Raw genomic sequence first — 286,704 nt, 5'->3', positions numbered from 1 at the left:
CATTTTCATTCTAGTTAGTCGTTTTGCGGATTATGGCCTGCAAGTAGCTACGCTGCTAAAACTACTAGCTGCTGTTAACGTTAGCAGGTACTTAATGCAACGATACATCTCCGTCTTTCTTTCGGATTCACCGCTATTTCAAATTGACATAACTCACAATAGCGGAAATATTATAGAGTTGACCTACAAATTAGCTCAGTTGGTCAACTGAGGCCAATATCTCACGGTAGTTCTCCTCAACAAGGTGAAATCGAGTTTCATTCAGCGCTTCCTCCACAATGTTTTCTAAAGATGGCGCGACAGGAAAAGTCAGTGCATTTTGGGTAAAAAGATGCGCCAGTCGGCGCGCAGAAGACGGCCTTTCATACGTGCGAGCTTTGGTACATCTGGCTGGCTGGTTTTGGCTGTTATTATGATGATCGCTCATAATGCAAACGCAAACATTTTTTATCAAATATATATTTTTAAATGTCTTCCGGTATTGTTTACCTGCTGCTTATGTAGAGTACATAAACTAAGGGACACCGGTGTTTACGTGTTATTTACATTAGGTACTTGCTCATGGATTATGGTAAAGGGTACAGTATATTGAAACAAGTACGGTAGTGGTCACGCTTCAAGAAATCGAGAAATCCGGGGGAAAGAGGGCGCACTTGTTTGAAATGGAAAAGCGCCGTTGTAGCTACTATATTGATAAAGAAGAACATCAAGTCGGATGCACTTTTGAGCGCTACATCCCGAGGGGTTCGTTCTGCTTGTGACAGTCGGTTAAATGGCGTCCCTTGACAAGATGTATGTCAGAAGAAGTGCAGTATTATCGTAGGGAGAGTTATACTTGGAATACGGAGGATGAATGGAGCGGAAAAGAGGCAGAGAGGAAGAGGGTGAACTTGAGTCGGTTAAAACGGCGGGGAAATTGAGATTGTTAAAGAAGAATGGTAGAAAGTGTAACAGAGTGAGTTTAAGACGGGAGGAGAAATGGAAGTGATCGAGGGCGAAGTATCGGAGGTGGTAGGTGTGGTGAAGTTCTCGGGGCCCGAGGCTTGCACTGAGGGTCAGGATAAAGATGAGTCTGTGACAGTAGGAGGGATTTTTTTTTAAGTGGACCCCTTTGATCCATTTGAGGTTTCAGGGTGGGTGAAAACAGAGTTGGATGTTGTGGAATCGCTGAGGGTAACCAGAAGTGGTCTTGTGATAATTGTATGTGTTTCTTCTGGTCAGGGGGAGCGCGGTGTTAAACCTTTTGGTAGGCCGTCATTGTATTTAAGAATGTGTTTTTAACTGGACTTGCCTAGTTAAATAAAGGTTAAATAAATAAACAAAATGGGGGCAAGATATGTGAATTGTTTTGCTCTCAAGAAAAGGGTGCCATTGAAATGAGTTATTACTGGGGTTGTTTGGTGCAAAGCAGACAGACATGGTGGCGTGAGGGGAGAAACAGAAGATTCAGTGTCTGTTCTTTTGAGTTTTTATGTTGAGTCTTTGCCGGACAGTGATGTTAGTATATATAAGTTATCCTGTATGAACTTTTGTGCCGACTACATTACGTTGTTACAGGTGTCAAGCTTATGGGCATGTAGCATTGGGGAAAGTAGTGGTATGTGTTAATTGTAGGGGTATCCATGTGGCTGGGGATTAGAAATGTCCCATGCAAGAGAGGCAGGTTGAGGTTTCCAGGGTTAGAGTAGTGCAGAAGTTGTCATATGGTGAGGCAGCGAAGAAGGGTCAAGGGGGAGGGGATCCTGAGAGGAGTAACAGATCTGTACCAGTACAGAGGGATAGGCCAACAAGTGATATATGTTTCAGTAAGATTGGATTTTTGGCATCTATAGTAATGGTTATCAACTATACTGCAGGGATGAAACGTAAGTCACAGAAAATAGTTGTTGTGGTAGCTGCAGAGAGGTATTTTAGTATGCAAGACTTGACATCAGAAGAGTTACAGGGTGTGTTAAGTGGTGGTGTCCCATCATTTCAGACTGTTTGCCTAAAGTAGGAATAAATATATTTAAATCGTGGAGTAGGGTATTTATTATTTGAGTCTAGTGTTAGATGGTAGGGTATTTTTTTTTTTTTTTATTGGATTTTTAAAAAAAAAATTAAGATGTTTTTTTTTCAAATCAAAGTACAAGGGAGTTATACTCCAGTCTAGTAGGTGGCGGTAATGCAACATTTATTGGATGCCAACCGCCTTTAAACATCATCGAAGAATAATAAAAAGTACGGTAGCCTAACACAGCCAACAGACCCAAGACAAAATTGATGTAGCCATTTAGCTAGCTGGAGAAGTAAAATAGATACATTATACTAGTTTGTTTGGTAGGTAGATTTCACTCTAATTCATAATTTGATATAACAAACAAAAATAAACTTACAACACTGGTAAACAGCAAGATGTGTTGTGAACGGGATTGACTTGGGCACTGTCCTGTCCCCACGTGAGTAGCACACGCTTTTATAATCATTGTAATTGTCACTGCTTAGGCTTGAAAGTCAAGTCCCCGATTTTCCAATTATTAGGTATAGTAACTTACTACTTTACCCGTTACGATAATAATTTGCCAAGTATATTATTTCGTAATATTATAATCATACTGTATAGGCATGCTTGTCAGATATAACTAGGAATATAAAAGGACGCCATCAGTGTCAGTCAGCTGTGTTGTTGCCGACGTTGTTACTGGATGCATGAATGAATTTGTTTCAGCGTGTACCTTAATTTCACATGATGATTCATTTTGTGGACATAGGTATTTATCTTCGCTATAAATTCATATATTCTACAGATGTTTCACTTAAGGAATATGCAGGCAGCTTTCTGTGGACCTGATCTTGGCCCTGGTTAGTTTACCTTCTAAATAGGTGGACTTCCATTGTCACTTGAACTAGGCCGGGTTCTCCATGTCCATGTTTCGGCTCCGAGCTGTGACTGGGAGCCGCTACCTGCGCAGGTTTTTGCATGGGGGAGCAGCGAACCGGGATCATGTTCTGGAGCAGCTTGGCATCTGCTCTGGTGAAGACCAAGTGTTGGAAGTGGTCGGCAAGAACAAGGCCAAGCTTACTGTGAACCACGTTGGCTGTGCCATAGGCATGCTCTGGCATTTCCAGAAGGAGAAGCCACAGATGCTGAGAACGGTTGAGTTCATCAAAAGCCACCCAGAGTTCCTGACTCTCCGGGTGCTGGCTGAGAACAAAATTGAGCTCATGGATGATGTCATGTTGGTGGACATGCTCTACAATGTTCTCAGGTACAGATGTTGACTAAGTGGTGGATAAGCATACATACTTAGTCTTTAAATGTTTGCTTACATTTTCACATCAATGTTGTATTTTCTCATTTGAAGGCTCAATGTGGAACCATCTGATTCTCTTGCTCAGCAATTGGTCTCAGAGGCCTGGCTCAGATTATACAGGTAAATCAATGTGTTATTTAGCTATTGAATACTACATACCTAAAGCAGAACCGTCTTTTAACATGGTGATGTGAGATGTTGTACAGATGTGGGTTGATTCACTGTTTTTCAGATTTCCAATGCCATCACTGTCCAAGTTTGCTGTCTGTCTAAGTGATCAACATCTGCAGCACAGTCCTCCAATGGGTCAAATCACTGACATTTTGAATCGGAAACTCTCCTCAATTGATGATGCCAGGTACAAAGAAACCAACATAATCAGTACTGGTAAGTCCTTGATATTACTTAATTTTTCAAATTTCTGGACATGTCTCTGCAGGATCCTGACAACCCTGATGGTCAGCGTGTCATCTTTGGTGTCCCCTCATCTGCGGGATAAACTCATCAATAAGGCAGATCATCTCCTTGACACCATGGATCCCTCACATTACAACAACCCCAGGAGGATGGTGCAGTTCCTGCGCAACATCAAGTATAGTTACCGTCCCCTGCTGGAGAAGTGCAACCATATTCTCCTGCGCAATGTTCACCACCTAAATGCAGAGAACATAAGCATCATCATGGGGCTCTACCAGTCAATACAGTTCAACAACTGTGACTTCCGTCTGGCTGCAAAACAAAGGCTAATGGAACTCGTGGACTCGAGCGCAGACCCTTTCTCCTTCACCAAGCTGTTTGTTGCTCTTGGGCCTATGGCAGGGGAGGACACCAAAGAGAGGTAGGTTGAACATTTTAGTATGCCACGGCCATAATCTGTTTCAATAACCTGTATAGTTTTACAACTATGAATCAACTTTGAATTGTGACGCAAGTTCACTTCATACTGTTTTTTTTCTAACTCTTTTACATTGCCTTCAGAAAGTATTCAAACCCCTTGACTTTTTCCACAATTTGTTGTTACAAAGTGGAATTAAAATGAATTTAATTGTTGTTCTTTTTGTCAACGATCTACACAGAATACTCTGTCAAATTGGAATAATTTATTTATTTTTTATTAATGGCAAATAAAACACTCAAATTTTGATTAGGATATGTATTCAACCCCCTGAGTCAATACATGTTAGAATCACCTTTGGCAGCGACTACATCTGTGAGTCTTTCTGGGTTAATCTCTAAGCTTTGCAAACCTGGATTGTACAATATTTGCCTGTTTTTCTTTAAAAAATGATTCAAGCTCTGTCAAGTTGGTTGTTGATCATTGCTAGACAACCATTTTCAAGTATCATAATAGATTTCCAAGCCGATTAAAGTCAAGACTAACTAGGCCACTCAGGAACATTCAATGTCGTCTTGGTAAGTAACTGCAGTGTATATTTGGCCTTGAGTTTAATAATAACCTTATTGTCCTGCTGAAAGGTGGATTTGCCTCCCAGTGTCTGTTGGAAAGCAGAGTGAACCAGGTTTTCCTCTAGGAATTTGCCTCTGCTTAGCTCTATTTCTTTTCTTTGTATCCTAAAAAAAAAACTCCCAAGTCCTTGTCGATGACAAGCATACACATAACATGATGCAGACACCACCATGTTTGAAAATAAGAAGAGTGGTACTCAGTGTTGTTAGATTTCCCCCAAATATAATGCTTTGTATACAGGACAAAACATTTCTTTGCCACATGTTTTGCAGTATTGCTTTAGCTGTCATTTAGGTTAGTATTGTGGAGTAACTACAATGTTGTTGATTCATCCTCTGTTTTCTCCTCTGTTTTCTATCACAGCCATTTAACGCCTTAAATAGTTTAAAATCACCATTGGCCTCACTGTGAAATTCCTGAGCGGTTTCCTTCCTCTCCGTCAACTGACACCTGTATCTTTGTAGTGACTGGGTGTATTGCTACACCATCCAAAGTGTAATAACTTCACCATGCTCAAAGGGATAGTCAATTACCTTCTTTGCATGACATTGGAAAACCTCCCGGGTCTTTGACGTTGTGTCTGTGATTGAAATTCACTGCTCGACTTAGGGATTACACCGATAATTGTAAATGTGTGGTACAGAGGTGGGGTTGTCAGTCAAAGATCATGTTAAACACCATGTATGGGACACAGTTAGTCCATGCAACTTATTATCTGACTTGTTAAGCTCTTTTTTTTCTTCTTTTTATTCCTGAAGTTATTTAGTCTTAAAATAATAAAGGGGTTGAATCTAAATTGAAAACATAATTCCACTTTGAGTTTATGGGGTATTGTGCGTAGATCAGAGACACATCTACATTTTATCCATTTTAAAATGCAGGCTGAAACAGAACAACATGTGGAAAAAAGTTGAGGGGGGTGAATACTTTCTGAAAGCACTAACCACTTATCTTTCAGGTTGGAGAGTACAGCACTGCTACTGGCAGAAGATTTTAATGCCCATCAGGCCCTGGCTGTGGCAGAGACACTAGAGGAGATTCAGTGTAGAAACCTGAATCTGATCCAAAAGTAAGTTAATTCTCTGTTGCAGCCATGTTTGAAAGTTGCATATAGACAGTAGAACTAAGGCAAGTTCCTTTTGTCAGTCAACTTCAGTTCAACATACTATGTTGTATATACATACTACTAACTGTTCCATAGTGGTAGAGCGTGCTCACCCCCTGGATGTTGTGTGCTGAAGTTTGTACATGTTGTCATACGTTTTCTGATCACAGACAATTTGGTATTCTTCAATTTGCTAGTGCAATGAGTAAGATGGCTAAGAAAATGACCGAGACAACAGTGGCTAAGCTGGGGTCAATCATGCCCCCAGTCATGCGGTTATAGCATTTCTCTGAAAGATACTCATGATCCATGTGTAGTTTGTCTCGGCTTGGATCCCACTCAGGCGGCCCTCACTCGAACCAGTCCGTGTGCGCATTTTTACGTACTCTGTACAAGCTCTCTGGAAAGACGTGTAGCATTCTTGAGGAAGCTTGGAATTACAGAAGGCTCCTTTCCTGGATGCCAGGAAGCGGAGATGGGTTGGATGGTTGGTACAAATGTCTGCCTGGGCGCGGGGTATGCAGTGGTTGCCCCTCTTCCCAGACTTGTTGATGAAGTGTCCGGTCCCAATGGTGAAGTTGCTGGGGTAGCTCACTTGTTTAGTATACGTAGCGTTATGCCACTTGGTTATTCTAAACGGAACGTGTTGAGGTCAAAGATTCTAGCTAGCCAAGCATAGGCTAAAAAACCTCCTGGCTAACGTTGGCTTGCATGCTTAACTTTCCTTGACTGGAAGTTATTAGCTTTCCCCCGGCATTATGGCAACCCCATTGCTATTTTCAATTCCCGGAGTTCACAGGTGTTAAGTCTTGTCTTCTGTATGCAATGAAAAGTGTTCCTTCTCCATGTTCAGAGACACAGTTATCAAGAGTGGTGGAAATGGAATAACCAATCTCTCCCTGTCCACAAGGTGGTGTCCCGCCCCTTCATATGGCATATCACAGTAGTCTCGTCTTTCCGACCAATGGCGCGCATATGCAGTGTCGCCCTTGATCATGCGAATGGTGACGTCAGGCTACAATATTTTTTATTTTACCTTTATTTAACTAGGCAAGTCAGTTAAGAACAAATTCTTACTTTCAATGACTGCCTAGGAACAGTGGGTTAACTGCCTTGTTCAGGGGCAGAACAACAGATTTTTACCTTCACAGCTCGGGGATTCGATCTTGCTAGTCCAACGCTCTAACCACAAGGCTACCTGTGTGTATGTCTCCCCCACGCTTCTGCAGCATCATCTCGTCGACTGTTCCCGAGGCCTCCATATCCTCCCCTTCCAGACGCAAGCAATCGGAGTGGTTCCTATGTCGAAGATCCGGGACTGCTGGTACAGCCGGTATTCCTGGTTACGAAAAGGGATGGACATTACGTTCCATTCTAGACCTTCGTGCCCTCAGCAAGCACCTCAGTCTACTCAGAATGCTCATGAGCTGCCGGCTATTACAGCCATTGTCTGGTGGCGGAGTCTAAAGGGCAAGCAATGTTACACAAATCCATGCTACTGGCCCATATTCAGTCTCTAGGCTTCATAAGAAACCAGAAAAAAGTCTGTCTGACTCCATCTCAGCGCATTCTGTTTCTGGGTCTCGAGCTAGACTCACGTGTGTATCACACTTTTCTATCCCCACAGAGGGTGTCTGAGTTCGAGCTCTGCATAGACAAATTTTGTCTGGGTCACACAGTGCGTTTTCGGCAGTCCCTATGCCTACAGGGGATAATGGCGTCTGTGATAGAAGTCGTTCCCGTAGGGCTATTGTTGATAAGGCCCTTCCAGCGTTGAGTGCTAGTCACTCACCTGGACATGTCTCGCAGACTAAGCCAGTCGCTTTGGTTGTCCCTGTCAGACCTCCAGGCCATGGCCAAGTGGTGGGTCCCTCTGCTATTGTCAGGGGGCTCCCATGGGCTGAGTTATATCCTGCAAGGTGATTACGACAGATGCATTCCTCTGAGGGTGGGGTGCTTTGTACGAAGGCAGCTCGATTCGGGGGGTATGGACACTGGTGCAGAACATACTGCATGTCAATTACCCGTAGTATCTGGGGCACTGGCACTTGTTCCTGTTTTCATCTGGCTGGTCAGAACCGACTATGTCAGTGGTGGTGTGCATAAACAGATGGAGAGACTCTCTCTCCCTCCTAACCTTGGATTGCTCCCTATTGCTGGGGAGCAGGGCGCACATGCTTTGGGTGACGCATGTCCCCGGTTGCTTCAACTCAGGTGCAGGTCTTTTATCCAGATGGGGCCCTGTCCCTCAGGAGTGGAGGCTCTCCCAGGTATGAGACAATTTTGTCAGGGCCGACTGTATTTTTATGCATCCTGAGGAAACGCACTGTCATCTATTTTTCTCGATAGGGGACCCGGGTGCCCCGTTGGGAACTGGTTCACCAGTGGCCTCGTACCCTCCTTTACTCAGTTCCACCACTGGTTCTGATTAACCCCACGATGGAGTGGGTGAATCGGGAGGGCTTACCATTGATTCTTGTGGCTCCCCGTTTGCTCAGGCAGCCGTGGCTATCATTCGCCTTTTTAGACGAGGACTTGTGGAAACTTAATGTTCCAGATGCACAGGCAGGTTTGGCAAGCGAGGCCCGAGATTTGGTTCCTATGAGCCTGGCCCCTAAGATGGACAATTATTGCTACCATTCAGTCTGCAAAGGTGGTTGAATGGCACGAAAATGGGCCACAGGATCTCGTCACGGGTATCTATGTTCATTCAAATTGCCATCGATAAAATGCAATTGTGTTCATTGTCGCCTGTAGCTTATGCCTGCCCATGCCATAACCCCACTGCCACCATGGGGCACTCGGTTCACAACGAAGACATCAGCAAACCGCTCACCCACACGATGCCATACACTTGGTCTGCGGTTGTGAGGCCGGTTGGACTAAAATTCTAAATTCTCTAAAACGATGTTGGAGGCGACTTATGGTAGAGAAATGAACATGAAATCCTCTGGCGACAGCTCTGGTGGTTATTCCTGCAGTAAGCATGCCAATTGCACACTCCACTTGAGTGGACCTGTGTAATGATCATGCTGTTTAATCAGCCTCTTGCTATGCAAAGGAGAAATGCTCACCTACAGGGCTGTAAACAAATTTGTGCCAAAAATGAGACATTTCTGGGATCTTCTATTTCAGCTAATTAAACATGGGACCAACACTTTACATGTTGCGTTTTATATTTTTGTTCAGTGTAGTATCCGTAGGGGTCGGCTTGTGGCATGATATACAGTGGGGCAAAAAAAGTATTTAGTCAGCCACCAATTGTGCAAGTTCTCCCACTTAAAAAGATGAGAGGCCTGTAATTTTCATCATAGGTACACTTCAACTATGACTGTATTTCCCTATAGTATGTTGTACTGAAGTTGACTGACTTAAAGGGAACATATAACTTTAACTAATGTTCGTTCCCTGAAGGAGGGAAACGTGGTGCATAACCTGTTTGCTCCCGCACCGCCCGTTGCTGGGCTCGGTGACGAGTGGTATTAAATTGAAGGAATGAATCCGAGCCTCACGCTTATCACCTGTGGAAGGCGGGGCTTCCAGCGAGGTGCAGATTACATTGGCCTTGTCAAGTGTGATTTATAGATCCTTCAACTGAAGTTGCGAGAGTGCGACTCTCCATCCTATGTTGTACCTCGTTTCCCCTCCTTCAGGGAACAGTAGTTATAGTCATAATGTAACATTGTCTCTTTACAGGATTGCATTAGTAGTCCACAAGAACCTGCATGTCTACAAGCCCATGGAGATAGCCAGGATCACACAAGCCCTGATCCTGCTGCATTACCAGAGTCCAGAGCTCTTCACTAAATTAAGGAACATTCTGGTTCAGTGAGTAATTATTCGAAATAATTATTTGCCCACCAAGCTCCTTTGTGTGTAGACGGGTCACTCTTATTGCATACTATACAGTATGAGTAAGCTAATACAACTTCTTCTCACAGGTTCTTGCTGAACAGTGTCTACCCATATGAAGTGACCATGCTGACTCGTGTTCTCTCCATGCTGCCTTCACCTCGACTCGACGAAGGCGTCGTTTCACGGGTGGAGGCAGTGCTGCCTCAGTGTAATCTGAATGACCTGAACACCTTTGCAATGGCCGTCGCTAAGTGGGTGCGAAATGACCCGTCCTACCGACACAGCACGCCCAGCAAGTATGTGCGTCTGCTACAGATCCTGAACCGCTGCGGGCATGAGCGCCTGCGCAAGGCTGATCGCCTGGACTTGGTGTTGGAGGAGCTCAAGTACATGTCAGGGGAATGGTTTGAAGAGATGCTGCTGGAGGAGACCATGGTTACACTCCAGAGGTTGGAGGACCAGATATCCTGGACCAATGTGCCTGAGATGGCCCTTTTCCTGACCAGGACTAATCATCTCTGTACTCCATTAATGGACCGCATCGCTAGCGTGGCCATGGAGAATATCAACAAGGTACTTTGAGACATGACACATGACCTTTTATTTCACATTAGGGAATACTGTTGTATTGCCTTGCCTGTATATATGTAGAGACCGAATGGAAGTCCCGTACTATAACTACCCCCTCCCCTCTGTCCTGAAGATCCACTACTCAGCGACTTATGCCACCTTGCTGCCCTTTGCCATACTGAATTATGATCCACCAGGGGTGGACGAGCTGTTTGACATCTGCATTCAGCGCGTCATACCTCATATCAGTAAGTGATTGTGGATTATGCTACATCTTTTGTGTTTTGAACTCCTCAATAGGACCAGCCAAATATATTTTGTTCTTCCTCCAGGTTCCTTTGACCCCCATCTGCTTGTACTTCTCGCATATGCCCTGGCTGTGGCTGACTGCTTCCCGGAGGACCTGGTTCGAGAAATCTTCAATGTGAATTTCCTTGCCAAGCTGGATTCCCAGTTAGAAAGTATGTTATCGGATTATATTAGAAATGTGTAAATGAATGCAAACTTGTATCCTGTTTCCCTTACTATCAACAAAAAAAAAGCTAATCAAGGTTGAATTGTATACAAATGCAAAACAATATACATTCGGTGGCCAGTTTACTAGGTATACCAACCTAGTCATGGGTCGGACCCCCGTCCCCCCTTGCCATTACCATTACACCACTGCCACCAGCCTGTATCGTTAACACCAGGCAGGATGGAGCCATGGACTCGTGCAGCTTACGCCAAATCCTGACACTGCCATCGGTATGACGCAACAGGGACCAGGCAACGTTTTTTTCCCCCCACTCTTCAGTTGTCCATTGTTGGTGATCGCGTGCTTACTAGAGCCAAATATTCTTGTTTTTATCTCATAGTAGGTACCCAGTGTGGCTGCAAAAGCCCATTCGTGACAATGACTGACGAGTTGTGCGTTCCGAGATGCCGTTCTGCACACCGTTGTACTGCGCCGTTATTTGCCTGTTTGTAGCCTGCCTGTTAGCTTGCACTAGTTCGCACATAGTTCACGCATTCCAGTACAATTTTTAATACTTCTGCCAGTTTGGAGGCAAGGTTTTTGTTGCCAACGCATGCCTGTGCAGAATACAATGCGTAACAATGATGTGTGGTGCATCGGCTTTCACTAGCGCACCAAAACCTGACTTTCTTCCCAGCATGACTGGCGCTCCGTCTGAACAAACTGCAGAAACCATATCGTAAGATTGTTGTCTTTGAAGAAGTCATCCACAAGTTTCTGCACATCGGCTACCTTAGTTGTTGTTGTAAGAGGCTTACAAAATAAAAAAAATCTTCCTTTATCACATCGTCTTTCACATAGCGCACGAATACAGCAAGCTGGCTTAGATTGTAAATGTCTGTGGTCTCGTCGAGTTGAAGGCTGAATTTTGCCGGGCTTGAAATCAGATCTGCAACTACTTGAGCCAAGATGTCTTTGCTCATGTCCTCTATTCTGTCGCTGATGGTGTCATTTGAAAGAGGAATTTGGGATAACTTCAGCCTCTTTTCCCAGCATGATATTCGCCATCTTCAACACAGTTGGTTTTATGAGTGTTTCACCAATGGTGTGTGGTTTTTACATTTTTTTTATTTCACCTTTATTTAACCAGGTAGGCAAGTTGAGAACAAGTTCTCATTTACAATTGCGACCTGGCCAAGATAAAGCAAAGCAGTTCGACAGATACAACGACACAGAGTTACACATGGAGTAAAACAAACATACAGTCAATAATATAGTATAAACAAGTCTATATACAATGTGAGCAAATTAGGTGAGAAGGGAGGTAAAGGCAAAAAAGGCCATGGTGGCAAAGTAAATACAATATAGCAAGTAAAACACTGGAATGGTAGTTTTGCAATGGAAGAATGTGCAAAGTAGAAATAAAAATAATGGGGTGCAAAGGAGCAAAATAAATAAATTAAATACAGTTGGGAAAGAGGTAGTTGTTTGGGCTAAATTATAGGTGGGCTATGTACAGGTGCAGTAATCTGTAAGATGCTCTGACAGTTGGTGCTTAAAGCTAGTGAGGGAGATAAGTGTTTCCAGTTTCAGAGATTTTTGTAGTTCATTCCAGTCATTGGCAGCAGAGAACTGGAAGGAGGCGGCCAAAGAAAGAATTGGTTTTGGGGGTGACTAGAGATATACCTGCTGGAGCGTGTGCTACAGGTGGGAGATGCTATGGTGACCAGCGAGCTGAGATAAGGGGGACTTTACCTAGCAGGGTCTTGTAGATGACATGGAGCCAGTGGGTTTGGCGACGAGTATGAAGCGAGGGCCAGCCAACGAGAGCGTACCGGTCGCAATGGTGGGTAGTATATGGGGCTTTGGTGACAAAACGGATTGCACTGTGATAGACTGCATCCAATTTGTTGAGTAGGGTATTGGAGGCTATTTTGTAAATGACATCGCCAAAGTCGAGGATTGGTAGGATGGTCAGTTTTACAAGGGTATGTTTGGCAGCATGAGTGAAGGATGCTTTGTTGCGAAATAGGAAGCCAATTCTAGATTTAACTTTGGATTGGAGATGTTTGATATGGGTCTGGAAGGAGAATTTACAGTCTAACCAGACACCTAAGTATTTGTAGTTGTCCACGTATTGTAAGTCAGAGCCGTCCAGAGTAGTGATGTTGGACAGGCGGGTAGGTGCAGGTAGCGATCGGTTGAAGAGCATGCATTTAGTTTTACTTGTATTTAAGAGCAATTGGAGGCCACGGAAGGAGAGTTGTATGGCATTGAAGCTTGCCTGGAGGGTTGTTAACAGTGTCCAAAGAAGGGCCGGAAGTATACAGAATGGTGTCGTCTGCGTAGAGGTGGATCAGGGACTCACCAGCAGCAAGAGCGACCTCATTGATGTATACAGAGAAGAGAGTCGGTCCAATAATTGAACCCTGTGGCACCCCCATAGAGACTGCCAGAGGTCCGGACAGCAGACCCTCCGATTTGACACACTGAACTCTATCAGAGAAGTAGTTGGTGAACCAGGCGAGGCAATCATTTGAGAAACCAAGGCTGTCGAGTCTGCCGATGAGGATGTGGTGGTTGACAGAGTCGAAAGCCTTGGCCAGATCAATGAATACGGCTGCACAGTAATGTTTCTTATCGATGGCGGTTAAGATATCGTTTAGGACCTTGAGCGTGGCTGAGGTGCACCCATGACCAGCTCTGAAACCAGATTGCATAGCAGAGAAGGTATGGTGAGATTTGAAATGGTCGGTAAATCTGTTTGTTGACTTGGCTTTCGAAGACCTTAGAAAGGCATGGTAGGATAGATCTAGGTCTGTAGCAGTTTGGGTCAAGAGTGTGTCCCCCTTTGAAGAGGGGGATGACCGCAGCTGCTTTGCCCTGCTTTGCAATCAGGTAAGCAACTTCGTACGATGCTGTGAGGATCGGTTTGTTGATGCTTACAAAGCCGAGAACAGGCAGAGTAGCCTTTTCATCGAATCTGGCTCTCTTCACCTTGAATTCAGCGAGCGTTGTGTTCTTGTATTTTCCATCTCCATGCAGCTTAAGTGTTCTCTTAGTTTTTCCGGTGCTAGACCAGAATTGCTCAACTTGGCATTGCAAATCATGCAGTTAGGGCGCTGACTCCCATTTATGTTCCTTTATACATGTGAATCCATATTGTACATATTCGTCCGACCACTTTCTTTTTTTGCTTGACATAGTAAGTATGAAGGGATTAAAATATTAAGAAAGAAATCACAAGACGTACCATCACGACAGTCACAAGTCGACTACTGAGCGCACCAAATTCCCTGCAGCACAGATAGACCAAGCAATGTAGCGGTTCGATCGAACCCAGGTTAAGAACCACTGCCCTAGACACTGTCTGTTAACTCAAAGTTACACCACAACAAGGTTCCAGTTTTTAACAACGTTTACTCAGCCGTATTAGCACAATACAAGGTTGCCATTGCACTCAGGCCAGGTTCATCAACAACGAGACTCCTGCGCAGGCGCACTAATAACAGAGTGATAGGGATACTTAACACTGTCATGTGTGAAAAGCCCAGGAGGTCAGCTGTTTCTGAGATAATGGAACCTGCGCGCCTGACTCCGGTGAGCATACCACGCTCACAGTTTTGCCCATTCTAACATTCAATCTGCCTGCTTTATATAGCAAGCCATGGCCACATGACTCACTGTTTGTAGGAGCGAACCATTTTCGTGAACTGGGTGGTGTACCGAATAAACTGGTGTGTAGTATAAAAGGTTGAATATTATAAGATGAGGCTGGTCGGATAAGCTTAACTCTCTTTTGTGGCAGCCCTGCCTGACGCCCTCAACAAGCGGATCCGCCTGCGTCTCATGGAGCTAAATCGGGCTGTGTGTCTGGAGTGTCCAGAGTCCCAGGTTCCCTGGTTCCACGAGCGTTACTGCCTCCAGTTACAGAAGAAAGGTGAGCCAATACTGATATATTTGTGGTTTGCCCCAGTTCCTACATCACAAATGTTGAGGGGTCTAATTTCATGCTTACTTTTGTCAGGGAATGGTTCCATCAGTCCTGTCCAACAACAAATCCACAAAATGCTTGGGGAAGTTCTTGGAGGGATTAATTGTGCCAGAGTGGCATTGCTCACTACTTATTTCTACACAGTAGGTGGGTAATACACAGGATTGGATTGTGGCATGTTTGACAGCAGTTGGCTCCCCCCTTCCAAAAGAAGATTGCAGCCAGTTTGCAGTATAACTACAGTGTGCTGCAAATACTGCGTCCAGAATAAATAAACATTTGCTGCAGTAATTTTGCAGTGTAACTGTAGTTATAGTGCAGTTCAACTACAGTTACACGGCATTTATTCTGCAGTCATTGCGTCCAAAATACCACAGTCGACTGCAGTTTCTGCACTTTTACTGCAGTTTCAAACTGGCAATCTTTTTTTTTGTAAGGGCTGAGTCCTGACCGTGTGTTATGTTAGTCGATTGGTATTACACTGAAAAGTTAATCAAATGTGTCTGTCACCTGTTCTAATTGTGATCTATATTTAATCTGCTCTCCCTAGACTTTGAATGTGTTCTGGACAGACACCACCAGGCGGTGGCCTACAGTGAGCAGAGCCAGCTGCAGATATCTGAAGATGGGAAAGTCCGCTGGGGTTCTGACTCTGTCGGGAAGGATCGGAGTGAGGTCCCTCCAGGGGCACAACGGTACAAAACTTTATTGGTAGATTTCAGAACTTTTGGTTGAAAACGTTTTGCTCATGTACTGTTATCATGGGTAAACACATTGGAAATGATTTTTTTTTTCCTTTTTCCACATACTCAGTGTTGCTGTGGACTTCTTGGATTCCAAATCATTCTGCAAAAACTCTCGTCACATGAAAGGGGAAGCCATGATGAGAAAGAGACATCTGGAGATTCTGGGATATCATGTTGTCCAGGTATGTGTGTGAAATATCATGTCTGTCCTTTTCAGTGGTATTACTGTGTATATAAAATTGTATGTCACTGATTAATGGTAATGCCATTTAAACAGATCCCTCATTTTGAATGGAACTCTATGGAGCTCTCCACACAGGATGCATGGAAGGAATACCTTCGGAAGAAGATATTTACTGGGCTTCCCTGAAGCACCTAGATGTTGAATGAAGGACACGTGTTATATTGCTTTTGCTACTGAACTGTGAGAGGAAAGTCTGCCTTTTAGAAATGTATATTTGCAGGCAGGTCATTGACTTATTTTTAAGCATCAGATGTTTATCAAGTGCTCCTTATTGCCAAGTCCAAATCCTAAAGTGGACATGGAGCTACCTCACCTCCTGCCAAGAAAAGAAATGTATCAGGCTTTTTATATGAACTGTCATTTGTCAAATAATAATAATTGTTTGTAATAAAAAATAAAAAAAAGCTTTGTTTTGATTCTGCCAATGAATCTGTTCCACATAAATATAATACATTGAGCAGGAAGACATGTATGTAGACAAACTTTTAAGGTACAAACTTTACTTTCTTGCCCTTGTTTGTACCCTGTTTTGTTCTGCTACCATGTGTTGCTGCCATGCTATGTTGTCTTAAATCTCTTATGTTGTGTTGTCTCTCTTGTTGTGATGTGTGTTGTCCTATTTGTTTTTTTTGCTGCACCCCCCGTCCCTGCCGTCTTTATCCTTTTGGTAGCTGGTCATTGTAGATCATAATTTGTTCTAAACTGACTTGCCTTGTTAAATAAAGGTTCAATAAAATAAACTTTATAGAGACTGGCAATAAAATATTATGGTGGGTTACAATCCTGAAGGATCTGGATGAAATAAATACTTTTCTCAGTCCTCCATGTTACATCTAGACAGTACATATTGTGTTCTTGTTCATAATTGCGGCATCGAGGCGCATAGACACACAGGAGGCCCCTGCGGCACAACGCATCTCTTTGAGCATTCCGGTCCATTCACTTTTATCCTCCTCATACCTGCCACAGGAGAAAAGAGGAGTTATATGTTATACCCAGTGAGCAGGCTGTGAATGAGGGTGGTGGGGGGGCGGGGGGTGCGTGTTGAGGGCACTGGTTGAGAGAGTGCTGCAGTAGAGACAGCTGAGTCACGGAGACAGAGCAGCAAACACATACCAGTTGTATGTGGGCTATTTAGATTTGTCCTGTTGGAGACACCCATTTCCATAAAACATTAACGCACACGAGCGCTCTTTAGAAACATTCACTCAGACAGAGGTGGTTTAAAGTAAACTGCATTCTAATGTCGACTTTCCTTATGGATAACTGTATCAAGCTAAGAGTTTTATCATGCTCAGTTCTAGGGTCTGCACGAGTGTAAAATTGAAATGGAAGTTATGGAACTCCCTTGTGTGCTTGGGTTATGGGGGGAAAAGTCCACAATGAAAATGACATTAAATATGGAGAATGATGGGCTGCATTTGTTAACCATCAAGTAGGCTATTCATTTATATGACATTGTAGCCTACCATTTCATACAATAAATATACATTGAAATGACAATCACTGGAGTCATTGCTAATCAATTTGTGCCACTTGTGTAGCCTACCTGGAGCTGGAAAATGGATTGAATAAATAGCATATAACTCAGTTTGTGGTTGTAGCCTTGTGTTATTATGCAAGTAGTAATGGCCATGTTTAGTTAATTAAATTGGAAGTTATCAATTGTGGTCATGTTCACAGTTCTATAGCAAATGTATCATTCTCCACATTTAATGTCAGTTTCATTGTGGACTTTTCCCTGAAATGAGATGTTGGCCTATAAGGGGCTATAGGCTACCTGCATCTAGCTCAGCAAACCATGGCAAAATTGAATTGCAATTATAAAGCCAGATTTTAGTCAGTAGCCTATGCGTATTGAAATAAGTCAATCTCGCAAATATGCCATTTATAAGGGGTTGTAGTCTTAACATCTGGCACATAATGGCACCATTGCCAGAAAGTAGCCTAACATTTGTTTTTTTAAGGTTTGTCCAAGTATTTCTTGCACAGAGATTTCGAGATTCTCTGTTCAACTTTCATCCCTAAAACTCTCCTGTCGGATTTATCTATAGTTATGCATTAGCTCAAACAGGATTTATCGGCAATTATAAACGGGGTGGTTTGAGCCCTTAATGCTGATTGGTTGAAAGCCGTGTACCACATCAATTACAAAAACATACTTTACAGTTGTAATTACGTTGGTAACCAGTTTATACAGTGCCTTGCAAAATTATTCATCCCCCTTGGCGTTTTTCCTATTTTGTTGCATTACAACTTGTAATTTAAATGAATTTTTATTTGGATTTCATGTAATGGACATACAGTCGTGGCCAAACGTTTTGAGAATGACACAAATATCAATTTTCACTAAGTCTGCTGCCTCAGTAACTTTAGATATTTTTGTCAGATGTTACTATGGAATACTGAAGTGTAATTACAAGCATTTCGTAAGTGTCAAAGGCTTTTATTGACAATTACATTAAGCTGATGCAGAGTCAATATTTGCAGTGTTGACCCTTCTTTTTCAAGACCTCTGCAATCCGCAGACTGATGGCAGCCCATTCTTGCATAATCAATGCTTGGAGTTTGTCAGAATTTGTGGGGTTTTGTTTGTCCACCCGCCTCTTAAGGATTGACCACAAGTTCTCAATGGGATTAAAGTCTGGGGTGTTTCCTGGCCATGGTCCAACAAAATCGATGTTTTGTTTCCCGAGTGACTTAGTTATCACTTTTGCCTTGTCACCAAACTGTTCCTGGATGGTTGAGAGAAGTTGCTCTCTGAGGATGTGTTGGTACCATTCCTTATTCATGGCTGTGTTCTTAGGCAAAATTGTGAGTGAGCCCATACATGAATGAAGTGAAATGACAAAAATGACTTGTTTTTTAAAAATTCTAAAAGATAAATCAAACGGAAAAGTAGTGCATGCATATGTTTTCACCACCTTTGATATGAAGCCCCTAAATAAGATCTGGTGCAACCAATTACCTTCATAAGTCACATAATTAGTTAGATTGCACACAGGTGGACACTATTTAAGTGTCACATGATCTGTCACATGATCTCAGTATATATACTCCTGTTCAAAAAGGCCCCAGTCTGCAACACCACTAAGCAAGGGGCACCATGAAGACCAAAGAGCTCTCCAAACAAGTCAGGGACAGAGTTATGGAGAAGTACAGATCAGGGTTGGGTTATAAAAAAATATCTGAAACTTTGAACATCCCACGAAGCACCATTACATCCATTATTAAAAAATGGAAATAATATGGCACCACAACAAACCTGCCAAGAGGGGGCTGCCCACCAAAACTCACGGACCATGCAAGGAGGGCATGAATCAGAGAGGCAACAAAGAGACCAAAAATAACCCTGAAGGAGCTACAAAGCTCCATAGCGGAGATTGGAGTATCTGTCCACAGGACCACTTTAAGCCTTATGCTCCACAGAGCTGGGCTTTGCGGAAGAGTGTCCAGAAAAAAAGCCATTGCTTAAATAAAAAAATAAGCAAACACGTTTGGTGTTCGCCAAAAAGCATGTGGGAGACTCTCCAAACATATGGAAGAAGGTACTCTTGTCAGATGAGACTAAAATTGACCTCTCATCACCCCGAGAACATCATCCCCACAGTGAAGCATGGTGGTGGCAGCATCATGCTGTGGGGATGTTTTTCATCGGCAGGGACTGGGAACCACGCTAAATACAGGGAAATTCTTGAGGGAAACCTGTTTCAGTCTTCCAGAGATTTGAGACCGGGGTGGAGGTTCACCTTCCAGCAGGACAATGACCCTAAGCATACTGCTAAAGCAACACTGGTTTGAAGGGAAACATTTAAATGTCTTGGAATGGCCTAGTCAAAGCCCAGATTTCAATCCAATTGAGAATCGGTGGTATGTCTTAAAGATTGCTGTACACCAGCAGAACCCATCCAACTTGAAGGAGCTGGAGCAGTTTTGCCTTGAAGAATGGGCAGAAATCAGAGCGGCTAGATGTGCCAAGCTTATAGAGACATACCCCAAGAGACTTGCATCTGTAATTGCTGCAAAAGGTGGCTCTACAATGTATTTCTTATTTCTTGTTTGTTTCACAATAAAATATATTTTGCATCTTCAAAGTGGTAAGCATGTTGTGTAAATCAAATGATACAACCCCCCCCAAAATCAATTTTATTTCCAGGTTGTAAAAGGCAACAAAATAGGAAAAATGCCAAGGGGGTGAATACTTTCGCAAGCCACTGTAATAGCAATAAGGCACATCAGGGTTTTGTGGTATATAGCCAATATACCACACCTCCTCAGGCCTTGTTGCTTAATCATAGCAGTCACAGCTAGTTAAATCAACATCCATTGATGGAAAATGATCCGGAGAGTTTAATAAGAATAATTTATCTTTTTTCTTGACATTTATTGTTAAACTCGCAATAATTATAATTTGATGGAAAACCAAATTTAGCTTCTTAGCCTACGTTAACGACATCGATATTCCTTCTTAATTTGCTTAATAATATTATGGGGAAAGGGTTCATTGGTTTATATGTGGCAACTCCTCTCACTGCAAATTTGTTTTGGGGAGCGGGTTTTCAGAGGTCATTGGTCTAGAAATTGTAGGGAGACCTGGCAACCCTGGTTATACCTTTGGTACTGAGCATACAGTAAGTGGCAGTGAAACCATTTGTACATCAGAAATGATCAACTTATCAAGGGTATTTTAATATAGAGCATCTCTAAAGATAGCAGAGTACAGTGCATTCTGAAAGTATTCAGACCCCTTTCCTTTTCCACATTTTGTTACGTTAAAGCCTTATTCTAAAATGTATTAAATATATATTTTTTCTCAATCTACACACAAATACCCCATTATGACAAAGTGAAAACAGGTTTTACGTTTTTTTTGGCAAATGTATTGCAATTAAAAAACAAATACCTTATTTACATAAGTATTCAGACCCTTTGCTATGAGACTTGAAATTGAGCTCAGATGCATCCTGTTTCCATTGATCATCCTTGAGATGTTTCTACAACTTGGAGTCCACCTGTGGTAAATTCAATTGATTGGACATCATTTGGAAAGGCACACACAGTTGAAAGTGCATGTCAGAGGAAAAGTTGTCCGGAGAGCTCTGAGACAGGATTGTGTCGATGCACAGATCTGGGGAAGGTTTCCTAACTTTTTTTGAAGCATTGAAGGTCTCCAAGAACACAATGGCCTCCATCATTCTTAAATGGAAGAAGTTTGGAACCACCAAGAACCTTCCTTGAGCTGGCCGCTCGGCCAAACTGATCCAATCAGGGGAGAAGGGCCTTAGTCAGAGAGATGACCAAGAACCATATGGTCACTCTGACAGAGCTCCAGAGTTCCTCTGTGGAGATGGGAGAACATTCCAGAAGGACAACCATCTCTGCAGCACTCCACCAATCAGGCCTTATGGTAGAGTGGCCAGACAGAAGCCACTCCTCAGTAAAAGGCACATGACAGCCCATCCCGTCTGGAGGAAACCTGGCACCATTCTTACGGTGAATAATGGTGGTGGAAGCATCATGCTGTGGCAATGTTTTTCAGCAACAGGAACTGGGAGACGAGTGGGGATTGAGGGAAAGATGAACGGGCAAAGTACAGAGAGATCCTTGATGAAAACCTGCTCCAGAGCGCTCAGGACCTCAGACTGGGTCGAAGGTTTACCTTCCAACAGGACAATGACCCTAAGTACACGGCCAAGACAACGCAGGAATGACTTCTGGACAAGTCTCAATGTGCTTGTGGCCCAGCCAGAGCCCGGATATTACCCGATACAGGTTCGAGCCCAGTATGGGACAGTGGAGGAAGCTAAATTGTTAGCAGCACACTGACCCCTGCTACACCTATACCGGCATACTGTATTAGTAAAAAGTATCAAATATTTAAGAAGTATTTTTTGCAAGCTTATATCTCTGGAGACCTGAAAATAGCTGTGCAGCAACTCTCCCCATCCAACCTGACAGAGCCTGAGAGGATCTGCAGAGAATGGGAGAAACTTCCCAAATACAGGTGTGGCAAGCTTGTAGCGTCATACCCAAGAAGAGTTGAGGCTGTAATCACTGCCAAAGGTGCTTCAACAAAGTACTGAGTAAAGGGTCTGAATACTTACAGTATGTAATTGTGATATTTCAGTTTTTTATTTTTAACACATGTGCAAAAATGTCTAAAAACCTGTTTTTGCTTTGTCACTATGGGGTATTGCGTGTAGATTGATCAGGGGAGTTTTTGTTTTAATCTATTTTAGAATAAGGCTGTAACGTAACAATTGTGAAACATTCAATGGGTCTGACTACTTTCTGAATGTACTGTATATGGGATTGGATGAAATTTGCGTACTAGTTAATCACTTACTGCCAGACGTCAATGATTTCCGTAGGGGCAACTTTGTCGTCCTCCGTCGCCACAATGGTAAAGCCTCCAATGGCATACAGCAATCCTCCACTATTGACCAGGTTCACGGAGCTCCTCTCCTGGGGGAAATCTGTGAAGGGCACCCACCTGGAAAGAGGATCATTGTTAACTGAATGGCTCTGTTGTTAGATAGTTGCTAATCATAGCCTACAGACTACAATGTCAAGGCACATACTTGTTGTTTCCAAAGTCATATGCTTCAGATGCAGCGGTGAGACCATCTTCATTGACCCCTCCAGTCACCACAATCTTCCCATTGTGAACGACTGCCCCAAACATGGATGGATCTTGCCATTTTCATAGCAGACAGCTCCTTCCATTCTGACTTCTTGTGGTTGTATGCAAACATCTTATTGGTTGCTTTGCTTTCATAGAAAAAAGGATGGGAAATCACATTTAGGAACACAGGGATAAACCATCGTCTCAATGAGGATTATAAAACGACACAAACTCATTTGTTTTACATCAAGCATCTACTATTTTAAACCTTTTGTAACGAAGTTAAGAACGTGCCATAAGCTCACTATACACCAGTCAGCTTGAAATGTCACGAATGGAGCTATACAATTGGTCATTTTTGGGTGGAACAACCCGTTGGAACGTTGTTAAGGAGTGCAGTCACTTGTGTTGCGAAGCATAGGATCACTGATTCTAGCCCAGTATGGGGCAGTCGGACAGGGGAGGAAGCTAAATTGTTAGCAGCACACTGACCCTTCCTATACCAGCATACTGTATTAGTAAAAGTATCAAATATTTAAGAAGTGTTTTTTGCAAGCTTACTTGTCATCTGTCTTCCCTCCGATACAGTACACCAACCCATTCTGGGAGACAACACTATGACCATGGATTTTCAGAGGCAGCTTTTTGGCCTCAGCCCACTTCATTGTCCTGGGCAGCAGATAGTAAGGACAAAACATGTGTTTAAGGCTCCTTACTCATTTAGTGACAGGTATTAAGTGTGGGAATATATGAACTCAGCCAAGTGGATAATACTTACTCAACATCATAGCACATTACAGAGTCAAGAGACACGCTGGACTGTAGATCTTTACCAGCTACAGCAAACAATTTATTGCCAAATTCTCCCACACTGAACAGACATCTGGGAGAGGGCATAGGAGGCAGAGCTATCCAATCAGCAGAAAGGATATCCAGCTGAAAAAATAACCTGGATATTGGAGTCCTGGATATTATAATACCTGGATATTCCAGTCATGAAGCCATCTATGGATGGTTTTCATTTTCTGATGGTCAGAGAACGTTCCTTGCTCATAGCATTACACATGGTGCTAGTTTAAATGTGTATCATTGGTATAAAAACATTTAGCTTCTATATAGCAAATGGCACGTATGTACAGTTTATAGATTGTGTGTAGGCCTGTCTCCCACTTGAATCTTCTCTTTGTGCTTGACTGGGTTCAAATGCCTTCCATTTCATTTTTCTGTATGTATTTATCTGTATATTTTATTGCTCTCGGGTTATAGTTATTGATTTGATAACCTTATTTACTATTATGTATTGATTTATTTTTCACTCCTTATGTGGTGTGTACTGCACAGAACTGAAGAAATATCACTGAATTATCACAGTGAATTATTGTAATATTTGTTTATGAGTCAATTAACCCCATAAGGGATGGGTTGCCAATTGGCGATTTGACACGAAAATAAAATGTAATTCATATTAATTCATTCATTTGGTAGTGAATGTCCTTAGGAAGTGAAAAAACATGGCTTCTTACCTGATAAAAGTAGCACTGTAATGGAGCTTCTTTATCCTCTTCGTCGACAAACAATCCTCCCAGGATAAAGAGATCATTCTTCTCTGACGTCAGGCTGACATGGTTGTGTGGTATCTGCTCAGTCAATGCAGCAAGGAAGCATTCGTTCTCACTGCAGCAATGTCGTTGATCATCAACACAAGATCCTTGGAATGCATACCAACTCTCTTGATATCATTCAGGTAACCAGGTAACCTGTTATCCTCTTCTACTTCACCATTAGATGCATCCTTCCCTGACTCTCCTGTCTTCTTTTCGGGGAGTTTCCCGGAAAAGGAATCTTTGATTACTTTGATTTTTTTGAGGAGCTTAGGGTCAGACTTGATGATGTCATCCTTTTCCACTTTCTCATTGAAGTACTTCTCTGGGAGTAAACGGAAACAGCCAAAGGCCTCATCCAGAGTCTTGACACGGTTCTCCTTGTCTTTTCGAATCCATTTCATCAGGGATTCAAACACCACCTCCTCCTTTTCTACACTGAGAGAGTCCGCTCCGATGACAGCAAAGAGTTCATGAGAGGCCAGCTCTAAGAAGTCATCCTCCTTGGCCAGGGTTTCAAAACGATCTGCAATGTAGTCTCGACTTGCCAATGCCAGTCTAGGACAATTGAGCACCAGTGCCATTCTGAATATGGCCATACAGTTACCCGGGGACAGCTTCTTCTGTAGGAAATTTGCACACACAGTGAACACTGAGGGGATCTGGAAACGGTCTGACACAGCAAAGATATCCTGCACATTGTCGTCTGTGATGTCGATCTCTGCTGAATACATGTAATTCACAATCATCTCCATGATTGTGGGATCCAAATTCTCCAGAACGACCTCCTTATCCATTTCCTTAGCGTCGCCTGAGAAGTAAAGCTCTCGGAAATAAGGACTACAGGCTGCCAAAATGAGTCTATGACAGGGCAAGCTTCTGTCTCCCACTTTCAGAATGCAGTCAATAAGCTTGTTCTCGTTCAGAAGCTCTTTCAGGCCATCCTGGAGCAGGGTGCTCTGAAACAGGCGCAGATCTTCCCTTACAGCTTTCGGATCCATGCTGTAAGAAACGTGACTTGACAAAGGATATGGATGCAACTCAACACTGTCCCAGCTGGACTAAGCATTATTGAGCCCCAGATGGGAAGACCCTTCAATATAACTTTGGCCCTCTAAATATAGCCAACCACCCCTTTCAGGAAGCATTTATGTTGGCCAAATCAGAAAGCAGTCTGTTTCACACAGCTGTCACAGAGTGAAAGGAACAACTGTGCACTTTTGTCACTGTGATAGTTAGCTGTTAGTAATGTCATAGGACTAGACACAACATGTGTAACAGTGACCGGTGTAGTTTTACGTAGTGATGAAATCTTCATATTCACGTCACGTTTTAGGAAAGAACATCCTAGATCAAAAGGGTTCGCCCGTTTATCACTTATGACAAATCCTTGATGTATAATCAGTTATTGTATCATTAAAAGTATGTAAAACTGAAAATAAAGATGAAGTGGACTTTAAAGTCCTCTGACGCTGTAATCACATCTTTGATAGAAATTAATATGATCGCTTTTAGTCCTGAAAATCTTTGGTGATTCATTTGTGTGACTCATTGAGCATGTTTTTTTCCAAGGGACTGACCGTCCTCGTAGGAAGGGTTAATGAGCAGCTGCAGCTACAACAGGGACAGTCTGTCCTCGTGAACCATTTGTAAAATACTAAAGCTCCTCTGGCACACTTGTAAATATCCTGTAGATCATTGTACACAGAACAAAATGACTAATTTCAAAAACACATTTAAGAAGACATTGTCACAACTAAGAAAGGTCAGACCAAATGTATAATATACTGAAATACTTTATTTCTTCAATCTAAAAAATACAATTCAAAATTCAATGATTAACATTTGCAATATCTACTTAAATTATACATATAAACATTAACACCAAAACTACACTGTTATATAGAATTATTTTTATTTAGAAATCTTTCTTAAAATGCACGTTACTCATACACGGACCAGGTCTACATCTTTATTATATACATCAAGACCTTTCAATGGACAAAATACATTGTACATTTACAAATGGTTCTAAAAAACAGTAGTGTCAATTGTGCCATTTGAAAGGGAGGATTTCAGGAACTAGGTTAATCTAACTCGCCTATCAGTGTTCATGCTTCAGCCCATGACTTCCCAGAGTCCTTGAAGTGTGAACCCCTCCTTCAATTTTTCAACTGCAATTCCCAGCTCCTCAGAAAACATAGGTTCCCGGTCTTGTTGCTTATTGCCATCAGCAAAGTAAGCCTTGAAAGCAAACAAATATAAATCAGTTATCACAATGGCATTAAATAGGAGGTTAAGTGTTTAAGCCATCTTACAAAGTACACCTCAGTCTGTATAAACATGATAGCACTAGGCAACACCAAAGTCATGTTTGCAGTATGTTGTGTAACATGATTTTAACAACCTGCTATTTTCAGATTGTGAAAACAAATCAGACTCCCAAAGGGATTTGACAGTTTGGATAAGCACACTCACAGTGAAAGCATCAGTCTGCTCATCGGGCTCAATTTCCACATCATCGGGGGGCTGGTCCACTGTCAGCTCCTCCAATGGCTGAGGCTGGAATCATTGTTGGGAGAGAGAATACTTCTTGTTGAAACATGGCAAAGCCATTACACATCGAACTGCATTAATTGTGATATTTTCATCAATATGTGGGTCACTTTTATAATATAGGAGTACCTTTTCCTCCATCTCATAGTCCACTCCAAAGATGGGGTTGGCAGAGTAGACTTTGTGCAGCGAGTTGATCTCTTTAACTGCATCTTGAAGCTTATCCATTGGGTCGATCTTAAATCCAAGCACATATCCTCCAGTCTACAAACAAAGACGACATATGTACTCAGGAGTATGTCAATGGCATGCAAGAGACAAGTTCTTCGCTCTGTATTCTATGTCATGTTTTAAAGCTGATACTACAGCACAGATATTCTACATATCCTATTAAATGACTAGTTCTATATGTAATTCTATGGTACACAATAAGTCAAATACTAGATCGGATACATCTCAAATGATCACAATTACCTGATGAAAGCTTTCTATCACCAAAGCCAGACCAAACTTTGAGTCTCTTACTCTGATGGAACTCTTTGGGAAAGAAAGTGACAATAATGATCACAATTACCTGCTGAGAGCTTTCTATCACCAAAGCTAGGCCAAACTTTGAGTCTCTTATTCTGATGGAACGCTACGGGGAAGAGAGGTGACAATAAGGAAAATAGATGATCACTTTCAATACCCTAAAAGGCGTTGTCAATTTGTGAGGCTGGACATGACAGCAAATTTGTTTTGTTACTTATTTTTGTTTTACGCCACTTACAATTTGAAGATAGGGAATGCTGACGTTGAAGCTCTCGTTCATATTGGCATGCCACACGATCCGAACATTGGTGATGAAAAAGGTCCCTAGATTACCCTACAAATATACGATTCAGAACAGAACATTTTATTGAAAGAGCATGAAACACGTTTTTATTTGAAATACTTCCTGAAGGATTAGCTAGTTGATGTGTACCTGGTCACTGGATAAATTCCACACCCCGTTGATTTTGTCATACACTTCCTCTCGAGGCAAAAGCCTCAATTGTTTATTTTGAATAAGAGCTCCTCTCAGCTTCAGGTCACGGTACATTTTAGAGGTCTCATAAGCCCTGGAGCAGAGGGATATGGACAATTAGTTGACGAGACATTCCATTCAACTCAGCAGTGACTTGACTGAATCCTATCTCATAACATAATCTGGAAAAGTGTAACAACTTCCACAAGGGTAATTTCATGTTTTCTATGTATAAATACCTGTGAACAGCAATGACAGATGTAAATAGTCTCGGACTCCCTGGAACCACATTGGTGAAAATGAACTCGAATCTTGTATTGTTAGACTTTGTCAAGATATACAGTGCTTCAGTCTGGCCTCTCAATTTCTGAAAAAGAACAGTCTTAGTATAAATGGTGACATCTAGGCAAATCTACCCATAAAGTAAATTGATAGACAGTCCAATACAGTATACGTACAGAGTTAGCTGTCCTTGTTGTGATGTTAATAATGGAATTGTATCCAACAGCTATGAAACAAAGAAGATGAATGTCACTAATTTTTTTTTTTAGAGAAACCATACAAGCTGGGTTGTTCCACAAAAATAGTGCCTTTTATGTTTTGATGTTTTAAGTTGAAATTGTGCACCAATATAGAATTTTAGAAGCGGGTTATATTAAATGAAGTGCCCTTTAATATAGACCATATGGAGATTTCAATAAATCTGAGACTTGCTAAAGTGCCAAAATTAAGCATCTTGACATCCCTCTGCACACGGTGCACCCTCTGCGACTTCTATGAAGATTTTAATCCACTTAACCTCAACATCTCTCAAAGTTTTCACCATCACTGTAATGCCCTAGTTATTTTTGTTGCCTTGACATACTCATTTCTGAAGATTATTATTGATTTAAAGTGATTAATTTACATCGGTCGCTCATTTTAATTAAGGTCAACCCTGCTATGTGACATGAACTCTCGTTTTAATATGGTGAAACTATTCCTTAAAAAATATTTTTTCCTAACGAAACATTGGACATATACAGTTGAAGTTGGAAGATTACATACACCGTAGCCAAATACATTTAAACTCAGTTTTTCCACAATTCCTGAAATGTAATCGTCATAAACATTCCCTGTCTTATGTCAGTTAGGATCACCACTTTATTTTAAGAATGTGAAATGTTAGAATAATAGTAGAGATAATGATTTATTTCAGCTTTTATTTCTTTCATCACATTCCCAGTGGGTCAGAAGTTTACATACACTCAATTAGTATTTGGTAGCATTGCCTTTAAATGGTTAAACTTGGGTCAAACGTTTTGGGTAGCCTTCCACAAGCTTCCCACAATAAATTGGGTGAATTTTGTCCCATTCATCCTGACAGAGCTGGTGTAACCGAGTCAGGTTTGTAGGCCTCCTTGCTCGCACACACCTTTTCAGTTCTGACCACACATTTTCTATAGGATTAAGGTCAGGCCTTTGTGATGGCCACTCTAATACCTTGACATTGCTGTCCTTAAGCCATTTTGACACAACTTTGGAAGTATGCTTGGGGTCATTGACCATTTGGAAGACCTATTTGCGACCAAGCTTTAACTTCCTGACTGATGTCTTGAGATGCTGCTTCAATATATCCAAATATTTTCCTGCCTCATGAGGCCATCTATTTTGTGAAGTGCACCAGTCCCTCCTGCAGCAAAGCACTCCCACAACATGATGCTGCCACCCCTGTGCTTCATGGTTGGGATGGTGTTCTTCGGCTTGCAAGCATCTCCCTTTTTCCTCCAAACATAATGATGGTCATTATGACCAAACAGTTCTATTTTTGTTTCATCAGACCCGAGGACATTTCTCCAAAAACCACAAACCCCAAGTGCAGTTGTAACCCGTAGTCTGGCTTTATTTTAATGGTGGTTTTGGAGCAGTGTCTTCTTCCTTGCTGAGCGGACTTTTAGTTTATGTCAATATAGGACTCGTTTTACTGTGGATATAGATACATTTGTACCTGTTTCCTCCAGCATCTTCACAGGGTCCTTTGCTGTTGTTCTGGGATTGATTTGCACTTTTCGCACCAAAGTACGTTCATCTCTAGGAGACAGAACACATCTCCTTCCTGAGCAATATGACGGCTGCGTGGTCCCATGGTGTTTATACTTGCGTACTATTGTTTGTACAGATTAAGGTGGTACCTTCAGACATTTGGAAATTGCTTCTGAACTGAACTTCTGACCCACTGGAATTGTGATATAGTGAATTATAAGTGAAATAATCTGTGTAAACAATTGTTGGAAAAATGACTTGTGTCATGCACAAAGTAGATGTCCTAACCGACTTGCCAAAACTATGGTTTGTTAACAAAAATTTGTGGAGTAGTTGAAAAGCGAGTTTTAATGACTCCAACCTAAGTGTATGTCAGTCAGGAAAGCCAAAGGTTAGCTTTATCAAACAGAAATTTGCATCCTGTAGCTCTAACTCCAAAAAGTTTTGGGACATCGTAAAGTCCATGGAGAACAAGAGCACCTCCTCCCAGCTGCCCACTGCACTGAGGCTAAGTAACACTGTCAACACCGATAAATCCACGATAATCGAGAATTTCAATAAGCATTTCTCTACGGCTGGCCATGCTTTCCTCTTGGCTACCCCAACCCCGGCCAACAACAGCTCTGCACCCACCACAGCTACTTGCCCGAGCCTCCCCAGCTTCTCCTTCACCAAAATCCAGATAGCAGATGTTCTGAAAAAGCTGCAAAACCTGGACCAGTACAAATCAGTTGAGTTAGACAATCTAGACCCTCTCTTTCTAACATGATCCGCCGCCATTGTTGCAACTCCTATTATCAGTCTGTTCAACCTCTCTTTCGTATCGTCTGAGATCCCCAAAGATTGGAAAGCTGCCACGGTCATCCCCCTCTTCAAAGGGGGTGACACTGTAGACCCAAACTGTTATAGACCTATATCCATCCTGCCCTGCCTTTCTAAAGTCTTCGAAAGCCAAGTTAACAAACAGATCACTGACCATTTCAAATCCCACCGTACCTTCTCCGCTGTGCAATCCGGTTTCCGAGCTGGTCACAGATGCACCTCAGCAACGCTCAAGGTACTAAATGATATCATAACCGCCATCGATAAAAGATTGTACTGTGCAGCCATCTTCATCGACCTGGCCAAGGCTTTCGACTCTGTCAATCACCGTATTCTTATCGGCAGACTCAACAGCCATGGTTTCTCAAATGACTGCTTCGCCTGGTTCACCAACTACTTCTCAGACAGAGTTCAGTGTGTCAAATCGGAGGGCCTGTTGTCCGGACCTCTGGCAGTCTCTATGGGGGTACCACAGGGTTAAATTCTCGGGCCGACTCTTATCTCTGTATATATCAACGATGTCGCTCTTGCTGCGAGTAATTCCCTGATACACCTCTACGCAGACGACACCATTCTGTATACATCTGGCCCTTCTTTGGACACTCTGTTAACAAACCTCCAAGCGTGCTTCAATGCCATACAACACTCCTTCCATGGCCTCCAACTGCTCTCAAACGCTAGCAAAACTAAATGCATACTTTTCAACCGTTCACTGCCCGCACCCGCCCGCCCAACTAGCATCACTACTGTGGACGGTTCAAATACCTAGGCGTCTGGCTAGTCTGTAAACTCTCCTTCCAGACTCACATTAAACATCTCCAATCCAAAATTAAATCTAGAATCAGCTTTCTATTTCGCATCAAAGCCTACTTCACCCACGCTGCCAAACATACCCGAGTAAAATGGACTATCCTACCGATCCTCGACTTCGGCGATGTCATTTACAAAATAGCCTCCAACACTCTACTCAGCAAACTGGATGCAGTCTATCACAATGCCATCTGTTTTGTCACCAAAGCCCCATATACCACCCACGACTGCGACCTGTATGCTCTAGCTGGCTGGCACTTGCTACGTATTAGTCACCAGACTCACTGGCTCCAGGTCTATAAGTCTTTGCTAGGTAAAGCTCCGCCTTATCTCATCTCACTGATCACGATAACAACACCCACCCGTAGCACACGCTCCAGCAGGTATATCTCACTGGTCATCCCCAAAGCAAACACATTTACATTTACATTTAAGTCAAACACCTCCTTTGGTCACCTTTCCTTCCAGTTCTCTGCTGCCAATGACTGGAACGAATTGAAAAATAAATCGCTGAAGCTGGAGACTTATATTTCCCTCACTAACTTTAAACATCAGCTATCTGAGCAGCTAACCAATCGCTGCAGCTGTAGATAGCCCATCTGTAAATACCCCTCTAATCTACCTACCTCATCCCCATATTGTTTTTATTTACTTTTCTGCTCTTTTGCACACCAGTATTTCTACTTGCACATCATCATCTGCACATCTATCACCCCCGTGTTAATTTGCTTAATTGTAATTACTTCGCTACTATGGCCTATTTATTGCCTTACCTCTTCCATTTGCACACACTGTATATAGACTTTAAAACATATATATAACACATATATACATATATAAGAAATAAGAATTTGTTCTTAACTGACTTGCCTAGTAAAATAAAGGTAAAAAAATAAAAATATGTATATATACACACATATATTCTATTGTGATGTATTATATATATATATATATATATATATATATATATATTCTATTGTGTTATTGACTGTACGCTTGTTTATACTATGTGTAACTCTGCGTTGTTGTTTATGTCGCACTGTTTTGCTTTATCTAGGTCGCAGTTGTAAATGAGAACTTGTTCTCAACTAGCCTACCTGGTTAAATAAAGGTGAAATCATTTTTATGTTTTTAAATGTAAACTTCCGACTTCAACTGTAATAGTCAAATCATATTTTTTTAAATTTTATTTAACCTTTATTTAACCAGGTAGGCAAGTTGAGAACAAGAAGGTAAAAGAAGGTTAGCTGGTTCTACTCTTTTTGTCTATTTTCTGGTGGAACATGAGTGGGTCGGGCATAGCACGTCAACCCTGTTACCCATAGATAGACAGGCTAGAAATGTTTTAACAATAAAACATGTTTTGTTAAGGTTGCATGAAATTTCCACCCCTGTTGCACCCAACAAGCTTCCATTCCCCCTGTCAGAAGGGGATTTATGTCTCATTTAAGAAGAAATCCCCTATGGTCAAACCTGTTACTTTATTTGGCACTTCCTAAAGTAATTGTATTTAAAACTTCTTGAGATTACCAAGTTATACTTCTCAAAAGGCACAGAATCTTTGTGGCCCACTGTAGTACTAACATAATCCAAAAGCAGGCTAAATGAATTGAGATGAGAATAATTAATATTTTCCCTTTGCAGGGTGGTTGCTCCTCTAGCCATGTCAAGGAAAGATAAATACATGTACATAGCTAGCTAGGTCTACTCACACAAATTGACTCTTGGCAGAGCCAAAGAATGCCAGATGATCCTCAGATTTGTTACCAGGAGCCTCCCTGCAAGTAAGGAGTAAGCATTGTATAATTAGTGCAAACGCCCATAACCACATGGTTGCTGGTTCAAGTCCCACATTATCTGGCTGTTTACCCCTCCCCCTCAATTGCTACATTGGTGTCAGTAGTGGGATAGACATGCTACATTTACTTTACCTCGATCCCCATTGTTTCCTTTGGTGTCTTCAATGGAATCAAGGCAGTCTATCAAGACCTCGCCAGGTCGCGTTTTCATTTGCCTGTAAATAAAAACAGTTGTAGCTAGTCAGTGTTTTCCTATGTAAGCCAGCTAATGTAAACCAGATTAATTCTAGCCAGTAGCTGCTTTTAGTAACGTGAGTGTATTTACATATACTAGCGTTGCTCCCATTGTATTTGGCTGCACAAAAACAGTCAGCGGGAAGCCAGAAGTTAAATAACATTCAATTTCAACTTATTGTGCCAGTGGGCAGGACGGTTGGTAATTATGACGAGGGTAATTAGAGACAAAATATCTAAAGGAACGTATTTTTAAACAGACTTCCCAAACGTTATAGATCCACTTCCTCTCTGCTTCCCTCGTCAAAATAAAAGTTATTTCTGCCATTTTTATTTAACTCAGTTAAGAACAAATTGTTATTTACAATGGCAGCCTAAGAACAGTGGGTTAACTGCCTTGTTCAGGGGCAGAACAACACATTTGTACCTTGTCGGCTCAGGGATTCGATCTAGCAACCACTAGGCTACCTGCCGCCCCATGTGCACAAAAAAAGGAATCATTTGTGGGGGACTTTTATTTTGACATGAGGTAAGCAGAGAGGGAGTGGGTCTACAACAAATTTGGTGAGTATGTTTAATAATACTAAAGATCCTCTATTATATTAAGATATTAGCATGACTGCTCTAACAATGGAAATGCATGTCCTCAATGATGGAAGCCAGGCAGGAAGAGACGAGATCAGGTGGGACCATTGAAGTCAATGAGAGAGCAGATACACGTGTGAACAACAGGCCATAAATATTGATAAGAGGACTCATCTTTGTATCTCCATTTTCTTCTTCCTCATTGGCTGATTGCTTCCAACTCAGGAATCCCTACCCAGTTCATTATTTAAAAATGGTGGAAGCCCTCAATAGCAATGCTAAAACGGGTTATATCCACGAGGAGTCCTCCATCTTCTAACATATGACAACAGGCACAACTCCAATATAAAATAATTTAGTGGTAATTTGCCGAAATGGCACGTGCACCCACTTATATCAGTCCATTCCTAACAACGTAACCATTATGAAAGAATAAATGATCAAATAAGCCTCATGTAGCAAATTAGCAATTACATTTTTTGTTGACCAAATTCGACAGTCTCTCACTTCGTGGGCTTATTTTTCATGGACAGATTTTGGGCCGAGTAAAATCTCTTGCTTCGCCTCTTCCTATATGATAAGGATTTCCTTGAGATATTTAATAATAATAATAATAATAATAATAATAATATATGCCATTTAGCTGACGCTTTTATCCAAAGCGACTTACAGTCATGTGTGCATACATTCTACGTATGGGTGGTCCCGGGAATCGAACCCACTACCCTGGCGTTACAAGCGCCATGCTCTACCAACTGAGCCACAGAAGGACCACATATTTTGTCTCAAATCCCCCCGTCATCATAACTAACTGTCCTGCCCACCGGCACAGTAAATGTACATTTCATTTAACTTCAGGCTTCCCGTGGACTATTTTTTTGCAGGACAATACAATAGGAATAAACGCTAGTGTATGTAAATACAACAGCGTTGAAAAGCAGAAATCTAGCCAGCTATCAAACGGCTACGGCTAGGTCCCCCTTTGCTTTGCACTCTGCTGCTGCATAACTTCATGCTAACTTAGCATTGCCGGTGAGCAATTAAATAACTTACTGTGCGGTTATATCGAATCTTACATCTCTATCCTCCCAGAGAACATCCAACATAGACGCCATGATATTAGAACAACAACAGGTAGCTAGCTAATTTATTTAAATCATTATTACTAATCTTCTCCAGACAAGATGGCCAGCCAAAGATTACGCGTCTTCCTCGTTCCCAATCCCTGTTGCCCTGGCAACATTACTACGGTAAGCACAAGGGACATAATAGAAAAGCAAACCGCGTTTCTTCTTGGTAGTCAGTTCACCTTGCTTATAATAATGGTGTTCAAGGTCAACGTGTCATCAGCACTACAAACCAGAATGCTAATTTGGCAACATTACCTGTTCATCTGACAGTGAATTAATAAAGAAATAAAGAAACAAACACCACATTCAATGTTAGAATAAAAACAAATACAAAACAGTATCATTAAAACCAGTCAACTAAAAATGTGGTGATTCATTTCAAAGTTAGCTTTTTCATCAACAGTGATGTGCCATTTCCAACCAACTCGTTTTCCAAAATACTTTGTCAGAAGTTGTATACCAGTGGCGATCAGTGCCGTTTATGATGAGGGAGGACACATTTCTAGTACAGCATGTTGGATGACTGTCATTCATATTCCATTCACCCAGTTCAATGTAACATTGATAGGTTTAGGCTACTACATGATACTCAAATCTTATCTAGGGTGTAATAATTAATCCAACAGTTGCAAACAAGAGTGTCTATTGGACAAATTCAGCCATTTTTTTTATCCCCGTTTAATTTGCTTCCGTTTAAGAAACATTTTTCAACAGGATTGGTGGAATGAATACAACCCTGATCACGCATAAACACAGTTCACTTTCATAACAGCCACGCTGTATTCATTCTAGCCTCTATGCACTCTTCTCCTTTCACCCTTTCCCTTCGTTTGTGGACTTCAATGAAAAACACATCAGCTGTATGTGACCAGGCAAAAAAAAAAATTAAAACCAAAGCATGTCATAACTGCTACACACAGCGTACATCGTGGGTAAATGCTGAGCAATGATCAATGAATAGGTGGGTAAATGCTGAGCAATGATCAAGATGACAGGAGGCAAGAAATGCAAATGGAAAAAACTGTGTTCACCTGCGTTTACCCTCCAATACATAACTGATTTATAAGCACATATACATATGATGTACAAAGAACGTTACTAGTGGACCAAGAAAGTGTTCATTCATCCATTGAGTTCACTGAGAGATTGTCCAACAAAGTGTACATCGGAGATATTACTATTTTTTCAGCTCCTGTGATTCTGGACCCCAACACCGCAAACCACTGGCTTCTCTGTCTGATCATCGGACCAATGTCAGTGTAAAATATATATATATATATATTGGCACATGAATGAAGGTCCCTGACAACCCAGAGAGGAATCCAAAATATTACCAGGTACTGGGCTCTGAGAGGATCAGCTCAGGAAAATAAACTGAGAGGTGGATGTGGGAGACCATCCTCTCTGCTCTGTAGGTGTGGTTACTGAGTCCATAGAAAGAAATAATGAGCTGAGTTTATTACCAAACAATGGAGTCTGGACTATACTGCTATGTGAAGTGGTGAGTATTCAGATGGAAGTTGTAACATTCTCACTCTGCAGAGGAGACCCCAGAGAATCAGACTGCAGCTTGACAAGGCGAGGTGTCCTTCTGGGACTCTGAAGACATGACACATGTTAGAGTTGCGTCAATTCAAATCTGGTATCAGGATAAATATGACACGGAGTCACCGATTGTATACTATGTATTTTTATTAGCTAAGCAATAAGTGGTAAATGCAATTTTCGTATATACGGGCTCTCTGTCCCACCTCACAGGGCAAACAGAGAACTGACTTCTTCCTGACAAAGATATTATAATATACCCTGATGACAGAAGTAGTTCCTGCTTCTGAGCCATCCTGTCAGAGTAGAGACTGGGCGTGGTTTAGACTCACCCAGCCTATCGTTGATTGTTGGCGCAGAGGCTGGTCCCAGCCCCCTAAGCGCTTCAGTTGATAGATGTAACTGTTGCTGTGAAGAATATCTATGCGCTCATGCTCGACACCGTTATCTCGCACCTGGCTCCTGTTATCTAACAAAAGACTGTTTGTTCTCGCAACACTACGTTCTGAATGTGTCCCCCCCCAACTCATTGCACAGTTCCTGTCTTCATGTTATTCTGTATTTTTCCATCATGAAAAAGGCCCATGGCCCTGAAACTGTTAACAATGTTTCAAGTCTGCTATGTTGCATAACACATACATACATCCACACAAGCCAACAGCAGATAATATTCAATCACATATATGGCAACAGGCTATAGTGCATAACACAGAATCCTCATACACAAATCAACACTTTTGAGCATGTTTACTGAGAGACTGTACCCATACATCCACTTTGATAACATCACTCCTATGCAGATCTGCCAATCAGAGGTCTCGTGTGTGTGTGTGTGTGTGTGTGTGTGTGTGTGTGTGTGTGTGTGTGTGTGTGTGTGTGTGTGTGTGTGTGTGTGTGTGTGTGTGTGTGTGTGTGTGTGTGTGTGTGTGTGTGTGTGTGTGTGTGATAGAGGTTAAGACTCACCCACGGTAGATTTGTATTTTTGTGTTTGAATAAATAACCATTTTGAATGTGCATATAGTTTCTTTCAGAAAAAGGCACAACATAATAGCAGTGATTAGTCAACAGTGTCAATGATTGTGATTTGACCATGTCATACACACTGTCAATGGTTGTGTTTTTACCTAGTCAAACCCACTCTCAATGGTTGTGATTTTACCCCCTCAAATAAACGGTCAATGGTTGTGATTTTACCCCCTCAAATACACTGTCAATGGTTGTGATTTCACCCTCTAAAATATCCTGTCAATGGTTGTGATTTCACATTCTAAAATATACTGTCAATGGTTTTGATTTCACCCTCTAAAATATACTGTCAATGGTTGTGATTTCACATTCTAAAATATACTGTCAATGGTTGTGATTTCACATTCTAAAATATACTGTCAATGGTTGTGATTTTACCCCCTCAAATACACTGTCAATGGTTGTGATTTCACCCTCTAAAATATCCTGTCAATGGTTGTGATTTCACATTCTAAAATATACTGTCAATGGTTTTGATTTCACCCTCTAAAATATACTGTCAATGGTTGTGATTTCACCCTCTAAAATATACTGTCAATGGTTGTGATTTCACATTCTAAAATATACTGTCAATGGTTGTGATTTCACATTCTAAAATATACTGTCAATGGTTGTGATTTCACATTCTAAAATATACTGTCAATGGTTTTGATTTCACCCTCTAAAATATACTGTCAATGGTTGTGATTTCACATTCTAAAATATACTGTCAATGGTTGTGATTTCACATTCTAAAATATACTGTCAATGGTTTTGATTTCACCCTCTAAAATATACTGTCAATGGCTGTGATTTTACAATCTAAAATATACTGAAATGTACCTCATTTCTGCTCTCTGAAATGCACCACTGAAGGTTTGAATGATTTCCTTCCTTTACAAACTAGAAATACACATTTGTTTTGACAATGGTAAAACTGATGACTGTACAACTTGTGGAGCAATGTCAATCACAAAATATAGAAGGAATATGAAACGCTGATCTCTTCAGTACAGAACTGGTCCTTCAATATACCGTACGAACTGCAGAATCTGGTTTGGAACTACAGCAAGGTCTGCTAGTCCCTCCTCGTTTCGGTCGATTTTTTTTCGTAACTATGACTGACTGAGAGCACCAGAAGTTGTCAGAGAGAGACGGCTAACCTCCTAACCACTATTTCAGTGCATATTCACACCAGTAGAGTGCAGCATTACTCAGCATTACTCTCAAATTGTACATGTGCCCGAATACAACAGGTGTAAACCTTACTGTGAAATTCTTACTTACAAGCCTTTAACCATCAATGTAGTTTTAAGAAAATAGAGATAAGAAGATATTGACTAAATAAACTTATGTAAAAAAAAATATATAAAGTAGCACAATAAAATAACAAGGCCATATGTATATATATATATTTTTTTAACTAGGCAAGTCTGTTAAGATCAAATTCTTATTTACCCGCCCAACGCTCTAAACACTAGGCTACCTGCTGCCCCAATACAGGGTGTACCGAGTCAATGTGCAGGGGTAAAGGTTAGTCGAGATAATATCTACATGTAGGTAGGGGTAAAGATAAGAAACAGCGAGTAGCAGCAGTGTAAAAACAAAGGGGGAGGGTATCAATGTAAATACTCCGGTGGCCATTTGATTAACTGTTCAACAATCTTATGGCTTGGGGGTAGAAGCTGTTAAGGCGCCTTTTGGACTTAGACTTGGCACTCTGGTACTGCTTGCCGTGCGGTAGCAGAGAGAACAGTCCATGACTTGGGTCGCATACACGTTTTACTATCCTTGTGGTGACCTAAAATAATTGATTTCCATTCAAAATCCTATTTAGATTAACCCCCAACCCTTACCCTAACCTTAACCCCTCACCCCAACCCAAATTCTAACCTTAATTGTAACCCTGGCCTTTGTCCTCATGGAAACCTGGGAAATGTCTCCATGTGATTTTTCCCCCCTTGTTTTACTATCCCTGTGGAGACTTGTGGGGATTTCCATTACCCAGAAGGATAGTAATACACACACACACGAAGCATTTACCAGAGTCCATGAGGATGTTGGTAGGTTTGTAAGAAGTTGGATGGGGAGTGCAGCACTGGACTTTGACAGAGGTAGACTTCTGTATCCTCCTCTAACAGTAGACCCTGCTCCTGCGCATTATGGCCTGAACTGCATTCCTGTAACTTAAGGTTACTTGCGTAGCCCCCAGAGGTGGGACCAAATCACTATTATTCAAGTCACAAGCTATTCTCAAGACAGAAGGTCCAAGTCTCAAGTCCAGTCCCAAGTAGAACCGGTCGAGTCTTGAGGCAAGTCCAAGTTGTGCATTCTAAGAGCAAGTCAAGTCCCAAGTAGAACCGGTCGAGTCTTGAGGCAAGTCCAAGTTGTGCATTCTAAGAGCAAGTCAAGTCCCAAGTAGAACCGGTCGAGTCTTGAGGCAAGTCCAAGTTGTGCATTCTAAGAGCAAGTCTAGTCACAAGTTTTTTTAAAAAGTCAAATAACACAAAATCTCACAGACAATGACTTGTTCAACTACAAATCTTTGTCTATTTATTGAGGCTACCAGATAGCCCTTTTCATTATTTTGTCTACAACTCATTTTGATGATGTAATCATTATTTTTTTTAACAAATTCCAAATGCAAGCTTCATAAGTAAATTATACATTTTGAGCAATTTTTACATACCAAATGACCAGTAGACCTATGCTAGTAATTTTTGCTTGATGCTCCATTGCTGGTGAGCTTGTAGAGTAAACCATTCATATTCTTGATCACCAAACCATTTTTGGAGCTGCATATTTATTTAGGGCAATTCTCTCTCCCTACAATTTTATGTTTGCGCTGCACCTGATCCTATAGCTGTACAGAAAACCAGCGATCTGTTTGCTAGCTCAGTGTGCTTCAAACTTTTTGACCAGCAACCCCCAAAAAGGAGTAGTAACTGTCACGCAAGTTACAATGGGCTCATGGTAATGGATTAACATAAACACATTTAGCATCTACTCATACAATCCTCTAATGCCCTCCTTTGGAACATCTACATTTTAAAAAGTATAATAAAATAATTGAATATAAACCATCACAATAAATCCATTATTTATTTCAGGTAGGTCTTAAGAAACACTATGATATGAAGAAAATGTATTTAAGAAGAACAGAATGTTTAGTTTAGTTAAGTTGATTCATTTGACCATTTAGAAAAACATGTAGGCTAAGGTGGGCTAGGGTGTTCCAGGTTAGACTGGGTTTGGTTTACAGGAGTGTTTATTGTTCTGCGCCCAGATATTTAACTGATTACTTTCCTCATGTTAGGTGTTGCTAATGTGTGCTTATACAGGTTCAGGAGTAATGCTGGGAAAGGTACTTTCTTGTCTACTGGATCCTCAGAGTGGAATAAGTTGCCTCTGCCCATTAAAAAACGACGTCCTCTCTGGGCAGCTTTAAAAATAAAGCAAAAAACAGTTTGATGTCTGCTGTGCCCCATATGAATGTACCCTACGATGTAGCTGAAATGAGATAGATGTTCTTCTTCTTTGTTTTTATTAGCTCGCTGTCATGCGGTGTTCAACCGTGTTCAGTCTTGCCCAGCCTAGCCATTTTGTTTAAGAGGACCACCGTGGAAATAAGTCCCAGACTTTATTGTGTTATCCACGATGATTTTAGCATATTCTGAGTTGGCCTTATCTTACTCTGGTTACTCATAGCCTAGGCTGTATCTCATTTAACAATATTTGTTTGTAATTCCCGTGCCATTATGTAAAATTATTTTATAGAACGAAGAATACAGTTGAACATAGCTGAATAAAATAGAAAGGATATTTTTCCCAAGCGATTGCAGAGCGAGTGGAGCACATGGAGCGGCTATTCTGCTTTGAGCGGTTATAAAAAGTGATAAATAAGAAATAGGTCCTATATACTTGATATACAGTTATTTGGCAACTTTAGTTGTTAAACAAACTTTAATTTCTTTAGAAATCAAAACAAATAACCTATGGTGGCTGCATGATGCGACTATATTGATGATTTGAAAAGTAACAAAAAAGGCATTCGCTCTGTTTCTCTCATTCCCAATTGGACAAGCAGTTGATATCAAGGCACAAGGCGAGACCCAACTGCAGACACGGGAGGCAGATGGTTGGAGTCTTACAATGTTTATTAATCCAAAGGGGTAGGCAAGAGAATGGTCATGGACAGGCAAAAAGGTCAAAACCAGATCAGAGTCCAGGAGGTACAGAGTGGCAGACAGGCTCGTGGTAAAGGCAGGCAGAATGGTCAGGCAGGCGGGTACAGAAAGTCCAGAAATAGGCAAGTGCCAAAACCGGAAGGACTAGAAAAGGAGAATGCAAAAAGCACGAGAATGGGAAAAACGCTGGTTGACTTGGAAACATCCAAGACGAACTGGCACAGAGAGACAGAAAACAGAGGGATAAATTCACTGGGGAAAAAGCGACACCTGGAAGGGGTGGAGACAATCACAGGAACAGGTGAAACAGATCAGGGTGTGACACTTGATAATATTCCCAGTCCCACCCGTCCAGACTATTCGCAACTGAATCTTGTCTTTACATATAGCCTACTAGTATATGAGTGGAATTTGTTTAGATTTAGAATGGGCCGCAACAAAAGACATGCAATTTGTCGCCTAAACTCAGCAAAAAAAGAAACGTCCCTTTTTCAGGACCCTGTCTTTCAAAGATAATTTGTCAAAACCCAAATAACTTCACAGATCTTCATTGTAAAGGGTTCAAACACTGTTTCCCATGCTTGTTCAATGAACCATAAATAATTAATGAACATGCACCTGCGGAATGGTCGTTAAGACTTAGGACACTAAAAACGCCGTTCTACTGACTCTGAAAAACACCAAAAGAAAGATGGACAGGGTCCCTGCTCATCTGTGTGAATGTGCCTTAGGCATGCTGCAAGGAGGCATGAAAACTGCAGATGTGGCCAGGGCAATAAATTGCCATGTCCATACTTTGAGATGCCTAAAACAACTCTACAGGGAGACAGGACGAACAGCTGAACACGTGTAACAACACCTGCACAGGATCGGTACATCCAAACATCTTACTTGTGGGACAGGTACAAGATGGCACCAACAACTGCCCTAGTTACACCAGGACCGCACAATCCCTCCATCAGTGCTCAGACTGTCCGCAATAGGCTGAGAGAGGCTGGACAGGGCTTGTAGGCCTGTTGTAAGGCAGGTCCTCACCAGACATCACCGGCAACAACGTCGCCTATGGGCACAAACCCACCGTCGCTGGACCAGACAGGACTGGCAAAAAGTGCTCTTCACTGTCGAATCGCGGTTTTGTCTCACCAGGATGATGGTCAGATTCACGTTTATCATCAAAGGAATGAGCATTACACCGATGCTTGTACTCTGGAGCGGGATCGATTTGGAGGTGGAGGGTCCGTCAACGTCTGGGGCAGTGTGTCACAGCATCGTCGGACTGAGCTTGTTGTCATTGCAAGCAATCTCAACGCTGTGCGTTACAGGGAGGACATCCTCCTCCCTCATGTGGTACCCGTCCTGCGGTGCCCTTCCTGCAGCCCTTGGTGGAGGAGTGGGGTAACATCTCACAGCAAGAACAGGCAAATCTGGTGCAATCCATAAGGAGGAGATGCACTGCAGTACTTAATGCAGCTGGTGGCCACACCAGATACTGACTGTTACTTTTGATTCTGACACCCCTTTTGTTCAGGGACACATTATTCCATTTCTGTTAGTCACATGTCTGTGGAACTTGTTCAGTTTATGTCTCAGTTGTTGAATCTTGTTATGTTCATACAAATATTTACACATGTTAAGTTTGTTGAAAATAGTCGCAGTTGACAGTGAGAGGACGTTTCTTTTTTTATATATACACTCGAATAGCAAAAGAAGGAAGTGCTTTGTGTGATTACGTTTTTAATATGCCAGGTAGACTAGGCTACTCCCGTTGTAAAATGTATTAATGTGCTTAATTTTAGGAGTTGAGAAGTAGCACTAGAAAGATGGGATCCTCCTCTTTTTAATAGTGGCCAGTCAACCCTGTTCCCAGGGTCCTAAACGCTTAGTTTAGAGTTATTTGGCAACATAATCGATGACACAAACCTTAGAATGTCTTAGAAATCAAAACATATGTGGGCTTCATGATGCAACTCTATTGATGATTTGAAAATGCATGCGCTCTGTCTTGCCTCAGTAGACTGCACACGCTGATCATTAGTCTTTCATTCACAAGTGATAATAGTCTCACCCATCAGACTATTCTAATCTTGTTTTTTCATAAACTAAATCATATCTGTGATATTTGCTTTGATTTAGAATGGGCCATTATCAGCCAGGCATGCAACCGTCAGAACAGGGGCAGGGAAAAAAATAAACGTAATCTGAATGCACTCGAATAGCGAATGGAGGACGCTTTTCCCATGTTTTTTTTTTCATGCCAGCCAGGTAGGCCACTCAGTCACCGTAGCAGCCCTGGAGAGGAGAGTGGGCTCCCTCCATCTTCCCTGTGCACAGACTCAAAACAATGGCAGACTCTTTTTGTTGAGCAGGGAATCTGCCTTCCGCCCGAGAGGAGAGAGGGGAAAGAGTCGGACACCGTGTGAGCCATGCCCTGCTCCCCTCATCCGCTGGGGACAGACCCCTAGGTCGGTCGCCCCCTTTTTACCCCAGGGGCATCGCAAGTGGGGGCCTGGAGCCACTGGCACCAGTATACTGCCCTCTTCCTGTCATGCAGCTACACTGGCTCGTTGCAGGGGATATCGGACTGGGACAGAAGTTTAAAGCCTCGCCTTGTTTGGCTCGATAGAGGCATTCAAGAAGTCAGCCTTCTCCTTGTTTGTCAGGCTGGACAGGTTCAGCCACTAGGCCCTCTCTCCTATCACCGCAAGGCTCCTGGCGCATTCACAGTTATGGATAGCGCCCCTAGTCAGGCAGCTGGGTTGGCAGACAGCTGGGTTCCCAGACAGCTGGGTTGGACATGCCTGAATCCATTAAGGTTGACCATCTCATCCAGCAGCTCTCCCTGATATGCCATCAGTAGAGTGGTGTTGTGAGTTTCTTGCGGACACATACACCTTCTGGAGGATGGAAGAAGAGAAACGTTCCATCATGCCAGGGAGAGATGCGCCGGTGAGGGAGGACGCATAGCATTCGGGGTATAGGTAGTTAGCTAGAGAAGGTTCCACCGCTTGGGGGGTTGAGCTTGGCTGCAGCCCATTTGTACACATGGAGTTGCCCACACTCCAAGCTGGGTGCCGGGGGCAAGTGTTCTAGAAGGCCTCGAGGTCTGAGCTTCTTCATCATCCTTGTTGCAGAAGATGTGCAGAATACTGTCGTCCTCCTCCTCTACAATCACCATGTCTTCCTTCCTTGCTGCTAGTTTGTCGAACATCTGGTGGAAATCTGGGGGGAGACCGTCTATAACCTCGGCCCAGCTGGCCTCGGTTTGGGGTTGTTGGGTGGACTCTTTGCTGGGAGGAAGAATAGCCTCGGGGGGGGGGGCAACTTCGCGCAATGCATGCAGGACTCTGGGATAGCGAGAGCTGTCTGGGCATGCTCCAGTCCCAAGCAGGTGAAAGATAGAATGAGTGTCTTCCCTGATAAAGAACCCACATAGGCACGGTGTAGGGGAGCAGGGGGCAAGCTGGGTTCACCCTGTGAAGGGGTACTAGTAGCCATAGCTCCAGCAAGTGGGAAGTACGGGCTATGCATCTGCTGGCTGAATCTTAGCTGTGTAGCTAGCTAATCTTGGCATTCGAAGGCTAGCTGAAGAAAAAGTGCATGGCATAAGTCTTCTGTGAGCTAGCTAGGTCAGCCTTGCCTTGCCACATTGGCTAACCAAATCTCAAAAGTCTCCTTCCTCTCTTCCACCGTGGTGGGGAAAAAGCATCACGAAGCAGGTAGCTAAGTGGGCTAGTTTGATGAAGGCTAGCCATGTGGTGCTAGCTTTGACTGGAGCCTGAGAAGCAAACTTTTCCTTTCAGTAAAAGTACCCAATTCTCTCGACAAGAAGCTGTAATCCCACACTCCACAGCGAGTCCTGGCAAACAATTAAGCAGCAAAGCAGTGATTCTGTCCGTCAGACTTTGTGTGATTGGAGCTTCTATGTGGTCACCGGTTCCCCATAGTGAGATACCGAAAAAAGCCTTTGAAAGAGAACACACGGCACATCTACTCTATAGAACCACACACACAAACAGGCCTCTTTTAAAGATCAAAAAGGTGGAGGGCTTACTTAAACAAAGGAAGGACTAGGTTGGACTGTATGATAGGCTAGATCAGGTTTATTGCTGCCACTATGACGCATCAGTCAGAATACAATGAGGAGACGGAGATAAGAATCCCAAAATTATATTTATTCACAGTTGAAGAACGAACACAAAAAGGCACATGGGGAGGGTTGGAGCTTGGTTAAAAGGGGCAATCTGCTGTTCAAACAATAACCGCTGTTTCGGTAAACTGCTCTCAAATTCATAGACAGAGCTATGGATGCAAGGACTGACCATCCGTGATATTTTCTAAATTATAGTTTGAACCATGTTTTGAGGCTATGCAGTGTTTGTAAAACAAGCTTATATTTTGGGTTCTGATGGGGACAGTTGAACTAAGCTCATGAGGCATTTCGTCTTCAAGAATCAGTGCCTTCAGAAAGTATTCACACCCCTTTAATTTTTTCCACATTTTGTTGTATTACAACTTGGAATTTAAAATGGATAAAATGTAGATGTGTGTCACTGATCTACACACAATGCCCCACAATGTCAAAGTGGAATTCTGTTTTTAGAATTTTGTACAAATTAATAAAAGACTAAAAGCTGAAATGTCTGGTGTCAATAAGTATTCAACCCCTTTGTTATGGCAAGCCTAAATAACTTCATGAGTAAAAATGTCCTTTAACCTTTAAAAAGTCAGATAAGTTGTATGGACTAATTCTGTGTGCAATAATGGTGTTTAACATGATTTTTGAATGACTACCCCATCTCTGTACCCCATACATACAATTATCTGTAAGGTCCTTCAGTTGAGCAGTGAATTTCAAGCACAGCTTCAACGACAAAGACTAGAGACGTTTTCCAATGACTCGCAAAAGAATGGCACCTATTGTTAGATGGGTAAAAAACAGACATTGAATATCCCTTTGATCATGGTGAAGTTATTAATTACACTTTTGATGGTGCATCAATACACCCAGTCACTACAAAGATACAGGCGTCCTTCCTAACTCAGTTGACGGAGAGGAAGGAAACCGCTCAGGGATGTCACCATGATACCAATGGTGATTTTAAAAGGAGATGGTGATGGATCAACAACAATGTAGTTACTCCACAATAATAACCTAAATTACAGAATGAAAAGAAGGAAGCCTGAACAGAATAAAAATATTCAAATATATGCATCCTGTTTGCAATAAGGCATTAAAGTAACACTGCAAAACATGTGGCAAAGAAATGTACGTTTTGACCTCAATACAAAGCATTATGTTTGGGGCAAATCTAATACAGTCCATCACTGAGTACCACTTTTCATATTTTCAAGCATGGTGGTTCTACATCATGTTATGAGGATGCTTGTCATCAGCAAGGACCAGGGAGCTTTTTAGGATAAAAAGAAAAGGAATATAGCTAAGCACAGGCAAGTCCTAGAGGAAAGCGTGGTTCAGTCTGCTTTCCAACAGACACAGGGAGACAAATTCACCTTTCAGCAGGAAAACAACCTAAAACACAAGGCCAAATACACTGAGTGTACAAAACATTAGGAACCCCTTTCTAATATTGAGTTGCACCCTCTTTTGCCTCCAGAACAGCCTCAATTCGTCAGGGCATGGACGCTAAAAGGTGTTCTACAGGGATGCTGGCCCATGGTGACTCCAAAGCTTCCCACTGTTTTGTGAAGTTGTCTGTCTATCTATCTATCTATCTATCTATCTATCTATCTATCTATCTATCTATCTATCTATCTATCTATCTATCTATCTATCTATCTATCTATCTATCTATCCTTTTTCAATCAATAAAAACAAATACAAAACAAAATCATCAAAACCAGTACACATGTAAAAAATGTGATTCATTTCAAAGTTAGCTTTTTCATCAACAGCAACGTGCGATTTCCCAAAACACTTTGGAAGAAAAATACATAGGTGAAGTTGCATATTGTCACTTATAGGCCTGGCATGTGTGACCCTAAAACGGACGAATACATATCATTAAACAAACAAGAAAAATAATTACAGCACCTATTTAATTTAGTTTGCTTTAAAATACAATTACTGAATTCAGACGTATACTAAAAAAAAATAATGTATTCTAGAAGACTATCCCTATATTATAAAACGATATTGTGGGACAGCATAATGGCAGCACAATGTGCTTATGGCTAAGAGGTATGAGAATTGTATTGTGTGATGTTTTTCTCAGGTAAACCTGAAATGACAAACGCTGGGCTTGAAACTATCCCCTTTGTTCAGTACAGCTTACGGTTGAGTAACATTGAGGTATTGAATGGATTAGTTAATCCAACATCAATATAATAAGAGTAAGGTATAGGATCACTTTTCAAATGTAATGAAACAGTTACCATAGCAACGTTATATTTTCTTCACAAATTCAGACTTCTGTAAATAAAGTCCACAGATAACCATACATCTGAAAAGAAAGGCAACTTCATGAAATCTAGAAGTGGCATGTCCTTCCCTTATTCTCTACACCTCAAGAGAGAGAGACACAGAGAGCTGCAAAAATAACGCTATTTCCAATGATAAAATGCCTGTTGTAAATATACCATTTTTAAATATCAGTAGTACACTATTATTAAACATCCTCTGCACTTTGCTTAGTTGGTTCCATGGCAGATTGTTCTGATGAGTTGATTGATCATCTGCCTGTTTTAACCCGCTGTGGAAAATACAGGGAGAGCATATCAAAAATAATACCAGAAAACAGAGCACCGAAGCTTAAGAGCACTACGTGCTGTGGCACATACCTGTTCTAGATAGAACACAGGTCTTCTTACACACATCCTCTGTCTCAAAGCGGTTGGCATTTCCTTCACAGCTTCCATACCAGAACTGGGCACAGGAATTGGCCTGTTTGTCGTAATACCACTGGATGTTGTACTCTTGACAGGTGCCTTGGTCCAAACTCAGGTTACAGCGGGGATTGAGCGAGACGGACTCTGACAAAACAACATCAAAGGAGAGGTATGACATACAGTGCATTCGGAAAGTATTCAGACCCCTTGACTTTTCCCACATTTTTTACATTATATCCTCATTGTAAAATTTATAAAATACACACAATACCCCATAATGACAAAGAAAAAACAGGTTTTTAGAAATGTTAGCAAAGTTATTCAAAATAAAAAGCTAAAATATCACATTTACATATGTATTCAGACCATTTACTCAGTTACTTTGTTGAAGCACCTTTGGCAGCGATTACAGCCTCGAGTCTTCTTGGGTATGACACTACAAGCTTGGCACACCTGTATTTGGGGAGTTTCGCCCATTCTTCTCTGCAGATCCTCTCAAGCTCTGTCAGGTTGGATGGGGAGTGTCGCTGCACAGCTATTTTCAGGTCTTTCCAGAGATGTTCGATCAGGTTCAAGTCTGGGCTCTGGCTAGGCCACTCAAGGAGATTTGTCCTGAAGCTACTCCCACGTTGTCTTGGCTGTGTGCTTAGGGTCATTGTCCTATTGGAAGGTGAACTGCTTTGGAACAGGTTTTCATCAAGGATCTCTCTGGACTTTGCTCTGTTCATCTTCCCTCCATCCTGACTGGTCTCCCAGTCCCTGCCACTGAAAAACATCCCACAGCATGATGCTACCACCACCATGCTTCACCATAGGGATGGGGCAAGGTTTTCTCCAGACGTGACCCTTCTCATGGTTTGAGAGTCTTTAGGTGCCTTTTGGCAAAATCCAAGAGGGCTGTCATGTACCTTTTACTGAGGAGTGGCTTTCTTCTGGCCATGCTACCATAAAGGCCTGATTGGTGGAGTGCCGCAGAGATTGTTGTCCTTCTTGAAGATTCTCCCATCCCTACAGGGGAATTCTGGAGCTCCTTCAGAGTGACCATCGGGTTCTTGGTTACCTCCCTGACCAAGGCCCTTCTCGCCCGAATACTCAATTTGGCTGAGCGGCCAGCTCTAGGAAGAGTCTTGGTGGTTCCAAACTTCTTCTATTTGAGAATGATGGAGGCCACTGTCTTCTTGGGATTCGTTTTTGGGAAACCTTCCCCAGATCTGTGCCTCGAAACAATCCTGTCTCGGAGCTCTATGGACAATTCCTTCGACCTCATGGCCTGGTTTTTGCTCTGACATGCACTGTCAACTGTGGGACTTTATATAGACAGGTGTGTGCCTTTCCAAATCATGTCCAATCAATTGAATTTACCACAGGTGGACTACAATCAAGTTGTAGAAACATCTCAAGGATGATCAGTGGAAATAGGATGTACCTGATCTCAATTTTGAGTCTCATAGCAAAGGGTCTGAATACTTGCAAACATTTCTAAAAACCTGTTTTAGCTTTGTCATTATGGGGTATTGTGTGTAGATTGAGGAGGTAAAATATTGATTTAATCAATTTTATAATAAGGCTGTAATGTAATTCAATGTGGAAAAAGTAAAAGGGTCTGAATACTTTCCCGAATTCAAGGAATTTGAAAAGGTGTAAAGATATTGAACGCCAACTTCCATGACAGAAATGACTGTGTTTCTTTATCTAACACAACATTTTGCAGTGTTAGGTCCTAACCTTGGGGGGAAATAGAATTAGGGATAGGAATTGATACAGGCTGAAATTGGCCCTCGCTGGATGATGAAGCTGAACCTGTTGTTCCTGAGGATGCTGATGCTGATCCTGATGACGAGACAGCTGTGTTGGAGTGGGAGCTTTCCTTTGCAGGGAAGATGGATACTGTTTCGTTAGCTTCAGCCACAGTACTACCTCCTCGCACGTAGGTCCTGACGTCTAAATCTTCACCCTCTTCATCATCCACCTGGATGATGACACACACATAGATTAGTTAGACAGTAACTCAACCCTCTACTGCTAAAATTTAATTAATTGACTAACAGAGCAATGACTATAACAAAGCAATAATTCAATTGCTCCTCTATAACACCTAAGGAGAGATACTTTGTATGATATAAATGTGTCCTGCAAAAGTCTACTTGGACCTGCACTGGGAGTGGTCCAGCATTGAGGGGCAGAACAAAGTTATCTCCACGGCCTCTGATGTGACTCTGGGAACTGGTGCGTCCACTTGGATTTAGGATAGGATCCTCATTATAGTTGTTTCCATGTTCATTATTCCCCTGTCCGTTATTCCCCTGTCCGTTATTCCCCTGTCCGTTATTCCCCTGTCCGTTATTCCCCTGTCCGTTATTCCCTGTCCGTTATTCCCCTGTCCGTTATTCCCCTGTCCGTTATTCCCCTGTCCGTTATTCCCCTGTCCGTTATTCCCCTGTCCGTTATTCCCCTGTCCGCTATTCCCCTGTCCGTTGTTCCCATAGCCGTTGTTCCCATTTCTTCCAAAGCCATTAGTGTTGCGATTCAACACAAGGGCTCCATTCTCATCCTCACAGAACTGGCTAACAAGCTTTGACTCCAGAGCTGAAAGACAAAAGGAGAGAAATGACAATGTCAGATAAAGTATAAAATATGATATCTGTATGACAATAAAGGGTAAAGTTATTATTACTGTACAACAGCATTGTATTAAGTAATGTGTGATACCATACACATATGACCATGTTAATCACCTGGTAGAGTGTTGAAATCGTCGATGAGGTACATATGTTCACTGTCAGGGTCAGAGGCGATCAGATTTAGTTCACGCAGGAACCCGGCCTGGGTTGTATCTGAGGTGTTGACAATCCCCAGGGCATACATCTCAATGTTGGCAGCATGGGCCTCCCTCACAGCAATGTCCAGCTTCACAGGCTCTCGTTTGTCTGTCTGTCCATCTGTGATAACAATGGCCACTTTCCTAACCCCAGTACGGGCACTGTAGAAGGCCTCCTGGGTAGCCTTCCGGATGGCGGTGCTAGTATAGGTTCCCTCACCCACGTAGGACATCTTCCTGATGGCCTGCTTGACATCTTGTTTGGTCATGTAGCGCGCCAGATTGAACTCCAGGTGGACATCCAGACTGTACAGGACTAATCCAATTCTGGTGGCGTTACGTCCAACAGTGGTACGGTCCACCAGCGCTGTGACGAAGTCCTTGATGATTTCAAAGTTTTCCGGACCAACGCTCTCTGAGCTGTCAATGACGAATACAAGCTCCATTGGCCTCTCCTTGCACTTGATTCCACATCCTAAAAGCATGAGAGAGATGCTGAATTAACATTATTTAATCAAAGCTTCATGTTTTAGCTTGGATTTATTATTATCATGGTGTTAGTCTTACCACATAATTCCTTGATCAATTTAATGATGTCTTCTCTCTGGAAGTGATAGAAGTGTGAGATTTATATTCATATTTCATATTTTTGTATATATTACAGAGCCATTCAAGCAGTATGTAAAGTTTGTGAACTTACTGTAAGCCCCACTTCACCCTTTACTCCTGGCCTCCCCTGAGTTATGAGAGAAACATTTGAAATGATTCATACATCACTACTTCTAAATGATATGAAAGAACACCATAAAACAGCAATTTTGGTAAAACAATGATTATTTAGAAAACTCACAGACTCTCCAGGAACCCCAGAATCTCCCATGCCCCCCTTTACACCCTTATTTCCTCTCTCACCCTGCAAGCCACGGTCACCCTGCGGTGATGAGACAGGAGGAAGCAACAGGAGCACTGCTGTTAGAGACAAGGTCACTGCATCCATCAGAGGAAGAGGGCTATGAGTTGAAGCATGCATGTCATCCTCTTACCTTACCTCCTGGGAATCCTTCCCCTATGGGTCCCCTTGGCCCTGTCACACCCTGAGACCCCTGCTCACCCTAAAATACAAAAGATGAATCATTAATCAAAACAAGAGCCATCGGTTGGTCATTTACCCAAAGGCCAGGTAGTTGAAAAAGAGCTAAAACACACTAAAGATCACAGGTCAGGAGTGGACGGTGTTATTAAACATACCTTGGGGCCCTGCAGACCTTCCCCTGGGGGCCCATTTGGACCAGGGGGTCCTTTCCTTCCAATGTTACCCTGGAAACCAATGATGCTAATTTAATGGGAGGGGACAGACAGGCTACAGACTATAACTAAAGTTGATTAAGTTTGGACATTGCCATCACAGCTGGACTACCGGTATGTGTTAAGGTATTACACTCAGAATGTGACCTATGGCTGAATAATGGAAGTTCTGTTAATATTAGCTTCATACCGGTGGTCCTTGCACACCCTTTCCTTTTGGGCCTGGCAAACCTGGCAATCCTCTGAAGCCAATGTCTCCCTGGGACAGACAGATGTAGAGTCACGTACGATACATAATACACATTCACGTTGACATCTAGTAGGTTGTAGCAGATTGACATAGAGGATTTAGGGACAGATACATGACAGATACAGATGACAAGTACCTTAGGTCCTGGGATGCCAATGCCCTCAGGTCCCTGCTCTCCCTGTAGACCTGGAAGGCCTGGAGGACCCTAAAAAATAAACAGGGAACAATCCAAATGGAATGAGTTTGGCTTAACACCAGTAATCTGCAGTTAAGTATGCAGTTGGCCATGCTGGTTGTAGGTACTCACCACTGGACCAGGGAAACCTTCCCCTTTGGATCCAAAAGGTCCTGATGGACCAGGATGACCACGGTCACCCTGGAAGAAAAAAAACATTATTCAAAACGATGAGCATATGCCTCATAGTAATAGTAATTTCATATTTTCTTTGTTGTGAATTGCAACACTTACCTTTGGCCCAGGTAGCCCATAGCCTGTCTCTCCAGTCGGCCCAGAGGGACCAGGTGGGCCTAGATCACCCTGAGACAGAGAATGAGATAAGCTCATCACAATGCTGTTTATCAGCCAGGATGCGAGGATGCATTGCAACAGACTGCATGTAACAGTGTTTCTTACTGCAGGCTAACAGGCCTGTCAAATGTGTACAGTACCTGCCAAGACTTGCATACAGAAACAGGGTGTTAATAGATGTGTATTTCTTACCTTGGGACCTGCAATGGCCCGTCCCGGTAGTCCTGGCATGCCCAGTCGGCCTGGTGTGCCAGGCTCCCCCTGAAAAAAAAAATCAAATAGCATTGAACTCTACAGACACTTTATCCAAACAAGCCCTACACTACCAACAGCCTGCAGAGATTTTCTGCAGTGTTTGCCACTTTTGTAATCTTCTAGTGTATTTTGGTTGAACTCAAACTGTTGGCCTGCTATTACAACAATCCCAACAAATATGCAGTCAACACAGTGTGTGTTGAGTGTTGCTTGTAAATAACCTAAATAGACGTTAATTTAATGAATAATGGTAGGTCAAAGCAAACAATACTATCAGGTTTGCTAAATCTGCCGTGCTGTGATCAGATTGTGTTATTGTGTGTTATTGTGTTATTCTCACCATGGCACTTATCATAAGAGTAGAGGTGTTCTGGTCAAATTCCCAACCTGGCCCCTTTAAATCATGTCCACCAAATCATCCACCTGATTCCCATTTGGCATATATCACTCCTCACCTCTCCACTATGCTAGCTTATGTGTGGTGAGCATTCTGCCCCCCTATATAAATGCAACCAATTAGTATTATCATTATTACCTTTGCCCCTGAGGGTCCGGTCATGCCAGGAGGTCCATGTAATCCACGGATGCCCCTCTGACCCTGGTCTCCCTGGTAGGGGTGGAGCACACATAATTTACATGACCCCCTCTTGGTGCTTGCAGGTGAGTATGACAGAAGGGTGAGGATGTGAAACCTACCTTCTCGCCCTGGGTGCCGATCCCTGCTGCTCCATCAGGACCTCTTATACCAGCTACACCTGCCTCACCCTGGCAGTGGCGAAGGGTAGATGGGACAGACCATTTCACATTGGCACATTCCTTTCCTTTGTGGTATACTGGATCTATAGAACTATAATGGATCTATAGAACTATACCGGAATCTATAGAACTATACTGGATCTATAGAACTATACTGGATATATAGAAGTGATGTAAAGGTGAAATAACACACCTTCTGTCCTGGAGCCCCGTCCTCGCCTGGAAGACCAGGTAAGCCAGCCAGGCCAGATGTACCAAGCTCACCCTGGAAAAGAAACAAATTGCTTTTAAAAATATATCACTATTTCAACAGGCTTATTTGAAAAGGTGTTTTTTTAATTATTTGGAAGAGGGTGGATACGGTATTTGTCTTACCTTTGGCCCTGGCTCACCAACACCTCTCTCCCCTGTAGCTCCGAGCTCTCCAGGGAAACCTTGATCACCCTAGAAGTAAGAGAATGGAAAGTAGGGTGAAGAAATCCACCAGGCAAAAACAACAGGCTAGCTACAAACAACAGCAATTAGAGAATTCCATTATCTTGGCCTTTAATTCATGGCTTTACATTGTCTCTACCAACCTTAGGTCCAGGTAAGCCCTCTCCTTGAGGTCCTCTGCCTCCAGGTGGACCTCTGGGACCCTCCACTCCCTGAGGAATAACAATTACAATTACATGTGTGTGTGTGTTTGATGGGAATGCAAGTGTAGTGTTTCGTTAATCTCCGCCACTCAGTTTACCTTCTCCCCCTGGATGCCCGCTCCTGTAAGTCCAACAAGTCCTGGATGACCTGGAGGCCCGAACTCACCCTGAGGTCAAACATAGAAAGGGTTAAGGGCAGGGCCCGATTAAGAAATCATAGGCCCCGGGGCTTTGTCTTTCATAGGCTCCCCTGCCCCCAGCTCACGGTGATGGCCGATGCCCTCGTCGTGGCAATAGCCTATCTCAAGATGAGATCATTTGAAAAACAGTGCTGCTGTTAGCTAAAATTGGGAGTTGTTGAGAATATATATTTTTTATTGGTTCTAAACACAGATTAGTCTTCTCTTTTCAGCAGTGGGCATTTGCTTTCCAAACAGCATGTTTTTCCCGAAATTGTTTTGTGAATTCTGTAAAAGGCAAACCGACAGCCGCAGCTAACCGTAGAAATATAATCCATAGATGGCAGTTCTCATTCAAGTCAGGACTGGCATCCATTGCTAGTGTACCCATGAGTTTAACTGTCAAATTGCCAGGGTAAGAGGTTCCAAAACCCTTCTATGGATTATATGTCTATGGCCACAATGCAACAAACTGTATATTTGACACGCATGCTGCCCAAACTGGGGCCTTCCAAACTGAAAGCAAACTGGTAACTGCCAAAATAAAGGAAACACTTGGGTAAACGAGGTATAAAATGTATATGTTATGGTGTGGGGGTGCATTTTCCTGGTATGGTTTAGGTCCACTTGTAGAATCTATGTCAAGGTGCATTGAAGCTATTCTGGCAGCTCGTGTTGGCCCAACACCCTACCCTAAACACATTATGTTGGTGTTTCTTTTATTTTGGCGTGTATGTGCTTGTGATAAAACTTAATCCATTATGAACTATTATGATCCTCTATGGCTAAATTATGCTCTCTGGTGTATTTTGAACATTTGGCACGGACTCCTGTGGTTGGATAAAAAAGGCATGACTAGCAGAGCAGGCTCCTGAGGGTTGGCAGTTGCAGTAAAAAAAATCCTAAATATATACTACATACAGTATATAATATATACAGTATATACTTCCTTTAATATTATTGTAAAACTATTATTATTATATATTTTAGTTTTTTGCTTCCTCTTTGCTTTCTCTTCCCCCAGGGGCTTCAGCCCCGTTAAACCCCTGCATTAATCCGGCCCTGGTGAGGGTCTAGGTTGGCATTTAAACCTTTATGAGTTTATTGGCCTTTATGTCTTCAAATCAAGATAATTGGCACTAATAGAATCACCAGGCTGAATATCTGCATGAGTGCCTTTCCTAAATGTGATGTGAGCATATAGAGTATCTTGTTCTTGACTACAGAGGGCTAAAATCCCTAACCACCTAACCACCTAACCATAAATGTGGCTTAATTTGAGTGCTAGACACGGGTTATGCCAGTAGTTGTATGAAACAATGTACTGTAGCATGGTTGAATCCTACATCATGCAAAAAGAATCCTACCTTCAACTTTCCCACAGTAACTACAGCTATAACCCCCCCCGCCCTTTTTTTCTCAATGGAGTGGCCCAAGGAGGCCCAGAGGGAGGATCCAAGGCTTCTTTATGAACTTCATTAGGTCTTTTGTTGGGTAGACATGGCATGTTTGTGTGAATGGCATTGATTAATGATGTATTTACAGCCCACCTTTTCTCCTTTGATTCCTGCACCCGTCTGTCCTCTTGGCCCCCTCGGTCCGGCCAGCCCCCGGTCTCCCTGCCGAACAAAGACTCTCCAGTCACACACATCCAGCTCCTACTGGTTCACACAATCACGGCAGTATCCTCATTGTTCTCATTCTCAGTCGATAGTGTAGTAGGGACCGGGAGGGTTAAGTTAGCACCTGTCTGTCTTGTGAGTAACATGACATGGTCCTGTATGACTGAAGTTATTTTATTCTCAAATATGGCGTTCATGTTGGAATCTGTTTACTTTATCCTTCTGTTGCTTACCCTTGTCAAACTTGGCAGAGGGAGAGGGTGATGAATTTAGGCATGTTTATTGCATCAGCAACAGTTGAAAAATAATTAAATGCAGACACACAGACAGGAACATATGAATTGTTTTGGTTACCTCAGGACATTTTCTGTGTTACGCTCATTTTCCACGATCTGCCTACTACTGCCAAATGTACATGCATCAACCGCAGGTCACACTCAACACTGCTGTTATTTGATTTGCTCTCAGGTTCTGACTTGAATTAGGAAAAACAGACTGAAGGAAGTATTCCACTGCTAAAGAATTTGTTCACGAGGATGTTTTATACATTTACTCATCCGATATAAGCACTGTGTTCATGTTCACGTCTCTACATATTACGATGATAATATAACTCCAATAAAACCCAAGATGAACTCCAAGTGCTGTCAAACAAAAAAGGATAGCTATGTTTACATAATGTGTTCCATTTTGTAGTTGATTGCCACTTAAATCCCATGGAAATCCAGCCCCTCTCCAAGTGCATGTGATGTTTGAACAGTCCACATATAAGATATGATATGTCACTCCACAAGTTGCAACATGGAGAAATGACATTGTTTTTAAAGGGTTTGCATGCGCGCATCAACATGAATGGTAACACTTGACTGACAACTAGCTGTGAGTAGACTACTTTGGAGAAGAGCAGGGCCTGGCTTTGGCAGATGCAGTAAATGTGTTTATTACACAGTTCTTCCCTCTGAAATCCAGTGAATGAGAGTTGTGCTTTCATGCTTATGTAACTCCTTGTCAGTTTCTGAGGCTAATTGTAGCCCAACAGATGGCCATCTTCAACAGCCCAGGCGCTGGTAGAATCAAGAGGCCGAGAAGCCGTCTGATTTATGGAAGGTTTAGGTCTGTTTCTGCTATTGGTGTAACACAAAGAAGGTCTTTTGAGTGGACATTCTGCTTCCAGCATTGTAGCTAATGGTAATCCCAGAAATGATGCTGTGGGCTAACACAATTCTGTGGGCTAACACAATAGAAAGAATGGAGGATAACAATTAAGAGGAGCGCATTCTAGCTGTACCCAGATAATTTATGTGGGCTAACACAATAGAAAGAATGGAGGATAAAAATTAAGAGGAGCGCATTCTAGCTGTACCCAGATAATTTCTCTATTGTATTTTCCCTTTTATTCATGACAAAATCGTAATCATACCTTTGGCCCAGGGAGCCCCTCTCCGTGGGGTCCTTTCTCCCCTTGAAAACCTTGTGGCCCTTGAGGCCCCTGTAAAATAAACCAGCATTATCCTTTTACCAACATTGCGTCAGATGACACTGTCTATGTAGTTGTCATCAGCTCACATTTCCTACTGTGATAAACACTGAGTGTACAAAATATTAAGGACACCTCTTTTCCTGACATAGGCTGGTCATGTGAATCCAGGTGAAAGCTATGATCCCTTATTGATGTCAGCTGTTAAATTCACTTAAATCAGTGTAGATGAAGGGGGGGGAGACAGGTTAAAGAGTAGTTTTTAAGCCTTGAGTCAATTGAGACATGAATTGTGTATGTATGCCATTCAGGGTTGGAAAGGGCAAAACAAAATATTTAAGTGCCTTTGAACGGGGTATGGTAGTAGGTGGGGGGTGCAACTCAATGTTAGGAAGTTGTTCTTAATGTTTTGTACACTGAGTGTATAGTATCACTCACAAAGTTTATCAGGTTGTCAATGAAACCAAACTACATAATGTAGTAAGTTACAGTAAAATGCTCGTCGGGTGTTTCATTCCACTCACTGGCTGGCCATATTCACTCAACCCTGTCGGACCAGGGGGGCCGGGTTTTCCCTGGAATCCCAGATCACCCTGCAAAAAAGACACGGTGAGATGGAACAGGTAACATAAAATAATTCATTAGTTAGACAAAAGCAAAAACAGACTAAATGTACCTTTGGTCCAGGAAGTCCAATACCATTTACTCCCTGAATTCCGGCCGGGCCAGCTTGACCCCGATCACCCTGTGATGACAAACACAAGAGACACAGATTAAAGGTAGCAGCAAACAAAGACAGCAGCATAATACAGATCCAATGTCAAGAACAAGGGAGTGGGTTTCAGCTAAAGGACGGTACAAAGCTCTAATTCAGTCTGGGCAGTTCAGAGAAACATGATACCAATTACAGTTGAAGTCGGAAGTTTACATACACTTAAGTTGGGATCATTAAAACTCATTTTTCAACCACTCCACAAATTTCTTGTTAACAAACTATAGTTTTGGCAAGTCGGTTAGGGCATCTACTTTGTGCATGACACAGGTCATTTTTCCAACTATTGTTTACAGACAGATTATTTCACTTATAATTCACTGTATCACAATTCCAGTGGGTCAGAAGTTTACATACATTAAGTGTCACGCCCTGGCCATAGAGAGGTTTTTATTCTCTATTTTGGTTAGGCCAGGGTGTGACTAGGGTGAGCATTCTATGTTATTTTTTCTATGTTTTTGTATTTCTTTGTTTCTGGCTGGGTATGGTTCTCAATCAGGGACAGCTGTCTATCGTTGTCTCTGATTGGGAACCATACTTAGGTAGCTCTTGCCCACATGGGTTTTGTGGGTAGTTGTTTTCTGTATTGTTAGTTTCCTTACAGAATCGTTTGTTTTCCTCTTTGTAATTTTTTGTTCTAGTGTTCTGGTTTTAATAAAATATCATGAACACGTCTCACGCTGCGCTTTGGTCCAGTCATTCGCAGGAAGAGGATCGTTACATTAAGTTGACTGTGCCTTTAAACATCTTGGAAAATTCCAGAAAATGATGTCATGGTTTTAGGCTAATTGACATCATTCGAGTCAATTGGAAGTGTACATGTGGATGTATTTCAAGGCCTACCTTCAAACTCAGTTCCTCTTTGCTTCATGGGAAAATCAAAAGAAATCAGCCAAGACCTCAGAAAAAACAATTGTAGACCTCCACAAGTCTGGTTCATCGTTGGGAGCAATTTCCAAACGTCTGAAGGTACCACATTAATCTGTACAAACAATAGTACGCAAGTATAAACACCATGGGACTACGCAGCCGTCATACCGCTCAGGAAGGAGACGCGTTCTGTCTCCTAGAGATGAACGTATTTTGGTGCGAAAAGTGCAAATCAATCCCAGAACATCAGCAAAGGATCTCGTGAAGATGCTGGACGAAACAGGTACGAAAGTATCTATATCTACAGTAAAACGAGTGCAAATCAATCCCAGAACAACAACAAAGGACCTTGTGAAGATGCTGGAGGAAACAGGTACAAAAGTATCTATATCCACAGTAAAACGAGTCCTATATCGACATCAACTGAAAGGAAGAAAGAAAGGAAGAAGGAAGAAGCTACTGCTCCAAAACCGTCATAAAAAAGCCAGACTAAAGTTTGCAACTGCACATGGGGACAAAGATCATACTTTTTGGAGAAATGTCCTATGGTGTGATGAAACAAAAATAGAACTGCTTGGCCATAATGACCATTGTTATGTTTGGAGGGAAAAGGGGGAGACTTGCAAGCCGAAGAATACCATCCCAACCGTGAAGCACGGGGGTGGCAGCGTCATGTTGTGGGGGTGCTTTGCTGCAGGAGGGACTGGTGCACTTCACAAAATAGATGGCATCATGAGGAAGGAAAATTATGTGTATATATTGAAGCAACATCTCAAGACATCAATCAGAAAGTTAAAGCTTGGTCGCAAATGGGACATCCAAATGAACAATGACCCCAAGCATACTTCCAAAGTTGTGGCAAAATGGCTTAAGGACAACAAAGTCAAGGTATTGGAGAGGCCATCATAAAGCCCTGACCTCAATTCTATCGAAAGTTTGTGGGCAGAACTGAAAAAGCGTGTGCGAGCAAGGAGGCCTACAAACCTGACTCAGTTACACCAGCTCTGTCAGGAGGAATGTGCCAAAATTCACCCAACTTGTTGTGGGAAGCTTGTGGAAGGCCGGAAATGTTTGACTCAAATTAAACAATTTAAAGGCAATGCTACCAAATGCTAATTGAGTGTATGCAAACTTCTGACCTACTGGAACTGTGTTGAAAGAAATGAAAACTGAAATAAATCATTCTCTCTATTATTATTCTGACATTTCACATTCTTAAAATAAAGTGATGATCCTAACTGACCTAAAACAGGGGAATTGTTACTAGGATTAAAAGTCAGGAATTGTGAAAAACTGAGTTTAAATGTAGTTGGCTAAGGCGTATGTAAACTTCCAACTTCAATTGTATATACAAATATATAAAATATATAAAATATAAAACAAAACACACATCACGACAAGAGAGACACCACAACACTACATAAAGAGAGACCTAAGACAAACACATAGCATGTGTCATGACGTTGGCCTGGGGGTAGGTTTATGACAGTCATAAATACCTCTTTCCCCCTTTTTCCTCTCTGTACCCTACTGATGTTACATTTGCAAACACCTTGGTTAACATAGAGATTCTGGGAACATCAGAAGGTGGGGGGAAATGAACTATATTCTGGTAATCCGACCAATTGAACATATGCAGTGGTACTTAATGAATATGATGTCAGTTCGGTTGTCATCTGAGACATTCTCATCAATGATAAGATGACATAAACTCTACAGTCTACATAAACTCTACAGTCTACACATCAGAGTTATTGGATTCACATGGAATTGTTGTTCAATTTAAATGTTTGAATATGAAATTATTCGTGATGGGATGAAATGTGATTTTAGCTTCTAAAATGTGAGATTTGGGTTTTCATAAGGTTAGGGCTCTGCTCAATCAGTGGCCCGCCCCTGTGAAGGGACATGGGTTATAAAACTTTTCAAACATGCCCTCCTCTCCCTTCCTATATAAAGCCTTGACGACAATATAACCTCCTGTTCCGAGGATGTGAGGACGATGGTCTGATGACAGAATGGTTCAGATAATAACTACAGAACGAAGCCATCAGCGTGAGCTTTGGTTGCGAATGGTATGAACTTTGAACTCTTATTCACTACAGAACAGCAGCTGCAAACGAGGGTTAGGAAGGAACAGACAGAGTATCCCGTCTATCACACAACGACGTTACTACAACGTATCCAATTGACCGCCAGAGACATTCTTCAAAGGACAAAGGACTCGGTTTGGCAACACGGCCTTCCATCTACCATCAACCTACTGAAGCACAGCTTAGAGTAAGTATTTATTGTGTTTTCCTTTTCCAAATGGGCTGTAATTTAGAATGCATCAGATACTGTATTTACGATAGCACAGCTTCTTCCTTTGTTACTCAGTCTTCCTGCTCTTTCACTCAAACCCAGCCCCTTTTCTTTTGTGTAACAAGTTGTCATATCTGTTCCGCCCACTAGGGACGTTTTCCTTTATGATATAATTTGTAATCAAGTTATGATTAATTATGTGTATGTGTAATTCTGTGTGATTAGTTTGGTATTTAGTATAGTGGGGCAAAAAAGCATTTAGTCAGCCACCAATTGTGCAAGTTCTCCCACTTAAAAAGATGAGAGAGACCTGTAATTGTCATCATGGGTACACTTCAACTATGACAGACAAAATGAGAAAAGAAAATCCAGAAAATCACATTGTAGGATTTTTAATGAATTTATTTGCAAATGATGGAAAATAAGTATTTGGTCAATAACGAAAGTTTATCTAAATACTTTGTTATATACCCTTTGTTATAATATAATAATATATGCCATTTAGCAGACGCTTTTATCCAAAGCGACTTACAGTCATGTGTGCATACATTCTACGTATGGGTGGTCCCGGGGATCGAACCCACTACCCTGGCGTTACAAGCGCCATGCTCTACCAACTGAGCTACAGAAGGACCATTGTTGGCAATGACAGAGGTCAAACGTTTTCTGTAAGTCTTCACAAGGTTTTCACACACTGTTGCTGGTATTTTGCCCATTCCTCCATGCAGATCTCCTCTAGAGCAGTGATGTTTTGGGGCTGTTGCCGGGCAACACGGACTTTCAACTCCCTCCAAAGATTTTCTATGGGGTTGAGATCTGGAGACTGGCTAGGCCACTCCACAACCTTGAAATGCTTCTTACGAAGCCACTCCTTCGTTACCCGGGCGGTGTGTTTGGGATCATTGTCATGCTGAAAGACCCAGCCACATTTCATCTTCAATGCCCTTGCTGATGGAAGGAGGTTTTCACTCAAAATCTTCCGATACATGGCCCCATTCATTCTTTCCTTTACACGGATCAGTCGTCCTGGTCCCTTTGCAGAAAAACAGCCCCAAAGCATGATGTTTCCACCCCCATGCTTCACAGTAGGTATGGTGTTCTTTGGATGCAACTCAGCATTCTTTGTCCTCCAAACACGACGAGTTGAGTTTTTACCAAAAAGTTATATTTTGGTTTCATCTGACCATATGACATTCTCCCAGTCTTCTGGATCATCCAAATGCTCTCTAGCAAACTTCAGACGTCAGACATGTACTGGCTTAAGCAGGGGGACACTGGCACTGCAGGATTTGAGTCCCTGGCGGCGTAGTGTGTTACTGATGGTAGGCTTTGTTACTTTGGTCCCAGCTCTCTGCAGGTCATTCACTAGGTCCCCCCGTGTGGTTCTGGGATTTTTGCTCACCGTTCTTGTGATCATTTTGACCCCACGGGGTGTGATCTTGCGTGGAGTCCCAGATCGAGGGAGATTATCAGTGGTCTTGTATGTCTTCCATTTCCTAATAATTGCTCCCACAGTTGATTTCTTCAAACTAAGCTGCTTACCTATTGCAGATTCAGTCTTCCCAGCCTGGTGCAAGTCTACAATTTTGTTTCTGGTGTCCTTTGACAGCTCTTTGGTCGTGGCCATAGTGGAGTTTGGAGTGTGACTGTTTGAGGTTGTGGACAGGTGTCTTTTATACTGATAACAAGTTCAAACAGGTGCCATTAATACAGGTAACAAGTGGAGGACAGAGGAGCCTCTTAAAGAAGAAGTTACAGGTCTGTGAGAGCCAGAAATCTTGCTTGTCTGGAGGTGACCAAATACTTATTTTCCACCATAATTTGCAAATAAATTCATTAAAAATTTTCTGGATTTATTTTCTCATTTTGTCTGTCATAGTTGTAGTGTACCTATGATGAAAATTACAGGCCTCTCATCTTTTTTAAGTGGGAGAACTTGCACAATTGGTGGCTGACTAAATACTTTTTGCCCCACTGTAAATAAATAATTAAACCCAATTTTGTATTGCTGATTCAACGTGTTAGCCAGGGTTCGTGAAGATAACCAAGAATTTACAACTTTCAGATGAGACTGAATTAAGATGATGATTAATATTGACTGCTGTTGATGTAAAATATTGCTAGGTCTTTAAGAGTTTATTCGGAAGAGCTATATAAATATTTTTTCGTGGTGCCCCGACTCTCAAGTTAATTATATTTACATGATTAACTCAATCAGGTAATATTAATATTAGAAATTATTTTATAGAATAGCATGTCACATCACTTAATCCGGCATAGCCAAAGACACGACACATGGCAGAAACACATGACAACACAACACGGTAGCATCACAACATGACAACAACATGGTAGCAACACAACATGGCAGCAGAATAACATGGTAGCAGCACAAAACAGTGTACAAACATTATTGGGCACAGACAACCGCACAAAAGACAGGAAGGTAAAGACAACTATACATCATGCTCAGCAGCCACAACTGTCAGTAAGAGTGTCCATGATTGAGCCTATGAATGAAGAGATTGAGATAGAACTGTCCAGTTTGAGTGTTTGTGGCAGCAGAAAAGCCTATGGGTAGGCTACATGAGGTGTGTGACTAAAAGTTGCAAAAAAATACATTGTTTCTTATGCTGTGCATCATTCACAAGTGATAATATATAATTCACAAGTGATAGGCTAATTTTGTTACGCATCAGACTATTCTTGATTTCAAATCAAATCAAATAACATTTTATTGGTCACACACAAATGGTTAGCAGATGTTATTGTGAGTGCAGCCCGACAGGATGCTCTCAATTGTGCATCTGTAAAGGTTTGTGAGGGTTTTATGTGACAAGCCAAATTTCTTCAGCCCCCTGAGGTTGAAGAGGATCTGTTGCGCCTTTTTCACCACACTGTCTGTGTGGGTGGACCATTTCAGTTTGTCTGTGATGTGTACGCCGAGGAACTTAAAACTTTCCCCCTTCTCCACTGCTGTCCCATCATGTGGATAGGGGGGTGCTCCCTCTGCAGTTTCCTGAAGTCCACGATCATCTCCTTTGTTTTGTTGATCGTTGAGTGAGAGGTTGTTTTGCTGACGCCACACTCCGAGTGCCCTCACCTCCTCCCTGTAGGCTGTCTTGTCGTTGTTGGTAATCAAGCCTACCACTGTAGTGTTGTCCGCAAACTTGATGATTGAGTTGGAGGCGTGTATGGACACGCAGTCATGGGTGAACAGGGAGTACAGGAGGGGGCTATGTACGCACCCTTGTGGGGCCCCAGTGTTGAGGATCAGCGAGGTGGAGATGTTGTTTCCTACCTTCACAATCTGGGGGGCGGCCTGTCAGGAAGTCCAGGACCCAATTGCACAGGAAAGGGTTGAGACCCAGGGCCTCAAGCTTAATGATGAGCTTGGAAGGTACTATGGTGTTGAATGCTGAGCTATAGTCAATGAACAGCATTCTTACATAGGTATTCCTCAGATGGGATAGGGCAGTGTGCAGTGTGATGGCGATTGCATCGTCTATGGACCTATTGGGGCAGTAAGCAAATTGAAGTGGGTTTAGGGTGACAGGTAAGGAGTAGGTTATATGATCCTTGACTAGCCTCTCAAAGCACTTCATGACAGAAGTGAGTGCTATGGGGCGATAGTCATTTAGTTCAGTTACCTTTGCCTTATTGGGTATAGGAACAACGGGAGCCATTTTGAAGCATGTGGGGACAGCAGACTGGGAGAGGGAGAGATTGACTATGTCCATAAACACCCCAGGCAGCTGGGCTGCGCATGCTCTGAGGATGCGGCTAGGGATACTGTCTGGGCCGGCACCCTTACAAAAGTTAACACGTTTAATGTCTTACTCACGTCGGCCATGGAAAAGGAGAGCCCACAGTCCGTGTAAGCGGGCCGTGTCGGTGGCACTGTATTATCCTCAAAGCGGGCAAAGAAGGTGTTTAGTTTGTCTGGAAGCAAGATGTCGGTGTCCGTGACGTTTTCTCTTTGTAGTCCGTGATTGTCTGTAGACCCTGCCACATACGTCTTGTGTCTGAGCTGTTGAATTGCGACTCCACTTTGTCTCTATACTGACATTTCGCTTCTTTGATTGTCTTGCAGAGGGAATAACTACACTGTTTGTATTCAGCCATAATCCCAGTCACCTTTACATGGTTAAATGCGGTGGATCATGCTTTCAGTTTACGCAAATGCCACCATCTATCCACGGTTTCTGGTTAGGGTAGGTTTTAATAGTCACAGTGGGTACAACATCTCCTGTGCACTTTCTTAGAAATTCACTCACCGAATCAGCATATACGTCAATATTATTCTCTGAGGCTACCTGGAACATGTCCCAGTCCGTATGATCAAAACAATCTTGAGTGTGGATTCCAATTGGCCAGATCAACATTGAATAGTTCTTAACACAGGTACATCCTGTTTGAGTTTCTACCTATAGGAAGGGAGGAGCAAAATGGAGTCGTGGTTGAATTTGCCAAAAGGAGGGCGAGGGAGGGCCTTGTATGCATCGTGGAAGTTAGAGTAGCAGTGATCCAGAGTTTTGCCAGTACAAAACACGCAGCCTCAGGATATATGGTTTCCAGTTTGCATAAAGTCCAGTGAAGATCCTTGAGGGCAGTCGTGGTATCGGCTTGAGGGGGGATATACATGGCTGTGACAATGACCAAAGACAATTTTTCTTGGGAGATAATACGGTCTGCATTTAATTGTGAGGAATTCTAGGTCAGGTGAACAAAAGGACTTGAGTTCCCGTATGTTGTTACAATTACACCATGAGTCGATAATCATGAAACATACACCCCGCTCTTCTTCTTCCCGGAGAGATGTTTATTCCTGTCGGCGTGACGTACAAAGAATCCAGGTGGCTGTATCGACTCCAACAGCATATCCCGAGAGAGCCATGTTTCCGTGAAACAGAGTTTGTTACAGTCCCTGATGTCTCTCTGGAAAGCAAGCATTGTCCTAATTTCGTCTACCTTGTTATCTAGAGACTGGATATTAGCGAGTAATATACTTGGAAGAGGTGGGTGGTGTGTGCGCCTTCGAAGTCTGACCAGAAGGCCGCTCCGTGTACCTCTTCTCTGGCGGTGTTGTTTTGGGTGTGTCTCTGGAATCAGCTCAAATGCACAGGATAGTTCGAACAAATTATGCGCTTTGGGAAAGTCGCATTCCTGGTCGTAGTGCTAGTAAGTTTATGCCGATCTGATATCTAACAATTCTTCCTGGCTGTATGTAATAACACTTAAAATTAAGGACGAGAAGCGAGGCTGCCCTCTTTGTCGGCGCCATTTTGATGTTGATCTTGTCTTTACATACTAATAATATATGTGTGACATTTGTTTTGAAGTTGGAGACTTTTATCTCCCTCACCAACTTCAAACATCTGCTATCTGAGCAGCTAACCGATCGCTGCAGCTGTACATAGTCTATCGGTAAATTGCCCACCCATTTGTACCTACCTCATCCCCATACTGTTTTTATTTATTTACTTTTCTGCTCTTTTGCACACCAATATCTCTACCTGTACATGACCATCTGATCATTTATCACTCCAGTGTTAATCTTCAAAATTGTAATTATTCGCCTACCTCCTCATGCCTTTTGCACACAATGTCTATAGACTCCCCCTTTTTTTCTACTGTGTTATTGACTTGTTAATTGTTTACTCCATGTGTAACTCTGTGTTGTCTGTTCACACTGCTATGCTTTATCTTGGCCAGGTCGCAGTTGCAAATGAGAACTTGTTCTCAACTAGCCTACCTGGTTAAATAAAGGTGAAATAAAAAATAAAATAAACATTTAGAATGGACCATTATCATGCACCTGTATCGGGAGGATCTTGTCAATGATATCAAAGCAGCTGGGACCATAGTCACCAAGAAAACAATTGGTAACACACTACGCCGTGAAGGACTGAAATCCTGCAGCGCCTGCAAGGTCCCCCTGCTCAAGAAAGCACATATACAGTGGGGAGAACAAGTATTTGATACACTGCCGATTTTCCTACTTGTAGAGGTCTGTAATTTTTTATCATAGCTACACTTCAACTGTGAGAGACGGAATCTAAAACTAAAATCCAGAAAATCACATTGTATGACTTTTAAGTGATTAATTTGCATTTTATTGAATGACATAAGTATTTACGTCAGAAAAGCAGAACTTAATATTTGGTACAGAAACCTTTGTTTGCAATTAGTAGTTCTTGACCAGGTTTGCACACATTGCAGCAGGGATTTTGGCCCACTCCTCCATACAGACCTTCTCCAGATCCTTCAGGTTTCGTGGCTGTCGCTGGGCAATATGGACTTTCAGTTCCCTCCAAAGATTTTCTATTGGGTTCAGGTCTGGGGACTGGCTAGGCCACTCCAGGATCTTGAGATGCTTCTTATGGAGCCACTCCTTAGTTGCCCTGGCTGTGTGTTTTGGGACGTTGTCATGTTGGAAGACCCAGCCATGACCCATTTTCAATGCTCTTACTGAGGGAAGGAGGTTGTTGGCTAAGATCTCGCGATACATGGTCCCATCCATCCTCCCCTCAATACGGTGCAGTCGTCCTGTCCCCTTTGCAGAAAAGCATCCCCAAAGAATGATGTTTCCACCTCTATGCTTCACGGTTGGGATGATGTTCTTGGGGTTGTTCTCATCCTTCTTGTTCCTCCAAACACGGCGAGTGGAGTTTAGACCAAAAAGCTGTATTTTTGTCTCATCAGACCACATGACCTTCTCCCATTCCTCCCCTGGATCATCCAGATGGTCATTGGCAAACTTCAGACGGGCCTGGACATGCGCTGGTTTGAGCAGGGGGACCTTGCGTGCGCTGCAGGATTTTAATCCATGACGGCGCAGTGTTTTACTAATGTTTTCTCTTGAGACTGTGGTCCCAGCTCACTACAGGTTATTGACCAGGTCCTACCGTGTAGTTCTGGGCTGATCCCTCACCTTCCTCATGATCATTGATGCCCCAAGAGGTGAGAACTTGCATGGAGCCCCAGACCGAGGGTGATTGACCGTCATCTTGAACTTCTTCCATTTTCTAATAATTGCGCCAACAGTTGTTGCCTTCTCACCAAGCTGCTTGCCTATTGTCCTGTAGCCCATCCAAGCCTTGTGCAGGTCTACAATTGTATCCCTGATGTCCTTACACCCTCTCTGGTCTTGGCCATTGTGGAGAGGTTGGAGTCTGTTTGATTGAGTGTGTGGACAGGTGTCTTTTATACAGGTAACGAGTTCAAACACGTGCAGTTAATACATATAATGAGTGGAGAACAGGAGGGATTCTTAAAGAAAAACGAACAGGTCTGTGAGCCGGAATTCTTACTGGTTGGTAGGTGATCAAATACTTACAAGTATGTCATGCAATAAAATGCTAATTAATTACTTAAAAATCATACAATGTGATTTTCTGGATTTTTGTTTTAGATTCCGTCTCTCACGGTTGAAGTGTACCTATGATAAAAATTACAGACCTCTACATGCTTTATAAGTAGAAAACCTGCAAAATCGAGAGTGTATCAAATACTTGTTCTCCCCACTGTACATGCCCATCTGAAGTTTTCCAATGAACATCTGAATGATTCAGAGGACAACTGGGTGTAAGTGTTGTGGTCAGATGAGACCAAAATGGACCTCTTTGGCATCAACTCAACTCGCCGTGTTTGGAGGAGGTGGAATGCTGCCTATGACCCCAAGAACACCATCCCCACCGTCAAACATGGAGGTGGAAACATTATGCTTCGGGGTGTTTTTCTGCTAAGAGGACAGGACAACTTCACCGCATCAAAGGAACGATGGACGGGGCCATGTACCGTCAAATCTTGGGTGAGAACCTCCTCTCAGCCAGGGCATTGAAAATGGGTCGTGGATGGGTATTCCAGCATGACAATGACCCAAAACACACGGCCAAGGCAACAAAGGAGTGGCTCAAGAAGAAGCACATTAAGGTCCTGGAGTGGCCTAGCCAGTCTCCAGACCTTAATCCCATAGAAAATCTGTGGAGGGAGCTGAAGGTTCGAGTTGCCAAACGTCAGCCTCAAAACCTTAATGACTTGGAGAAGATCTGCAAAGAGGAGTGGAACAAAATCCCTCCTAAGATGTGTGCAAACCTAGTGGCCTACTACAAGAAACGTCTGACCTCTGTGATTGCCACCAAGTACTAAGTCATGTTTTGCAGAGGGGTCAAATACTTATTTCCCTCATTAAAATGCAAATCATTTTATAACATTTTTGACATGCGTTTTTCTGGATTTTTTTGTTGGTATTCTGTCTCTCACTGTTCAAATAAACCTACCATTAAAATTATAGACTGATCATTTCTTTGTCAGTGGGCAAAATCAGCAGGGGATCAAATACTTTTTTCCCTCACTGTACCTTTTTTTCCCCGCACCATTGGTTAGAGCCTTTAAGTAAGCATTTCACTGTAAGGTGAAACTTTGATTTGATTTGAGAAGCCTAATTACTGTGACTAAACAGTCATGTGGAATTTGACTGCCTTCATGACTCGTGAACGCCGGTGTGGCGGTAATACGGTCACCGCAACAGCCCTAGCCTTATACTGAGGAATGGCTTCCGTCTGGCCATTCTACCATAAATGCCTGATTGGTGGAGTGCTGCAGATATGGTTGTCCCTCTGGTAGGTTCTCCCATCTCCACAGAGGAATTCTGGAGCTCTGTCAGAGTGACCATCGGGTTCTTGGTCACCTACCTAACCAAGGCCCTTCTCCCCCAATTGCTCAGTTTGGCCAGCTCTAGGAAGAGTCTTGGTGGTTCCAAACTTCTTCCGTTTAAGAATGATGGAGGCCACTGTCTTCTTGGTACCCTTCCCCAGATCTGTGCCTCGAAACAATCCTGTCTCGGAGCTCTACAGACAATTTCCTCGACCTCATGGCTTGGTTTTTCTCTGACATACACTGTCAACTGTTGGACCATATATAGACAGGTGTGTGCCTTTCCAAATCATGTCCAATCAATTGAGTTTACCACAGGTGGACTCCAATCAAGTTGTAGACACATCTCAAGGATGATCAACGGAAACAGGATGCACCTGAGCTCAATTTTGAGTCTCATAGCAAAGGGTCTGAATACTTACTTAAATAAGGTATTTCGGTGGCTGAACTGATTCCGACAACATGTCCCGAGAGAGCCATGTTTCCGTGAAACAGAGAATGTTACAATCGGTCTCTCTGGAAGGCAACCCTTGCTCTAACTTATTTTTACCCATCTACCATTAGGTGCCCTTCTTTGCAAGGCATTGGAAAACCTCCCTGGTCTTTGTGGTTGAATCAGTGTTTGAAATGCACTGCTCGACTGAGAGACCTTACAGATAATTTGTATGTGTGGGGTACAGAGATGAGGTAGTCATTCAGAAATCATGTTCAACACTATTATTGTGCACACAGTGAGTCCTTGCAACTTATTATGTAACTTATTTAGGCATGCCATTACAAAGGTGTTGAATACTTATTGACTCAAGACATATCAGCATTTCATATTTTATTAGCATTTTTAACATTTTGAAAACCTAATTTTACTTTGACTTTATGGGAATTGTATGTAGGCTGAAAACCTCACATTTTATCCATTTTAAATTCAGGCTGTAACACAACAACATTTTGAAAAAGCCAAGGGGTGTGAATACTTTCTGAAGGCAATGTAAGATTCTGTTAAGTGAATATATTTAAGTTTAACCCTAATTTCAATGTTTACAATGCTGGTTGAAATGAGATGAAAACAGTACTGGTTGATTACTTTTTTCAAATCCAATGTATTTTCCACGTTGATTCCATGACACAATACGCTGACAAATTATGTTGAAACAACGTTGATTCAACCAGTGAATACCCAGTGGGGAGCTATTGTCAGAACTGTACTGTATATGGAAAAGTGGGAAAACTATTTTACCCCTCCAAATTAAAACAAGTCAGGGCACATCCTAAAGCCAGACATTGTCTCAGTTGAGGTGTCGACTCAAAGTAGTCAAAAACATCTCAAAACAATTAATAGCTATTTTACTGGAGGCAATGGTTTGCTGGAGAGTTTGCAGTCATCATGAGATTTACTCACGATTTAGGAGTTATTTCATCCTAAACAAGAAACAACAAAGAAGTGGAGCCTGTCAAGCAGAAAGCTGAGATAACCACTTAAAATGTTTTCCCAAAGCAAGGCAGATCTCTCACACATTTCAGTCCACACCTCCATAACAATCACATTTGACCTCCGTTAAATGCTCAACACCTTACATTCATTCCTCTCTTAAAACATATTCCTAACAGGGTAGACTATAAACATGGCTCTTTCCACAATTATCCATCCAGTTTTGAAAGATTGTCTTTGATGGTGGAGCTGATTCAATTAGTAAGAGATAAATCACTAGGCTGCTAAAATCTCAACACGTACAGTTAACATACTCATATTATGGGAGCAACATCTGTCTTTAACATTCTGTTTACCCTTTTTTCTCTTTCCACCGGAAACCTGCATGTTCTCACATGGAGAGAGAACATTTTACTTTTTATAGCTGTAGTGCCTTGACAATCCCGATAGAGGACTGGTAAGGAGGTAGACAGTGCTTTAGGCAGTTGATAGTGTACCGTATATTTAGACACAGGACTCCTGCCATTAACTGTACCTGAGTATGAATGTGAAAACTAGCATTAATCCCAACACTGCTGAATTAGTGAAGGGGAAGGCACTGGCACCGGGCCAGTATTTTCCACAGGTGCCTATTAAGGGAGAGAGACACATGCCCCTCGACTCTCAGGTAGTACAACGCGTGGCAGGAAGCTCTCTTTGAAAGTTCCCTTAAAAGGAAGTGTACAGGCGACAGCAGATGTGTGTGATGAGGTGTCTCCTTACTAACCTTATTACCCTGAGGGCCCTCAGGTCCAACGTCACCCTGTGGACCGGGTAAACCCTGGGGAGGAACAAAGAACACTCCATAAATATGGAGTGCACAATTCACATCGGGACATAAAGTGAAGGCTACCCAGATATGGATGCTAAATTGCTGGGAAGATCTACAGAGATTACAGACATTATCAACTACATTGTGTGTGTGTGTGTGTGTGTGTGTGTGTGTGTGTGTGTGTGTGTGTGTGTGTGTGTGTGTGTGTGTGTGTGTGTGTGTGTGTGTGCGCGGGAGGGAGTGGAGTGGAGTGGAGCATGGAGCGGGTATACATGCGTTCATACAGGTGTTTCACAAAAGTAGAACACATTGATCTGAACATGGGCAATTCCCAGGTACATGTCGCTGTTCTTTACCCACCTGGAGACCTCTGACTCCTCTGGTGCCCATTGGGCCCTCAGGACCCTGGGAGTGGACATTCAATGAGACAGTAAAGAAAGGTCCTGTATAAATCAACCTGTAGTATGACCAACAGAACAAAAGAAAGACTCAGAGAACAGATAAAGTGGATTACTCATACCGACCCTGTCCCCTTTAATTCCTGGAGTGCCACACTCGCCTCTCTCACCCTGTGTAATGAAAGCAATATATCATATGAATGAACTGTAGCTTCAAAATAACATAAATAGTAATGACATCTTGAATGACATACCCTCTCTCCTTTGTAACCAGATTTTCCCTGCAAACAAACACAGTAGAATAGGTTCGATTGTGAGCAACAGCTGTACGTGCATTGATAAATGCTTAATCAACATACAGATGTAGGATCTTAATTTAAGCCAGTTTGCTGCAGCAACAGGAAATGTGGATTATTATTAATGGAATTCTTTTTTTATAGGGTTTGATGTATTTTTTGTAAATCAAGTCTGAAATGTCACAGTGGAAAACTTCAGAAGCATTTTTAAACCTCAAATACACTACACGTTTTACATTTCCTGTGTTGCAGGAAAGTTCCCCTGCAACAGGGTGATTAGATTAAGAACCTAGATCTGTATCTATAAAGATCCGCATATGAACATTTCATATAAGAAGTACTACGTGTTTAAGTGTATCACTCACTTCTCCGCCATCCCGACCTGGAAGTCCACTTAGTCCTCCCTCTCCCTAAAAGGAAAGGAGAACATGGCAATCTACCGTATATTACTGGAGCTATTCCATTTAGATTATTTAACTTATATTTAACTAGGCAAGTCAGTTAAGAACAAATTCTTATTTACAATTACGGCCTACCCCAAACCTGGACGACGCTGGGCCAATTGTGCGCCGCCCTATGGGACTACCAATCACGGCCGGTTGTGATACAGCCTAGAATCGAACCAGGGTCTGTAGTGACACCTCTTGATGCAGTGCCTTAGACCTCTGCGCCACCTGGGAGCCTGAGCCTTAAATTATTACTCCTATAAGGAATATGCAGTATGTCTATACAAGAATAGTATATGGAAATTGGCTGTGTCTTTGATTTTAGAGAGACATCAGGAACACAACAGGTATGTAGATCAATTAAATAATTAAAAAGAATCATAACAAATCAAAGACCTTCAATCCTTTGAGACCAGGGGCTCCATCATCTCCAGGGCGACCCTTCTTCCCCTGTGGAATGAAGTAACAACACAAGATTCATTTAACTCACTTTCGAACAAAACATGTCTTCGCAAATGATCCACAGTGAGTCAAGGTCTGTGACAGAGCCTGTTCGCGAACCCAGAGTCTCTGGTGGTACAGGTGGTGCAATGCAGTGGTGGTGCAATGCAGTGCCCTAGACCACTGCGCCACCAGGGAGGCCCCAAAATGAATGTACTTTTTACTCCATACATTTTCCCTGACACCCAAAAGTAGTCGTTACATTTTGACAGGAAAATTGTCCAATTCACACAGTTATCAAGAGAACATCTGTCACGCCCTGACCTTAGAGATCCTTTATATTCTCTATTTTGGTTAGGTCAGGTTGTGACTGGAGAGGGTAGTCAAGTTCTCATTTCTATGTTGGCCTGGTATTGTTCCCAATCAGAGGCAGCTGTCTATTGTTGTCTCTGATTGGGGATCATATTTAGGCAGCCTTTTCCCACTGGGTTTTTGAGGAGATCTTGTCTATGTCTAGTTGCCTGTGAGCACTACATTAGTGTCACGGTTCAGTTTGCTTCACTTTATTGTTTTCTGTGAGTTTCATCTAATAAACATGTGGAACTCTATGCACGCTGCGCCATGGTCCATTAATTCAACGATCGTGACAACATCCCTGGTCATCCCTACTGCATCTGATCTGGCAGACTCACTAAACACAAATGCTTTGTTTGTCAATTGTGTTGGACTGTGCCCCTGGCTATCCGCCAATAAAAAAATAATTGTGCTGTCTGATTTGCTTAATATAAGGAATTTGAAATTATTTATACTTTTATCAATTCCATTTACTTTTGATACTTAAGTATTTTTAAAACCAAATACTTTTAAACTTTTACTCAAGTAGTATTTTACTTGGTGACTTTTACTTTTACTTTAGTCATTTTCTATTAAGCTATCTTTACTTTTACTCAAGTATAACACTTTAGTACTTTTTTCACCACTGGTTATTGATCATGCAGCTGTCTGTCAGCACAAGACTAATTGTCAGATGCTGAGGACCCGAACATTAACATGGCTGTCATACATCCAGAAGGGGGCCTCTCTAGTCTGTTCTGATGATTAGAAGCATTGGTGGAAAAAGTATCTAATTGTCATAGATAGCTTAATAGAAAGTTACTCAAGTGAAAGCCAGCCAGTAAAATACTACTTGAGTAAAAGTCTAAAAGTATTTGATTTTAAATATACAGTGCCTTGCGAAAGTATTCGGCCCCCTTGAACTTTGCGCCCTTTTGCCACATTTCAGGCTTCAAACATAAATATATAAAACTGTATTTTTTTGTGAAGAATCAACAACAAGTGGGACACAATCATGAAGTGGAACGACATTTATTGGATATTTCAAACTTTTTTAACAAATCAAAAACTGAAAAATTGGGTGTGCAAAATTATTCAGCCCCCTTAAGTTAATACTTTGTAGCGTCACCTTTTGCTGCGATTACAGCTGTAAGTAGCTTGGGGTATGTCTCTATCAGTTTTGCACATCGAGAGACTGAAATTTTTTCCCATTCCTCTTTGCAAAACAGCTCGAGCTCAGTGAGGTTGGATGGAGAGCATTTGTGAACAGCAGTTTTCAGTTCTTTCCACAGATTCTCGATTGGATTCAGGTCTGGACTTTGACTTGGCCATTCTAACACCTGGATATGTTTATTTTTGAACCATTCCATTGTAGATTTTGCTTTATGGTTTGGATCATTGTCTTGTTGGAAGACAAATCTCCGTCCCAGTCTCAGGTCTTTTGCAGTCTCCATCAGGTTTTCTTCCAGAATGGTCCTGTATTTGGCTCCATCCATCTTCCCATCAATTTTAACCATCTTCCCTGTCCCTGCTGAAGAAAAGCAGGCCCAAACCATGATGCTGCCACCACCATGTTTGACAGTGGGGATTGTGTGTTCAGGGTGATGAGCTGTGTTGCTTTTACGCCAAACATAACATTTTGCATTGTTGCCAAAAAGTTCAATTTTGGTTTCATCTGACCAGAGCACCTTCTTCCACATGTTTGGTGTCTCCCAGGTGGCTTGTGGCAAACTTTAAACAACACTTTTTATGGATATCTTTAAGAAATGGCTTTCTTCTTGCCACTCTTCCATAAAGGCCAGATTTGTGCAATATACGACTGATTGTTGTCCTATGGACAGAGTGTCCCACCTCAGCTGTAGATCTCTGCAGTTCATGCAGAGTGATCATGGGCCTCTTGGCTGCATCTCTGATCAGTCTTCTCCTTGTATGAGCTGAAAGTTTAGAGGGACGGCCAGGTCTTGGTACATTTGCAGTGGTCTGATACTCCTTCCATTTCAATATTATCGCTTGTACAGTGCTCCTTGGGATGTTTAAAGCTTGGGAAATCTTTTTGTATCCAAATCTGGCTTTAAACTTCTTCACAACAGTATCTCGGACCTGCCTGGTGTGTTCCTTGTTCTTCATTATGCTCTCTGCGCTTTTAACAGACCTCTGAGACTATCACAGTGCAGGTGCATTTATACGGAGACTTGATTACACACAGGTGGATTGTATTTATCATCATTAGTCATTTAGGTCAACATTGGATCATTCAGAGATCCTCACTGAACTTCTGGAGAGAGTTTGCGGCACTGAAAGTAAAGGGGCTGAATAATTTTGCACGCCCAATTTTTCAGTTTTTGATTTGTTACATTTTTTAGAAATATCCAATAAATGTTGTTCCACTTCATGATTGTGTCCCACTTGTTGTTGATTATTCACCAAAAAATACAGTTTTATATCTTTATGTTTGAAGCCTGAAATGTGGCAAAAGGTCGCAAAGTTCAAGGGGGACGAATATTTCGCAAGGCACTGTACTTCAGTATCAAAAGCAAAAGTATAAATAATTTAAAGTTCCTATTATTTAGCAAAGCAGACAGCACAATTGTATTGTTTTTTAAATGTTCAGACAGCCAGGGGCACAATCCAACACTCAGACATTATTTACAAAAGATGACCATGTGTTCTCTTGATAAGTGTGTGAATTTGACTATTTTCCTGTCCTGCTAAGCATTCAAACTGTAATGAGTACTTTTGGTTGTCAGGGAAAATGTATGGAGTAAAAGTACAATATTTTCTTTAGGAATGTAGTGAAGTAAAAGTTGTCAAAAATATAAATAAAGTAAAGTACAGATTCCCCCCAAAACGACTTAAGTAGTACATTAAAGTATTTTTACTTAAGTAACTACTGTGTAGAATAACCTAATCTTACACTTTAAGCCCCCTTGTAACGGTTGTCATAGGTGGAAGAAGGTGAAGAGGACCAAGGTGCAGCGTGGTACGTGTTCATGGTAGATTTAATAAAGAAACTGAACACTAGAACAAAAAAACACGCCCTGACCAAACTAAAAAAGAGACATAAAAAAGGAACTAAGGTCAGGACGTGACACCCCTCCAACATTCTCCAACTCTCACTAGCTGACAATGGAGGTAGTAAGTGTTATTTCCGATGACAAAGGTCCTGATTTATTGCGAGTAAAGGTCTTCATAGGATGCCCATGGCTTCCATGGGGGACATCTTATGTGGGAAGGGAAATGTGCAACAACTTGACAGGACAGGCAACACAAATTAGCAGTTGAGGCTTAAAGGAAATTCATGAAGAAAAACAACCAAAAATCTGTCTTGTCCTGTAGCATTTGGACTATTTTCAGAATGCTGGTAATGGAGATGCAAGAAAGACAGCTTTCTATGACCACTGGGTGTAACTTAGAAAAAAAGCAAGCAATTATTGTAAGTATCTAAAACCAAGCAATTACCCACAATATCAGAATCTTGTAAGATTCCTCTTTGGGACGTTTAATTGAATTCAGCCCTTCAGGAATATATCACCTTCTTTAATTTCAAAGGAAAAGTATTCTGCGTTTGGAAAGGAAAGAAAAAGTACTTACGGCTAAGCCACTGAGTCCTCTTTCGCCCTTCTCACAGGCACATTGTTGGGCCGGGGGACACTTCAAAAAGGACATGCTTTCAGAATCAACATGTAACTGGACAAGACACTTTTTTTGTATTTGTTTTTATTTAAACTTTTTTTTAAAACTAGGCAAGTCCCTTAAGAATAAATTATTATTTAATTCAGGGTCCCTGAACTTGATTATGTATTTGTTGAATGAGGACAGCGTATCAAGGCAACAAAATGTAATAGTACCTACCCCTTCATCAGCCAGGTAAGTCTGTGTAGAGAGAGAATAAACAGTGACAACCATTACAGGAAATCATATACTGTATCATCCAAAACATACCGAAACCAGGTACATTTACAACTAGATTACAGGACTAGTAAACTCTAGCATAATGTATCATACTTTTGCCTAACCTCTTCACACACCGGTCCCATGTTTCACTATACTGAACAAAAATATGAACACAACTTGTAAATTGTTGGTCCCATGAGCTGAAATGAAAGATCCCAGAAATTGTACATACGCATAAAAAGCTTATTTCTCTAAAATGTTGTGCACAAATTTGTTTACATCCCTGTTAGTCATTTGCCAAGATAATCCCTCCACCAGACAGGTGTGGCATATCAAGAAGCTGATTAAACAGGATATCCATTACACAGGTGCACCTTGTGTGGGGGACAATAAAAAGCCACTCTAGAATTTGTGCCACAGATGCACAAACTGTCAGAAACCATGTAACGGTCGTCATTGGTGGAATAAGGTGAGGACCAATGCGCAGCGTATTTAATGAAAACTGAACACTGAATAACAAAACAACAAACAAACAACCGGAACAGTTCTGTCTGGTGTAGACACACAAAGACTGAAAACAACTACCCACAAATCAAGTGGGAAAAACAGGCTACCTAAGTATGATTCTCAATCAGAGACAACGATTGACAGCTGTCTCTGATTGAGAACCATACCAGGCCAAACACATAGAAAACCAAAACTAGAACAACACATAGAATGCCCACCCCAACTCGCAAGGATCTGTCGCAAGGATCTGTCGCAAGGATCTGTACACAATTCCCGGAAGCTGAAAATGTCCCAGATCTTCCATGGCCTGCATACTCTCCAGACATGTCACCCATTGAACATGTTTGGGGATGCTCTGGATCGACGTGTACGACAGCGCGTTCCTTTTCCCGCCAATATCCAGCAACTTCACACAGTCATTGAAGAGGAGTGGGACAACATTCCACAGGCCACAATCAATAGCCTGGTCAACTCTATGCGAAGGAGATACTGACTGGTATTCTGATCCACGCCCTTAATTAAAAAAAAAAGGATCTGTGACCAACAGATGCATATCTGTATTCAAAGTCATGTGAAATCCATATATTAAGGCATAAAACATGTGTTTCAATTGACTGATTTCCTTATATGAGCTGTAACTCAGTAAAATCTTTGAAAATGTTGCATGTTGCGTTTATATTTTTGTTCGATGTATAAACTAGACTTTGAAAAGCCTGGTGTCTGAGTCCAAGTGACTTTTGGGGTTTCTTGAATTATGGTTCCGTACCAAGCTCTGTTTGGCTATGTTGCCACTTGAAATAAATGAATGTGTAGAAAGTCCCTTGTAATAGCAATGACACAAATGCAAACCAAATGGTATGATAAAAGAGTATCACTGAAAGCACCCTGACTGTTTACCCTCAGAGGAATGTAAGGTGCGACCGCAAGAGGTTGTGTTTACTCTTATTGAAAAAACCCATGAAGCATTCAACAGTCAAAGTAAAGCCCATGATATGCACTCACAATATAGAGATGGTAAGCAGCATGTCTATTGGGAAATGTAAGACAGCTGTCTGCTCATTGAACAAAAATACCAAATCCATGACTCTCATCCATAGCCATTCATTATCTTGCTACAGTCTCTTGAATTTGTATCCCTACGAATTGTGGAATGTCAGTCATTCTGGCTCCAGTCTGGATCCTACTTAACCCTCATACTACCTACCGCCTGCTGTCATTTTGACCGCAGAGGAATCATTTTTTAATGAATTCTTCAAAATGTTCATGACTTTGTCAATCAACTTGTTCATAGGAATCTAAATCGAAATAATTGTTTAGTGTTTCTGCATCCATATAGACTTAATAATTAAAGTCCTTTAGGGTAATTTTCACGACAGCCAAACACACCTAATTCTGCCTATAGTAACTTGATAGATAGGACCTTTATTTAAATCTAGATTTCTCTGGAGACATAATAACAAGTTATCCAAGTTATAGAGGGTGGAGGGGGACCTGTATCAGTGACTTTGACCAGATAGACAGATCATCTGCAGAGATATAACTCCCCATGTACTCGCCTGAGATTGTACTTTTCTATACCACGTATTCTATGACTTTGTACAAAACCAAAATTATCTTAATTTTTTTGGCATATAAACTTCTGCCAATGGTATAAATACTTGATCGAACTGCAATACAGAACTCCGATACACTCTGAATCGACACAAAGAGCTGCATTGGTGTGTATTCTCCAAAAAGTATTTATTCTTTGGAAAATCTAAAAAAGTATTAATTTGAATCTCGGATTCTCTGGAGATATAATATGAATTATCCTCAGATGGTGGAGGGGGACCTGTATCAGGGATTTTGAACAGATAGACTGATCATCTGCAGAAATTAAGCACCTTATGTACTCGGCTATGGTTATAACTGGTTTGACCATGTACAAACAGTCAAAACAGCTCATAAAAGTCGGTCAGCGGTATGCATACTTGGCAGAACTGTAATAAAGAACCAACTACTCTCTGAATGTACACAGTGCTGTATTGGTGTGTATTCTTCTAAAACAAATGTTTTACGGGAAACGTAATATAAATACCAGAATTCCTATAATATCATCCAGTATTCTATATGTGCAACTTGTTATGGTATTTGGGTTGCAATAACATTTGGTTTTAAGTGACTGAGTATTTGGGCATGCTTTTTGATTATGTCAAAATGTGTATTTACTTCATAATTCTAAAAACAAAATGATACTACAATCAGATGATGGTAAATCTGTTTGTTTTTTTACTTATGTGGATTGCACTAAAAATTGCACTAGAAACATTCATATTTTTGTTTGACAGAATATGCTAATTAACTGTAATTTTGCAAAAGTAACAGTCTGTTTTGGTTTAAAAAAACAGATAACATTATTTACATGTCTAATGATATTTTCATGAGAATTAAGTTGATTTTTTGCTATGATTGTTGCTTTTTCCAATAGTTTCTTCTTTGGATCAAAATGATCTAGGTTGTATGTAAAACATGGTAGTTGGTAGTATGAGGGTTAAAAACACCTCCAGAGATGATTTTGGTTGCAACATCTTGTGTAATTCAACTCTGATTACATGTAAATCACAACTGTATCATTGTGTCATCATCACTACCTAACATTGTGTTTCTTGAGAAGCAATGCAAGGCAGATCATACTCACAATTTCTTTGAGGACTTTCTCCACAATGTCAATATCCTGCAGGTTGTGGAGGTATCGGGAGGCAGGAGAACTGGCCAACAAACTCAGCTGGGCCACGTTGGCTGACTCGTTGGCTGCACGGGTGATGCCCACCGTGAAGAACTTCACCCCCTGGTTCTTGGCGTCAGCGGCAGCTGAGAAGATGTCTGGGTTCCTGGGGTGGGAGATGCCGTCAGTGAGCAGCATGGCCACCTTGATGTTGCCTGGGCTGGACTCCTCCAGGTACATTTTGGTCATGTTGGTGATGGCGTAGGTGGTGTAGGTGCCGTGGCCGATGTAGACAATGGGGGTGATGTGGGACTTGAAGTTGTCGGTGCCCTTCCACTGCTTGAAGGTCTGCTCGATGATGACGTGACTGCTGTACTGCAGCAGGGCCGCCTTCCAGCTCAGACTGCGCCCGGTCTGCAGACGGGCGGCCTGGAGCCTGTCCACCACATCCATGGCAAAGCGCTTCTCCTGCTCATGGTTCTCCTTGGCACTCTCAGAGCTGTCCAGCAGAAAGGTAAGCTCCAGACCGCAGTCCTCATCTAAAATGGCTGTGTTCATGTGAAGATGAGTCAGAGACACACAATTGCACCAAGAGGCTATTCTATTAAAAATTGTCATTGTGAGTTATGAATGTGTTATGAAGTTCTTATGTAGGTGCCCTTCAAATAAAGAGTTCCCGTGTTTTCTATTTTCACTCATTTTTAGATGAGTGCAATCATTCAAAGTTATGACAATCACCGTCAAAATGCCAAAAACACTATCTAAAATGAACTCTTTGTCTTGATATTACATCTCTCACATGGACAGAAAGACCAAGCTAAATCATGTTAATATGAAATAGAGTGAAAATGCCGTAGGATATCAACTCCTTGGGAACATAGCAGGTACAGTAGTATATCCCAGGACATCCGCTCATAGGATAGATATCTATCAAATCAAATTTTATTTGTCACATACACATGGTTAGCAGATGTTAATGCCAGTGTAGCGAAATGCTTGTGCTTCTAGTTCCGACAATGCAGTAATAACCAACAAGTAATCTAACTAACAATTCCAAAACTACTGTCTTATACACAGTGTAAGGGGATAAAGAATATGTACATAAGGATATATGAATGAGTGATGGTACAGAGCAGCATAGGCAATATACAGTAGATGGTATCGAGTACAGTATATACATATGAGATGAGTATGTAAACAAAGTGGCATAGTTAAAGTGGCTAGTGATACCTGTATTACATAAGGATGCCGTCGATGATATAGAGTACAGTATATACGTATGCATATGAGATGAATAATGTAGGGTAAGTGACATTATATAAGGTAGCATTGTTTAAAGTGGCTAGTGATATATTTACATCATTTCCCATCAATTCCCATTATTAAAGTGGCTGGAGTTGAGTCAGTGTCAGTGTGTTGGCAGCAGCCACTCAATGTTAGTGGTGGCTGTTTAACAGTCTGATGGCCTTGAGATAGAAGCTGTTTTTCAGTCTCTCGGTCCCAGCTTTGATGCACCTGTACTGACCTCACCTTCTGGATGATAGCGGGGTGAACAGGCAGTGGCTCGGGTGGTTGTTGTCCTTGATGATCTTTATGGCCTTCCTGTAACATCAGGTGGTGTAGGTGTCCTGGAGGGCAGGTAGTTTGCCCCCGGTGATGCGTTGTGCAGACCTCACTAACCTCTGGAGAGCCTTACGGTTGAGGGCGGAGCAGTTGCCGTACCAGGCGGTGATACAGCCCGCCAGGATGCTCTCGATTGTGCATCTGTAGAAGTTTGTGAGTGCTTTTGGTGACAAGCCAAATTTCTTCAGCCTCCTGAGGTTGAAGAGGCGCTGCTGCGCCTTCTTCACGATTCTGTCTGTGTGAGTGGACCAATTCAGTTTGTCTGTGATGTGTATGCCGAGGAACTTAAAACTTGCTACCCTCTCCACTACTGTTCCATCGATGTGAATAGGGAGGTGTTCCCTCTGCTGTTTCCTGAAGTCCACAATCATCTCCTTAGTTTTGTTGACGTTGAGTGTGAGGTTATTTTCCCACCACACTCCGAGGGCCCTCACCTCCTCCCTGTAGGCCGTCTCGTCGTTGTTGGTAATCAAGCCTACCACTGTTGTGTCGTCCGCAAACTTGATGATTGAGTTGGAGGCGTGCGTGGCCACGCAGTCGTGGGTGAACAGGGAGTACAGGAGAGGGCTCAGAACGCACCCTTGTGGGGCCCCAGTGTTGAGGATCAGCGGGGAGGAGATGTTGTTGCCTACCCTCACCACCTGGGGGCGGCCCGTCAGGAAGTCCAGTACCCAGTTGCACAGGGCGGAGTCGAGACCCAGGGTCTTGAGCTTGATGACGAGCTTGGAGGGTACTATGGTGTTGAATGCCGAGCTGTAGTCGATGAACAGCATTCTCACATAGGTATTCTTCTTGTCCAGATGGGTTAGGGCAGTGTGCAGTGTGGTTGAGATTGCATCGTCTGTGGACCTATTTGGGCGGTAAGCAAATTGAAAGTAAGCAATCTCTCAAAGCACTTCATGATGACGGAAGTGAGTGCTACGGGGCGGTAGTCGTTTAGCTCAGTTACCTTAGCTTTCTTGGGAACAGGAACAATGGTGGCCCTCTTGAAGCATGTGGGAACAGCAGACTGGTATAGGGATTGATTGAATATGTCCGTAAACACACCGGCCAGCTGGTCTGCGCATGCTCTGAGGGCGCGGCTGGGGATGCCGTCTGGGCCTGCAGCCTTGCGAGGGTTAACACGTTTAAATGACTTACTACTCACCTCGGCTGCAGTGAAGGAGAGACCGCATGTTTTCGTTGCAGGCCGTGTCAGTGGCACTGTATTGTCCTCGAAGCGGGCAAAAAAGTTATTTAGTCTGCCTGGGAGCAAGACATCCTGGTCCGTGACGGGGCTGGATTTCTTCCTGTAGTCCGTGATTGACTGTAGACCCTGCCACATGCCTCTTGTGTCTGAGCCATTGAATTGAGATTCTACTTTGTCTCTGTACTGACGCTTAGCTTGTTTGATAGCCTTGCGGAGGGAATAGCTGCACTGTTTGTATTCGGTCATGTTACCAGACACCTTGCCCTGATTAAAAGCAGTGGTTCGCGCTTTCAGTTTCACGCGAATGCTGCCATTAATCCACGGTTTCTGGTTAGGGAATGTTTTAATCGTTGCTATGGGAACGTCATCTTCAACGCACGTCCTAATGAACTCGCACACCGAATCAGCGTATTCGTCAATATTGTTAACTGACGCAATACGAAACATATCCCAGTCCACGTGATGGAAGCAGTCTTGGAGTATGGAGTCGGCTTGGTCGGACCAGCGTTGGACAGACCTCAGCGTGGGAGCCTCTTGTTTTAGTTTCTGTCTGTAGGCAGGGATCAACAAAATGGAGTCGTGGTCAGCTTTTCCAAAAGGGGGGCGGGGCAGGGCCTTATATGCGTCGCGGAAGTTAGAGTAACAATGATCCAAGGTTTTTCCACCCCTGGTTGCGCAATCCATATGCTGATAAAATTTAGGGAGTCTTGTTTTCAGATTAGCCTTCTTAAAATCCCCAGCAACAATGAATGCAGCCTCCGGATAAATGGTTTCCAGTTTGCAAAGAGTTAAATAAAGTTTGTTCAGAGATATCGATGTGTCTGCTTTGGGGGGGGGGGATATATACGGCTGTGATTATAATCGAAGAGAATTCTCTTGGTAGGTAATGCGGTCTACATTTGATTGTGAGGAATTCTAAATCAGGTGAACAGAAGGATTTGAGTTCCTGTATGTTTCTTTCATCACACCATGTCTCGTTAGCCATAAGGCATTTCTGTCGGCGCGATGCGTGGAGAAACCCGTTGGCTGCACCGCATCGGATAGCGTCTCTCCAGTGAGCCATGTTTCCGTGAAGCAAAGAACGTTACAGTCTCTGATGTCCCTCTGGAATGCTACCCTTGCTCGGATTTCATCAACCTTGTTGTCAAGAGACTGGACATTGGCAAGAAGAATGCTAGGGAGTGGTGCACGGTGTGCCCGTCTCCGGAGTCTGACCAGAAGACCGCCTCGTTTCCCTCTTTTTCGGAGTCGTTTTTTGGGGTCGCAGCATGGGATCCATTCCGCTGTCCTGTTTGAAAGGCAGAACACAGGACCCGCGTCGCAAAAAACATATTCTTGGTCGTACTGATGGTGAGTTGACGCTGATCTTATATTCAGTAGTTCTTCTCGACTGTATGTAATGAAACCTAAGATGACCTGGGGTACTAATGTAAGAAATAACACGTAAAAAAACAAAAAACTGCATAGTTTCCTAGGAACGCGAAGCGAGGCGGCCATCTCTGTCGGCGCCTCGCTCTCCACCTGTGTTTGCCAAATGTACTGTGTTCACCTTCACCTATGTTAGCCAAACTTTAACATGTGTTTTTATGACGCATGCTCAAGCTCTTGTTTAGCTGGAATTTGGATTTCTATTGGATTGATGAATTATGGTCACAGAAATGCGACATAATAAGATATCTGTGATCTCACTGTTTGAAATGGCAACTGTTTGCAATGAGCAACTACACTATAAAAACGATAGTGTTTTTTCCCCCTCATACCTTGTCCATTATGTTTTTGCACGTTAGTTGCAATGGCTGGAGCTTGCAGTTGGGCCCCCCTGCCCCTGGGTCTCTTGTTCACTGTTCTCTCTTCATAGTAGTCCTGAGCCCAGACACTCAACATCCCTGCTACCAACAGGAACCAGGTCACAGCAGGGAACAACATTGTCCCTCCAGCAGAGAGAGACAACCAAGGATCAATTTTGGAGCATTTTTACATTTAAACAACCATCTACATGATTTATCTACCAAATTACTTCATGTTCAGTGAGGACAACACGATTGCTCAACATGGAGTATTTGAAAATTGATATTTGTGCACAAGATTAGTGCACAACGAGTCATCAGATCCATCTAAAATAAAGTAACACTAGTTTTTAATCTGAAATGTTAAGATTTTGTATCAGACACTTTCCCACTATTTCATTTCTAAGAATGCATATAGGCAGATTGTCTTTTTACTGAGCAAAACTCCACTGTAGACTCACAATCCAAAGCCTTTTTTTGCCTGCTGCAGATCCGGGTGAGGTAGGCTTGTGCAATGTCCAAAATGCTGGTCTTGTGCAGGTAGTTAGAGAAGAACAGCAGTGATGGAACATTCCAGTTTGCTTCCTGAGTGTGTAGCAGCAGTGATAGACATCCTGAGACCCAGTGTGTCTGTGAGCCCCCCCAGCCTCTCCCTCCTCCTTTATAAGAGAGGAGGGCCGAATGGGGTTGGGTTTCAGCACTGTTGACATTATAAAGATGCCTCCAAGCATCTCATATCTTTTGATCTGGTTGCATGAAGTCATGATTTTAACGAGTGGTGTATAATGTATGGGTAATTCATCTGTATAAACCTTTGTTCTATAGTTTGCCACAACAAAACTGAAAAATGTATTTCAATTTTAACCCCTGTAATGTAACTCCATCCCTGTCATCTGTATTTGACTAAATACAAGGCTAAAGGAAAAGGGAGGAAGTGTTGACGTCTTAAGGACCAATAAACTTTCCCTCTTACACACCAACGGATCCTACAGTGGTTGTCATGCGATCAGAATTTAGCTCATCTGGTCTTCCTCATTGTGTGGATAATGCCTTTGTCCTATGGTAATCAATGGGTTAATGAACCTGCCTCAAACAGTCTTAAATTTGTCAGCAAGAGGTTTGCAAGTTGTTTTCATAGATGGCAGATCCGCTGAGTCTGCGAGGAGTGCCAGAAATACCAGTTTGACTTTATTTCTTTCAAAAAACTTTGGGATTGTGTCCGCTTTTGCTGATTTGTTCTGTTTGGTCAAAATCCTCAAGCCTCCAGACTGAGATGTCTTCTTTTTTTCATTTCAGTGCAGCTAAGCTTTGTGTAATGAGCCGTAGGGAACTAGGGATATGTGAACAATAGCACAGTCAGACTGTAGTGAACTGGGGGTGGGGTATAGTAATAAATCCACAAACGTAACTTGCATGTATTGAAGTTGGGAGGCATGGATATATACACATGAGTGAACAAGGTTCCTATCTGCTGTGTACCCTGATTTTTGCAATAATTATTTTTTTTTTTGACCCCTTTTTCATGGTATCCAATTGTTAGTAGTTACTATCTTGTCTCATCGCTACAACTCCCGTACGGGCTCGGGAGAGACGAAGGCTGAAAGTCATGCACCCTCCGATACACAACCCGACCAAGCCACACTGCTTCTTAACACAGAGCGCATCCAACCCGGAAGCCAGCCGTATCAATGTGTTGGAGGAAACACTGTGCACCTGGCAACCTTGTTTGCGTGCACTGCGCCCGGCCCGCCACAGGAGTCACTGGTGCGCGATGAGACAAGGATATCCCTACCGGCCAAGCCCTCCCTAACCCGGACGACGCTAGGCCAATTGTGCGTTGCCCCACGGACCTCCCGGTCGCGGCTGGTTACGACAGAGCCTAGGCGCGAACCCAGAGTCTCTGGTGGCACAGCTGGCGCAGTACAGCGCCCTTAACCACTGCGCCACCCTGGAGCAATGATATCCCTCAATGACAGACACACAATAAATATATACACTGAGTATACCAACAGCGCAGTTCAAGACAAAGTTAAGAAAATATTTACCAAATAAACTAAAGCAATAAATTATAAAAAGTAACACAATAAAATAACAAGGCTGTTCTGAGGGCAAAAGGGGGGAGGGGCGGGATGCAACTCAATATTAGGAATGTGTTCCTAATGTTTGGTATACTCAGTGTATGTTACATCTCTTACAGATGCCATAAATTAATTTGAGCCAGTTTCACACAGGAGGAATATAATTCTGCAGCAACAGAAAATGTAAATTGTTATGTAAATTATAATTCATGGGGGGAAAAATGTCAAACTTTAGATTGTTGAAATGCCAAAATTAGGATTTTTTAAAACCTAGAATACACTATAAGTTTGCATGTCCTGCTGTACAGGAAAATTCCTGCAACAACATCAGGATGATCAAATTAAGATATTGTAAGGTTCTACATTTATTTTCTTAGTCAACCTTGTGTTCTGTTTTGTTCTTGAATGTAGCCCTGTTTCGTTGTGTTCTCGAACATAGCCCTGTCTTTCATTTTTGTTCATTGATTTCACCTGATTAGTTACTCACCTGGTCTCATCAGCTCCAAATTTAGTTCAGATCATTCTGTTTGTGCCTTTGTGAGGTATTGTTCGTTTTGACTCTACTAAGCCTTTTCCTAGCACTCTGTGAGAACCAGTAATAGCCTTCAGTCCTAGTTATGATTCACCTGCCTGTTTGCCTACCTATGTATGACCATTGCCTGCCTGTGACCACGATTCCTGCCTTCTGTGAAGGCGAAATAAACACCTACCGCGGTCTGCGTGTGAATCTACACCTTTTTCTCCCTGAGTATTCATTATTGATACGGAATCTGTATATGCATTTGACTATGAAGGGCAGAGCAGGTCAATTCTGATCACAACTTTAAAGTATCATCAGGGTACACAAGTGGCTGTTGACCTGAAGAAGTAAGTAGTTTTATATTCCGGAAACCTGGTAAGAGATTACCATCTGAGTCATCAATGCACTCTGCTAGGGGCTGAACCTTGACCTTCAAATCATATAAAATGTTATTTGTCACATGTGCCGAATACAACAGGTACAACCTTACAGTGAAATGCTTACTTACAAGCCCTTAACCAACAATGCAGTTTTAGGAAAAATACCTGAACAAATAATTAACGAACCGCAGTAAAATAACAATAGGGAGGCTATATGCAGGGGGTACAGAGTCAGTGTGCGGGGGCACCGGTTAGTCGAGGTAATTGAGGTAATATGTACATGTAGGTAGAGTTATTAAAGTTACTATGCACAGATAATAACAGAGGAGCAGCAGTGTAAAAAAGGAGGGGGGGGGGTGCAATGCAAATAGTCTGGGTAGCCATTTGATTAGATGTTCAGGAGTCTTATGGTTTAGGGGTAGAGGCTGTTTAGAAGCCTCTTGGACCTAGACTTGGCCCTCCGGTACTGCTCGCCTTGCAGTAGCAGAGAGAACAGTCTCTGACTAGGTTGGCTGGAGTCTTTGACCATAATTGTCCTAGTATGTGGCGAGAGTGGTAGCTGGTCCTGTGCAGACTGATTGGAGAATCATACAGCTCTACACCAGCGGTGCTCTGGGAGACCAGTCTATTTATTCTGAACCTGCATGCAGAGAGTAATCAGAGGAGAACTGACACTCAAGAATGTTCCACTGAATAAAGGCTTGGCAAAACTTCACTTCCAAGTCTTCCCTACTTTGCACAGGAGAGAAAGACAGAGCATACATGCATGAATTCATTTCTGTATTGAGGAAGTATGGCTCTGGTGTGTGTGTGTGTGTGTGTGTGTGTGTGTGTGTGTGTGTGTGTGTGTGTGTGTGTGTGTGTGTGTGTGTGTGTGTGTGTGTGTGTGTGTGTGTGAGAGAGAGAGAGGTGGGCATGACACTGAATTGAGGCCAGTGAGGAAGATTTCACATGGTGAAATATGTAAACTATACATTTATATGTAAAAGCAAATAATACACGTTTTGTGTACCTTTGCTGAATCTATCCAATGAAATATGTTTATCGTGACCACAAGGATACCTTAAATTTGCTCTTTGATTTCAGATGTCTAAGGAACAAATCTGTGGCAAATATGGCAAGCTGTTAAAGCAGCTGAGTTGTTACTTACAACATAATGAGTTGTTAATATATAGGTCCCCTGCCTTGACGGTTTAAATGAGGAAGTATTGCTGTTTCACTTCATTTCGAACTCGAGTTCTTACTATGCTTGTAGAAAAGGCCTTCATATTTAGATTTCAGTCAATCACCCATAATTTTCTGTCCAATCAGAGACATTCTCTTTAGCCTGCTCGGAGTCCCGCCTCAAGTTAATGAGTTACAGTGAAGACGGAGAACGGACAATGTGTGATTATCCACAGAAGTAATAAGAAGACAAGTTGCAGCATGTTTAATTGTATTTGTGTGAGAAATAATACGTAATGTTTATCATACTGTATGCTGTCGGGGGGATAAAGTAATCCGGGATATTATAACGTTGTATATTGTAATTGCTTATGAGTCATGATTGCTAGCAACTAGTTAGTTAGCCCGGCTAACTATTTTCTATGCGTCATGCACACGTTGCATTGCAGTTATGTTCAAGCTTGAGATATAAGAATATTTGTAATTTTATTATCGCGGTCATTCTGTGCAGAGTTTGTTAACATTGTACAGCATGTTGGTCAGTTGGTCAGAAGTTTACATACACTCAATGAGTATTTTGTAGCATTGCCTTTAAATTGTTTAACTTGGGTCAAATGTTTCAGGTAGCCTTCCACACGCTTCCCACAATAAGTTGGGTGAATATTGGCCCATTCCTCCTGACAGAGCTGGTCAGGTTCTGCCCACAAATGTTCTATAGGATTGAGGTCAGGGCTTGGTGATGGCCACTGCAATACCTTGACTTTGTTGTCCTTAAGCCAGTTTTCCACAACTTTGGAAGTATGCTTGGGGTCATTGTCCATTTGGAAGACCCATTTGCAACCAAGCTTTAACTTCCTGACTGATGTCTTGAGATTTTGCTCCAATATATCCACATCATTTTCCTGCCTCATGATGCCATCTATTTTGTGAAGTGCACCAGTCCATCCTGCAGCAAAGCACTCCCACAACATGATGCTGCCACCCCCGTGCTTCATGGTTGGGATGGTGTTCTTCGGCTTGCAAGTCTCCCCCTGTTTCCTCCAAACATAACGATGGTCATTATGGCCAAACAGTTCTATTTTTGTTTCATCAGACCAGAGGACATTTCTCCAAAAAGTACAAAATTGTCCCCATGTGCAGTTGCAAACCGTAGTCTGGCTCTTTTATGGTTGTTTTGGAGCAGTGGCTTCTTCCTTGCTGAGCGGCCTTTCAGGTTATGTCGATATAGGACTCGTTTTTACTGTGGATATAGATACTTTTGTACCTGTTTCCTCCAGCATCTTCACAAGGTCCTTTGCTGTTGTTCTGGGATATTGATTTGCACTTTTCGCACCAAAGTACATTCATCTCTAGGAGACAGAACGCATCTCCTTCCTGAGCGGTATGATGGCTGCGTGGTCCCATGGTGTTTATACTTGCAAATTATTATTTGTACAGATGAACATGGTACTTTCAAGCATTGGACCAGACTTGTGGAGGTCTACAAATGTTTTTTTGAGGTCTTGGCTGATTTCTTTTGATTTTCCCATGATGTCAAGCAAAGAGGCACTAAGTTTGAAGGTAGGCCTTGAAATACATCCACAGGTACACCTCCAATTGACTCAAATGATGTCAATTAGCCTATCAGAAACTTCAAAAGCCATGACGTCATTTTCTTGAATTTTCCATGCTTTTTAAAGGCACAGTCAACTTAGTGTATGTAAACTTCTGACCCACTGGAATTGTGTTTCAGTGAATTACAAGTGAAATAATATGTCTGTTAACAATTGTTGGAAAAATTACTTGTGTCATGCACAAAGTAGATGTCCTAACCGACTTGCCAGAGTGGAGTGGTAGAAAAATTTGTTTTAATGACTCCAACCTAAGTGTATGTAACCAAGCCCCACTACTTCTTAACACAGTACACATCCAACCCCTGAAGCCAGCCGCACCAATGTGTTGGAGGAAACACTGTGCACCTGACGACCTGGTTAGTGCGCACTGCGCCCGGGCCGCCACAGGAGTTGCTGGTGCGCAATGAGACAAGGATATCCCTACAGGTCAAACCCTCCCTAACCCAGACAACGCTAGGCCAATTGTGCATCGCCCCACGGACCTTCCGGTCGTGGCCGGCTGCGACAGAGCCTGGGCGCGAACCCAGAGTCTCTGGTGGCACAGATAGCACTGCAATGCAGTGCCCTAGACCACTGCTGGCGCAGTGGAGGCCGGCTTGTGAATGTTGACCTGTGATCACACAGTCGTCTGGAACAGCTGATGCTCTCATGCATTTTTTTGTGTTACTTGCCTTGAAGTAAGCATAGAAGTATTTTAGCTTGTTTGGTACTGTAGGTTCGTGTCACTGGGCAGCTCGCGGCTGTGCTTCCCTTCGTAGTCTGTTTGCCCTCGCTAGAATCATGTGTTTCAGATATAAGGAAGTGGATGGCTGCAAACATTCTACTTTTAAACTCGGACAAAACAGAGATGCTTGTTCTAGGTCCCAAGAAACAAAGAGATCTTCTGTTGAATCTGACAATTAATCTTAATGGTTGTACAGTCGTCTTAAATAAAACTGTGAAGGACATCAGCGTTACTCTGGACCCTGATCTCTCTTTTGAAGAATATATCAAGACTGTTTCAAGGACAGCTTTTTTTCCATCTACGTAACATTGCAAAAATCAGAAACTTTCTGTCCAAAAATGATGCAGAAAAATGAATCCATGCCTCAGGACTACCTGGCATGATGACTCCTTGCTGTCCCCAGTCCACCTGGCCATGCTGCTGCTCCAGTTTCAACTGTTCTGCCTGTGATTATTATTATTTTCACCATGCTGGTCATTTATGAACATTTGAACATCTTGGCCATGTTCTGTTATAATCTTCACCCGGCACAGCCAGAAGAGGACTGGCCACTCCACATAGCCTGGTTCCTCTCTAGGTTTCTTCCTAGGTTTTGGCCTTTCTAGGGAGTTTTTCATAGCCACCGGGCTTCTACACCTGAATTGCTTGCTGTTTGGGGTTTTAGGCTGGGTTTCTGTACAGCACGTTGAGATATCAGCTGATGTACGAAGGGCTATATAAATAAATTTGATTTGATTTGATTAGTACGATTAGATTTTAGTCCTGTATAGAGCTTACAATGAGCTTACAATGAAAAATGAAGGTAAGGTGACGCATGGCCAATATTACTAATGTTTATCATATAAGGAATGTAGCCAGCTACTTTTACTAAATTAATCTTGCATTTTACTGGAAAAAAGTAGGCTGGCTACACCAAGAAAAGTACTGGAGAAAAGTAGCTACACATCACAGAGCGCTGTCTGCTGATAGAATGCCCCTCTGTGAATTCCAATCTGATTGGAGAAATGCAACTGAAGCACAAAATGTGTCTGCTGTCGAGCAGAAATTACAATTAGAAGCATTTTAGATCTACGTTTACAAAATGCAGCAAGATATTTCTTAAGCATTGTATCTATTTTTCCTGTGTGAAAAACAAAGAAAAACAAAGAATTCTGCGACCCCTAAATTTAACTGGCTAGTTATCTAAGTGGCTGAAATAATAAGGTGACAGGGGCATCATTACATTGTGTTAGTGTTATGCCGTGTTTGAGAAGTCAAAGCCCTTTGGGTGAGTTGTCTGTACAGCTGCCACTGCTATCTTTTGATTTCCTTGCGTTCTTTCTCCTCTCCATGCTTGGTTGTCTGCTTCTCCCCAACTTCTCCAAGCAGAGCAGGCAGACCTGTTGCCCTATGCCCTAGTGACTCTAGACTCCACATTATAAATGTCCAAACTGATCAAAAATGACATTCGGTAGCTCCTATATATATATATATATATATATATATATATATATATATATTGCCCGTGGGGGGTTTCATTACCCCTCACATAACAATATTAGCACAAGTAATAGTGACTTTTCATGGAGGCTGCTAGCTACATATGCTAATAAGAGCAAACTAAAATTTAAAAAATTGCCCTTTAAAAGCTCTTAAAGTTATATATATATAACTTTATATATATATATAACTTTAAGAGCTGGGTTGCCTGTCTTGGCAATTTTTAAAATTTTTGTTTGCTCTTATTAGCATATGTAGCTAGCAGCCTCCATGAAATGTCACTATTACTTGTGCTAATATTGTTAGCATTCTGGTAATATTTTTTATTTTACCTTTATTTAACTGGGCAAGTCAGTTAAGAACAAATTCTTATTTTCAATGACGGCCTAGGAACAGTGGGTTAACTGCCTGTTCAGGGGAAGAACGACAGACGTGTACCTTGTCAACTCAGGGGTTTGAACTTGCAACCTTTCGGTTACTAGTCCAACGCTCGAACCACTAGGCTACTCTGCCGCCCCATAGACATCCAATGGGCTTTTTACCACTTTTTGGAACCACTTAGGTACTAAGCCAATAATACTGTAAATCCCAGGATAAGAGTGTATGACGATATAAAAACCTGGATACCGCCCAACCCTAATTTGTAGACTGCAAATTGACCACAAGAATTCCAAAGACATATAACATTTGACTAAAACATAACAATTTCAAACTCTGCATCCATTTGTATACGATCACATGTGCCTCTCTATTATGCGTGGATACAGATTTTCAAAATGAAAATCCCTTGGAGACAATGTCCTGGTGTTTTTACAGTCTTTTTTTCCCAACAACATTTTTTCCCCAATATATATAAAAGAAATCCTCAGAAAAAATGAAACCCCTCACGGGCAAAATTCCGCCCACCAGTTGGGGAACCCTGCTATAAGCACCACTGAATAATGTTAAACTTTGAAACCACCCAAGTCCCGTCTTGGCCAGGCAGGCAGTGATTGGTCCCGCCGAACAATGACACGTAATTGTCCCGCCACGGAGGGTATAATGCGCACTGCCCTGACCAAGAGTGTCACTCTTGCTTTATTCAGCCACCTCTGTTTATCGAAAGCCAACATTCTACTTATCATTAAATTAATCTTTACATATTTTTTGTCTAAATTGCTCAACTTCGGACAGTCTACGCCGTCGACCGAGCGGTGAACATTATATTTTAGATTTATTCGATGTCGGTCCGTTTAGTATCCTAAGTCAGCTAGCTTGCTAGCCACTCCTTGCTAACGGTTCTTCTAGCTAGCTAATAAACATGTCGCTCCTGCAGGAGACTCAGGATTCTGAAGTAATTATATTATAATTGCCTTCCCAATGACACTCAAACAGTTTTCTTAACCTTTGAGTGAGGGTACCAGAGGGATTCCTTCTGGGGTTTTTTGTTTTTAAAGATTTTTTTCTCCTCAGGTCGAGATTGACATCACCTGCCGGGATAAAACAGATGCGTCAAGTGTAAGGCGCACATGTCGGGGAGGGACGGACACAGAGAGTGCGTCCGATGCCTCAGGACCAGAGCACGCGGAGGTGGCTCTTACGGACTTCTTCTGAATGACCTGTCCTTTGCCTTTTCAGTTCCAAGACCCTCGATACAGCTGCATCATTTAACTGAGCCTGCATGAGACAGCTCCTCTTGCACTGATAGCCTTAGTGTGACCGTGGATATCCAAGTTACACAGTCATGCTGTTGTGCCTGAACATTACTGAGTGTTGCTTTTACTGTCTCGGGTGAGTGTTTCTCTGTGCGTTCATTCATGTAATGTTCAGCATGCAAAGGAGAACGTGACAGAAAGTCTGCATCAGTGTTTACCTTTCTAGGACGATAATTCCGTGTGAGATTGAAGTCAGACAGTCAGACAGCTCTGCCACCCACCGATAACATTCAGTCTTTCTGTAGATACTGTACATAAAGAGGCGTGCGAAAGTATTCACCATTTTACCTATTTTGCTGCCTTACAACCTGGAATTAAAATGTTTTTTTTGGGGGGGGGGAGGGTTGTATAATTTGATTTACACAACATGCCTACCACTTTGAAGATGCAAAACATTTTTTTATTGTGAAACAAACAAGAAATAAGAAAAAAAACAGAACTTGAGCGTGCATAACTATTCCCCCCCCCCCAAGAGCCACCTTTTGCAGAAATTACAGATGCAAGTCTCTGGGGGTATGTCTCTATAAGCTTGGCAAATCTAGCCACTGGGATTTTTGACCATTCTTCAAGGCAAAACTGCTCCAGCTCCTTCAAGTTGTTTGGGTTCCACAGCAAGCTTTAAGTCATACCACAGATTCTCAATTGGATTGAGGTCTGAGCTTTGACTAGGCCATTCCAAGACGTTTAAATGTTTCCCCTTAAACCACTCGAGTGTTGCTTTAGCAGTATGCTTAGGGTCATTGTCCTGTCTGTCCCAGTCTCAAATCTCTGGAAGAGTGAAACAGGTTTCCCTCAAGAATTTATCTGTTTTTAGCACGATATTTCCTTCTATTCTGACCAGTTTCCCAGTCCCTGCCGATGAAAAACATGGTGGCAGCATCATACTGTGGGGATGTTTTTCGGGGTGATGAGAGGTGTTGGGTTTGCGCCAGACATAGCATTTTCCTTGATGGCCAAAGATATACATTTTAGTCTCATCTGACAAGAGTGCCTTCCTCCATATGTTTGGGGAGTCTCCCACATATGCCTTTTGGCAAACACCAAATGTGTTTGCTTATTTTTTTCTTTAAGCAATGGCTTTTTTTCTGGCCACTCTTCTGTAAAGCCCAGCTCTGTGGAGCATAAGGCTTAAAGTGGTCCTGTGGACAGATACTCCAATCTCTGCTATGGAGCTTTGCCGCTCCATCAGGGTTATCATTGGTCTCTTTGTTGCCTCTCTGATTAATGCCCTCCTTGCCTGGTCTGCAAGTTTTGGTGGGCAGCCCTCTCTTGGCAGGTTTGTTGTGGTGCCATATTCTTTCCATTTTTATAATGGATTTAATGGTGCTCCGTGGGATGTTCAAAGTTTCCGATATTTTTTTATAACCCAACCCTGATCTGTACTTCTCCACAACTTTGTCCCTGACCTGTTTGGAGAGCTCCTTGGTCTTCATGGTGCCGCTTGCTTGGTGGTGCCCCTTGCTTAATGGTGTTGCAGACTCTGGGGCCTTTCAGAACAGCTGTATATAAACTGAGATTATCTATTTAAATTACAAGTTGTAATGCAACAAAATAGGAAAAACTCCAAGGGGCTGAATACCTTTGCAAGGCACTGTATGTCAAGGGAATTATTATCACTGTACACTGCCACAGAGGGAGCATAAAAGAGGGAATCTCAGAACCGCTCAGTCACTGCCATTTGAGGGCCAAGAATTCCAGTTTCCCTGAGTGAAGGTGATAGTTTCTCTCTGCTTGTGTCAATTAATCATTGGAGCCATATCCAATGACTCTCGGACATGCAACAGGAAAGGAACAGCGTCAGAACCAGGTAACAAAATAACAAACAAACATTAATCCTGAAGCAGGGAATAAAGCTTGGGAACAGACAGATATAGGGAATGAAATGACACAGGTGATTGAGTCCAGGTGAGTCCAATAATTGCTGATATGCGTGACGGGGGGAAGGCAGGTGTGCGTAATGATGGTGGCAGGAGTGCGTAATACTGGGGAGCCTGGCGGGAGGGGGAGCGGGTGCAGGCATGACAGCCCCCCTTGGGGCGCCATCCCCGCATTCCACCTGGGTGAGCCTGACGTGCCAGCTGAGGCCTGGGGGGGTGTAAGTGCCCGACGAACCGGCAGAGGCGTGGGAGCAAGGCCGACCGGCTGAGGCGTGGGAGCCTGCCGACCCGGTTGAGGCGTGACAGCCTGATGATCCTGCTGGAACATGGGAACCTGATGAGCCGGCTGAAGCTTAGACGCCTGGCGAGCCGGCTGAGGTGTAAAACCCTGGCGATCCGGCTGAGGCGCCTGCTGATGGGCGCCTGCCGAGCCAACCGGGAAAGGAAAACCGAACAGCATCAGAGCCAGGTAACAAAATGACAAACGAACATTAACCCTGAAGCAGGGAACAGAGCATGGGAACAGACAGATATAGGGGAGGAAATGACACAGGTGTGTAATACTGGGGAGCCTGGCGTCGTCGGGGGGAGCGGAAGCAGGAGTGACAGCCACTTTGTCAATTGGTATAATACACCTCCCAATTCCTCCTCGTAGGTGTCAACGTGTAAGATAAAAGAGTCCTGGAAATCTGGGTAAGCAAGCACAGATGGATTAGTCAATGAACTCACCAAGTGTTCTAATGGTCTCTGGTGAGCATCCTCACATCTCACTTTCAGGTGAGGTGTAGCTTGTCCCGACTGTATAGTAATCTTGGTCCTTCGCTTCTTGGATCCTGGCTTCTCCGACTTCACTGCTAGTAAGTCATAGAGACGTGTTGCATGTTGTGAAACGTTCTGTATATAACCACTGTAGTACCTTGTTGGTGGCCTGTTTACCAGTTCTTGCACTGCTGCAATTTCTTTAACATCCATTCAGTAACCCTCATCCCAAAACAAAATTCATAAATAACGGACCTCATTCTTGAAAAGGGTCACACTTATCAGACCTGAGTACCTGACGGACATCTTCCACATGTTGTTCAAATGACTGACTAAAAATAAGAACATCATACAAATATGGGATACAGATTATCTTTCTTACGCCCTCTAAACTTTCCTCCATGCTTCATTGGAAGGCAGAGGGACTGTTTGATAGGCCAAAGGGAATTCTGTTCCATTCATATAAGGAGTGCTGAAGCCAATGCATTTTCTGGAGTCCTCATGGCCATGGTGGTATGCCTTTCCTTGATCTAAAACTGAAAACCACGAGTTTCCTCCCAAACCATTGAGTATTTCCTGTATACAGGGTATGGGATGCATGTCCAGAACAGTCTTCTTGTTCAATCCCCTCTAATCAACACAAAGTCTTATACTCCCATCCTTTTCTGTGACCTTTCTCCTCAGCACACAAGGGGCGTGGCACACCATTGTATCTCCTTGCCACTGGTATGTTATCAGTCAATGTTATCTCCATTTGGAGATTTTCAATGTGCCCTATGTCCATGTTGTCTTTATAAAAAATGTCTGCTTCCTCTCTGAACATAGGTTTGACTAATGTGTGTTGTTCTTGGTTCAAGTGCTGTTCATCTACAGGTGGCTCCCACAACTCTGTGTAACCTGTTTCAGGGCCAGGCTCCGGTGGGGCTCTGTCATAAACCTGTGCTAAAATAACCTTTTCTCTACTGGGCACCGGAACAGGGTGACACTCTACCATTCTCTGTAATATCCTTAGCAGTGTTTGTCTTGGTAAGGTAATGTCATGTTTGGTAGTATTCACTACTGCAATGTCAACTTTTCGAGATGGGCGTTTTCATGTTTCACTACCTGACTTTGTAGGCCCAGGCCCCAGAACTAGGACCATGAAATAATGTCCAGTCTGAGCGGTTGGCTTCTGAGCCCGCTAGGTACTTAAGTGCTGATTCGTTTTGGTTCTGCCCACTATAGTGCTGTCCGGTTAGAACGTGATGTTGACGCTCATACTGAACACTTGGTCACCACCACATGCACACAGACACAGCACTTTGGTTAGCTAACAGCATGTGAAAGTCCGTCAGCATCAAAAACCGTATTTTCTCCAGAGGGCAAAGCACATCTAACATCAGGTGTGCATGTGGAGCCCTGGAGTGAGTCCAAGCACCCTGATTGGTTGGAATGAGTGTAAGCTTGAAGGGTGATTGACAGGGCTGCAGGCCAATCAGGTTGAAAGGGCCGGCCTTTATTTTGACAGCTCATCATTGAAGGGGGCCTCTCTTGGGAGACAGGGACGAATCCATTTTGTTTTCCTACCTGGAATTACAATGTCACATCTGCCTGCTGTAAGCAAGCATTCCTCAGTGTACTCTGAGTGCTGAAACAGTTTGAGTAGTCTCTGCCTCATCCTGCCCTAGCTTAAGTCCATTTCTTAGCATCTTTTATGCCCAATCCATAAGATTGCTAAATACCTAACAAAATGGCTACATATACCGAGTTGACCCTTGTATTTTGCTTTGATTCTTGCACTGTCTCTATGCACACTCACAAAGCCCTACATACTCGGGCACACTGACACTCCAACACACACACAAACTATCACTCCATCATTTGCTCACACATGCATAATATTCACATACATTTATACTGACTCTATACACACACACACCCACTCACATACAATCATCATATACGCTGCTCTGCTTTTCATATATCCCGATGCCTAGTCACCTTACCCTTATCTACCTCCATCACTCCAGTATCCCTGCACATTGTAAATATGCTACTGGAACTGACTGACCCTGTACAGTATATAGTATGCTTACTTACTTACTTTCTCATGCTCTTCTTATTTCTTATTTTTATTTCTTGTGTGTTTTTGTTCTACGTTATTCTATTTTTAGTATTACATTGTTATTGATTACCACATTGTTGGGTTTTGAGCTTGCAAGAAAGGCATTTCACTGTACTTGTGCATGTGACATTAAAACGTGCTCTTTACTGTATACATCAGCTGTGAGGGCTCATTTTTACTTTTTGTTTGGACTATTTCTTCAATTACATAAAACTCAATGATTGGTTTATCCAGTCTTTCATGTGTGACTAATATAGAAACCCTCAATTATGTCCCTGTAATGACATCAACTTGGGATCAAGCAAACTAAAACAAATGTCCACCCAACCCAGAAAAGGAATTTCAGTGCCATTGACTGCCCTCAGATCCAGTTTTTCTGTATTGCCCATGATTTCTGCCAGTGGTCTAATTTGTGAGCTGGCAAATGCGGTCTCCTCCATTCCTCACGAATGATGGATGCCTGAGCCCCTGTATCCTACAATGCTTAAGTCTTTACACCCTCCATATAACACCACACTTGACATTTTGTCCCCCAATGAGCTATGCTACATTACCATGTCCTTTTACCCATCAGGAAGCACTTGTGGCGAAATTTGAAGACTGTGACTTACAGAATGTGATGCAGCAAGTCGTGCGTGTGGTGAACATTAATCTTGCGAGGGCACTGAATCACTGGCAATTCCGCAAGTTGCTGGAGGAATACCAGACAGAATACTGCAACTTGATATTTCACAATGAGGTGCGATGGCTGTCTCGTGGCAGAGTTTTGAAAAGATTTCTCTCTCTCCTCTCTCAAATCTGTGAATAAAAAAAACTTTTATGAAAAACTGACATCACCTTCCACCTGAACACTGTGAATCTCCAGCTCCAAGGGAAAGCTAAAACTCTGGGCAAAATGCTACGTGTGGTCACAGCGTTTCAAAATAAAATCAACACACTGTTCATACCCGTTTGTTCATTTCTCAAAACTCAAGAGCAGTCACCACATCCAACCCAGACATACGGCAACATTTTAGCTATAATGTATTTGTGCGTGTGTTGGAAGAGTTGAAGTTGGAGTTTGAGTCAAAATTCAAGGATATCATGTACTTCATTGAGAACCCCTTTCATGTACCAGTATCATCTCTGACCCTTCATCATAGCCCTCTGTCCTGACCGTGCTGGAATAGAGAGTGAGATAGTGGAGCTGCAGGCAAATGACACATTGCAAGGTGAACTAAGATCAGGTGTTACCCATTTCTGGAGCCTTATGTCAGACACAGAGTATCCACTTCTGAAACAGTGTATCTGTCAGCACTTATTTATTTGAAGCAACATTTTCAACAATGAAAATTGTGAAACAAAAACATAGAAACTGACTGATCACTGAACACCTGGATTGCCTTACAAGGATAGCAACAACAGGCTATACATTTAGAATTAACTCAGTCAAGGAGCAGAAGGGACATTTTCACTCATCCAACTACTGAGGTAACCCTTAATATGGGTCTTATACATGTGATGCAGCCTATTTGATGTGTGTATGTAAGTATTTGTGATGTGCTGTACATCAACTCAATTGCATTTGATAATATTGGAATAAAAAGTACAACAAATGAAAGATCTGTGCGGCCCTCTGAATGATTGTCTCAACCCAAAGTGGCCCCCTTACAACAAATAGTGAGTAACACTGCTTTAGGCCCTACATGCCCACACTATAATCCCTTCTACAAGTGCATAGCCGTAGGAGTAGGTTATTCTTTACAACGGCCTGTGTTACCTATTTCTTATGAATTCTATCACATAGCCTGCAGGCTTTGTCTGTCTTATCCCGGTATTGATTATGTTATTTCAGGGGTATTCCAGTGGTGCCCGTCCTGGTGACAAGCAAGGTTGGTTATATACGATATAGCGTAGATCAAACTGTTGATGGTTTTTAAAGTTATATATGACCTTTCCCCCAGTTACCTGTCTGGTTATTTTCATTTCATTAGAAACTCTCGTAGTCATCACACCAGAGGCAGTCTTGCCAATATTAGACCGCTGCGCTATAGAAGCATGGCTGGAAAAAGCTATTTCCTTAACACTGTTGCAGAGGAATGGAACGGTGTAACAAACCATTTAAAATCCATTCCTATGCTAGGGTATTTTAAGATAAACCTTAAGAAATGGTTTATGGGCAAAATATTTTAAAACTGCACAGACTTAATGAAAGTATCATTGTTTTCAATGAGCATTACATGGTAATCTATTTCATTCCTTTTACGGTTTCCTCCTATTGATGAGATGTATTTGAGATGTTTTGTTTTCATGCTATAATTTTGTGTATATTTTGTTTTCATACACTTTCATGAGGACCACAATGGAAATACGTTTTAAAACTTTTTTGTGTCATCCTCAATGATTTGAATGGCATTGTATTGTTTCCATATGTGGTTGTACTATGTTTTAAAATGGTCAAATAAATCAAAACAACAAAGAACTTGAGTTCGATATGATGTAAAGAATGAGCTGTAGGGTACTAGGGGGTAACTGCCCCCCCCCCCTTCACATATAGACCACAAGAAATCACCAAATTATTTCCCCAACACTTTCCCTGACTGCCTCTTCTCTTGCTCAACAAAAAAATGTCCCCTGTGTCATCACAACTTTGAGATATGTCAACAAAAAGATTTTGTGGTAAGTTGACTAAATTTTTTGAAATGTAGAAAAAGTTGTAGATATATTCCAATTACGTTAGATCTATAATCCTCTCGCTAAGAGAGAACAATGTAGATCATGTTTGAGTAAAGTAGTAATATGTTGGATGAGTGTGTTGGGTGCAACATTTCATGAAATAACAAACAAAAAAGTGTAAACCGTAGCCCTTTATTTCCCTTTACAGTTTATCCGGTTATGCATGACCTTCATCCAAATAGCATTTTTTGCCGGCAGGGCAAAACGTATTATACCTATTATACTCTCGAGGGCAGTTTCAAAATTGAAAATGATTCAGTGGTGCTGTCTAGAGACAGTAAGTAAAACCTCATGACAAAACAAGCAAGTATAGTGTAGAGCACGTGTCAAACTCATTCCACGGAGGGCCAAGTATCTGCGGGTTTTCACTCCTACCTTGTACTTGATTGATGAATTAAGGTCACTAATTAGTGATGAACTCTCCTCACCTGGTTGTCTAGGTCTTAATTGAAAGGAAAAACCCAAAACCCGCAGACACCAGGCTCTCCAAGGAATGAGTTTGACACCCCTGGTGTAGATTAACATTGTATCATCTAAACTGCTCTGAAATATATTTTACATAACCAAAAATATTGTATTTTCAGCTGTTTGAAGCTGGTGTTCAAAACCGAAAGTAAAAGACAGAATGAAACTTCAAAACTGGAAGCATAGAAATAGTGCACATATAAACAGCTCTACCACTTCTAAGACATGTTTTCAATGAGAATGACAGGTCAATAACTCACATTTCTGTGAATTTGGTCTGATCGCCCGAAAAGTTACATAATGCAGCTTTAAATTGTGTTTGCATAGCTGTGGGAAGTAGTTTGGGATGCTGTGATTTTTTTTGTGCCTGCACTGATGACATCTATATGGGGGCTCCCGATTGGTACAGTGGTCTAAGGCACTGTATTTCAATACTAGAGGCATCCCTACAGACCCTGGTTCGATTCCAGGCTGTATCACAACCAGCCATGATTGGGAGTCCCATAGGGTGGCGCACAATTGGCTCAGCGTCGTAAAGGTTTGGCCGGGGTAGGCCGTCACTGTAAATAAGAATGTTCTTAACTGACATGCCTAAAAATCTAACACAGTACTAGTAAAGGCCCAGTACACTACCTGTGTGATTTAAAAAAAAAAATGTATGAGTGTTTACCAGCATTTGTAACTTGTATCTGATAAATATATATACAAAACAGTTGATCTGATAATACTTGTGGAATATAAAAATACTTGCTTGATTTACAGTATCAGTCAAAAGTTTGGACACCTACTTATTCAAGGGTTTTCCTTTATTTGGACTATTTTCTACATTGTAGCATAATAGTGAAAACATCAGAACTATGAAATAACACATACGGAATAATGTAGAAACCAAAAAAGTGTTAAATCTAAATATATTTTATATTTGAGATTCTTCAAAGTAGCCACTCTTTGCCATTATGACAGCTTTGCACACTCTTGGCATTCTCTCAACCAGATTCATGAGGTAGTCACATGGAATGCATTTCAATGAACAGGTGTGCCTTGTAAAAAGTTAATTTGTTGAATTTCTTTCCTTCTTAATGAGTTTCAGCCAAGTTGTATTGTGACTATACAGAAGATAGCTCTATTTGGTAAAAGTCCATATTATGGCAAGAACAGCTCAGATCTTCATTGTAAAGGGAGGGGTTAAACACCGTTTCCCATGCTTGTTCAATGAACCATAAACAATTAATGAACATACACCTGTGGAATGGTCATTCAGACACTAACAGCTTACAGATGGTAGGCAATTAAGGTCACAGTTATGAAAACTTAGGACAGTAAAGAGGCCTTTCTACTGACTCTGAAAAACACCAAAAGAAAGATGCCCAGGGTCCCTGCTCATCTGCGTGAATGTGCCTTAGGCATGCTGTGCTGCAAGGAGGCATGAGGACTGCAGATGTGGCCAGGGCAATAAATTGCAATGTCCGTACTGTGAGACACCCAAGACAGCGCTATAGGGAGACAGGATGGACAGCTGATTATCCTCGCAGTGGCAGATCACCTGTAAATATACCTGCACAGGATCGGTACATCCGAACATCACACCTGCAGGACAGGTACAGGATGGCAACAGCAACTGCCCGAGTTACACCAGGAACGCACAATCCCTCCATCAGTGCTCAGACTGTCCGCAATAGGCTGAGAGAGGTTGGGCGGAGGGCTTGTTGGCCTGTTGTAAGGTACATCATGGTCTGGGGCGTGTCACAGCATCATCGGACTGAGCTTGTTGTCATTGCAAGCAATCTCAACGCTGTGCGTTACAGGGAAGACATCCTCCTCCCTCATGTGGTACCCTTCCTGCAGGCTCATCCTGACATAACCCGCCAGCATGACAATACCACCAGCCATACTGCTCGTTCTGTGCATGATTTACTGCAAGACAGGTGGTTACCCCACTCTTCCTTGGTGGAAGAGTGGGGTAACATCTCACAGCAAGAACTGACAAATCTGGTGCAGTCCATGAGGATTTTTTTATGTGATTTTGACCCCCCCCCCTTTGTTCAGGGACACATTATTCCATTTCTGTTAGTCACATGTCTGCGGAACTTGTTCAGTTTATGTCTCAGTTGTTGAATCTTGTTATGTTCATTCAAATATTTACACTTGTTAAGTTTGCTAAAAATAAACACAGTTGACAGTGAGAGGACGTTTATTTTATGGCTGAGTTTATATCCCGCTTAGGATGACCCTGGTATGAGTAAGATGGCTGTCATCTTGCATTTCACTTGTTAAAATGTCAAGAAAGGAGCCACTATCATTGATTGTTGAAGCTTGTAATGGCTTCATCTTCAATGTGTGAAACAGATACAGCAGAACAAGCCAATTTAGATCACAAGTGGTGTAAACAGATTTAACACTTGTTTTAGGTAACACAACATAAGATAATGCGGTGTTCTTTTGTCATTACGTTTCTTATTTGTCTGCACCTATTTTCACCTTTAATGAATCCTGCCCATAAAACAGCATAACCTGCAGGGATGTCTGCAAAGTTCCCTGACCCAAACACTCATAAATGGAGTTCAGGTAGAGTAAGGCTTAGTGGCACTGTTTTGCCAAGGGAACAGAGAAAGTTTACAGACACAGCTGCAGTAACTATTACTTGCAGTACAGGCCTAATTTATCAAAAGTAACGAGCACTGAGGTGTGATTTACAAATTATAAGTGTCAGGAACACAGTGTAATGTATGTCATATACTACCAGGCTTTTTAAAAATGTATTTATTTATTAGGCATGTCAGTTAAGAACAAATTCTTATTTTCAATGACGGCCTAGGAACTGTGGTTTAACTGCCTTGTTCAGGGGGAGAATGACAGATTTTTACCTTGTCAGCTCGGGGATTTGATCTTGCAACCTTTCGGTTACTAGTCCAACGCTCTAACCACTAGGCTACCTGCCGCCCTATAGAAAATATACTTAGAACTGCAAATCAGTTTAGCATATACTGAAAAGTGGGAGACGGCCAGAGGATATTCTTCTGGCGCAACATGACATTTGACATTCAGTTCTTACTGCTTATTGTAGGAGTTGTTTTGTCATCCCAACCTTTTTTAGTTTAATAGCTGTCAATAATTTATCATGCAAAGAATTAGGTACAGGTAACAACATAATCAAGCCTGATATAACAACGTTCCAATGGTCAAAAGCTCTCTCTCTCGTTCTGTGTGTGTTTTTCTAAGAAATGTGATGACAAAATAACTCCTATAATAAGCAGTTACGACAGTTGAAGTCAGAAGTTTATATACACTTTGGTTGGAGTCCTTAAAACTAGTTTTTCAACCACTCCAAACATTTATTGTTAACAAACTATAGTTTTGGCAAGTCGGTTAGGATATCTACTTTGTGCATGACAAGTCATTTTTCCAACAATTGTTTACAGACATATTATTTCACTTGTAATTCACTGAATCACAATTCCTGTGGTTCAGATGTTTACATACTGTACATGAAGTCGACTGTGCCTTTAAACAGCTTGGAAAATTCCAGAAAATGATGTCATGGCTTTAGGCTGACTGACATCATTTGAGTCAATTGGAGGTGTACCTGTGGATGTATTTTAAGGCCTACCTTCAAACTCAGTGCCAATGTGCTTGACATCATGGGAAAATCTAAAGAAATCAGCCAAGACCACAGAATTTTTTTTTTATAGACCTCCACAAGTCTGGTTCATTTTCTAACTCCTGAAGGTACCACGTTCATCTGTACAAACAATAGTAGGCAAGTATAAACACCATGGGACCACGCAGCCGTCATACCGCTCAGGAAGGAGACGCGTTCTGTCTCCTAGAGATGAACGTACTTTGGTGCGAAAAGTGCAAATCAATCCCAGAACAACAGCAAAGGACCTTGTGAAGATGCTGGAGGAAACAGGTACAAAAGTATCTATATCCACAGTACAACGAGTCCTATATCGACATAACCTGAAAGGCCACTCAGTAAGGAAGAAGCCACTGTTCCAAAACCGCCATAAAAAAAGCCAGACTACGGTTTGCAACTGCACATGGGGAAAAAATATCGTACTTTTTGGAGAAATGTCCTCTGGTCTGAGGAAACAAAATTATAACTGTTTGGCCATAATGACCATCGTTATGTTTGGAGGAAAAAGGGGGAGGCTTGCAAGCCAAAGAACACCATCCCAACTGTGAAGCACAGGGGTGGCAGCATCATGTTGTGGGGGTGCTTTGCTCCAGGAGGGACTGGTGCACTTCACAAAATAGATGGTATCATGAGGAAAGAGAATTTTGCTTCAATATGTCCACATAATCTCAAGTCATCAGTCAGGAAGTTAAAGCTTGGTCGCAAATGGGTCTTCCAAATGGATAATGACCCCAAGCATGCTTACAAAGTAGTGGCAAAATGGCTTAAGGACAACAAAGTCAAGGTACTGGAGTGGCCATCACAAAGCCCTGACCTCAATCCTGTAGAAAATTTGTGGGCAGAACTGAAAAAGTGTGTGCAAGCAAGGAGGCCTACAAACCTGACTCCGTTACACCAGCTCTGTCAGGAGGAATGGGCCAACATTCACCCAACTTATTGTAGGAAGCTTGTGGAAGGCTACCCAAAACGTTTGACCCAAGCTGAACAATGTAAAGGCAATGCTACCAAATACTAATTGAGTGTACAGTCGTGGCCAAAAGTTTTGAGAATGACACAAATATACATTTTCACAAAGTCTGCTGCCTCAGTTTGTACGAAGGCAATTTGCATATACTCCATAATGTTATGAAGGGTGATCAGATCATTGCTTGGCACAAAAAGGGCTTCACAGGCAAGGATATTGCTGCCAGTAAGATAGCATCTAAATTGACCATTTATCAGGTCATCAAGAACTTCAAGGAGAGTGGTTCAATTGTTGTGAAGAAGGCTTCAGGGCACCCAAGAAAGTCCAGCAAGTCCCAGGACTGTCTCCTAAAGTTGATTTAACGGTGGGATTAGGGCACCACCAGTACAGAGCTTGCTCAGGAATCACAGCAGGCAGGTGAGAGTGCATCTGCACGCGCAGTGAGGCGACGACTTTTGGAGGATGGCCTGATGTCAAGAAGGGCAGCAAAGAAGGCACTTCTCTCCAGGAAAAACATCAGGGACAGACTGATATTCTGCAAAAGGCACAGGGATTGGACTGCTGAGGACTGGTGTAAAGTCATTTTCTCTGATGAATCCCCTTTCCGAATGTTTGGGGCATCTGGAAAAAAGCTTGTCCGGAGAAGACAAGGTGAGCACTACCATCAGTCCTATGTCATGCCAACAGTAAAGCATCCTGAGACCATTCATGTGTGGGGTTGCTTCTTAGCCAAGGGAGTGGGCTCACTCACAATTTTGCCTAAGAACAACCATGAATAAAAAAATGTTACCAACACATCCTCAGAGAGCAATTTCTCCCAACCATCCAGGAACAGTTTGGTGACGACAATGCCCTTATCAGCATTATGGAGCACCTTGCCATAAGGCAAAAGTGATAACTAAGTGGCTCGGGCAACAAAACATTGATATTTTGGGTCCATGGCCAGGAAATTCCCCAGACGTTAATCCCATTGAGAACGTGTGGTTAACCCTCAAGAGGCGAGTGGACAAACAAAAACCCACAAATTCTCAAACTCCAAGCATTTGATTATTCAAGAATGGGCTGCCATCAGTGTGGCCCAGAAGTTAATTGACAGCATGCCAGGGCGGATTGCAGAGGTCTTGAAAAAGAAGGGTCAACACTGCAAATATTGACTCTTTGCATCAACTTCATGTAATTGTCAATAAAAGCCTTTGACACTTAAGAAATGCTTGTAATTATATTTCAGTATTCCATAATAACGTCTGACAAAAATATCTAAAGACACTGAAGCAGCAAACTTTGTGGAAATTAACATGTGTCATTCTCAAAACTTGTGGCCATGACTGTATATAAACTTCTGACCCACTGTGAATGTGATGAAAGAAATAAAAGCCTAAATAAATAGTTCTCTCTACTATTATTCTGACATTTCACATTCTTAAAATTAAGTGGTGATCCTAACTGACCTAAAACAGGGATTTTTTTTACTCGGATTAAATGTCAGGAATTGTGGGAAACTGAGTTTAAATACATTTGGCTAAGGTGTATGTAAACTTCAGACTTCAACTGCATATAGTTGTCAATAATTTATCATGAGAATAATTAGCCAGGTAACATCAACACGTTCAAGTTCAAGCCTGATAAATAACAACGTTCCAATGGTCAAAAGCACACACACACACACACACACACACACACACACACACACACACACACACACACACACACACACACACACACACACACAAAGCCTGTACTGCCCTCTAGTGATAGAGATGTAAACTAAGCCAAAATTATCACATGGCTCCTCCTTATAAAAGTTACAGTGCACCATCTCTTTTAAACTTTTAGCCATATTCACCATGTTGGGTTCTGACGCTGCTGCACTGGGGCTCTGCAAGCTCTTAAGCCAGGGTTTTAATACCCTAAAAGCATTCAGCAGAGCCCCAGGCGCTCTCTCCCCACTTGCCTGGGGACCAAACGGAAGAATTTCTAAATCCACCGTCTGGGACATTTCAGTGTTTGAAATAGTCCTCTCAGGACCGCTACAAGCCTGGATGTTGGATAAAATTACATTTGAACTTTCTCTACCAGTTGTCTGCATGGGTAGTCATTATGTAGGAATGAATTCAAAACAATATATCTACAAGAAATTATAATTAATACAAATTTTCAAAGCGCAGGTAGAATGTTCAGATTTCTATCACATGAAGCATGTGCACACAATGTAAATACACCGAACAAAAACATAAAAAAACAACATGCAACAATTTCAATGATTTTACTGGGTTACAGTTCATTTAAGGAAATCTGTCAATTGAAGGTAATTCATTAGGCCATAATCTATGGATTTCACATGACTGTGCATGGGCACAGCCATGGGTGGGCCTGGGAAAGAAGCAAATTCATACTCTTGTCTTATTACATCAGTGAATGGGTGGATGGAATGGTAGGTAGTCTTAACCAATCATATGGCGCAGGTTGGCATTTAACTCCTTTTCCTTTTCAAGTAGGTCGGTGCTGTGGTTTTTATAGGCTTCAAAATCCTATGAAATAATTGTATACAATTGAGCATGATAGAACTTCTATAGCAGCTCTTTTGCAATATTGCAATGTCAGTTTATCCCAATGATTTATATATACACTAGATGACTAATTAGACGGTGGTGTGTTGAAGACACCGTGCCTCCATCTTGGCACTCCCCCAACATTGTACAAAAATATTTTGGAAGCTATAGAAATGCATTTATTAATGTCTACATTCGTTTTTGTCACATGTATTCTATTACAGACACCTTAATGGATACTTTTAAATTATATTTTATGAGATAAACATAAAATAGAAACAAATTGAAAAACATTTTATTTAAAGTATACATTTAAGAGATGACTAATTGTACTGTCCCCACTACAACAAAAAATACGTAAATATATGTAATTTTGTCCTTCATACATTTAATTGAAATACTGTAGAATTCCATTGATTCCTTGCTATGGAGGACTGGGGAGTGCAATATGGCCGACCGGTGTCTTCAAAGCCTCTCAATCGCCAATACATAGCATTATCAATCCAGGTTTTATATACATCATTGTTTTTTCCCACATTTCAACTAACCTTCTTCAGCTTGTTGCAAGTGTTCACAGACTGATCAAGAGCATGCTGGAGTTCTTTGACTTTCAAATTAGTGTTCACCACAGCTGCCTCTCTTTCAAACCTAAAGCAGAGACATATTTAATATACTGACTGTACATTATATGTGCCACTATTGGACTGCATTTTAAAGGCCCAGTGCAGCAGTTTAAAAAAAATCTCAATATCAAATAATTTTTGGGTAAAAATTAAGTACCTTACTGTGATTGTTTTCAATCAAAATCATCAAAAATAACCAGAAATAGCTTCTTAGCAAGAGCAATTTCACAAGCAAGAATTTTACTAGGACTGTCTGGGATTTTTTATTTCACCTTTATTTAACCAGGTAGGCTAGTTGAGAACAAGTTCTCATTTGCAACTGCGACCTGGCCAAGATAAAGTATAGCAGTGTGAACAGACAACACATGGCATGAGAGGGGAGAGATTTGGAACACTCTTATTGTTCTATTCTTTTGAAATAATTTGCCACCTGTTGATGTCACCAAGCAGGCCAAAACTCCATCCCACCAAAACAGCTCTTACACTAAACGGACATCATCATAATTTTCACAGTATTATAACTTCATAGTGTGGAAATATATATATATATATATAAAAACACAGGCAATCACATTTTTGACTGCACTGGGCCTTTAAACCATTATATACCTTTCTTCTGCAGCAGCCCTGTTTTTTTCCACCTCTTGCCTTTTTGTCTCCAACTGCTGGATTTCCACCTGTTTATCCTTTCAAAAGGCAGAAATATTATGAATTAGATTAACTGCTTCCATGTGTAGTTAAAACTGCCATTCTGTTTAAAAAAATGTTATGCATTACCTGTATTAGTTTCCCCCTTTTCATCGAGAGATCCAAGAATTTGTCTTTTTCCTTGGCCAAGACCTCCATTTTTTTCTGCATCTCTGTCCCTTTCAATGAATCATTTTCTCTTGCTTTTTTAAGCTGTTGATCAAGTTCTGGTCAAGAGACATCAGAAAAGTGGTCAGAAAAGTGGTCATATTTGTTTTGGGAAACAGAATTATACAGCCAAACTCACCTGTGCACATCTCCACTGCATTGCTCAGCTGTCTTTGAGCATCATGCAATTCACCTTGTAAGGACGCCTCCTTAGTATGATGGAGATCCATGAGCCCTTTAAGTTTGGTCTTGAACCCAGTTGTTTTTCCCCTGTTGGGAAAAAATATATACCTATTGTTATAATACTCCTACATTGAACAATCGGATGAAGTCTGTCTACATTCACTAAATGCAGCCATCAATTTAAATAGAAAAACAAATGGTACATTCTTACTGATATTCATTATCAAGACTTCTATGTTGCTCAGCAAGGTCTCTCAGTTCTTGTGTTAGTTTCAAAACAACTGCTTCTTTGTCTTGTAAGTCTTTAGAGAAAAGTTTATCGTTCTCTTCCTGAAGTCGTTCGTTCTCCTGTTTTAGTTTGGCATTCTGTCTTTTGTACTCGTCCTTGAAATGTATCAGCTCCTGATGGTTGGCTGCCAGATCCATAAACCTTTGCTCTAACTGCATGGATCTCTTCTTTTCTTTGTCAAGTTCGGTCTGTACGTCTGCTCTCAGGTCTTCTAACTCAGAGTTGATCCTCTCCAGAGCCTGACAACGAAGAAGCATGTCGTCTGCTCTTTGTTTCAAAATGCAAATCAAACTCGATTGCTCGTCTATCCTTGACCGCAGCATCCCTGACTCCGTCCTCTCTTCCAGGGAAAGGCCACGCAGTTTCTCCAAAGACTTGTGGACATCGTCCATGTCCTGGAGGAGAAAAATAAGTCATGTGAAATGTACAGTGGGGCAAAAAAGTATTTAGTCAGCCACCAATTGTGCAAGTTCTCCCACTTAAAAATATGAGAGAGGCCTGTAATTTTCATCATAGGTACACTTCAACTATGACAGACAAAATGAGAAAAAAAATCCATAAAATCACATTGTAGGAATTTTAATGAATTTATTTGCAAATTATGGTGGAAAATTAAATGGTCTATATCGTAACAATCTGCGTTTTGGTCATTTAAGGTTAGGCATGAGGTTACCCGTGTGGTTTGGGTTAAGGCTACCTTTAAAATCCCATTTTAAGAAGAATATTGTTTTAATAGGCATGGTAACTAGTGACGACCATGTCTACTCTACTCTCTGTGGCACATCCAGCCGATCATCCAAGAACCCCAACTAACATGTAGAGTTGCACCACATGCATTTTACACGAACCAAAATGTTATGTTGACACCCCCCCCCAAACCAAAGTTTCCTTCCAACCTCGCATCCATGCTGTCACCAACATTGCAACATTTTACTTCCACTGAGACTCAAGTTCCACGAGAAAACAATTTGCTTCCAATCATTTGTAACATTGAAGCAAACATATACCGTCTGCAAGTGCAAGCAACCTGGAGCAAGTGAACAGCAGATAATCAGTCTGTCAGTCAATTAGCTAGCTATACATTATTCATTGCAATGCAATCTTGTTTTAATTCGAAGGAAATTAAACGTATATTCCCATAAGATTGGCCATGCGGACTTCAGATATCCACACACACAGGTGGCTAAATAATGCAAAACAAAGCGTGCTTTACTGCTAATGTTGACGAGTAAGTTAGATGGTTAACGTTAGCTAGCTAGCTAGCTACAGTAGCTTGTATCTGGCAGAGCCGGACGTCGACGTTTCTTGAAATGATAATAACCTGGTAACGTTTCTTACCTGTTTGGTCTCTCTTATCATCTTCCTTAAGTCTTTTGGACTTCTGTGGGGTGATGCCATGTCGACTGCCTTTAGAAAAAGGTATACGAGCTTCGAGATGCGTAAATCAGTATCGTTCACTTAACGCTACTACTTCAACGAGTCTTTTACAACGGGTCTTGTCGGAGAGCCGCAAAGTTTCAGCTGTTGCTACTGGCAACTGTCATTTCAGTTGCCTACCCGAAACCATTTTCTCCCCTCCCATCTTTACATTTCCTCGCACCATTTCTTAGTGAGCGGTGGCACACACCAACATTAATCATGTTTGACCAGAATTGTTACATTTATAATAACGTAGTTGATTTTGTATGCATTTATTTGGCTAATTGGCTTGTGCCAAAAGACATGAGCCATGGAATTATACAGCTCCACACAAATGCACAAGGGAAATGGAAAAGGGAATCAATCCTATGTTGCATTGTTCGGAAGTGTTACAGATGAAACATTAAACGGTGCGCCGCAGGTGGAATCTCCTCCTCTGCACCACATGATGGGGCTGCGGCGCCTCTCATAAGTGGGTTTGCATGCTACACATCGAAACGTGAGGCCCATCCAAAGTGGCTCGCAAATATGGTCCCAGACCCAATCCTTCGTTATTTCCGTAACACCAATATTTAAAAGCAATGTATACAAATAGATAGATATCGAGGAGTACAAAAACAAGAACATGTATTAGGCTATGCATGATACCCAGCACATCATCTAAACCTGATTTTTTTTAACGAAAAGGAGCGAAAGTGCAAGGCTTGAGGCACAGTTTATATTTCAAATCAAACCATTTTGGGACATTCAATTGACTTATTGGGTGAAACCTTGCTTGTAGACCTAAAGTATGTGCTTATTAGGCAGTCATTTACAGGATTAAATAGTGATCCACTTTGCAGGCCTATATTTATTGATTAGTCGATTTCATCTCATTTTACAGCTTTTTTTTGGGCCATTTATCATGATCTGGGCCTTGAAATGATGATCCTGCCCCAGTGCCCCCCATATAATTGAGGAGAGCCTTGACCCCGGTGTATTCCCGTACCAACACACCAAGGTCACCCTGAAGCTGAATAACGTTGAGTCCTTTCAGTCAGAACAAAAAACAACACTCAACAATGCTCTGGCAACAACATAACCTATAATTGATTCGTTTATTTTTACTCTTATGACAAATAATTGTCTTATTCATTTTAGACATCATTCACTGGATGTGAAAGATCATGTGAGCATGGTAGAAGAAGAGCAACAGTTGTGTTTCTTATTTGCCTGCTGCTGAGTTAATCAAATATGCTACTAAATAAATAGCAAATAGATAAACAGTAAATAAATACATGTTTAAGACCTAGGACATAAATCTTTCAATTCAGCATTGTACAAAATAAAGATTCGAGGGAATTATTTGCGAATGGGCTATTTTAGGCTAACCCATGTTGTTTTGATTTACATCGAGATACATTATTATAGATGTTTAGACAACAAAATGCTGCGTTATTATTTCACTAATGTTGCCACCATTAGGGCCTACCTAGCTGTCTGATGGACAAATCACGTGTAGATGAGACACCCCGGGCAATGGAATTATGCAGATTCCAGGGCGCGCGGTTTAAGGGTTTTATCAGCAGGGCCAGGGTTGGGGGAGCGACGGTCTCTGGCATTGTGTACGCCCATTTTCATCAACTAGCCGGACAAAAAAGAGAGAGGCAAGCAACAGCATCTCAGTCCCTAGAGCACCTCCATCTGCCCGGCTTCATGAGGAGCTGGACGGACCAGCCGGGACCCAGCATCAGAATGTGGAGAGCAGTACTTGCAAAACTTGTTGTTATATTGATTTTCTGTACTTTCCGCTGTCATTCACAAGGTAAGAGTATCCTAAACTCCTCACTTCATTGTGAACCTGTTGATAGTTGTTTGTGTAGCCTATATCTGCCCTTGATGAGAAAATGTCAACCACTTGTACATAGACACCAATAACCCCTATCTGGTAGAGTGGCCTGATTTGTAGTTATTGGGGTTGTTTTTTGAAGACATATTTTACTCAGCTAAGATGTTGATAGACAAACAATTATCTAATTTGGCTATCTATAAGTAAAAAACAAGCTATTTAGCCATGTTTGTACAATGCTTGGCCAATTTTTAAGTGCTAGGCACTAGCGGTTAGAGCATTGGGCCAGTAAGTAACTGAAAGGTCTCTGGTTCGAATACCTAAGCCAACAAGGTGACAAATCTGTTGATGTGCTCTTAAGCAAGACATTTAACCCTATTTTGCTCCAGGGCCACAGTACTACTACGGCTGACCTGTAAAACAACACATTTCACTGCACCTGTTCAGTGTATGTGACAAAACATACATTTATATTTTTATAAAGTGATGTGCACTTTCTATATAAAAAAATCAGAATTTATTTAGTCAAATCTTACCAACTCATTGGCCAGTTATTTCCCCAGCACTACACATATTTTTTTTGCAACCAATAAATACAGAATTAATTAAATTAAATGTACAATATTTGAGGTATTTAACAAAACTATTCCACTCTGAACATTATTAAAGCTTGTATTGAGCACAAAGCCTGCCTCAGACCGATTTGAAGATCTCTCATGGAGAACTTTTGCCTGAGCTTTGTCGTTGCTAGGTAACAGAAGTGAGCATGTGACTTGCAGACAATCTGTGTGGACTGCAAGCTACTGGTACAAATCTTATTCAGAGGAACTCAACGGCTTGCCTAGTGCAAACCTCTATAGATGATAACTAATTATATAGCCTTAATTCAAGGACCCATATTCCTTAAGATGTTGTAGAAACTAGTCATACACCTTGTTTGATAGATCTGGAATACTGTTATCTTTGTCTCTTGCATACTAGAGTAGCCTATACCCTACTGCTCAAATTGTAATCTGCTTTCTTTTTGCTCAACACTTAGTATGTAATCTCCTTAGTGTGAATCAAGCAACTAATTACGCTGCAGCTGCTGCTGCTGCTGCTGAAAGTGACTATTTCTACCTAAGCAACAACAGGCAAAAGAGTGTATGTAAACTTCAAGGGGAAAGTTCTTACAACCTCACATGGAACCATCCCAGGCTAAATAGGCTGTATGTTTCTTCTTTATTTTTTTTATAGCTGCATTGCACTATAAAGGCTACTGTACATTCCAAGGCAATACAAAATAAGAAAGTATGACAGAATCAAAAATAAATTAAAAAACACATATCTCAATCAAATGTAATAATTTAAATTATCCAGTGGCATTTTTTTAGTCCATAATATAGAAGTGATCTCTACAAGCTGAGGCTATGAGCATGGTCTTCGCCAGAATGAATTATAATATTGAATCAAATCAGGGCTTTGCCAGCGTTTTCATGTTAGTAATTAGGAGGCTTGTCCCTTAGAAATGAACAATGATGTACCAAAATATTTTGTGTCATCGTAGTTTAAAAAGACATCGAAGTTAACAGGTAATCAAAGTCCATCGACTAGCAACAGGCCTCATGCACATCCTGCATCTTTTGCAGTTTTGCATCATGGCACTTGTTGATCTCCTCAGAAATTTGAGGCAGGAATGGTTGATTTAATCCAGATTTATCCAGCATGCGTTTGAGAGGAAATGACAAAAAGGGCCTTGGAGGACAGGTTACTTTCTCTAATCCATTGAGCCTAATTTCTGCTGGGTCCTCCAGGGATAGTGTTCACACTCATTTTTGCCCTGTCAAAGTTTCTCCAAAGCTGGGGCAGCAGGTAGCCTAGTGGTTAGTGCGTTGGGACAGAAACCCGCAAGTTGTTGGATTGAATCCCCAAGCCGACAAGGTAAAAATCTGTCATTCTGCCCCTGAACAAGGCAGTTAACCCACTGTTCCCCGGTAGGCCGTCATTGTAAATAAGAATTTGTTCTTAACTGACTTGCCTAGTTAAATAAAGGTTAAATGTAATTTAAAAAAAGCTAATGTGGCTCAACTTGATGATCATTTAATGTGTGACAGACAGTCTTTTGTGGCTTATTATCAAGAGGCTTTAAAAGTGTTGTAAAACACCTGTGTTGAAATAATGGTTAGTGTGACACACTTGTAGGGTGATTTAATGTTACAATAATAGGTAACAAAATGAACTGGACTTGGTGGCAAGCATTTCGCTACACCCCCAATAACATCTGCCAAATATGTGTATGTGACTGATACAATTTGATTTGATTGTGGCCGTTCAAAACATGTTTTTGCAGGTTAATTGCTTGAATATTGGGGCTAAATGCCTTTCAAACCTCAATCATTTGCCAAACAACCTTGGTCATTCAGGATCTTGTGAAAAACAGGCGTGATTTATTTCGAAAAAATACATACAATTAACTAGGATGAACAAGATGTTCAACGTGTCACACACGTGATCTAGTACAGGTGGATATGGGGTTGACTAATTAACATTTCCTCCTACTAACTCAAATAGGTGTTTTCAGTTGCTCACATTCATTGAGCCTAACCTATTATTAGTTAATTTTGTTTCATAGCACTACAAAAAAAACACAGAAAACCTTGGCCAGCATGTGCGTGCTAAATCTTAAAGATGCTGCGGCCTTTTCCGGTCTAAATCCATGAGCAACGTTAACGCTATACTGGAAAGGGGAACAGAAGTTAGCACAGTTGACTCAAATGAAGGGCTAATCCTTTCCCATTATACAGCAGTCTCAACCCAGGTCCCAGACTGTTATGTGATGCATAGGGTGCAAGGTTTAGGCTAACAATGCTCATGTTGTGTTGAGTGACAGTTTGTCAGAGGCAGTGTGAACAAAACCATTTGACCTCCTGCAGAAGTGTAGTGTAACATCTCCATCTCTGTTGCTTTTTTTTTCCAAATCTAGCCTTACAAATGTGTTAAAACGTTATACGAGTTTTTTTCAAGTTAGAATTAGAAGTACAGCTTCATTCCTCACTCACTATTTCTTGCCTCCTTTTGTACCCATGCCAATACCAAACTCCATTGGGCTTTTCTCTGTTTTGTGTGTGGCAGCAAGAGCCAAAGTCAGTTGTTCAGCAATTGACTGCATTCTGTTGAATTGATTTCCATATGAAATGGAGCAGGAGCACTTCGCTCTAACAGCATGGACGGATCCAGCGCTCCGCGCTGCCAGCCGTTTTCTAGACACACATTCAGAGAGTGCGAGGGGACGCACAAAAACAAGGCGGTTTTGATGAAAGACGCTACAACTCTCTCAGGGCCCCCACATGATTGGAAAGAGATGTTTTTGGGAAGGGGGGGGGATTCAGTTAAACTTGTGTTTTTTTGTAGGAAGCTATACTGTATTCTGCATTCTGCTATCCCTCTCCATAGTCCATTTGGCGTGGTGACACTTCCAGTTATGAGGTTGAAGCCCTGCTGGCTCTTCCATTGTGCCATTGTGATTTCACAGTGGGGTCTGAGGCATTGGCAGGCTTCATTCTAATGAAAATTCCTCTGCTGCTCCTCTTTGTTTGGCAGTAGTAGGGCGCCCTTATCTTTCTCTGTGGATAGTGTGGGGTTTTCGCCTGCTGTGGGTTTAAGATGGCTAATTACAAAAGATGTGGTCAGAGGGAGGGACAAAAAGAAAACACCAAACTAAACAAAACAGGCTAAACAAAGACACTAACGAAAAAGTACCAATCCTTAGACACCACATTCTTAAGAGCTTATTTGCATCATTTTGGACACTTTTCTCTTAACTTTATTTTAAAAGTAATTGACTGACATAGTCAAATTGCCCCTATTTTGATCATTGTTATTACATTTTGGCTTTAAAAAACAACAACTATTTACCAATTTATTCCTGAAGGAATAGTTAGTCAAATTACTTTTAAAAAACTATGGCTGAATGTAAGAGCAGCTCACATTCATTTAAAAGTCCACTTTAGTCTGCCAGTCACCTTTCCCAGAACTGATACTGTCAGGAAACACTGGCTTCATTTGAATGTCTCAGAAGATTGGTTTTCCTTTGGCAAAGGTTGTTGAAAGCTGTTAACCTAATGCATAGCAGACAGGGATTATGAACAGGGATTATGAACATCGCCATTGTTGCTAGGAGGCCTCAGGAGTGTCCTTCCTCTGAACTTGAAGTCCATTGTTGCTAGGAGGCCTCAGGAGTGTCCTTCCTCTGAACTTGAAGTCCATTGTTGCTAGGAGGCCTCAGGAGTGTCCTTCCTCTGAACTTGAAGTCCATTGTTGCTAGGAGGCCTCAGGAGTGTCATTCCTCTGAACTTGAAGTCCATTGTTGCTAGGAAGCCTCGGGAGTGTCCTTCCTCTGAACTTGAAGTCCATTGTTGCTAGGAGGCCTCAGGAGTGTCCTTCCTCTGAACTTGAAGTCCATTGTTGCTAGGAGGCCTCAGGAGTGTCCTTCCTCTGAACTTGAAGTCCATTGTTGCTAGGAGGCCTCAGGAGTGTCCTTCCTCTGAACTTGAAGTCCATTGTTGCTAGGAAGCCTCAGGAGTGTCCTTCCTCTGAACTTGAAGTCCATTGTTGCTAGGAGGCCTCAGGAGTGTCCTTCCTCTGAACTTGAAGTCCATTGATGCTTAAAGACACTTTTAATATTTTGCTCTTTTGAAAAATATGTTGGTTTGTTATGTTGATAAGCCGATGGACATTGATATGCAATCCTACTTGTGGGTCAAGCAAGGAGTGAACATGGTTTTATTTGTCTGATATCTACCATACCTTGTCAAATATGACATATTCAGAGTTGATCTTATAATGATCATAATGGCATTGAGCATTAGACCACTGAATGTCTGTTCAGGGGTACAGAGATAAACCCAAATGTCTTTCAGTGGTGTCACTGTGCCGCTCCGATACTGTATGCACCGTTTGTCTTACCTGCATGTTACAGATGATGCTGAAACCTCCCGGATCATTTCCTCCCAACAAAGGCACTCTTTGAGCTAATGGGGAAGCAATTTTATCATTAGTAAACTGAGCAGGAAAAAAGCTTGCTTCTCCATTGGCTGCTGAATTAGTTAAATATGAAGCCCCTTTGGCTGGCGTAGTTTAAAAGCAGTTTGGTGGTGTCGGCTAATTAATCTGAGACCAGACCTCATGATATGAGATGCCCCTCACAATGCTTTTAGCACAGTCGTGACCCCACAACTGAAGTGGAAGTGAGTCATCTTTGAAGAGCACATTACATGAAAGAGATGATCAACTTCTGGCTCGCCTTTAATAAAGTGCCTGCTCGCACAACATTTGTCAACTGAATGGGCTGAGGTTTTCCAAGTCAATTTGTTACGTTGTATGTCTGTTTGACGAGGAAGGAACATTTCCCTTGGCTTTTGGCATTTGGTCCAGTACTGGTCATATTGGAAGTGCTCTTTTTTCACCTGTCGGCGGTAAATGCTAGAGGTCGACCGATTATGATTTTTCGACGCCGATGCCGATTATTGGAGAACCCAAAAAAAAGCCGATACCGATTAATCGGCCGATTTTAAAAACGTATTATTACAACAATTCTGAATGAACACTTATTTTAACTTAACATAATACATCAATAAAATCAATTTAGCCTCAAATAAATAATGAAACATGTTCAATTTGGTTTAAATAATGCAAAAACAAAGTGTTGGAGAATGATAGGAATTATAGGACTATTTCTCTCTATACCATTTGTATTTCATATACCTTTGACTATTGGATGTTCTTTTTGGCACTTTATTATTGCCAGTGTAACAGTATAGCTTCCGTCCCTCTTCTCGCCCCTACCTGGGCTCGAACCAGGAACACATCGACAGCAGCCACCCTCGAAGCAGCATTACCCATTGCTCCACAAAAGTCGCGGCTCTGCAAGGGGAACAACCACTCCAAGTCTCAGAGCGAGTGACGTTTGAAATGCTATTAGCGCGCACCCCGCTAACTAGCTAGCCATTTCACATCGGTTACACCAGCCTAATCTCGGGAGTTGATAGGCTTGAAGTCATAAACAGCTGAACTATCATCTCGAAAACAAGATGTTTATTCTTTCAGTGAAATACGGAACCGTTCCGTATTTTATCTAAAGGGTGGTATCCATCAGTCTAAATATTCCTGTTACATTGCACAACCTTCAATGTTATGTCATAATGACATAAAATTCTGGCAATTTAGGCTGCCCAAACTGTTGCATATACACTTGACTGCGTGCAATGAACACAAGAGAAGTGACACAATTTCAGCTAAATATGCAGGTTTAATAATATATACTTCTGTGTATTGATTTTAAGAAAGGCATTGATGTTTATGGTTTGGTACACATTGGAGCAACGATACGCACCGCATCGATTATATGCAACGCAGGACACGTTAGATAAACTAGTAATATCATCAACCATGTGTAATCACAACTAGTGATTATGATTGATTGATTGACTGTTTTTTATAAGATAAGTTTAATGCTAGCTTACAACTTATCTTGGCTTCTATTGCATTCGCGTAACAGGCAGGCTCCTCATGGAGTGCAATATAATCAGGTGGTTAGAGCATTGGACTAGTTAACTGTAAGGTTGCGAGATTGAATCCCCCGAGCTGACAAGGTGAACATCTGTCGTTCTGCCCCTGAACGAGGCAGTTAACCCAACGTTCCTAGGCCGTCATTGAAAATAAGAATGTTTTCTTAACTGACTTGCCTAGTTAAATAAAGGTGTAAAAAATAAATTGGCCAAATTGGTGACCAAAAATACCGATTTCCGATTGTTATGAAAACTTGAAATCGTCCCTAATTATTCGGCCATTCCGATGAATCGGTCGACCTCTAGTAAATGCTTTGCCAGACTTGTTCTTTAATTAAGTAGGCAGACTCTTAATGTCAGTGTTCAACAATTCCATCTTGTCCTTGAATAGCTCCTGGTGTCTCTACGTCCTGCTAAAGGATAAATGTCAGTAGAACCTGTGCAACCGACGCTGTATCAGTTTATGTTTATTTTAAATGAGAAGAAGACGGAAAAGAAAGTAGTCTCCCAAGAGATTTCAATTTATTAGCACAAGATCAAAGGATGACATCATACCAATGCTTAGTTCAGTGCCTTATCTCATGAAAGCTCATGTTTAGCGTTAGGCCTAGATGGGTGTTGGCCGGATTGAAAATCATTTTTCTCGTACAAAATTGTCCAGTAGCTATATTTTCAACAGGTCGGTTTCTTTTTGTTTGCAATGGACCACTGTCTTCTTGTTTTGAATGTCCTTATCATGGAACATGCTCCTATGCCATTGGAATTTGAAGTCGTCTGTTGATAGCTGGAGTGGGAGAGAAGCACCACGTGAAAGTTTGTGCTAGTAGAAACCCAATGCATATGCTGACTGGTGATGGCACAGCTAGCTGATGCAATGGAAATAGCTGATTACTTGCATATTTGCTTCTAGGAGTCACAATACATGCATAACATATGATCGATGGATATCGCCCATTGACACGTTTATGTTATGTGAAAACCGGTCATGAATCAGTATCCAAAAATCTTACCGCCAATGTTTGGAAATGTAATGTTGTTTAAAATATATATGTTTGTGTTTTGTGTGTAATTTGATTGGTCGGATGGCAGTGTTTGATTTATAGATTGGAAATAAAACAGAGGGTTATTTGTATTACTGGTTGTATTTCTCAGTGTTGTTTGTTTCTAGAACAATGTCTTCAGTTTGTTTTGCAACTGAGGTGTTGACGCAATGTCAAACCCTTCACTTCGGCACATATTTGACCAAGCAGGGACTGTGATTCAAGGTAGTCCATAAGACACTGTAGACCACCACCCACAGACATGCACCACCAACCACCACCTTGCATCTCCCCCAGCAAAGAATTTGGGCTTAAGGGTTGCGGTACCACCTGGTACCACTATTTATCCCAATTACATTTCCGACAAGGAACAGCATGCACCATAAATCAGGTTGTCAGAGAGAGACAATGAGAATTGTACATTCCAATTCGGACGGGTCTGACGGAGCGCTCTGCCTCTGAACTATGTTGCTTCAGTTGATATCTCCTGGAAAACGTCAGGGAAGGTAGAGTGGGGGTACCTTATCTCCTCAGATGCCACTCAGTGAGAACATCAAAAGGAAGCTTGGGATGAGTGTGCTGAGGGTTGTGTAACTGTTTTGAGGATGGCTGGCACGCTCATCTCCAGTCCCTGTCGATGCTGTTAACACCATGCTTCATCAATAAGAGACATTCCCAAACGCACCCAACACGGTTTAGATGTTTTGATAAGAGACACAAAGAGTTCCTACTATTTATTGGGCTAACTATTGAAGAGAGATGGAAAATTTGACAGGAAATGATTTCTTATTTCTGACCTAGTTTATGATGATCATGAAGAATTATGCACCTGGGGACGGAAGGTATTACAAAATAGGATTTGAGAATTGGTCTAAAATATGGAATGAAGATAACTTTGAAAGTTAACTTTAGTAATATTGTGTCTCCTGTATGAAGGTTGTGAGACAGGGCAGTTCCGGTGTGGGACAGGCCGATGCATCCCACAGCACTGGCATTGTGATGGAACGTTAGACTGTGTAGACGATTCTGATGAAGCTGACTGCCGTGAGTAACTTATTCCCTTACAGTTGACTGGGCTGAACACTGACCCTCTCACTTTACACTTTAACAGGATTTGTCCCATTTACTCACGTTTCCCTGTTAAAGAGCAGCAAAAGCGTTGCTTCGTATAAGCATCTTGTGTAAGAATCAACTGGCGTTGTCTTACTTAGACCTTCACCTACGTATTGAGTGTTGTTGCTGAGAGTGTGGAGACTAATATTGGATGTGCTGTGTGTGTCCTCAGCCCTTGTAACATGCGATGAGAGTCATTTCCAGTGCTTGAGTGACGGGGAGTGTGTCCCAGATGTCTGGGTTTGTGACGACGAAGAGGACTGTGAGGACGGCTCAGATGAGAGACACCACTGTCGTAAGTTCTCGCACTTTCTACAATAGAGGAAATCAATACACAAGTACTGTGTAGACCATACAGTGTACAACCTATTTTATTTAGAATTTTCACCAGTGTGACAGGTGCCACAAATGTTAACCCAAAAATGTACATTTACATTTTACATTTAAGTCATTTAGCAGACGCTCTTATCCAGAGCGACTTACAAATTGGTCCATTCACCTTATGACATCCAGTGGAACAGCCACTTTACAATAGTGCATCTAAATCAATGACAAAGGCAAATAAGGGGTTAGAGAAATGCTACACTTGTGGTTAAGTTGCTCCTCAATCTCTCTGCAGCTGGTAGGACGTGCTCCAGTGGGCAGTTCAGCTGCACCAATGGGGCCTGCATCCCAGGAGAGTACAGGTGTGACCGGCTGCCCGACTGCTCCGACGGGGCTGACGAGAGAGACTGCCGTAAGTTCCCCAGTGTGGCTTACTTACCTTCTTCCCTCAGGCTCCTGTGGCATTTTAATCAATTTGTAAGATTAAGAGGCTTGCTGACTGACAGAATGGCCACAATATGCTTCTTGTTGTCAGAGGTTGATTGCAGATTCCTTGGGGATTAGTCAAGCTGAAGTTCAGCTGCTATTCCATTATTGTGCCGAAATGTTAGACTCACAGCACTGCACACTTTGGTCATCTCACAATGGCAGAAAAAAAAGCCAAGGCTGTTTGTGGCGCTAATAGAAAACTTACTGTAAGTGTTTTATCCTCCCATTAGCTTTTAGCATTTTTTACAGGCCGAGCCTGTTTGCCATAATTACGTACAAAGCTTTATATTTCAGAGGTGAATTGTCAACGTGACTTCATGGGGGAGCATTTAAGGGTATATTTTCTACTGTTAATGAGATTAAAAGGGGGTTAGAGCTGCCAACGCAGCAGCTAAGTTAATGATCTGCTAGCAGCAGACTGTTACATTTGGCTAATTGCATAGTTGTGTTAGCACTTGAGTACTTGAGAACTGTATATAGGAATGCGTTAAGACTACTGACATTTGAGAAATTTCATGTTTGAGAAATGTTTAGGACGAGTAGAGACATTTGACATTTGAAAGGGAAAGCATTATGCACCTCTTTGAGGAAATGATTTGATGCTTATTCCTGATGTTCTTTGAATATTCCACATATGGGTTTGTTCTATGTCAGTCTGGTATGATTTGTCATGTTTATTTCCCTCTCAGACTACCCTGAGTGTACAGAGATGAGGTGTGCCAACAGTGCCTGTTATAACCGGACCCAGCACTGTGATCAGATCATGGACTGCCGTGACGGGTCAGACGAGGCGAACTGCAGTAAGTGTCCACTTCTGGCCGTGACTGGGGCTGTTACGGGGACCGTATTACCGCCACATTGCCGGTCACGAGTCGTGACGGCAGTCAAATTCCACGTGACCGTTTAGTCACGGTAATTATGATTCTCCAAGCTCTGATGCTGCTGATGGTCATTAGTAGCCTACCAAGCTTGCTAACTGCCTGGTACTCCGCACACTATTGTCCCTCTAATCACATCAATGCAAATGTATTCGACAATCTAATCATACATTTCATTAGAGCCCTTGAGCTCATGTTGCGCAACATTTCTATAGGCTATGTATTTGCGTGAGAAAACAGAGTGATGGTCTCTATTAAAAGAGGAGGATCCCATCAGCTTTCTATAGACTAGGCCTGCTATATTTATTTCTCAGCTTTCCTAATGTTAAGCACATTGCTTCTCTTTAAAACAGGAGTATAGCCTACCTGGCTGGCATGAAAATGAACCACGGGAAAAGGGTTCTTCATCCTCTATTTAAGTTCATAGATGACATGTATTTTGTTCCGCTGCCTCTATTTCGAGACAGGTGCATGATAATGGTGAATTATAACTAAAAACAAATTTCACACATATATTATTTTGTATATGTAAAGACAAGATTAAATCAAAAATAGTGTGATGGGTGACAATATTAGCTTATCACTTGTGAATGATGCCCAGCTTAAGGCAAACTGCGCATCTTTTTTTTGGTGACTTTTCAAATCATAGTCGCACACCTCATGTAGCCTAGCCGATGGGCCTATATGTTTTATAAGGTTTGTATCACAACTAAAGTGGCCAAATAACTTCTTAGCGTGTGAGTTTCAAGTTTGGGGAAGATCATTTTCACCATAAAAATGCACCTTTATAATAAAAGCATCACATGAATAATCACATTTGTGGTCACTTTTGAGAATGGTGTTTTCCTGCTAATGGAACATTTGCTCTTATAGCCTGCTGCTGTGTGCACATTGCTGCGCTTATAATGTGAAGAAACAGCCTAATAGTTTATCAACATTTTAAGCTAAACATTCTCATCGGTTGCATTAAGGCTCATTGCTTAAAACAGTTTTTTGATGCTAGTGGTTTGTATTAATTTGGGATCTATCGCATCGCACAACTGTCCCAGACTATGTTTAGAATATGTATTTCTCACACAGAATAAAATAGGTAAACCTTTGTACTATGAGGGATAGAAGATTGACATAGGCTAGTGCTTTTGCTGTTTGTTAGACTTACTCATCTTGTTGGCTAACGAAAAGTAAATGTGGACAGTTCTTCCAATATCTTCAATATGCGCCTCGGGAATTAGATAAGGACTCGAGCAGTTGCGTCCCCGATGTGTCTGTCTTCACTTGTGGCCTGTGAAAAAGGCCCAATCAAGTGACTGAGAGCAATGTGAATGGGAGGTGCTTAACTGTAAATTAAGCATATAGGTTTCTTTGTTAACCGCTCAACACAGAGTAGCCGCATGCGCACGCTCACTCAAATCATTTGGAGAAAATATCCTTTCTATTTTCATTCAGCTTTGTTCATTTGTGTTCTTCATACGATAAAACAATATAAAATAATGCCACGGAATTCTAAGCAAATCTTGTCTGCTAAATTAACTAGTGTTGCCCACAGCCATATGGCATAGCCAGATCAGGACCTAACATGAGGACAACTCAGACAATGCTATTCTGTTCTTCTGAAATAGACTACATAGACCTGTCTAAAATAAATAATGGATTTATTGTTATGGTGTAGGCTATATTACGTGGATTTATTCGACTTACATTTTTTTTAGATGTTCCAAAGGTCTGCATCAGTGTGTGAAAGCCAGGAGATGCTAAATGTGTTTATGTTAATTAACGGTCACTTACCGTGAGACCAGCAGTTATCTGCTTGACAATCGCCGGCTGACAAAATTGTATGACCGCTGTGACGCATGACCACATATTTAACCAGGCCCTCGTCCGGTCAGTTTAGCAGGGGTAAGATGAAAAACGGACACATACAGACAGTCACTGAAGGGGTTTTGTGTCTGTTTTATTCAGCACAGCACTGCAGCAGTGGCCTGTTCCAATGCGGAAACGGAGAGTGTGTCCCTCAACGCTATGTCTGTGACCATGACGACGACTGTGGAGACAGGAGTGATGAACAGAGCTGCAGTGCGTACCTCTACCCTCCTCGCACCACTACTGCTATCTGTCAACCCATAGTCTGCACCTCTAATCTTTACTCCTCACCCAGATAGTTTCTCCCCCTAATTTGGACTTAATCTGACCTTTTCGATGTGCTTCTCTCTCTCTCTCTCTCTCTCTCTCTCTCTCTCTCTCGTCTCTCGCCCTCCCTCCATGTAGCCTATCCGGCTTGCAGAGGGAGCTACTTCACGTGCCCCAGCGGTCGCTGTGTTCACCAGGTCTGGCTTTGTGACGGGGAAGACGACTGTGAAGACAATGCAGATGAGAAAGGCTGTGGTATGGATGCTACAGAGTGACAGCTCCCCTTCTTCTTGACACATTTCTAATATTGGACCCAAAACCCTGACAAAGAAACAGTAAGCGGGTTCAGTAGAAGCACACTTGAAGGAGTGAGAAACACTGCTTTGTCGAAACCTGATTCACCTCTGGTCTCCGTGGTTGGTATGGGCTAGGCTCTGTGCTCCTTAAAGTGTGGTAGTCAAATCCCTCTTTGATCGCTCACCCCTCCAAAAGAGCTTTAGAATTCTTCAAAAGATATTCAAGTTACGGGAGTTAGTGTCCTTGCCTGTTTTTAAGACTCTGATCGACAACACTGTTTGCGATCGCCGCAGTTGTTTCTAATCTTGAATCGTGTCTGTAACTTGTGATGCTTTTGTGTGTATTTTGTATTTTACTTTCTATTTTTACACGCTGCTATTTCCCTGTTTTGCCTTCTTGTCACTACGCCCTCGCAAAATAGGTTTTTAACCTCAATGTATCTTACCTGGTTAAATAAAGGTTAAATATATATATATATATATTTTTCCCCCTCCTCACACGAAGAGTGTTTTTGGAGAATGGGCTGCAGAATCCTCCAATAAGGCTGCTGTCTTCAATGCACACCTCACACATGGTTGCTGTTTTCTCAAAGCAAGCCAATGAAGATGACTTTGTTCTCTCTGCAGACTCTGTATCACGCGAGTGCTATCCTGGAGAATGGCCCTGTCCATCCTCAGGCCTGTGTATCCCAATGGACCAACTGTGTGATGGGACAGCCCAATGTCCAGATGGAGAGGATGAGGCCAACATCACTGCAGGACGCAATTGCAGTCAGTAACAATTACAACCAGTTTAAAGTGCATGCGCTCACGCACATACGTCATTTTGAGAAGTGACATTGGGAGTCATGTGTGTCTGTCTGTGATGGTCAGGTATCTGGAGGTGTGCTTCTCTGAGCTGTGAGCATCGCTGTCATGCGTCTCCTGAGGGAGGAACCTGCTCATGTCCTTCTGGGTATACTGTCAACAACAATAACAGCCGCTCTTGTATCGGTAAATACTGGTAAATTCACTCCGTTACAGTACATTGAAAGAACTGGAATCGCAGGCTACTAGAGGTAGAATATTGGATGTGTGCTTTGAATTATTCCGTTTTTTTTTCTTATTTCATTGTGAAGACTTTGACGACTGTCAGATGTGGGGCGTCTGCGACCAGCTCTGTGAAGACCGGATGGGAACCCACCGCTGCAGCTGTCGAGAGGGCTATTTCCTGGAGCAGCACCGATACTGCAGAGCTAACACCTCAAGTGAGTGGCCAGTGTTGAGCTTCAATATACTTCAACATATCAAAGTCATTCCTGCTGGCTAGAGGCCCTCAGCCCCTCCACCCAGCCTCCCGTCTGCCAGCCTCTGTCCGCCTGCTCTGCTTTCTGGTGCATTGTTGCACACTGAGTTATTTCTGTGTCTGTGGACCCCTCTGACTTTGAGGCCAGCAGCAAGGAGGGATTTGCTGTGTTAATAATACAGATCAAATTATTTTGACCATTTGGGTTTCTAAAAATGACATAAAATGAAAAATCTTACTAAAGGTATTCAAATTATAAGATTTGAATCAACCCAATAGTATGGCTTCAAAACTGACAGACTAAAATGTATTTTTATTTATTTTCTGTTTTCCACTGCTGTGTAAATGAATGAATGATTATACAGTATATACAGTCAAAAAACAACTGCTTAAACAGCATATGACAGGTGTTTATACGAGATGATGAAATGTTTGAGCATGTTGTCTTACGGATTGCCTTGCCTACTGTCTGTAGCTAGCGTAGCCTCGCTGGTGTTCTCCAATGGCCAAGACCTGCTGATTGGTGACATCCATGGACACAGCTCTCGCACCCTGGTCCATTCCCAGAACAGAGGAGTCCCTGTCGGGGTGGACTTCCACTACCTCCTCAATAGAGTCTTCTGGACGGATACTATTCAGAACAAGGTAATACTGGCATTAAAATACTTCACATGAGTGGTTCCTGTGCATCAGTGCATCGTTAGAATTACATGTACAGTGGACCGTAGTTACAGTCCACAGGATAGAAAGGCTTATTGTTTGAGGAAATGCTTGAGTTGTACAGGAACCTGTACCCCCCCCTCAAAGGAGAGGGAATACTTTGTCAGATCTGTTAAGATACCGCCACTGTTAATACTGTACAAATGGTAGACCTGCCGGCTCCCAAATGGCTGGGTCATAATGAAGGGGAAGTAGGTTGGAAATGGAATCCAAAATGTCTAATCTGGAAAACTGTCTGATATGCTGGTACGATGTTCGCATAGCTCAGTGTAATTTTTGCAACCCGATCGTGTTCAAAGTAATCGTGCAGTATTTGTTTTCACCGAGTCCACCCTGTTATATGCATTCTTTGGCCAGCTCAAAGGGCTTTGTTCAGCATCTTGGCTTCTGTATGGTTTGAACCCCAGCCATGAGGCTGAAAAGCAGGGACATACCAGCAGTGGGGTATCTGTGTAGATCAGTCACCTCCATGGCGGAATGTCAGCGTATTTAAATTGGGGGGGACCACAAACAGGCCATGTGAACTTACTAGGAAGGTTAAACTAGCAGGCTACTTCCACATATTCAGTTTCTCTTTAAACAGGTCAGCTGAAAATCCTGCTTTTTAGACGTCTGGGTCTTGTTTCAAACGAGCCAGAGCTGTAAAGAGCACTATCCCTTCTGAGGTGCCAAGGCTTCAAGCCTGAGAAACTGGTGCCATCTTGGAATCAGTAGGGTAGAGGTTTCACAATACTATCCGACAGCACCGCTCAAATGCTACTAGACAGACAAGATGGAAGTCAGACAAGCAACCAAAGCCCAGCCTTAATGACAGTCATTTCCTTCTCATATTGAGGTATTATGGTGACATATCCCTGTTTTTCGGACTGTCTCTTTTTATTTTATATCTCCGTGAATTTCCGGAGCCTTAACCACCAAAGAGCTAATCTCTTAGCAACAATGCTTTCTTTTGTGGCCAGGTGTTTTCGGTGGATATGGACGGTTCCAATATGCAGGTGATTTTAAATGTATCAGTTGACTACCCAGAGAACCTAGCCGTGGACTGGGTGAACAATAAGCTGTATGTGGTGGAGGCCAGCGTCAACCGGATTGACATGGTGGACTTTGACGGGAATAACCGGGTGACGCTGATCGCAGAGAATCTGGGAAACCCCAGAGGGCTGGCCGTGGACCCAACTGTGGGGTGAGTTGAGGGGACCTCCTCTATCCTCCATCCCTCTATCTATCTGTCTCTCTCTCATGCTGTACCGATAGGGAGTAATGAGTGTGTTCGATTCGCAGATTTTCCTGGCGGATTAGTGAGCAGTATTAAAAGTGATGAGCCTCATTGTAATCCAATAGTGTGGTTCCAGAGTGGAGCCTGGGCCAGGTGGCTACAGGTGAATTGGGAAGTGAGGCTAAATGTACACACTTGTTCTACCTCGGTGGGATTTAGGGCTGGCCCTCCTGTAAGACCGGGAACAAAGACAGTGGAGGATGTGTCTGTTTCAAATTCAATTAAAAAAGGAAATCCGCTTATGTATCACCTTTTGTTGAGTTGCAGTCCTGGTCGTTTTATAGCTAAAAGGATGGATAACTTTGCTGCTATGGAATCCAGTTCACCGATGTTCAATATTGCATCCAGTACATGAATCAAATCAAATTGTATTTGTCACATGCTTCGTAGACAAGCTTCGTAGTCTACACGTAGGTGCAGACGAACAGTGAAATGCTTGCTTACGGGTACTTTTTCAACAATGCAGGAGTTCAAAATAAGATTTGAAAAAATCAAATAAAAAATGTAAATGGTGAAATGAGGACACAGTGGAAAAAATAAAGACTAAAAATAACATGGCTATACACCGAGTGAACAAAACATTAAGAACACCTGCTCTTTCCATGACAGACTGACCAGGTGAATCCAAGTGAAAGCTATGATCCCTTATTGATGTCACTTGTTAAATCCACTTTAATCAGTGTAGATGAGGGGAGGAGACGGGTTAAAAGAAGGACTTTTAAGCTTTGAGACCATTCAGACATGGATTGCCTTGAAAGAGTTAAGTGCCTTTGAACGGAGTATGGTAGTAGGTGCCAGGTGTACCGGTTTGTGTGAAGAACTGCAACGCTGCTGGGGGTTTTCACGCTCAACAGTTTCCCGTGTGTATCAAGAATGGGCCATCACCCAAAGGACATCCTGCCAACTTGACACAACTATGAGAAGCATTGTAGACAACATGGGCCAGCATCCCTGTGGACACCCTGTCCATGCCAAGACAAATTGAGTCTGTTCTGAGGGCAAAAGGGGGTGCAACTCAATATTAGGAAGGTGTTCCTAATGTTTTGTACACTCAGTGTATTTAGGGAGTAGAAAATAACATGGCTATATATACAGGGATTACCAGTACCAGTCGATATGCAGGGGTACGAGGTGTGTGAGTGTGTGAGATTGTGGCGTCAGTATGCATTTGTGTGCATGTTTTGTTTGTGTGGGTGTAGGTACAGTTGAAGTCGGAAGCTTACATACACCTCAGCCAAATACATTTAAACTCTGTTTTTCCACAATTTCTGACATTTAATCAGAGTAAAAATTATCTGTATTAGGTCTTTGTTCCATGTGCAGTTGCAAACTGTAGTCTGGCTTTTTTATGGCGGTTTTGGAGCAGTGGCTTCTTCCTTGCTGAGCTGCCTTTCAGGTTATGTCGATATAGGACTTGTTTTACTGTGGATATAGATACTCTTGTACCTGTTTCCTCCAGCATCTTCACAAGGTAATTTGCTGTTGTCTGGGATTGATTTGCACTTTTCGCACCAAAGTACGTTCATCTCTAGGAGACAGAACGTGTCTCCTTCCTGAGCGGTATGATGGCTGCGTGGTCCCATGGAGTTTAAACTTGCGTACCATTGTTTGTACAGATGAACGTGGTACCTTCAGGCGTTTGGAAATTGCTCCCAAGGATGAACCAGACTTGTGAAGGTCTACCAAAACATTTCTGAGGTCTTGGCTGATTTCTTTTGATTTTCCTATGATGTCAAACGAAGAGGCACTGAGTTTGAAGATAGACCTTGAAATACATCCACAGGTACACCTCCAATTGACTCAAATGATGTCAATTAGCCTATCAGAAAAATCCAGAAAAGGCCATGACATTCTAAAGCCATGACATAATTTTCTGGAATTTTCCAAGCTGTTTAAAGGCACAGTCAACTTAGTGTATGTAAACTTCTGACCCACTGGAATTGTGATACAGTGAATTATAAGTGAAATAATCTGTCTGTAAACAATGCACGAAGTAGATGTCCTAACTGACTTGCCAAAACCATAGTTTGCTTACAAGACATTTGTGGAGTGGTTGAAAAATTAGTTTTACTGACTCCAACCTAAGTGTATGTAAACTTCCGACTTCAACTGTATTGTGTGTATGTATGTTAGGGTGTAAGTGTAATTAAGAGTCCAGTGTGTGTGAGTATAGAGTAAGTGCAAGAGAGTTAGTGCAAGAAAGGGTCCATGCAGGTAGTCTGGGTAGCCATTTCATTAGCTATTTATCGTTCTTGTCTTGTGGCTTGGGGGTAGAAGCTGTTCAGGGTCCTGTTGGTTCCCGACTTGGTGCACGGGTACTACTTGCCATGCGGTAGCAGAGAGAACAGTCTGTGGCTTAGGTGTCTGGAGTCTTTGACAATTTCTAGGCAACCTACTGTACTGTTAACCCGTACCTAATCTGTGCCAAAACACATTTTCTTCACAGGTTCCTGTTCTTCTCAGACTGGGACTCTCTGAATGGAGAGCCAGGTTTGGAGCGGGCTTACATGGATGGCACCAATCGCTATGGGATCATCAGGACTAAATTGGGCTGGCCAGCAGGGATCACACTGGATATTGATGCTAAGCGAGTCTACTGGGTCGACAGCCGCTACGACTATATTGAAACCACCACATATGATGGGCTTCATAGGTAAGCATACCAGATATATTCCTTATGAAAGGGCTCAAATGTGATGTTTTTTGGCCAAATGTCTGGAGAGACCAAATGTAAGAAGTCATAACAATGCCGTTTCCCTGTCTATCACAATGGAAAATGTACAGTCTGCTCAGGGTATTCTCTCCACCTTTCAGGAAAACAGTGGTCCATGGAGGTGCTGTGATCCCCCATCCCTTTGGCATCAGTCTGTTTGAGCACACTGTGTATTTCACTGACTGGACCAAGATGGCCGTGATGAAAGCCAACAAGTTCAGTGACACAAACCCTCAGGTGGTCTACACCACATCTCAGACCCCACACGGAGTGCAAGTGGTACACCAACTGAGACAACCGTATGGTAAGCACGTCACTTGGTACAACCACTCCGCTGATCTGCCCCACTTCTGTATGTTCTGTCAGTGGCTGAGCGTTTGTGTTGTGTTCACAGTGGCTAACCCTTGCGGGGTAGACGGGGACGGCTGTGAGCAGATCTGTATTCTAAGCCACAGGTCAGACAACCAAGGGCTGGGCTACCGCTGCAGGTGTCGCATGGGCTACGACCTGCATGCTGACGGCAAGAGATGTGTTGGTAAGGCCAACACACAAACCTTGTTTCGTTTTTTTCCCTATTAACATTGGACTTGGTACACTTCAATGTGCTGTGTCCTTTATACTGTGAGTGCCCATGTGGTGTGACATATGAGGTAGAAGATCTGGAGGTTCATGGTGGATGTCTTCTTCTCACTCGCTAGCGGTGAGGCAGTTCCTTCTCTTCTCCAGCCAGCTGGCTGTCCGAGGCATCCCCTTCAACCTGTCCTCTCAGGAGGATGTCATCCTTCCTGTCACTGGAACGCCCTCCTACTTCGTTGGGGTGGACTTCAGCGCAGAGGACGATGCCATCTTCTTCTCAGACACGGCCAAAGACATCATCTACAAGCAGAAAGTAGATGGCACCGGTGAGAGCGGCCTACATTTATTTGATTGGATTGATGACTCGATACTGTATATTAAGAATCAAACATCAAATTTTCTGTTAAATATATTTTCATAACTGAATTTGGAGTTCATTATTACTGAATGCTTTTTTTTTCATTTTTAGAATGTGAGGAATACTTTTTTGTAACCATGGTTACATCCCCACATATATCCTTTCAAGCAGAGAGCTCAAGCATGTGATCCAGCCAAGCTTATACCGGCAGTTAGGGGAGTGCCTTATGGAGCCGGGTAGTGCAGTGGGGGAGGGAGGGGAGAGGGAGGGAGGGAGGGAACGGGCAGGAGCATGGACAGCAGTGAAACTATCACGTAACAGCTCAAAGTCAGGCTCCAGAATGTGATAAAACAAACACTGGGAACATAATTAATACAAGTTGTCGAAGATTCAATATTTATCTTCCAACTTCCATGTAAAATAAGTTACTAATGTGGTAAAGAAATGACAGTAGAAAATGAAACCACAATCTGTACTGATCAGTGGTGTTGTTTTTGCAACATAGGGTTGACCAGCCCTAGTTTTCTCTGTCAGGCCTACATAGCACAAATGCAAGCTGACAGTCTATTTACTTAAATGTGTTCCTCTTTCATCTCCGTATGAAATGGCGGTGTCACCGCTTTGATCTGCACAGGCAGGGAGGTGCTAGCTGCCAATAGAGTGGACGGCGTGGAGGACTTGGCTTACGACTGGATTTCAAAGAACCTCTACTGGACGGACCCGCGCTTCAGGAGCATTTCAGTCATGAAGGTGGCCGATCAGTCCAGGAGAGCCATCATACGCAACCTGAACAACCCACGGTCCATCGTGGTACACCCTGTGATTGGGTGGGTAAATACAGCTGGGCTGGACCTCAAGGGGGGGGTCAGGGGGGAGGCCTGGCGCCACTTCCAGCCTTAATGTTGCAACAAAAACAAGAGAGAGGCAGGGAGAGCAGATATGATAGGGTTATATATCTTTGTTGATGCTTGAAGAATGCTGACTTTACCGATGAATACATGCTTTTTACAGCATAATATCCCAATGTTTGATTCTATTCAGTTCATTAATATAAATGCTGATCGGATTATATTTGTTTGAGATTCATTTAAAGGACCATAGGATGTCAAAGGGAGACAAAGACAGTGTGTGAAATCGGTCAAGTACTCCAATGTCCTGGGCATGCACAATTTAGTGAGGGCATTAGCCAGACCCAGCAGGGCTCGGAGGCCCATGTTTTCATCCTGGATCCCTGCCTCTTAAGAACATGAAAAAAAAGCATGCGCAAACTGAGCAGTTGTGTCTAGTCACACCTAGTATAATGCGAGAGGTACCGACCCATTCACAGATTGTTCGCACTTTAAATCCTAAACCTGATAAAAGGACTCTTTATTTAGTGCTAGTGGGACATTTCCAATAGCTTCAAAGTCATAAGGCCTCTGAGTCCAACAGCCTAGATTAGTGCTGCATGAAGGCTGGTATTGTAGTGAACACTAAGAACTTGGCTTAAACGGAAAAAGCCCTGGGGAGCTCTGAAATAAACGGTCTATATTTCTCACTTCATAAAAGATTTTGAAGTGGACCTAAAGCCAGAGTCTACTTCGGTTGAGGTGAAAAAGACACTATGATCTTTTTCCATATAAGTGTGAGTGTTGGTTAATGTGTATGTTTTTATTTGGCAGGTATATTTTCTGGACCGACTGGTACCGTCCAGCGAAGATTATGAGGGCCTGGTGTGATGGGTCACATGCCCTGTCGATTGTGAACACTACTCTTGGCTGGCCCAACGGCCTGGCTATCGACTGGAGGTGAGCCAATGGTCCCAGAGCCTAGCAGGACCAAAGAAATGGCCTCACAATACGCCATTCTTCATCTTCCAGTTGCACTCAGTCAAAAAACAAACAAATAGCAGTTTCATTCATAACAAATCCGATGCATAGGTTTGACTTAGGTTTGAAATTGTGACACTATGTGCATTGTAAGCTATTAGCTGGTCAAAGTGAGGCTGCATGAAAAGTGGAATACTGTTAATATAACTGTATGTTAGTGTGGTTCTTAGTGAATTTATGTTCATCACGGAGCTCATCTTCATTTCCTGCTGTCCAGCAAAATTCTCAGCGACAAAAAGGTGATCAAATTAAGATCCGACGTCTGTAAGATCTCATTAAGCCTCTTATCAGACTGATCTTCCCTAATCCTCCTCTTGACAATATGTTTGTGCAACAGTGTTTAAGAATGTCTGTCCTACTCGTCCTGTCTCCCCCCCCCCAGCTCCATGCGCCTGTACTGGGTGGATGCCTTCTTTGATAAGATCGAACACAGCACCTTTGATGGACAGAACAGGCTGTCTTTGGAGCGCATCACTCAGATCTCACATCCTTTTGGTCTCACCATTTTTGGAGGTGATTCAATGTTCTCTTTAAATTCACGAAGAATGGAATGCAACACGGTTCCATCAGTTGCATTAAAGCGACCTTGTTACTGTATAGAAGCCTTGATCGTTAGAATTTCATTACTACTCGTCCATCCAGCTTGATTGATGATCATTAGAGAGAGCAATTACTGTGTCATCTCAAACATTAGTTCAGTGATGATAAGAGATAAAACCGCTAATGTCATAGGTTGTGCCCTGGCATTCCCAACGCCGGGTCTCAAGTTTCATGAGCATTCCTGCTTGGCCCATCCAGGTTATGCATATTTCACTGACTGGCGCCTGGGTGGGATCGTGCGTGTGCGCAAGACTGACGGGGGAGAGATGGTCATCATCAGGCGGGGAATCAGCCACATCATGCACGTCAAATCTTTCAACTACAACTCCCAGACCGGTGAGAAACTCTGTCATCCCCCCTGCTGCAGTGTTTATGTGATGGAGGATAACTCTGTGGCCATCACTGGATTCATTTGCTACCCCTCTCAGGTTCCAACTCCTGCAATAGGAATACTAATCCTAATGGAGACTGCAGCCATTTCTGCTTCCCGGCGCCGGACTCGCAGAGGGTGTGTGGCTGTCCGTATGGTATGAAGCTGGCGCCCAGCCAGCAGACGTGTGTAGAGGACCCTTCCAACGAGCCCCCCACGCTGCAGTGCGGTTCCAACTCCTTCTCCTGCACCAACGGGAAATGTGTCCCTCAGAACTACAGATGCGACGGCGTTGACGATTGCCATGACAACAGTGATGAGGCCAACTGTGGCGGAGCTCATAGTAATGCATTGTATTACGTTTCAATGGAGCATACTAACTGTTATGTCATTCAAGGCACTTTATTGGGGCATTAGTAATAATGTTTAATATACTTATACGTATATTTTGTATACTTTTAGTATACTGAGAATGGCTTGTTACGGTGTTAAAAAGTAGCCAAAAAATGATGTTTCATCAATCCTTACTTTTCTTTCTCAGACACCACCTGCTCACCCAGGGCATTCACCTGTGCCAACCAGCACTGTGTGCCCAGTGGATGGCACTGTGACGGGCACAACGACTGCTTTGACAGCAGTGACGAGCGGGACTGCCCCACCCAGACCCCTGGCACCTGCGCGGCCAACCAGTTCACCTGTGCCAACAACCGCTGTATCCCACACATCTGGCTGTGTGACACGGACAACGACTGTGGAGACGGCTCGGACGAGGCCAACTGCAGTGAGTCTCCGAGTCAAGGACCACTTTTATTTACCATAGGAGTAATACCTCTGTTATTGAGTGTCTTTTTGAGAATGACTGTCAGTCAGTCATGTGTTGCATTTAACTGTTAGCTCCATTGGTCTCTCTGTGTTGGCAGACCTCAGTGGTACATGCCACCCGGAACAGTTCCAGTGCCCAGACCACCGCTGTATAGGCCCCAGCTATGTGTGTGACGGTGACAGAGACTGTATGGATGGGGCTGACGAACAGGGCTGCAGTGAGTCTCTCTGTGTTATTTCCGCACTGTACTGTATTTAGGAACTTGCATAGTTGGACAGCGCCAACAAACAAGTGTCACACAATTTCAAGTCAATTGAACACACCGTGAACACAAGCGTACGTTAGCCTCTTATCCCATTGATCTTATTCCATGTGTATTAAACAGTTACACGCAATGACTTTGCGTGTTCTAAACGGCATCCTTTGTTGTTGTTTTTTTCAGTTTACAACTGCACTCTCTATGAGTTCAAGTGTTCTAATGGACATCAGTGTATCAACTCCTACTACCGCTGTGATGGGGTCTTTGACTGTAGCGATCACTCAGATGAGTCTGGCTGTCGTGAGTATTCAACCTCTCTTTTTTTTTTTTTTTAAGTTACAAGAAAATGTAATGATCAGTTTATATACTCTCCTTTCTTGCCTTCCACATTGCTATCAGATGATCGTGAGCCTTTACCAGGTAGGAACAGCCTCAATCATTGGTTAAACCTCACGTGTGTAGCTTTGATTCATCCCAATACCTGCCAACCACACTAACCCTCTGAATACGGTTAGCATGTTGCAAAACACAATTGTATAAAAAAAAATGTTTTTGGTCTGTAGTCACGTGTTTTCTAGAATGTCCAAATACTGGGTTTTGATACAGAGTAGAATGCGATGGCTGTTGCAAGTGTACCAACTCAATGTTTTGAGTTACAAGAAGAAAATACACAAGGATCAGTTTCTACATGCAGAGTTGATCAACCAACGGGTCTCAGAGCACAGCAGTTTGAGCATTACTCTCAGTGAAGTGACATCATCGCCGAGGTTCTGTTGAGGCTTCCTCCTGAACCTCAGCCACACTTCACTACACTGTCTGACCTTGCCTTCTCCTGCTCTGCCCAGCCACCAGACCCCCAGGGATGTGCCACCATGAGAGTGAGTTCCAGTGCCAGTCCGACGGCAGCTGTATCCCCTCCACCTGGGAGTGTGACGGTCACCCGGACTGCGAGGACGGCTCAGACGAGCACCACGTCTGTCCCCCCCGCACCTGCCCCACCACCCTGTTCCGCTGTGACAACGGCAACTGTGTGTACCAACGGTGGCTCTGCGACGGCGACAACGACTGTAGGGACATGAGTGACGAGAGAGACTGCCCCACGCCACCTTTCCGCTGCCCTAGCTGGCAGTGGCAGTGCCCGGGCCACAGCATGTGTGTCAACATCAGCAGGGTGTGTGACAACAATCCCGACTGCCCCAATGGTGCAGACGAGTCTCCGCTCTGCAGTAAGTCACCATCTCTCTCTGCCTTTTAGGCCAGCATGCTAATAGTGTCATGTTACGAAAATGAAGTGCACTCTCTGTAAATTTTCCATTGTAATTGTCTAGTTTCACTGGTCACTTGAAATCTTGACATATTTTGCACGGCATTTCTGGTCACAACCAATTGAGTGCGTTAATGTTTGTGAGGAATTTGTGTTATGTGTGGAATCTTGTGTTCAAATCATGCATGTGTTGATTTGTTCTGTATTAACTTAAAAGTGATCTATGATTTCCTTCCTTCTTGCCTTCCTCACTGCTTTCAGACGAGCCCTTGCCAGGTAGGAACAACCTCAATCATTGGTACAAACCTCACGCGTGTAGCTTTGATTCATCCCAAAACCTGCCATCCACACTAACCAACTCAATATGGGTAGAATGGTGCAAAACAAAATTGGAGGATAAAGGGAAATTCTTGTCTGTAGTTACACGTGTAGAAAATGTGTTTCAAAATGTACTAATGGTGTCTTTTGACGAAATTCACAAAATATTCTCTAGGGTAGAACGCGCTATTTGTAGCACTGTGATTAATTGAGCAGCTATCTCTTATTGACTCTCCTCTTTTTACCGTCCTAGACCAAGAGAGCTGCACTGACAACAACGCAGGTTGCACCCACGGCTGCATCCAGGGGCCGTTTGGGGCCCAGTGCACGTGTCCCATGGGCTACCAGCTGAGTAACGACTCGAAGACGTGCGATGATGTAGACGAGTGTAGCCCCCCTGGTCTGTGTAGCCAGCATTGCTTCAACGAGAGAGGCTCCTTTCGCTGTCACTGCTCCGACGGATACACTCTGGAGGCTGACCAACGCGCATGCAAGGTCTCAGGTCAGGAGGAGGATGTGTGTGTGTTTGGGGGGGGGGTTGAATTGGCATCCGCCGCATTACCATTTTGTGCTCTTAGAAACGATTTACGTACATTGTCATACCAATCCATCATATAGATTTGACCAATCCATTTAGTCCACAACATACTCAGTTATGTTTCCTCTAAACATAATTGGCCTAATTTCAAAATAAGACACATCCTCCCACTGTGGATTAAATTCAGTCTCCTAGATGACAGGCAGAGATGGATATACAGTGCATCTGATTGGCCCACACAGACATGATAAACTGCCCAGTGGCTGGACAGGACAGGACATGAATGGTCTGAAGGGAGCCGGTGTTGGCACCAGACCACCGGGCGGATGCACTCTCTCTCTTCTTCATTCTCTCCCCACTCTACTCTGATTTCCCCAGATAAGACAAATAACATATATGTCACTCACTGACTCTCTCTCCGGGTAATTAGGACATAATCAACAACAAAGGGCTTGTTTATGAGCAGTGTGCCTGACATGAGCCCGTCTACCTCAAAGATAACCAGTTGAAAATCCCTGTAATTCAATCTGCCATTATTCCCAACAGGGCTGCATTGATTCCCTGCTGTAGATATCTTAGGAGCTCAACTTATCTTGTTTCGTACTATTAAGGAAGAATTGTATACAGCTGATGTGAAGTCTTGTTTGAATTATAATGCACAGGTGAAAAGAGAGTAATTTTTGTTTACAGGTTCACGCGAGGCTTTTCTTTTAGTCGCCAGCCGAAATCAGATTGTGTCTGATGACATAACCACTCAACCCAATGTGGTCCGCTCGCTGGTCCGGGATGGACGAAACATTGTGGCGCTGGACTTTGACTCAGTGACTGACCGTGTGTACTGGTCTGACACCAGCCAGGACAGAATATGGAGCGCTCACAAAAATGGCAGCGACAGGGCTGTGGTGAGTACCGAATGCCCTTCCATTTCCCACAAAAGAAATGCTGTGTTTTCTACATTCTCTAGGGTAATGAATGAACTCCAATAACTTAAACATATGTGTGTTGATTTGACAGGTTTTTGACAGTGGAGTGACAGTAACAGAGAGCCTGGCAGTGGACTGGGTGGGCAGGAACCTATACTGGACTGACTATGTTCTGGAGACCATTGAGGTGTCCAAACTGGACGGCACCCACAGGACTGTCTTGGTCAGTGAGAATGTGACCAATCCCAGAGCCATTGTGCTGGACCCAAGGGACAGGTGAGGCTCATCTTTAGAGAGTAGAGTACACAGTGGAAATTCAAAATGTAATGAATGAAAACAGTGTAATTGACTGTAACTATAACAGTTAATCTACTGTGCAGTGCTCACCTCATGTTCTGGACAGACTGGGGGAGGAACCCTCGCATTGAGAAGGCCAGTATGGACGGGAAGATGAGGACAACCATCATAAGCAGCAAACTGTACTGGCCCAACGGCCTAACCATTGACTATCCCAACAATCTGCTCTACTTCGCGGATGCCTACCTGGATTTTATTGACTACTGTGATTACAATGGCAAAAACAGGAAACAAGTTCTGGCCAGTGATCTGGTGAGCAAATTTTTTATTTTATTTACATTCTTTACATATATATCAAATCATTGATACATAATGAACAAAAATATGACTGCAACATGTAAAGTGTTGGTCCCATGTTTCATGAGCTGAAATAAAAGATCCCAGAAATGTTCCATGCACACGAAAAGTGTATTTCTCTCAAATGTCTGTTTACAACCCTGTTATTTCTTTCAAATTGGTTTACAACCCTGTTCGTGAGCATTTCTTCTTTGCCAAGATAATCCATCCACCTGACAGGTGTGGCATATCAAGAAGCTTATTAAACAGCATGGTCATTACACAGGTGCTGGGGACAATAAAAGGCCACTCTAAAATGTACAGTTCTGTCACACAACACGGTGCCACATTTTGATGGAGCGCGCAATTGGCATGGTGACTGCAGGAAAGTCCACCACAGCTGTTGCCAGAGAATGTAATGTTCATTTCTCTACCAAAAGCTGCCTACAAAATCGTTTTAGAGAATTTGGCAGTACGTCCAACCGGCCTCACAACCGCAGACCACGTGTATCCACACCAGCCCAGGACCTCCACATCCGGCTTCTTCACCTGTGTGCTCGTCTGAGACCAGCCACCCAGACAGCTGACCAAACTGTGGGTTTGCACAACTGAAGAATTTCTGTACAAACTACCAGAAACCGTCTCAGGGAAGTTCATCAACGTGCTCGTTGTCCTCACCAGGGTCTTGACCTGATTGCAGTTCGGCGGCGTAACACAACTTCAGTGGGCAAATGCTCACCTTCGATGCCCCCTGGCACGCTGGAGAAGTGTGCTCTTCACGGATGAATTCCGGTTTCAACTGTACCAGGCAGATGGCAGAAAGTGTTTGTAGGTACTTTAGGTACTTTTAAGGTGAGGACCTTATTGGGTTATGAAAAAAGAATTCACTACAAAACAGTTCTGGGATGTGAAAACTGATCAATATCTCAGAACTATGCTTGGTGCTGTTAGAACCTTATAGTCCCAAGGTCACAAAATCTTTGTCTATTTATTGAGGCTACCAGACAGCCCTATTCATTATTTTGTCTACAACACATTTTGATTATCTAATAATTAACAAATGCAAGGTGCATAACTCAATTATACATTTCAAGCAATTTTGACATACCAAATGACCAGTAGGCCCATGCTAGTAATTGTTGCTTGATGCCCCATTGCAGGTGACCATGAAAAGTAAACAGTTAATATTCTTGATCACCAAACAATTTGTTGTCACGTCTGCTCCCGCTCCCCCCTCTCTGGTGCTCGAGGTCGCCAGGCTGCTTATCATTACGCACACCTGTCACCATTGTTACGCGCATCAGCGCTTCATCGGACTCACCTGGCCTCCATCACGTTATTAATTACCTCCCCTATATCTGTCACTTCCTCAGTTTCTTTCCCTAGTCAGCATTAATGTCATTATGTGTCCCTTGTCCAGACGCTGTTCGTGTTTTGGTACCTTTCTGTTTTTTCATTAAATATTCACTCCCTGTACTTGCTTCTCATCTCCCAGCGTCTGTCCTTACAGAATGCTGACTCCACAATTTGAAGCATCAGGGAGTTTTTTTTTTTTTTGTTGGTAATGTCGGGTCCGTGTGCCGCTGCCGAAGCAACCAGGGATGCCTCAGCTGGCTCGCCAGGCTCCCATGCCTCAGCTGGCTCGAGAGGCTCACAAACCTCGGTTGGCTCAGCAGGCTCCCACGACATGCCTCAGCCGGCTCAACCAGCTCCCATGCCTCAACCGGCCCGTCAGGCTCGCCCAGGTGGTACGCCGGGTGGCGCCGCTAGGGGGGGCCTACCCCCTAGGTAGGCATATGTTAATGACCAAAATGAATAAGCAAAGGTATAAATATAAAATATAAAGAATATTTTAAAAAGTACCCAATTTTCATTCTCCAGTAAAAGTAAAGATACCTTAATAGAAAATGACTCAAGTAAAAAGGTATTTGGTTTGAAATATACTTAAGTATCAAAAGTAATGTAATTGCTAAATTGCTAAAATATACTAAAGTATCCAGAGTGGCACAGCGGTCTAAGGCACTGCATCTCAGTACTTGAGGCATCACTACACACACCCTTGGTCAATTCCAGGCTGTATCACAACCGGCCGTAATTGGGAGTCCCATAGGGCGGAGCACAATTGGCCCAACGCCGTCCGGGTTTGGTCGGTGTAGGCCGTCATTGTAAATAAGAATTTGTTCTTAACTGACTTGCCTAGTTAACTAAAGGTAGAATAAGATTTTTAAAAAACATCAAAGTAAGATCAGATACAGTAGAGATGACCAGGGATTTCTTCTTGATACGGGCATGGATTGGACAAGATTCCTGTCCTGCTTCAAAATGTAACGAATACTTTTGGGTGTCAGGGCAAATGTATGGAGTATAAAGTACATTATTTTCTTCAGGAATGTAGTGGAGTAAATGTGAAAGAAATAGTATAGTAAAGTACAGATACCCCAAAAACACTAGTTAAGTAGTACTTTAAAGTATTTTTACTTAAGTACTTTACACCACAGATTTTGTAAATGTATTTTTCTCATTCAGTTTCACACTCTCGATCCGGCAAAACGTTCGCACTACGCTACTGTAGCTCACCTGACCTGTATTGATTGACAGTTTGCTGATCCAATCAGAGGGCCGAGTGTGCGTTTCACTAGCTAATATATATTTTTGGGGGGCAAGTGCGATACTGTCTCTGCCTGCGTGCGCCTAATCCACGGAGACTCTGTGCCACAAAACGAGTGACAAAACGTAACAAAATGTGGGCAGATGTCATCAGTCTCAAATATAAGTTGATTCCCAAGTCTTGAGACTCCAAATCGAAGTCAAGTCTGAAGTTGTTTTATTTTCTATCAAGTTGAGTCTCAAGTCATCAAATTTGTGACTCAAGTCAGACTCGAGTCCAAGTCATGTGACTCGAGTCCACACCTCTGCAAAGAACCCTAGAACAACATCCGGGGATCTCCAGGCCTCTCTCGCCTCGGCTAAGGTCAATGTTCATGATTCCACCATCAGATAGACACGGGGCAAAAATGGGATTCATGGTGGAGTAGCAAGGCAGAAACCATTGCTCACTAAGACGAACATGAATGCTCGTCTTAAGTTTGCCAAAAAACACCTGGATGATCCTCAAGCGTTCTGAAACAATGTTCTATGGACCGATGAGTCAAAAGTAGAACTCTTTGGCTGACATGGGCCCCGTTATACCTGGTGAAAACCAAACACTGTATTCCACAGTAAGAACCTCATACCAGCGGTCAAACATGGTGGTGGTAGTGTCATGGTTTGGGGATGCTTTGCCGCATCAGGACCTGGACGCCATGCCATCATTGAAGGAACCATGCATTCTGCTCTGTATCAGAGAATCCTACAGGAGAATGTCAGGCCATCCGTCTGTGAGCTGAAGCTGAAACGCAGCTGGGTCATGCAGCAAGACAATGATCCAAAACACACAAGTCTACATCAGAATGGTTGAAGAACAAGAACTTGAACGTTTTGTAATTGCCTAGTCAAAGTCTAGACCTAAACCCCATTAGATGGCAGGACCTGAAACGAGCAAGTCATGCTGGAAAACCCACAATTGTCACTGAGTTGAAGGCGCAATGAGAAACTAATTGATAACTACAAGAAGTGTTCGATTGCAGTTATTGCAGCTAAAGATGGTGTAACCAGTTATTGCAGCTAAAGATGGTGTAACCAGTTATTGCAGCTAAAGATGGTGTAACCAGTTATTGCAGCTAAAGATGGTGTAACCAGTTATTGCAGCTATGTCACGCCTTGGTCATAGTATTTTGTGTTGTCGTTATATATTTGGTCAGGCCAGGGTGTGACATGGGTTTAAATGTTGTGTTTCGTATTGGGGTTTTGTAGGCATTGGGATTGCGGCTGAGTAGGGGTGTAGCATAGATTTGGCTGCCTGAGGCGGTTCTCAATCAGAGTCAGGTGATTCTCGTTGTCTCTGATTGGGAACCATATTTAGGTAGCCAGGGTTTCACTGTGTATTTCGTGGGTGATCGTTCCTGTCTCTATGTAGTGTTCACCAGATAGGCTGTAATTAGGTTTTCTCATTCCGTTTGTTGTTTTGTATGTATTTAGTTATTTCATGTATCGCTATATTCGTCATTAAAGAACATGAGTAACCACCACGCTGCATTTTGGTCCGACTCTCCTTCAACAAACGAACGCCGTTACAAGCTAAAGATGGTGTAACCAGTTATTGCAGCTAAAGATGGTGTAACCAGTTATTGCAGCTAAAGATGGTGTAACCAGTTATTGCAGCTAAAGATGGTGTAACCAGTTATTGCAGCTAAAGATGGTGTAACCAGTTATTGCAGCTAAAGATGGTGTAACCAGTTATTGCAGCTAAAGATGGTGTAACCAGTTATTGAAGCTAAAGATGGTGTAACCAGTTATTGCAGCTAAAGATGGGTGTAACCAGCTATTGCAGCTAAAGATGGGTGTAACCAGTTATTGCAGCTAAAGATGGTGTAACCAGTTATTGCAGCTAAAGATGGTGTAACCAGTTATTGCAGCTAAAGATGGTGTAACCAGTTATTGCAGCTAAAGATGGTGTAACCAGTTATTGCAGCTGAAGATGGTGTAACCAGTAATTGAGTTTAAGGGTGCGATTTACTTTTTCACACGGGGGCATTGGTTTTGCATGACGTTTTTTAAATCAATAAATGAAATATGTATACATTTTTAGTGTTATTTGTTCACTCGGGGTCCCTTTTATATAACATTAGGTTTTGGTTGGTGAGCTGATAACATTCAGTGTAAAAAATATGCCGGAAAAGAAGACTGGGCAAATACTTTTTCACGGCAGTGAATGAATGAACAGTCACTCAGTAAAATCTTTGAAATTGTTGCATGTTGCGTTTATATTTTTGTTCAGTGTAGATGTCAATGATACCGTTTTTAAGCTAGGAGAACATTGCATACATCATATAATTTTTATTCAAATGTGCTTATTTCCTCCTTTTGTGTGGGTTAATATCAATAAAATGCACTTCTTGTCTTTTGCTGCTCTCAATAAAAAGGTACTGCAACATCCCCACGCAATTACCATTTTTGAGGATTTTGTGTATTGGACCGACAGATACATCAACCGTGTGATCCGAGCCCATAAGTGGCACGGGGGGAACCAGACAGTGATGCTCTACAACCTTCCTCAGCCTATGGGCCTGGTGGCGGTACACCCGGCCAGGCAGCCCGCAGGTAGGACAAGGACATGCAGTAGTATATGGCAGGCCAACTGAAAATATATATTTGGCATGGTGATATCATAAGCTGGTATTGCCACAGTTCAGTTTTGTCATTGTATTTGAAATGAATTTTCAGAATGAAACCAGAGGTGACTGAACACTGTTGACTTTTTTTTCTTGTGTGTGTGTGTGTGTGTGTGTGTGTGTGTGTGTGTGTGTGTGTGTGTGTGTGTGTGTGTGTGTGTGTGTGTGTGTGTGTGTGTGTGTGTGTGTGTGTGTGTGTGTGTTATGGGACCTGTGTGCAGGTGAAAACCACTGCTTTAGCAGCCCCTGTTCTCATATCTGTCTGCTGTCGGCCGTGGGGCCCAGCTTCTACTCCTGTGCCTGCCGCTCAGGCTGGACCCTGGCTGCAGACCAAATCACCTGTGCCAGAGGTAGGCTCCATGCCAACCTGAGGGAAACGCTCATCACTCACAGTTTGATTAAAAAGGAAGTCAGGTCAGATGGAACAGATAGATTGTAACATTCATAACTCATAAAGCTTTTATTAATGGAGTAGGAATTGCAGTAAATCCTTCTCGAGCCTACATACAGAGCTGCTCTTTGCAAATATATTTTAAGGGGGTCTATCCAGCTCCTAGAGCGCCAGACTCATATTTTAGAGGCTAGGGACTTGTCAACAGTATCCCATTTAAATTCTGTTGTAAAATCCCTTTCCAGAAGTAAATATTTAGAATCATAAAAGTGTGGCTAAGGTTTCAATAAGACAAGGGACCTTTAATGTGAAGTCCAGAGAGTCCTCTTTAGGTCAACAGCTTAACCCATATCAGGTTGCAGGGCTTCAGCTTTTTCTAGCCATGCAGAACGCATTCTCCCCTGAGAGGTGAATTACCCAAGAATGAAAATGCCCCCGAGCTATCCATTGATTCTAATCTCTGATGACAAAGCAAATCAGGGCTGTGGAACAAACTTTCACCAGCCCATCTGAACCCCCTCTTTCAACCATCTTTCAACATTAAGAGGTCTTAGGAAGAAAGTATGGTGATACCAAATTGTAGTATTTGTTTCTGTTTTAAAACATTCAATCAGCTATATAGGCTATAAATATATATATATATATATATATATATATATATATATATATATATATGCTATAGACATGTCCGTTTGGAGCCGTTTGGTGATGAATAGTTTTGTTTTCCTGCAGTTGAGGATCCTTTCTTGGTGGTGGTAAGAGATAGCGTCATATACGGCATTCCCTTGAACCCGGACGTCAAGAGCAACGATGCCATGGTGCCTGTTGCTGGACTTCAGAATGGATACGATGTGGACTTTGACAACACTGAGCAGACCATCTATTGGGTGGAGCACCCGGTAAGTGTTCACACTTTCCACACCAACAGAGATCCGAAGTGAGACTACTCTACTGTCCCTAGGCTCTGACCAACTGTCCCTTCTCCTCTGTAGGGTGAGATCCACAGGGTGAAGTCGGACGGTACCAACAGGACAGAGTTTGCCCCGGCAGCCATCCTGGGTTCCCCTGTGGGCCTGGCCCTGGACTGGATGACAGAGAACCTGTACTACACCAACCCAGCCAGCCAGTCGATTGAGGTGAGCTGAAACATCCATACTCTCTACGCTCCTGTAGAAAGGAATGCAGTTATTCTGGAAAATGAACGGTGCTGATCGTGATCATCGTATTTAGACAAATAAAGTCGTTATCTCAGTTGGTTTCCCTCCGTCAGGGGTATATCTGATACAGTATGTGTGTGTTTTGTCAGGTTTTGAGGCTGAGAGGGGAGATGCAGTACAGAAAGACTCTCATCACCAATAATGGCTCCCCGACTGGCGCAGGCACTCCGGTTGGCATCGCTGTGGACCCAGCACGCGGGTAAGCCCATTTTTAACACTGCTCTGGCACGGCTGCTCATCTCCACAGTCACTGAGCCCTATCTGCCTGCCATTTGCTCCACCCTCAGAGAGAGACTTACCACTGTTACTGTATACCACACAACACAATCCACTCCAACAAGCCACCACCTGGGAATATGTACACCTATTACCTATTCATTGTTAGCATATCAAATGTGTAATGACATAATAAAAAAGGGGGGTGATATGCAAATCCAACTTATCAGCTGCAGGACAGAAGAACGCATCAAAGAAAAAGGAATGTCCTCAACTCTGGTAATCAGAAGCACAAAACAGTTGGATCAAAACGTTGTCTGTTTTGTGCGTCTCCTTAAATCACCACGGAAGTTTACCAGAGTTGCGGACATTCCTTTTTTTCTTTGATGACATAATTGAGATACACATTTCTCGCTTCATCTCACACATGGATTGAATCTGTTGTAGAGGTTCTCATATGAGGTGATGGAGATGCCGAGGGGCTGTATTCATAGCCGTGTGTCTCTCTGTAAGGAAACTGTACTGGACAGACCAGGGCACAGAGAGCGGCATCCCTGCCAAGGTGGCGGCCGCAGACATGGACGGCTCCAATCCTGTCACCCTGTTCACCAACAACCTGGATCAGGTGGAGTTCATCACTGTGGACATCAGTGAGAACAAGCTGTACTGGGCTGTCACAGGCGCCGGAATGGTGGGCCGCCGTCACTACCTTAACCACTGCCTGTGTCTCAAATGCCACCCTATTCCCTACATAGTACACTACTTTTGACAAGGGCCCATAGGGCTCTGGTCGATTCAAGTGCACTATATGGGGAATAGAGTGCCCTATGATTCCTGTGTCTGACTCTTAACAATATACCACTTATGTAGTCCACCTCAATGCCTATTATCCATATATTTGACATGTTATTAATGGCAGTCTTGATATTAACAAAACCCCATAGATTGAGCGTGGCGACCCAGACGGGACCAATCGCATCACTATAGTGACAGGCTTGTCCCATCCCTGGGGTGTTGCTGTTCATGAGAGCTTCCTGTACTTCACCGACCGGGACTTTGAGGTGATAGAGCGCGTGGACAAGGCCACCGGTGCGAACAAGGTGGTGCTGCGGGACAACGTGTCTGGACTGAGAGTACTGAAGGTGCACTACAGGGAGAGTGAGTATCTGAGGGACCTGATGGTACACAGCCAAGCAAATATGAACCCCACTCCATTGATCTGGATTGAGACCTAAGCGTTGGTTGATTATATAAGAACCATTAACTTGTTGGAAGCATCAGGATTACCAGTTTATTGGAGTTTTTTTTATTGTGTTGAGTGTTTAATCAGTATGCAAACATACGTATTCTGTCTGTTCTGTTTTTTTGTGGTAAAGAAATAGCATTGCTGAATTATGGTATTGCTTCAGTGTTTTTGATAGCTGCTGGGTAATTACTAGGGAGACGGAGTGGATTATTAGTTGACCAGTTCCTCGTCCTTTATTAGGAACACTGGGCATTGTGTACGGAACAAACCGTGTTCCTTTATCCCCTAAAACAGAGCAGATACTGCGAGTGACATGTTTTCTAGGAGTTAAACCAGCCGTGAGCCTGATTTGACAACAATGTATCAAAGTGGTGTTGTCGTCAGATTCTTCCAATGAGTTCCAGTAATGTCATTTGTAATAGTTTAATCTCATTTTGAAACGTCCCTGGCGTTGCGCTTGCGATCCAAGACCTAGAAGTTGTTTCGGGAATTCTTAATACATTTCTAGTTCTATTTGGCCAGACTCCTGTTGTATATGAATGATGTCCTAATCCACCATGTGGTCTTTGCCTCTGCAGCCTCGGCTGGTACATCCAACGGCTGCAGCAACAACATGGGGCTGTGTGAGCACCTGTGTCTACCGCGGCCCGGAGGCCTGTATACCTGTGCCTGTGCTACGGGCTTCAAGCTGAGCGCTGACAACAGAACCTGTGCTTCATACCAGTCCTACGTGGTCATCTCCATGCTATCTGCCCTCAAAGGCTTCAGTCTGGAGGGGGCTGACCACTCTGAGGCCATGGTGCCAGTGGCTGGGAGAGGTAGGTGTTGTTCAGATATAAAACTCCTGCTGCAGGGCATTCTAACTCTTTATGTCATGCATGTGTAGGCGTTATGGATGCTTTATGAATGCTACATGATACCAAGGAAACAATACTTTGTTTGGTTCTCAGACAATATACCCTGATGTGACAGTGTGACATTGAAGCAACCACTGAAGTATTTGTGTCTTACATCTCTGGTTGTGTCGTGCAGGCCGCAATGCTTTGCATGTGGACGTCCACATGCCCTCTGGGTTTCTCTACTGGTGTGACTTCAGCAGCACCGTGACATCTCAGAATGGAATCCGCCGGATCAAGTCTGACGGAGCAGGTTTCAACAGTGTGGTCACGTCTGGAATCGGACGCAACGGGATACGAGGTATCGCCGTGGACTGGGCTGCAGGTAGGCATGTTCAGAGAGCTCAAATGAAAAGTGTTTCAATTATGCCAGTAGTAGGGCTCTAATAAATCTGTTTTATTTTTTAGGCCTGATTCTGTTTTGTTTTTTCCCAAATTCCCATTTCTCCATTTTGTTTTTCCAGGTTTCCGTTTTTCCCAGTTTTTTTTTTTTTTTTGGGGGGGGGTATTCAAAATCACACTTTGTTAATAGAAAAACATTCTACATTTGATGATTTAAGTCCACAACAATCCTTTAACAACATCTGGAGACCACCTTTGAGTTCTGGGAAATATCTAAGATGTTTAGAATTTGGGGTGTAGTTACCCTTTAATTAAACTGTGCACCAGCCAGAGACCATTGTTTGGTTAGCCGTGTTTCTTTAGCGCTTGTGTGATTGCAGAGTTTGCAAAACAAATGGCCACTGGATTGATACAAATAATCATGACATTATTTTGCCAGGTAGGCACAACCCATTGGAACCCCTGCCCAGTTGACTACTTTGACTACTTTAAAATGGCGGAAGCATTGTAGAAGCTCACAATGGCACTGCCTATGCTAAAACGGCCTTTTGGCCACTAGAGGCCTTTGTCATTCTCTATGGGCCCTACAGCAGGTAGAGGAAGTAAAGGTCAGCCAGTAGTAGGTATCCATGGATACAGCGTAAGAGGCTTCAACACAGGGCCTGACTCCAGAGAACAGGCTGGTTTATATAACAGTCAGTTGACTGGAAAGAAATTAGTATAATGGACAGGAGAATGCTACTTATCTTGGTACTGTGGCCAATAAGGATTTAAATGATGGTTATACTAAACAAATGCCGGTTTCCCGGACCCAGACTATATATAAGCCTATTTCTGCTTTTGCTGTCCAGAAATAGGCTTAATCTGGGTGTGGGAAACCAGCTCCTGGTGACTATGCAAATTAGCAGGCTTACCCTGTCCTTACGCAACCACTCAATAAGAACTACATGACCACAGGCCTTTCCTACATCATCTAATCCCCATTACCCTTTCACTTATATATGTCAATTTGGCTTTTCAGGAAACCTCTATTTCACGAATGCTTTCCTGACGGAGACCTATGTGGAGGTTCTGCGCTTGAACACCACTTTCCGACGTGTGCTGTTGAAGACTCAAGTGGACATGCCACGCCACATCGTGGTGGACCCTAAAAACAGATACCTGTTCTGGGCAGATTATGGACAGAACCCCAAGATTGAGCGAGCTCTGCTGGACGGGACCAACCGCACTGTGCTGGTATCGTCTGGGATTATAACCCCGCGAGGTCTGGCTCTGGACTACCAGACTGGATATGTCTACTGGGTGGATGACTCTCTGGATATGATAGCCCGGGTCAACCCTCAGGGGGGCGAGACAGAGGTAGTCCGGTTTGGGAGTCGTTACCCGACTCCATATGGCATCACTGTGTTTGAGACTAGCATCATCTGGGTGGACAGGAACCTGAAGAAGGTGTTCCAGGCCAGTAAGGAGCCTGGCAGTACAGAGCAGCCTACAGTCATCAGAGACAACATCAACATGCTGAGAGACGTGACCATCTACGACCAGCGTATCCAGCCCAGCTCGGCTCAGCAGCTCAACAACAATCCCTGCCTGGAGACCAATGGAGGCTGTGCCCACTTCTGCTTCGCCCTCCCCGGGAACCAGACCAAGAAGTGTGGCTGTGCCTTTGGCAACCTGGGGACGGACAACGAGGGCTGTGTGGTGTCGCGGGATGATTACCTCATCTTTACAACGGAGAGTACGGTGCAGAGCCTGCATTTGGACACGGACGACCACGGACTGCCCTTCCCTGTGGTCAACGTGCCCGGCACCTCTGTGGCCCTGGACTTTGACCGCACAGACAATAGGATCTACTTCACCCAGAGCTCAGGGGCTGGGAGCAGCAAGATTAGCTTCATCAGTCTTTCATCTCCTCCCTCACATCCAGTAGTGGTGGCTTCAGGTAAGACACTTAACAGCTAAATTTGTTTTGTTATGTTACAAAATCATACTGTAATTAATTATCTGGTTTCACCTTTTTTGTGCTATTTGCTTATTGCAGTACTTTTCTATATTATGTGTTGTTTTTTGTGTCCATGCAGATCTTGGAGCTCCTGATGGTATTGCCTATGACTGGATCAACAAAAGGATTTACTACAGTGACTACATCAACCAGACTATCAGCTCCATGGCAGTGGACGGGACACAGAGATCCATCATCGCTCATGTTCCTCGGCCGAGAGCCATAATGCTGGATCCCTGCAGGGGGTAAGACTGGCCAGAAATGCCAAGAATGCTTATACCGTTTCACTCCTTATCCTGTTGTGATAACAAGAGCACTCACTCAGTATCACATATTCAGCATGTGTTGAATGTGCACTGTGCAATCATTGATTAACAATGGGAAAACTCGTCTTCTTCCATGCCACACAGATATATGTACTGGACAGACTGGGGGACGAATGCGAAGATTGAACGTTCTACATTGGGAGGGAACTTCAGGGCAGAGATTGTAAACAGTAGTCTGGTGTGGCCCAATGGGCTGACCCTGGACTATGAAGAGCAGAGACTGTACTGGGCAGACGCCAGCCTGTAAGACCCTCTTATAAAGCTACCTTCTTCTCACAAGTCATCCATTGTCCTTTCATGTTGATGCTAAAGATATGTGCTGGTTTTGGTTATCAGACAGAAGATTGAGCGCTGCTCTCTCACCGGGGCCAATCGGGAGGTCATCGTCAGCACAGCCATTTACCCTTTCGCCATGACCATGTATGGCCAGTACATCTACTGGACTGACTGGAACACACGCAGTATCTACCGGGCTAACAAGCACGATGGGTCTGACCAGAGGGTGATGACCCAGAACCTTCCATCCAGGCCTATGGACGTCCATGTGCTGGCCAGCAACAAGCAGCAACAGTGCAACAGCCCATGTCAGCAGTTCAACGGAGGCTGCAGTCACATCTGTACCCCAGGTACTAGAAGTTAGGCCCTGTTTTAATCCTCAAGTTTTCTGATCAAATAGAAGCAGGCTGTAGTTTCTGAGCTAAATGTCGGAGTTGGACCAAACTTCCATTGAAAATGTGATCTTCTCTAGCATCCTATTGTTTTGGTGTTGTAATTTTGTTTTGGGATCATGTGAGTTGGGCTGTGGTACGCCTGTCTGTCATACCCCCCCATCCATCTGATGCCTGTCCCCCTGTCCCTCTCCACAGGGCCCCAGGGTGCTGAGTGTCAGTGTCCCTCAGAGGGTCGCTGGTACCTGGCCGACAACAAGCACTGTATCCCTGACAACGGGACCCGCTGCCAGGAAGGCCAGTTCACCTGTATGAATGGACGCTGTATCCGTGCTCAGTGGAAGTGTGACAATGACAATGACTGTGGGGACGGAAGCGACGAACTGGAGAGAGTCTGTGGTATGGTGCTCAGTGGCCACAAGTAGTGCCTGTTTTCTCAAATCATATTCGTTTGTCTCGTCTATTTAGAAATATCTTGCAATGTGACGATTTTGCATGTCTTGAATGTGGTTGTGATTACAGCTAATTATGATTGATTTATCACTGCACCTGCTCTGTCCTTCACTCTCTGAACTACTCTTAACTGTCTTTAACATGCTGCCTCTAACCAGCCTTCTGTTTCTCACTGCAACAAACATTTTACAGGATCCAAGACTGATTTCCAAACTTCCGGTGTGTATGCTTGCAGTTCACTAATCTATTGTAGCTATTTAGTACTGCTTGTTTTTTTCTCCTGACCCCATCCTAAACTAATAAATACATGTACTTACATCTTACATGCAGTCCAAGTGCAAATGGCAGCCGCATTTATTGCATTGTCAGGTAAAGCCCGCCTCTATATTGTACACCCGTCCATCTTCACCTGCTCTCCCTGTCCATTGGCTAGAGCTCTGATAATGTTGCATCTGGTTTGATTGACAGCCTTCCACACCTGCGAGCCCACTGTGTTCACTTGTGGGAATGGTCGCTGTGTGCCCTACCACTACCGCTGTGACCACTACAACGACTGTGGGGATAACAGTGATGAGGTAGGCTGCCTGTTCAGTCCGTGCGACCCCAACACTGAGTTCCTCTGCAACAACGGACGCTGCATCGCCAAGGACTACATCTGCAATGGCATCAACAACTGTTATGACAACGGCACCTCGGATGAACAAAACTGCCGTAAGTCCTCAAAACAAAACTTGGTTACAAATCTAAAGTAAAAAGATTAGTTCATGAAGATTAGATATGTTTTTGTGTTGTAAAATTCACTAAAATATACAGTACCAGTCAAAAGTTTGGACACACCTACTCATTCAAGTTTTTCTTTTTCTTTTGACTATTTTCTACATTGTAGAATAATAGTGAAGACATCAAAACTATGAAATAACACATGGAATAATGTAGTTACTAAAACAAGTGTTTTACAAATCTAAAAACAAATCATTCTTCAAAGTAGCCACCCTTTACCTTGATGACAGCTTTGCACACTCTTGGCTTTTTCTCAACCAACTTCATGAGGTAGTCACCTGGAATACTTTCCCTACAGTCTTGAAGGAGTTCCCACACTTATTGGCTGCTTTTCCTTCGCTCTGCGGTCCAACTCATCCCGAACCAACTCAGTTGGGTTGAGGTTGGGTGATTGTGGAGGCCAGGTCTTCTGATGCAGCGCTCCATCACTCTCCTTCTGGTCAAATAGCCCTTACCCAGCCTGAATGTGTGTTTTGGGTCCCGTTGAGAAACAAATGATAGTCCCACTAAGTGCAAACCAGATGCCGTATGCAGAATGCTGTGGTAGCCATGTTGGTTATGTGTGCCTTGAGTTCTAAATAAATCACTGACAGTGTCACCTGCAAAGCACCCCCACAACATCACACCTCCTCCTCCATGCTTTACGGTGTCAAGTGTCAGTTGTGCAGAGGTGAGGACGGAGTCAGGCGCAGGACACAGAACTGAGTAAAATAACGTACTTTACTCTGAAAAATAATCAGCCAATAAATCCAAACAGGGATAACAAACCCTAACACAAATGACTAACACAAAACCAGGAACAATCACCAACAAAACATAATGAGAACCAGAGGGTTAAGTAGGGAAATAATAATAACATAATGGGAACCAGGTGTGTACAATTAAGACATAACAAATGGAAAAATAAACGTGGATCGGTGGCAGCTTCAAAGCCGGTGACGACGACCGCAGAACGCCGCCCGAACAAGGAGAGGCACCAACTTCGAAGGAAGTCGTGACATATGGTGGGAACCACACATGCAGAGATCATCCGTTCACCTACTCTGAGTCTCACAGAGACACAGCGGTTAGAACCAATAATCTCAAATTTGGACTCAGACCAAAAGACAGATTTCCACCGGTCAACTGTCCATTGCTTGTATTTCTTGACCCAAGCAAGTCTCTTCTTCTAATTGGTGTCCTTTAGTAGTAGTTTCTTTGCAGCAATTTGACCATGATGGCCTCATTCACACAGTCTCCTCTGAACAGTTGATGTTGAGATGTGTCTGTTACCTGTGTGAAGCATTTATTTGAGCTGAAATCAGAGGTGCAGTTATTTGCCGATTTCTGAGGCTGCTAACTCCAACAAACTTATTATCAGAACTCAGGACAAGACCCAGTTGCAGACCGTTCGAATCACAGAAGTTTATTTACAAAACACTGGACAGGCAAACAACAGGTCAATCGCAGGCAGAGTTTGGTAAGTCAGGGCAGAGTCCATAAGGTACAGAACGGCAGGTAGGCTCAGGGTCAGGGCAGGCAGAAGTCAGTAATCCAGGGCAGTGTCAAAAGATACAGAAAGACAGGCAGGCTCAGGGTCAGGGCAGGCAGAAGTCAGTAATCCAGGGCAGTGTCAAAAGGTACAGAAAGGCAGGCAGAATCAGGGTCAGGGCAGGCAGAATGGTCAAAACCGGAAGAACTAGAAAACAGGGACTAAAGAGAACAGGAGAACGGGAAAGAGGAAAGAGGAGACAGAGGCCTGTGAGATAGACGTTTAATCCTTGATACATGAAAAGGGTGATGTATACAGAGGGTGCGGGCAACAGAAGACGAACAGCAGAGGGGCTAAGAATCTTAGAGATGGGGAAAGGTCTGATAAAACAGGGGGAAAGTATGCAGGAACCCAAGTGGACCTTCTGCTCGAGACGATAGCCGGGGTCCGGTGGCGGTCTACTTGTCATCGATACCTGAAGGTGGTCTTGAGAAAAGCCGACCGGGCTCTCTTCCATACACATGAGTTGCTGCCTCCAGGTGGTGGGGTTGGCGCAGGTGAGGCAGCGAAGACAGGCTGGCTGACGACCCAATGAGTATGCAGAATGGCTTCCAGAACCGGGACGAGAACTGAGGACCATGGTCAGAGACCATGTCCAGTGGAAGTCCATGGATCCGGAGGACGTGCTGCACCATGTGCTGGACCGTCTCCTTGGCTGAGGGTAGCTTAGGGAGGGGAATGAAATGGCCGGCTTTGGAAAACATGTCCACCACCGCAAGGATAGGGGTGTTGTCATCAGACAGAGGGAGACCAGTGATGAAGTCCAGAGATACATGTGACCAGGGACGGTGAGGGACAGGAAGTGGTTGAAGGATGCCAACAGGAGCTTGCCGAGGAGTCTTATTATGAGCACAGACAGTGCTGGCGGCAACAAACACGGAGACGTCAGGGACCATGGTAGGCCACCAAAAGCGGTGTTGAACAAAGGTCAGGGTCCGACGGGAGCCAGGGTGACAGGCAAGCCTGGAGGAATGAGCCCATTCCAGGATCCAGGGAGCGGCAGCGTCTGGGACAAACATCTGGTTAGCCGGCCCCCCAGATGAGTGCAGCAGCCAGACACGAGGTAGGAAGGATTGTCTCAGGGTCTGAGAGTGTAGCAGCGGGGCTATAGCGGCGTGAAAGCGCATATAGCTTAACATTCTTGGACACCGGGCGGTAAGAGATGGTAAAATTAAAACGTGTGAAAAACAGGGCCCATCGAGCTTGGATGTGGGTTGGGGCCAATCCACCATGGCTCTCACCTTTCCGGGATCCATCTGCACATTCCCAGGAGCAATGATGTATCCAAGGAAGGAGATGGTGGAGCGATGGAATTCACATTTTTTTGTTTTCACAAAAACCTGGTTTTCCAGGAGACGCTGGAGGATTTGTCGGCCTTAGAGAACGTGTTCTTGAGCTGAGCGGTAAAAGATGAGGATGTTGTCGAGGTAGATGAACATGAACTGGTTCAGTATGTCGTAGAGAACGTCGTTAATCAGGGCTTGGAACGCAGCAGGGGGGCATCACCAGGTATTCGTAGAGTCTGCTAGCTGTGTTGAAGGCTGTCTTCCACTCGTCACTTTCCCGTATCCGCACCAGATTAGAGGAAATGGTGCCCCCTAGAGCGGCTCGAAAGCTGAGGCGAGTAGCGGGTAGCGGTTCTTAACAGTGATGTCATTGAGGCCCCAGTAGTCGATGCACGGGCGCAGTCTTCTTCCGAGCCCACAGGAAGACGTCCCGGGCAGGCTGCGCCGACTTCAGGAAATGAGTGTGGCAGAACGGTCTCCAGCCCATGATAGCACCAGCAGTCCAGTCGATGAGAGGATTGTCACGCTGGGGCGAGGTGGGATCCTTGTGAAATGAGTGGGACTGGAATCAGATCTCCTTTCCCTCCTACGTTCCCATAGCCGCCCATCGATCCAGATGGTCAAGGCGATGAGCGACTCGAGATCCATAGGCAGCTCCCAGGCTGCAAGCTCGTCTTTTACCTCCTCCGATAATCCATGGAGGAACATGTCGAACAAGGATTCCTGGGTTCCAGGCACTCTCAGCAGCCAACGTGTGGAAATCAACAGCATAGTCTGCCACACTGCGGGAGTCTTCACGAAGCTGGAGTAATTTCCGGGCAGCATCTCTCCCGGATAACGGAGAATTGTTGTTCCCACACTGCCCTATCCCAGGTGAGGGCCCTCCCGGACATCAGCGTTATGAGGTACGCTATCTTTGAGCGGTCTGAGGAAAAGGATGAGGGCTGCAGCTCGAAGATGAGGGAAAACTGGAAGAGAAATGCCCGACAGGTTCCTGATTCTCCAGCGAAGCGTTCCGGAGGAGGTAAGCAGGGTTCTCGGGAAGCCGGGGAGGCCTGGAGAGATGCGCTGCTGACAGAGCGGTTACTGAGGTGCTGGAAGGTTACTGTCGTGGCTGGCTGCCTAACAGACAATCCACCAAATTGCTCCAGCAATGTATTCAAGCCTTCCAAAAGACCTCGAAGTAACTCATTGTGTCTCCCAATGGTGACTCCTTGGGAGGAAACGGAGTTGCGGAGCTGGTCCGAGTCTGCTGGGTCAGTCATGGCCAGTTCGTACTATCAGAAAACACAGGTATAAATGATATCTCCACAATTATAGAAAATAGTAAAAATGAAGAAAATCCCTTGAATGAGTAGCTGTGTCCAAACTTTTGACTGGCACTGTATACTAAAATATATATACTCAACAATAACACCAATCCTCTTCTTGTCATGTATCTCAGCGGAGCGAACATGTCAGCCAGAACACACGAAGTGTACATCCACCAACATCTGTATCCCCCGCTCCTACCTGTGTGACGGGGACAATGACTGTGGGGACATGAGTGACGAGAGCCCTACACACTGTGGTGAGTCTCCCAGGCCTGTTCTGTACAGTAAGGGCGCGTCCGAAATGGCCCCCTATGCCCTTATATAGAGCACTATATAGGGAATAGTGTGCCCTTTTGGAAGCACAATAACTGGGTTTTGAGAGGAGAGTGACCCCTAAATGACCTTACCATGTCTGTTTCTCCCCTTCCAGCCACCTCCACGTGTGCCCAGAACGAGTTCCGCTGCTCCAGTGGCCGCTGTATCCCAGCCCATTGGTACTGTGATGGGGGTACCGACTGTGCTGACGGCTCCGATGAGCCCTCCTCCTGTAGTACGTACCACAGCTCTCCTTCACTCACTACGCTAAGCAAGAGAGATTCAACTAGGTTCTCAGAATGGAGTCATTATTCATTTGTTTTCCTGAGTTGACAGTCATGAATGATTGGTTTATTTTCTGTGTGTGTGTGTGTGTGTGTGCGTGCGTGCGTGTGTGCTGTTGGTGATGTGTCAGTAGTGTATGCCTTTGTTAGTGATGTGGTCAGTCAGTCAGTCCGGCCTCCCACTGTCTGCCACATTCCTCCATACTGACGCCCACTAGTCTCCTCTGACAAACACAACCCCTCCCCTTTCCTCCCTTAATTTCCTCTCTTCCTTTCCTCGCTATCTTTCCTCTCTTCCTTTCCTCTTCCTTTTGTCCCAGGGTAATTACACAGCCTCACTTTATCTAGTGTTTCAATAGAACACCATAGATTGGAATGTGGAGGAGATGCTATTTTGATAGCTTCACTTGCTTAATTTTGGGTCCGATATGCATTGCCTGTTGTCTTTACTAGTTGAAGTCAATCAGAACAGAAGGGAAGTTTTAAGTGACTGACATATTTGTATTTAGAGGACAATAGTATTCTAATTGTAATCAGTTTTCGCATGGTTTGCTTTGACCTTTGATTTCCTGCAGCCACACTGGTGAGAACCTGCAACACTGACCAGTTCCCCTGTGACGACGGCAGGTGCATCGCTTCCTCCTGGATCTGCGACGGGGACAATGATTGTGGAGACATGAGTGACGAGGACCAGAGACACAACTGTGGTGAGTGTGAATATCTCTCCTCTACCTCTCTCTCTCTCTCTCTCTCTCTCTCTCTCTCTCTCTCTCTCTCTCTCTCTCTCTCTCTCTCTCTCTCTCTCTCTCTCTCTCTCTCTCTCTCTCTCTCTCTATCTATCAGGAGTCAGACACTGAGGGATCAGGATACATGCTGGGTTTGTGGGGGATGGATACTGGCTCTTGTTGAAGGTCTCCGGCCAGAGTCCAAGGAGCTCACATTCCTGATTTCCCCTGCCTCACTCATTACTTTGTGTCTGTCGCAGCTCCCAGGCTCAGGGTGGAACTAAACTATTATGTCATCCCTCACCAATGTGGGCTCTGACAATAAGGAGCCTGGAGCGCATGGCTTCAGCGCACCACGGGCCTCGGCAGGAGTCTCACTTCAAACAATAGGGCTCAATCACATTAGATGGATAGGAAACCGAAGTCACGGCTAGAGGTCCTGAAATACACTTAGGAATGTTTGGACCGCAAGAAATTTCAGGTCCAGTCTCGGGAGTCTTCATAATCTTGAAACGTCTCTAATTTGGCATCATTTATCCTGCCCCCCTCTGTTTTGTTAGACAACCGCACATGCTCAGCTTTGGAGTTTACCTGTGTGAACAACCAAGCGCCACAGCGGAAGTGCATCCCTCGTGATTGGGTGTGTGACGGCGATGCGGACTGTGCGGACGCGTTGGACGAGCATCAGAACTGCACGCGCAGATCGTGTGGCGTCAACGAGTTCACCTGCAGCAACGGCCTCTGCATACGCAGCTCCTACAGGTTTGGCAACTCGGACTTGACAGAGACATAACAATGACATTTGTCAGATGTCTTGAATGAGTCACACTGTTCAGTAGATGATGAGACTGCAGTGTGAGTGTGTGGACTGGGCAGCAGCACCCCCTGGTGTACGGCGAAGTACACTGAGTGACTGATGTGTTTGATGGCAGGTGTGACCGGAGGAATGACTGTGGGGACAGCAGCGACGAGCAGGGCTGCACCTACCAGCCGTGTCAGCAGCACCAGTTCACCTGTCAAAACGGACGCTGTGTGTCCCGCGACTTCATATGTGACGGGGACAACGACTGCGGGGACGAGTCCGATGAGCTTGACCGCCTGTGCCGCATGCCACCGCCTACGTGCCCCCCCGGGCAGTTCAGGTGTGACAACGGACACTGTGTCCCGATCGTCAACGTGTGTGACCGTACCGACGACTGCTCAGACAACAGTGACGAGAAGGGCTGTGGTGAGTGCATAATATATAAGCAATAAAACATATTAAGTTATATAAAATATAAAAACATAAACTACAATGTCCATATAGCCATTTAGTATCACAGCAGAGCAACAGTGTGGTGTTGGATTTATAGGCAATCTCCTCTAATGCGTGTTCTCTCTTGTCCTGGATACAGGAATAAATGAATGCACCAACCCCTCTATGCACCACTGTGACCACAACTGCACTGACACACCCACCAGCTTCATCTGCACCTGTCGCCCCGGCTACCGCCTCATGTCCGACAACAAGACCTGCGACGACGTCAACGAGTGTGCGGAGACGCCGAGCGTGTGTGGTCAGGTGTGTGAGAACACGGTGGGCTCCTACATGTGTAAATGTGCCCCCGGGTTCCTGCGGGAACCGGACGGCCACAGCTGTCGTCAGAACAGCAACATTACGCCCTACCTCATCTTCAGTAACCGCTACTATCTTCGTAACCTGTCCACGGACGGAGAGGCCTACTCCCTCATCCTGCAGGGCCTGACAAGCGTGGTGGCCATGGACTTTGACCGCGTGGACAAGAGGTTCTATTGGATTGATGTGAGTCGCAGGGTGATTGAGCGGATGTTCTATAACGGCAGTAACAGGGAAGTGGTGGTGAACGGGGTGCTCCATGGAGAGGGCCTGGCGGTCGACTGGGTGGCCAGGAAACTCTACTGGGCGGACAGTTTCCTGGACTGTCTCAAAGTGTCCGAACTGGACGGACGCTTTGTGAAGAAACTGGCTGAACACTGTGTGGACGCCAATAACACCTACTGCTTTGAAAACCCCAGGGCGCTCGTTCTCCATCCTAAATATGGGTGAGTAAATCTAATCACTAACCATTACAAAATGAGGAATGGCTCATTTATTCTTGATTCATTCGATAAGCCAATAATCTCAATCCATTTGATCCCTGTCAGATATGTCTACTGGACAGATTGGGGGGACAAAGCCTTCATAGGCCGTGTTGGAATGGACGGCACCAACAAGACCGCAATCATCACCACTAAGATCGAGTGGCCCAATGGGGTCACTATCGACTACAGCAATGACAAGCTCTACTGGTCGGATGCCCATCTCAACTACATTGAGTAAGACCCTGCTTCATATTGCCATGCAGTCTTGCTTTGTTCCCGAAATGCCTAAAGGCCTCCTGTAATCCTACTCCTCTTCTCCTCAGGTTCTCAGACCTGGAGGGACATCACAGACACACCGTGTATGACGGGATACTGCCCCATCCGTTTGCCCTGACTGTGTTTGAGGAGACTGTGTACTGGACTGACTGGAACACCCGTACAGTGGAGAAAGGCAACAAATACGACGGATCCGGCCGCCAGTCTCTGGTCAACACCACACACAGACCCTTCGACATCCACGTGTGCCATCCCTATAGGCAGCCCATAGGTCAGTCTCAGTCTAGGAGACAGTAATCTGAGTCTCCTCTTCTCCTGGATCAACATCCATTCCTTCACACTCAGATTGCTATCACTTCATTATCCTGACGTTTCCTGCCTGTTAGATCCATTCAAGTGTTTACACATTGACACAATGCCGGGCCTGTGTTTGCCCAGCTGCATTGAATGCCTGACTGATTCCCTGACCCCCTCTCTCCCCCCCAGTGACCAACCCCTGTGCAGTGAACAATGGAGGCTGCTCCCACCTGTGTCTGCTCCGCGAAGGGGGGCGGGGTCACACCTGTGAATGCCCCGACCACTTCCTGACTTTACAGCTTGGGGGGGTGGCTCGCTGCCTGCCCATGTGCACCAGCACCCAGTACAGATGTGCGGATAATGAGCGGTGAGTGGGAGTTCACCTCAGAGTTCTACTGCGATACACACATTCTCTTTGTTTTATACAATTGTGGCATTGGTGAGCCCTGAACAGTATTGCCCTTCCTCCCCTCCACAGCTGCATCCCCATCTGGTGGAAGTGTGACGGCCAGAGGGACTGCAGAGACGGCTCTGATGAGCCCTCCACCTGCCCCAGTCGCCACTGCCAACTAGGCCAGTTCCAGTGCAACGATGGAAACTGCACCAGCCCCCACTTCCTGTGCAACAGCAACCAGGACTGCCATGATGGCTCTGATGAAGATCCTGTGCTGTGTGGTGGGTGGCATTTAGCTCTGTAATTTCTGTTTTCAGAGAACACATGAAACAGTCTTTGTAATTGTTTGATAACATTGTTATTCCAATTGTTGATTTCCCATGAGTTGTGATCTTTGTCGTTAAATACCAGGGATGGATTCATGTACTTCAGTAGAGTGTTTCAACTGAATTGACTGTTTGTCTGTTCAGCCAATCATCAGTGCGAGACACACCAGTGGCAGTGCACCAGTAAGAGGTGCATCCCAGAGGCGTGGCAGTGTGACGGGGAGGACGACTGTGGCGACGGCTCTGATGAGGAGCCCACTCACTGCTCCAGCAGGACCTGCCGGCCGGGACAGTCCAAGTGCCGTAACGGACGCTGCATCCCCCAGAACTGGATGTGTGACGTGGACGACGACTGTGGCGACAACTCCGACGAGCCTCTGGAAGAGTGCAGTGAGTGACGCGCACAACACAGAGAATCACGTGGTGAAATCCGGTTAACTATAGGGATTGGGTGGGATTGCTACAGTGAGCCTATTGAGATCTGTTCATCCTAAACTGTGGAAAATCACAATTGATAGCCGTTTGCTGCCGCCAGATATGATTGAAAGACTTCGTCTTTGTTATTGACTTCCCTGACGTGGTCTTTTCACAGTGGGGCCGTCTTATCGCTGTGACAACCACACCCAGTTTGACTGCAGGACCAACTACCGCTGTGTGCCACTGTGGTCTGTGTGCAACGGTCACAACGACTGCAGGGACAACAGTGATGAGCAGGGCTGCGGTGAGTCCACAGAAACACCAGCGTCTTGACATAAATCGACCAATGGTGCAAACCCACCGTGCTGAATAAAAGAGCCTTTGTGTGAGGTAACAATGTGTGTTGAGAGTGAATGAAGGGTTGTTAGCGGGAACATTACATAGTGTGACAGCAGGAGGTAGTGATGGAGAGGTACTCACCGCCTGCTCTATTCACCTCCCCGTGAGAGAACGCTCTGGATTTATGGCCTGTGTGTGTGTGAGAGAGTGTGCGTGTGTCTGCGTGCGCATGTGTAATGGGGCAAGGTTCACACTGCGCTCTTTGTGCTGCGCCCCGATCCACACAGCAGCAGCCCTGGCCCTCCCGTCTCTTATCAGAGGCCCTCACTCCATTAGTGCCATCCCCGCGCTAGAGGGGAGATCCGTGCTAATCTCTGTTAGAGAATGCAGCCAGCGGCCGGGCCAGGTGAAGAGCAAGGAGGGCCTGGATCCACTATCTTTCAAACCTCCGGCGCTGTGTGGTAGAGACAGCGCAGCTCTGCTCTCCTCCTCTCCTGTCCTCTCCTATAGACCTGGCATAGCTCAGAGCTCACCCACTTCAGACATGCTGCCCTCCCCTCTGCATGATGAGCTCTGCTTTAATTAAAAAACCAGAGGGCACCTCTCAGTTCAGCACTGTGGTCTAGTAGTTATCATCGACACTATATTAAATAGTAGGAGGCACAGTGTTGAAGAATTTCTCATTAGTCTGACAGTGTCTTGTAGTACCAACAGTTGGTTGTAGCTGTAACATCATAACAATCTTGTAATTTGGTCGAAAGAGGAGAAGTAACATCGCTGTAATGAACCATTGATTTTTCAGCAAGTAAAAAAATCAACCATATGTGTTTGCGCCAGTGCAATGTTTGGCCGAAAAACATTAAAGATAAAACTAAAGGATAAGAACAATAAGAAGGATAAGAATGATGAGAGGGATAATAAGGAGAAGAATGGTAAGAACAATAAGAATGATAAGAACGATAAGAATGATGAGAAGGATAATAAGGATAAGAATGGTAAGAACAATAAGAAGGATTAGCTGAAGTGTAAATGTGTCGTCTTTTGTTTGTGTCGTCTTTTGTTTCTTATCTCATATCCATGTGTGTGTTTCAGAGGAGGTGACCTGTGACCCTCTGGGGGACTTCCGCTGTGACAACCACCAGTGTGTCCCTCTGCGCTGGAGGTGTGACGGGGACAACGACTGTGGGGACAGCTCGGATGAGCGTGCCTGCAGTGAGTTCTACAGTACATCTAACCACCATTAACTATCTAGTACTGTATCTACACCGAACAAAAAATATAAACGCAACATGTAAAGTGTTGGTCCCATGTTTCATGAGCTGAAAACAAAGATCCCAGAAATGTTCCATACTTACAAAAAGCTTATTGCTCTAATAGTTGTGCACAAATTGGTTTACATCCCTGTTAGTGAACATTTATTCTTTGCCAAGATAATCCTTCCACCTGCATGTGTGGCATATCAAGTAGCTGGTTAAACAGCATGATTGTAACGGCTCTCGTCGAAAGGAGTGGACCAAAGTGCAGCGTGGAAAGTGTTCATGATATTTTATTTTCAAAAAACACACACAAAAAAGAAGTTTTCACCGAAGTGAAAATGACAGTGCACAGTTCTGTCAGGTACAGATACTAAACAGAAAACAAGATCCCACAAAACCCAACAGGAAAATTACAACTTATATATGACCCCAATCAGAGACAACGATAGACAGCTGCCTCTGATTGGGAACCACACATGGCCAAAAAACGAAGAAATAGAAGACATAGACGTTCCCACCCGAGTCACACCCTGACCTAACCAAACAAAGAGAATGATAAGGATCTCTAAGGTCAGGGCGTGACAATGATCATTATACAGGTACACCTTGTGCAGGGGACAGTAAAAGGCCACTCTAAAATGTGCAGTTTTGTCACCAAGACAATGCCACAAATGTCTCAAGTTTTGAGGGAGCATGCAATTGGCATGCAGACTGCAGGAATGTCCAACTGAGAATTGAATGTTAATTTCTCTACCATAAGCCACCTCCAATGCCATTTTAGAGAATTTGGCCGTACTTTCCTACCGACCGCACAACAGCACACCACGTGTATGGCGTCATATGGGCGAGCGGTTTGCTGATGTCAACATTGTGAACAGAGTGCCCCATGGTGTTGGTGGGGTTATGGTATGGGCAGGCATAAGCTATGGACAACGAACACAATTGCATTTTATCGATGGCAATTTGAATGCACAGAAATACTGTGACAAGATCCTGAGGCCCATTGTAAAGTCCAATTTCTTTTAAGGTACAGTAACTGACCAACAGATGTATATCTGAATTCCCAGTCATGGGAAATCCATAGGTTAGGGCCTAATGAATTTATTTCAATTAACTTATTTCCTCATATGAACTGTAACTCAGTCGAATCTTTGAAATGTGTATGTTGCGTTTATATTTTTTCTTCAGTATACTTAACACCTGAACCTTAGATTGCCTGGCTGGCTCGCATTGGGACCTCTACACTGAGCCTTCATGGGCTGGTTGCACAAGTTGAGCATAACTAGGTCGTAACTCTATCTCGTCCTTTTAAGCCCAACCTTTTAAAGTCCAACTGGTGCAACCGGCCCTATGTGGCTGCTTAGCAGTTATGGGCTAACTCAGACAACTGGATACTTATATAGTCCTGGTTTTGGTGAGTCTCTGAGCAATTCTAATGGGGTATTCCATTGTAGCTCAGACACAGTGAGTCACCCAGATGAAATAGGGGTGTTGATGGCAAAGAATGGACCTGTTAAGATAACAAAGTGCTCTTGCAAAAGACAACACTCCTGTCTTCGAAGCAGTGTTATGTGGGGCGGGCTTATCAGCTGCTCGCGAAACAGCTTGTCCTCAGCATGTCAGACGGAGGGGAGTGAGGGAGTCGGCCACCTCGGCTCTGGAGAATTTAAACAAGTCTGAGAACATGCCGGCTAATGAGGATAATATCTATGCTTCAATGAACAACTAATGTCTCGCGGAAAATCACTGTGTTGTATGATGAAATTTGCTCTGGTGTTTTTTTGCTGCCACTCCCCTTGTAGCTGTAGGGGTTATGCGTAGTGAGAGAACACCTCCAGTGAATTCCATCGTGAACTCAGCACAGAAAAATGACTGACATGATTGGTCGGGGTCTTTGAGATCATTTGATAATGTACAAAACAAGTCACAGCTTTTGCAATAACCCAATTGAGGGAATAGAACTACAGTATTTATCAATATAGTGTCTGGTTTGTATGGAAAATAGCAAACAATCACAGAATAATGTAGTAATACTGGGACACCCTCTGTCAGCTGTGTCTACATCGTGTTTGTTTGGACTGTGGCAATGACGACTAATTTAGTATTCTCGTGTGCGGTGATAATTCTTTAGTTCCCCTCTCTGTGTCCCCCCCCCAGGCCCGCGTGTGTGCTCCGAGAGCGAGTTTCGCTGCGATAATCTGCACTGCATTCCCGACCGCTGGGTCTGTGACCATGACAACGACTGTGAGGACAACTCGGATGAAAGGGACTGTGGTGAGTGGAGGCTCTTTGTTTTGCCGCTGGCTTGGCTTATTCATGTGTGAGGGAATACAGCGCTAAGCAAAGAGGCACTAAAACTTCACCTTTTTGAGGAACGGGATACACAGAAAGGACCACCCGGACGAATTGACTTTGCATAATGAAAGACATGACATTCCTTCTTCCGTTGCCAATTATACTGGTCAGATTGTGAATTCAAGTCCATTCTAGATGTTTATTTATAGTAGTCATGAACACAAGGTCAGAATCTGAGATACATCAGTACTTGGCATGACTGTAAATGAGTGATATTAGTGCCAACTGAAATAGAATTTGTATTCCAAAAGTGAATTTGAATTCGAATGGGTTCATTAATACCTATTAATTATGAGTTGTGCTGACATGGCTGTGCTGCAGAGCTGCGGATCTGTCACATGGGCTACTTCCAGTGTGGCAGTGGCCACTGCATCGCCGACCGCTTCAAATGTGACGGCAACGCCGACTGCATGGACTACACTGATGAGATATCATGTCGTAAGTGTTAGATATTATCATCGATGTGTCTATGGACTGATGTCAAATACAACGCTCCCAGTGAGCAAAACTGGATAAAAAAGACATCATTTCAACGGCAAAACTCGTCTTTTCAACCAGTTTTACTCACTGGGCTCCTATCTCTTCAGATGAACAAAACACATTGTGTCCAGAACAATCATTATGTTACTACAGCACCCTCTACAGTTATCTAAATTAAAGTTACAACTGTGAATTTGATTTGTAATGGTCCATTTATCTTTCATTTGCAGCAACCCGTTATCCCAATGGCACTTTTTGCCCACCGTTCCTATTTGAGTGTAGGAACCATGTGTGTGTGCAGCCCTACTGGAAATGTGACGGAGACAACGACTGTGGAGACAATTCAGATGAGGAGCTCCATCTCTGCTGTAAGGCCAATGCACCTTCAATGATTACACTTTCCTTTAAATGGTTACCCTGTCCTTTAAATGATTACACTGTTCCTTTAAATGGTTACCCTGTCCTTTAAATGGTTACCCTGTCCTTTAAATGGTTACCCTGTCCTTTAAATGGTTACACTGTCCTTTAAATGATTACACTGTCCTTTAAATGGTTACCCTGTCCTTTAAATGGTTACCCTATCCTTTAAATGGTTACCCTGTCCTTTAAATGGTTACCCTGTCCTTTAAATGGTTACCCTGTCCTTTAAATGGTTACACTGTCCTTTAAATGGTTACCCTGTCCTTTAAATGGTTACCCTGTCCTTTAAATGGTTACACTGTCCTTTAAATGGTTACCCTGTCCTTTAAATGGTTACCCTGTCCTTTAAATGGTTACCCTGTCCTTTAAATGGTTACACTGTCCTTTAAATGGTTACCCTGTCCTTTAAATGGTTACCCTGTCCTTTAAATGGTTACCTTACCCTGTCCTTTAAATGGTTACCCTGTCCTTTAAATGGTTACCCTGTCCTTTAAATGGTTACACTGTCCTTTAAATGGTTACCCTGTCCTTTAAATGGTTACACTGTCCTTTAAATGGTTACACTGTCCTTTAAATGGTTACCCTGTCCTTTAAATGATTACACTGTTCCTTTAAATGGTTACACTGTTCCTTTAAATGGTTACACTGTCCTTTAAATGGTTACCCTGTCCTTTAAATGGTTACACTGTCCTTTAAATGGTTACACTGTTACTTTAATTGTTACGCTGTTTCTTAAATGGTCGCACTGTTCCTTAACCCTCACTTCTTGAAAAAAAAAATTTTTGAAACAATTATTTTCCCTTAAATTCCTATTACTGACAAATCAAATTAGAAATTCCGATCTTTAATTTAATCTTTATGTTTATTTTGGAAATTACAGAGCTCTACCAGGCGGTTGAGAAGTCAAAATAAGTTCATACCCGCAATGCCATATTAGAATGTCAATTTGCATAGCATTTTTACTCATCTCAACATTATTACCAAATGCACTTTAGGTCTGGTTCAATGGCTTTTATAGGTTGGTAAATTGGTAATTGTGTATGTCCAAACATGAGTATCCAATTACATTGTAATGAATGCTTTTTCAGGTGGTGTGTATTGCAATTTCTGTCAAAATGTTTTTCTTAATATTCTTCCACCATGTTTCCCACTTGTTCGGACTACATTTTGAGTTAATATATGACAAAGTGCAGTTTTTATTACTATTATAGGTATTAATTTATAGGCGACCTTACGTCTGAGTATTGATTAATTGACCCCATGGGTCATGAAATGTAGTTTAACCAATTTATATAGCCTAATATATAGTGTGTTGTCAACAATTCAATTATATTTTTCACCATAATAAGTATATATAAATATATATATTTTTTTTAATATACCCTATTCTGAGTCCACCATACTTTTTACTGACATATCAACCGCCTGGTTGAGCAAAATAATTGTTTACTAAATTCCTGCTAATCAGGCCTTTTTTACATTTTAACTATTTATTTTAATATTCCTGCTTAATTCTATAGCTAGAGGACTCCTGATATCTCCAGGAGTGATAAGTATAATTGTTGTCTTAATCTGTTGTCATCTAGTACTGTCTTTTTGCTCGCTAAGGCCATCTACTTTAAGTGCTGTCTGTCTTAACTAACACTCTCACTTGACTTTCCCCCCTTATTAGCTCTGACTTTGCTGATAGCTACTTTATAGAGGACAAATCTACTTACTATGACTTTGGTATGTGGTTGTCCCACCTAGCTATCTTAAGATGAATGAAGGAGGGCTGGGGGAGTTGACCAATCAAGTTCAATTAAAGATTTGTTTTATTTCCAAATCCATTGTCAAAACATGCTCTACCAGCCGGTTGAGAATAGGGTTAAATAGTTACACTGTTCCTTAAAGAGTCACACTGTCCCTTAAATTGTTACATTGTTGAATGTGATGGTCTTTATTCTTTGACAGTGAGAAATGACATTGAGTTCTGGTCATGTCTCCCTAGTGGACATCCCGTGTGACGCGCCCTTCCGTTTCCGCTGTGACAACAACCGGTGCATCTACAGCCATGAGCTCTGCAACTCTGTGGACGACTGTGGGGACGGCACTGACGAAAAAGAGGAGCACTGTAAGTACACGCCAATCACAAGTTACAGTAGTGTTATGTAGGGCAGGTTTCCCAGACACTGATTATTAAGCCTAGTCCTGGACTAAAAAGCATACTCAATGAAGAATCTCCATTGAAAAAGCTTTTTAGTCCAAAATTAGGCTTAATTTGTGTCCAGGAAACCGGCCTATATTGTCCCGTCTCCGTGGGAGTTTGGAGTAAATGTAGCTCATCATTTAGGGCTCCCGAGTGGCGCAGCGGTCTACCGCACTGCATCTCAGTGCTAGAGGCATCACTACAGACCCTGGTTCGATCCCGGGCTGTATCACAACCAGCCGTGATCGGGAGTTCCATTGGGCGGCGCATAATTCAACCGGCGTCGTCCGGGTTAGGGTAGAGTTTGGCCGGGGTAGGCCGTCATAGTAAAATAAGAATATGTTCTTTACTGACTTGCCTGGTTAAATAAAACATCATTATGTAATAATACCAAAATTGATTGTCCAATTTGTGTCAATGTCTTTTACTCTCTAAAATGATTGACATCTTAACATGAGGATTGACATCTTGACATGTTGTGTTTGTCACAGGCCAGACCCCCACACATGGGCCATGTTCAGCGGATGAGTACAAATGCAGTAATGGCCAGTGCATCCCACTGCAGTATGCCTGTGACGACTATGATGACTGTGGAGACCATTCTGACGAGCTGGGCTGCAGTGAGTAACCCACCCAACTCACTTACCACAGTCTTCACTCTACATCTCAATCATCACAAACCTTTATTTTATGCTAAGCCATATGGCTGTTTGTATAATACTTAAGTGAAAGTAAACGTCGACCCTCATAATGTGACACGTGTACGTGCTCTGCCCAGATGTTGGCAGTGGGCGCTCCTGCAGTGACAACATCTGTGAGCATAACTGCACAGATCTGACAGACGGAGGCTTCCTCTGCTCCTGCAAGCCTGGATACAAACCCAGACAGACAGATAGGAACACATGTGAAGGTACAGGAAGCAGCAGCACCACCTGAGTGTACAGTCGTGGCCAAAAGTTTTGAGAATGACACAAATATTAATTTCCACAAAGTTTGCTGCTTCAGTGTCTTTAGATATTTTTTGTCAGATGTTACTATGGAATACTTGAGTATAATTACAAGCATTTCATAAGTGTCAAAGGCTTTTATTGATTACATGAAGTTGATGCAAAGAGTCAATATTTGCAGTGTTGACCCTTCTTTTTCAAGACCTCTGCAATCCGCCCTGGCATGCTGTCAATTAACTTCTGGGCCACATCCTGACTGATGGCAGCCCATTCTTGCATAATCAATGCTTGGAGTTTGTTAGAATTTGTGGGTTTTTGTTTGTCCACCCGCATCTTGAGGATTGACCACAAGTTCTCAACGGGATTAAAGTCTGAGGAGTTTCCTGGCCATGGACCCCAAAAATTGATGTTTTGTTCCCCGAGCCACTTAGTTATCACTTTTGCCTTATGTCAAGGTGCTCCATCTTGCTGGAAAAGGCATTGTTCGTCACCAAACTGTTCCTGGATGGTTGGAAGAAGTTGCTCTCTGAGGATGTGTTGGTACCATTCTTTATTCATGGCTGTGTTCTTAGTTAAAATTGTGAGTGAGCCCGCTCCCTTGGCTGAGAAGCAACCCCACACATGAATGGTCTCAGGATGCTTTACTGTTGGCATGACACAGGACTGATGGTAGCGCTCACCTTGTCTTCTCCGGACAAGGTTTTTTACCAGATGCCCCAAACAATCGGAAAGGGGATTTATTAGGGAAAATTACTTTACCCCAGTCCTCAGCAGTCCAATCCCTGTACCTTTTGCAGGATATCAGTCTGTCCCTGATGTTTTTCCGAGAGAGAAGTGGCTTCTTTGCTGCCCTTCTTGACACCAAGCCATCTTCCAAAAGTCTTCGCCTCTCTGTGCTTGCAGATGCACTCACACCTGCCTGCTGCCATTCCTGAGCAAGCTCTGTACTGGTGGTACCCCGATCCCGCAGCTGAATCAACTTTAGGAGACGGTCCTGGCACTTGCTGGACTTTCTTGGGCGCCCTGAAGCCTTCTTCACAACAATTGAACCACTCTCCTTGAAGTTCTTGATGATCTGATAAATGGTTGATTTAGGTGCAATCTTACTGGCAGCAATATCCTTGCCTGTGAAGCCCTTTTTGTGCCAAGCAATGATGATGGCATGTGTTTCCTTGCAGGTAACCATGTTTGACAGAGGAAGAACAATGATTCCAAGCACCATCTTCCTTTTGAAGCTTCCAGGCTGTTATTCAAATTCAATCAGCATGACAGAGTGATCTCCAGCCTTGTCCTCGTCAACACTCACACCTGTGTTCATGAGAGAATCACTGACATGATGTCAGCTGGTCCTTTTGTGGCAGGGATGAAATGCAGTGGACATGTTTTTGGGGGATTCAGTTCATTTGCATGGCAAAGAGGGACTTTGCAATTAATTGCAATTCATCTGATCACTCTTCATAACATTCCGGAGTATATGCAAATTGCCATCATACCACCTGAGACAGCAGACTTTGTGAAAATGAATATTTGTGTCATTCTTAAAACTTTTGGCCACGACTGTAGAAGAAAACACCACTCTATAACAACATCACAATCTTTGATGATCTGTTCCTTCCTCTTCTTACGCTATTAGTAATCTTTTGGTCTTTTCTCTGTGTTTTTCCTGTTTTTTTGTGTTTGTGATCAGACGTGAACGAGTGTGAGGTCTACGGGACATGTCCACAGGAGTGTCAGAACTCCAAGGGCAGTTACGAGTGCTTCTGTGCCCAGGGCTTCCGCTCAGTCAGCGAGCAGCATGGCATGAAGTGTGCTGCTGAGGGTAAGAGCTTAGCTGGACAAGACATTTTGTCTGCATCCTAAATGCACCCTATTCCCTTTTGTAGTGCACTCCTTTTGACCCGGGCCGATACAGATGTAGGATCTTCATTTGAGCCAGTTTGCTACAGCAGGGAAGATGGTGCCATTTGGGACGCAACCTCTGTCTCCGATCTGTTCGTCCTGATTGTTCAGGAAGTTACCATATTCTCCATTCTCCATTTCAGGATACCCACCAGTGCTGCTTCTGCCCGACAATGTGCGGATTCGTTGCTTCAACCTGTCCTCAGAGCAGTATTCAGACTACGTGGACAACATGGAGCACATCCAGGCTCTGGATTACCAGTGGGATCCAGAGGGCATCGGACTCAGTAAGACCTTCAGCTCAACTAGTTAACTAGGCAGTTCTCTTGGGCTTATGTAAAGAGCACTATGGGAGTGATACAGTGACTGGGGAGGTTTTAATGTTTACTCCACTTCATTAGGAACCAAACAGAAGCAAATGGGTCAAAACAGGGAGGGACTATCTGAACTTGTTAAATGAGAAACACCTGTTTGCATTTTCCATTGCAAACATTTTGCTATGATGTGTGCTTATGAATATGACCCTGTTGTGCTTTTAGGTATTGTGTACTGGACAGTTCTGGGCCGAGGCTCTCAGTTTGGCTCTATCAAGCGGGCCTACATGACCACTTTCAATGACAACGGCAATAACCCAGTGAAGGAGTTGGATCTGAACCTGAGATACATTGCCAACCCTGATGGCATCGCTGTGGACTGGATCGGAGGGTACAAGACCTCACTCATTGCTTACTATTTTCGTTTTTTGAAAATACCTTTTGGGTTGAATACAATCTAACATCTTCCTTCTGTTTCTCAGCCACATTTACTGGACAGACGCAGGGACCAATCGAATTGAAGTGGCAAAGTTAGATGGTCGCTACAGGAAGTGGTTGATCCATAATGACCTGGACCAGCCAGCTGCTATTGTTGTCAACCCAGCACTCGGGTACGGAAGTGATCAACTACAGGCTTTCTGTTTGTTCCAAAGAAGAATGAGTGTGTGTGTGTGTGCGTGTGTGTGTGTGTGTGTGTGTGTGTGTGTGTGTGTGTGTGTGTGTGTGTGTGTGTGTGTGTGTGTGTGTGTGTGTGTGTGTGTGTGTGTGTGTGTGTGTGTGTGTGTGTGTGTGTGTGTGTGTGTGTGTGTGTGTGTGTGTGTGTGTGTCAGTGTTCACCATAAGCTAATACACTGGATCCTCTCAGCTATAACAGCAATGTCGAGTGATCGACAGTGTATAGATTTCAAAGTAGTCAAAAACATTAGTTAACAGGGACTGTTTTATGTGTCTGTGCATTCCCTAGACTCATGTACTGGACAGACTGGGGAAGGAGACCCAGGATTGAGTCTGCTTGGATGGACGGACAGCATAGGCAGGTTCTGTTGGATGAGGACCTGGGCTGGCCCACTGGACTGGCTCTGGACTACCTGAATGGAGACAGGATCTACTGGTGTGACTCCAAAGAGAACATCATAGAGTCCATGAAGCCGGACGGCACCGAGAGGAAGATCATCATGTCTGGAGGTCCGAACCCACTGAGACCTTTCTTAGATGTTGCTAACATCGTGATGTTATAGTCTTTGTAAAATCTACATTATTAACTCCCTTAAAAGTGACTGATTAAATCAGACCACATGTCCAGGACAAAGTCTCTCTTGTAAAAGAGGTATTCTGACCTCAATGGGACTTCAATAGACTAGGTCTTATGGAACTATGGCTAATTGAGTATGGTCATTTTCTGCTTCAGATATTGGTAATCCCTACAGCCTGGATGTCTTTGAGGGCCATGTGTACTGGACAACCAAGGAGCGGGGTGAAGTCTGGAAGACGGATAAGTTTGGGAAGGGGGACAAAGTGAAGGTGCTGACCATCAACCCCTGGCTGACTCAAGTCCGCATCTACCAGGAGCACAGACACAACCGTTCAGGTTAGAGTTTTTCAAGTCTAAACATACACACTGTAGTTTTCTCCTGTCTGGTGAGTGTAAGGTAGTCACTGATCTCTTCCCCCTATCAGTACCCAACCCCTGTAAGAACATGTGCAGTCACCTGTGTCTGCTGCGGCCTGGAGGCTACACCTGCACCTGCCCTCAAGGCTCCTCCCTGGTTGGCTTCAACCCCAACGAATGTGACGCAGGTATGGTCATTAAATCACATCACCTCCCTGCCATGTTGGCTGCACCATCATTTATTGTTGAAATCATACTCCATGCAGGCATGGCTGCTTTGATATTGTTGTGGTGACATTGTGGTGACGTTGTGGTGACTTTGTGCGTGGCTTTCACTCCTGCAGCCATTGAGGCTCCAGTCTTAATGCCCCTTGCATGCAGATGCATGAACGGAGGGACCTGCTACACTGACGAAGGGGGCCTGCCCAAGTGCAAGTGAGTTCAGCAGCTGGTGTCAGGAAGTAGATTCGTTGTCATATTATTATAACATGTAACACCACAGCCACAAGCCATAGGAGTGTTTCGTTCCAGCAGGAAGAAACTTGTTTTTTTTGCATTTTATATTCCAGGTGTCCATATGGCTATGCAGGGAGTTACTGTGAGATGGGAAAGTCCAGGGGTGCCCCTGCAGGAACAGGTATATTATAATATGAGATAAGAAGTAGAATATCTATATGATTTCTCCCCAAACAAGTCAGTCCAATATGCCAGTCTTCATAAAAAAAGTTTCCACTGATCAATGGTTCACAGTAGAATACTTATACAACATTGGTCAGAGACAAATTACATCATTTTTCTGGAAACCGTTGCCTCACAACTGGGGCGGCAGGTAGCCTAGCGGTTAGAGCAGTTGGACTAATAACCGAGAGTTTGCAAGATCGAATCCCAGAGCTGACAAAGTAAAAATCTGTCGTTCTGCCCCTGAACAAGTCAGTTAACCCACTGTTCCTAGGCCGTCATTGAAAATAAGAATATGTTCTTAACTCACTTGCCTAGTTAGATCAAGGTCAAATTAGATTGTGACCCTGAGATTGGTTAAACCCTAAAGGTGTTTTTCTATCCTGTAAAGTGACTCTATAACCTTTTAACTTCAATTGGGAGAATGTCAGCTAAGTAATAAGTCTACTGTTCTACAGTAGAAAATGGCAAACATGCAGAACATATGTTTCTATTCCTTCTAACTGTTTGAGGTTTGCTTCTTATTGCTTCGTGTAGGTTAAGAGGCCCTGGGGTTGTGTTGGCCTGCTTTCTGCTAGTCATCCCTTTGTTGTTTTTCAGATGAAGAATGAAATTAAATGTTCTGCATGTAATTTACCAGCAATAAGTGAGAAATTGTTTTAGTTTCGGACTACTGATATGTACATGTTTATCTGGACACTTACAAATGATGAGTAGAAATGTTCTGGAATAAACATTGCTGCTGATATCTCTGTCTTCAGCAGTTGCCGTACTTTTAGCAGTGATTATCATCCTCATCACTGGAGCGTTGGCTGTTGGGGTTTTCCTCAACTACAAACGAACTGGCTCCTTAATCCCATCCATGCCCAAACTACCCAGGTAGGATCTCAGCTTTGACCTGATCTCACCCATCTGTGCGTGCCTCTGTTGTGTCGTTTTAAAACCAGAGCTTCATATGAGAATTGTTACCCTGGAAATGGTAAACTATTTTTGTACCGTCTCTCTTTTCCAGCCTAAGCAGTCTGGTGAAATCGGGTGACACTGGGAACGGGGTGACGTTTCGTTCGGGTGACAATGTCACCATGGATCTGGGACCTCCACCCATCGGGGTTTCATTCATTGACAGGGCCATGCAGTTGGTAAGCACTGGATTGTGTTGGATTAGCACTTAGTGGTGTCACTGTACCTTCAGACTGTACTGTCAGCATTTTAATCCTGTGTTAGGCCTGGGAGACCCCGATTGACTTTGGCCTTTTGGACCTCTGTAAATCTTTCCCTTGTACATTATTTTAAGCTATGAAAATAAATTGAGAGTCAAACACTATATATATATATACGTGTGTGTGTGTGTGTGTGTGTGTGTGTGTGTGTGTGTGTGTGTGTGTGTGTGTGTGTGTGTGTGTGTGTGTGTGTGTGTGTGTGTGTGTGTGTGTATATATACACAGTATGTATGTATGTATGTATGTATGTATGTATGTATGTATGTATGTATGTATGTGTATACTACCCTAAAGAAGGCACAGTGATGCCAAAACGTTGGTGTTTTACCCAAGAAATTACTGGGAGTTTATTTACATTTTTATTTTATTTCACCTTTATTTAACCAGGTAGGCCAGTTGAGAACAAGTTCTCATTTACAACTGCAACCTGGCCAAGATAAAGCAAAGCAGTGCGACAAAAGCAACAACAGAGTTACACATAAACAAACGTACAGTCAATAACGCAATAAAAATCTATGTACAGGGAGTGCGTACGTAGAAGAGTAGGGAGATATACTGTATACATAGAGCGTGCGACTGTCACGGTGTTCCTCATCTTCATCTGAAGAGGAGAGGCGAGAAGGATTGGAGGACAAAAATGCAGCGTGGTTTGTGTTCATCTTGATATTTAATAAAGAAAACACTGAACACTGAAACACACTATACAAAAACAATAAACGAAATAACAACCGTGACGCTAATGAGAACTGTGCTGACACAAAAAATCAACATAGACAATCACCCACAAAACCCAACACAAAACAGGCTACCTAAATATGGTTCCCAATCAGAGACAATGACTAACACCTGCCTCTGATTGAGAACCATATCAGGCCCAAACACAGAAACAGACAAACTAGACATCCAACATAGAATGCCCACTCAGATCACACCCTGACCAAACAAAACATAGAAACATACAAAGCAAACTCAGGGTGTGACAGCGACTCTCTTTATTTTTCGAGCTTCCAGTTTATTCTCCATTAGTCAGCACCTCCACACTAAATAATGTTCTCTGGGGGTGCTCCAGCTCCAGCTTTTTATTACTGTCCGTTATTAACAAGACTAATAGACAGTCAACACATTCCCAGCCAGAGTTCAATTGCAGGGCATTGCGTTCATACTACAAACCTGAAATACATGTAGGTGATAGATAGCAATGTGTCATCTTTGAGGGACATGATGAATAGTTGACCAATTAGTCTACTCCCTACACTCAGTAAGATATTGGAGGGTATTGTGAGTAGACAAATGTGGGAGTATATGGAAAAGAATGATCTTATTACAGCCAATCAGCATGCTTATCGCAAAAACCATTCCACTACCACTGCATTGGTTGACATGACTGACCAGTGGCTCAATGCTATGGATAATGGCAGGTTTGTAGGTGTACTATTTTTAGATTTCAGTGCAGCATTTGATTTAGTGGATCATGAAATTATTTTGACAACATTAATGCATTATGGTTTTAAGGAGGTAGCATTGAATTGGGTACAGTCATATCTAACTGACAGGAAACAGTCTACCTATATCAATGGTTCATTTTTCCCCCCTAATGTGTTAAACTGGAATACCGCAGGGCAGCTGCCTTGGGCCACTTCTCTACTTAATATACACCAACGACCTTCCCTATGCCTTGGTTGAAATTCAAGCTACTATATTTGCAGATGATACTACAATTTATGCAGCAAGACAATCGGTTCAACAAGTACAGCAAGCTTTGCAAGGAGATTTGAAGATTATCAGGAAATGGGTTTGCCAAAACAAACTTTGGTTTAAACACCAAGAAAACCAAAGTTATGTTGGTCTGTTCAACTAGGAAAAGGCCAAAACAGCATGGGATACAATTAAGTACGGTGGGAGTACAAATTGAAGAAGTGGCAGAAACCAAACTACTGGGAGTGCAGCTAGACAACTGCTTATCATGGTCGTCTCAAATAACTAATCTATGTAAAAAAAAATATTAAAACAGCATGCATAATCAGAAGGATAGCTAAATATTTACCAGGGAAAATCCTTCAGCAAATAACACAGGCATTGGTTTAGAGTCAAGTGAACTATTGTTCGGTGGTCTGGGGAAATGCATCAACTAGTGAAGTTAGGAGGCTGCAGAATGCACTGAATAAAGCAGCAAGGATTGTTTTAAGGTGGAGATGTGGTTCTTCTGTTGCAGTCTGTTCTTCTGTTGCAGTCAGGTGGGATTGTTCTTTTTAGTCATGGATTGCAGAGATATGGTTCTTCTGTTGCAGTCATGGGCAGTGTTCTTGGTTGGTCACCAATCGACAAGATAATTGAAAAAAACATCCTTATCTTATTTTATAATATACATAATTTAAAACGGCCAAGTTCTATTCACAATGGTATTCAGTTAGTAAGAGACAGACATTCTGTAAATACTAGGAATAGATTGTCCACCATCTATGTGTTATCCAGACAGAAAAAAGAAATGGGCAAAATAACATTTTGATTTAGAGCAATAAAGAAATTGAATAAATTAACTGAGCAAACTAGAAACCATTCAATATATAAGTTTAAACATTATTTAAAAACAATTTAAATATAGTATATAGAAATGTTGTGGGACTATAGTAGATGAAGAATCAATATTTTTTTAGATTGAATATTTATTGGGTCATTATGCTAGTGTATTGTGTATGTTTGTAATAGTGTGTTATATGTGAAAGTGTGTTTGTATTATAAATTGTATTTTAATGTTAAGGACTCTTGGAAGATTAGTCCAAATGGGGACTAAAAGAGATCCTAATAAAATAAAATAAAATAACACTGTCTCTCTTTCAGGATGACAGCTTTGCCGTGGAAGCGGGGAGGCAGCCAATCACATTTGAGAACCCTCTGTATGGCACTGCAGCGGCTGGATCGTCTAGTGAGCCTGCTGTCATCCACGCCACACAGGTGCGCAAAGGCAACACTGTTGCATGAACATTCCTAGGGCAGGTTGGGATTGACATCATTGTTAAAGCAGCACCAATTGCTCTGCGCTGTTTTACTCCTAACAGGTGACTGTTACTGTTAGCGGTGAGCAGATAGAGAAGAACCTTGCGAACCCAGCGTACCATACAGATCAGATTGTGTGCACCGTGGACAGTTCCACAGCCAGAGCCAAGCCTGTTCAGGTGACTCTCCCGCCCTGTACTTGTATCATTAGTTAAATGTAAGGGATTATATTGTAATTTACTGCAATTGTGTCCTACATTGACAGGAGTCCAGGTGGAGCTTCTTCAAAAGAAAATTTAAGCCAAGCACAACTTTTGAAAACCCTACCTACTCAGAGGTAAGGCCAATACTGCCACCCAAGCAGCTCCTATTCCTGTTCTACAGTAGAAAATGGCAAACTTGTAGGTTAAGAGGCCTTGGGGTTGTGTTGGCCTGTTTTCTGCTAGTCATCCCTTTGTTGTTTTTCAGATGCAGAATGAAAAAGCAGTAGGAAGCAATGAGGACAGTTCCTCCACTGACCCCTCTCCCTTTGCCCCAACCGCCAAACCCTTCAAGAGGGATCGTCCCAGCACCTACTCACCAACTGAGGACACTTTCCGAGACACAGCGAACCTTGTTAAAGAGGACAGCGATGTGTAGTCCCGTTTCCCACAGTTGGGAATCAAAGACACACTCTCCTTTGCACAGAATCTATTTTTATATGCAGCCTGTGTAAAAAAATAAAATAAAATAAAAAACGAAGATTGTTTTGAGAAAAGAAATTAGACAAACGTTTCTTTAGCATACAGAAAAGAGGTCTGTCGTGACTATGCCTTCGGATATTTCTGATGCCAATTCTTGTTTCCTGATTTTTTTTTATTGTGATGTAATATATGTATATCTTTGCACTGAAGCTGCTGATAGAAATGTTATAAATATGTTGTACATTTGTAAATTTGAAGAGTAAGATTTTTGTCGATAATATTCTCTGGCTGTTGGAAGTAGATGAACTTATCGATAGTGCTTCATAAACAAAGTAACAGGTAACATAACAGGTGAAGTGCATTGTGAATGTACAGTAGATATATCGCATTAGGACAATGTTTTGAAAGGATAACTAACTATTTTTGCCACTGAACCAAACTGAAGATGTATGCATTTTATCTTGCATGTTTTTATATACCTCATTTCAGGGAGCAAAACAAACACAAACTGATCCAATTACCTTAGCTATTCTAAATCTATAGATGCTGTAAAAAGAAAACTATCAAAATTCTGAATATCTCGAAGAATTAGTATGCTAAGCATATTTACATGGTACTTACGTTCAAACTTGTAAAAACAATTCCCTGACTTTTTTTGGCATATATAAATCAAAACTATCATATTTAGGTAAGACTTTTTAATGAATAATGATGGCCTCTTTTTAAAATTAATTTGGAACAATACTTGAATATGCCAATGATTTTAATGTGTGAAGATGTAACATTTTGGACATCTCTAGTGACTCTGGAGCTGGTAAAGTCCAAGAGCATCTGAAGATACAGAATTTGAAGAAATTAGGAATCTGACTGTCATTTTCTAAACATGGGTTATACATCGTGTGCTCTTAGATTGATTGTTTTATATTGTGATGAAAATGACAAATAAAGACTGTATCAATGATAATTCTAAATATGCTCAAATGGTTTTCTAGCTAGCAAAGTGGGAGACGAAATTTATGCTGCTGAGACGTAAAATTAATAAATGTTTTTTTTTTTTACAATCTCAATAGTCTGTTTTTCTTACCTTAAACTACATTGTGATTAACACAGTTAATTAACACACAATTGATTAACACAATATTTTATTGGCACCTCAGGAACATTTAATTTCAATATTCATGAATTATTCACTACATACACTACCGGTCAAAGGTTTTAAAACACTTACTCATTCAAGGGTTTCTCTTTATTTTTTCCTATTTTCTACATTGTAGATTAATAGTGAAGACATCAACACTATGAAATAACACATATGGAATCATATAGTAACCAAAAGTGTTAAACAAATCAAAATATATTTGAGATTCTTCAAATAGCTTGATGACAGCTTTGCACACTCTTGGCATTCTCTCAACCAGCTTCACCTGGAATGCTTTTCCAACAGTCTTGAAGGAGATCCCACATATGCTGAGCACTTGTTGGCTGCTTTTCCTTCGCTCTGCGGTTCGACTCATCCCGAGCCATCTCAATTGGGTTGAGGTCGGGGGATTGTGGAGACCAGGTCATCTGATGCAGCACTCCATCACACCCCTTCTTGATAAAATACCCTTACACAGCCTGCAGGTGTGTTGGGTCATTGTCCTGTTGAAAAATAAATGATAGTCCCACTAAGCCCAAACCAGATGGGATGGCGTATCGCTGCAGAATGCTGTGGTAGCCTTGCTGGTTATGTGTGCTTTGAATTCAAAATGAATCACAGACAGTGTCACCAGAAAAGCAACCCCACACCATAACACCTCCTCCATGCTTTATGGTGGGGAATACACATGCAGAGATCATCCTTTCACCAACACCGCGTCTCACAAAGACACAGAGGTTGGATCCAAAAATCTCCAATTTCCATTGCTCGTGTTTCTTGGCCCAAGCAAGTCTCTTCTTCTTATTGCTGTCCTTTAGTAGTGTTTTTTTTGCAGCAATTCAACCATGACAGCCTGATTCACACAGTCTCCTCTGAAAAGTTGATGTTGAGATGTGTCTGTTACTTGAACTCTGTGAAGCATTTATTTGGGCTGCAATTTATGAGGCTGGTAACTCTAATGAACTTATCCTCTGCAGCAGAGGTAACTCCAGGTCTTCCTTTCCTATGGCCGTCCTCATGAGAGCAAGTTTCATCATAGCGCTTGGTGGTTCTTGAAACGTTCAAAGTTATTGAAACGTTCTGTATTGACTGACCTTCATGTCTTAAAGTAATGATGGACTGTCGTTTCTCTTTGCTTATTTGAGCTGTTCTTGCCATAATATGGACTTGGTCTTTTACCAAATAGAGATATCTTCTGTATACCCTCCTACCTTGTCACAACACAACTGATTGGCTCAAACGCATTAAGAAGGAAAGAAATTCCACAAATGAACATTTAACAAGGCACACCTGCTAATTGAAATGCATTCCAGGTGACTACCTCATGAAGATGGTTGAGAGAATGCCAAGATTGTGCAAAGCTGTCATCAAGTTAAAGGCTCGCTATTTGAAGAATCTAAAATATATTTTGATTTTTTTAAACACTTTTTTGGTTACTACATGATTCCATATGTGTTATTTCATAGTTTTGATGTCTTCACTATTATTCTACAATGTAGAAAATAGTACAAAATAAAGGAAAAACTTGAATGAATAGGTGTTCTAAAACGTTTGACTGATAGTGTACATCATTGAGTATCTATTTTACTGAACAATGCAACATGCAACAATTTCAAAGATATTACTGATTTACAGTTCATACACTACATGACCAAAGGTATGTGGACACCTGCTCGTTGAACAGCTCATTCCAAAATCATGGGCATTAATATGGAGTCGGCCCCCCTTTGCTGAAATAACAGCCTCCACTCTTCTGGGAAGGCTTTCCTTTAGATGTTGTAACATTTCTTAAGCCTGGTGTTCGATGGGGTTGAGGTCAGGGCTCTGTGCAGGCCAGTCAAGTTCTTCCACACCGATCTCGACAAACCATTTCTGTATGGACCTTGCTTTGTGAGCGGCGGCATTGTCATGCTGACTCAGGAAAGGACCTTCCCCAAATTGTTGCCACTAAATTGGAAGCACATTGTATGTGCCACACCAACCTTCGCTTTGGCTCCCCCTCCTGTCCGGTGTCGCCGGCCTTCTAGCTGCTGCCGAACTTGCTGCTGGCAAACTCCCTTCACTCGTCAACCCCGGACTTGTCTCGTCGTAATCATTACACACACCTGGTTCCAATCCCCACTCTATCACTGTAGGTATACTCCCTCTGTCATTTGTCTTTGTCGGTCATTGTAAATGTTGCTTGTTTTCCTGAGAGGAATCTCTCCAACTATTTCCTGAGTACTTTATTATTTTGCACTTTGGGTTTCGTTTCGCTTTTAAATATATAGTGCTTTAAAAAACTCAGTAGTTCTAAACCTGTGATTGCCTCCTGCCTACTCCTCTCTACACTTGTGACAGAATGACTGACCCACGGAAACAGGAAGCATCAGGACATCCCAACATCTCCGTTATAGGAGCGAAGCTCCTATACCACGACTCATGCCTGGACTGCCATGGACGAGGTGCTCCGGACCGTACACCAGGTGCATGCTACACCACCAACTTCCCAGCTCCCCATGGTCGTTCCAGCCACCCCAACACCATCTACATCACCTGGTCCAATCAGCAATGTCCACCTGCCCCTCCCGAAGTGGTTTGACGGCACCCCAGCTCATTGTAGGGGGTTTCTCCTGCAGTGTGACCTCCACCTTGCCCGTCATGCCGGGACGGCCTCCGAGAAGGACAAGGTGGCCTTGGTGAGCTCGGTGCTGACAGGCAGGGTTCTGGAGTGGGCGCATGCCGTCTGGGAGAGGGACGGTCCAGAAATGCAGTCCTATGAGCGCTTCACCCAACTCTTCTGTGCTGTTTGCGACCATCCTACAGAGGACCTGTCTACATCAGGGGTCCAGGACAGCGTCTGAGTACGCTCTGGATTTCTGGACAGTGTCTGCGTCCACTGGCTGGAGCGACCAGGCCTTGTTGACGGTTTTCCACAGCGGGCTACAGGCGGACGTCCAGACCGAGCTGGCCTGTCTCGATGAGGACCTCACGTTGGACCAGCTCATCGCCATGGCCATCTGCCTGGATCATTTCCTGCGTGCCCATCGTCACCCATCCCGGGGGCTCGGGTCTCTCCCAGGAACCTCCAGCGAGGCTGAGCCCATGGGGATGGGAAAGACACACCTTCCCCCAGAGGGATGTCAACGCAGCCGTCCACAGGGTCTCTACTCCTACTGCGGGGAGTCGGACCACCCCTGGAGGAGAACCAGGCGAGGAAGCGACAGGCCGTGGAGCTCTCCTGCACCTTCCCAGGAAGGCGTGGACATGCCTTGCTTCTCTCTGTCCACCCAGCTCGTCCTCCTTCCTGTCACCTTCCTAGACTGTCCTGGCTCCCCACTGAGTCCTGCGCTACTGGCCTCAGCTTCTGCAGGAAATTTCCTAGACCGGTCAGTGGCCTTATCAATATGCATTCCTCTAGTTCCGTCACACCCCCTATCCCAGTCCATGCCCTAGACAACCATCCCCATTAGGAACCGGACTGGTGTGCCAGACCACAATTCCCATTTTCCTCACAGTTTCTCAAAACCACCATGAACGCATCACTTTCATCATCTTAGAATCTCCTGCAAACCCTGCAGTTTTATTTTCCCCTGGTTACAGTTGCATAACCTCAGTATATCGTGGACAAAGAGGAGGTTGTTGGGTTGGTCGCAGGAGTGTCAGGAAGTGTCTCTCTGTGCCACCTCCATGGAAAGTCTGGACCAGGCCACCCACGTCCCTTTTCCTGGAGGAATCCTGGGACCTACAGGTGGCTTCTTCAAAAACTTGTGCCACATGCCTGCCCACTCCTCGCCCATGGGCCTGCACTTTCGACCTACTGCCTGGTTTTACCCTCCTTGTGGGGGCCAATCTACCCTCTCTCGCATGCACAGACCAAAGCCATGGAGGTCTACGTCCAGGAGGCGCTGGCCCAAGGATTCTTCCATCCGTCCAACTCTCCGGCCTCCTCCAGCTTCTTTTTCATGAAGAAGGACAGATTGCTCCGCCCCAGTATTGATTACCAGACACTGAATAAGGCAACTGTTAAATCCAGTTATCCCCTGCCTCTCATACCCACTGTGATCGAACAGATGCACGGTGCTCAATACTTTACCAAATTGGATTTACGCAGTGCCTACAACCTGGAGCGCATCAGAGAGGTGGATGAATGGAAGACCGCCTTCAGAACCAGCACTACGAATACAGGGTAATGCCCTACGGCCTGACAAATGCACCCCCTGTGTTTCAATCCTTCATTAACGAGGTGTTTAGAGACATGTGGGTTGCTGTGTAGTGGTGTATATAGACAACATCTTGGTGTACTCCACTACATGCGAGCAACATGTTTCTCATGTCAGGTCCATTTTGGAGAGGTGGATAGGGCACCACCTGTACGCCAAGGCGGAGAAGTGCCTTTTCTTCCAGCAGGTGGTCTCCTTACTGGGCTCTAGCATATCTACTGCGGGAGTGGAGATGGAAGAGCAAAGGGTCAGTGCAGTACGGTTGTGGCCTGTTCCATCCAACAAAATGGCAGTGCAGCGCTTCCGAGGTTTTGCCAACTATTTCAGGCCCTTCATTGGGGGTTTCAGCACAGTGGTGGCCCCTCTCGCCTCCCTCCAGAAGGGAGGTCCTAGACAACTGCGATGGACTGAGGAGGCCAACGAAGACTTCCGTGCGCTCAAGGAACGTTTTACGAACGCACCTGTTCTGGCTTGTCCTGACCCGTCACTGCCCTTCATCGTGGAGGTGGACACCTCTGAGGTTGGAGTAGGGGCTGTTCTCTCCCAACGGACTGGATTGCCACCTAAGCTCCATCCATGCGCATTCTACTTACGGAAGCTGTCTCCCACAGAACAGAATTACAAAGTAGGGGATCGGGAGTTGCTGGCCGTCAAGAAGGTACTGAAAACATGGTGGCACTGGCTGGAGCGTGCTCAACACCAATTCCTTGTTCGGACGGACCACCGGTACCTAGAGTATATTCAAGCAGCAAAGAGGCTGAAACCGCATCAGGCCATGTGGGCCCTATTCTTCGCCAGGTTTGACTTTACCCTCTCCTACCGGCCGGGATCAAAGAACGTCAAGGGCGATGTGTTGTCCCGGGTGCATGCCACAAGGGATCGGAGGGAGAAAGTGAAACCCATTATTCCCCTGTTCCGCATTGTGACTCCTGTCGTGTAGAATGTGGACGCGACATCGGTCGAGACCTGTGACAGGAACCCTCACCTGCCCACTGCCCATAGGGGCATACCTATGTGTCCTCTGATGCGCGGGACCGTCTCCTCGCCTGGGCACACACAGCACCTGTGTCGGGGAACCCGGGTATAGCCAGTACTATCAACTGTCTCTGTACTGGTGGCCCACCATGGCCCAGGACATCCGGGTTTACGTCTCTTCCTGATCCACTTGCACACAGAGCAAAACACTGAGACACCTCCCCTATGGCAAACTCCACCCACTTCCGGTTCTACAATGACCCTGGTCCCATCTCTCCGTGCACTTTGTCACAGACCTTCCCCCCTCGAAGGGGTACACCACCACCCTGGTCGTTGTGGACTGCAGCCATGCAGACCACGGAGGCTCTCTTCTCTCACACCTTCTGGCCTTCTGGCACTCTGACCAGGATCCCAGAGGACTGCATCCTGGTCAGCATCACCTCCGGGTACCGTCTCCAATCAAACTGAACTGGGTAGGACTTTTTAGGTATTGAGACTGGTGTTTCTTTTGCAAAACTCCCTCCGTCACTCCTCACCTAACCTCTCACTCTTTTAGTGTGTTTATTTAATGGCACCGGAGTTAGATTGAGGCTGCCAGTTGAGGATCCTCAGGTAGAAGTCGAGGCATCTGTTTCTCAAAATAGACACTGGCCTTTTAGGCAGATGTATCTTTCAATAAAAATATTAACATGGGCAAAAGAACACAGACAGTTAGAGCTTCACTGTTGACATTGAGACTGGTGTTTTGCAAGTATTATTTAATGAAGCTGCCAGTTGAGGACTTGTGAGGCATCTGTTTCTCAAAATAGACACTCTAATGTACTTTCTATTCTGGTTAGAGCCCGTTTGCGTTGTTCTGTGAAGGGAGTAGTACACAGCGTTGTACGAAATCTTCAGCTTATTGGCAATTTCTCGCCTTACTTTCTCAGAACACGAATAGAATGATGAGTTTCAGAAGGTTTTTGTTTCTGGCCATTTTAAGCCTGTAATCAAACCCAAAAATGCTGATGCTCCAGATACTCAACTAGTCTAAAGAAGGCCAGTTTTCTAACTTATTTAATCAGAACAACAGTTTTCAGCTGTGCTAACATAATTGCAAAAGGGTTTTCTAATGATCAATTACCCTTTTAAAATGATAAACTTGTATAAGCTAACACAAAGTGCCATTGGAACACAGGAGTGATGGTTGCTAATAATGGGCCTCTGTACGCCTATGTAGATAATCCATAAAAAATCAGGCGCTTCCACCTACAATAGTCATTTACAGCATTAACAATGTCTACACTGTATGTCTGATCAATTTGATGTTATTTTAATGTACAAAAAAATAAGAATACCCTTCACTGGAACTAAGGGGCCTAGCCCGAACCATGGAAAACAGCCCCAAAACATTATTCCTCCTCTACCAAACTTTACAGTTGGCACTATGCATTGGGGCAGGTAGCGTTCTCCTGGCATCCGCCAAACCCAGATTCGTCTATCCAACTGCCAGATAGTGAAGCGTGATTCATCACCCCAGAGAACTAGTTTCCACTGCTCCAGAGTCCAATGGCGGCAAGCTTTACACCACTCCAGCCGATGCTTGTCATTGCGCATGGTGATCTTAGGCTTGTGTGCAGCTGCTCGGCCAAGGAAACACATTTCAAGAAGCTCCCGATGAACAGTGCTGACGTTGCTTCCAGAGGCAATGTTCTGTTCTGTGAGCTTGTATGGCCTACAGCTTTGCAGCTGAGTCGATGTTGCTCCTAGACATTTCCACTTCACAATAACAGCACTTATTGTCCCCAGCTCAAGGTGCCCCTGTGTAATGATCATGCTGTTTAATAAGCTTCTTGATATACCACACCTGTCAGGTGGATGGATTATCTTAGCAATGGAGAAATGCTGGGGATGTAAACAAATTTGCGCACAACAAATAGAGAGAAATACGCTTTTTTTGTGTGTATGGCAAATGTTGGGGATTTATTTCAACTCATGAAACATGGGACCAACACCTTACATGTTGCACTTATATTTTTATTTGGTGTAGTATCAACATCCTTGAAATGCAAATCATGAATATAAATCCATCTAAAACGTATCATAGACGTGATTGATGAAGGAAAGAGTCCAGTGGCTCATGTGTTTGCCACACCCACTTGGTTTGAATGGCTCTTTCTGTCGTCTTTGGGGACAGGAAGTAGAACAGCGACTGTGAAGTCTGCTATGAATGCAGGGAGGTAGGACAGGGGGATCCAGATGAGCTTAGCATCCCAACCAGGTGAGTAGCGGGTCCGCGGGTAGCGGGCTGTAAGAGCATGCTGCATGCAACTGGTCACCTTGGAGATGTCTGAACTGCACAGGAGACCCATGGAGAAATCCTGAGCTTTTACATCTGTAATAGACCACAGGAAATGGATGAGAATCAGACATGAATGTTTCAGCATTGTAATGACATGACTCAACCATTTAAAAAAAACATACAGTACACAGTATTTACTCACATTCGTCAAAGAATTTGGGTCCATATGAGTGCTTGACCTCCTCAGGGAGACGGTTCCACAGTCTCTGCAGGTCTGCTTCAATGAGGTCCAGCCTGGTCACACCCGTCTTGAAGAAACCAGGCTCAATGATACTCACTTTTACACCAAAATGCTGCATATCCCGCCTGAACATAAGAGCAAGCAGCTTAGTCGTTATCTAGCTAATACACTAAGATGCTTAAATCTATGAATAACTCTGTGGTGCGACTCTACCCTGCACAGCGTCGCACAGTTACAGTTCCGTAATAGAATGCTTGGAAATCAATCCCTAGTTTACTGAGTTCATTATACTGTAAAACAATGCCACAGTACCTAAGGCTGTCAGAGAAGGCCTCCACACCATACTTAGATAGGCAGTAGCCTCCTCCGTTGAGGGCAAGCCTCCCCAGGATACTGGCAACATTGACCACCCTTCCTTGAGCCTTCTTTAAGAGTGGGAGGAACTTCAGGGTCACGTCAATCAGACCTATTAAATTCACATCTAGAACTTTCTTGAAGTCCTCCAACTGCATCCATTCAGTGGGGCCTATAGGTGTGGACCTCCCAGCGTTGTTGATCAGCCCCCAGAGACCTGTGATACCGAGAGGGAAGGAGATTTCCTACAATAACGACATGTGATACAGCATTATCAAGTATTAGAGTACTCTTATATGATGAGAAATGTGGGTAGAAAGAGATACTACAGTACTACTACAGAACAGTTGCAGTGTAACACACACTCTTTTCTACTACATGTAATCCTAGAGTGATGCCCCCTACTGCAATATGTGTCCTATCAATAGCTAGATGAATTCTGGGAATGTCAAAAGGCAATTAATTCATCTTTAACCAGGGCTGGATATGTGAAGCAAAGGTGTCTTAAATATTCCATTCACTAATCTGCTTGTGGAAAGAGGTAAAGGATGCATGACATGATTGTGGATCTTGCACCAAATATTTCATTCTAAATGGGTTGGGCAGTAAGTGCAGTAGTAATATTTCAAAGCTTGGGATAGGCATAAATCAATATGTTTTAGTGTTTAGTGTTTAAAGCAAGAATATTCCAATTTGGCATCTACTTCAAATCACATAGACCATTTATGTGATTCAGAGTAAACTTGTCTGGTGACTAACAAAATGTTGTCAATGTTCTCATCACTGTGTCTAGATAATGTTACGGTAGGCTTTCTAGATGTTTCCTCAGCAGCTCTTAATGTGATGGTGGTTTGAAAATATGCAGATGTATGGGTCAGTTTCGGTTAGTCAAGCACCCCTATCTCATTTTTATCTCGCCCGGTGCTCGACTCTGACTGGCACCCTATCTACCCCCATGCTGCCTTCCTCACTTACCTCGCTCTCCAACCTCGGCGCGCACAAACTCCACCGCACTCTCGATGCTCGGACTGTCGGTAACATTGAACAGAACTGTCTTCAGTCTGGGAGAGGCCGCAGCCTTCAATTCCGATTCACCTTTCTCCGTGAGACATGCGGCTATTACATGAAACCCCTTTTGGTCAAGCTGCCTTGCCACCAAATTTCCAAATCCGCTATCACAGCCCGTGATAAAGACATGTTTCTGGTCAAAATCTTCAACTTTGAAAGAATCTCTAATAAACCAGGCGATGGTTATGGCTGTAACTGAAATGAGTATGCAGGATAGAGCCAAGTGTGCCTAAAACAGACACGCATAAAATTACAATATTATTTATTGCATAATCAATCAAGCAATGTAATAAAGAAAGTCATTTTATAAAGTTATTAAAGGTAAGGAACTGTATCAATCTCACCTGAAAAAAGTCTAATAGAATATTATCTTCAGACACCACAGGAAAGACCTGTAGGGAGTCACATTTCCGTTATATAATGGTACCTTTTCAATAACATATTATCATCTAGTCTTTCCTTCAAAACACTTACACCAGAGAAAGCTGAGTCTTCATCCATTCGTATTCCAATTACTCATTCAAGTTGACATGTTTGCCAGTATAATACAAACAGCATAACTATATTGATAAAGAGGAATAGGCTCTAAAGAACCATATTAAATCATGAGGTTTCAAATTAAGACAATAGCTTCGTGTTTAGAGTAGGCCTACAGTATAATTATTCAATTTATTTTCATATGCAGTTGTTTGTCTGTGTCCTCCATCGCCATACTCCTTGTCTATCTTGCTTACAGAACTGGTACACACCTGAAGGATTATATAATTAGTTTGCCATAATCACACATAAGCAAACTTGGCTGCAAGCAGCTCACAGCTTTTCATTTGACATAGTATACATGTCTGGCAGGTTTAAAGATAATACCTAAAAGCGTATTTCTGGTTTGAGAGAACGTGGCTGAATAGAAAATTCTACAATTCTTCTAAATTCTACAACCCTATTTTTTCAATAATTATTTCTGATTCCGCAGTTGAAATTAATGGTAGCAAGTCACAGGTATATCCAATGAGAGTAAACATTTGATTAGGAAGCTTTTGTTTTTTGATAGGAAGAATTTGCTATAAAATCATACAGTAGGCGAAGTCTATTTGGTTTTCTCATCATGACACTATTCTATCATAGCAGTATAATGGCAAACAACTGTAATAGCGCTTATCTAACCACCAGATGGCCTCCTGGTCTCTCCTAAATGTGTACATAAACACTGTTGTAAAGTAAATCATGTACAAGTCCACACACTGTTGTCAACAAGGTTAAAGGTCATTTATTTCTGGCAGTGTTATGCTTATGTAAAAATGTATAATATATACCCACACAATTATATATAAACCTATATTCACAAATGCAATAAGTATGTTGTGTTGAATTCAATTTGTTCACAATTGACCATTAAAAGGAACATTATTACTGCTTCCACTTGCATGGGATTAGGGTTACAAAATTCTTGTTAGTTTCCACAAATTCTAGGATTTCTGAAAAATCCAGGAATTTAGGGACATTTAGCATCCTATACAACATCTTCTGTAATGTAAATTATACATTGGACCTACCATGGCTACTTGCAAGTTTGGCGTTCTCATCCAGTATATATTTTTAAAAAGCAGAATGGAGTTTGTTCCGCAGTCCAACCTACGTGCTTCCCAGTGGCTACTATAAGAAGACTTTACGAGGGGCTACAGAATGGGAGCCGTGTCGAAGGTCTGTGCTGCTTGATTGTGTAATATGTCCCATTGACCTTCAATGGTTTACATGACCATAATAGTCCTGGTAAATGCATCCTCTTTCATCTGATTGCCTCTAGGGCTAGGTCACTCATGTTTTTCTTTTGAAGGTGCACTCCATTCTGCAAAGTCACACAGTATCATTGAGCAGAGCAGTAAGTGTGACGTTGTTCAAGACCAATGAATGAAAAGGGAGCCAGAGCAGGTAAAGTAGAATGCACATAATACTATAATCAGCAGCAGCCATCTCCCCTTAGCAACCTGGGAAACAACTATTGGTTGTATCCTTCAATGAGATTTGATTAGCTTACCCAATGTATTTATACATATTTACATCAGCAGATGTCACAAAGTGCTTATACAGAAACACAGCCCAAGTAGAGCTAGACTAGAGTTTGGATTTATGGTCTAGAGACAGAATATAATTTACTGTATGTATCAAGTGGACACAATGAAAACATTCTCTGAACCACAAACTCTTTCCATTCAATTTTATTATCAGACCAGTGAAACACCATACAAATACAAAATGTGATTAGACAAAACGCAAATCTCAACTCTGTTTTAAGTTTGTTCATTTTTCATTCATTGGTTGAATCAAATGCAATACTTTTTTCTCATCGGAAAAAAAATGGAATTTTTCTTGCTGTCCCAAGAGTGTAAATAAAGACATGTTCTTGCTTTTGGTCAGACAACCATTAACATTAAAGAATAGATCCTGTTGGTTTGGCCATATCTTTTAAGAGCATTTTGTCAGCGATCCAAGTTGGCAGGTAGGACATTGGCAACCATAAGAACTTGGCATCCCAGCCAGGCGAGTAGCGTGTCCGAGGGTGGAGAGCAGAGATGGCGTGCTCCATGCAGCTCACAACCTTCATCAGGTCCCCATCCAGCAACGTCGCAACATTCTTCTCCAATGTCACATTTGCTGGAAGAAAGGTATTACCTCCATTAACAAGCTGACGTCAAAGGCAGACTTAACTTGCCCAGTTCATTTGCCCTGGGCAATCCCTGTCAGCCCGTTCTTGGAGTTCTTGTCATTCTGTCACACAGGTTTTGATGAACCTATTTGCATCAATCACACGACAGCAGCATGCACAGGTTCATGTGTATATTTGTTTGTTTAAAAAGAAATATGTAAACAACATATTTTTTACAGTACCTCTCTCTGGGTAATCATGTCCATATTGATCTTTGATTTCTTCAGACAGATTATCCCACAATGTCTTTACATTCTTTCTCAGGAGATTTAGATCAGTCACACTTGTTTTGAAAAATCCTGGTTCAAGACACAGGACTTTAACTCCAAACGCTGACATGTTCATCCTGGAATTCAAAAACAGAAAATGTGCGACAACAAACATTAAAACATGTCTGCAATACCGTATCCATATAAACTCAGAGCCATAGAGAATAATGCTCTGAGCATCACTATTCAGTATGCTACAATTCTCGAACTCATTCAAATAAACCTGATACAGTATATTCTTAGACAAAAGGCCAGGCCTCGCACCGTAGACTGTCATTGAAAGCCTCCACTCCATATTTTGACACACAGTAGGGACCCCCAAAGGCACTTATCCTCCCAAACACGCTGGCCACATTCACCACCCTGCCCCTGGCCTTCTTGATGAGGGGCAGGACACTCAGAGTCACACCAATGACTCCAATAAGGTTAACATCCAACATGGACTTGTAGTCGTCGACAGTCATCCAGTCACAGGGACCTGATGGTACAGAGACTCCAGCATTGTTCACCACAGCCCACAGACCTGAAAAAAATATTAAGGCAGACCATATTGTACAAACAAAATCACACACACAGCAGGACACAGGCTGTAGTCACAATGAAGGAAAACATTCCATGCCTACAAATGTCAACAAGTGCTTACAAGCCAGTTGTCACATATGGGAGTGAGGTATCTTACAGTGAGAAATGTTAACTTAAAAAGGCCCAGTGCAGTCAAACACATGATTTTCCTGTGTTTTATATGTACAGTTGAAGTCAGAAGTTTACATACACTTAGGTTGGAGTCATTAAAACTAGTTTTTCAACCACTCCACAAATTTCTTGGAAAAATCAAGACCTCTACAAGTCTGGTTCATCCTTGGGAGCAATTTCCAAACGCCTGAAGGTACCACGTTAATCTGTACAAACAATAGTATGAAAGTATAAACACCATGGGACCACGCAGCCATCATACCGCTCAGGAAGGAGACGCATTGTCTCCTAGAGATGAACGTACTTTGGTGTAAAAAGTGCAAATCAATCCCAGAACAACAGCAAAGGACCTTGTGAAGATGCTGGAGGAAACAGGTATAAAAGTATCTATATTCACAGTAAAACGAGTCCTATATTGACATAACCTGAAAGGCCGCTCAGCAAGGAAGAAGCCACTGCTCCCAAACCACAATAAAAAAGCCAGACTATGGTTTGCAACTGCACATGGGGACAAATATCGTACTTTTTGGAGAAATGCCCTCTGGTCTGATGAAACAAAAATAGAACCGTTTGGCCATAATGACCATCATTATGTTTGGAGGAAAAAAGGGGAGGCTTGCAAGCCGAAGAACACCATCCCAACCGTGAAGCACAGCATCATGTTGTGGGGGTGCTTTGCTGCAGGAGGGACAGGTGCACTTCACAAAATAGATGGCATCATGAGGCATTCAAATGATGTGGACATATTGAAGCAACATCTCAAGACATCAGCCAGGAAGTTAAAGCTTGGTCGCAAATGAGTCTTCCAAATGGACAATGACCTCAAGCATACTTCCAAAGTTGTGGCAAAATGGCTTAAGGACAACAAAGTCAAGGTATTGGAGTGGCCATCACAAAGCCCTGACCTCAATCCTATAGAAGATTTGTGGGCAGAACAAAAAGCGTACGTGAGCAAAGAAGCCTACAAACCTGACTCAGTTACACCAGCTCTGTCTGGAGGAATGGGCCAAAATTCACCCAACTTATTGTGGGAAGCTTGTAGAAGGCTACCCAAAACGTTTGACCCAAGAAACAATTTCAAGACAATGTTACCAAATACTAATTGAGTGTATGTAAACTTCTAACCCACTGGGAATGTGATGAAAGACATCAAAGCTGAAATATATATAATGCTCTACTATTATTCTGACATTTCACATCCATAAAATAAAGTGGTGATTCTAACTGACCTAAGACAGGGATTTTTTACTCGGAGTAAATGTCAGGAATTGTGAGAAACTGAGTTTAAATGTATTTGGCTAAGGTGCATGTAAACTTCCGACTTCAACTGTATATTTTTCCACACTGAGGTTGGAATAATACTGTGAAATTATAAACATTATGATAATGCCCTTTTAGTGTAAGAGCTGTTTGAAAAGATTGCAAGAAATGTCATACTGTTTTAGTGGGATTGTGTTTTTGGCCTGTCCGGTGACATCCAAACCAGTCTACCAATAACAGCTAGTTTTCAGTTCTCCCCACTCAGGCCACTCCCAGACAGTCCTAGCAAAAATCTTCCTTGAGAAAGAAGCAAGTTGTTTCTTTTTGACTATTTGAATTACAAATCAGAGTACGGTACTTAATTCTTACCCAGAAAGTATTTGATAGAGATAACAGCTGCATTGGACCTTTAGGATGTTTGTGGTTAGAAATTCCATAGCAACAGTTTAATCTGACGCATAGTAATTATAACTATTGAGTAGACCAACGGTCAGTCTAGATACTTGGATATTTTGAATACCAAAATATCCAAGTATTACAAAAAGTTGCAACATTTGGCTAAATTGGACTTCAAAAGACACACACCCTTCTCCCCAACCAAGGTTTTGATGAATGCTGTTGCTTTGTTGACACTGTCAGTGCTGATGACATCCAGGTGGACTGTGTTCAATCGTTCAGAAGAGACCTTCTTCAGCTCATCCTCCCCCTTCTCAGTGTAGCAGGCTGCGATCACACAGAAGCCCAGCTTGTCCAGGTGTCTGGCCAGAAGGTTCCCGAACCCAGAGTCACAGCCAGTGATGTAGACATATTTCTCTCCTTTATTGGGTACTCTTGCGAGTTCCCTGTACCAGCGGAACACAAACCAAAAAGCCACCAGTCCAATAATGTACAGGAACATTTCTGAGAGGAAAGAGGTTCATTCAGGTAAACATAATATTTTATCATATTAAAAATACACATTTTCTCTTTGCAAAGATATGTAATTGAAGGTTCATTGGGAGCATATCATATTATCTCCTATTTTACCAAGGAGCACAAACCAGTAGAAAAATCAATGCAATCAGTCCAATGGCAAAAACAGCAGAATCTTGTAGGATACTACTTTGCAAACCATATATATCCATTCATTTTAATTAGATTTTAGAAGCAAATTCATATCATATCTGCTGTGTTGTTTGCACTACAACAAGTGTTCAAGGTCTGTTTACATTTCTACGGTGAGCAACTGAAAGTTCTGCTTAGTGACTATCCTACAGCTAGAGCAGTGTTTCTTAATCCTGTTCCCTGGGACGCAAATTAGTGACAATTTTGTTTTTGACTTTGCACTACACACCTGATTCAAATCATTGAAGCTTGATGATAGTTTGATCATTTGAATCAGCTGTGTAGTGCTTGGAAAAAACAAGAATGTGCCCAGGACAAAGGACAACTTGCCTACAGTAATTACAGAATATTTCCAAGTGAAATATATAGTAGATGACATGGCCATTTGAACATGAAGTGAGGCATGGAATTAGAGGAAACTTGATGGGTAAATCAACTTGGCTACAAAAGATGATGCATTATCACAAAGTTTTATAGCTCCAAACTGATTAGCCTGCCCTATTCCCTGGTTCAACAAAACCATAAACTGTCTACATAACATCTAAACGAATGATAAGATCTCCTGCTTACCATTTTAACCATGAATGATCTTTGACCACTATGGGTTATCTGATTGAGCGAAAATTATTCGGATAAATGGCTGAAATCTTCATACCACATCTACATTACTAGCCCCTGTTGCATACAACAACATAACAACAACAACAAAAAAATATATATATATATATATAAATAAAACTTGACAGCAATGACCTCCAACACCTACGCATAAAATATGAACATGAATCAGATTCAGACTCAGATTTTTTTTTTTAAATCACCTCGTTATATTTCATCCCATTTTTCAATAAACACGTCTAGGCAGTTAGCCCATTCTTAGAAAGATGATACACGAGTGACTCGAATCACTTGTTCAGCGAACTGCAACTTTATCAGCTCGACTAACGTTTGTCCTAACATTTAATGTTCATCAAAAACTGAACTGCTTGATTAATATCCTTTCTCAGACATGGCAAAAAAACACTGGAAACTTACCCCAGGCGACAGAATTGCGCTCCCCTAAGTACGCTTGTTGAGTGGCTGGTAATAGTGTAACATCAGTGACTGTATGCCTTGTCCTAAAATAATTTTCTCTGTGTTCTTCACCTTCCGGTGTATGAAGAAACTTTATTTACCCATTTTTTTATGGACGGTCGACGTACTCCATCTGCTGGACGTTATAAAAGCTGTAACTACTCTTCAACCACAGCTGAACACCAGTCGTTCATTTCAAATGTTCGATTTGCAACCTATTTATGTGGATGAGTGAAATATATATATGTAAACACTAATGAAGTGTAAACATGACAGTGTTGAAATGTTCACCTACTGCACCAAGTCTACTGGCCTACCATTCAGGTGTGGTGGGTATGCTGGTATAGGATGTTTTCATGATGGTATCTGTCTATAATGATAGCCTATGATTATCATAGATCTATCTTGCAACACTACCCTTATTCATTCAGGGTCGTCACTCTGACTACATTGTGAGACACCCAGTGGAATGACTCACAATGACCAGTCCTGTTTTTATTACAGGCCATCTCAAACAAACCCTCTCAAGATCCCACTTGATATGACTCATCATCAGTTACAGATGGTAATTAATAACCGTCTCTAAAGCAATACAAATTCCTGTCTATCCTGACAGCTGCCATCGCGGCTATTGACCTCAAACCATTCAGACTTTTGTAAAGACCTGAGTTTGGTCAGATATTAGGATAATTTATAACAAAGAAATGATAAGTGTACTCTTGCCTGTTGAAAGGTTTGTGGTCATAGGCACATCCTTAAAAACATAGTTGTTGGGCTAATGAAGTATACTTGAAAAGAACAAAAAGGCCCATTAACTGAATATGCTCCAAGTTACCACCTTTATTGACAATGTTTAGATTCAAAGCGATCTTCTCATTTTTAATAGTAGAATCTAAAAATCACCCCTTAGCCTAGTCCTGGTCTTATCGCCAACCCCTATGGCATATCCTATGGCATTCAACTATTGACACATGGACAATTCCACGGAAACGGAATTGCGCTGACACTTAAAATTAATGCCAAACAAAAACCATTGATTTCAAAGTTTAACAAACCATATAACTCTATGCACAAGGACTACTTTTAACAATTTTTCTCTGAACATGTGAAAAAACAGAATCTCAACTCACAAGGCAATGTTTCATAAAACTAACAGAAAGCAGAAACATTCCTCCAGAACTAAATAGAAGTGTTGATATTAGTTGGCAGGGGTATTTACTTCAACATTATTGTGTTTTGATGTATTTCTAATACCTTTTAAGACCTTTTCTGCTAGATGTTTCCTAAAAAAAACTTTTCCATCTGTTTGACCAGAAATCAAAGCCTTTGCTTATTCCTAATTATTAGGATGGAAAATGGTTGAAAAATGCATATATGGCTTAATTTCTCAAAAATATAAACTCTTGGCTTTCATTTGACACCCAATTTGACATGCTCATATGAACTTCACATGTTGGTGCTCATGAGCCCTTTTACTAAGAAGTGAACTCCATGCATTCACACTATGATCTGACACTCATTAGCTGTTATGGGATTTTTATGAATAATGACTAAATGATGTATACATTTAACGTAGAACTATAACTAGTAGTTTTAGTCAAGAGTTAGAACAAGGACTTTCTGTTCCTTTTTAGAAACTAATGGAGCTATCGTCGGACCAGCTGGAAAACTGTGTTCCTTACAGGACATTCTGTCCCCACCCAGGGAGGGGAGAGACCTTGGGCTTGTAGTAGATTGTTTAACAGGTGGGAGACAATGTGAGAAGGCTTGTGCACTATACTGCCATTGTATCTGAGAGGATGAGGGACATTTATGTGAAATGTGAGGTATATAAACCAATGTACATGGTATTATGACCAGCGCTCGCGAGAATAAACGCTATTGGCTAATTTTGGTTGCTGGTCTCTGTCCATTTTATGCAAACAAGAACCTTACAAATTCTTCGAAACGGACAGAGTGTTTTAATTGAATTGGTTAATGAACACATAAGAACTAAATTAATCTAACATTAGCCTAATTTGGTCCAAGGTTGGGGAGTTATGTATCTCTGATTGTATCTATGTACAGTGGGGAGAACAAGTATTTGATACACTGCCGATTTTGCAGGTTTTCCTACTTACAAATCTGTATAAAAGACACCTGTCCACACACTCAATCAAACAGACTCCAACCTCTCCACAATGGCCAAGACCAGAGAGATGTGTAAGGACATCAGGGATAAAATTGTATACCTGCTCAAAGCTGGGATGGGCTACAGGACAATAGGCAAGCAGCTTGGTGAGAAGGCAACAACTGTTGGCGCAATTATTAGAAAATGGAAGAAGTTCAAGATGTCGATCAATCACCCTCGGTCTGGGGCTCCATGCAAGATCTCACCTCGTGGGGCATCAATGATCATGATGCAGGTGAGGAATCAGCCCAGAACTACACGGCAGGACCTGTCAATGACCTGAAGAGAGCTGGGACCACAGTCTCAAAGAAAACCATTAGTAACACACTACGCCGTCATGGATTAAAATCCTGCAGCGCAAGCAAGGTCCCCCTGCTCAAGCCAGCACATGTCCAGGCCCGTCTGAAGTTTGCCAATGACCATCTGGATGATCCAGAGGATGAATGGGAGAAGGTCATGTGGTCTGATGAGACAAAAGTACAGCTTTTTGGTCTAAACTCCACTCGCCGTGTTTAGAGGAAGAAGAAGGATGAGTACAACCCCAAGAACACCATCCCAACTGTGAAGCATGGAGGTGGAAACATCATTCTTTGGGGATGCTTTTCTGCAAAGGGGACAGGATGACTGCACCGTATTGAGGGGAGGATGGATGGTCCATGTATCGCAAGATCTGGGTCGATGGGTCGTGGCTGGGTCTTCCAGCATAACAACGACCTGAAACACACAGCCAGGGCAACTAAGGAGTGGCTCCGTAAGAAGCATCTCAAGGTCCTGGAGTGGCCTAGCCAGTCTCCAGACCTGAACCCAATAGAAAATCTTTGGAGGGAGCTGAAAGTCCATATTGCCCAGTGACAACCCCGAAACTTGAAGGATCTGGAGAAGGTCTGTATGGAGGAGTGGTCAATAACTACAATAACTACAAACCTGGTCAAGAACTACAGGAAACGTATCATCTCTGTAATTGCAAACAAATGTTTCTGTACTAAATATTAAGTTATGCTTTTCTGATGTATCAAATACTTATGTCATGCAATAAAATGCAAATAAATTACTTAAAAATCATACAATGTGATTTTCTGGATTTTTGTTTTAGATTCTGTCTCTCACAGTTGAAGTGTACCTATGATAAAAAATTACAGAACTCTACATGCTTTGTAAGTGGGAAAACCTGCAAAATCGGCAATGTATCAAATACTTGTTCTCCCCACTGTATCTCTGATTGATGGATGTTGCGCTATATATTCTCTGTGTGAATCAGCTCTAGAGACCAATGGCCAATAGGTCATTACACTCATTTTACTATCCATGGTGTGATTCTATGGTGTGATTCTGTTATTAATGAATGTTATCATGGTGGCTCTGGGGGAATTAGCTGTACAGACTAACGACCTTAGGTCAGTCAGTACAATACTTTTACGACGTTCTGCTGTTGACATCCAGGTGATCCACACCTATCACTGGAACATAAGTTATTTCAACAATCCAACTGTTGACTTACATAGAAATAATCTTGATATAATTTACGTTTACTGCATTCATCTTTTCCATCTCATTAAACATTCCTTCCATATTATTCAAGAGGCATATTTAAACATGTAATTCAGATATTTGGTGAATTTGATGCAAGCCATGTACTTCAGTATTCAAGTTTATTTAAATGTATTTATAAAAATACAGCACATACTGCACACCTGAATCTTTCTAAGAGAACAAATTGTCAGACAGGTGTGGAGTAATGCGCATATTAATCAATGCATGGTTAAACGCATTAACTTATATTGACTCATTGATTGGATGAATGTACCTTTGCCTCACAAAAGCTCCTTAGTTAGAGACATAATGCTGATTGAACTCTTATCAGTCTAATGGAAGGGGAGATAGTGAGAAAGGCGTAGACTGAGAATAAGATAGGAATTTCCTCTGGTAGGAGGGATTCTTTATTGTTGGTAGTGACCAAATGGCTAGGATATCAGAAGAGTCCTTGACAGGAAGACAAAACAGGTATGCTATAGTTTGCTCTTCATTCTATAGTAAGATAGGGAGGAAAGCATATATGAGAAATGATTATTCTGCGTAGCTGAAGTGAATCTTCATGGTAGATATGTTGGATATTTCCATATCTATGTTCTACATATTATTTTGTTTGCATTTTCTTGTGTATTATGGTAATAATGCTTTTTATTCTGATAAGAAATGAGTCATGCATGTGTTGAACTTGTAGTAAACTCTCTAAACTGATATTTTCTGTGTTTGTTTGTTTTTCCATCCATTTACTGTAATTTACATGTTTATATATATATATATTTTTAACATTTCAGAATTCGTCAGGGTAGCTCCTTTTAAACAATGTTTTTTCTTACAGAGATCCCATTCATTCTATGGTTTTTCTATTCAATAATATGACTTTCAATGATCAAATGTTTTGTCCATATTATGTAACAGATGACTTATTATACGGCTCTAGTGGTGTTGTCAAGGATACACCTACTTGTCATCAAGTCCTTCATAGTCCAAAAGTCCTGATTCCCAGTATTGTACCGTCTATAGTCATGACAAATAGACAACACAACATTGAATTACAGAGATGTTAAGATTTTTTTGTTAGAAATTTTATCCCACAAAATGTGTTTACCATAGAAGTTACATTTGGATGGCAGTACAGACAGTTCACTCCAGACTGTGAATGTATTTTTGCGGATGTTCGTGAAGAAGACTGTGAGCTAAAATGACCCTTCTCTCCCATTAGACCCAGTGAGGACGTGCCTGTCAGAGTTAAAGCTACAAAAATGAAGGATCCTATTTACTTGAAAAAGGTCACTTCTCTACAGGAGGACACAGACAGAGAATATTGCCGTACAAAACCAGACAGAGAAGAAGAAGGTAAGTGTCCCATTTCTTCCTGTTATACCACAAATACCATAATGTTAACATGATTAACATGATTATGCCCCAGTAAGAAATGACATCATTTTGTAGATCTCTTCTTCAAGTTTCAATTGAACTTTGACCTTTCTTTTTGAACAGAGAATGAAAAAGGGTAAGTGGCTGTTATTGATTGGAATTGAAATAACAGTAGCTTCTTTTTTCTTCTTATTTACTTTCCAAATAATGACATTTGACTCCTACTCAAGTAAACGACATTCCATTCCTTGCATTATTGCCCTCATTCACAGTTGAATGAATCTTACCAATTAAATTTGACCACATCTTGTTTATTCTCTTCAACACTTTTTCCTATACGGGTACTTTTCACAAAACTCTTCCAATTGTAACTGGGTTCTTCTTCGCATAATATCTATCATACCGCTATACACTTCTATCGTCATGAAAGTATCAGATCAACTTTGATCATTACCATACAACAGCTTTTCTCATTTGATTATTTGGATTGCAGAGATGGAAAGAAAAAAGAAAAGCTCTTGGATGTTGGATTCTTTCAACTGGTATTTATTTTTTTATCCTTAAGATATTAATTATGAATTGTGATTAATAATGACTGTTTTTGCTATGATTGCACCATATATTTCCTTTTATTGGAAAAAAAGGATGTAACCTATCTATTTGATCCAGTTTCGATTTGCAACATGGAAGGACACACTGATGATGGTAGTGGGGGGCTTTTGTGCTCTAGTCCACGGGGCAGCCTCCCCTCTCATGCTCTTGGTATATGGCATGATGACCAACACCTTTGTGGCATACGAGCTAGAGGTCCAAGAACTGGCAGACCCCAACAAAACCTGCATTAACAACACCATCACCTGGATCAATGGCTCCATATTTGAAATAACAGAGAACACAACGGTCTTCTGTGGGTGAGTTGACACTTTTCTATTGTGGACTATATTTGACTCATGCGTCAAGGTTTTCTATGTCGATCTATTCACATTACTGTCCATGCTATAGCTAAGCATCCATTTTTTTTACAGGGTGGATATTGAAGCACAGATGACCATGTTTGCATATTACTATGTTGGTATTGGATTAGGAGTCTTGATTGTTAGTTATTTCCAAGTAAGTGGGTTAAACTTCCTGCTCAAAGTGCTTTCTCTCCATTGAGTCTTGCATCCTTCTTAACCAGCTCCTCATAGCTGGTTGATGCATGGAGTTAAATATGTGCTTTGTTGGGGCAACATTTCTACAGCTTATGTTATGCAATTGCGTGAGAAAACAGTTTGGATGGCCTCTGTTAAAAAGAGGAGGATCCTATCAGCTTTCTATAGGCTAGGCCGACTATATTTAACCGGTATTTCTAAACATGCATTCAATCCTGCTCTGTGTAGATTGCCCTCTGGGTGTCTGCTGCTGCCAGACAGATCCAGAGAATCAGGAAGACTTACTTTAGGAAGGTGATGCGAATGGAGATTGGCTGGTTTGACTGCAATTCAGTTGGAGAATTAAACACCAGGATATCAGAGTAAGACCGAAACCCATGGATTATTTTCTACAGAGATGTGTGAATGATTGAGGGCATGTTTGTAAGATGTTTCTATAAATAACCCTTACATTTAGGGTTTGACACATTCTAACTGGACCACAACAATTGTGTGATTGAACTTGTTCTCTCACCTCAGCGACATCAACAAGATCAACAATGCGATAGCTGACCAGGTGTCTATCTTCATTGAGAGGATCTCCACTTTCATCTTCGGCTTCATGGTGGGGTTCATCGGAGGATGGAAGTTGACCCTGGTGGTCATCGCAGTAAGCCCACTAATAGGACTTGCTGCTGGACTAATGGCCATGGTGAGATGGGTTGAAGTCAATGTATTAAATCACTTTATTTGATGGTGATCACTCATTCTGTTGTAACAGCTTCTGAGTCTGTTAGCGAGGTCTCACACCACCTCTGTATTCTCTGTGATGTTGTGATGTGTGAAAGGTACTATAGATAAACCAGACAAACCAGTCTGTCATCTCCACTCATTCACTCCTCAGGCTGTTGCCAGACTGACAGGTCGGGAGCTCCAGGCTTATGCCAAGGCAGGGTCAGTAGCTGATGAGGTACTGTCATCCATCAGAACAGTGGCAGCCTTTGGAGGGGAGGACAAGGAGGTTGAAAGGTAACTTGAAATACTGTACAGATGTGGGATCTTAATTTAATCACCCTGATGCAGAAAATATTCTGCGCAGCAGGAAATGCAAACTTGTAGTGTATTGAAGGTTTCAAAAAGTAATTTCCACTTTAAAACAACCCTTACAAAAATGTCCATTAATTATAATGCACACAATAATTCACATTTCCTGTTGCCGCAGGATCATTTTCTTGCTGTGAGACACTGGTCAAATGAACATTCCCTTCCCTGCTGACTTGTGTTATAAATGTGCATTTCACATTTGAACAGGTATGACAAAAACCTTATTGAGGCTCAGAACTGGGGTGTGAAAAAGGGGACGATCATTGGAGTATTTCAAGGATACCTGTGGTGTATCATCTTCCTCTGCTATGCTTTGGCATTCTGGTATGGCTCAAAACTGGTCATCGAAACCAAAGAGCTATCCCCTGGTACTCTCATCCAGGTATGGCAACTCACATGATCAACCAATAAATATGTATCCAATACGTAATAATAGGAGTGGTGAAAATGTACAGATTTCTTTGTATTTTTGCCTCCAGGTATTCTTTGGAGTTCTCATGGCAGCTATGAACCTGGGTCAGGCCTCACCATGCCTGGAAGCCTTCGCCTCAGGTCGAGCTGCAGCCAAGACCATCTTCGATACCATTGACCGAGTAAGGCCAGAACTTTTGAAAATATATGAACTAAGAACAATTACATTTCAGTTTTAAAAATCTGTTCCCTTTCAGGAGCCAGAAATTGATTGTTTCTCAGAGAAGGGCCACAAACTAGACAAGGTCACCGGCGACATTGAATTCCACAATGTCACATTTAACTACCCCTCTAGGCCAGATGTGAAGGTAAACACTCTTCGCTCACTTTCTTTAACTTCAAATCATCCCCAAAAGATATCTCAATGTACAACCACCATCTGTTCACTTAGATTTTAGATTCTTTGAGCATGCTGATCAGAGCAGGAGAAACCACAGCTTTTGTTGGGCCAAGCGGATCAGGGAAGAGCACCACAGTTCAACTCTTTCAGCGATTCTACAACCCCAAGGAAGGAATGGTAATAAGGCTCAGAAGATACACCTTTGTTTCCTATCACATTATTACAGCAATATGGTTGGGACACAAGACACATGACTAAAGCCCAGGTCAAGATGCTATTGTGTTTGATGCACATAATGCTTCTCATTTATAGTTGACTTTGGATGGCCATGACATCCGCAGCCTGAACATCCAGTGGCTTCGCTCTTTGATTGGTATAGTAGAGCAGGAGCCGGTGCTGTTCGCCACGACTATCGCTGACAACATCCGCTACGGGCGACCCGGGGTCACCATGGACGACATCATCCAGGCCACCAAGGAGGCTAACGCCTATAACTTTATCATGGACCTCCCGCAGGTACCACAGGCAACACCTTTAGCAAATAAATATGGTGCATCACTCTGATACTGTCTCATACAAGAAACACATTGAAACTTCAAAATGAGAAAATGTTCGTCTGTGGTTATACAGAGGTTTGACACGCTGGTGGGTGAGGGTGGTGGTCAGATGAGTGGAGGACAGAAGCAGAGGATCGCTATTGCCCGAGCTCTGATCCGCAACCCCAGGATCCTGCTGCTGGACATGGCTACCTCGGCTCTGGACAACGAGAGTGAGGCCATTGTACAAGAGGCGCTTGACAAGGTGGGTGCCTCCTAGACGAAATGGATCAATCATGATATCACCACAAAATCAGCGCTTCGAATATTTGTTCCAATTTTAAATCATGGTCTTCCCATGTTGTAATGTTTACTTCAACCACAAAACGGATCATGTCTTGTGATTGAAGGCTCGGATGGGCAGGACAACCATTACCATCGCCCACCGCCTCTCCACTATCCGCAATGCTGATGTCATTATTGGCTTTGAGCACGGAAGGGCAGTGGAAAGCGGTACACACAATGATCTTCTAGAAAAGAAGGGGGTCTACTTTACTCTCGTTACACTTCAGAACCAAGGAAATGACATGCCCAGTGTCAAAACAAACACAGGTAGGTCTGACATAAAGAGCAATTCATAATGATTCATTGTTCACGTTTGATAGAGTCTATCTGTATGGATAAAAATATCATGTTAATTTTCAATTTTAGGTCCGGACAATGAAACCATTGAGGAAGAAATCCTTCAGAGTTTCAGTCGAGGAAGCTACGAATCTGGGTTGAGGTAAAACTAAAGGACGTGTCAGAACAGGCTTGTGACACTGCTTATGATTAACAATGATTCAGCAAAGCTAATTTGTAAAGCCTTTGTAATTCACTCTTTCTCCTAAAGGCAATCTCTTCGCCTGCGATCTTACACCCAGCTGTCAAACGAACTCATCCCTGATGCCATAACTGGCAGTATCCGAATTAAATCAGACAAATTCCTTGCCATAATGGAAAACGAGATGGAACCTCAAAGGTCAAAGGTATTGAAGTCATTCTATAAGCAGCCTTGTATTATCAGTTTTGTATTAATGCACTTTATTCAATTTCCCCTGCTTCTAATTTCTGAGAGAAATGAGTGTCCCTCATACAGTATATTCCCACAGCATTCCAAGGAGGAAGCAGAGGAACGTGTGGAGCCAGCACCAGTGGCTCGAATCCTGAAGTACAACAAGTCAGAGTGGCCCTACATGCTATTGGGATCTATAGGAGCTGCCATCAACGGCTCCGTCAATCCAATCTATGCTATCTTATTCAGCCAGATCCTTGGGGTGAGAGGCTATGGATGATGTACATATCAAGCCTATGTTTATAATGTAGTTTCATATTAACTGGGCTGGTAGTGATTACTTATAGGTGTTGCTGTTCCATTACATGTATTTCATTCCATCCATATCGCTGTTTTGATTTGCAGACGTTCTCTATACGTGACTTGGATGAACAGAGAGCGCAGATCAATGGAATATGTATCCTGTTCTGCGCTGTGGCGGTGACAAGTTTCTTCTCTCAGTTCTTACAGGTGGCTATATTGTACTGCACATCACGCTGTTACATTCCATCGTAAGATGCTAACATTCAGACCACAGGGGGTTGGTGGCACCTTAATTGGGGAGAACGGGCTTGTGGTAATGACCCGGAGCGGTATGAGTGGAATGGTGTCAAATACATGGTTTTCAGATGTTTGATGCCTTTCCATTTGCTCCGTTCCGGCCATTCTTATGAGCCATTCTCCCCTCAGCAGCCTCCTGTGATTCAGACGATTGGCCCTAGTAATGTGTGTGAACACTGTTGTTCTGTTTAAGGGCTATGCATTTGGGAAGTCTGGGGAGCTCCTGACCCGCAGGTTAAGGAAGGTGGGCTTCCAGGCCATGTTGAAACAGGAGGTAGGCTGGTTTGATGACCCCAGGAACAGCCCTGGAGCTCTCACCACCAGGCTGGCCACCGACGCCTCCATGGTCCAGGGGGTGAGTGTCTGTCAGGGACACATACCGTGGAACCCATTAGAACCATTTCTAACAAATTATGAGATGATCCAAAGGGGTAGTTTTGAAATATTTCCTTGTGCCACACTGTATATATTTCTGTTTATGAAAAGAGCTTGGAGAATTAATAGTATTTTCACTGCAGGCAACTGGATCGCAGATTGGGATGATTGTGAACTCCTTGACCAACATCGGAGCGTCTTTTATCATTGCGTTCTCCTTTAGCTGGAAGTTAAGCTTGGTAGTGGTTTGCTTTTTACCACTTATTGGCTTGTCTGGGGTCTTCCAAGCCAAAATGCTGACAGGTTTCGCAAACGAGGATAAGAAGGCAATGGAAGCAGCAGGACAGGTGAGTTAAACACTCCATTATCGGTAACACCACAAACCGATGCTGGCACTAAAACCGCACTCAATGAGCTGTATACGGCCATAAGCAGACAGGAAAACGCTCATCAAGAGGCGGCGCTCCTAGTGGCCGGGGATTTTAATGCAGGGAAACTAAAATCCATTTTACCTAATTTCCACCAGTATGTTAAATGTGCAATCAGAGGCGGGAAAAAACTCTAGACCACCTTTACTCCACACAGAGACGCATACAAAGCTCTCCCTCGCCAAAGGTTACCCTCGCACCAAGGTAACCTTCCTAAATGACTAGCGACTCGTAACACTCACGTCTGTATCCATGAAGTGCTTTTCAACACCATTATCCCAGAAACCCTAGACCCACTCCAATTTGCATATCTCTATTGCACTCCACACTTCCCTTTTCCACCTGGACAAAAGGAACATCTACGTGAGAATTCTATTCATTGACAGCTCATCGTTCAACACCATAGTGCCCTCAGAGCTCATCACTAAGCTAAGGACCCTGAGACTAAACACCTCCCTCTGCAACTGATTCCTCGATTTCTGATGGGCCACTCCCAGGTGGTAGGGGTAGGTAACAACACATCCGCCGCGCTGATCCTCAAAACGGGGGCCCTTCAGGGGTGTGTGCTCAGTCCCCTCCTGTACTCACTGTTCACTCATGACTGCATGGCTAGGCACGATTCCAATACCATCATTAAGTTTGCAGATGACACAACAGTGGTAGGCCTGATCACCGACAATGATGAGACAGCCTATAGGGAGGAGGTCAGAGAGCTGGCCGTGTGGTGCCAGGACAACAACCTCTCCCTCAACGTGATCAAGAGAAAGGAGATTATTGTGGACTACAGGAAAAGGAGTACCGAGCATGCCCCCATTCTCATCGATGGGGCAGTAGTGGAGCAGGTTGAGCGCATCAAGTTCCTTGGTGTCCACATCACCAACAAATGATCATGGTCCAAACACACCAAGACAGTCATGAAGAATGCATGACAAAGCCTATTCCCCCTCAGGAAACTGAAAAAATGTAGCATGGGTCCTCAGATCCTCAAAAGGTTCTACAGCTGCACCATCAAGAGCATTCTGACTGGTTGCATCACTGCATGGCATGGAAACTGCTCGGCCTCCGACCGCAAGGGTAGTGCGAGTATGGCCCAGTACATCACTGGGGCCAAGCATCCTGCCATCCAGGACCTCTATACCAGGTGGTGTCACAGGAAGGCACTAAAAATTGGCAGTCATAGACTGTTCTCTCTGCTACTGCACGGCAAGCAGTACCGTCAGTACCGCGCTAAGTCTAGGTCCAAAAGGATTCTTAACAGCTTCTACCCCCAAGCCATAAGACTCCTGAGCTGCTAGTCAAATGGCTAACCAGAATATATGCATCCCCCCCTTTACGCTGCTGCTACTCTCTGTTTATTATCTATGCATAGTCACTTTAACTCTATCTACATGTACATATTGCCTGAATTACCTCGACTAACCTGTGCCCCCGGACACTGACTCTGTACTGGTACCCCTTGTATATAGCCTCAATATTGTTATTTTACTGCTGCTCTTTAACTATTTGTTACCTTTGAAAAAATGTTTTACTTGTCTGTATTTTACTTAACACTTATTTTTCTTAAAACTGCATTGTTGGTTAAGGGCTTGTAAGTAAGCATTTCACTGTTGTATTCGGCACATTTGGTTTGATTTAAAGATAATTCAATAATGGTCCCTAAATGGGTTGTTAGAACATTTCTGTCAAATGAACGGACCTCGTCCGAGGCCGCTTGTCCAGAGAGTGCTATTCACTGTATAGTGATTTAGAAACTTGACAATCTGCCTTCTCTCGCACAGGTGTCCAGCGAGGCTCTAGCCAACATCAGGACCATCGCAGGGCTGTGCAAGGAGAGCACATTTGTGGAGGCCTATGAACAGCAGCTGGAGGCTCCGTATAAGTCTGCCAAGAAGAAGGCAAACATCTACGGCATCTGTTTTGCCTTTGCCCAGTGTGTTATCTTTATGGCGTACGCCGCCTCCTTTAGATATGGAGGCTATCTGGTCAGCTCTGAAAGATTACACTACCTGGTGGTCTTCAGGTACATTTGTTTGTTTTTCTGAATGTTGTGCGTGTAGTGATTCCAGTGACGTACAGAAAACCTGTGAATGACAATACTGCATGTAGGTCATCATCATGTTTACTGTACATTTTCAAAACCATACCCATTTAAGCGTTAAACTGTCCTAAAAGCATACTGCGTTGTCAAGCAAATGCCAATGTGTTGTGCATATCCCCAGAGTGATCTCTGCCATTGTGATCAGTGGGACGGCACTGGGAAAAGCTTCCTCATTCACCCCAGATTATGCCAAAGCCAAGATTGCAGCTGCCCAGTTCTTTAAACTGTTGGACCGAGTCCCCAAAATCAGCATGAGTCAGATAGACGGGGAGAAATGGGTGAGAAAAACATGATTGTTTATTCAATCAGACATTTTTAGTACAAGTGGAAAATGATCATTATTTAAATTGGCATCAAACATGTTGGTGTGTAATAATGCCCTCTTTCCAGGATGATTTCAAAGGGGAGTTAGAATTCATCAACTGCAAGTTCACATACCCAACCCGGCCTGACATCCAGGTGCTAAATGGACTACTGGTGTCTGTGAAACCGGGCCAGACCCTGGCCTTTGTGGGCTGTAGCGGCTGCGGGAAGAGCACTAGTGTGCAGCTGTTGGAGAGGTTCTATGATCCAGATGAGGGCAGAGTGGTGAGTCCCCAGAGCAGACCCAACTTCATTTCCATGACCTCAGTGGAGGCTGCTGATGGGAGGATGGCTCATAACAATGGCTTGCAAATGAAATGGCGTTAAAAAAAACACGTGTTTGATGTATTTGATACCATTCCACTAATTCTGCTCCAGCCGTTACCACAAGCCCGTCCACCCCAATTAAGGTTCCACCAACCTCCTGTGCTTTACCTTATCTGCCATGTACACTGAGTTTACCGAACATTAGGAACACCTGGATACACACAGGAAACTGTTGAGTGTGGAAAACCCAGTAGCGTTGCAGTTCTTCACACGAACCTGTGCGCCTGGCACCTACTACTATACCCCGTGCAAAGGCACTTACATGTTTTGTCTTGCACATTCACCATTTGAATGGCACACATACACAATCCATGTCTCAATTGCCTCAAGCCTTAAAAATCCTTCTTTAACCTGTCTCCTCCCATTCATCTACACTGATTGAAGTGACATAGCTTTCACCTGGATTCACCTGGTCAGCCTATGTCATGGAAAGAGCAGGTGTTCTTAATGTTTTGTACACTCAGTGTAGATGGAATCACAGGTACAATTTATCAAGTATACCCACACTGCCTGCCATAGTCTATTACTATTATTTGTAATTAAAATAAACACTTCCTTGTTCCCATTTCAGTTGATCGATGGCCGTCCATCACACACTGTCAACGTGCCCTTCCTGAGGGCTCAGATTGGCATCGTCTCCCAAGAGCCCGTGCTGTTTGACTGCAGTATTGCTGAAAACATACAGTATGGTGATAACACCAGGAGGATGAGCATGGAGGAGATTGTTGATGCTGCAAAGAAAGCTTATCTCCATGACTTTGTGATGACTCTGCCAGATGTGAGTAAAGGAACTGAAATTGTACTATCTTTGTAATACTTCTATGTCATACCATCCCACTTCCCTTTATACTGTGAAGAATGTCAAGAAATTAAACATGTTATTGTGGTGGAACATGATATTTTCTTCCTGGTACTGTTCTCTTCATATTGTAAGTAGTGTACTAGATATTCCTGTGTTATCTTTGACTCTGGCAGAAATATGAGACTCCGGTTGGCGCCCAGGGCTCCCAGCTCTCCAGAGGGCAAAAACAACGCATCGCCATCGCTCGGGCAATAGTCAGGAACCCTAAGATCCTGCTTCTGGATGAGGCCACCTCTGCGTTGGACACAGAGAGTGAAAAGGTACCCATAGACCAGACCAATGTACACTGAACAAAAATATAAACGCAACATGCCACAATTGCAAAGGTTTTATTGAGTTACAGTTCATAAACAGATATTTAAATACATTCATTAGGCCCTAATTTATGGATTTCACATTACTAGGAATACAGATATGCATCTGTTGGTCACATATACCTAAAAAAAAGGTAGGGGGCGTGGATGAGAAAACCAGTCCGTATCTGATGTGACAACCATTTGCCTCATGCAGCATGACACATCTCCTTTCGCATAGAGTTGATCAGGCTGTTGATTCTGGAATGTTTTCCTACTCGTCTTCAATGGCTGTGCAAAGTTTTTGGATATAATAATAATAATAATATATGCCATTTAGCAGACGCTTTTATCCAAAGCGACTTACAGTCATGTGTGCATACATTCTACGTATGGGTGGTCCCGGGAATCGAACCCACTACCCTGGCGTTACAAGCGCCATGCTCTACCAACTGAGCTACAGAAGGACATATGGTAGGAACTGGAGCACGCTGTCATACACATCGATCCAGACTATCTCAAACATGCTAAATGGGTGACATGTCTGGTGAGTCAGAATTGTGTACAAATCCTTGCAACATGGGGCCGTGCATTATCATGCTGAAACATAAGGTAATGGCGGCAGATGGATGGCACGACAATGGGTCTCAGGATCTCGTCATGGTATTGTCATGGGATCTCGTGCATTGAAATTTCCATCGATAAAATGCAATTGTGTTCGTTGTCCATAGCTTATGCCTGCCCATACCATAACCCCACCGCCACCTTGGGGCACTATGTAAAAAACTTGACATCAGCAAACCGCTCGCCCACAACGCCATACATACTGTCTGCCATCTGCCCGATGGATGGATAATCTTGGCAAAGAAGAAATGCTCACTAAAAGGGATGTCAACTCATTTTTGCACAAAATTTGAGAGAAATACACTTTCTGTGCATATGGAAGATTTCTGGGATCTTTTATTTCAGCTCATGAGACACTTTACATGTTGCAATTTTATTTTTGTTCAGTATATATATATATATATATATATATATATATCACCTCTTGATTATCCTTTCTATCAGATGAATCACTCTATCCACAGCACAATGATGCATTTGCTTAGATGTTTTCTTAGCATGCCATGTACTGTATTACATCAGAGAGAATATAGGATGTCCTTATGATGAAAACAAACACACTCAACTGAACTTGTTTTTAACATTGTGTTTTCCAACTACAGACAGTGCAGGCGGCTTTGGATGAGGCCAGACGTGGACGCACCTGCATTGTCATTGCCCACAGACTGTCTACCATCCAGACAGCAGATATCATAGCCGTCATGTCCCAAGGTGCTGTCATAGAAAGGGGGACACATGAGGAGCTCATGGCTAAGAGGGCTGCCTACTACAAACTAGTCACAACAGGGGCTCCGATCAGCTAAACCTGAGTAGATGCACATTTTCTATAGAGGGGACGCTTTATGAGGAAATGGAGTTTGTCACTAACCAAAGTATAAATGTGACATTTTTGAAAGAGTAACTATGGAAAAAAACATAAAAGTCCATGGGGGGGAAAGGCTATATTTGCTTGATATACTATTTATTTACTTAATGTCTCTTGAGTTTTTAAAAATATGATATTATACACTGAGTGTACAAAACATTAGGAACACCTGTTCTTTCCATGTCATAGACTGACCAGGTGAATCCAGGTGAAAGCTATAATCCTTTATTGATGTCACCTGTTAAATCCACTTCAATCAGTGTAGATGAAGGGGAGGAGTCAGGTTATAGAAGGATTTTTAAGCCTTTAGACAATTGAGACATGGATTGTGCATGTGTGCCGTTAAGAGGGTGGAAGGGCATCATGTTTTTTACACTCATTGTATATGGCCATAGAGATCAATTAGGTTTTATTTTTGCAAAACAGATGGAACCTTTAAAGTAATTCATTGAAGTAATTTGTAGTCCAATGTATGTTTTTGCTCAAGAAGGTTACAATTATTGGTATGAATCATGTGATCTGTCGCAGATTTAAATATTTATTTGCATTCATTTGTTTACAGAAAAATATATATTTTATTAACCTTTGACAAACTGAATGTTTAGTGTTTGATGCTTGATCTTTTGTCAAATAAAAAAATCAATTTCAGAACGGATGATTCATTTTATTTCATTCATACAGATCCATTAGTTTAAAAATGCAGTTCTTTGAAAGGAAAGCTACGTACACTGGGGAACGTAACTAGTGTCGTCCTTGAGAAAGTGATAGTGTAATGCTGATAGGGTGTGCTGCAACCCTAAACGACGGATAACGTCAGGCAATGTTTTTTTCTGTTGCCCTTTGTTGCATCTCATTTATTTCTGTCCTTTTCCTTGATGAAAAAAATAGACATTGAACCATCTACTTGATGGATATCTAACAGAATACATGAAGGATGAATTGTATGTATAAGGTACAATTCTCTGGAGTCTGAATTCTCCCTGAAATATTTCTTATCTGACCTCTGGATGAAGCTGTAGTTTATAATTAATCTGCCGTCTTGAAATGCCGAACACAATTGTGTACTAAGCGCTGACGCGCCCTTCACAAACCACCAGGTCATTGTACATACTGTTTGGTATAAGTAGGCCTAAAGTAGAACCAGGATCTTCCACAAACAATGTACTCCACAAACTCCAATTGCCAAGAGATTAGTCATTCAAATGTATTTATAAAGCACTTTTCACATTAGCAGATGTCACAAAGTGCTTATACAGAAAACCAGCCTAAAATCCCAAACAGCAAGCAATCCAGATGTAGAAGCACGGTGGCTAGGAAAAACTCCCTAGAAAGGCAAGAACCTGGGAAGAAACCTAGAGAGGAACCAGGCTCTGAGGGATGGCTTCAGAGCCTCTTTTGGCTGTGCCGGGGGGGGGGGATTATGGCCATTTAAGGCCAGATTGTTTTTCAAGATGATCAAACGTTCATAGATGACCAGCAGGGTCAAATAATAATCATAGTGTTGATAGAGGGTGCAACAGGTCAGTACCTCGGGAGTAAATGTCAGTTGTCTTTTCATAGCTGAGCATTTAGAGGTCGAGACAGCAGGTGCGGTAGAGAGAGAGAGAGAGAGTTGAAAACAGCACGTCCGGTGAACAGGTCAGGGTTCCCTAGCCGCATGCAGAACAGTTGAAACTGGAGCAGCAGTACGACCAGGTGGACTATGGACAGCCAGGAGTCATCAAGCCAGGTAGTCCTGAGGTATGATCCTAGGGCTCAGGTCCTCCGGGAGGGGAGGGAGAGAGAGAGAATTAGAGGGAGCATACTTAAATTCACACAGGACACCAGATAAGACAGGATCATTACACTAGATATAACAGACTGACCCTAGCCCCCAGCCACATAGACTATTGCAGCATAGATACTGGAGACTGAGACAGGGGTGGGTCAGGGGACACTGTGGCCCTGTCCGACGATACCCTCAGACAGGGCCAACCAGGCAGGCTATAACCCCACCCAAACCACAGCCCCCACACCACTACAGGGATATCAACAGACCACCAACTTACTACGCTTAGACAAGGCTGAGTATATCTAATTGATATCTATGACCATATACAATGAGTGTAAAAAAACATTATGCCCTTCCACTCTCTTAATGGCACACATACACAATCCATGTCTCAATTGTCTAAAGGCTTAAAAATCCTTCTATAACTTGTCTCCTCCCCTTCATTTACACTGATTGAAGTGGATTGAACAAGTGACCTCAATAAGGGATTGTGGCTTTCACCTGGATTCACCTAGTGAGTTTATGTCATAGAAAGAGCATGAGTTGTATACACACAGGGTACATTCTTTCACAAGGCAATATAAAAAGAACATGCTTATAGATGTGCATACCTCTGGCATCCCAGAGTTGAGCTGCCATAAAGGCCTCTGGTAAAGTTGTGTGCTGATGGGATCATTATATACCAGACAATCGAAGAGCTCATGGCATGACTGGGAGGACTGCCTTTAAGTGATAATGTCTGAGAAGCTGGTGTTTGGAGGAAATATTGGCACGGGTGTTTGTTAGGCCCGAGACGAAGTCAATATCCTCCAAACACCGGCTTCGAGGGCATTATCACTTTTATATAACGGGTTACCGACATTTTGGAAATGGAAACGACGCAGTCGTTTGTTCTAAATGTTCCATACTGGCTGGCAACGTTTCTTATCCCTTGCTTGCTAGCTAGCCAACTACGTCTAACTTACAGTCACGTCAAACAGTGCAGCCAGAATAACAACAGTATCTGCATTTGCATTTGTCTAAGCTGTAAAGACTGCAAACTAGCTGCACTGTGTTTCGTTGTACCTTTTTTTCAATTGACATTTCTTTGTATATATCCATAAAAATGATTGAAACAATTCATGATTTCGACTGGCTGAGAAACGCTGCCTGCCTGTCTGTCTCATTCCGACCCATTCACGTTCATTACTATGGGAATTTGAATATTGAAAACAGTTTTGCAAATGTCTGAGAGACAGACAGCAAGGGTTATACAAATCTCTGCTGTTGAAAACTAAATGTTAGCCTAAAAGTAATGTGAGATAATGTCTAGATGCTTTTTATAGTGGAGATCAAGATAATAAATTGCTTGGCTGGGTTGATGAGACAGTGGATTGCGGAGTCAGATGGAACAGAGTAAATAGGCATTCATTCATAGATTTCGCCGGTGGTAACTTGTGGAAAAGACACCGGCTGGAATACGCTTTTAACCAATCAGCATTCAGGTTTAGACCCACCCATCGTATAAATACAAATAAACACTGTTTCTCTATCATACAAGCAGGACATTCACGAAGATAAAATTCAAGTTCACACAACAATATATCAGACAGTTGTGCGATTTTGTAAGCCATTACTTAGAACTATCTAAGAACTGAAAATGTAATGATTGAGTTTCCTTCAATCTCTAGAATTTATTATCGTAATGATTGACAGACTGGAAATTTCACTGACCTGTTCCTGTTTCACAGGTAATGTGGAACTGCTACAGCTGAGGAAGTGAATTATTCCGGTAAAAGACAGTTTCCTGCACCCACTAGTATGGCCACTGGCCAAACAGAATCCTATAAACAAGAGACAGTCAGATTAACATTTATATAACAAAACGTGTCCCCTAAACAGAAAATAAATGATGATTTTATAAGCATCTATAAGGATACTGTTACATAACTTGTATGCATTCTCTCCCTCCCTTTACTAGTTATGGCAGCACAAGTGTAAAAAATTAGGTGGAAACAGTCTCCAATAACTGCCCAAAATATCATCTTGGTGCAGACAATTTGGCTAAGTTGGAACCACAGAGGGAAATCGAGAGAAAATATGTGACGAGGGTCATCCACAGAGGTCATTAAGTCAAGGAACTGTAGTTGCTTTGGAGGTGCTGGATCACCAGCACCGCACTGCTGTGGATGAGGTCTATCTGGAACAGCAGGAACAGCTGCTCCCTCGGCCATAACTATAGCACCGAATGTGTGTGTGAGAGAGAGAGTGAGTGAGTTAGAGAGTGAGAGAGAGAGACACAGACACAGACAGAGAGAGACAGACAGACAGACAGACAGACAGACAGACAGACAGACAGACAGACAGACAGACAGAGATGTCTTCCATCATAAATCATTCAACTGCTACGGCAACGAGTGAATTAAACGCTGCAATACACTTTTGTGAATTATTAACAGAAAATATTTACGAAAGAATACATAGGAACAGAGCAGCATTGTACATCAGGACGCACAACTGCAACACATTTCAACTTATACTGTAGAGTCTTCCTCAGGCAGCATTGAAGGCATGTTACACAAAGTTATTTACAGGACGATTGTGTGTACATTTTCCACAGGCTATTACTTGTATTAGTTAAATATCAGCCATTCTATCCACCTCTGAGGATAGTGTTCTCCCGCAAATGCACTAGTCCAACTACCCGGGATCCATTTACTGATTTATTACATAATTTTCACATTCAGTGATTCTCTGGTGGGTAAATTGAAAATTGCAACAACAATGGGTTTCTAATAGTAAAGTAAAACATTACTAGATGTATTATTATTATTGTTTATTATTAAAAGTAATTTTGGATTCTAACCATAACCCAAAGATAAGTGGTAATTTCACAATTATTTTGTAGCTCTGAACTGTCACACCTGATTAACTAATCGAGTAGTTGACCAGTTGAATCAGGTATGAGGTCTGAAATACATCAAACACTTTTTGGCTCGGGTGCCCAAAAGTAAAAATGTTGCAACTGAAAAAATATCAACCAGACGCTCCAGTAAAAGCACTGGGATACCTAATGAAAATGGAAAATAGTTAACAGGCCCTTTTTTACAGTCAACCTCCAGGGGCTTAGCTGGTACTATGATAAACCAGTTACATTCTGTTAAGGTCCCCAAAGCACACACATCCCTGGGTCGCTCAACTTTTCAGTTTGCTGCAGCTAGTGACTGGAATGAGCTGCAAAAAACACTCAAACTGGACAGTTTTATCTCCATCTCTTCATTCATAGACTCAATCATGGACACACTTACTGACAGTTGTGGCTGCTTTGTGTGTATTGTTGTCTCCACCTTCTTGCCTTAGTGCTGTTGTCTGTGACAAATAATGTTTGTACCATGTATTGTGCTGCTACCATGTTGAGCTGCTGCTATGTTGTTGTCTTAGGTTTCTCTTTATGTAGTGTTGTGGTGTCTCTCTTGTCGTGATGTGTGTTAGCTAGGAACATAAGCATTTCACTACACTCGAGGTAACATCTGCGAAATGTAACATTGCAAAATATGTGTACGTGACCAATAATAATAACATTTGATTTGATATAAACTTTTTTTCTTTATAATGTTGATACAGACTTTGCCTACTCTACAGAGGTCGATATATTTTTTAATGCTCTCCCGAGTGGCCCAGTGGTCTAAGGCACTGCATCTCAGTGCAAGAGGCGCCACTACAGTCCCTGATACGAATCCAGGCTGTATCACATCCAGCCGTGATTGGGAGTTCCATAGGGCGGCGCACAATTGGCCCTGCGTCGTCCGGGTTTGGCCGGGGTCATTGTAAATAAGAATTTGTTCTTAAATTACTTGATTAAATAAATGTTAACGTGTTTTATTTATTTAAACAGAGTGACATCGATTCGTCACAGCCTGGCGCAAATTCAAGAGACTAAATAAAACGTTGCATTGTGGGAGACCAGGAAAAACGTGTCTGATAATCCTTTTTTATTTTAATATGGTTTTAGGCGGAGCATAAGTGAAAAATATCGTACATTATAAACACGGTATATAGTAATTTTTATCGCAGGAGTTTATTTCTTAAATTACTACTTTAAATGTGGATAAAAACTCAATTTCCGGTGTGGCGTCACAGGCCCATCCTTGTTTCCGTGAGCGCGGAATTTTGAAAACAACAGCGAACAGCTGCCGAAAGCTTTGGTCGAGGATCGTCCGAAAATTGACACGGTAGTAAACAAAATTCACCTTATTTGATAATCGGTTGTCATAGTATTTAATATAGTCACAAATATGTTTACATGAATCGCAATGGCCCCGTTTAGTCATGAGCTGTCTTGTGTTATGGCAATAACTAACGTCACATGAGATTTACTAAAAACACGCCATTTCGATACAGCAACGAAGATACTTTTCTTAAGAATTTAGAGAGCATTTTCGCAAACCCCTTTCCCAACCTTAACCTAACCTGCTGCGTAAATTATCCCACGAAAAATTAACTTTCGGTCGTAGCTGTATCCATTGGCCTGTTTTTAGGGAAATCCTTGTCACAAACAGTGGTCAACCGTGAGTTTCTGTTTAAAACTACATTCTGGAATGCTCTTTTCAGCAAAATGGCAGACACGACATTTTTGAGATTGACAGCTGAGGGATGCGGTGCTGGGGAAATGTGGGCTGACCTCTAATATTCATAGACACCTAGGGAAATGTGGGCTAAACCTTCTAATATTCATAGACACTGAGGGAAATGTGGGCTAAACCTTCTAATATTCATAGACACCTAGGGAAATGTGGGCTAAACCTTCTAATGCCCTTTCCTACCTGGACAAAAGGAACACCTATCAGAGAATGCTATTCATTGACTACAGCTCAGCGTTCAACACCCTAGTGGCCTCAAAGCTCATCACTAAGCTAAGGACCCTGGGACTGAACACCTCCCTCTGCAACTGAATCCTGGACTTCCTGACGGGTCGCCCCCAGGTAGGGAACAACACATCAGCCACAATGATCCTCAACACTGGGGTCCCTCGGGTGTGTGCTCAGCCCCCTCCTGTACTCCCTGTTCACTCATGACTGCATGGCCAGCACGACTCCAACACCATCAAGTTTGCCGATGACAGCAGTGGTAGACCGGATCACCGACACGATGAGACAGCCTTTGGGGAAAAGGTCAGAGACCTGGCCGTGTGGTGCCGGGACAACAACCTCTCCCTCAACGTGATCAAGACAAAGGAGATGGAGGACCGAGCACGGCCCCATTCTCATCGACGGGCTGTAGTGGAGCAGGTTGAGGGCTTCAAGTTCCTTGGTGTCCACATCACTAACAAACTAACATGGTCCAAGCACACCAAGAAAGTTGTGAAGAGGGCACGACAAAGGCTATTTCTCCTCAGGAGACTGAAAAGATTGGGCATGTGTCCTGAGATCCTCAAATTCTGCAGCTGCACCATCGAGAGTATCCTGACTGGTTGCATCACTGCCTGGTATGGCAACTGCTCAGCCTCTGACCGCAAGTCACTGCAGAGGGTAGTGTGTACAACCCAGTACATCACTGGGACCAAGCTTCCTGCCATCCAGGACCTCTATACCAGGCGTTGTCAGAGGAAGGCTCTAAAAATTGTCGAAGACCCAAGCCACCCTAGTCATAGACCGGCAAGCGGTACCGAAGTGCCAAGTCTAGGTCCAAAAGACTTAACAGCTTCTAGCCCCAAGCCATAAGACTCCTGAACAGCTAATCAAATAGCTACCCAGACTATTTGCATTGCTTCCCCCCCACCTCTTTTACGCTGCTGCTACTCTGTTTATTATCTATGCATAGTCACTTTATTTCTACCTACATGTACACATTACTTTGACTAACCGGTGCATTGACTCTGTATATAGCCTTGCTATTATTATTTTACTGCTTCTCTTTAATTATTTGTTCTACATTTTTTTAAACTTAAAACTGCATTGTTGGTTAAGTGCTTGTAAGTTAGCATTTCACTGTTGTATTCGGCGCATGTGACAAATAAACTTTGATTTGATTTTTGAAGAATATAACCTATACATGCCTTGAGCTTAATTCAACTGTAATACTCCATTAGAACCCCAAAATATAAACTACTTTGGGAACACACTGTGTATAGACTCAAAAAATGGTTAGCTCTTGTATGTATGCATAGCTCTGGCTATGAATTTGGAAGTGGTAAAACAAATCCAGCCCCATCCCTCAGTGGTTTACCAAAACAGTGGAGTGGTGTCATGTTGTTTTTTGAATTGCAGATTGCCCGTTTAACAAACCATCCTGTATTTTGCCAAAATGTTGACTGACCTAATCAGTGTTTTGCATTTCCGTCACATAGATCATCATGAACTGCATTACAGATGCAAACATTGGGAATTGGTTTAGTAGCACAATGGAAGACATTCGCAACAAAATGCTTTTTCAGGGAACGGCCGAGATGACGGAGACCGGCGTGGATTGGGTTCAAACCCACCGAAAGACCGTCAGATCTGTTCTCGGTATGAGTTGGATGCTGTCGTCATGATTACTGAGTCAAGGATGTTTAAAATGTGTCTATTCACAGCTATATAATAATCTCCCTTCTCTTTCTGCAGATACGTGTTCAAAGAAATCCAAGGATGATGAAATAATATTTGAAACGATAGACTCATACAAAACAGGTAAGATTGTGCCGGACATAACATCCTGTGAAGTGTTTGACCTTAACCTTGGCACTGGCCTACTCATACTTTATTATTGAAGACAATGTCCCCCCTACCCCCAGACTTGGAAAATAAAAATGCCTTATTGGTGGAGAAGAGAAATGCCATTGCGAAGAGACTGTCTGAAGTGGAAGGGAAGAACGAACAGAAAAGCAAGATCATTGAAAAGATTGAGATGATACGAGTGGAACAAGCCAAGAAAAAAGAATGTAGGCTATTTTCAGTAAATGGAAAATAGATTTTGTCGGCACACATCTATTCATTGTTCTAAAATAGATTAGTATCCAAAACAAACATGTCCCCTTGTTTTTCCCTTTCTTTTAAGTGATTGTGTCCCAAAACAAAGCCAACAAGGACAGACTGAAAAATCTCAACAAAGCCAAGCAGGTGTTTCAGGGTCGGCTGGGATTGGAAATTAGAAAAATTCACGGTAAATCTGGAATAAGTCTGTTGGCAATGGCAGTAATATTTTACCGTTTGAACATTTTAGTGTTGACCAAGTGTTAAACCACAGAATTAAAATGAATTGTTATTCTTTTATTCAAGGAGAGAAATTGCAGTTTATCTTCCGAGACATCAACCAAAAAGACTCTGAATGTGTATACACCTTCATGCTGAGGATCAGCGAAGGAGGATTATACCAGAGTGAGTACAGTAAATAGAACAGAACAGTAACAAATGGTTTTGGAAACTAGGAGTGTTATCATGAATGGCTGGAAATGTCACATAACCATATTTTTGGTCCACAGTTGTGTCTAGTGACCCACCACTGGACTGCATGGCTCACTTGGAGCAGAGACTCCAGGAGACCAACAACTTCTCTGCCTTCCTTGCAAATGTCCGGAGAGAATTTCTCGCTCTAAAACCTGAATAGCTGAAAAAAAGAATGTGGATCTGTTTATATTTTAACATATTTTAGTCACATCCTGTGTGTTTTGTCTCCAACATTGTTTGTAATATTAATGTTTTTATTATATGACGTCCATTTTAAAAGGCTAGGTTGCAATTTTCAAGTTGGTGGGGTTCTTCAGTGGCCCAAAGATTTGATCAGGCATTTTGGAATTGGTTTAATTAAATAAACGCTTTTTGTACACACACCCCCCCACAGTTGATTGACGTATTACTTTAATCTTGTAACAGGATCAATGCTTTACCCTGTCCATTTGCGCCAACACTGACTCATACATCTGATGTTTCTACAACACTTAACATGGGCAGCTCCTCAATGTAGGTTGATGGAAAATGCCCTATCTGTCCATTCAATATCCCATACCACCAACCGCTGTCTTCTTTTTGATAGATGTCAAGAAGGTCTCCTGTAACAAATTATTTTGTAAGTATAGTCATGGATTTCATATTTTGTTTCCCATATCTGTTTTTATTGTCCGTTACCTTCTTTCATATTCAACTCATCATCTCTGTCTGATGTGAAATCGTAAACAGCTCTGCATTTCCCAATGCTACACCACTCTGCACCTTAAGGAGAAGTTTCTATGTATTAGTGTTTCTTGTTATGACGCATAGGCAATATCAGAATGGTATATCTTTGTAATTATATATATGTGAATGGGTGTCACCTTCTTCCTTGTCATCAGTCAAGGACATGGCTCCATTGACAGAGCCACATTCCCCTGGGGCTGCAGTATCTTGGATGACAGCAGTATAGACTTGGTTTACTTCTACTGATGAGGCCTCTGCTGATGTCACACTCTGAGGGGGTCCTTTGTAAATGATGGAGCTCCTCAAACGCGATCTGAACGGTGTCTTTTTGATTTTGACTGGACGGGACAGCTGAATAATACTGTGCTCGCAATCCTTGGAAAACAGATCGTAATCTGGTTAGGATGTATAGTAACATACACACATACTTGTGTTGATCTATTTTGTGTCATCAAAAAGGATATGCCATGATGTGTTTGTGCTGTCTGAATCTAATTGAACATGCACAATATGGATTAAACAGTATACTGTATGTGGGTAAATTAATCTAGGCTACAATGAACTTGTGCAAAGCCTGGAAAAATGCACTTTGATTATGGACCTACTTTTTCTTTCCATTTTGTTATACTGGCACTGAATCGATGCAAAGTCTTAGGTTTTCCCTCCAATTCAGCCAATGTGCTGGAGAGTTTGCAATGAGTTGCTTCAAGAAGGTTCAGTTTCAGAGTGGTCTGTAGACATCCAATAGGGAAAATGCATTTAACACAATGCTAGGAAATGTATACAGAAAAATATCAAATAATATTTTCAAAATGGATCTATTGCTGTATGAAAAACAAACCTCATCAATCAACTGTTCCGTTTCTTCCAGGTTCTTTTTGTTTGAGAACGATGGGTTTTCAGAGTAAGTCTTCACCAGTCTCTCAAGACCTATTATTAATAGGATGTTGGAAGACATGAAATGAAAAGGTGTCAATCAGAAATGTATTATTTCCAGTCAAATTCTATGCTTCATTTTTCAACACTTACCTTCACAGTCTTTCTTTGTTTTTGTGATACTGTCCCCCAGCCGCTGGAGTTTGGACTTGATGGCATCTCTTCTCCTGTCTTTTTCCATCAATGACTTACTGTCCTCCTCCTTAACATAAATCATTGAGGGTCAGGCACAGTATTATGTCTTAGGTCAAAATCAAACTAATACCAGATTTATTTACAGATACAAATGTACTGTACAATTATGTGAACAAAATGGACCCTTACAAAATAATCAGTCATCAGAAACTTAGCCTTGTTCTCCTCTGCTGTTACACTGGTCTCCTCCACCAGATTTTGGATATCCTTTTCCACATCAACTTTCTGGATGGCTTGTTCTATTTGTTTCTGTCTCTGTAAGTAATAGAAGAGAAATCAACGATACAGTTTTTGTCACAGGGTTGTAATTAAGAGTAATTTTGGGGAGAACGCTCACATGTACAAGGGTGTGTCTGAAGCTTGCCATGTGGAGGTTGTATTTACTCAATATGTTGCACAGAACTTCTATCCGCTGTTTCTCAACCTCCTGGATTATCTGAAATGATAAAGTTACTGTATCACTCACTATAAGGCACACAATATGGATGCTGCAACAGTCAAACCTGACTATCTCTAAATTGGTCTAACCAAACATCAGCATGAGAGGAGACGTGCAATACAACTGAACTCTGCACATCGAAACTTCTTGGGTGACCTGTCTTGACCCTTTCTCTTCAGATCAACAGTACAGTCAGAGAAGGTACATATCTTTAAAATAAAAATGATTTTGGAGGAAATGTACTGTGGGGATTGGTTAGAACCTGGTAGCAGTTTTTCAGTGTGTTTTCCCACTTCAGTCTGATTTCATGGCCATCCATGTTGATGGTGAAGTACTCCTCATCTGTTCTGGTCTGGGCCTCAGCAGACTTTGTCAGTCTGGTCAGCATCTAGTTAACGACAGAACAAGTCATCATCCTAATCTTCAGGGGTTGGAAATGGCATCTTTTTGAACTTTATTACATTGGGGATTTCAACGGTTTCCTAATCATACATATCAAAAGGTGACAATGACAGTATTACAGTAAATATTGCAGTGCAGTACCTTCTGTTTTCCTTCTCAATGACAGTATTACAGTAAATATTGCAGTGCAGTACCTTCTGTTTTCCTTCTCAATGACAGTATTACAGTAAATATTGCATTGCAGTACCTTCTGTTTTCCTTCTCAATGACAGTATTACAGTAAATATTGCAGTGCAGTACCTTCTGTTTTCCTTCTCAATGACAGTATTACAGTAAATATTGCATTGCAGTACCTTCTGTTTTCCTTCTCAATGACAGTATTACAGTAAATATTGCAGTGCAGTACCTTCTGTTTTTCTTTTTCTGTGCAAATGTGTGTATTCTTTTCAACAAAGTTGAACAGGGCCTCATGCTCTCTTGTCAATCCAACCAATTTCTTCTTCATCTGTGAGGGAAAATGTTTGAACAATATTCTTAATCAATCATTTTCTTTGAATGATGTAATCAACCAAACACTATTTACCAAACAAGAATTTAAGGAAGACTTACCTTGATTTGTTCACTCCAGTTCGTCACAACAAGTTTAGCATTTCTTTCAACAACATTATCAAGCTATTCAAGAAAGGGATAAAAAAACAATATGTCTCAATGTATAATTGTGTAGAATGATGTGTTGGTAGGAATAAATGATCCAAATTACTCACAGGTCTCTTCCTCTTGTTGTGCTCCTCAATGACTTGTCGAATTTCTAAAATTGCCTCTGCCTGAAAAGCACTTCCTAGTGCTCTGAAAAACAAACCATAATAGTATCATTCCTCAGACTCAGTCATAGAGAATATCCAAGCAACATCTCTGCTACAGATAATACGGTCATAATATGATTAAAAACGTCATAAAGTCATGCCTGTAATACCTGTGTGTGTCTGCTGTAGAGTACATGTCATCAGATACATGGCACCATGCTCGGTATGTGGAACTTCATGGAAATAAAAACAACAACATGCAGAGAGTTTAGAGCACTACAGTAATGGGCTCTATTCAATCTGGATCGCTGAAGCATTACAGATTGCGTGATAGAAATGTGAAGATAGAGCCAACTCACTTGTCATTCATTCCTCTGGATGCCTTCATGAGTTTTCCAGCAAGCTTCTGAAGTCCCTTGGCATAACTGATCTCCAGCTCAGCTCTAGTCACAAATAAGTGTCATCAAGGGATGTTACTTTTGTCACACTGAGGTGAAACAGTAACTACAGCTAATTAAAAATCCGGAAGTTAGGACCTTAGCATGCAATTGTGAATGACCGAGTTGGTATAGTCCATACATTTAAATGATTGGACATTTTATGAAATAGAAATATGCGCAGTCCAGGTTGAAAAGGGTTTTACTTTCCCAATCCTCGATAGCATAATAACAATTTCAAATAAATGACCTCACTAAACGATATTCTCAAGGAGTTGACATTGACCATACCTTTGCTGAAATACTGTCATGAGCTCCTTGCAGAAATGCTCCCCATTTTTTGAGAACTTCTTCAGATCTTGGTACAACAGGTTGTACTATAACACATTCAACAAGTCATGGTGTTGTCATCACTATTTCTAGTAACAGTGATACACACAGCTATGAAGAAAAGCCATTAACGTTTCGACCTATGGTACAAACATATAAAGGAGAAGTAATGATTTTCTTTGTACATTTGACTAAAAGTAGTCTTTGAAAAGAGGTAGAGTTAGTACTCACAGCACAGGTGCTCACAGGGTCCGCCATTTTCAGTCTAAGAGGGTTTATTGACTTTGCACTTTGAACACGCTCCTCCTAAAGTCATTCATGCGGAAATCACCTGCGCTCATATAACCAGTGCACAAGGAGAATTCCATTGGAATATTTAACCATTTATGTCCTCAACCATCCACTGTCACTTTGTGCAAGGGAGTTCAAATGATAATTCATGTCAACAAATTGCTTCATTCTTCAAGTTATTCAAAATTCATGAAACCCCTTTTTTTATTTTAATTTGATTGTTATCTGGGGAAAAATAGGGGAGGGTCATACTTTTTCAATTTCAGTCATGGGGAGAGTTTGGTATTTTTGATTTAGTCCAGGGGAGGGTCATGCAATTTTTCATTGATTAAATGTCATATTGCTCAGGAGGGTTTGGGAATTAGTTGCTTGTTATAGTATCTCGATGTGTGCCTGAAGAAATGCAATATATGTGCGTGCGGACTAGGACAACTGATGTCCTGTTCAGTTTGAGAGGGAGAGCACGAAGATGAAAAGGAGGAACGGAGGTAAGCTTGCTACTGCTATAATTGATTTGAATAAAAACAATATGTTTCGTTGCCCATAATGACGCTATGTATCAGAGTTATTGACCTCACAACAGCCCTATTCGAGTAATATACTTAACTATGATGTAGCAGCTACGGATATGGACAGCGCATGGGTGCTGAAAGTAGTAATTTGACTTTAGGTTACTAATAACAAGAGGGCTTTGTTTTGGGGCCTATTCCCGCCCTATTCAAGGAATAAGAGGAAGGCCTACCTGTTTGACAGACTAAACTATAGTCTACTATCCATAGATTTTCTCAGCCAATTACATCAGTCACCATGCACTCCTTAGACACCTTATATCAGTGTCAGTGAAGAGCTTGGCGTGTTAAGTTAAAACCAGGGCTCGAATTGAGGGGACGTGTAAGGGTATTGTGGCTTTTGTTAAAGGTAAAGGCTAAAAGCATAGGCCTACCCCATGTTAGCTTAAGATTTATAAAAACATCTAATGGAACTGATTATTTAAAGCGATCTATAACGTCGCTTTAGTAAGCAATTGCTAGAAATAAGCTGTACAATTCCGGGAAAAGACGTGACACTGATGCATATGGTATAACTTTGGTTTGTCTCTATGATATTCAGAGGCTACGCTGCAACCTTTTATAGGAGGCAAAAAAAATTCTTTGCTTGGGAAATAATGTGTGATTCTCTCACTATCAATTGACATTTGATATTTCAACAGGTTAAAACTTCCTCCCCAAAATTGGGCACTAGAATTACTTAAGAAAATATGTAAATGTTTACATGACTTATTTAATTGATTTCCCACCGTTTTATAAGTCAGAGGGCAGATATCCTTCCTAGGACCATGTCAAGGTCCTCTGTCGAATAAATGTGTATTAGCCTCCCTCTGTTGGTCAGCTGCATCATTGCATCCATTTATATCACTAGTGCAAAGTTATGTTAAAGGGGCGGGCCTTAGAAAAAAAGGTATTCAGCTCAACTGCTTCACCTTACAGACATGGCAGAGCAATCGCTGAATTTGTCGCGAACAATCAGATCTAATTACATAACTTGTATAGCTCTACGATAAAGAATGCGACCTACACACTTCCTGAAATAAGTTAAGTCATTTTGTGTGGATGTCAAACATTTGTTTTACATCGGAGGCAGACATTTGTTTTACATTGTATATGCTCAGAACGACAAAATTCATCCCTTTACATAGCCGTTCTCTCTTGTCTAAAGTATGGACACTGTCACATCTGCTCCTGCCACGCCCTCTAGTGCCCATCCGGTGTCTCTCTAACCTGCCGCCACTTCCCCTGTGCTCTCTCCCTCTCCCCCTGTGTGTGTGTGATTGTTTGGGTGGAGACAGGTGTGCTGGAGTCAGAGCAGATCCCCACCAGCTGCAACCCGCTCCATAATCAAGACCTCTACAAATACTCAGTCCTGCCTCTTCCACACTGCCGGATCGTAATCTCTGCTCAGTCAGTCTACGCGTCTAGCTTTTGTTACTATTCAGATCCGGTTACCCTGCCTGTCGCTATTTTCCACTCCGCTACAGTTCTGCCCACTCTGACTCTGGTCCCTGTCTCCAGTCCCACGTCTCGTCATCCTGTTACTCTGTCCTGGATCCCCTACTCTACTACTCCCTTTGATTGCCCCCTGTACCTGCTTACCCTTTCTCCATTCCTCTTGCTCCAGCCTCAGCCTCCGCACCTGGTCTCCAGCAACCCGCCCAAGCTTCCCCTGACCTGCACTCCATCTTCCCCGTGCTCCAATAAATACCTTGATTACTTCATCCCAGTTACCTCATCTGAGTCTGCTCTTGGGTTCCCCTGTTCCACTCCTCGTAACAGACGCACGCTGTTTAAATGGCTCAAATGTTGTTTAGATGTCACAAATTGTACAGATTTGGACTATCACTAATGTCATGATACAGTATATTTGGTAAGGTAATAAAGACGGTGAAATATTTTGATTATGTATATGGCCATATAATAAAGCATGAAAAGGCGTAGTCATTCACATTTGTTTTTTATCATACCTCTACAGAGTGGCGCAGCGGTCAAAGGCACTGCATCAATGTGCTAGAGGCTTCACTACAGACCCGGGTTCGTTCCTGGGCTGTGTCACAACTGGTTGTATATCGGGAGTCTCATAGGGCGGTGCAGAATGGGCCCAGTGTCGTCCGGGTTAGGCAAGGGTTTAGCTATACTTGTCTCTTCGCACTCTCGCGCCTCCTTTTTGGCGGCCAGGCAGCCTGCAGGCTGACCCCGGTTGTCAGTTGAACAATGTTTCCTCCGACACATTGGTGCGGTTGGCTTCCAGGTTATGCGGGTGGGTGTTAATAAGTGCGGTTTGGGTCATGATTTGGAAGACGCATAACTCGATTTGCCTCACGAGCACGTTGGGTAGTTGCAGCGATGAGACAAGATGGATATTGTAAAATACAAATATTAATTTATTTTACTAGGCAAGTCAGTTAAGAACAAATTCTTATTTTCAATGATGGCCTAGGAACAGTGGGTTAACTGCCTGTTCAGGGGCAGAACGACAGATTTGTACCATGTCAGCTCGGGGGTTTGAACTTGCAACCTTTCGGTTACTAGTCCAATGCTCTAACCACTAGGCTATTAAATATAATTTGTGACATGCTACAGGCTGGCCTATACATTTTGCATGTAGGCTGTATAAAATTAAATAAAAATGTTATTACTTTTAATTAAATAATACAAAAACAAAAAATGCGTTATTAGGCTATAGTGCCTTTGAATTGACTTTTAGAAACAGGAGTTGGCCAGTCTGGTTTGAAGGTCATGTGGTGGAGCTACACATACCTATTTTGTTTGTTAATTTTGAAACTGCATATCTATGGCTCTGGTCTGTCTTAAGAGTGAGGGTAAATTGTAGGCATGTTCTCCGCTATCCACTTTATGTTTTAATTGTTATTATTTTATTTTACAAGCGTGTAAAAATATATGGGGAAGGGAGGGCCATCCATTTTCATTTCAAAGAAGTCCGATTTTCAAAATGTATCCCTCATATAATGAACAAAAATATAAACGCAACATGCTACTATTTAATTGATTTTCCTGAGTTACAGTTCATGCTAGGAAATCAGTCAATTGAAATAAATAAATGAGGCCCTAATCTATGGATTTCACATGACTGGGAGAACAGATATGCATCTGTTGGTTTACAGATACCTTTTTAAAAAATGGGTCTCTCAATGTCAATGGGCCTCGGGAGCTCGTCACCGTATTTTTGTGCATTCAAATTGCCATCGTTAAAATGCAATGGTGTTCGTTGTACTTAGTTTATGCCTGCCCGTACCATGACCCCACCGCCACCACGGGGCACTATGTTCACATCAGCCACCCGCTCGACCGCACGACGCCATAGACGTGGTCTGCTGTTGTGAGGTTGGTTGGGTGTAAACAAATGTGTGCACAACATTTGAGAGAAATACGATTTTTCTTTTGTCCGTATTGAACATTTCTTGGATTTTTCAGCTCATGAAACATGGGACCAATACTTTACATGTTGCGTTTATATTTTTGTTCAGTGTAAATACAGTCCCTCACCTCTTCAAAACGTTCCCTTTCTCGCAGGCAGAGTAAACCCAGGCGTTTATAATACTGCCAATAAAGTATTATGTAATCGCTTCACATCAAGAAGAGACGGTGGTAAATACATTGCCACAATGCTCAGCATAAAGATGATACTGCATTAGACTTACATAATACACTTCCTAGTCTATGCATGTGTCCTTGGATAATTCACATTTGTCAATACAAGGAAATAGAGAAATGACATGGGCACCTGAAGTATTGTTGAATTAATATTAATGGCAAGGATTCAGTCATGATTAATTTATGAGACGCAATTCATTATCTGCTTAACCTTGAGTGGTTATCAAAGTATCAAGAGGTAGATTTTTAAAAATATGTTTACATTCATAGTCAATGTAATCTACCAATATTACTTAGTGTACATACTTATCCTTGTGACAAGCAACTATCTGCTAATTGAAATGAATCAGATCGACAAACATACTTCCTGACTTGCAATCTTTAATATCGTCATGGGTTATAATTGAGTCATCGCTTAATACCTTATATCGGTCTTCCAAGAGGGCCATGAACATTTAATAAAAATACTTACCAGAAATATTGTAGAATACTTATAACAAAATGCTTTAATTTAAAATATAGCATGGCCCTATTTTTACACACACATACATTATTATTTTACTGACATCTCATTTACAGCTTATGGAAGGAGAATGTTTGTATTTCCCATAATGCATTGTTGTGGGACCACATTACTATTCCTTTGTGAGCAAAACAAATTCAGTCACAGTTTTGGCATGTGTTGGTATTGCAGCATTGAAAGCAAATCCAGGTGTTTAGCATTTTGCCAGTGAAAAGACTCATACTGTAATGTGTCTACCTGTTGATGGAATAGTGGACTGATAAGCATTATGGATTGGTCCATAATTAACTAACCTTAACACTGACAAAGTAGTTCGAGACATGTTTTCAAATTATTGTCAACATATCCATAAAAAAAAAGAACAAAGACACTAACATAATTAACCACCCCCCAGTATGCCAGTCAAGACTACTTTTAAAACAGCATGCTTTCACCATAATAGTGGAATGCTTTCATTCATTGGCTAAACAGAGAGTGGGCTGTACCAACATGAGTGCTTTGATATTTCATTGAGTGCAGTTTGATGCAAATATAGAGAAAGATAATAAAATGAGACGGGAAACATGGAAATAATCAAACAGAAAACAGAACTGCATTCACAGATTTCTATTAAGTACTTCCAGTACCAGACAGGCAATGTTGTTCATGTCGCACACATGTAGTATCTATGAATGGTGTTTGCAGCTTTGCTCCAGTGCTTATAAATGTCTCATAGTGGCAGTCAGTGTTCGTCTGGACACGGGGCCCCTGCTGACAGGTACCCGTTGGTCCCGTGGGCTTTATTGGTCCCGTTGGTGGTGCTGTTGTAGTGCTTCTGAACAGGAGCGGGCGGAGGACCGTTGTCCTCGTCAGAGCTGGATTCAATGTCACTGCGGTCGTCTTTCGACACCTGCGGAGAATTGCAGGGGCTGTCAGAACAGCTCATATACAATCTTATGTCATGACAGAGGAAGTACAACCATTGCTATTGGTTTCCCCATTTTACAAATAAGATGAAAACGTCAAAAACAAAAAGGGATGGCTTGTGGGTCAGAACAATCTGTAATTGTGATTTGTGATTTGTTAGTGAGAGAGCATGTGACAATAATACACAAATACATTGCTTGCTATTCTACTACTTACATGTAAAGGATTCCACTTCCCCACCTCGGTGGAAAGGTTAGCATAAGGGATAGAAAAGTCAAATCAATGAAGGCTATTGACAACAAAACAGTTTAGTGATTAGCTCCTGTGGTACAGTACATTACAGCTTGAGGGTGAAGAGTTTCCCAATGCTTTGCATCTACAATTACAAAAAGTAACACGGTAGTACTAAATTCTATGTGTAATGAGAATTACTTTAACTACGTAAAGATGGTCCTCTCGCAAAACATTACTGTATGACAATGTCTGCCTCCCAAATTCCACCCTACTGGTCAAAAGTAGTGCACTACATAGGGACTCGAGTGCCATTTGGGACCCTAACAATGTGACCTGAGGGAGAAACTTAATTGCATGTCCTTGACTCCTCACGTCCTCTCTTCTCGCCTCTTTCTTAAAAGCCATTGGAGGAGAAGGTCAGAGAGGAGGGACCTCTGACTTGTCTCTCACCTTTCCTCTAGAGATGGCTCGGCAGGCTATCTTCACTATGAGGTAGGACCAGAAGGAGTGCAGGAACTGCAGCAGGATCAGCAGCAAGTTGAACACCCACCAGGAGGGGTATGGCCCCACGATCTCCCAGCTCTCAAACAAGGTAGTGTTTAAAATCCTACCAGAGAAAAGGGGGGTTAGGCAATTTATTTGATAAGTGAACCACACAAAAGACACATTCAGTATTCAGTGTAGCTCATAGCTACAGGATGTAGTAATGAGTTGATTAATTTATTCCTGAAGAGACAACATCTCTATTGGGAATTGGGTAATAGACTTGGATTTTAATATGCGTCTCTCTCTTTGACATCAACAAAAACCTGTCAACTGAAGTACACGTCAGGAAACCTGAGGCAGCTGTCACCAAATCATTTGTGTAAAGAGACAGCCCTTAGAATGCTAGGTGAACAGAAGAGAATTCAAGTGTTATTGGTGCTCTAAAAAAAGGTAGGGTAGAGGAATAGGCAGGTGGCTGAGAGAGACCCTCAGGGACAACATAAGACGCTAACGCTCAGAGCCTTCAGCCCCTAGCCATTCTCCATCCTCCACATCACAGACACACACACTCGTAACAGCCAAGGATAATCATCACCCGGCACATACAGACAGAACTGTAACCTTCTCACTGCTACACTGTGTGGAAAGGGTTCTAGCAGAGAATGTGTATTTACTTTATGAAGTCAATCTGTAATATACTGTACACACTACTAGACCTACTTTAAACGTGTGAAGCCCTTCATTCACGTGTCCGATGGAATACATACAGTGCATTTGGAAAGTATTCAGACCCCATAACTTCTAAAATGGATGAAAATAACATTAAAATAAAATTCTCCTCATCCCACACACAAATCCATCCCATAATGACCGATGGCTTGGTTTTTGCTCTGACATGCACTGTCGACTGTGGGACCTTATATAGACAGGTGTGTGCCTTTCCAAATCATGTCCAATCAATTGAATGTACCACAGGTGGACTCCAACCAAGTTGTAGAAATATCTCAGGGATGATCAATAGAAACAGGATGCACCGGAGCCTGTTTTCCATTTGTCGTTAAGGGGTATTGTGAGCAGATCGATGAGGATTTATTTAATGCATTTTTAGAATAAGCCTGTAACGTAGCAAAATTTGGAAAAAGTCAAGGGGTCTGAATACTTCCCGAATGCGCTGTACACCAAATTAGTGAGGTAGCACACAAAGTATTGCTTGATATGATTGAGCTATTTCAGTGAAGGTAGAGATATTGCTGAACCAAAAATTCTACATGGTATGAATCCTGCTGATACTGAAGCCATGGCAACAGCTTTCTGGCCGTTGTGGTGCACTCTGCCTGCACTGTGATATACTGTATAACCCACATGACAAGGAGGGGAAAAAAGAAGAGGAAATCACTGAATAAGACATTTCTAAAGGATTTACTTGCACAATTCAAAAGAAACCTTTCGACAGCGAGAGCACTGCACAGTAGAGGTTTATGGTTTAATATCTCCAGAAGAGAGAGTCATTTGTCATTTGGACCTGGTTATCAACAGCTCTATCCTCGAGTGTGGTCTCAAAGGAAATATATTTTTAGGGTGATAATGTTTTGGGGGTGTCGTCTCAGAGCAGGATAGTAAATCATGTCCCTTTTGCCTTCTTACATCGACGTTACTGTTGCGAGTGTGACAAGGACATCACTCAGTAAGATGGTGAGCACATATTCAAGGACTTCGACTGGTTTTCTACTGCTTCTCTCTCGCTCTCCCAGTACAATACAAATTCATCCATCTAATTGGAAGTCCAATGTGAAAATTAGTAAAATTATGTTTTCGACACGTAAATTAAAATGTGTCATTTTAGACTCCAGTCTAAAATGTATCTCAAATAATTGATCTAAAAATAATGGCCCGTCTCTCATTTTGTATCCGCTCTCTCTTTACTGGAGAAGATAGTGCTTTCGGAAAGTTGACTTTTTCCACATTTTGTTACGTTACAGCCTTATTCTAAAGTGGATTAAATAAATAGAAATCTCAGCAATCTACACACAATACCCCATACTGACAAAGCGGAGACAAGTTTAGATTTTTTTGCAAATGTATTAAAAATTAAAAATACCTTATTTACAAAAGTATTCAGACCCTTTGCTATGAGACTTGAAAATTGAGCTCAGGTGCATCCTGTTTCCATTGATCATCCTTGAGATGTTTCTACAACTTGATTGGAGTCCACCTGTGGTAAATTCAATTGATTGGACATGATTTGGAAAGGCACACACCTGTCTATATAAGGTCCCACAGTTGACAGGGCATGTCAGAGCAAAAACCAAGCCATGAGGTCGAAGGAATTGTCTATAGAGCTCAGAGATAGGATTGTGTCGAAGCACAGATCTGGGGAAGGGTACCAAAACATTTCTGCAGCATTGAAGAAGGTATCCAAGAACATTAGTGGCCTCCATCATTCTTAAATGGAATATGTTTGGAACCACCATGACTCTTCCTAGAGCTGGCTGCTTGGCCAAACTGAGCAATCGGGGGAGAAGGGCCTTGGTCATGGAGGTTACTCTGATAGAGCTCCAGAGTTCCTCTGTGGAGATGGGAGAATCTTCCAGAAGGACAACCATCTCTTGAGCACCACCAATCATGCCTTTATGGTAGAGTGGCCAGACGGAAGCCACCCCTCAGTAAAAGGCACATGACAGCCCACCTGGAGTTTGCCAAAAGGCACCTAAAGACTCGGTCTCATTGGTCTGAATGCAAAGAGCCACGTCTGGAGGAAACCTGGCACCATCCCTATGGCAGCATCATGCTGTGGGGATGTTTTTCAGTGGCAGGGACTGGGAGACGAGTCAGCATTGAGGGAAAGATGAACGGAGAAAAGTACAGAGAGATCCTTGATGAAAACCTGCCTCAGAGCGCTCCAGACCTCAGACTGGGGCGAAGGTTCACCTTCCAACAGGGCAATGGCCCTACGCACACAGCCAAGACAACGCAGGAGTGGCTTCGGGACAAGTCTCTGAATGTCCTTGAGTGGCCCAGTTAGAGCCCGGACTTGAACCCGATCAAACATCCCTGGAGAGACCTGAAAATAGCTGTGCAGCGACGCTCCCCATGCAACATGACAGAGCATGAGAGGATCTGCAGAGAATGGGTGAAACTTCCCAAATACAGGTGTGCCAAGCTTGTAGCGTCATACCCAAGACTTGATGCTGTAATCGCTGCCAAAGTTACTTCAACAAAGTACTGAGTAAAGGGCCTGAATACTTATGTAAATGTAATATTTTTTTATAAAAAAAAAAATTGAATTAGGAAAATGTTCTAAAACACGGTTTTTGCTTTGTCATTATGAGGTATTGTGTGTAGATTGATGAGGAAATAAAACTATTTATTCAATTTTAGAACAAGGCTGTAACGTAACAAAATGTGGAAAAAGTCAAGAGGTCTGAATACTTTCCCGAAGGCACTGTATGTCCATATTGTCACTGTAGTGTCCACAGTAACTACTACAAAGCAACAAAACTCACCAAGACCCGTATAAAATGAAAACCTTCATGGAAAAATTGCAAAGCCCATTTGGAGTGTCAGTATTCTGAGATCTACAGTACATTCATGCCTCCTGCACACGGAGACAGATAAGATGCATATAAACAAACATTCTCAGAAAAAGTGATGTGTTAACTGACCGCACACAGACACTCGAGCCCATCATTTCAATTGAGCTGTATTTTTTCATAATGACGCCAATCTGCGTCCCAAAAGACACCCTATTCCCAACATAGTGCACTACTTTTGACCAGTGGCTAATAGGGAGCCATTTGGGATGCATCCATTCGAGGTAGAGACAAAGCATCCTTACCAGACAGGATAGACACCCAACCTGGAGCTGATGAAGACCATGGCAAACATGACAAACAGGAGGTTGCAAAGTCTCTGGCACTTGGCATAGTTGGCCATTTTGGCAACCTGAAACAGACGTCACAGATGCATGTTCACATGAAAAATTATTACAAATGTCATAACGCACAATACACAAATAAACATAGCTTTTTATCATCCACCGTATATTTTTTTATACACCGAAATAACTTTTTTAGCAGTACATAGTTAAAATCTACAGATGGCCGATTTCCCCCGATAGATGGCCGATTTCCCCTGATAGCTTCTGTGCGATTCTAAAACAACCACATAAGACCACAGGAGCCTCCCCCATGTCCATGGGGTGTGAAGAACACACTTCAGGGCCACGTTCAGTAGCCAAACGTTTTGGAACGCTGCAGACAGAAAAGTATTGAAAATAAATGACATGTTTGTTCTACAAAACATATTTCCATCTGAACGTTCCACAACGTTGTGCCTCGCTGAACGAGTCCCGTGTCTCTACTCACCTCCATCAGAACGTCGGCGGCGTCGTGGAGACACATGACCAGCGTGCCCACTCTAGCCATGTTGTTGACGTAGGAGAAGGTGATGAGGGTGATTGTCGCCAGGTGGTGCAGAAACATGATCAGGAAGTCCTGTGGACACACACACATACACACATACACACACACACGTCATAGTCATGTCACACAATGGCAGAGAGAAAGCATTCACAGCTCTCCACCATGTGACTCATAGCAAGGGGACTTGTAGAGCATATGGGTTTTATGAAATCCTCTGCGTCATGCAGAGAGTATGATTGCAGCTGTATTCCTTGTGTTCACAGGGGTAAGTGGACTCCTCAGCCCCTTGTACACTTTCTGGCTGCACACTAATCAGAACATATGCTGTGCAATTCAACTTCTCTCCCATCTGCTTTTGATTTGTGTCAACAATTCTGTTGTTTCTCTGAATGCAGGACTCACCTTCATGTCTCATCTACAGTGCCATGAACAAGTATTTGCCCCCTTTCAGATTTCTTCAATTTGTGCATATTTTTGATACCGAATGTTATCAGATCTTCAACCAAAACCTAATATTAGATAAAGGGAATCTGAGTTTACAAATAACAAAGACAATTTATACATATTTATTTTAAAAGTTATGCAACACCCAATGCCCCTGTGTGAAAAAGTAATTGCCCCCTAACACTCAATAACTGGTTGTGCCACCTTTAGCTGCATGACTCCAACCAAACGCTTCCTCTCTCACATCGCTGTGGAGGAATATTGGCCCACTCTTCAATGCAGAACTGCTTTAACTCAGCGACATTTGTGGCTTGTCAAGCATGAACTGCTCGTTTTAAGTCCTGCCACATCATCTCAATTGGGATTAGGTCTGGACATTGACTTTTTAAACATTTTCATGTAGACTTGCTTGTGCGTTTTGGATCATTGTCTTGCTGCATGACCCAGCTGCGTTTCAGCTTCAGCTCACAGACGGATGGCCTGACATTCTCCTCTAGGATTCTCTGATACAGAGCAGAATTCATGGTTCCTTCTATTAAGGCAAGTCGTCCAGGTCCCGAGGCAGCAAAGCATCCTGAAACAATCACAATGCTTGACCGTTGGTATGAGTTTCTTACTGTGGAATGCAGTGTTTGGTTTTCACCAGGCATAATGGGAACCATCTCATACAAAAATGTTGACTAAAAATTTGCCTAAAAGCACCTGGATGATCATTAAGACTCTTGGAGGAATGTTCAATGGACAGATGAGTGAAAAGTACAACTTGTTGGGCGACATGGGTCCCATTATTCCTGGCGAAAACCAGGCAATTACTTTTTCACACGGGGGCATTGGGTGTTGCATAACTTTGTTCATGAAATAAACGAAGTAAGTATGTAACTGTTGTGTTATTTGTGCACTCAGATTCCCCTTATCTAATATTAGGTTTTGGTTGAAGATCTGATACCGTTCAGTATCAAAAATATGCAAAAGTAGAGAAAATCAGAAAGGGGGCAAATACTTGTTCACAGCACTGTACGTCAGACTGACACTTTATTGAGTGTGAGAATCACGTCTAGACGAAAAAGTACTAAAATAGAGGGGAGTCTATATGTACTACAACTAAAAAGTTGCCTTTAGTCAGCCTGTTTAGATCAGTCTAATCTATTTCAAGCTAGCCTGGTTGCAATGTCATGATGAGTGAGGCTGTGGGAGGATGTGGATGACATGGGAGAGCCTCCCTTGTCCACCACGAGGTTGAAGGGAATCAGTACAGCAGGACAACAGCAGAGCAACTGGCCCAGCGCAGGAGGATGAGGAGGAGGAGGAGGAGCAGTGGTGTGAAATGCAGAATGGAAGCATGGCAAAAATAGAGTGCAGGGAACATACTGGAATTGGCAGGGGGGTGCAGAGGACCTCCTCAATGCGTGGTTTTGTGCATGAAAAAACTGGAAGGAGAAACAAAAACAGACAACATGCCAACAGTCAACACAGAGATGAGAGGTGAGGGCATAAATACTATGGCATCATGGGACAGCTGTGAGTTTGCGATTGAGTGAGTGTTAGGTGTGCTGTGGAGTGGACGGGGTGGGGCAGAGAGAGGAGGAAGAGTCAGGCACATGTCTGGGGTGGGAGGCATGCAAATTGGCATTCTGTGAACAACAAGAACTCTGGAAAAGACCATGGGCCAAGGTGGCAACTCCATAAACAATGACACGTGTTCATGTAAACGAATGGCTGTTGATGCTGATTTGAATTGGAAAAATACTGAAAAGGTTGATTGATGATTGAAATCGTAAAGCTTATACACATGCTGTGTTTTCAATTTACACCCCCCCCATATTGTAACCTTTGTTCTTGACACCTCTCAAAAGTGTTAAAGAAGATAGCATAGCACAGCTCATTGAAAAGTGAAATGTAAGCAGAGACAATATTGACAGCTCAAACATGGAGGAGCCCTGACCTGTAAAATAAGTATTACAGCTTGAGTATGTGATGTGTTATAAAGAGTATACTCGGACTATACAAAACATTAAAAACTATTTCCATGACATAGACTGACCAGGTGAATCCAGGTAAAAGCTATGATCCCTTATTGATATCATTTGTTAAATCCACTTCAAATCAGTGTAGATGAAGGCTTGAGACAATTGAGAAATGGATTGTGTATGTTTGCCTTTCAGAGGGTGAATGGCAAGACAAAAGATTTAAGTGCCTTTGAACGGGGTATGGTAGTAGGTGCCAGGCGTATCGGTTCGTGTCAAGAACAGCAACGTTGCTGGGTTTTACCACGCTCAACAGTTTCCCGTGTGTATCAAGAATGGTCAACCACCCAAAGGACATCTAGCCAACTTGACACAACTGTGGAACACTTTCGACACCTTGTAGAGCCCAAGCCCCAGATTAATTAGTCTGTTCTTAGGGCAAAAGGAGATACTAGGAAGGTGTTCCTAATGTTTGGTATATGCAGTGTACGTGAGTGTCTTAAATATGTGAACAGATATATGTCTGTCTGCATATTCAGCAATTCTGCAGCACTCTCTTCCATAATGGCTGTGCGCGCGTGCTCCATGGGTTATTGATCTTTAGTCTGGCGATTAAGCGTGAGTGAGCAAACTGGGCCTGATGTCATCCCAGCTGTTTATTTGACCCTCAATTAGTGTTTAACCATCGTTCAAGATGAAGTGGAGAGGGAAGCTAGGCTACAAAGGTGACATAACCACCATGAGCTACTAACAAAATCACCTCAGATAAACCAGGGCTAAAACACACGCTGATATCAACAGCAACATGAAACCATTCATATTCAATATGAAACATTTAATTTAATCTTTCACATTTTTAATGACAGTTTTGATCAGTGGCTAAAACAACAAACATTATACTGAAGTAAAAAAAATAAAGGAGAAATGTGATGAAAATTGGCAGATTCTAGGAACTGAATACTGAAATAGGACTCACTCCAAAACAAATGAGGGGAAAACAATTTAGAATGGCTGGCAGAAAATTCTACTAAAGTTTGGAGCAAATGCTAATCCATCTCCTCCTCTCAGAGACCTGTGATTTCACAGAACAGAGACTAGACCACATCAAGGCAAATGCACCACTTCCAGGGACATAGATTAAATAAAGCTAAGTCATGGAACAGACAAATCGGGGGAGGCCTGAATGCAAGTGCAGACAAACATTAATTAGCACTTCCCTCCGAAATTACTACTGTGTAAATCAAAGCTGGAGGTGCACAATAGAAAGGATTATAATGGAGAATAAACACATTTTGGTGTCTGAATGTTCTAAAACCAGCTGTGAAGTCTTTTCCTTGACTTAATATTGTCTTTATTGTTAAAGATAACTATTATTAATTTTATTTGGCATTATTATTATTAACATAATTACCTTGGTTGAAAGGAAATGGCTGTTAAATCATATACACACATATCTATGGAGGAAGCAATGTGATAAACAAACAGTCAAATATATCATTCCTATTAATGTATTGACTTAACTGGTATCCTTACCTTCCTCCTGATATCTGTGAACTGGGAGAAGAGCAGGGACAGGTAGAACGACAGCTCCAGTATATAGTAATAGTGGATGTCCACCGTCAGTGGCTGTGAAAAAGACACACAGAGATCACGAAAGCTATATCAAACCTAGGCATAAACAGCCCTTTCAAATACAATAACTGTTACAGGTGCAAAGAAGTCACTTAGCACAAATGGAAAAACAGAGAAAACATGGGAGATTTACCTGATAAGGGTAGTTATACCAGCACTCTCTTGTGTTCCATAGCCATGTGGTCTACAGAGACGACACACGGACAGAATATTAATGTGCCGTTATGCTGTTCCCAAATTAAAAGTGGATTTACATTCATAAAGTGCTATTGATCCCGACACCTGAATGCTATGCTGCCTCTGGCTCAACACTAAATGTTTGATGAAGATCCAGCACATCAATAACCTTGGGACCGCAGCCGTGTCAGATTGCATTTTCATCAAAGGGAAACTTAATTGAATCAAAGCAAGCGTTTGCTGTACGCTAGTAGTGCAAAGTAAATCGCAGGCGTGTTAGCCTGGGGACGACTGCGAATGTTCATTCTGGTCCCAGGCCACATGATGAATGCTCTAGAGACCTGGGGGATGTGGTTAAGACTGTCTTATGTCTTGCCACAAGAGAGACCAAGACTACAGAGGCAGGGTAATGAGCTGCTTATCATCATTATCTCTCACAGGAGACGTTTGCCTTCAACGAGAGATGATTCCTGACCATAACAAAATGTAGACATTAAAACTATTAAAAAACACATATGGAATCATGTAGTAACCTATTTTTTTTTTAAACAAATCAAAATATATTTTATATTTGAGATTCTTCAAAGTAGCCACCCTTTGCCTTGATGACAGCATTGCACACTCTTGGCATTCTCTCAACCAGCATCATGAGGTAGTTACCTGGAATGCATTTCAATTAAGAGGTGTGCCTTGTTAAAAGGCATTTGAGTCAATCAGTTCTGTTGTGACAAGGTAGGGTTGGTATACACAAGATAGCCCTATTTGGTAAAATACCAAGTCCATATTATGGCAAGAACAGCTCAAATAAGCAAAGAGAAACGACAGTCCATCATTACCTTAAGACATGAGGGTCAGGTAAATCTGGAAAATGTCAAGAACTTTGAAAGTTTCTTCAAGTGCAGTCGCAAAAACCATCAAGCACTATGATGAAACTGGCTCTCATAAGGACCGCAACAGGAAAGGAAGGCCCAGAGTTACCTCTGCTGCAGATGATACGTTCATTAGAGTTACCAGCTTCAGAAATCTGCATTTAACTGCACCTCAGATTGCAGCCCAAATAAATGCTTCAAGTAACAGACATCTCAACATCAACTGTTCAGAGGAGACTGCTTGAATGAGGCCTTCATGATCAAATTGCTGCAAAGAAACCACTACTCAAGGACACCAATAAGAAGAATAGACTTGCTTGGGCCAAGACACATGAGCAATGGACATTAGACTGTGGAAATCTGTCCTTTGGTCAGTGTCATTTTGAGATGCAGAGTATGTGAACTGATGATCACTGCATGTGTGGTTCCCACCGTGAAGCATGGAGGAGGAGATGTGATGGTGTGGGGGTGCTTTGCTGGTGACACTTGTGATTTATTTAGAATTTAAGGCACACTTAACCAGCATGGCTACCACAGCATTCTGCAGCGATACGCCATCCCATCTGGTTTGTGCTTAGTGGGACTATCATTAGTTTTTCAACAGGACAAATGACCAAACACACCTCCAGGCTGTGTAAGGGCTATTTGACCAAGAAGGAGAGTGATTGAGTGTTGCTTCAAATGACCTGGCCTCCACAATCACACAACCTCAACGTAATTGAGATGGTTTTGGATGAGTTGGACCACAGAGTGAAGGAAAAGCAGCCAACAAGTGCTCAGCATATGTGGGAACTCCTTCAAGAATGTTGAAAAAGCATTCCAGCTGGCTACCTCATGAAGCTCGTTGAGAGTGTGCAAAGCTGTCATTAAGGCAAAGGCTGGCTAGTTTGAAGAATCTCAAATATTAAATATATAATACTTTTTGGGTTATTCCAAATGTGTTATTTAATAGTTTTGATGTTTTCACTATTATTATACAATGTAGAAAATAGTAAAGATAAAGGAAAACCCTTGAATGAGTAAATGTGTCCAAACTTTTGACTGGTACTGTATATCTGAGCTATTGCCGTTCAAGCAGGCAGAAATACAGCCGTTCTGGCGAGTTTTGCGTCACACTGAGACTTATATCAAACAGAAACGGTGACTTATAGGGAAGTCAGTTGAGTTTGCATCTCCTCCCCTGTAGACCTGTGCTATTAATACCCTCCGGGAGACTCACTAGGCTCAGCTGAAGGGAATGAACTCATTCCACAAAGTGCTTCGTCATGCAAGCTGTTGCAATGAGACATTCTCATCGCAGCAATGTCTCTTATTCACCCTTAATCATTATTCTAAATTAATGGCAGCATCAGCAGCATTCAATTACTATAGACACTCAATAGTCTTCTGGCCTCAGTACATTACACAATAGCGCAGAGTCAGACAGACACATGAAAAGACAAGTGATACCCTCAGAGAGTAATGAGGATGTGATTTCCAATTATTTCCTCTATATATCAACATAGAGTAACAACAGCATTAGACTGAAGGTGGTAGTTGACAGGGACTAGTTTCTCAACTGATAATGTACTCACAGACACTAATATCTGCATAATAAATACTGTGCAGAGAGCAAATCTATCAATTATTTTCCAGTGATCACTGGTTGGAGTACTTGAGAGGTGCATTCTTTTTCAGTTGGTACTTCTTGCACAGCACGGTGCATCAAATCTAACCTCATCCACACATCCTTGAGTGCAAGGTTCTGTTATATCTCCTCTTTGAAGAACGTGTCCTCAATACGGAAAGTGCTGAACAAAGATGATGTCGGCATTCATCAATGAAATGATTTTGGGAAGTAGCCCACTCACCTTTTTAAGGAAACGCACCCCGTAGGTAAATATATAGAGGTAAAATGTAAATCTCCACCTGTGAAGAAAACAAAGGACAGAGCGTCAGTCAGTAACACAATTATGGGTTTGGATGCATCCTCTGTGGAATGTCAACGAGAGGCCATGTTTGAGCTCCTGTGAGGGAGGTCAATCCAAGGACAGCCAAGAAAGCCACCGTCTGTCCAGGCTCTTTGTTCAATACCGTGACAGCACACAGCACTCAAATCGCACTTGCACGTCTCAACAAACAGTCTCTTATTTTCCCCTATTCATCGGACTACAGTTCCTTTCATTGTAAGCACTGAGTCACTGATGGTTTTCATATACAGAGCTTTTACTTCTTAGACCAATTAGTGGTGAACACAGTAGACGTATCATATTCTAAATCATTTTCAAAAGTCACAGAAGGAAATGAAAATAGCTTTCGGAAAGGAAAGGCCTGTGGACACGTGCGTCATCTTGATCAGCTACTCAGTTTTCAACCCAACAGAAGAATACCAAGGGTGAATTCAACCACTGGCAGAGACTAGGTTATATTCTAGAACTATGTTACAGTACACGCTAGCCTGTCCTGAGACCTGCTAGCCTGTCAGAGAAGTGGCCAGAGCGCCAGTGCTCTCACATCCCCGAGTCTGCATTCCAGGGTGAGTCACTTCCACTGGAGCCCGGACGCCACTGCACTGCTGCATGGCAGAGGGAGGCAGGCACTCCCAGTCCCAACCTCTGGTCTTACATAAGCCAGCACGTACCCACGACTGCTGCAAATTGATGGAATAGGAAAGGGTCTCCTGTGATCGTGGGCTTCTACAGCTCTCAGGCAGAGCAGAGACGGAGACATTTCCAGTTGACACTTCAGAGATCAAAGCCACGCTGTTGCTGCACAGCCCAAAACAATCAACTAATTACTGCACTGAGAACGAGCTGAGAGCTAGCCAATAACTAACACACGTCCTTGTCAGATTACAAGACGGGTTTCGTAATGAGATTCTTTTTATTTTTCTCACAGAAAAATGAATTATTTAAAGAAACACTTGACTAAGACTGATTCTTTTGCTCTGGTCCATAACGATGACAAATTGCATCAATAATTCAAGACTGAGTCTTGCAATTAATATGGCCTCTCACGGGTGAAACAGCCTGTCAGCTGCAGGTGTACTCTGGTTTCAACACAGTCACAGCAGCACACAGGAATACTCATAATGTATCAGAGACAGGAAGTTCCAACTCTGACTAGCATGATGCGACAGTGATGTTGTATGAACCGAATAGTCACTGACTCAGAGTATGTGAGCGGAGTTGACGGGCCGGGAATCCCGCTCATTGCGCCAAAAAAAAATCTGCATATCCAAATTCACCCCTTTCATTAAAAATCACTATTTAACCAACACCCATCGATTTTTGTGACTACCTGGATCTACAATTTGGTTTTGAAGTATTGGAACCAAACCATGTGACTTGAATGAAAAGTATTTTAATAAACATGAAAAGATGAATGTAAGAAGAGCTTATCATTTCAAATAGGCTACATGTCATATGAAACAGCATATAAACACTTTTCGTTCCTAAGAAGGAACGAAAATGATTTATTGAGGCTATATTATTTCAAGGCTATAGCCTACAAAGTAATACATTGTGAAGCATTTGTGAGTGTGACACACTAGGCTGGTAGAGAGTTAGGGACATTAAGCGCTCAGCATTTAAACAACATTTTGTTGTATTAAATCATTATAGTCTACAAATTGCACAAATGGGCTGTGACTTACTTGGAATAAAATACAAATTAAATGAGTCTACAGTGCCTTTGAATACATTTTTAGAAACACAAATTTGGCCAGAGTCTGTAGCTTCAGGCTCATGTGATAGTGCCTGGAGAGCAGGTCAGCAGCAGAGAATACCCTAAACACCTTTTTTTGGATGCAGAGTTGTAATGTATATATTTTATTCTATAGGTAGGCCTAAAGGTTTTTCGACAAAAATAACCCAATCAAAACAGAAAGCTCCTTGAAAGTTGGAATATGCCAGGCCTATTGGGCCAAAATCAATTATGGCCTATTGTATAGATAATATAACATAAGTGAAGGAAACTTTTAAGAGATCAGATTTTTTGTTTATACATACTTTGCTACCATGACACACTTAATTAGCTACCCATCTCATTCCTTTCTGTAGGCATGTGCACGTAGTGAGTACATATCATGCTTTCGGATATTTGTTTTTTTCAGATTCCACAATGATTCTTTAGTTGTGGACACTACATCACCGCATGCCCTCTTGCTCCTCATCTTTTTAAGTCACCTTGATTTTGCACTTGTGTGTTTTATCAGTTTCTTTATGGAAATATTTAGCGAACTCCATGACAGTAGCTAAAGCAAGTGGCTATAGCAGCACACAAGGAGGCTACAGACGCATGCTGGGCCGGGCACGCCCTGAGTTCGTGAAGTGAGCACTACTGGAGCTAAATTGGAACGGGCAAGAAGGCCGACGCGCCAGCCTTCGGGAATTTCACTCCACGCTCCAGTCAAATTGGGCAAGCTCCGCTCTCATACTCTGTCACTGACTGGCCTCAGAGGGGGAATTTTACAAATGCTGATCATGCTGTGACACTGGGAGTTTTGCTTACATCCAGGTGGTTTTAGTGTGGGTAGCTTTAGCTGGCCTTACTTCTTGTAAGTCTTTTTGACAGCCAAAGACAGAAAACACAACATGTTTGCCTATGTAATGATTAATACACTACAGTAAATCCATGTTAAGTCCTTTTTCTGACGCATCAAATGTCAGTGATCACAGTACATAGAGACCTTACCTGTGCTCTGGTTACAAACAGAACATATTTTTACATTTGAATGAGAAGAAAGGCCGTCATTCATGGAATTCAAATAAGTTATTTTGCTCTCTGTGCTGCTTGAGTAATTGTAAAAACAAATGAGGTGGACTCATTTACCTAATGATAGGTCAAGAAGATGGTTGCTTGGCAACTGGTTAGTCAAACACTGTAAAATAGTGTGCTATTCAGGGCAGGCCCTACCATTAGAAAGCTAAACTGACCAAGACGCACCTCACATAATACCACCCAAATGCAATTCAAACGTATATACAGTATATCACATGGGCTATTTAGGTGACCGCTGATGGCGCCCCATGATAAGCAGTGCCTACTTTGCCAAAGTCAGGGGTGCAAAATATGTCTCTTGTCCATGCCCAGTGTGCCTCTCCAGGGTGCTGTTGGAGAGATGCAGTGCTCCAACAATGCTCAAGTTAACATAAATCATGTAGCCTATAGTAGAAAGAGTCATAGCCTATGTGGTTTTTCTGAAGCCTACAAAACTGGAGATGATTCTCATGGAAATGTTATGAGACAGATACTTGAAAAAAGAAAAAAAGAAAAATCATGCATGATCTCTATTCAAATAGTCTGACACTATATTCTACACGGCAATTTGTCTCCCCTAGGGCGGCACCACGGACAGGACCGGGCCTGGTGCCATTTATGTACAATTACTATGACTCACAACTACTTTCCCTAAATATCGTTTTTGCTGGTGACCGCATACCAGATGGTACATGGTCCTGTCGTTTTAAAACATGACGATACGCTTAGACGTTATCAATCACGGCCCGGTCACATTGTGTTCTGTGGTCAACATAGAGCAGAAAGCTGCAGAGTGAGTTGTCACATTGTGTTCTGTGGTCAACATAGAGCAGAAAGCTGCAGAGTGAGTTGTCACATTGTGTTCTGTGGTCAACATAGAGCAGAAAGCTGCAGAGTGAGTTGTCACATTGTGTTCTGTGGTCAACATAGAGCAGAAAGCTGCAGAGTGAGTTGTCACATTGTGTTCTGTGGTCAACATAGAGCAGAAAGCTGCAGAGTGAGTTGTCACATTGTTCCTCGCTGCTTTACCATAAATATTGTCACAAATTAATGCAAATACTTATGTCCCTCAAAATGTCTGTATTAGGACGTTCCTGACATTCCAGCTCACAAAACACAAATATGAGCTTTGTCTTTTATACCTCAGCGGATTATAATCTACTACCTTAGTTTTTTTCCCCTCTTGACAGAATTGAACCACTGAGGACCATGGAGGAATGGAGGCAGATCGGTTCAGACAACCAGCACTGTGGTCTAAAACAAAGCCCTTGCCCCACTGGGGACTGGGGACCAGACAGACCTGATATAACTAGCTGCAAAATAAATAACGGTGTGCCGTGTCGTTGGACTCTGCTGTCTCCAGTCTAAATGGATCGCTCTTTGTTAGCATAATGAAAAAGGGAACAGTGGCCTCACCTTTGGCCATCCTGAAATGTCTGAGAACATAGTGTCCTATCAAACCCAAACAGCTGTATACAAGGCACTAATTACAGTAGGATTGCTGCTGAGATGAATGTGGCTGGTTCAGTTTAGGGAATTGCAAGCTACTGAGACAACAGAGAAACCAATCAGGCGTCCAATCCATTCTGAGTCTGTCCACTCCACTCTGCCGACAGACACAACACTGCATATATTTCAAATGTAGGGGCTTCCTTGATTTAATTTTAGCAGGAAATATTGAGAAAACAGATTTGCTCTAGTTACATAGAGGCTATGCTTTCGTGAGACGTCTTTCTTTTGTTATTCCGCCAATGTAACTGAATCATGGTGTTTTCACTCTGACAAACTGAATTTGATATTTCTCTTTGAAGATCAAATAATGACTGTGCCAATTGTCAAAGCAGTGAGTCCCTTTAACAGTGAGCTCCTTGAGTGAGCAGCCCCAGGGCATCAGAGACCCACTCTGTGCCTCGCTGCTTCTCCCACTGCCAGCCTGGCTACACTGGTGTCAGGCATGAGCCCAATCTGACAGGCTTGTTCATCTAGTAGATATCCCTCCAGACAGGAAACTCTAGGTATCCAACCCCTTAAATCTGTTTCCACTGAACAAATGTGCACATACAGTGCCGTAAAAAAGTATTGGCCCCCTTTCTGATTTGCTCTATTTTAGATACGGAATGTTATCCGATCTTCAACCCCCAAAAAACAATTCCCCTGTGTGAAAAACGAATTGCCCCCGTACACTCAATAACTGGTTGTGCCACCTTTAGCTGCAATGACTGCAACCCAACCAAACGCTTCCTGTATTTGGACAACATAGGTCCCATTATGCCTGGCGAAAACCAAACACTGCAATCCTTTTTGGTTGAAGATCTGATTACATTCGGTATCAAAAATATGCAGAAGTAGAGAAAATGGCAAATACTTTGTCACAGACTGTATGGGTTTATATTAGTGATAATACGTGGCATTCTGAAGCTGTCGAGACCTCTTACATGCTCTCACAAAAGCGAGCCAACGTGCTGGGCTTCTCCTGGTTCCTGCGCTGTCGGAACCAGCGCTGGATGGTCCGCACATCCCAGTCCAGCTGTTTGGACAGGCCCTCCAACCTCTTCTCATCTGGGTGCTAGGAAACACATGATCCAGACACCTGACTGTTAACAAGGCTGTCATTGTTGTCTGAATTTAAAACAGTCTTGATATTCGCTGAAATCAAAAGGCAATCAATGTCTCAACATTTCATCAGCATGATGCACTATGGGGTAGTGAAACTAGGGCTGGGGAATTGCCAGGGACCTCACAATACGACATTATCACAATACTTAGGTGCCGATACGATATGTATTGCGATTCGATACTGTGATTTTATTGCGATTCGATGTTCCAAACATATTGCTCACCATATGTCTGCTGCAGAGGGACAAGAGAGAGTCATGACAAAACAAGTCTCGATCAGGCATGGAAATAAAAGTGCTGAAAACAAATTGGCTCCATATTTAAAAAGAAGATGAAGAACAAGCTATGAAGGAAATATAGTGGAGTTTTGGTGCAAGTACAGCCAACTAGCGCAAAAATAATATTGAGGTATTATCAAAACGATATGATACATAGTCAAAAATAATATCCCGATATGTAACTATCGGTTTCCCCCCCCATCACTAAGTGAAACTGTGATCACCTGAAAAGAAGCTGAGAAGACACACCTTCGTTTCCATCACTGAGGATGCACAATGACTGAGGATGTCTACCTTTTGTGGAGGTAGTCTGCCAAGTTTCTCAGTATGTGAATCTGAGCATTTGTTAAAGGACCTTCATTCCTTTCTGAGCTAATAATAACCATGGTGCATCAATAGAACGAGGTACAAATACTTTCAAACATGATGTCTGGCTTTCTAGTCTCAAACTGAATCCTATGCCTTTAGCCAAGAGACAGATTTTAATATGCAGTATGTTATCAGCACTAAAAAATGCAAACAAGAGATGGAAACACAGGAACTATTTTTTATTTGATTTACCTTGGTGATAGCAGTGAACACCTTCTCCAAAATGGCATTGGGCTGGGCTTTCTGTGGTCCATTAGCTTGTATCTTGAGACCCAAGGCACATGGTCTGGCAATAAATCTACAAATAATTTAAAAAAAACAACAACAGAATATTCTCACAGTGGGTACTGTATCATCATCATCATCATCATCATCAACTAATTGTTGTTACTCAGAAAAGTGTTGTTTTTTTTGCTGGTGGTAAATGGGGACAATCGTGGCAGACACATTGACAATATTGACAACAGGTTGTTAAAAATAAATCTCAATGCTTAAAAATCTTATCCAACTATAAGTACAATGTGTGAATTGCTGAATAATTATGTCATTGTGCATCGTCAGCTATTCACAATATAAGAATTTGGCTAAATTTGACAACTGTATAAATGAAAGATGGCATCATGGAGCTATATGATTGACTAACAGTCACATTAATGGAAAAAGGGTTATGGAAGATTAAACTGACGAAAGTATACGCCAAGATCAAGATAAAATGTCCATGTTCAGACAGCTGAGAGAGACAGACAACAAGAGATAGAGAGTGAGAGATATTAGCAGTGTAGTAGTCTATTCATAAAAAAGTCCTTACTCTGCAAATGAAGTGTGTTGTCAGCAATCAGAAAATCTGACCAGCCAAAAACAGACCATTCATGAGGTAAACGTTATGCCTCACAACGTGAAAAACCTCAGCTGTTAAAGCCTGCCTTAAAAGTGAATTGTGAACACTGACTCAGTATAAATGTCATTTAGAATCCTAGCTGCTATTGACAGAGGTAGTGTTGTCTTCAGTGAGAGGGAACATAAGAGCAACAGCAGTTGTTGGCAGATTCAATGGACACTAATCCAGTAAAACAACGTGTAGTAGTAGCAAATAGTATCATAGATACCCTTGTCCGATAATAGTACATGTGAGGCTTGTGTAGGCATAAGCAAGCTGCATGTACCACTAAAAAGCAAACATCTCGGTCTAGAAACACTTCACAGCAGGAACCACAGTCTTCACTATTTTGTTTGGCCTATTAGTAAGACCATATTTTATTAGGTCATATCATCCGTAATCAAAGACATTTACATTTAACAACAAGCCTCTCAACTGTCCCATGAAGACGTATACAGCACACATATTTCCAAGAAAAAGTTCCATTGTGAATGATTACAGAAGGAGTGGTGGGCTGGCTAGTGAGGTGTCACGGTGGTGGCGGTGACAGCAGCCAATCAGTGACATGTATGTAGCCTACACTAAAATATAGTTCAACTGTAGCCTCCTGACGAATGCACACACATCTAAATCAGACACCTACATGCTATATCATGATGAGCCGATATAAAGAGTGTAGTATTAGGCAATGTTGAGACACTGCTGAGGGGGATCTGTCTGTTTCCTACTGATGTCTGTGGTCTATATTGTACAGAGCATCCCATGTGTCTGAGTGGTGTACCGGTCTAGCGTCAACACTTGGGATAGGCAGGCTTACAACAATAACACGAAGCTCAACACTGATCACCATCAAGACATAGGCAGCACAGACCCTTGCAAGGTCAATAGTAGGCTACATTATACGAGCATGACTCGAATAATGTCCTTGCCTCCTATTGACAGCTGCAACTTGCAACTTGGATGCAAGGCCAGCATGCATCTTATTATTGAGAAAACAATTAATATCCAAATGCAGCTCTTTTGCTCTAACATATTATTAATATATAGAAGAAGCGTTGTTACAATGTAACAGACAGGCCTATAGAGAAGCTAACGTTACAATGTTACCTTGATAGATCGCATCATGTGCATGTCATTGTCTATAAATTCAGTGTGAGCGATACATGCTTCATTAGCCTACCCGAGACAATGTTTTTAAAAACAGGCTTTCTTTAGGCTACATGTCAATTAAACGAATCCAACATCATCTCCAGTTATACCAATATAAGGTTATCCCTTATGAATGAACCCACCTTTCGAAAACCATTCGAATCATAAAGATGCAGAAGGCTAAAGGACAAGCCACATACAAATCCTCGGCTTGCGGGAAGGTTGCCTCATCTGTGTTTTTTAAATCAGCCCAGGTTACATTGTGAGGGAGCCAAAATCTCTCGTTCCAAAACCATGCCAAAATACCAGCCATTTCCTTGTATTGTGTACGCGTTGTCCACTTTACCAATGGACCAGAAATGAATGCGATATCAATGGCCTATTGCGTAGTTGCAGCAGTCTCACGCTCGATCTTCCCAGGTTTTTAGTGTGATGGGATCAGTGTACGCGCCGCCCGTCTATTTCCCACGTGTGTGTCGTGAACGACATTAGTGTGAGCAACAATAGTGAAAGCGGGTTGCCTTAAAAATAAAAGTCCTCTATTGAAACATGAAACAGGTAAAAATAGTGGAATCATGCCACAATTGGACTAGATAATGCTAAACATGGAATGTTTATGTTGGTAACCCTCGTAACCCGAATTTGTTGGTAACCCTCAATGCCGGTGTTTGGAGGATATATTGGCATGGTTTGCTGGCCCGAGACGAACAACACACGTGCCAATATATCCTTCAAACACCTGCTTCGAGGGTTACCAACATACTCGGGTTACCAACATATTAAAATAGTGAATACAGTATTAGCAGATACAGTATTAGCATCTTAGTAAATTCCACATGGTTGTGCTCTGTGAGTGTCACTGAGTAGGCTGGTACCGCATTTCATGGAAGTACAATCCATAGGTTAGGCTGTACAGTGCAATATTAATGTCCAGTATACATGCACACATTAAATCGAATGGAGAGGTGATTTCCCACAATCAAAGTCCGGCAATAAAAGCTAAGATGCTAATATTTGTGTAAACTCTACATGGTTGTGTTCTGTGAGTGTCACTGAGTAGGCTGATACCCCATTTAATGGGTGCACAATCCATAGGTTAGGCTGTACATTTAAGTATGCCTCCAATGCAATTCTGAATTCAAATACGTCCACAGTGCAATCAACTGATTTTTAAAATGAACTAATAATTGTATTTTGTTGAATTTATTTAACAACATTCCAAACTTGTTTAAATTGTGGCATGATTCCATTATTTTTATCCGTTTGCGTCAGTTTCAATGACGGACTTTTATTATGATGCGAACCTCCGATCCACTGTTGTTGCTCACGCTGTTGTTCACAACACACTGGTCTATTTTCTCCTTCGCTCTTTCCAGTGTAGGGAAGTAGAATGAATCAGGCATCTACTCCTCCGCAAGTGATTGGTGCATTGAAATGTCACACATGCAGTCACTATACAAAGGTATTCACGCATAAGTGGTGTATGGCAATAGCAATGTATCTTAAATGATGATTTTAGCTTAATTTATGGAATAGGCTGAGTGTACCTTGACTGCTGATATTTTTTCTCCTCAATAGAATGCAGAATAATACGATTACATTATTGTTAGTCTGAAATACTTATTGAATAATATGTTCCCGACTTCCTGTCCTGACTGTTCCTGACACATTTTGGTTAGGCAAATGTCCCATAGCCATTGAAAGCAAAAAATAAATACATGGAAAACGCACTGTATCAACATGAATACTTAGTCAATCATGCCACCCTACTTACCAGCACACTCATAGCAGAAGAGCTGCTGTATAATGTTTTTGTCGAGGAAATTATAGCATTAATGAATTAATCTCGGTTTACCCAGAACTAGTCTCACGTAATTGTAGCCTAGGCAGACGAATCTTTCCACAAGAGATTAGAAATTAATATATTTGTGTAAATACAGAATGTGAATGTATTAATTTAATAAAAGGACACCTTTTTATATTGTTGTAATCAGTAATGTACTTTCACCAAGAGACACCTCATAGGCATTATGTATTGTAAGGCCTCACAAATGTTGGTATATGATTGAAGGTGTAATATTGCCATCTAGTGGATTTTCTTTTGTTTTTTTTGCGCCCTGTGATACTTTGTAGCAACTTTTAGCATACAATGTAATATACAAAATAAAGGGCCACATTCATTGTGCAACTTTCACCACAACGACAGTTCATCACTGCGTCATTAAAAATATCCAGGCTAAACTGTAACCAACGCCATAGGCCTAAAACGAATTCATTTGTTCAAGTTAAGTTTAATTAATTTATTAATCAAATAATAGGCAATTCATTTGATTATATTTGATTTGGCAACTAACAAAGACAACTTTCAGAGTTGGAATTTACATTTGTTTTTAAAATTGCAACTTTAATAGTCCTATCACAACATTTCAAGTGTTTTTTTTCAGCATGATTATTTGAATTCAGCCTATTCAAAGAATAATCTAGAGAAATAGAATAGGCCATCTTAAATATGAACATAATTTATTTTAATATTTAGCCAATTGGTTGTTGTTTAAAACCATATAGGGTAGACATTTTAATATAATGAGTTATAATAAAGTCAAATGACACATTGCCGTTGTGGTGAAAGTTGCACAATGAATGTGGCCCTTTATTTTCCTGATGTTTTCATCGCAAGCGGTAGTAATGCGGAAAAGTCTAAATGGGATCATTGGGACGTCCAAACTCTGACGTCACCCTGTTGAAGTTGACGTTTTAAACGCTTAATGTACGAGTTAAGGTAGGGTTAAGGTTTGGTAAGGGTTATGGTAATGGTAATGGTAAGGGCTATTCTTATGGTTAGGGTTAGGGTAGGGGTTAAGGTTAGGGTTTAGGGACGTCCCAAGGATTCAGGATAGCACTAACCGTAGTAACGCTCTGCAGCAGCTGACACTTCTGTAGTCGGGAGTGAATGCACATTTTACAGTCTGTGGTCGCTAAGAAGCTAGCTCAGCAGCAGCATCATGGCGGAGCAAGGCGAATCTCCGGCTCCTGTCCAGAATCCGCAACCAGTGCTGACAACGAGCTGGCCAATTACCAGGGAGTCGTACGAGTTACAGGAAGTCATAGGTTAGTAGGCTACATTTCTATAGTGTAATGATATAATGTTTTATCATGGATATGGCTCGGGCGGTTATCAGCGGTGAATGACGACGAGGGCCTACCGGCTTTTTCATATTTAACAGCGTCTCTTTAATGCTTTGCATTGCGGATGTTAATAACAACCTCTATCCGCTTGCTCTTGTAAGAGGAAACCACTTATTTCATCATATTGAGAGATATTTATAGTCATTGTAAAGTTGTATTCGTATGGGTAGGAATTGAATGTAAATGCGTTTTTAATGCAATCCTGAACGATGCTCATTTATGGCACATGTCCAGTAGGCTAATATTGAAATAGATGAGTCTATGCATGGATGCAGTCCTCACGGGAATGGCATGTTATCCTTCGGTAGAGAAGGGATATTGAATTGCATGCCACTCTGAAGTTAGTAAGAGGATCTACTGTTAGGCTTCACGAAACAAAATAAACACGAGTACCATTCAGTTTTAATAACAGTCCAACGTTATTATGCCTATTATGATTATGATGGGTATTAGGCTATGCAAAAAATGGTCTACTTTGTAAGAATGTTGTCACAGATTATTTAATTGTCTCTGGAAAAGGAAAGACAAATAGCCTATAGACATAATTTATAAGCTGCCTTCTGTCAATGTATTATAATTAATGTATAGTTGTAAAAAATAATGATATACATTTTAAGATGTTGCTTTGCCTCACTGTAAGCAATGTATCGTCTTTATTTTGTAATCCATAGATAAAACATTACAGTGGATAAGAATGTTTAGTTTATTGTTTCAGCAGGTCAGTCAAGTTTCATAGGTCATCAAGGTTTATTTTCACTTCTATTAGGTTACATCAAGGAGTTATAGAACCGGTTACATTGTAACAATACTGAGTGTCACTCTCCACTTCCCCTACTGCTAATAACGCCAGACCTCGTTTGGTAGGCCTATAATGCAGTTATTCACAGTAATTCCCCAAATACTCAACGTTTTCTGCTCATTTAAGAATTTTGGCACCTGTGAACGGTGAGAGACATTTGAGCTGACACTGACAGCTAAAGAAAGCCATATCAGTGCTGATAAGGGATAGCACTACAACCACGAGCTGCTGTGGCTAGTCAGTCATCTTTTTTTGTGCTTATAATCAACTGTTGAGCAGTCCCATCTCCTCTCAACCTTATCTGTCACCGGCAGTTGGCATGGTGTGTACTGTGTCACATTCTTAGTACAAGACAACGATAGCTTAGCATGGCCTGGTTCTTAAATAAACCCCTCTTCACAGCTTTGTCTTTGGACACACTGACTGTTATGCAGAGGAATTAACATGTCATTGGAAAATATGTTTGCACATACTGTATTTTTTCAAGTCTGTTCTGAACTGTCATGGAATATACATTAGTTATTATTTAAATGTCACAAAAAACATTGAATATTCCGAACAGATACACAATGATACTGCATGTTTCAATGATCCCTTATGCTGTTCACCTTGGTCACATTTAATGTTACTGTACTGTCTCCTGCCCTGTTTTATAATTGCACCTCTATTTGTCTGTGATACCAGGCAGTGGGGCCACAGCCGTAGTGCAGGCTGCCCTCTGCACCCCCAGACAGGAACGCGTGGCCATAAAGAGAATCAACTTGGAAAAATGCCAGACCAGCATGGATGAGCTATTGGTGAGAGCAACAATAAATAAAGGCTATATTTTCATTGTGTGTGACCACAGTGCCTCGGGCTCTCTCTGGCCCGTACTTTCCTGATTGGGCTGTAATTCGACTTTGCTGTTCTCTCTTGTGTATGTCTATTAGAGGCTGAGTAGGAGGGCTGTGCTACACTCAAGTGTCCATTTGAAAAATAAATTAGCCATAAGTTACAGTGTTTGTTCACTTCATTTTTAGAGACGCAAATGACCTATGAACAATCCTTGTTATAAGAAAGGTTGTCAAAAGATGTTAACTTTAATTTGTTTCTCATATGAGCCTCTTTCCTCTCATACAATAGAAAGAAATTCAAGCCATGAGCCAATGCAACCATCCAAATGTTGTCACCTACTACACCTCATTTGTGGTAAAGGATGAACTTTGGTTAGTCATGAAACTTCTGAGTGGAGGTAAGCGTTGACCTTCACCAACCTAGCAAAATAGAACTGCAATGTCATGACATTGATCTCATACAATTTCAACCATCACGACATGTAACGAGCAATTGTCCATCCTTTTGATCAGTTTACTGTAGACCTATGTGCAGTGGCATTAAAAGTGAAGTGTTATCACACCAGGTACAGTATATGGCTGGGAAGAATATTGAACATTGTAACAAACTTGCTTAACATAGAATGGGTCAATAGAACAGTTGACATGGAAGGATCTTATGTAGAAATTGACATATCAGCATTGGGCATTGTGGGCACTGTTTGTCTGTCTGCTTCCTCTTTTTAGGATCCATGTTGGATATAATAAAGCATACCTTTAGCAGAGGAGAGCACAAAAATGGAGTTCTAGATGAGCTCATCATTGCAACCATACTAAAAGAGGTCCTTGAGGGGCTGGACTACCTGCATAGAAACGGACAGATTCACAGGTAAGATACCCTGGAGTCAGTGATGGTCGGTGCCGTTTAAGAAAAGGGAGGATGATTATTATTTTTATGAGCATAGCCTTATTTCTATTACAGCATATTTGATGACTGTCATTCATATTCCCTTCACCCAGCTCATTGTAACATCGATAGGTCTAGGCTACAATATGATACTCACATTTTTCCCCTATACCTATCATGAGGTTGCTACAACCTAGGCTATTAATGAAAGTTTACAACACAGGTCGAGAGACATTTTAGTAGGGCTGTCCCCGACTAAAAAAAATCTTGTTAGATCTAAAGTCGTCTGTTCTTTCGACCAATTGATTGGTAGACATTTTGAAATGTGTATCTTTCCCTACATAGACACACCCTATGTGTTTTAATAAAATCAACTATACTGTATGTATGCTACTGAGCTTGTCTGATGCTTTAAGCACACTGGGATTAAATAATAAGACACACAAATGACTCGAGGGAGACAGAGATCAAGATAGCATAACCAGAAGAAAAAGAAACCTGTTCCCGACCCTCTTCCTCCTGCTTCTGCTGGCATTCACAGATTCTGCTGTTACGCTCCTGCTGTTACGCTCCTAATAGGCTACACCAGGGGTCGGAAACCTTTTCCATCTGGAGTGCCAATTTATCTTACCATTTCTACCGATCTGTGTGCCAGTTATGATTTTTATATGCACATTTTTGTGGGCAAGTTTAATTTATAATAAAGTCTATGTATCTCAAAATCATTATCATATGGTTAATAACAATTCTAAAAGTAACTTATAATGCCATTGCCAACTATGTCAAATTAGCCTACATAAAGCCAACAAATAAAAACATTGCAGCCTGCAGTTAGAAAATATACTGATAAAAATGAATATCCTATTAATCACATTGGCTACTCATGGCCTGTCTGCAAGGAACTAGAAACATTGTATAAGCTATTAACTTGGGTCCAGCCTGAAGCTTAAACTTGCAACATTGTATCAAATGTTCTGGGACCTCAGAGTTTCCAGATCCAGTGAGCCCCAGAAAGACATAGCTGTAGGATATTTGCACAAGGGATAAGAAGTAATCAGGTAGGCCTATTTTATGATGTTTCCTCCACCTGATCATGACACCCCCTTTCACGCTGAGCGGATATCAAAAGAGCGCTGGAAAGAATTTTGAAATAGGATACATTGAGGAACTATTGTCATTCTCAATGGATGTAAAAACAGACATTGTTTACTTGGTGTTTGAGGTGAAGAAAAAATTAAGTTCCACAGTGGTGGTGAGTTAAGACCATCAGAAATACTACCAGATCCCCAAATGTGTACATTTATAGGCCTGCATTTGCGCGCAGGCCAGGTAGCCTAGGCCTACTTCTATGTATAATCAGGTGCGTGTCCTTACTCAACATTTACAGGAGCGCTACAAAACAAACCACAATTAACAAATTGACAACTCCTAAATGGAATGAAAAAAACAAAACTTGTTTCTCACAAGTGTAGCCTAGGTTGTGCGGTCAGCAAACAACATGTCCACTCCGACAATGAGAACGGTAAAACACTGTAATAATAATACATTTAATGCATTAACAGAAATGACCATAACAAAACTAACATTGTAGATTAGAAATTATGGAAATTAACGGTAAATGTTCTACTGGTGATACTGGTGTGCCATCTCCGTGAGTCAGACGGGTGTCTCATGTGCCCAAAAATATTTTTTAGACTGCTAGACTAAAAAAATCTCGGTCTGCTCAATTAAAAAAATCTCAGCCTAGCCACCAGTCGACTAAATGGGGTCAGCCCTAAATTTGAGTAATCAAGGTGACAGACATTGACACATTCAATACTGCCTTGCACACTCCTGCCTGCATCTAGCTGATCTAGGGTGTAATCATATGTCCAACAGTTGCAAACGAGAGTTTATGTTGGACAGATTCCAGTATGTTAATCCGTTTAAGAAACGTTTTTCCAACAGAATCGCCGGAATGAATACACCCCTGATCACACTCAAACACAGTTCACTTTCATAGCAGCCACATAAAAAAATCATGATCCCTTTGATAGTTTTATTCTTTCTCCGAAACTACATGTTCTCCTCTCACCTTTTCCCTTTTCTTGTGGACTTCAGTGCACAACACATCAGTTTTCTGTGACCAGGCGAAAAAACCCTTCCAAGCCAAACCTTCATATCATAACCGCTAACCGCTACACACAGCCTACATCATTGTCACCATATTAACGTCATAGTCAACATAGCAGCAAGAACTAACACATTAGTAAACCCCCTACAATCATGCAGCGCAGTGTACAGTCAGCAGCAACCAGTTTAGCAGTTACACCGGCGGGCCGCGGTGGCAATAAATGAATACAACCAAAAGCTTACCTTAACTTGAAAGAGTTCCAGAGTTGGATAGCCATAGCCAGCTAGCTAACATAGCTTTCCACTCTATTTGATCCGGGTGTTTGAGTAGGCTAAACTAGCTGCATTGCCTAGCTAAGTAAGTGAAACTGAAAAAAATACAACAAAATATAAGTCTCTCTCTCTCTCTCTCACTTGTCCTTCATTTTTAAAAATATTAATTTGTTCAAAACTGTTCAACTATTGTCTTTCTCTCTCTTTGACTCAACTACTCACAATGTGTAATGCACTGCATTGCTAGCTAGCTGTAGCTTATGCTTTCAGTACTAGATTAATTGTCTGATTCTTTGATTGGGTGGACAACATGTCAGTTCATGCCGCAAGAGCTCTGATAGGTTGGAGGACATCCTCTGGAAGTCTATGGAAGGCGGTGAGAACCATGAGCCTCCTGAGATTTGTATTTAAGTCAATGTACACAGAGGAGGACAAAAGCTAGCTGTCCTCCGGCTGCACCATGGTTCTACCCTACAGAGGGCTGTTGAGGCTACTGTAGACCTTCACTACAAAACCTTGTGTTTTAATCAATTATTTGGTGACCTGAATTTATTTAGTATAGTTTTATCTAAAAAAAGTAACTTTTTTAATGTTTAACTATTTTTATTTTTATGAAATTCACTGAGGAGGATGATCCTCCCCTCCCTCCTCGGAGGAGCCTCTACTGTCTGGAGTTATAAACATTAATTCTTTGCACAGGGTCTTTCTTAAAAGAGTGTATTTAAAAGTTACATAGTATTAATCTATAAATTGTAATCTAAGAGTTACATGGTATTAGTTAAATTGTGATGACATTATCTACTGTTTCAATGTAATGTATTGACAGATTGTGTTCTTTGAACTTGCCTGGATGTCAAGGGCATAAAGAAGTAAACCACTATTACCCCCTTGGGCAGTGTTCCAAATGACAGTAGGCTGCAAAACTCATTTGTACACATGGATGCAATTGATCCTGCTCCACTTAGGTCGATAGATACTGTTTGGGCCTGACTGGGGTGTTTTTGCTGTGTGTGTGTGACCTCAGGGATGTGAAGGCTGGGAACATTCTGTTGGGAGAGGATGGATCTGTTCAGATTGCAGGTGTGTGAGTAATGTCACTCCCTCACCTCATCTTCACCTGTTAAATTGTATTCTCACAGCTCACTGACTGCCACAAAGATAGTACTTTTTGAATGATGCTTCCACACATTCAGTTAATTCAACAGCCTAATCAACATAATGCCAGACTTCACCAATCAAAAGTAGGAATATACTTGTAAAATGGCAAAGATGAATATATTTTTGAAGCTAGCGAATACGCAGTAGTTTACATAATGACTGCGTGTTTCTCTTTCATGTCCTGAAGATCTTTCAGCCCCACTCAAAATATTGAGATTAAAAAGTTAGTCTTTTATAAGTGTTTTATTTATTTGCTAGGAATACAACATGAATGTAGATATACAGTTGAAGTCGGAAGTTTACATACACTTAGGTTGGAGTCATTAAAGCTTGTTTTTCAACCACTCCACAAATTTCTTGTTGGCAAGTCGATTAGGACATCTACTTTGTGCATGACACAAGTATTTTTTCCAACTATTGTTTACAGACAGATTATTTCACTTATAATTCACTGTATCACAATTCCAGTGGGTCAGAAGTTTACATACACTATGTTGACTGTGCATTTAAACAGCTTGGAAAATTCCAGAAAATGATGTCATGGCTTTAGAAGCTTCTGATAGGCCAATTGACATCATTTGAGTCAATTGGAGGTGTATCAAATCAAAATCAAATCACATTTATTTATATAGCCCTTCGTACATCAGCTGATGTCTCAAAGTGCTGTACAGAAACCCAGCCTAAAACCCCAAACAGCAAGCAATGCAGGTGTAGAAGCACGGTGGCTAGGAAAAACTCCCTAGAACGGCCAAAACCTAGGAAGAAACCTAGAGAGGAACCAGGTTATGTGGGGTGGCCAGTCCTCTTCTGGCTGTGCCGGGTGGAGATTATAACAGAACATGGCCAAGATGTTAAAATGTTCATAAATGACCAGCATGGTCAAATAATAATAAGGCAGAACAGTTGAAACTGGAGCAGCAGCACGGCCAGGTGGACTGGGGACAGCAAGGAGTCATCATGTCAGGTAGTCCTGGGGCATGGTCCTAGGGCTCAGGTCCTCCGAGAGAGAGAAAGAAAGAGAGAAGGAGAGAATTAGACAACGCACACTTAGATTCTCACAGGACACCGAATAGGACAGGAGAAGTACTCCAGATATAACAAACTGACCCTAGCCCCCCGACACATAAACTACTGCAGCATAAATACTGGAGGCTGAGACAGGAGGGGTCAGGAGACACTGTGGCCCCATCCGAGGACACCCCCGGACAGGGCCAAACAGGAAGGATATAACCCCACCCACTTTGCCAAAGCACAGCCCCCACACCACTAGAGGGATATCTTCAACCACCAACTTACCATCCTGAGACAAGGGTGAGTATAGCCCACAAAGATCTCCGCCATGGCACAACCCAAGGGGGGGCGCCAACCCAGACAGGATGACCACATCAGTGAATCAACCCACTCAGGTGACGCACCCCTTCCAGGGACGACATGAGAGAGCCCCAGTAACCTGTGGATGTATTTCAAGGCCTACCTTCAAACTCAGTGCCTCTTCGCTTGACATCATGGGAAAATGAAAAGAAATCAGCCAAGACCTCAGAATTTTTTTATAGACCTCCACAAGTCTGGTTCATCTTTGGGAGCAATTTCCAAACGCCTGAAGGTACCATGTTCATCTGTACAAACAATAGTATGCAAGTATAAACACCATGGGACCACGCAGCCGCCATACCGCTCAGGAAGGAGACGTGTTCTGTCTCCTAGAGCAAAGGACCATGTGAAGATGCTGGAGGAAACAGGTACAAAAGTATCCACAGTAAAACAAGTCCTATATCGACATAAACTAAAAGTCCGCTCAGCAAGGAAGAAGCCACTGCTCCAAAAACGCCATAAAAAAGCCAGACTATGGTTTGCAACTGCACATGGGGACGAAGATCATACTTTTTGGAGAAATATCCTCTGGTCTGATGAAACAAAAATATAACTGTTTGGCCATAATGACCATCGTTATGTTTGGAGGAAAAAGGGGATTGCTTGCAAGCCGAAGAACACCATCCCAACCGTGAAGCACGGGGGTGGCAGCATCATGTTGTGGGGGTGCTTTGCTGTTGGAGGGACTGGTGCACTTCACAAAATAAATGGCATCATGAGGCAGGATATATTGAAGCAACATCTCAAGACATCAGTCAGGAAGTTAAGGCATGGTCGCAAATGGGTCTTCCAAATGGACAGTGACCCCCCAGGCATACTTTCAAAGTTGTGGCAAAATGGCTTATGGACAATAAAGTCAAGGTTTTTGAGTGGTCATCACAAAGCCCTGACCTCAATCCTGTAGAACATTTGTGGGCTGAACTGAAAAAGCATGTGCGAGCAAGGAGGCCTATAAACCTGACTCAGTTACACCAGCTCTGTCAGGAGGAATGGGCCAAAATTCACCCAACATATTGTGGGAAACTTGTGGAAAGCCACCTGAAACATTTGTTCCAAGTTAAACAATTTAAAGGCAATGCTGCCAAATACTAATTGAGTGTATGTAAACTTCTGACCCACTGGGAATGTGATGACAGAAATAAAAGCTGAAATGAATCATTCTCTCTACTATTATTCTGACATTTCACTTTCTGAAAATAAAGTGGTAATCCTAACTGACCTTAAAGAGGAATTGTGAAAAACTGAGTTTAAATGTATTTGGCTAAGGTGTATGTAAACTTCCAACTTCAACTGTACCAGTTCATAAGTGCATTTAGTTCAACTCAGTACGTTCTGCACGAAACAGACATTTCTTGTATTTCTACAAAATGTGGTTGACAATATTTGGCTCTTTCCACAGAATGAGTGCCGTTTGCATCCTTTTTATATATATATATATATATTTTTTTAAATTGAGCACCAATTTTGACCCTGTTATATTCAATGATGTGGCTTTTAATATAGACCACATGGAGAATTCAATAAATCAGATTTTTAATATAAATAAAGTCTTGCTAAAGTGCCAAATTTCAGCATGTTGACATTACCCTCCTCGGTGACTTCTAGGAATATTTTAATCCCCCTAACCCCAACATTTCTGCAGGTTTTCACCAACATTGTAAGGCCATAGTTATTGTGTTGCTCTGACAAAGTAATTTCTGAAGATCATTTTTTATTTCATATGACTATTGATCCATTTCAAGGTCAAAACCTGTCCCTCATTTTAAGGTCAACCCTGTTACATGAACTGAACTGTTGTTTTAATATGGTAAAACTATTCCTTTTAAATATTTCTTTCGAAAGAGGCTATGAACATCTAACAGTAAAATCATAGCTTAAAAGCACTCTTTTTTTTTGCCATTTTTTGAGTTTTGTGGTGGAAAACTGGTGGATCAATAATAACTTGGCTAGAAAAGTTTGAACTATTCAATTTGTTTTGTGAAGCTTGCATTCAAGCATGTTACAGTCAACCCTGTTACTTTATTTGGCACTTAATAGACACTTATTATAGTATCTTTTGTAATTTAACCTCTTGAGATTAAAAACAAGGAAAACAAGTTTTTTATTAAGTTTAGCATGTGCTCTTTATGACAGAATGCTACAATTAGGTGACATTGTTTTACCCACAAAGTTACACATCTCAAAGTGCACAGAATTGGTGGAACGACCCATTTATACTGAATAACATAAAGGTAGTCAAAGAGGTCCCCTAACATAAATCACTGGAGGCCTACAGTCTTTCATGTACTTGGACGACCTTTAGCCTACAAACACAGAAAGGAGAACCATTTTAACACGAATGCAACTGAAGAGCTGGAGTGTGCACAGTTTGTATAAGGTGTATAACATGAGATACTTGTGAAAGACCTCTTAGTGGTTTGAGTATATTTGAGCAAATACCACATAACATTATTATCCCTTTCTATCAGATGTTAATGAGGTATAACATTTACATCCATACATGTAAGCTGAATTATCCATATTTCTTCATAGATTTTGGAGTTAGTGCCTTTTTGGCCACTGGAGGAGATATGACCAGAAACAAAGTACGGAAGACTTTTGTGGGCACACCATGTTGGATGGCCCCTGAGGTGATGGAACAGGTGAGACTATCTTGTGGCCAGTTTTAGTAACATCTACTATCTGTTTTCACCTAGACTGTACAACACTAACAGTAGCTCCGCCATGTCCACAGGTACGAGGCTATGACTTCAAAGCAGACATTTGGAGTTTTGGAATCACTGCCATAGAGTTGGCCACAGGGTCTGCACCTTACCACCGATACCCACCCATGAAGGTGAGCCTGATCACTGCATATCTAGATCCCAGACAGGAAGCGAAATAGGCCTACATCTTAACTAATGAACCATGAAAAGGCAAATTACTACCCTATGTCTATGTAACCTCTGAGAGAACACTTGAATGTCTTTGACCCTTCCTCTTCTCTTCCCAGGTCTTAATGCTGACCTTACAGAACGATCCTCCCACCCTAGACACGGGTGTGGAGGACAAAGAGATGCTGAAAAAATATGGGAAATCGTTTAGGAAGCTAATAACCCTGTGCCTTCAGAAGGAGCCCGCCAAGAGGTTTGTACATGTCTGCCATTCTGTGAACTGCATTAGGCCTACTCTCTAAATATGTTGAGTCTGTCACTGGTTGATGATGAAGTAAATCTGATGGCCTTGGGAGTTGATCGAATCTCTGTAGAATGTCAGACACATTTCAGGAGAGTCCTGAAATATAGTCTTCATGTTTAGTGGGCTCACTCATACCCACCCACCCAAGAATATCTATTCTCACACAGACAGATTCGAGGAATTGTACATTCAGTTCTAGGCCAATGATTGGAATGTGTTCTTATATCTCCATGTATTTTGCTTCTCTTCAGGCCTACAGCAGCAGAACTTTTGAAATGTAAATTTTTCCAGAAAGCCAAGGTATGATTTTTCCTCCAGGATTTGACCTGTTCTTTTTTTTCTTTTTTTTGAGGCTTAAAGAATTTGTATGTAGATTTGCTTAACATGGGTTGTGATTTTCATCTGCAGAACAGAGAATATCTGATCGAAAAGCTGCTATGCAGAGCCCCGAACATAACCCAGAGAGCCAAAAGGGTAATGTCTAAACAAACATCCTTCCCAGTAAAGCAGACCCAATATTGACTGAACATTATGAACAAAGTATGGTAAGATGATAGGGGTTGGCAGCACACTCCGCCAGTCAACAGACATTGAGTGTCCTCTCCCTCTCTCTCTTACTGTTCAACACGTCATTCACTTTGTGATCAAACTGTTCTGTGAGGCTGCAAATATGGGCCACTCCTGGAGCAATATCAGTCATGCAGAATAGATGTGCTTACAACTCTTGCATTAGTGGTCCGTAACATTGCTCAGACGCTCACTGCAAGTGGCGGACAAAGACAAATGGAATTTAATGTGAGTGGTTAGGTAACAGGGAGGTGCACTTAAACATACCATTTGCATGCTCAGTTTGCCTTGCGGTCACAGTGAACTGGGCATGAGTGCAGAAGTGTGGCAGGAAAGGTTGATATTGGATCGCCATCGTCCTACATGTGGATTACTGAAGTAATGGGTGCGAAGACCCTATTGCCAGAAGGCAAAAAGGCCAGGGTGATCGAGTTGGATGGAAATTCACTGACATGGCATGGGTGACTGCAGGATATGGGTGACTGGAGGACATGGGGGATTGTGGAGGTGACGCATGACCAAGTCATTTAGCAGAGCATAATGTCAATAGAGATGGAAGTGACTCGTGACAGAGTTGTCAGACAGAGGGGAGAACAGTATGCTGGTCAGAACAGTCACAATCATTCAGATCGTGTGTGGGTGGGTTGACTAATTTGGTAAACATGGTTTAAAGGTGCCCTATGCAGAAATCGCTCTGCCATTTCCCGGTTGGTAAAATTCTGATAGTTGCCTAATTTCAGTATATGTGACAAAACAAGCAAGTATATTGTAGAGAATAATTGTACCATCTAAACCGCTGCGATGTAATCATGATACCCTCTGCAGCCAACCCTGATCCTCCGATCCTGTCTGTCTTCTGGTCCTGTTTCACCACTAGAACTGTTGGTGTACTGTTCTGACCTATGGAGAATCACCCACATGATCCACTCAGCAGACACAGGCTAGCCTGCACAAAGAGGCATCCTTGCAGAAACATGGTCATCTCAGTACTCTGTAACCTGTCCACATCACCGACCAGATCAGACTCTCTCCCCTTTGACCCCCTTACTCAGTCTGTCTGTCTACTACCCTCTCCCTCACTCTCCCTCCCATCCTGCCTACCTTCCTCATTCTGTCTATCTCCCTTCCTCCTGGAGACTCCCACCTCCTCTGCAGGTGTATTAATTCAACCAGAGTTAATACACAATAGCAATATTCTAGACATGTATCTCTAGGCAAATGACAGAATTTATGCAGTTGTTCATTGGCCAGAAGAGGGCAGCCCTGCTCCTTAGTTGATCTCTTCATAGGGCGGCCTGCAGGAGGTATTGATCAAAGATTACGGTGTGTTGCAGCAGTCATTGATGTGTTACGTAATTGAAAGTTGGAAAATAATACTGATATAATACTGAGATTGATTTGCTACGCCAGTACACAGAGGATACAGTATCGATTCAGAGCATTTATAGATTGCTCCTGTAATTTGCCTGTATGTACTCCTTCATCCCATATTTTCCCTTTGTGCATTTCTCTAAGTGTGTATGCTCATAAATGTTCCTATTAATATGAAATACTAAATGTAGTTGTTCACATGCTTTGGCAGCTTGACGGTACCGTGTTTGTGTGTAAAGAGACATACAGGCCACTGAACTGTTGCATGCATCCACACACAGTGGACTGATGCTTTTTTTTTTGCTCAAGGAGCCAGAGCAGAATTCCAGGAGCATGGGCTCTGTGTCAGGTTCAGCGAAAGAACTTGATGCCATCAGAAGGGTACATGTTCTTTGACTTAGCCCTAGAATGCTGGGGCTTCCACTTAGATTCATCCAGAGTTAGCTGCTTAAGGAGTTGTGTGTGTTTCCTTTTCTTCGTTTCCTTTTTGTTCTATTTTGTTCTTTTGTTCTCTGCTAGCTCATAGCAGCCATTTTGTAGACCTTAAAAACTCTCTGAGGGGAATCCGAGCTTAAGTGTTTGTGAAATGCTTACTGGTATCCACCTGCGCATTTTATGAAATATTTCAAAAATCTCATCAGCTCATATAGGCCAAGTAAATGCCATTTAATGTTGTGTTGGTTTTAACCTTACTGAGAGAACATTAGAAGGTGTGTGGGCTACTAAATGTGTTTTGTCTCTCAACCCTACAGTTTGATGGGATGTCTAAACAGTTGTGCTGTGTTTGGCTTAGGTGAGGAGAGTTCCAGGGTCCAGCGGCCACCTGCACAAGATGGAGGACGGAGACTGGGAGTGGAGTGATGACGAGCTCGATGTAGGGAGTGAGGAGGGCAAGGCTGCTGTCAATCAAGGCAGGGTAGGTGAGACCATGACAAGAGATGCACATCAAAACTTGGCCACAGGGGCTGGGGGAAAAAGCAACAACTAATGTTGAGGGCAATTCTCTATGCTTTTTACCTGCACTTTGGTTAGCTTGATCCTTCCTTTTTGTTTTGCCTTTCTACAGTCATTCTCTATCTGAATGTATTTCTGTGAAAGCAGCGAGCAAGATTTGTTTCAGAGAGGGGCCTGTGACATGTCGCTAAAGGTAATTGGTAAGGGTTTGAAGATAGCTGTAGGGGGCTGAGGATGGAGCGGGGAGCCAGCTATGATCAAATATCAAAAGGTTCTTTGACAAGATGCCTTACCAGATGTCTCTTACAGGGAAAATTACATAAAGCAAAGATACAACAAATAGAATGCCGATAATGATATTCTACTTGGGTCAGTTTTAATTGTTTGTTCTTCTCCTCTACGCTACACTACACTACACTATTGTGTTCGAAGGTGTTTGAGCTCTACATCTGCCAGTCGTATTTAGATTTGTCAAGACTGAGAATATAATGTTGTTTGTGTTTGATATTACCTTCCAGTCGCGAAGGCTCAGAGAGGACAACGAAGACGAGGGTGAAGATGTAAGTTAGCTCTTTTCTGTTCTATAAACAAATATGGAGTACATGATTTGTCATTGTTAAAGTATTTTTAATATCATAGAGACAGACGCTTAGGTGTAATGTGGGTGAAGTAAGATTGTTGTGAGTGTGTAAACCTGCACATTGACTAGAATAATTGACTTACTTTGCCTCTGTCTGTTTCTGTGTAATTTGATTACTTTACAAAGGGCTTCATTGGAAAATCTAATTGTCTGCCTCAACAGGGAGCAGGTTATGTATCCGTTATGAAATCTCAAATAAACCTAGTACATCTTACCCCACAGTTTCTCTGACTCATGGATTTTTAGCAAGGTCGAACGTATATACAGTTGAAGTCGAAAGTTTACATAAACTTAGGTTGGAGTCATTAAAACTCGTTTTTCATCCACTCCACAACTTCTTGTTAACAAACGTTAGTTTTGGCAAGTCGGCTAGGAAATCTACATTGTGCATGACACAAGTAAAGATTATTTCACTTCTAATTCACTGTATCACAATTCCAGTGGGTCAGAAGTTTACATACACTAAGTTGACTGTGCCTGTAAACAGCTTGGAAAATTCCAGAAAATGATGTCATGGCTTTAGAAGCTTCTGATAGGCTAATTGACATAACTTGAGTCAATTGGAGGTTTACCTGTGGATGTATTTCAAGGCCTACCTTCAAACTCAGTGCCTCTGCTTAATATCATGGGAAAATCAAAAGAAATCAGCCAAGACCTCAGAAAAAAAAGGTAGACTTCCTCAAGTCTGGTTCATCCTTGGGAGCAATTTCCAAACGCCTGAGGGTACCATGTTCATCTGTACTAACTATAGTACGCAAGTATAAACACCATGGGACCACACAGCCATCATATCGCTCAGGAAGGAGACGTGTTCTGTCTCCTAGAGATGAACATACTTTGGTGTGAAAACTGCAAATCAATCCCAGAACAACAGCAAAGGACCTTGTGAAGATGCTGGAGGAAACGGGTACAAAAGTATCTATATCCACAGTAAAACAAGTCCTATATCGACATCTCCTGAAAGGCCACTCTGCAAGGAAGAAGCCACTGCTCCAAAAAAAAAGCCACAAAAAAGCCAGACTACAGTTTGCAACTGCACATAGGGACAAAGATCGTACTTTTTGGAGAATGTCCTCTGGTCTGATCAAACAAAAATATAACTGTTTGGCCATAATGACCATCCTTATGTTTGGAGGAAAAAGGGGGAGGCTTGCAAGCCGAAGAAAACCATCCCAACCGTGAAGTACAGGGGTGGCAGCATCATGTTGTGGGGGTGCTTTGCTGCAGGAGGGACTGGTGCACTTCACAAAATAGATGGCATCATGAGGCTGGACAATATTGTGGATATATTGAAGCAACATCTCAAGACATCAGTCAGGAAGTTGAAGCTTGGTTGCAAATGGGTTTTCCAAATGGACATAGACCCCAAGCATACTTCCAAAGTTGTGGCAAAATGGCTTAAGGACAACAAAGTCAAGGTATTGGAGTGGCCATCACAAAGCCCTGACCCCAATCCCATAGAACATTTGTGGGCAGAACTGAAAAAGCGTGTGCGAGCAATGAGGCCTACAAACCTGACTCAGTTACACCAGCTCTGTCAGGAGGAATGGGCCAACATTCACCCAACTCATTGTTGGAAGCTTGTGAAAGGCTACCTGAAACGTTTGACCCAAGTTAAACAATTTAAAAGCAATGCTACCAAATATTAATTGAGTGTATGTTAACTTCTGAACCACTGGGAATGTGATGAAAGAAATAAAAGCTGAAATAAATAATTATCTCTACTATTATTCTGACATTTCACTTTCTTAAAATAAAGTGGTGATCCTAACTGACCTGAGACAGGGATTTTTTACTTGAATTAAATGTCAGGAATTGTGGAAAACTGAGTTTAAATGTATTTAGCTAAGGTGTATGTAAACTTCCGACTTCAACTGTAGATGCTTTCTCTTTTTGAATGTTCATAAACAAAACAGCAAAATGTTTTACATATTAATTGTTTTCTATTGACTCTTCTCTATTTGCTGACTGAGTTGAGCAATGACCTTGACCATGACCTTGATCTTGGGCAAATATTTCCTATTCTTAACAATGTTCACCCACTAAACACCCTTTCCATAGCACACAAAAATATATAGTTTACTAAATGCCTTTCTTTTTGTGCCACAGGATGAGGAGAATGCCAATAGTGTTCCCATGGAAGGGCTATCCATTCAGCATCCCCAGGTGAGGGTTTCAGTATCATCACCACCAGCAGCAGAGGCAGACGTTAATTTGTCATGATTCAGTGACCTTGATGCCCCACTGATTATGTGTGAGTATGTGCCAATCTCCCAGTGGCTCCTGGAGGGGCCCTTTCAGCAGGTAATAACTCTGAGTAAATGGACATCCTGCTGATACTGCCAGCTCTAAAGTCATCTGAAAGGCCCCGTGTCATTCTCTCACTGGCCATTGTCATTTCAGAAATGAGCCAGAGTAGTTTGAGGTTCATCCCCCGTGTCCGACAATGATAGAGGCCATAAGTGCTACTGCGGTTCTTACTTTGTTGAGTCAGGATCTAGTCAGCGTCAAGGGTCCCGGTTGGCGCAGCGGTCTAAGGCACTGCATCTCAGTGCTAGAGGCATCACTACAGACCCTGATACGATCCTGGGCTGTATCCCAACCGGCAGTGATTTGGAGTCTCATAGGGTGGCGCACAATTGGCCCACGTCGCCCGGGGTTAGGGTTTGGCCGGTGTAGGCCGTCATTATAAATACGAATTTATTCTTAACTGGCTTGCCTAGTTAAATAGAGGTTAAATAAAAAATGTTTTTTACTGATTGTGCCTCCTCATAAACAGAATAATCTTGTCAGAGTGCATCAATAGAAGTATATACACTGTAGATATTGAATGTATTTTGTGTGAATTAATTCATGTATACTTCTATTGGTTTTGTAGTTTAATAATTTCAGCATAGTGCAAGATACATATATATATTTTCTATACTCCAGGAGATACAGTATTGAGGACTTGCTGGCTTTATTGACTCACCAGACTCACTCTTTACTTATAGGTGCAACCGTTTGAGAAGAACACAGGGCCCTATATTCAAGTTGCTCTGAATATGGTCCTAAGGCTAAGGTAAGCAGAGTTTGAATTTGTCCTGCTGTTAATAGACCTAATGATGACCTAATGATGTCTTGGCCCTCTAATGGGATCATCTGACAGAACCAAGGGCCGTTTCTCTCTAATCTGGCTGAGCGGTTGTGTTGGAGGGAGGAGAGTGTTACACTCCATTGACTCTCCATTTGCTCCGCTCTGCATATCTGTGTTCTCAGGGATTGAATTAGAGCAGGGATGGACAACTTTGATGGGGGCGGGGGCCACAAAAAAATCTGAATTAATCATGAGGGGCTGCAGTTGCTGGCAGTTCTGCGTAGTCACATCCATACCCCCCATACCCCCCCAGAACTATTTTCCTGCAATTATACACATTTTGCCATAGAAGAGTGGGGTAACATTTCACAGCAAGAACTGGCAAATGGTGCAGTCCATGAGGAGGAAATGCACTGCAGTACTTAATGCAGCTGGTGGCCACACCAGATACTGACTTACTTTTAATTTTGACCCTCCATTTGTTCAGGGACACATTATTCCATTTCTGTTAGTCACATGTCTCTGGAACTTGTTCAGTTTATGTCTCAGTTGTTGAATCTTGTTATATTATTACAAATATTTACACATGTCAAGTTTGCTGAAAATAAACGCAGTTGACAGTGAGAGGACATTTCTTTTTTTGTTGAGTTTATATATATACCGAACAACAATTTCAACGCTTTAACTGAGTTGGAGTCAATTGAAATACATTCATTAGGCCCTAATCTATGGATTTCACAACTAGGCAGGGGTGTAGCCATGGGTAGTCCTTGGAGGGCACAGGCCCACCCACTTGGCAGCCAGGCCTACCCACTGGGAAGCCAGGCTCAGCCAAATATAATTTGTTTTTTCCCACAAAAGGGCTTTATTACAGACAGAAATACTCCTCAGCACCCTCCACACCCCCTCAGACAATCCTACAGGTGAAGAAGCCAGATGTGGATGTCCTGGGCTGGTGTGGTGTGGTTACACGTGGTCTGCGGTTGTGATGCAGGTTGGACTTACTGCCAAATTCTCTAAAACGACATTGGAGGCAGCTTATGGTAGAGAAATTAATGTTAAATTCTCTGGCAACCGCTCTGGGGGACATTCCTGCAGTCAGCATGCCAAAACACTCTCCCTAAAAACTTGAAACATCTGTGGCACTGTGCTGTTAGTCAAAACTGCACAAGGTGCACCTGTGTAATGAGTATGCTGTTTAATCAGCTTCTTGATATGCCATACCTGTCAGGGGGATGGATTATCTTGGCAAAGGAGAAATGCTCACTAACAGGGATGTAAACACATTTGTGCATTGAGAGAAATACGTTTTCTGTGCATATAGAACATTTCATCTTCAAAAAAAAATGTTTTGTCTCATGGAACATGTGACCAACGCTTTACATGTTGTGTTTATATTTTTGTTCAGTACTGAGTATACCAAACATTAGGAATATTGAGCTGCAGCTCCCTCTTTTGCCTTCAGAACAGCCTCAATTCGTCAGGGAATGGACTGTACAAGGTGTTGAAAGCGCTCCACAGAGATGCTGGCCCAATTTGACTCCAATGCTTCCCACAGTTGTGTAAAGTTGGCTAGATTGTTGATTGATACATTGATACATTGTTGATACACACGGGAAACTGTTGAGCATGAAAAATCCAGCAGCGTTGTAGTTCTTGACACAAACCACAAACCGGTGTGCCTGGCACTTACTACTATACCCCGTTCAAAGGCACTTACATTTTTTGTCTTGCACATTCACCCTCTGAATCTCAATTGTCTCAAGGCTTCTTTAACCTGTCTCCTCCCCTTCATCTACATTGATTGAAGTGGATTTAACAAATTAATGAATCCTTTTACCTGGATTCACCTGGTCAGTCTGTCATGGAAAGCGCAAGGTGTTCTTAATGTTTTGTGTAGTGTATATATTTTGTTGGGGAATAGATCCGCAGGTCACCAGTTGCCCATCCCTGAATTAGAGGGCTGTTAATGACTTGCGAATGACCTGCGCTGCCACCAGACTTACCAACACTGACCTGGCCAGGTTAAAGAACACAATTAAAGGCTGTAGCAAGACTTGTGACCAATATGGAATAGGTTTAGGATTAGATTTTGGCTCAGACTTATCACTGTTTATATATGTGGTCTTTTTTATGATATGATAATTAGTGTTGATTTGGCCTCAACACTCCTCTAAGCACTCAAATCCTTTCCCAAGAATAATAATAATAATAATAATATAATAAATAAGAATGTAGCTTATATTTATTGCATTGAATTGATATCCTTTTTACTTCCCCCTCAGCAAAATGGAAGCAGATTTAAACCCATTGTCTAAAAGCAGAATATGCAATGCAAATGTGCAAAACTGCGCGCGTGCGCATTAAGATGTCTGCCCCAGACACAGAGAATGAAGTGTTTCTGGACATTTTAAAGTCTGCCTTCTGCTCCCTGATGGGCTGAATGCCGCGCTGGGTGCAGAGTAGACTCTGGGTCGATGAGATAAGTCAGCATCTGAAGAGGCCTCCCCAGGCCCCCTGCGCAACACAAAGCCTTCCCCTCCACTGCACACCAGCAGGCCAACTAGAGGGTTGGCTACGAGAGTAGTGTAATTATTCTAACCCTGACATGTAAATAAATGGACGCTTCTGTGAGCAGTGGGGCTGTAGCTATTTCTCAGTGACCAGAGTTCCATTCATTGCAGGAGTTTGAGCCTGTTTTTCTTTGCCGCGTATGGGGAGCGATGTACTGTAGAATCAGCCCAAACTCAGCCCAAACTCAGAGAGATAAAGTGGCTAGTTGAATGTGCTATGTATTAAACCTATCCTGCTCTGCGCTGAGGGCAGCCTCTCCACAGCAAATGGATTTCAGTGACGTGTCTGGGTAGATTAAGTCAAAAGTCAACTGACAAGATCCACACCTCTGATCCGTGCTGAAACAGCCAGCCCCTGTCTGGCAGCAGCCAACAGAGAGCAGCTCATTTATCAGGCCTCTCAATTTCAAGCCCTCTTTTAGCCCGAAGGACTTCAGATAAACTCAAATGCAACTCCCAATCTCCCATAGAGCGATAATGAATGGGGCTCTATTGCAATCGGTTTTGACACGCATTATGGAGAACTACGACGTCGATGTATTTGCATAGAGGTTTCTCTATAGCCCTGTTTAGTCCACGAACTGTAAAAATAGTCCTGGAAGCACTTGACAGAGCATTACATTACATTCGATTCGCTGGGAAGATACAGTACCTTTGTATAGGGGTGAATAATATTGGTCACATTTCACAGCTCTGTGAATGTGCTGTAATCTGGGCAGTGATACAACAGCGTTACATTATAACACTATCATGTGCACTCATCGTCTCTTTTCACGTGACAGAAAACCTCCGTGTCACTACAGTTTGTAATACACCAGCCTAAAGAGCTCTGCTGGTACACGGTCCCCAGAGGATCAGGAGATGACATGGTCACTGGTCACATTTACTGGCTTCATATGTGTGTGACAAACAGTAGGTCCTTATTAGCAGATACAGTGCAGGGAGTTAAGTGGCACCCTATTCCCTAGTGCGCTACTTTTGAAGCGTGTTATTTGTGATGCAACCATACTTGTGAGGACAGATTCTTTAAGTCTGGATTTATTGAGCGCTTGACAGCAGGATTAAGGCTAAACTGAAGAAAAGTCAAGCGTTTGAGAGAGGAAGAAGTACAAAGGGCTAAGTGTAGAAAACATGCTGAGGGTACTGAATATGCGTGTTAGGGGGAGCAAAGGAATCACAGAAATGAATGTTATTTTGCGTATTTTTTAGGGTATCCCAACGGAGCTTGGGAATTCTTACAATTCTTACTCAATTCTTTGCTTGCTATCTAGTTAACATAATGGGAGGACAAGTGACGTCACTGGAGTTCATTTCCATTCAAATCCCATTTGTTTTGTGGGAAAACAGGAACGAGATCCAGCGTGTTTAATACAGGGTTGCTGGTGGGATTGCAGGGTACAGTGGGGAATCTTAGGCTTCCTACATGCAGGACTAAGTGAAGTGAAATAATGAACATTTGTCATAAAAAGACTGAAATAGAAATAGCACTATATATATCATAACAACTGTGATGCATGTCCATTGGGGTAGAGACAGTGATGCATGTCCATTGGGGTAGAGACAGTGATGCATGTCCATTGGGGTAGAGGCAGGATAAAGACTGTTGAGGGGGTGGGGTGGAATGACCATAGGGGAAGCAGCAGCATGAACATTGAGTGAAATAAAAACAACACGTTTTAACAATAAAATAATAATCAGAACTGCAACAGTGATGAATGTTGTTGGGGTGGGGGCAGAGTAGAAGTCGGGGGGTATTGGAGTTATCTGACCTGATTCAACCTGAAACCTATAGCATTATTAAAGCCCACATAGAACAGTGCCAGCTATATCTCTCTCCAGTCACAATGGCATTACAGTAATCACTCTCTTATGGATACATCTTAATATTTTAATCTGTGATTGATCTGCAGCCTGTTACTAATACTCCTCCATACAATGATTATAAGATTTATCTTGTTGCTTTTCCAAAGTTTTCCGCTTTGTAATCACGATAATCAATGCAGATTAAAACGTAATTATGGTTTAATTCAACAATTGCCTCGCCGAAGACTAAAGTCATGAACAGAGTTCTGGTGCTATTGGGGTGGTGGCTCTCTTGGGAAAAATAAAAAGCTAATTGGAAAACTTAATTGCATCTGAAAGAACAACACAGCACAATCAATTCTCTTCCCAAAACTGATGAGGGTGTTAAGGCTGATTAGAAAAGGATTTATGCTATTGTGAACCCGTTGATGAAGGTTCTTTAGAGAACTCTATTCAGATGGGATGTTGATGTATGTCTGAAACAGAGAAAGGATCTCAGACACACTGAGGGACTTGAACCGTCAGGAACCTGAAATGAAAAGACAATAAGAACAACAGGACATTTTTGAATGACCTGGGTGTTGAAAAATGTTATTTTGTACATTTGACACGTCATCTTCACTGGCAATTGTTTGCTGATTGATTGCACTGTATATGTAATGATGGGAGGACAGAAGTCAACCAATGAACCAACAGTGCTCCAGGCATATGTGGCTATTGTGCTTTGTAGTGTTTAAACTGAATTATAAACCGGGTGGTTCGAGCCCTGAATGCTGACTGGCTGACAGCTGTGTTATATCAGACCACATACCACGGGTATGATGAAACATTTATTTTTACTGCTCTAATTACATTGGTAACCAGTTGATAATAGCAATAAGGCATCGCAGAAGTTTGTGGTATATGGCCAATATTACACAGTTAAGGCCTGTATCCAGGCACTCTGCATTGCGTTGTGCATAAGAACAGCCCTTTGCCATGGTATATTGGCCATATACCACACCCCCCCAGGCCTTATTGCTCAATTAAACCCCTTTCAATGAGTCATTTATATAGAGAACTATGAGCTATACTTTCCTCCAATAGGAAGCCAAAATATGAGAACGCAAAATTACATGCCAGCACAATCCATCCCAAATGAATTACTGGCACATTAACACTGTCTCCTCTCACATTGTGGGCCCATTCATGTAGGCATTTTCTAGGCTAAAGCGCTGAAGTACTTTTCATCGGACTCCAAACACTCCCCAGTTTACCCCCAGGTGTGTGTATTGATTGTGTTTGTTGGTGTGTTAAGAAATTACCCCCCTGTCACTGCTACACAGGATTTAGAGGACTCTTGTGTAGTCGATACACAACAGACCGTCTGTTTTACCTGGCCTCGGTCTTGAACTGCGGTAAATACTCAGAGCTTTACACCTAACTTTCCCCAACATACCAATCATAATTCTGGTCAGGACAGACAGTAAACAGCTTCAGTTACAGAGTGCAGTTCAGAAGTGTTAATGTGTTCTTTAGACTAACATTACCTGAGGTACTCAAGGGACCTGAGACTGGCAGTTTCTCTCAGAGCCTCTTTTCACTACGAGAGATTGCCTAGAGATTTTGCGGAAGTACCCTCGGCTAGGCCTGTTACTGTAATGTAAACTTGCGAACTTGTCACTTCTCTTTTAGTCTGAGAAAGTCCTTAGTCCCAGTGTTTGCCAGTCAAGTGTTTGCCTGAGCTCCCATTGCCTACCAGGGGAAATCTGTTTTAGCAGATAGAACACCCCTCTATACACCCAAGAGTTATTGTAGTTCATGCTTTACCGAGTAAACACTCCTATCTCCCTAATGCTTGCTAGTGCCCACTGGCATCGCTGGTGATTCATTTGGAGGGTGTGGTATGCTGGGATTTGAAGATGACTGAGCAAAATCATGGTCTTATTCTGTCCCTGTGCTGATAAAACCTGAAACTTAAAACTTTACACAGTTATTTAGGAAAATCTTACCACTGGTAGCAAGACTCTGGAATACTGAAGTTTTAAAAGAAAAAAGAAAACTCCTAAACTGTTTCTCAATCTGTGTGTGTGGTTTATTTACCTCCCACAATATAAGCTGACAGAGACTTTCCAGGCATCTGCTGCCCATCTCTCTGGAGCAGGACTAAGTAGGCAAATAGAGACGCCGGGCTCAGGCCCTCTGACACAGGTGTGGTTACATCATCCCTTTACAGCACGCTCTCACACTGTCCGTGGCTGAAATGGGGAGATTGCAGACATCCTACATCCATCTGCTAAGTTCAGGTTTCGCCCCTGACTTCCTCTCTCTAGCTGCGAATCTGCAAAATTGGACGAGTAAAGTTGACTCACAGGCAGCTGATGGAAATCCTCTCTCTCTCTCTCTCTCTCTTTCTCTCTCTCTCTCTCTCTCTCTCTCTCTCTGTCTCTCTCTTTCTCGCTCTCTCTCTCAGAACTAAATCAGCCCTCAATGATGTATCGGAGCATGTTACTTACATGCAACATGTCCTGTGAAATGTGAATCGGGGGCTAGCAGGTGGGCTTAGATGGATGTGATTTATGCATCTTAATTACAGCCCAAATTAATCCACTCCCACGACACTGTACAAAAGCTGTCACACCCATCAGCCACTGTGTAGGGAGTAGTTTTTAGGACTAAATTCACCATGTACTGTATTAATGGAAATGTTAGAGAGAATTTACCCAGGGTTGCATAGCGTAAAATTAACATAGGGTAGACATGTGGATGGACTTTCACTTAATGTGGCCTATCATGCAGTTTCTTAGGAGAGGCATTGTCTTTTCTTGCTGGATTGAAGTTGCTGCATAAGAAAGCTGTATAAATGAATAGGCGGTGGTAGTTCTGAGCCATATGTGAGCCCTACATTACTACTACTAAAGCCCTTTTTACACCATTATCCTCAGCCAACCTTCTGCTGTTTTGCTTCTATCACCCTCTGGAAGAAGAAAATATTCTACATGTTTTACATAAGACCAATAATACAATTGCAACTGAGCTTCAATATTCCCTGTTTCAGCTGCGTTCCGACACTTCATCTGACCTCAGTAAAGGATCAATCATGTACAGGTGACAAATATGAAAATCCCCCAGATTGCATTCATGTAGGAATTCATCTGTTTTCTTCTCCTAAACCAGAGCTATATAAAAAGGTCAAGGACATTGAGATTGTGGAAACACTTCAGGCAGTAGTATAACTCAGACATGCTTTTATTAATTATAACTCATTTTAGCTTTACCAATGACTTAAAGTCCTTGTGAAAATGTAATTATGGTTTAATTCAAATGAGGCTTGTGAACATGTTTGTAATTTAAAATATGTTCGAACTACTTTTGTATTTCGACGGACAACAACAATTACACTGTTTGCGGGATTTTAAACATAGTACATGTAACCATAGTGATTCAAATGGGCATGAGATATTGCTGGAAATATGTATTTCCTTATTCTGGTCATTCCACTGCAAGAACACTTCAAATCCAAATCAAATGTCCAAATCTGTCAATCTTCCACAGCCGCAAGTACGTGATTGCATTAGCACAGTTACAATATCTACTTCATGGAACCCATTGAGATTCTCTGTAATATAATATACATACATACATACAGTACATACATATATATATATATTTTTAATCATAATCATGTTAGCCTTCTATTGTCTGTGCAGAGAGAACTTCTACATACGTTGTCACCGCAAAAGGCTGTATACTGTATATGCCTCACTGGTACACAGAGCAGAGTGAGGGTTTGGCCGATGCACTATAAACATGGCGTTTACTGTAGCCATCAGTCAGCTGTTCTTAGGAACCCTACACAAGACTTACAATGCATCATAAAAGCATCTATTTATTGAGCTTACAATGCTGCCTATTTCATATGCACAAGACACATGCAAAGATGAACATTTCCGCACTAAT

At 42.4% G+C, this 286,704-nt stretch overlaps 14 protein-coding genes and 1 long non-coding RNA gene across 26 annotated transcripts in view; 5 read left to right on the top strand and 10 right to left on the bottom strand.

Annotated features, from left to right (window-relative positions):
- The window catches only part of LOC118386025 (peptidyl-prolyl cis-trans isomerase G-like), a 6,797-nt gene extending 6,468 nt beyond the window's left edge, over window positions 1–329 (bottom strand). The window contains exon 1 of one of the 2 annotated variants that reach the window (XM_035773378.2): window positions 188–329. The gene's annotated coding sequence lies outside the window, so the exon portion shown is untranslated. Of the gene's footprint in view, window positions 1–157 lie in introns of both variants that reach the window. The other variant, XM_035773379.2, reaches the window with a different exon arrangement.
- A 104-nt stretch (window positions 330–433) lies between these two features.
- On the top strand, window positions 434–16,481 carry fastkd1 (FAST kinase domains 1). Of its 3 annotated transcripts, none has more exons than XM_035773374.2 (15): window positions 434–955; window positions 2,890–3,248; window positions 3,345–3,413; window positions 3,526–3,651; window positions 3,733–4,131; window positions 5,720–5,830; window positions 9,563–9,694; window positions 9,808–10,294; window positions 10,425–10,539; window positions 10,624–10,752; window positions 14,557–14,688; window positions 14,776–14,889; window positions 15,293–15,437; window positions 15,556–15,670; window positions 15,766–16,481. In XM_035773374.2, the coding sequence occupies exons 1-15, from the start codon at window positions 854–856 to the stop codon at window positions 15,856–15,858; spliced, it is 2,628 nt and encodes an 875-aa protein (XP_035629267.1). In that variant the 5' UTR covers window positions 434–853; the 3' UTR covers window positions 15,859–16,481. The 3 variants fall into 3 exon arrangements, with proteins under 3 accessions (XP_035629267.1, XP_035629270.1, XP_035629268.1); XM_035773377.2 differs by having other exon boundaries at window positions 434–2,438; XM_035773375.2 differs by having other exon boundaries at window positions 434–2,438; window positions 2,787–3,248.
- Window positions 16,482–16,527: 46 nt separating this feature from the next.
- Window positions 16,528–24,993, bottom strand: klhl41a (kelch-like family member 41a). Its single transcript, XM_035773380.2, is given in 8 exon segments — window positions 16,528–16,692; window positions 22,079–22,225; window positions 22,314–22,423; window positions 22,425–22,503; window positions 22,919–23,026; window positions 23,136–23,293; window positions 23,881–24,032; window positions 24,035–24,993. Coding segments are annotated over 8 exon segments (1,806 nt in total). The 5' UTR covers window positions 24,960–24,993; the 3' UTR covers window positions 16,528–16,565.
- A 743-nt stretch (window positions 24,994–25,736) lies between these two features.
- LOC118386022 (Bardet-Biedl syndrome 5 protein homolog) lies at window positions 25,737–35,031 on the bottom strand. Of its 2 annotated transcripts, none has more exons than XM_035773371.2 (11): window positions 34,846–35,031; window positions 33,106–33,188; window positions 32,887–32,952; window positions 27,979–28,028; window positions 27,760–27,887; window positions 27,479–27,614; window positions 27,284–27,379; window positions 27,089–27,151; window positions 26,644–26,778; window positions 26,437–26,520; window positions 25,737–26,202 (listed from the first exon to the last, which is right to left on the bottom strand). In XM_035773371.2, the coding sequence occupies exons 1-11, from the start codon at window positions 34,905–34,907 to the stop codon at window positions 26,077–26,079; spliced, it is 1,029 nt and encodes a 342-aa protein (XP_035629264.1). In that variant the 5' UTR covers window positions 34,908–35,031; the 3' UTR covers window positions 25,737–26,076. The 2 variants fall into 2 exon arrangements, with proteins under 2 accessions (XP_035629264.1, XP_035629265.1); XM_035773372.2 differs by lacking the exon at window positions 27,089–27,151 and adding an exon at window positions 26,989–27,051.
- A 10,779-nt stretch (window positions 35,032–45,810) lies between these two features.
- Window positions 45,811–87,412, bottom strand: LOC118385801 (collagen alpha-1(XXVIII) chain). 3 transcript variants are annotated; one of them, XM_052522002.1, is made up of 37 exons: window positions 87,255–87,412; window positions 86,767–86,937; window positions 82,168–82,742; window positions 78,942–78,962; window positions 78,681–78,740; window positions 74,712–74,765; window positions 74,235–74,279; window positions 73,828–73,854; window positions 73,700–73,744; window positions 73,536–73,580; window positions 73,131–73,184; window positions 59,011–59,079; window positions 58,859–58,927; window positions 58,278–58,346; window positions 56,786–56,854; window positions 55,155–55,223; window positions 54,997–55,065; window positions 54,794–54,862; window positions 54,612–54,683; window positions 54,359–54,427; window positions 54,198–54,269; window positions 53,600–53,668; window positions 53,348–53,416; window positions 53,186–53,254; window positions 53,015–53,083; window positions 52,819–52,887; window positions 52,572–52,640; window positions 52,367–52,435; window positions 52,174–52,254; window positions 52,024–52,059; window positions 51,891–51,927; window positions 51,241–51,798; window positions 50,915–51,091; window positions 50,650–50,729; window positions 50,231–50,474; window positions 48,458–48,649; window positions 45,811–48,369 (listed from the first exon to the last, which is right to left on the bottom strand). In XM_052522002.1, exons 2-37 carry the CDS (start codon window positions 86,930–86,932, stop codon window positions 48,362–48,364), a joined length of 3,684 nt encoding a protein of 1,227 aa, XP_052377962.1. In that variant the 5' UTR covers window positions 86,933–86,937; window positions 87,255–87,412; the 3' UTR covers window positions 45,811–48,361. The 3 variants fall into 3 exon arrangements, 1 of the variants encoding a protein (XP_052377962.1); XR_008139675.1 differs by having other exon boundaries at window positions 50,656–51,091; XR_008139676.1 differs by having other exon boundaries at window positions 50,306–50,474; window positions 50,656–51,091.
- Window positions 87,413–104,011: 16,599 nt separating this feature from the next.
- Window positions 104,012–115,083, bottom strand: zgc:172182 (coiled-coil domain-containing protein 89). Its single transcript, XM_035773370.2, has 7 exons — window positions 114,804–115,083; window positions 113,388–113,860; window positions 113,133–113,263; window positions 112,916–113,052; window positions 112,748–112,824; window positions 112,064–112,163; window positions 104,012–111,494 (listed from the first exon to the last, which is right to left on the bottom strand). Exons 1-7 carry the CDS (start codon window positions 114,861–114,863, stop codon window positions 111,408–111,410), a joined length of 1,065 nt encoding a protein of 354 aa, XP_035629263.1. The 5' UTR covers window positions 114,864–115,083; the 3' UTR covers window positions 104,012–111,407.
- Window positions 115,084–116,502: 1,419 nt separating this feature from the next.
- Window positions 116,503–185,558, top strand: lrp2a (low density lipoprotein receptor-related protein 2a). Of its 5 annotated transcripts, none has more exons than XM_052521998.1 (80): window positions 116,503–116,688; window positions 125,234–125,341; window positions 125,583–125,705; window positions 126,030–126,146; window positions 126,913–127,023; window positions 129,061–129,174; window positions 129,367–129,483; window positions 130,152–130,295; window positions 130,398–130,517; window positions 130,643–130,771; window positions 131,285–131,454; window positions 132,489–132,712; window positions 135,252–135,458; window positions 135,620–135,822; window positions 135,913–136,053; window positions 136,217–136,420; window positions 137,087–137,279; window positions 138,114–138,239; window positions 138,703–138,833; window positions 139,119–139,256; window positions 139,349–139,633; window positions 139,832–140,071; window positions 140,211–140,330; window positions 140,556–140,672; window positions 140,772–140,792; window positions 141,218–141,598; window positions 141,898–141,912; window positions 142,208–142,456; window positions 143,183–143,394; window positions 143,507–143,691; window positions 143,796–144,024; window positions 149,070–149,247; window positions 149,540–149,668; window positions 150,442–150,608; window positions 150,702–150,845; window positions 151,016–151,125; window positions 151,656–151,833; window positions 152,087–152,300; window positions 152,967–153,206; window positions 153,421–153,609; window positions 154,648–155,568; window positions 155,708–155,873; window positions 156,039–156,197; window positions 156,291–156,580; window positions 156,821–157,021; window positions 157,544–157,786; window positions 162,117–162,242; window positions 162,416–162,535; window positions 163,160–163,291; window positions 163,870–164,071; window positions 164,242–164,537; window positions 164,704–165,370; window positions 165,473–165,643; window positions 165,733–165,956; window positions 166,172–166,349; window positions 166,461–166,657; window positions 166,847–167,092; window positions 167,295–167,423; window positions 168,551–168,670; window positions 170,872–170,988; window positions 171,391–171,507; window positions 171,780–171,917; window positions 173,960–174,082; window positions 174,649–174,777; window positions 174,936–175,067; window positions 176,792–176,923; window positions 177,147–177,290; window positions 177,543–177,708; window positions 177,800–177,928; window positions 178,282–178,502; window positions 178,726–178,905; window positions 178,995–179,114; window positions 179,271–179,361; window positions 179,496–179,563; window positions 180,369–180,483; window positions 180,617–180,743; window positions 183,663–183,776; window positions 183,881–183,997; window positions 184,084–184,155; window positions 184,287–185,558. In XM_052521998.1, the coding sequence occupies exons 1-80, from the start codon at window positions 116,580–116,582 to the stop codon at window positions 184,455–184,457; spliced, it is 14,043 nt and encodes a 4,680-aa protein (XP_052377958.1). In that variant the 5' UTR covers window positions 116,503–116,579; the 3' UTR covers window positions 184,458–185,558. The 5 variants fall into 5 exon arrangements, with proteins under 5 accessions (XP_052377958.1, XP_052377957.1, XP_052377960.1 ...); XM_052521997.1 differs by having other exon boundaries at window positions 180,366–180,483; XM_052522000.1 differs by lacking the exon at window positions 140,772–140,792 and having other exon boundaries at window positions 180,366–180,483.
- A 7,197-nt stretch (window positions 185,559–192,755) lies between these two features.
- On the bottom strand, window positions 192,756–196,812 carry rdh1 (retinol dehydrogenase 1). Its single transcript, XM_035773367.2, has 6 exons — window positions 196,311–196,812; window positions 195,105–195,152; window positions 194,668–194,989; window positions 193,651–193,909; window positions 193,300–193,463; window positions 192,756–193,190 (listed from the first exon to the last, which is right to left on the bottom strand). Exons 1-6 carry the CDS (start codon window positions 196,338–196,340, stop codon window positions 192,934–192,936), a joined length of 1,080 nt encoding a protein of 359 aa, XP_035629260.1. The 5' UTR covers window positions 196,341–196,812; the 3' UTR covers window positions 192,756–192,933.
- Window positions 196,813–196,957: 145 nt separating this feature from the next.
- On the bottom strand, window positions 196,958–200,581 carry dhrs9 (dehydrogenase/reductase (SDR family) member 9). Its single transcript, XM_035773369.2, has 4 exons — window positions 200,269–200,581; window positions 197,995–198,253; window positions 197,644–197,807; window positions 196,958–197,409 (listed from the first exon to the last, which is right to left on the bottom strand). Exons 1-4 carry the CDS (start codon window positions 200,579–200,581, stop codon window positions 197,186–197,188), a joined length of 960 nt encoding a protein of 319 aa, XP_035629262.1. The 3' UTR covers window positions 196,958–197,185.
- A 6,478-nt stretch (window positions 200,582–207,059) lies between these two features.
- abcb11a (ATP-binding cassette, sub-family B (MDR/TAP), member 11a) lies at window positions 207,060–219,053 on the top strand. The gene is made up of 26 exons (XM_035773363.2): window positions 207,060–207,068; window positions 207,426–207,474; window positions 207,602–207,843; window positions 207,958–208,042; window positions 208,312–208,445; window positions 208,603–208,774; window positions 208,967–209,091; window positions 209,374–209,548; window positions 209,646–209,759; window positions 209,835–209,945; window positions 210,029–210,154; window positions 210,290–210,493; window positions 210,608–210,778; window positions 210,924–211,125; window positions 211,225–211,297; window positions 211,406–211,541; window positions 211,665–211,829; window positions 211,973–212,077; window positions 212,361–212,522; window positions 212,686–212,889; window positions 214,749–214,990; window positions 215,190–215,346; window positions 215,459–215,656; window positions 216,330–216,536; window positions 216,734–216,880; window positions 218,140–219,053. Exons 3-26 carry the CDS (start codon window positions 207,632–207,634, stop codon window positions 218,338–218,340), a joined length of 3,828 nt encoding a protein of 1,275 aa, XP_035629256.2. The 5' UTR covers window positions 207,060–207,068; window positions 207,426–207,474; window positions 207,602–207,631; the 3' UTR covers window positions 218,341–219,053.
- Window positions 219,054–219,166: 113 nt separating this feature from the next.
- Window positions 219,167–224,098, bottom strand: LOC127931063 (uncharacterized). Its single transcript, XR_008139674.1, has 3 exons — window positions 223,461–224,098; window positions 221,887–221,996; window positions 219,167–220,164 (listed from the first exon to the last, which is right to left on the bottom strand). It is a non-coding gene; the product is annotated as an uncharacterized LOC127931063 (long non-coding RNA).
- Window positions 224,099–224,238: 140 nt separating this feature from the next.
- Window positions 224,239–227,962, top strand: spc25 (SPC25 component of NDC80 kinetochore complex). Its single transcript, XM_035773362.2, has 7 exons — window positions 224,239–224,384; window positions 226,499–226,658; window positions 226,755–226,820; window positions 226,925–227,071; window positions 227,188–227,292; window positions 227,409–227,507; window positions 227,612–227,962. Exons 2-7 carry the CDS (start codon window positions 226,505–226,507, stop codon window positions 227,734–227,736), a joined length of 696 nt encoding a protein of 231 aa, XP_035629255.1. The 5' UTR covers window positions 224,239–224,384; window positions 226,499–226,504; the 3' UTR covers window positions 227,737–227,962.
- Window positions 227,949–232,204, bottom strand: nostrin (nitric oxide synthase trafficking). The gene is made up of 16 exons (XM_052521995.1): window positions 232,076–232,204; window positions 231,806–231,891; window positions 231,437–231,520; window positions 231,248–231,310; window positions 231,039–231,120; window positions 230,884–230,946; window positions 230,681–230,779; window positions 230,135–230,260; window positions 229,771–229,869; window positions 229,563–229,688; window positions 229,332–229,440; window positions 229,144–229,232; window positions 228,908–229,033; window positions 228,440–228,677; window positions 228,255–228,338; window positions 227,949–228,178 (listed from the first exon to the last, which is right to left on the bottom strand). The coding sequence occupies exons 1-16, from the start codon at window positions 232,100–232,102 to the stop codon at window positions 228,042–228,044; spliced, it is 1,638 nt and encodes a 545-aa protein (XP_052377955.1). The 5' UTR covers window positions 232,103–232,204; the 3' UTR covers window positions 227,949–228,041.
- Window positions 232,205–236,664: 4,460 nt separating this feature from the next.
- On the bottom strand, window positions 236,665–258,451 carry cers6 (ceramide synthase 6). The gene is made up of 11 exons (XM_035773357.2): window positions 258,130–258,451; window positions 256,153–256,258; window positions 255,133–255,263; window positions 249,808–249,865; window positions 247,045–247,095; window positions 246,813–246,905; window positions 242,815–242,943; window positions 242,286–242,392; window positions 238,415–238,571; window positions 237,947–237,970; window positions 236,665–237,713 (listed from the first exon to the last, which is right to left on the bottom strand). Exons 1-11 carry the CDS (start codon window positions 258,297–258,299, stop codon window positions 237,546–237,548), a joined length of 1,194 nt encoding a protein of 397 aa, XP_035629250.1. The 5' UTR covers window positions 258,300–258,451; the 3' UTR covers window positions 236,665–237,545.
- A 2,287-nt stretch (window positions 258,452–260,738) lies between these two features.
- stk39 (serine threonine kinase 39) overlaps window positions 260,739–286,704 on the top strand; it is a 30,584-nt gene continuing 4,618 nt past the window's right edge. Inside the window, exons 1-15 of one of the 2 annotated variants that reach the window (XM_035773355.2) lie at window positions 260,739–261,094; window positions 262,656–262,768; window positions 263,094–263,202; window positions 263,531–263,672; window positions 267,100–267,155; window positions 271,137–271,246; window positions 271,339–271,440; window positions 271,597–271,730; window positions 272,033–272,081; window positions 272,190–272,255; window positions 274,029–274,100; window positions 274,513–274,635; window positions 275,192–275,233; window positions 277,423–277,479; window positions 278,307–278,374. In XM_035773355.2, coding sequence (XP_035629248.1) covers window positions 260,989–261,094; window positions 262,656–262,768; window positions 263,094–263,202; window positions 263,531–263,672; window positions 267,100–267,155; window positions 271,137–271,246; window positions 271,339–271,440; window positions 271,597–271,730; window positions 272,033–272,081; window positions 272,190–272,255; window positions 274,029–274,100; window positions 274,513–274,635; window positions 275,192–275,233; window positions 277,423–277,479; window positions 278,307–278,374 — 1,349 coding nt within the window. In that variant the 5' untranslated portion in view covers window positions 260,739–260,988. The remainder of the gene's footprint in view (window positions 261,095–262,655; window positions 262,769–263,093; window positions 263,203–263,530; window positions 263,673–267,099; window positions 267,156–271,136; window positions 271,247–271,338; window positions 271,441–271,596; window positions 271,731–272,032; window positions 272,082–272,189; window positions 272,256–274,028; window positions 274,101–274,512; window positions 274,636–275,191; window positions 275,234–277,422; window positions 277,480–278,306; window positions 278,375–286,704) is intronic. The other variant, XM_035773356.2, reaches the window with a different exon arrangement.

Source organism: Oncorhynchus keta, chromosome 7 (assembly GCF_023373465.1).
Source record: "Oncorhynchus keta strain PuntledgeMale-10-30-2019 chromosome 7, Oket_V2, whole genome shotgun sequence".
Taxonomy (NCBI): Eukaryota; Metazoa; Chordata; class Actinopteri; order Salmoniformes; family Salmonidae; genus Oncorhynchus; species Oncorhynchus keta.
Note: the sequence above shows the minus strand (reverse complement) of the source record. Positions and strands in the feature narration are given on the sequence as shown.

Coding starts and splice junctions, on each gene's coding strand:
- rdh1 (XM_035773367.2), bottom strand. CDS start 196,340: ATGAGAACGCCAAACTTGCAAGTAGCCATG. Junction 193,910..194,667: donor CGCCGAGGTTGGAGAGCGAG/GTAAGTGAGGAA, acceptor TCGGTATCACAG/GTCTCTGGGGGCTGATCAAC. Junction 193,464..193,650: donor GCCTTCTCTGACAGCCTTAG/GTACTGTGGCAT, acceptor TCTTATGTTCAG/GCGGGATATGCAGCATTTTG.
- LOC118385801 (XM_052522002.1), bottom strand. CDS start 86,932: ATGTTGTTCCCTGCTGTGACCTGGTTCCTGTTGGTAGCAGGGATGTTG. Junction 59,080..73,130: donor AGGGCCCTCAGGGTAATAAG/GTTAGTAAGGAG, acceptor TTGTCATCACAG/GGTGATCGGGGTCAAGCTGG. Junction 53,255..53,347: donor ATGGGCTACCTGGGCCAAAG/GTAAGTGTTGCA, acceptor TTTTTCTTCCAG/GGTGACCGTGGTCATCCTGG.
- zgc:172182 (XM_035773370.2), bottom strand. CDS start 114,863: ATGGCATCACCCCACAGAAGTCCAAAAGACTTAAGGAAGATGATAAGA. Junction 112,825..112,915: donor AAAGGGGGAAACTAATACAG/GTAATGCATAAC, acceptor GCCTTTTGAAAG/GATAAACAGGTGGAAATCCA. Junction 112,164..112,747: donor AGGGCTGCTGCAGAAGAAAG/GTATATAATGGT, acceptor TCTCTGCTTTAG/GTTTGAAAGAGAGGCAGCTG.
- cers6 (XM_035773357.2), bottom strand. CDS start 258,299: ATGGCTGGTATTTTGGCATGGTTTTGGAACGAGAGATTTTGGCTCCCT. Junction 255,264..256,152: donor TGTTCACTGCTATCACCAAG/GTAAATCAAATA, acceptor TGTGTTTCCTAG/CACCCAGATGAGAAGAGGTT. Junction 247,096..249,807: donor GGGTGCGTTTCCTTAAAAAG/GTGAGTGGGCTA, acceptor TCGTCTCTGTAG/ACCACATGGCTATGGAACAC.
- fastkd1 (XM_035773374.2), top strand. CDS start 854: ATGGAGCGGAAAAGAGGCAGAGAGGAAGAGGGTGAACTTGAGTCGGTT. Junction 10,540..10,623: donor GCGCGTCATACCTCATATCA/GTAAGTGATTGT, acceptor TTCTTCCTCCAG/GTTCCTTTGACCCCCATCTG. Junction 15,671..15,765: donor TGGGATATCATGTTGTCCAG/GTATGTGTGTGA, acceptor CCATTTAAACAG/ATCCCTCATTTTGAATGGAA.
- spc25 (XM_035773362.2), top strand. CDS start 226,505: ATGAACTGCATTACAGATGCAAACATTGGGAATTGGTTTAGTAGCACA. Junction 226,659..226,754: donor GACCGTCAGATCTGTTCTCG/GTATGAGTTGGA, acceptor CTCTTTCTGCAG/ATACGTGTTCAAAGAAATCC. Junction 226,821..226,924: donor GATAGACTCATACAAAACAG/GTAAGATTGTGC, acceptor CCCTACCCCCAG/ACTTGGAAAATAAAAATGCC.
- LOC118386022 (XM_035773371.2), bottom strand. CDS start 34,907: ATGGCGTCTATGTTGGATGTTCTCTGGGAGGATAGAGATGTAAGATTC. Junction 32,953..33,105: donor AGGAAACAATGGGGATCGAG/GTAAAGTAAATG, acceptor CCTTACTTGCAG/GGAGGCTCCTGGTAACAAAT. Junction 28,029..32,886: donor TCTGCCAAGAGTCAATTTGT/GTGAGTAGACCT, acceptor TTTGTTTCATAG/CTGTTGGATACAATTCCATT.
- lrp2a (XM_052521997.1), top strand. CDS start 116,580: ATGAGGAGCTGGACGGACCAGCCGGGACCCAGCATCAGAATGTGGAGA. Junction 139,257..139,348: donor CAACTACAACTCCCAGACCG/GTGAGAAACTCT, acceptor TACCCCTCTCAG/GTTCCAACTCCTGCAATAGG. Junction 164,538..164,703: donor CAGTGACGAGAAGGGCTGTG/GTGAGTGCATAA, acceptor TCCTGGATACAG/GAATAAATGAATGCACCAAC.
- dhrs9 (XM_035773369.2), bottom strand. CDS start 200,581: ATGTTCCTGTACATTATTGGACTGGTGGCTTTTTGGTTTGTGTTCCGC. Junction 198,254..200,268: donor AACCTTGGTTGGGGAGAAGG/GTGTGTGTCTTT, acceptor TATTTTTTTCAG/GTCTGTGGGCTGTGGTGAAC. Junction 197,410..197,643: donor ACATGATTACCCAGAGAGAG/GTACTGTAAAAA, acceptor CCTTTCTTCCAG/CAAATGTGACATTGGAGAAG.
- nostrin (XM_052521995.1), bottom strand. CDS start 232,102: ATGGCGGACCCTGTGAGCACCTGTGCT. Junction 231,121..231,247: donor TCTACAGCAGACACACACAG/GTATTACAGGCA, acceptor TTTGTTTTTCAG/AGCACTAGGAAGTGCTTTTC. Junction 230,261..230,680: donor CAGAAAAAGAAAAACAGAAG/GTACTGCACTGC, acceptor GTCGTTAACTAG/ATGCTGACCAGACTGACAAA.
- abcb11a (XM_035773363.2), top strand. CDS start 207,632: ATGATGGTAGTGGGGGGCTTTTGTGCTCTAGTCCACGGGGCAGCCTCC. Junction 208,446..208,602: donor TTAAACACCAGGATATCAGA/GTAAGACCGAAA, acceptor CTCTCACCTCAG/CGACATCAACAAGATCAACA. Junction 210,494..210,607: donor TTATCATGGACCTCCCGCAG/GTACCACAGGCA, acceptor GTGGTTATACAG/AGGTTTGACACGCTGGTGGG.